Source organism: Micrasema longulum, unplaced genomic scaffold, assembly GCF_059751315.1.
Source record: "Micrasema longulum isolate JH-2025_06_02 unplaced genomic scaffold, ASM5975131v1 h1tg000569l, whole genome shotgun sequence".
Taxonomy (NCBI): domain Eukaryota; kingdom Metazoa; phylum Arthropoda; class Insecta; order Trichoptera; family Brachycentridae; genus Micrasema; species Micrasema longulum.
The window spans coordinates 1-288,358 of record NW_028277765.1 but is presented as its reverse complement, the minus strand read 5'-3'; the positions used below and the strand labels follow the sequence as shown (position 1 = coordinate 288,358).

Below are 288,358 nucleotides of genomic sequence, written 5' to 3'. Positions count from 1 at the left end.
TTCACCACTCCTTATCAATTTCTTTCCCACTATCTCCTTGTTTTGTCCATATCTCTTTTATTTTTATATGGTATATTTATTATTTATATAGTTTGAAACGTCGTCACTTTATTGTAGTATAATTTAGTGAATACATATTATTGAATGGCAGGCCCTTCTATGTGTACATTTTTTGAATTTTCATTTTTAATCATTTAACCTGTAGGTATTCAAAATAAATTAAATAAAAATTTATATTTTGTTCTTTAATGAAATTTTTAATAAACCAACAATATGTTCATATACCACTGATTTTCTCAAATTGAACGGTTGGGTGGGTAGGAAGAAATTGCCATAAGGCAATATGCCCGCCCTTGTGCATATGTATATAAAGTGTTTAAATAAATAAATAAAATACGTGTATAAATCGTAGTCTTTTGTCATTTGTAGTCTTATTCCGGAGAATTCAAAAGTAATCAGTGAATTTAATATACTGTCAAAAAACACGTGTCAAATTTCTCCGTTGGACAAATGAATGTACCTCTATTACATTCGCGACATTTTAATAAGTATTGATGCCCGCCAAGTTTAGATGCGAACTTGTTATCGGTTTTTTAAGGTTCACAAACAATAGGGAAAAATACATTATTTTGCTTAAATAAATCTCATCAATTATATACGTGTGAACAAAATATATATGAAATGTATATTTTAGTATCACAACTTCGCTCTTTAACGGTTTATCTAAAAGCTTCGATTATCTTGAGACAGAAACGTGAAGTCACCCGAGTTCGCGTCACTCGTCGTCGACTCCATCGAGCGGCTAGGAATTGGGAAAAGCAGATCCTACAACGGGGACCGAGTAGTAAGGAGTGACTACATACGTGCGTCTCGTTCTAGGGGAGATAAGTCCCGTGAATTGTACCGCTTCTGCTAGAATAAGAATGGGATTTGTCGAAGCGAGATGTGTGATGTGTTCGTAAACACTGGAAAAAGTGAGCGCTAGGGATTGAAATAACATGAATATATTTTCCACAAGTGGATAAGTCTTTAACCCGTGAACGTAATGGGATATTCGGTGATATAATATCGAAGGATAATAATTCTCGCCAGTTTTTAAGCTAGTAAAACAAAATGGAACGTGTACTTAAAAAAATATCACCAATTGACCCTTTACCGAAATCAATGACTAGAATAATTGCTTTTGTAAGTGTGGTAATGTATCGGAGGCTATGCTAGGAGGAAAATAAGTTAAGGCAAACTCGACTGAACAGTGAATACTTTAAATTAATCGTAAATACGATCGAAGTTTTTTTCATATCTCTACAAAAATAAAAATTGTTCAAAGAAGATCTATATTTGATGTGCTGATGTGCTGTGCTCTCACTACATATCGACGCTGGAAAGGAAAAAGTTAGCAAGCGACATGTCGCAACTTTACAGAATAACCTATTTTTTTAGTTTTAGTTAATTAAAATACTCCCATACGAAGGTATTATTTTGGCGTGATTCCTACATAAATTATATTAAAAAAATATTATTTAATTATTTATTTATTTTTTAAAAAAAAACTTTGATTGTCTCTTCTGTTAAGTCGCGACATGTCGCTAAGCTTTTCCTTTCCAGCGCGCAGCGTCGATATACATACATTGAATTTGAGTAAAACATGACGTTTGCACACAATTTGTATAATTTATTTACTGCGTATTAACATAAATGAATACTCTACTTACAAATATTATGTCAAAAGTATGATACTATTTATTTATCACACAAATTACAGTATTGCATCGTAATGCAAATATGTTCAAAATTGTAAAACAATGAAAAGAGTATTTAAACGAGCCACTATCACGAGAAATCCCAAATAGTGCCCTGCCTGTTCCTATAACTCCATGTTTGTTAGGAGCTTGATGTAAACCTTACCATTTTTTTGTATTCTAACTATTCATAACAATATCTACAATTGCTGTTGTGCTATTTGGACGTGTCCCTTTGACTTGTGCTGTATGTTAGAATCGTCTTTAAAGTGCGAGGCTCACGTGAATATTGTGCTATTTAACGTAGCTATTGTGCACTTGAGATGCAAAGCTCTCTCAAGATGAAAGCTTTCCGTCAGCCGCCTGCTCTCCTCCCTACGTGCCTTTTATCACGCCTCCTTCGTGCAACAAGTTCCCCATACCGAGCCTCCTTGTCACTCGGTCGCAACCATTGAAGTATTTCGCTTAAATAATATGACATTAAGGACTCGCCAATAGTCCTACTTCATCCGCCTATTATCTCTAATATGTAAGGGCGAGAAAATAATCTTGCCTCCACCGTAAAGACGATCAATAAAATATTGACGAAGACAATATAAAAACAACATAAAGAAATAGTCAAATTTTAATAATTAAACATTTGAAAAATAATCATAATATTTAAAACATAAACTAACACAATTTAAAATTGGACAAATAAAATCACATCGTCAGTTCCATACACTGTTGTCTTTCGTGTACTCGTTTAATCCGTAATAAGCCTTTTTCTGAAGTACCTACGCTTTTATGTGAGTTCTTAATTTATTAGCGGTCACATTTAGGACATTTAGTGTACCAGTAATATTAATTAATGCTGTCATAGTGGATTCTCTCTTTGTAAAAACTAAAATAATACCGTTTTGCCTTCTGGTGTTATCATTTAATTTCTTCCTTATACTTATCCTTCTTTCCGCCTTATATATTTTGTTTTTTCTTTCTATTTTTTATATTGTTTAAACCTCAGAGTAATAATGCGCTAAGCTATAGAGAAGACCTATCGCTATCTTTCATAGAACGGAAGCGTTGCTATTTAGCGACAACTTCACTCTGCTGGCGGCCACTTTGGTTTATTTGACAACAGACGCGTAACTGTTCTAACTTACGCTTTTGTCGCTATGCTTGGCTTTGTTTGTAAATAACTTGGATATTCACGTTATAATAAACCCCCTTCTTTATTTACATTTAAGTCAAGATTGAAATGTCACTATCTAAATATTTAAATTGTTCCTTTATCCTTCTTCTTTCCTTCCCATCCCCTCTCCTCTCTTCATAGTATAGTGTTATTTTTTTAATATTTATATTTATTTTTGTTAATCTTTGCTTTTATTTTTTGTATAAAATTGTAAGATTCAATATGTCCATGTATTTATAATTTTCTCAAACTGAACGGTTTGGGTAGGTAGGAAGAAATTGCCTTAAGGCAATATGCCCGCCCTTATATGTATATTTATTGTATATGTATATAAAGTGTCAAATAAATAAAAATAAAAAATAAATAAATAAAAATCGGCAATGGTGAATTGCAGTATTTTTGGTTGCAGCAGTAAGAGCGTCAAAGGTAATTGATTTCGAATATTTTCCTTTGAATGTGTCATGTATATTATGTTGCTTAAAAACTGTCCTTATATCAACATATTTATTTTAGATACTATATTTTCTCAATTTAGGGAATTTGTGAATCAAAGTATGTTTTATAAATGTTATATTTGAAGCACTAACTTTGTGGTTATTCATTAAAATAAAATAAATAAAACAACTTTGTTTTCAACCACTATTTTTTTTTATTATTATTTTTCGTCAAGGTATTAGTCAAGGTTTACGTAATTAATGAATTAATTCCTATTTTATTTTTATCGTGTTAACTAAATACTACACGTGTAGTAAGCACATTATTACTCTTAGGTTGAAACCGATATTTTGTTGCGTTATTAATTATTTTAATTTATACTTGATATACCATTTGTAAATTATTATATAAATTATAGTTTTGTACTATTTGTTCTATAAATTTTAATGATATTATTATTTTGTATGCAGGTTTACGTTTGATACTTCATAGGTACGATTTACGAGTATATTCTATTACTTTTCTAAGTTTTTAATCTTATTTATTTTATTTGGATGGTTATTTTTTAAATTGAATTCTTATTTTTGATATTGTATCATATGTAATTATTATTTCTTTTAATTTACTTTATAATTTATTGTTGTTGATTATTTTGGCTTGACACGGGCACAACCTAAAAAGCCAAAATATGCTGGTGAATATATACAAATATAATTTATAATAAATAAAATTTAAACAAATTTCACAAAGTGTTCGTATTACGTTTTTATATTTTAACTTATAATAATAATAACGTTGCTGATAATCTCTTCTCAATTTTTCTGATATGATTGCCTTTAGATGTGTTTCTGCAAATATGAAAAATATTTTCGAAACAAAGAGGCCGTCATGTTTATATTCTATCTGGTCGTATTTGATAACCCGGGGGTGCGGTTTTTTTATGGTTATTTTTGATAAAGTTTTGAAAGCATTACATAGTACGGTAGTTTTTTGTGCTCGCAAGTTGATAGTGTTTTCCAAGAATCTTTTTTCGAAGAAATTCTTAGTTTCTCAACAAAAAACAGTTAAATATTCTCGAGACAATATTTCGTTTCCATTGTTTGCCTACGGAATATCATGGTATTGCTATGTATTCGTTAGCGCAAGATTTGAAGAGAAGCCCCGCAATAAAATATAAATATTCGAATTCAACCTGTCTAATAAAATGTACCTCAATTCTTATATTTATATTTAAGGATGAAAAATAAAATAATCTCGTGATGGGTTAAAGGACGTACTGTATGTTCATACATTATTGTATGTTTATTTAATTATTGTATGTTTATACAATAATTAAATTTTTCTTTCTTATAATTGTTTATGCATGCAATATTTTGTAATGTTCTTACTTCTCGTAGTTTTTATCCACTTTCTCAGTTTATAATAAATTCACATCCTACTTGTGTTATTTCTAATTTATTTTTTTTGAATCACAATAATTAACTTTGTTAATTAATTAAACAAAATGCCCTTCTGCGCTGAATTGACAAAGATCAAGAGCGTTATCATAAAAAAAAAACATAATGGAGACATTATAGTACAACAAATAAAAAAGGGCGCTAGCGGCCGGCGCGTTTCTTCGTCAAAGCAATTAACTTTACTATACATGTTGTCGAGGGTTACGGAGTTCCCACTCCAGTTAGAGATTGACAGAAGACACAATGTTGAAGTTTATTTATTACATGGCGAATAAATAATGCATTATGTCGCACGAGTGATACGGCGATTAAGAGCTGAAGAGACTGCACTTGAAGTACACGCCGGAACTGTGTGGCGTCGTCGAGCTGGACTGAACTTGTTGGGCCGACTGACTGGCGTTGCCACGCCCTGAGGTCTCTTTCCTTTGTAGTTCATTTCTTCGTGGTAGGGACGATGTGAATGAACTGCAGAACGATGATCCCGATTTCATGTCCAATACTGATAGAGTTGCATTAAATGTGAAATTGGATTCCACAGAAAATGATGACATTGCTTTCTTCGGTCATCACACTATTTCAGGTGAAACGTTTTAGCACGTGTGTGTCATCGATTATGGACTATGAACCCCGCATGTTAAAGATTTTTTTATATGATTAACACTCATTAATTCAGATAATTGTAGTTTCACTGTAATCTAACCTATTTGTAAATTTTGTTACTTTACTATACATAAATAATTTCAACAGATGTAGATCCTTTGTCGATACTAAAGTATATAGTAGTTATCAAATTAAATCTAACTTGGTAACGCTCATTTCATCTGAAATCGAGAATTGATGCCTCCACAGAGTGGTCTTGTTTATTTTGCGGTTCCCAGTTTCCAAAGTGATTTTGACTTCGTGTGATCCATTTAACAGTTCTAATCACTTCAACCCGCTCCCTTTCAAATCAGTAGCCGGGTGAGGGAGATGGACCATACCAACAAGGTAAAGTTTCTAACTCTTCAAGTACGACTACATCGTCATCGTCATCGTCCCTCCCTCCGTTCTCTCCGATATTAGTTTACCTTCTCGAATGGTTCGGTACATTATGTCGGATGGGTCATGGGAATTACATAGACGGCCAGGTAATAGGATTACCTAATATTTTTACAAATAAATGTCTGATTTAGAATTCCGACACTAAAAATAACATTTGGTGGATTTTTTATTTATTTATTTGGGAAAAAACAACAGGTTTTACATGTATTGTATACAGAAAATAAGAATATATATATAAACAAAAAATGTGAAAACAGTCAATATAAACTTTCCACGGTGGTGTAAGCTATTGATTAAGTACATTTTCGGTATCAAAATAAAAGCAATTTAATAATTAAGAAATGTTAGGCACTTAGAAGTTGCAACTAAAATAAATATACATATATTTATATACAGCTATAAAAATAAAGGAAATAAATAAGACGAATTTAAATTTAAAGAATAAGAAAAGAAAAAAGTTGTACAAAAATAATGTAAAAGGTACAAAATATAATAATGAGCACACGAGTATACGATTATAGCGGTATTTTTAATTACATCGTAATTAAAAATAAAAAAAAACCCTTTATCCCAAACCCAATTTCTCACCATGGTTGTTCATCGTATTTATTTATTTATTTATTAATGAATTCATACAGTCTTTATATAAAACAAGGTACAAAAGAACCATTTAAAAAAGTAAGACCAATCACAGATTTCACACTAATAAATGCAGGAGGAGAGGGGAAAAATAATTTAATTCTAAAAAAGTAAAAATAAAAATATTACATAAAAAGTTCATAAAAAGGAGAAGATATTGTAAAGCTACTTTCCTCCCTCTCTCTCTGCTTCCATGAACATTTCAATTTAATTGTAAAAAATCACAACCAACAATAAATTATTCGATGCAGGTAGTAGATGTAGGTAAGTATAAATTAAGAGTTGAAATCAAATTTTTAAAATTAAAATGAAAAGTTTAAATTAAAATTAAGTTAAAAGTTTAAATTAAAAGTTAAAATTAAGAATTAAAATAAAAATTAATTAAAAAAGTATTCGCAATAATAATCACAATGGAACATCCGTGAACACCTAATATGAAATGTCAAAATATTTACGTTTCGCCACGTATAATCCTGCTGCGCAATCACATATTTGAATTTCATCGGTGTAAATATGGAAAATATTCCAAAACGGCTAATTTTTATTTATTTATTATCATGCTATTTATTGCATTAAGCCGGCTGTTGGCAATCCAAATGTCAAGAAAAGCAGTCGTTATAGTAATTGTAATTTAATTTTCACTTTTTTTATTAGATACTCCTTACTATTTTGCAAATGCAATATATCGTATTATTTTTTGTAGTAAACGCCGATTTTTCGCCAGTGAATTGTATTTATTTACGAAGAAACAAAAAACTAACCGACACGAGCGTTGACTTAGAGATTACACACGCGTTGACTTATGACTGCTATAATTTAAGCATGTTCATTATTGTTCATTGTGATCGCTCAAATGCTTAGTATGTTTTTAAGCACGTCGATAGTTATTTGTGATTGAGCTCCAGAATGTTTTTTCTCTCGTTTATAATACAAACATTTCTCATTTTATTGAATACGCTCTGAGCAACTTTGTTTCCGTACAAATATAAAAAGCTTTTTATTTGAAATAACTCTTTTTTATGTGTAGGTGTAGTTTTTCAGTTGGAATTTTCATATCCTTGTTGAAACACATTCTCCCTTGCAATATGTGTTCAAAGATTTCTATCACTTCAAAGATAAAATTCTATTGGCTTTTAGACATATGTAGGTTTATTTTTAAAAGCTTCTCGTGTCTATTATTGCAATTTGCGATAGATACTCTAAATAAACTTCTAGGATTATCATTTTCTTATATTTGTGTTCTTACGATAAACTGACTCGGCAAAAAAATACAGTGGTAACGACATTATTATTTTGTCCGTGCGACGTTGGATAAATTCTGAGTGCTTTCGGCCCGATGGCTTCTCTCGGGTGAAAATCCTTAAAAAAAGAAATCGAGTGGAGAAAAATCCGCCTCGTGGTGTAGTGGTTGGCGTGTTCGCCTGCAATGTTTGAGGTTCTATTCCCGAGAGGATCAACATAAAATATTTGTTTCTAAGTTGATTTAACATTTTAATATTTCACTGTTTCTGGGCGGATTCCTGAGGCGTAAGACCCGTCACCTTACTTTCCTGTAAAACGCACGATCGAAAAACACTGACATCACCAATGCAGATCCCTATGCACCGTCAGGTGCGGATTAGGGTTCTTATCTAAATATCTTATTTTGTAACCATTTTCTTTGTAAATCAAATTGTGGTAGAGCGGGGTTCAAACCTTGGAAATCCTGGTCTGCGGTCAAAAATTTAACCTTACCGACTTTTCTATGTCTACCGGTTTCGAGACGCACCTGTCTCTACGTCGAGACACCAATGAAACCAACATGGCATGCTTTTAGTAGGCAACCCTTACATGCGCTGATTGGGTTATGAAAATATTTGATCTTGTGGGGGACATAGTTGAAAAAAGAGAGAGGGGATGAAGGGAGGGGCGTGAGTTTAATAGGTGAAGGGGGACCATTACAATAGAACATCGTATGATGGGCTAAATTGAAAGGTGGTTTGATTATTGATCAAAGGAACATTATTTTTATTATTATTATTTATTTGCTTTAAATTCTTTATTATTTGTATTTCAGATTACAACTTTTTTTTCTTTATTAAAGTCATGATTAAAATTGATTGGGTGATTTGCGAATTCGGAGAAATTATTATTGTGAAGACACCTCATGTGTTCTTTTACACGAATACAGGAGTTAAAATCTTACATACAAATAAAAAAGGATGAAAATGAAATACTATGGAAATATTTCACATTAGGAAGGCTTTAAAAATAACATTCCTTTGATCAATAATTAAACAACCTTTCAATATAGCCCATTATATGAAGTTCCATTATAATGGTCAACCTATACCTATTAAACTCACGCCCCTCCCTTCATCCCCCCCTCTTCTTTTCAACCATTTCTCCTACAATATCAATTTTCATGACCTAATTAGTGCATGTAAGGGTTTCCTACTAAATGCATGGCATGTTGGTTTTACGTTTTTGTGCAACAAGCGGGTTTTGCATGTTGGTTCAATTGGTGTCATGACGAAGAGACAGGTCCGTCTCGAAACCAATTTGACGTAGAAAAGTTTCAATGTGGTTTTATACAAATATTCAATGACATTTGGTCGTTCATTTTTATGATTTTTTCGTACATTTTCAAGAAACTTCGCCCTACAGTGAAATGTTCAAATTTTTTAAGAAAACATTTTTTGTATCCAATTTCCCGTAGTGCTGAACTTCCTCAATATGGAAAGTGCTCGGTTACGGCATGCCTGCTATGCTTCATTAATAATGTCCTTGTTATTACGAATTATTCCATGCAAATATTTAAATCTGCTATTGATATTCAATAATTTAATCTCGATCTGGGATACCAGTCCTTATCCTTTCGATATATCCTCGCTGCCAGAATGATAATTCCTCGCTAGGCTTTTCCGATATCCACCTCTTTGCCCACGCTGTTATAGCACGTTACTTTGTTCGTCACAAACACGATCATTTATTGATGAATTATAAAATATCCTTGTTTAAACGAGATAATTCAGCTGTTGTAGTACGGATCCCGTTTATCTCCAAATTATTGCGTGTGGATAGTAACTAAATTTACGGAGAGGGCGCCTGTGTTTTTATTCTTAATTTATTTATTTATTCAAGGCTACTTCCAATTAAGAAAAATATATTATACTTTCACCGGAGTACCCGCGCTTATATTTTTACATCAGTGCTCGCGTGGCCTTCTGTAGTAAGCCAAAATACTACAAGGTTTTTTATTGTTCTAGGCATAGAATTAATAGTTCTAGGTATTTTTTTTAATAAAAATAATACTGATCATAAAATATACATTTATTTAAAGATAAAAAACAAAATGTAAAGTTTAAACATTGAGAAAAATTATACACCTCCAATCCTACGAATATGGTTAACCTTTTCCTCAGTGAGCATCAAAATTTACACATGATCCGAACGGGGGGACCAAACGCCCATCGCCTACTTGTATATAGCGTCACGAGAATAAAAAGTTGGAAGTGCTTATGATCGTGCAATAATTTATTCATATTTTCGTGTTTTATTCGTTTTTGTTAGTTTGCCGAATGCTAATGTACATAAAGTGAAATCGATCCTTGCATTATTTACGTATTTTTTTTTGTTTTAATATTAAACTATTTGAAAATTTAAAAACCAAAACAGGGAAATGCTTTTTTCTATAATTTTGACGATTACAAAAAATATAGGGCAAATATCCTCAATAATACTCGAGTTATCGAATTAAAATCGGTCTATGGGGGATTCGAATCCCTTCTTTCGGTCCGGCTAGGTTAAACAATTTAGATTTATGATAGATCAACCAATCTTACGACTAAAATTGCAAAAAAGTAATCGAAAGAAAACATTAGTTTTATAACATAGAGTACATATTACACCCTGATGATCCGAACATGCCCATTTCCCCCACTTAAATGCTTGCGTGGACTACTATGGTAGTCCCTACGATGCAACGCCAAATTTCATAGTCGTACGCTCACACTCGGCTTCTGCTTGGCACTGATTCTTAAAGTACATTAATTTGTCCTTGAAGAATACACGGACATTTAACTCGCAAATGCCTACACTTAAAAAAATATCGACCTTGGATTACTATTGCAGTGTTGTCCGCGCGACTACTGGTGGATTTTTTTAAGCTGGCGCGTTCGCAATACTTACACAAACGCATTGTGTACTATCTGTGAATAAGCTCATGGTATGATATTGCACGGCATACGCATTATTTAAAAAAAATATATATATATTAAGGAAATCATACAGTCTTTATATAAATACAAGGTGCAAAAGAACAATAAAAAAAAAGGTAGACCAATAACAGATTTCACACTAATTTATCATGAATGCAGGAGGAGAGGGAAAAACAAATCAAATTCTAAAAAAGGAAAAAATAAATAAATAAAAAGTACATAAAAAGGAGAAGACATTGTATAGCTCCAACTCTACTTTCCTCCCTCTCTCTCTGCTTCCATGAACATTTATATTTCCTAGTAAAAATACACAACCAACATAAATTAATTAGATGCGGGTAGTAGATGTACATATGAATAAGTATAAATTAAGAGTTCAAATTAAATGTTAAAATTAAAATCAAAAGTTTAAATTATAAGTTAAAATTAAGTATTAAAATTAAAAAGTTAAAATTGAAAGATAAAATTAAAAGTCAAATTAAAAGTTAAAAGTCAAGCAAGAGATACATTTAAAATGTCTTTAACAGATCTGATAAAAATATGGTATTTACAATGTAATATGTCGATGTCACTAAAACTGTCATTATAGGTAATCTGTATTCTTCGAAAAGTGCTATTTTTCATATAATTAGTCATTGAGTTAGGAATGTCGAAGAGTACAGATTGAAGAGTTCTACGGACAGGGACTCGATATGAAATGCCTCTAACAATTTCTGGGCTATCAATTAGGTTATTAACAATTTTGTAGATATTATTAAAGAATTATAGGTAGATTAATGAAAATAATATCTGTCTCTCTCGCGCTCAGACGCGCTTATGAGCGTGACATAGACAACTATTGTTTTGTTAGTTTCTAATGATATGGTAATAAAATATACACAGAATGCTTCTGCATTTGTCTGAATTTCGCTGCAACTCTTAATAGTAAAAGTATAATAATATGTGTTCGATGTATATGTATTAAACTATGGATTAAAAACACTGGTTTCTGAAAATATATTTTCATTTGATCAAATCATGTATAGGTCGATTATCTAGTGTTGGCGCTTTCGCAAAACTAACACAAAAACATATTTAACGTACAGAATATTGATTTTTAAAATTTTAGAGCGAAAAAAAACAATCACTTGAAAATATGTCGTATTGCGTTTTGCGAACGCGCCAGCTTTAGTTAAACAACCAGTACTCTAAAAAAGGCAGCAAGAAAAACGAAATACGCAAACAACTAAAGATCTGGAAAACTCGAAAATTAAAATAATCGAATCAATTTTAGTTGAGCTACCATATCGACGTTGATAAAACTTATTTATTTTTAAATAACAATCATCATCTCCTTTTCCTCACCCAGTAATGCATAAGGCACTGCATTAGTAAACTAAATGCAGCGTAGTTCGATCATCTGTTACATGACTGTAAGATGATCAGTTTTAACGGGTGACATTTTCTACTCGTCACGGAAAATAAATGCAACCAATCTTTCTGAATTTGTCTGTGGCGAGGGCATCTACCAAAGTTGTTTTTTTTTCTAAGCTTTCTTCCGTGACATAACGTGGACAGTGCGGATGGTCGTAGATTGCGCTCTTCAGTAAAGGATTGACGTGTGTTATTGTTTTAAACTACTTTAATTCATGCCGATTCAATGTCTTTAGACATACATTAATCTTTGATTGAAATCCACAGAGTCCCTTTTTTGTTACCTAATATCTAGTATATATATATATATATATATATATATTATATTGAATAAATCTCGATGTGGCAATAAAGTCACACGGCTAGCGCCACGTTATTAAGTCTAATTGTTTAAATATGAATGGATCAGGGGTCGAGACTATAATGTAATAATTAATTATTGCAACATGTCAAATAAGCAACAAAAATGAATTTTGTCAAACTAGGAATGGGACGCATCAAGTCCCGTCAAAATGTTGACTTGTTTTTAGAATATTTCTGGACGATGAGGTTATGGCTTTTAATGGGAGCATTTATCAACTTGGCCTGATAAAAAATGCAACCAAATGACCCATGACTTCAGATGGAACACTCCAGATCATTGAACAAACCGGCCAAGATGACATTTTCCAAGACTCCAATTTGAGCGCGTCGCCATTTTTTTATTTGTGCAAGATTTCGGTCATATCAATAATTTAGAATATTTTCAACCAAAAATAGTTTAAATTTTACATTTAAAGTAAAACTTTGTAATTATTCATTATAATAAAATAAATAAAACAACTTTGTTTTTAACCATTTTTTTTCTTCCGACCAGTTTCAAAGCTATACAAGGTTCTTTATCAAGGTATACTTAACTCAAGGTCTCTCTAGTAAACTCTTTTAAACTTCAACTTGATTTTTATTTACCGATACTCCACGAACAAATAGTTACGCAGTCTTACGTTTTAGGTGCTATTCCAGGAACAATGAAATATTGCAGTTCGAAAAAACCTTGAAAATCAATACTTTACGTCAATCCTGCCAGGAATCGGTAGACGAACACGGCAACCACTAAACAACGAGGCGGATTTATCGTCGCTCTATAAGAGCAGTCTTTGAGTGGAGAACACTCGTCCAGCGTTCTGGTTCTATTTCACACACATAACTGTATTGTTCATCCGCACGGAAACGAAATTCGTCGTTCTTCGGATACATAAATTACTGAAAGCATTTGCCACCTGATGTCGCCTCGGCCGCGACCCCGCGATCTCTGCCAAGCGCGGGAGTATCTACCGTTTGTAGTCAATACGGCCTTGAAATATTTTTTGTTAGAGTCTATTGCTGCATTATGCAAGTTAAAATCGGACACAATGGCCCTTTTCACACATGCCGCGCCAATGGTGGATTGCCACCCAGCCAGGTAATTTTACCGAGTTTACCCTACAAAAGGAGACACACTTTGTATGCGTTTGTAGGATGTACCCGGTAAAATTACTGGGCCGGGTGGATTGCCGTGGCATGAGTGAAAAGGGCCAGTACGTTGTGTCGGTAACGATGACAATTTTGATATAATGTATCGAGAGGGATGACAACCCTACTCAAGTATCTACGCTATAACTACTCCACTAGACACATGTCTTTTACAAAAGTCAAGATATTGTTTTAAGTCTTTTCTTACTCTTATCTCTACCCAAAAACTATACCTTCCTCCACATTAAAACACGTACGTCACACCGCGTTGATTATTTCTACTTTGATATTTCAAGCGTTCATACTGTTCTATTGTGTACTCGGCGCTTTTTCTGTTTCTGAAATAAGAACGAATATTTTTTAGACACTCTTTCATAACACAAGTATATTCGCTCCACAATATCGAACCGTATCCACAAAAACTATTATTACAATAAATGACCCGATTCCTTATTTATCAATTTCAACTCTCAGTTTTCCGAATGATCATATTTTTACATAGTTTTATTTGAAGTTTTTACAACTCCGATCTTTTATGTCGCCACTAGAGATTTGATTTATTTACGTTTATTGTAGTGCACACGGTACTATGTTAGTATAATACAGTAATATAATTACGAAAAAAACATTAAACTAACAAAGCACCATTTACGTACGCCATGAATATTCGGTTACTTTTCAGTATTGGATATATTCGCCTACTTTTTTTAACCATCGGTATTCTGCCGACTACTGCGTACTATTTGGACGAATACCGAATACCAAATCATGAAAGAAAAAAAACGCGCATTTTACTCAAAAATGTGTCTATTTTAATCACAAATTATTCATTTAATACTTTAAATCTATCAGTGGTAAGTTGTGATGAATTGAAACGATTTTTTCAGCATTTGTTGATTGCAAACGATTGCGCTTTTCCTCATTAATAATGCCTCGCGTAATCTTTTTGTTGCACAGCAAATACACGACCAGTTTATAATCTTCACTAAAAATCACATTGTATTCCAAAATATGCTACTTTTTATTAGATGGTGCCATGATGTACAGTAAACAAATAATTACTAATTAGGACTATTAGTAACACAATGTCATGTTATAATTAACAAATAACGCGTGTCGCGACATGGTCTACTCGAAAATGAGACAAATACGCCCGTCTCTATGTTACTTGTTATGAGTTCTATCTCGCGCTCTTCTCTTACACAGATTTATCGCTGTATTGGAGTCGTGTTCATTTTTCGCGTAGCAAGAATAAATATTTTTCGTTTTAAAATTTAGCATGGTTATACAAATTTTACTTTCCAAATCCGGTGTGACAATGTCCACTTGAAGATTACAAAAAATAAGAGAGATGTATCGAGTCTTGTATCGTATGTAGACTACTGTAACATCACGATCACAGCCACACGAGAATTAAAACCGTATCGCTTTAAAAAAAAACATAAATAAGCACACTTTTACAATGACTCAGTTAAATAGTATAAATTTTAAACAGTAAACATTAACACTTGTCTTTTTTCCTTGATGACTTAGTTAAATAGTACAAATTTTAAAAAGCAAACATCAATACTTGTCTTTTTTCCTTGATGACTTAGTTAAACAGTACAAATTTTAAACAGTAAACATTAACACTTGTCTTTTTTCCTTGATGAATTAGTTAAATAGTACAAATTTTAAAAAGCAAACATCAATACTTGTCTTTTTTCCTTGATGACTTAGTTAAACAGTACAAATTTTAAACAGTAAACATTAACACTTGTCTTTTTTCCTCCCAGAATTATCCAAAAATAGTTCACTACCTACTACTAACATTTGAATTCTACAATGTTCTCCTTTACTTTCTTTTAGAAATCCCTGAAATACACCTTATCCGTCTGTAATGTCCATCAAAACACCGAAATGGCGGTACACCTTCCACTTTAAAAATAAATAAATTATTAAATAAACATCAAACTTTCTTCTGCGTAAAGCGTAACTCCGGCTACGTATTCGGTTGGCGTTTTGTGGAACTGCGCTGGGTGCGGGGTGCGGGCAACTCTCAACCCTTTCGCGTTTCCCTATCCGGCCCTCATCCCACTTCTCGACGGCTCTTTGAATACATTTCCATCATAAACCCTTCTACCTTTGTTCAGTGTTACTCGTATCTTGGTTAACCCAAATGTCTTTTCACCATTCCCCTTCCCTGATAATAATTTCAATTTCATATTATTTGTCCAAATAGAATTATATTACTGAGGTAAATATTTTCTATCGATGGTTTATTCGATAAAAGAAGCACCTTAATTCATATTTTTATCTAATTACAGATTTACGTATTATATTATAAATATTAAAAATGCTTAAAAACGCTTAAAAATTAAAAGATTTTTAACTTTTTTTTTTAATAGGATTTCTGCATCCATCAACGTTCGCGTCGTTAATCTTTTTAGCCTTTCTTTCGCTGTCCATTCGCTCTACATTTTTTTATATTTTTTATTTAAATTTCATTGATAAACCCTTACGGGTTACATACATTTAACAAAATATTTTCACTTTTAAAATTCACATTCTACTGTTAATAATAATATTTTTAACATCTTTTGTAAAAGTTGTCTGAGTCTTTTGTTTAGTTTTGTCTGGTAGTTTATTGTATAATTTCAGTCCGTGGTTTATAAGTCTCGATTGTCCTTTTCTCGTTTTAAAAGATTGTATATGATATTTTTCTGATATTCTCGTATTGTGTTCATGTTTACTACAGTTTTTTTCAAGTTTTAATTCTTCGTCTACAATTACATCAGTGGCTAATTTATGAATAAATTTTAAAGATTCTAGTTTAAAGAGTTCAGTTACATTTAATTGTTTCGTTTGTTCAAAAAGTTCTTTAGTTGCTGTTAGATAGGGAAGGTCATATACTAACATTAATATTTTATTTTGCTGTCTTTGTAGTCTAGTCTGTGTATTTCATTTTGATTTCCTGTTGCCCATAGTAGTTGCATATAACATATTTTAGTTTTTACATAGGCTACATACATTAAAATAACATACACGTCAAAACCAACAAAGCGCTCCTTTCTTTTTTCGAATTTGTCGATAAAGCTTATTTCAGCCTTACATAATGTAAGGATCTCTCGAAGTTTGTGCATCTATCGTACAGTTATAATGTAAGTTTACGTATACAATTGGTAAGCGCCCTTGAGGTTATTTTTCACAAAAATAGCGCCATAGCAAAATATTATTACTTTAGTTTTACCAGACATCCACCTGAAAGATCGCATTTTGACGGCATTTAGCCTACTTTTATCCCTATTTTCCAAAGTCTATACTTCGCTCAGATACATCAGGGTCGGCATCAGGACTCCAGTGTGAACTGCTAATTTCGCCTCTTGCGAAAAATATTTATTTGCCAAGGTTGATTTATAGATTTCTGTTCTCGATAGTTTAAACTTATCTATAAAATTTTAGATTTAAAAAATATATTCTGTTTTAATCAAGTGATTTTTAAAAACTCAATAAAAGATACGTGTTGATTATATGTAACTGCGAACAATTTTTAAACAAAGTTTTCTATCGCTTTTAATTAATGCTTATATCAATTTAAATAATAATATCACTTTATTTAGGATTTACAGAGTATCACTTTTTTTTAAATTTCTGTCGGCCTCGTGGTGTAATGGTCAGCGCATTTGCCTACCATGCGAGAGGTCTTGGGTTTAATTCCCGACATGGTTGATATGAAATATTTATTTGAAAGGGTGTTTTCAACCCAGAATATTTTCATAGTCCCTGGACTGGTATCTGAAGCGTAAGACTGATCATCTTAGTTTCATGAAACAAAAAATATCAAGACACGCACCATTAGGTACGGAAAGGGAATGTGATGAAATTAATGAGAGTCTATGATATACTTTTGAATAAAAAAATAAAAAATTGTACTTATTATATGCATAATGTTTTCAGATTTATAATTTTACATTCCAGCGAAAACTTTTCATTGCATTGGTCACGCTCCTAATACATCATAATTCGTTTACAATTTTAACTTTTTGACTGTTTAAATTTAAATAGAACATCGTCACAACTGCCGAAGCCAAACATGTCGCGTTTTTATAAAGACATATTTTCAAACAATTTTTTTTTCAATGAAGAATGAAGACATTTTTACACAATATCCATATTGGTTTTGAAAATACAATTATTATTTCTAAGTTAATTTCCCATGTTTTTATCGGTATTCGTAGTATGTGATATTTCCCTATTATCGGAAACTATCTAGTAAAATATCGGGCTTTATTTCTAAATTAATTTATCTTATTTTGAAGGGAAAACAATTCACAATTAAATTGTATTTAGTCTAATTCCCTTCAAGCTTTATTGTCCCCTTCTCCAGCGCGGCTGACTTTTATTAATCCCCGCTCCCGCCCGGTGACCCGGGGGGCGTAGTCCCGGAGGTAGCGCGGGTCAGGGGCGTCCCGGCGCCCTATATCGGCGTCCCGGCGCCCTATTTCCCGGGCGCTGCGTGCGGTGCGTCAGGTCAGGGCTTTCGGGGGGAACAACTGGAAACCTTTTGCTGCAGTTTTGTTTTACCTCGCTGTTATTTTTATCACGTAAAGCTTATTACATTCATTGCGCCGAATAATGAACGGAACATTGTCAATTGAATTTTTCATTTAATGGGAGACAACAAAGCCCATTATTAAAATTAAAATAAACCGGATGATCAGCAATCTCGTGGATAGTTTCATTCAGTTTTGCGATAGGTTGGGAATATTTGAAGATAGGACAGGAACATCGAATGGACACCTACCTTTGATATGATCTGAATGTTCTTAAATTTCGGGCACTGGATGATGAAATGCACTATAAAATGTAACGATGTTTACAACGACGCGCGACGAATTCAAGAACTTTTTATGACATGTAATGTACTGTCAATAATGTTGTTTTGTTTTGTTCGAAATCCAAATCTAATTTAGAATTTCTTTTATCTTGATGTTAGGTAGGTACCGTACCATAAGGATGGGTCAATGGAAGGATGGGAATGAAAGGCAATTGGCCAGGAAAAACATTGAAAAATGCTGTTATTTACTTAACAGTAGGCATGATATTAATTTATATAAACTCTCGATCGATTATTATCTTGTGCAATAAATTGGTTTAAAATTTGAACAGTGTATACGTCCCGTATTTTGGTTTCATCAGAGGTAGGATTAGCGTGACATGTGTGTAGAGTCGTACAAATGCTTGTAATTATTAAAATACCCTTATTCCGGTACGGTCATCCGTATTAGAAACCTCCTAATTAAATGATAAATATATCCTATCCACGCTATAAATTAATTATTCCACCGGCATAGTCATAATTTTGTTTTGTTAATATTCATTTTATTATCCCACGGGGAGAAGAATATAATACGCAGTTTATTCGGTAAACGCAATGAAGACGGTTTTATGAAGCCGAATTTGTGCTAAAATGTGTACGTTCGATAAATAAGCATATTTCTACGGTGAATTGCGAATACAATGAAAAACGTTTCCCCAAATCCCCCGGGCAAACTCCTGTAACTACTAGAACAGGAATGGCGAACTTTTGTCCTGTAATGTGATCATTTCTTACGTTGGGAATACGTGCATGTGAAATTATATTTGTGTACAAATTATAATTAGATCAATAAGAAATTAAAATGATTAGAACAAACAATAGTGCAATCACTGTCAATTATCTTTTGTATGCTGATGATGCCGTGCTTCTTGCTAACAACAAAGAGGAACTGCAATTCTCGGTAACAAAGGTCTACGATGCATGCGAGGGAAGCGATTTTCTGATGAATGTCGATAAATCCAATGTGATGGTTTTTGAAAGAAATGAAAGTATACAATTTTTATATTTTGTACACACGGTGGTTTCATACGATCGAATTATACAAAGTTAAAGATAATTTTTTGTTTTTTTTTATCTTAAAAATAACAATCCAAAAAATATAGAATATTATACACGAAAAGTAGAAAAATATGTAAATATGGAAAGTTTAAAAAAATAATTTTTTTTTGTTTTTTTTTTATTTATTGAAATCTACAGTCATATACAATAATACGGTTATAATAAACTAGACTAAAAATGATCTCAATCTCAAAATAATTATCAATAAACGTAATGTGTCATAAATAAATTTACATTACACAAGAATAGAATTTGGAAAACCATAAAGAAAATGTCATAATATCTACTATTAGCTGGAAAATTGTCATTGTTTCTTTATAACGTTAGGTAGGGCAAGAGGAACAAAAAATGCTCATCTATAAAAATCTATAGACTTAGGGGCCTATTTGCTCAGTCGTAGTCGGTCAGACGGAGAAATGCGTTGTTGTTCCAGAATCGAAACAATGATGTTACTATTGCGTTTTATCTTTTTTAAAGGAATAATTTTTGACAACCCTTTTGTTTGACACTCTTGCCCCGAATTAGAACGAAACCCCATTTCTCGCTCATTTGAATGCTTGAATGTACAAATTTAATTGGTGGTTACTCTAGTTATTTATATTAAAGGAGATAATACCTATATTTTGACTATAGGAGATAACCTTCTCTGATACTCTTATCCCTGGTAACGGGGCAAGAAAAACAGTCGTGCATATTTTTTTATTATTATTAATAACACTTTGTTCTTGGTGCAAAAATTAGCTACTTTCATTCTTCGGCAAATTAAAAAAAATAGCAATATTCTGGACACAGAGAGCGTTTGATTTTAATTTATAAAAATGTATTGAAATCTTACCCCACCTGACCATACCTAGTTAAAATATACAATTTAAGTGAAAAGTTACATTTATTTATTTTTCTTTGTGTAGCACTGATTAAAACACCGTTGATATAAAAAAATGTAGTTTATATGTTAACCTAAAAATATTAATAATCAAAAATAAAATAAACAAACTATTGTAAGACGTCACTCCCCATTATGTACACAAGAATAGTTTTTTTTTCTTTTACGTAATGGGAAACGTTAATGTAAATATATGTATTAAATCAATATTTAAAAAAACATTTAGTAGTAATATTATATACTGTATTTGTTATCTGAATAAAATAATTTAAAAAACTTATTTTTACTATTTTAATTTTTGAAATAAATTATGGAATTTAAAAAATACTTAATTTAATTGGTTGAATCGGCTACATTAATAATATTATTTTTTGGTATGTGTATTTTTTGTACATACACAAATCTGGATTTCTCCCGAGGGGGAGTAGGTATATATTTTTTATCAATATTCCTACAGAGATGAGGTAGAATTTTTTCAAATTCAGGATTATCGATATTCGAGCGTTTACATTTAATAGGATATATACAGGAATCAAAATGATGCCAATTTCGATATTCGCTAATAAGCGGAATGGGGAATGTTGTTAAAAACGTAAAGTGGCCACTCAACCCAGCCAATGACAGGTCGTAAGCCCTGTAAACGCTCGAATATCGATAATCCTGAATTTGAAAAAATTCTACCTCATCTCTGTAGGAATATTGATAAAAAATACATTAATAATGTTTTACCCTAAAGTAAATGCTTCAAATATTAATAAAATTAAACATAGGTAATATGTGTAACACTAATAATAAAGTTTTTATTGTTCCAATAATAATAATGATCATTATTACTATTTTACGCATTTTCATTTTTATTCTTCTTTGTTTATAATTTATACAATGTTAAATGCCTATTAAAAATGTTGTTATTTGTCTGTCTTTAAATAAATTGTGTGCTAGTAACTTCTTTGGAATATTGTATTCAAAAGTTAGTGTAATTTCACAAAATTCAGGATTATCAATAAAAAACTATTATTTGTCCTGAAGATTGTTTAGTCAGCAAAGGTCAAATCAGACGAAGTAATTTAGAGAACAATAAAAATAATGAATATTACTCCAGATTTGTCAAAATATCGCTGTGATTTAATTGTAATTACGTTTGTTTCTGAATTCAAGTCGTTTAGTTTCAAATTTATGAGAAAATTTGGTTTACACGATAACATTATTTTCAAAATGTAATTTAGCGTCGCGAGATTGATTGCAGTTTTGACAGTCAAAACTAGCTTTGACGAATTCCATGTTCATTTTATTCTGCGTCTTCCTCACCAGCTAAACTGTCGTGCCACTCTGTGTACGTGCCACGGGCTCGCCACCTCTGTGCCAGAATAATGTATTTACACTACTTAAGACAGTTTCCCAAAATGAGAAAAAGTCAAATTGAATACATGAATAATAATATAATAATGGTAAATATGCATTAGGAATACGTTATGTCTTATTCCATATTTTCTTTCTTCTAACATCTGTGAGGATTACGTGATGCGTATTTAATTTTAACATGCAAATTGTATGTAATTAATTATACTTCTGTTATAATTTAATTGTGGCGCCGTTTCTCGTGTAAATTTTAATCAAGATTATACTGCCATTAACGTATCTCAAACCATGATAAATTTTATACTATTTTAACTATTGATAAGCATGGATTGTTCATTGATTTTATTTACTTATTATTTATTCTCCTTCTTATCGTTCCTCTCCCCAATGGAGGTTGGAAATCATCGTAGCAATTCTCACTTTGTTGGCAGCTGCCCTAAACGAGGACTGAGTGCTGCAATGGAACCAGTCGCGCAAGTTTTTCGGCCAAGAGATGCGCCTTCTACATGCACTGCGTCTTCCTTCAATCTTTCCCTGTAGAATTACTTGTAAAATGTTATATTTTTCGCCTCTCGTCGCATGCCCAAAGTACTTGAGTTTTATTTTCTTTATGGTCTTCAGTACCTCTTTATCTTTTTCCATCCGTCGGAGAACGTCATCGTTTCGGACTCTGTCCACCCAGGAGATTTTTAATATCCCCCTGTAGCACCACATTTCAAAGGCTTTGATCTTTTTTTAAGGTTTTTTTTTTCTGAAAAAGCAGTTTCGCGCCATCTCTATTCTGACTTTGATCTAGTGCGAGTGATCCGATTTATCATTCAGCCAGCATCCTAAATATTTATATTGATGAACTTGCTCAATAACCTGCGCTCCAAGTTTTAAAGTCATCGGGAAAGTTTATGGATTTTTCCGAATAACAATACATTTAGTCTTGGAAATATTCATTTCTAGCCCTTTATTCAAACTAGCCGTGTGAACTTTGTCCAATAATAGCTGCAGGCTTTCCATACTATCTGCTAGAAGGACAGTATCATCCACGTATCGGTTAGTGTTTATAATTTTTCCATTTATGCTAATGCCGTATGTTAGTTCATTTAGCGCATCTCTAAAAATGGCTTCCGGGTGCAAGTTAAAAAGAAGAGGAGACATAATGCAGCCATTGCGGAATCTCATTATTTACTTTCCTTTATTGAAAAATTTATCATAAAACTATTACTTCATCCACAATCCAAATACCGTCGTTGCGCCGGTAATATTATGTTATGAACATTTTTTTTTAATGTTCAGGAGATTAATAACACAATTTACCTTTTGATGATGGAATTTTTTTCAAATTTTTATTTCATCAAAAAGGAAAATACATAATTTTATTTTGAGAAATATTTAAGTATATTTTGTTGAAACGAAATTGCGTAATCTTAATGGAAAATTAAAAATATTTTTAAAAAAAAACATTGCCGGCACAACGACAATACGAGAGTTAGTCCAAGGTTCGTTAAGATTTTTTTCGCATTTTACACATCACTTCTCTGCGAAAATATTTCGTTTTGCATGCTGATAAGATCAACTTATTTTGAATAATAGGCGTACACGTATGTAAAACGGACACGTGTGGTATAATTGCCTCCAGGCAAAATATAGTATTTTGAGATCGCTGTATTACAAATGTATGACGAGCTTTTTGCTAAAGGCAATTTTTCATCCAATTCAAAATACCAGGGTTTTTCTTTTCAAAAAAATTCAAGGTAAAAACTACAAAGCCTTAATTTTAAAAATAAACGCTACGCTGACATTTTACTCATTGCCCATCAGATAACGTTTAAACTTGCCGAAAAATCTTTACAAAAGCCGTAGAGGTATTTCAGAATTTCAATTCACGCCCGAATCTGTAAGCTCATACTTACGCAATAATATACGAGTAACACACGTAGCGAATGTTTGACGAAACCAGCCCACAGCGGTTGTCGGCCCATACTGAGCGTCAAAAATATAAAATATTTAAAAGGTATGGTTTTATAACTAAACTAACTAGACTAGACGAGACATAAAATGACTAGACAATATTACATTTCTAATGTAACCCTAACGGGTTTTTAAAAATTGTAAATAAATAGCAAAAATATAAAAAAATAACTTAGAACTTGTATACTTTGGAACAATTACATTTTTTTTTTTTTTTAAATGTGTCTAAAGCGAAATGATTTATTTTGCTATATATTTTGTAATTGATAATATTTTCAGTTGCTTATTAATATTTATGAAATGCATAGAAGGTATTATATATCATCATTTTTTTAAATCTATATACCTTAAATCACTTGAATAGCATAATAATAAAAAAAACATTAAAATTATTTTTAAATAAGATGTAAAACAAAAAAAATGCGATGCTTTCTAATTAAAAGGTATAATGACTTAATTATATGTTGTTATCTAAAATAAATGAAAGTAACTTTGAAATTTTGAAAATTTCTGAAAAAAATGTTATAATATTGTAATACTTGAAATACTAATTAATTCTAGAACAGATTTTGATAAAATGGATGTCTTTTTGTAGGCAATTTTCTCAGTTCTGTAATCAATGGATCAGAAGTCAATAGAAGGCTGTTAAATAAGTCCATATTCGAAACAGTAAGTTTTGAACATTTCCCAAGTATGGCAAAGCCGAAACAATTTTATATATTTATTTCTGGATTATGTAGCCTATTATGAATTTCGCCGATTGTAGTAGATGCACGGTCTTTTGCCGTAGATCTATGGACCAAAACTTTGTGAACAGTTACAGGTATACAATACCATGGATTCTCTGTTGAGTCCGTTTGGAAGACTCTCCGTAATGTTTTTGTGGGTCGTCCCCGTCTCTTATCCGGCGAAATGCTCAAGTTAAGATCCATCAATATCATTTAAAATTACTCTTTCTTTTCGAACGAGAATTTCTCAACTTCTTTTTTTATCCGGCGATTTCGTTTCCCCATTGCCGTCAACTTGTTGCTTAAATAATATTAGGTTATGTATGCTTTTCAAATTTATAGTGTTCTGCTTTTTTGCTTCAAACGCAAATTTTAAAACACCAGATATTTTATATTTTACCAAATAACTAGAAGATACCTAAAACACATCATCTGCAAAAATTATGTGTTAAATATTTCACGTCCTAGTTGAAAATTCTCTGTAAAGGTATAAGGGGTAGGTAGTAGGTAGTAGGTGTCGGATTGAGTGATATTTTCAATAAGTAATAATAATAAATTTTATTTAAGTAAAATAGCTAAATAGTGCAGAGAAAATTCTACCATATAAAACAAAAACATACTTCATTTTAATATAACAGTGTAGACTTAACTTACATAATTTTATTTTTTTCATAAAATTCATAGTTTTTACAAGGAAAATAAAAAATCTTAATTTTGATTACAAACTTAACAATAATGTACTAATGAGAAAGCACGAAATTAAAGATCTCGGGATTATTTTAGACTAACCTACTTTTTGAATCGCATATCAATAAAACTACCCCAAAACCATTGAGCATGTTAGGTTTAATAATTCGAATGAGTAAACACTTTGATAATCTAAAGGCCCTAATTTCATTATATTATACGTTTGTTAGAAGCCATTTGGAATACGGCATCTCAAATATGGAATCCCCAGTATGCCATATATATAACAAGAATATAAAACATTCAAAACAAATTTATAAAGTAACTAAAATACAAAACCGGTCTTTCTCATGTACCAACTCTCGCTGCCTCCACCTACCATGGAATCACTTCTCTACAATACCGCAGAGTGTGTGCGGACCAACTACTGCTTAACAAAATTATGACAGGAGTAGTTGACTGTACAGAACTACTTAGTTTAATAACAATACATGTGCCAGCCAGGATTTGTGGACGGTACCACCTGTTTCATGTACCAATAAGTAAAACATCGTATGTTAAACATGCTTTTTTTTTGTAGGACTTTTTCAGTGAACAATACCAAATTTAAAGACAGACTACACAAACATCACTCTGTTAGATTTAAAATTGATATTTAAAATGCATTATGTAACTTAAAAGACATAACAATAAAAATGTACATCTCTCTTCCCCTCCTTATCCTCTCTTCATGCATCCTTGTCCTAATTCAGCCCCATTTACAATAACTGTTCATAAAAAAAATTACACATATTATGTTAATAAAATTTGTATAAAACCACTCACCGACTTATATGTCTACCGGTTTCGAGACGTAACCCATCTCTTCGTCAGGACAACAACACTACACCAACATGCAAATACCACTACACACCTTCATTATAGTAGATTTGCAAAAATATGAAATCGACATGCATGTCAAAATTGTAATTATTTTCAATTAGGTGATTAGCGAATTCAGAAAAGTTATTATTACTTAAACACCGTGTTATATGTTCTCGTGTTCTAGTTATGAAATTTCTATTTATTTTACCAATATAGAAGCCGGGGCATGAGTTACACTTTAGGGAATAAATTCAGGTTTATTTCAGTATTTCTACTGTACCTTTATGATTTCTTAAAATTTCATTTCCTAATCTACTACTACTACTACTACCATCACGCCATTTCCCCGTAGGGGTAGGCAGAGAGAATGGACCGCCACACACGTCTATCCTGGCATACACTCCTAGCCTCTTCCACATTCATACATCTTGTCATACATGCCCTTCGGTTCTGTCTGCTTTTGACATGACCAGATTTAAGATTTTGGTTTATCTGATCATGCCACGTCTTCCTTGGACGTTGCCGTTCATTTTTGACATATATACTTGTTTTACCATTCTCTCGTCGTCCATTCGTTCTACGTGACCAAACCATCTCAGAGACCCTTTTTTAATCTTATCAATTATACTTGTCTCAGATTTACACTCTCGCCTGATTTCATCATTCGTAACCCTGTCATACATTGATTTCCCACACATTCGTCTAAGAGATCGCATTTCAACCGCGTTCACTCGGCTTTCATCCTTCCTCTGCCAGTTCCATGTTTCACTTCCATACATAAGTGTTGGGACTAAAACTCCGTTGTGCACTGCCATTTCCTTTGCCATTTCCGTTGTGCACTGTCATTTCCTAATAATTACCTAATAATTATTGGGTTCTCGTCGATACACATTTATGTGATCGTCGTTTTGAAATAGTAAAAAGTATGGTGATTTGTGTACTAGCGACTGCAAACAGGTACGTGTTGGATCCGCGTAAATCTGTATTTTGACGTAGAATAAACCGATCATAAAAATTATCCCGTTTATCCCGGGGTGGTAGATTTCCCCTCACCCCGTATGACTCGGGTTTCTGTTGCTAGGCTGTTCTTCGCCCTGAAATGTCCCGGGGCTCTCTAGAAAAGGGAACTTTAGCTCACCCGGATATATGTAAATTGTGATGAAACAACCTTAGCCGAGGCGTAATCAAATTACTGCTGATCCAGATCATCCCTATAGCGATAAGGCAGTAATGTGTCCCCGCCCCCGAACCCTTCGAGCGTTTTTTAGTCTTCTCACCGGGTTACTGGGTTGCATATTACCACTCGTACAATGTGTTTCTCGAATGAAATTATCCGCCTAATCCCAACACCGTTTTCCTAAATTCCAAAACCGAATCAGCTCTGAAGAACGGCATACATATTACGTAATTTACTCTGAAACAATAATCATGTAATTATGGATGTACGAACACTTTATATAGTGTTTTTTTTAATGAGTATACATTTCTAAAATTTAAAATGTATTAAATTCATAGGCGTTACCTATGTAAAATTATTATAATTGCGTAATTTTGTGTTTATTTAACTAATTATTTGTTTGCTTTACTCGCTTTTCGCAAAGATCAAAGGGTGGTTCTTACCCTTAATAATAATTCATTAGTGTAGCACGTAAATTTGTCTTTCTATGGGGAGTGCTAAAGTCTTATTACCTTATTTGTTTTAGAGGGCAAATTAACCACATAAAATATTGTACTACGCAATTATCCTCGCTCGATTTCGCGCTCTTCTTTCTATCATCAACCTCGTTCATATTAACCGAGTGTAACAAAATAGCCATTATGTTATTCGAATCCTCATATTTAATACCAGAATATGAATGTAATATTTTTTTCCTCGTTATCATAAATACTAATAATTAACAGCGAACTCGTGAATTTGTGTAATTTGGGGTGAAATATATTTAGTGGAGACGCGGGAAAACATTTCAGAATATGAGAAAACCATTTATCGGGGGGTAGTCAGTGGTGTGCAAAAGATTATGCTGAAATTCTCCTTTATTAATAAGCGAAGATAACAACACTGCGCAACTGAGATAAGTTCTACGATATATTTTTTTTACATATTTACATAATATCGTCATTGCACCGGCAATATCTGTGAAGTGACTTAAATTATTTTTTTAAAGTAGCTGACACCGTCCAATATTTTTTTTGTTTCCTTCACTTTATGAGTTAATTTTGCGATGAGAAAAACGAATACAACAAAAAAAATGTCTAATTCTTGTTTATGTTATATAAAATAGGTGGAAGTATTATATTTTAACGAATTAAAATTAAAATTCATTAGCAAATCACTCTCCTTGCACACTTCGTAAACCTTTGTAACCAAGGATTGCAGTTCCTCTTCGCTGTCAGCTAGGAGGACTGCGTCATCGGCGTACAGAAGGAAACTGACAGTTAGATTACTCATTTTCGCTCCCACATCCATACTTTTCAATTCTTTCATACAAAAGTCGAACGTCATGGTCTTTGAAAGAAATGTAACTATGACTAAATGTAAGATTGTAGTAAATGGAGATAGTTTGAAACAGGTCGAAGAATTTGTATATCTGGGTAGTATGTTTACTAGAGATGGAAATATGGACAAGGATATTGAAAGGAGGGTTAGTGCCGGTAACAGAGTTAATGGTGCCTTAAAGTCTGTCGTAGCAAATAAGTGTCTATCGCAAGAGGCTAAATTAGCAGTTCATAATGGAGTTCTGGTACCAACCCTAATGTATGGAAGCGAAGCATGGAGTTGGAAAAAAAGGGACGAAAGTAGACTGAATGCTGTTGAAATGCGATTCCTCAGGCGAATGTGCGGAAAAACAATGTATGATAGGTGCCCTAATGTCGAAATTAGAGCAGAATGCAAGGCTGAGTTAAGCATTATCGACAAAATTAAGAAAGGTCTTTTGCGATGGTTCGGTCATGTGGAGCGAATGAATGATGAAAGAACGGCTAAAAAGATTTATGATGCGAATGTGTCTGGTTGTAGAAGTCGAGGAAGGCCGAGAAAGACATGGCATGATCAAGTACAACAAATTCTTGAAAGTGGTCATGTGAAAAGTCGGAATAATCGACGTGCGTGCATGAGAAGATGTATGAATGTGAAGGAAGCAAAGGAAGTGTGCCAGGACAGAGTGGTGTGGCGTTCTATCCTCTCTGCCTACCCCTCCGGGGAAATGGCGTGATGGTTAGTTAGTTAGTTAGTTAGTTAAAATTAAAATTGTTATTGGTGAAACGTGTGTTGTTGAAGTGTTATGCATATATTCGTCCCAACTCAACACAGGACTTAGGTTCCATGGAGTTGGGATTTGTCCCAATAAATGTTACATAAATATATTGTGAATAAAACAAATAAAGGAAAACTATACATTTTAAATACATATGTCAACAACATTGAATGTCCATGTAATTTATTTTAATGGCAATTACATTAGAAGAGTTCTAAATTGATGGAAAAATACTCGGCAGGCGGTTGGGTCTGAAGAGAATCACGCGGTGGCTTCACGAGATCCTTGTCTTTTGGCTTGCCTCTTGATAGTTCCGGAGCGTCCTCACACACGGACCAGTAGTTATCCGCGTGCATTACTTTATTCCAATGGCCCTGGTGTCTTTGTTTTACAGATATATTCAAGTAGAATTGTTCTCCGTGTTCGTCACTGAGCTTCAAAACTGGGAGGAAAAAAACCTTAGCGGGAATGGAGAAAATTGATTGCGAGAGACATGTTGCATCCGAGTTGATGGACTTTTTCTAAAGGTACTGTCACAAACTGAGTGATAAATATCTTTTGTTCCTAAAAAACCCATAAATCTCGTTTTAAGACTTCCAAAGCTTTCTTATCTTTCCCCGCCGAACCTCGATCAAACACCGGATCCTCTACAAGTTGTCGAACACGATAGGGTCTTTTCACGTTTTATTATTATTATTATTTTCAATTAAGCAAAAAATTACGATGGTAACAGTATTGATATTTTTTTGTGCGACGTCGGATAATAACAAAGGTTTAAAATATGCATATTTTGAATTACCCGAAAACGAGACGTTATGCTCCCTGTGGAACAAACGGCACGTATGACGTTTTTGCGCCAAACTTAATGCATGCAATGTTTATTAGAAGCCCAGTCAACAGTCGTAACGCGTGACGTCAAAATGACGTTTCATTTTTAACCCCGAAAATTATAAATGAAAACTCGTTTTGAATTCATTGAAACGAATATCATTAGAATCGTAAATATCCGCTCTATATATATATTATATTTTTAATGTTATTCTCGTCTTGTGAAAATGCCATATTGCAGCGTCTCTCGATTATTTTTGTTACATTGAAAGTTAGGCGATCAGTCTTACAATTCGGGTAAAAAGTGGTTCTTCTTTACTTTAGCCCGGGAGCAATGAAGTATTGCATCGAAAGCCCCCACTACTTACCCTAATCTATTTTCGAGGTCTCGAGGCTTCTTTTCATTGTATGAAATATTGCAGTGTAGAACTACCTTTAAACTGCCACGAATCGAACCCTGAACTTTAAGCATGATAGAAGAACGCGCCAACCACTACACTACGAGGAAGAGTTGTCTCCGTTCGACTTCCTTTTTTAGGATATATACCTGAGAGTAGGTATCAAATCGAAAGCACTCTTCAAGGTTTGGGTTCTATTTCAAGCACAGAATTGAAGACATGAGTGGATAAAGATGTTATATGAACTCCAATGAAATTATTGATAAAACAACACAACTCTCAAAATCGTTTTTCTGCTACTTAAAAATATTTTTTTTACGTAGTATTCAAAAAATAAAGCATAATTACATAGCAATGACTTATTGTTGGTGTAGTTGACTTTATGTGAACGGGCTGTACAATCTTCATGTTTATTCACTAGTGTCTTAAATTGTATTCTTCATCCCCTGGAATAAGGACAACCCGGGACCCAGCGTTGCCAACCTTACCGATTTTTGAGCAATCTACCAAAATCGATACAAATTCAACCGATTTTTAAATATTGCTTTAATTTTATTCTAATCTAAGCAGCCACCCCTCTCCCCGCATAATGCTTTTGGGTGGACACAAATCTAGAGGTTGTAAACGCTGGCTACCTGCACCATCAGGTTCGATGGCGATGAAGTTGTTCCGTGGCTAGAACAAAAGTCAGAGGTTCAAGCCTTACTCTACCAGATCTTGGTTCCCACATTCTGATTATTTACTACTCTTCGAAAATGAACCTCAAAATGAATTGAAATGAACGCAAATATTTATTTAAAAAAATTCTGTATTCTAAAAAGAATCGTATGTAGACTCGTTGAATAATTTAAAATTTACTCTCATGTTTCTTATTTTTGTAGCTCGTATACTGTTCTCTATTATGCATATGAAAATATGAACTATTTGTACATGAGATGATATGTATCCACAAAAGCCCCACGGGCGTTTATAAAGAAAGAAACAAAAAAAAACGTTTGGTAATTTGTTTCTCTGATAAGGTGTACCGTTTCCTTCTCTTAGTGTTCAGCCTGAAAAGCAACATTCCAGCGCAATTTTCCTACCCTTAGTCATACAATATACGCGCAGCTCTGCAAATTATCTAGCGGAGAGCTTTTTTCATTTTCCGGAAGAGCCTGTATGTTTTTTTTTTTACTAAACGCATACGTTACACCGGCGGAACGATATTCCCCTCGGAGGGTGCACAGGAGGCATCGTACTGACCATAAAGTTAGTCGCCCCGTACTGCGTAATGAAAAAGTTTTCGCCAAAACGGGCCACGGTTGGCAGGTATTTTAATACACAGTACTCTTTAATAAAGTAAAATTTAATACTCTGTAATACACAGTACCTAACAGTTCAGAGCAATTTTTCGTATCATTTAATAATTTGAATTGAAATAAGAGGTCTTGTTCGATAGTAATGGAAAATTTCAATTATTCATTTTAAATAATTCAAATAAGTTATATCGCTTCGATCGATCAATTATTTTCGCATTATCTCTCGAGTTGGCCGCTTTCTCAATTAGTTAAACAATATTTTCGTTGGCGGGGGGGGCACAGCGAGCAGGATCTCCCCGCACATTTCACGTGAAACGTTCCGACTCGCGGCAGAAAACTTTTTATTAATTTCGCGAGTAAATATTTACTCAGTATATCGGTACTGAAACAATTTTAACGTCTCGTTAATCGGAAATTAATCGAAAATTATTCCGAAAATAAAACTTCAATGGCGTTTTTATAAAAACCGCGATATTGCTTGCCGCGATTTAAAGCAAACAAAAAGAGAAAGTTTGTTAATTAAATCTTTGGGTATTTTTGTACTTTTCAAACGTTTTTATCTAATTTGTTTTAAACTCTTATTTCCTCGAGCTTCGCTGTGAACTAACTGATCGCTTTCTTAACGCGAAGCTTGAAATGTTTTAGCCCCCTTTGTATCGTAAAAAAGGACCACCATTTAAATGGCCGCCAAGTTTCGGCGCTGAAATGAATATTTATTCGAGGGTATTTTAAAACAGGTTTGAAACTTCGTTGCAGAATTCAATTTATGAAGGAAAAAGTTTTCCATAGCTCGACCGCCGCTTTTATTCTAGACCGCTTATGCATGAAAATTGAAATTTTCGTCATCTTTTTAAAGTCACCTTTACCCCCCGGGTTCGGGAACAACGAAGGGGTGAGGGTTGATGAGCGCCGACACGTACTGGAGCGCTTTCAAACTCTTAAACTGAGAAATATTGTCTTGTAGTTTCTCAGAAGCATTTCTTTCATCGCTCCCTGTGTATTGACTTCGAGAGAAAATTCGGCACACGAAAAAATGTCCATTCACGGTGAAAATCAGTATCACCAATCAAGAAATAACTTATTTCTCGACTTTCTGATGCTAAAGGGCCGTTTACATGTGGACAATACAATATATATGACAACATTGTCTTGTCCCGGCTTCGTGAACAGCCTCGACTGCGCGGGACAGAACGCCGGGCAATACGAAAATTCGGCCGCAGTTCACACGTGAGCGGTGCGAAAATGAATAAAAATATTATAATTGTTATACCAAGATGTATTGTAATTGTTAAGAGACAAACTGTACGAGTATATTTAAAAGGATTTTTTTCTGCCGCCGTTTTCAGTAGAATATTGTTTTTTTTGGAGCGACACGTTCACGTCAAGCAAATCGCTATTGTCACAAGGTCCTGTCCGTATGTGTTCACACGAGGACAATGTGGTCGCTGGCGGCCGCGCGCGGTGGTAGGGGTAATCATTGTTCCGCGAAGATAGCCTGCCCGCCTACAATGTTTTGTCCTACAAATTTCTGTTTATACGTTGACAATGATAATGGTTGACTGCTGGGACAAAACAATGTTGTATTGTCTACGTGTAAACGGCCTTTAACACATCACGTGCGTAATAAGCCACCTTTCGCTTTTGTCAAATACTATGGAGATGGAGAGTCGTGTCCCGTACCCGGGACGAGACACAGGACCCTCCCCCGAGAAGGAGTACCTACCCCGACAAGGCTAGGGCTCGAGTATCGTGGAATGAACGTTCATCGTCGTCAAATGAACACCTCTTTTCGTCTCTGGGATTTGGGAATTAGAATTAACAAAATGTCTCATTCGGGAATGGGATGAACCCACTTTTACGTCTGTCCGGTTTAAGGTTTAAGGATACGTTTTCTTGTTGCGAACAGTTTTCATACATTTCGGTAAATTCTATTACCGGCAATATTTCTGTCTACTCTTTATTTTCTTGAGTGCCAGCTTCTTTACTTATTGTTCAAACCACCACCATTGTTATACCGCAAAAATGTCGTCTTTCAAATGTAAATTTCAATTGTTGATTAGTAGTTCCATACGGTTATACACAATGTCCCGGGTTCCTCCTTGCTGATCTAACAAACTCCTTTTTTTAACATTATTACATTAGACAGTTCAACAATATTTTTCGACCTAAACTATATATCTTCTCGTAAAACATAGAATATGATTTACCAACTCTGAGTGGTCGTCTGATACTGGATATTTATTTATTTTCTATGATATAATGTTTCTATAAACATGATTAAATCACATATTAAGATAAGGTTGAAAGACAGACCAGCAACGTTTTAAAATAATAGTCATACATTAATTTATGGTACATTCTTAAATGTGTGCATGCGTATATATATATGTGTGTAAGAAGTTGTGTTTGTGTATTTGTATATGAGAGTGAGTGGATATGGGAGTTCTTCCCGATTTATTGACTGAACGTGTAGATATCCCAACTCCAGTCTCAAAATTCCTCCTGCAGGCCTATTCTGTCAATATTTCGTTTCGTAAGTTCATTCGTTCATCATATATCTATCTCACTCTAAAACAATCAAAATCGTAATTCGTTCTCACTCCCTCTCATATGATACTGATGAATTTACATAACGAATTAATTACATAATAAGGCCACTGGCTACCATATTCGCCACACATCAAACTGTGTATTCCATGCACCATCCGTCTGTACAAACTATACCCAGAACTCTTCACTTGTACGCTTCGCTCGATAGTATAATTCAAGCTGTCATTCTATTGACCCCTTCAATTGTAACAAAATGACTTTCAAAATGCGAGTTCTAAAATTAATATTAAATGGTAGTCTTTGAGTCTTTGGCTATATTTCACCTTGATATTCGTTTAGGTACCCTGCTCTAACTAACAATAATTCTTACAATGTCGTAATCTTGCTATTTTACAATGTTTACAAATGCTTATGCTCTCTACTTTTACAACAATTAAGGCCAGTTTCATAAAAAAAGTTAAATAAAGTTTAAAGTTAAATAATTGTTACGTTTTTGTCAAAATGTACAAAATGAGTTGTTTTTTTTTGAATTTTTAGTGCGAACTCTATTTTCCGTTTTGACGAAAACGCAACAATATAACTTTATTCAACTTAACTTTTTTTACGCAATGGGCTCCATGCATATGTTAGAAAAGATGAAAGTAATTGATGATCCTGGAAGAAAATTAAAAACTATTTATTTATTTTCAAGTCTAATTTTATTTTTTAGCCGTTTTTAATTAAAATTTTCGTTTTAAATATTGATTTCTGGCGAATGGATTTCGAACGCATCGTGATTGGTTGTCGTGTTTGTGACGTCATTTATCTTGTTCGACAACGCTGTCATTCATTTCCGCTGGTGTTTTTGGTGGCGACGGTTTGTTTAACGCTTTATTCGCAATTTTAACGAAATGACGGAAGATAATTTTATTAAAGGACAATCGGATAACATTCCTCATGTAAATGAATCCATGTTAATGTTGTTTTTTTCCGAAAATACAAACTTTTGCAGCGCCGAAATGAGGGGAGTGAAAGTTGACAGGTGAGTTTCAAAAATGTTTAACTATAATATATTACTTAAAACTGTCACCTTTCTTTGATATTGAGTTTTCAATATGTTAAAGACGTATTTTATATTCAGCAGTGATACAACTTATCGCCAGAAATGGTGTAAATATACTTGGATACTATTTTTTCCATACATAACCTCCTTTGTTCTGTCATGAGTATTTTAATGGACTTAATTAGTTCTTAATAAACACTTTAGAATTAAAATACTGACTGTTTTATGTCTGATTAATTATTGTCTTAAAAACTGTAACCAAGCACAGAAGGGACAAAATTGTAAATACACTATTTATTTGCAGGTCTTCGAGAGCTGAATATGCGGACAACGCTATTGGATATGTCCAGATCAAAAGAAATAAAAATGTGTGCACTGTAAAATGCCGGGTTACACCAGAGCATAAAATTCGGAAGAAGGCATACTCAGTTATCAGCGTCATTGATGAGGCAAATAATAAAATAATATCGTGCCAATGTGAAGACTGTGCGGCTTCTCAAGGTAAGCATGGTAGTAGACGCATTATTGTCGATGAATAGTTGACATCGGAAGCGTCTTATTTATTTAAAAAAAAGAAAAAAACGTACTGCATTGCATGTTCTTTTTGTATAAATTTGCAGAAGGAAGAAAAATTTTATTGTTAAATTAATCGCGTCGCACATATTTTTTTAATCTGTCAAATTATTAGTGTGTATTGAGCAAGTCGGACGATGTCATGTTTATAAATAACTGTAAAATAACATTTATATTACAGGAGGATGCAAACACTCAGTAGCATTTATATATTGGCTATATCGACGCAGCATTGAGCCCAGCCCTACTTCAGTAGCCTGTTATTGGAAGCGTCCGATAATGGCAGGTATCGGCACCACGATTCCTTTCGTTATGGCCAAGGAATTTGGAAACCACGAGGATTTGCCATCAGGAGATGGCTCGTTTTTGGCAGCTGTAGTCGATGCCAGCAACCAGTTGGGTGATGGTACTTCAAGACGAATGCGTCTTTTTACCCAACATACTGATGTAGATAGGTTATCTTTGCATGTTTTAATGTGTCAATTTCAAAAAGAACAAAGTAATTTTCTCCCAAAAGATTTTTTAAAATATTGTCAGGGTCAAATGAAGATGCCTATCTGCAGAGCTGCTGAACGCTTAACTGTTGAGCAAAACGATATACCTTTGTGGCGTAGACTGCGTTTTGCTCGAATCACTGCTTCCAACGCTTATGCTGTGTCAAGGTGCCAGACAAGTGATGGTTCTCTCTGTGAGAAATTGTTGGGAGCCAAGTTGAAAGCAACTGCGGCGTTATTACGCGGCAGGTCCTTAGAGTCCTTAGTTTTAAAAGAAATGCAAAGAAAACTAAATGTAAAGTTTAGAAAGTGTGGCATTTTTTTGTCTCCTGAATACCCCATATTTGGAGCATCTCCAGATGCGCTGTACGAAGAGTATATTGTTGAGGTGAAATGCCCTGTATCTGATGCCACTTTTCAAACATATTTTACAGACGGAAATCCCTCTGAAAAGTATATGGCTCAGGTCCAGCTAGAAATGTTTTTTTCTAACAAAATAAAAGCTCTGTACTGTGTAGCACATCCTGATTTCGAGGAATCTAAGAATGTTACACATTTGTTTATAAATATAAATAAGGAGTATTGCTTAGATTTAATTGAAAAGTGTACAGTGTTTTGGAATTTAGCAATTTATAATAAACTCAAATAAATTCATGTTTTTTTATTACTTACTTATTCTGTTTTATACTTTATAAATACATATTGTTGATTTTGATAGTTGCATTACCTTCGTAGCCTTGTTAACGAACCTAATTTACCTCTTTAGTCTTAGATTCACCATTTCCTCTATTCTTGAAAGGGTTTTTTTTATTTATTTGTTTTATTCTGTATAGTACTTTGTTTTTTTTTTCTACTTGGATTTTTAAAAAATATAATTGTTGATATATTTAGTATAATAATTGCACGTTGATATTTTAGTTACAATTATGTGTTGATATGTTTAGTGATAGATTTTGTTTTGATATATTTAGTTATAAGTTTAAACTTGCTTTGTTTCTTGGTTGTAAATATTTTTTATCCAAAAAAATGTTATATATTATTCAAGTCCCAAATTGAGTTGTTTGTAACTCCTGGGAATATAATACATTACTGTATTATAATTATGAATAAATAAAAAATATATATATTGTACACACAAATGGCCATATTGTTTTTATTTACAGCACTTGCACGTTGTAATACGTCAAGTGCACACGAACACACATTTCCTTCTATAAATACTCCATTCCATGCTTCTTTAACTCTGTTGAGATATAAAAAACATTTGTTTGTTTTGTTAAGCATTTATTTACAAGTTGAGGGTAATATTAGGTTAACAAAACTTTTAATGTTCAAATAATCTTTACATTTATATTGTAAAATAGTGATGGCCAAAAAAAATAAAGAAATAGAAACCGGTTTAGCATAGTCATTGATGATTTTTAAAAAGATTACTGAGAATGCAGAAGGAATCAAGTGCTGGAGATACCGTTTTGTAAATCAACACTAGGACAGAGTCGTGCAAATGTCCTTGCCCTTAAACTGTATAAATCATACTTTTTAGACACAAGAGAAAATGGTAATTTAAGCCTCTCTTCTACTAATGATTCCTTTATAAATTAGGTCAAAAATATAAATGTCAATGTTTTCTTTTCCCGATAAACTTTTAATTTTCTCTTGTATTTTTTCCTAATTTAATTATCAACTTTCATTTAATATTTTTTTGTTCTATTTCTTGTTTTCAGATTCTCTACTCTTACTCAAATTAAAAATTAAAAAAAACAACTTGAATGTAACATAAAATTATTACTCATGTTTTATTTTCTTTTAAATATATTTACATATTATGCATCTACACTTATTGTGCCTCTACACTTATTGTGCCTATGTGGGATTTTTTAGTTTTCATGTAAAGCTGTAAAGTTACAAATATATTATGTAATAAAAAATGTACTAAATGTAAACGAAAAAATTGTAAATAAAAAAATGCTTAAGTCAGTATTAAGTAATTATTGTTATTTTCATAGTTATTAAATTTTAACCAGTGGCTCCTGAAGGTTTATTAACCCACAAGCAATATTAATAATATAATCTAAGAGGCCAACATAATTAATATCGATGCATGCGTGCATTGCCAACATTTTAAATTCCCTTATCCGACTGATTGCACGTTCAACGTTGATTCGTAACGCAGCCACCCTTTTAGCCTCCTTGACCTTGTCACAAGATAGAGGAATGTCCGCGCTCACACTTGGTGGACGAATTAACTTGCATTGTTTTAACTCGAGTAAATGAGCAATGTTTTTAAAACCTCGGTCTGCCATCACATCCATACCAGGTTTCAAATTATCTAAAAATCTGCAAACCTCGAAAATCTTTGTGTCACTGGTTCGTCCACCATATCCTTTTGAAATAAAATTGATGTGTCCGCACGGTGTACAAGAGACAAGGTATTTGATGGTATTGCATTTTTTGTAATCTGACCATGTCGTGGCTTGTCTAATGGGGTTTGAAGGCTTATCGATTTGTATTTCCAAACAATCAATGATAGCTTGGACTTTACTGTATCTTGCAATAAAGGGCAAAGGCAAATGAAGCCGAACGGTATATTGGTCTGGCCAAAATATTAGCTCCTGCAGACAGATCGCTACTAGCTTTACCGTCTTCCTGAAGATCCTGCTTACAGTTGGTTCTGACAATCCAAATTGCATTCCAAGAATTGCATTTGATTCATCCAATCTGATTTTTTTAAATGTTATTAAAATATTCAGGCGCGAGTCACATACTTTTTTGCACAGAAGTGTTAAAATATATGCCATATCATCTGGTATGCCAAGACAAAGTCGATAATTTCTTTCAATACCCATTACAGTAGCCTGTCGTAAAATAACATTATATTTTTGAATTTCAAAAGCATCAGCATTATCGTCAGAAGTATCGTCATGAGGTACAAAGTCCTGGTCATCGGAAGTACTTTTCCATTCTAGTATTTCATCATCATTATCTGGCATAACTGAATCATAGCTTATGGTAAGATCTTTAGGTGTAGGAAAAATAATAGGAGATGTAGCTCTTGTCACCGTTAGAAACGTGGCGTCAGTTGATGTTCCCTTGCTGCGAACAATGACTTTATTTGACCTTAAACTTGCTTGAGTCATTTTACTAGCTTTTTCAACTGTGGGGGATGAAGAAGCGAATTCGAGTTCAACTGCCTCCGTTGCAACATTTATAGATGAAGATGTACAGGGTTGTTCTTCCTCCGGAACTTCAGACGTCATTGTTCTTTCAAGAGTTCCTAAATGGCTTCTTCTGTGTCCCGTTTGTCGTAAAAATTTGATGTTTTTCTTTTGACACTCGAAAATGTGTGAAACAACATTTTTTTTTAAGGACACCCTTCCTCCCATAAGCTTGAATCTGGTAAAATTATCAGCATCTTCTTCAAGCTGTGAAAATAACATTTAACATAATTAGAATACTTACATCACGAAATGGCTAACCATCAAAATAAGTTTATGCTTTTATTACAATATATTGTATTTATTTGACAAATAATATTTAATATGTACATATAATGTATTATCAATCAATAAATAGAAGTATAGAATGTGTAAAATATAAATTTGAACTTACGTTGAAATGATCCTCGCAACAGTAAATTCCGGATTTACAGCTGATTTTGTCAAACTGTCTCTTCATCGCCACAAACCATTTTTTTCTCAGTTTAGCATCTCGTGGAATAGTGACAAACTTCTTTCCCGGTGTTGTATGTGTCGTATTAACACATCTAGGAACTGAACAGTATTTGTACCCAGCCATCGTTCGATAATTGCAACACAATAAGCTTTAATGTTAATATCACGGCAATTAAAATAAAAACAACTCGACTAAACTCAACAACTCGCAAGCAATTAGTTCTGTTTTGACAGATACAGATTCGTACACGCGATAAATGACGTCACACAACAAAAATCGGCAAAAGTTGCCGTTTTAGCGCGAAATCAAATTTTTTAAATTTAAAACCGTAGTACTTTGCTTAAAAGTAAAAAAAAAAAAAAAAAAAGCGCACTCGTGTTTCTCTTTTTTTCCCCTCTTTTTTTTGAGATAAAAAAAAAAAATTCTGCATGGAGCCCATTGGCCCTCATTCACATACTCACACACCCTCACCCACACTTTCACGTACAGATACACACACCGTCTCTCATTCTATACTTGTTTGTATATTTATGGATATCTGGACCGCGATTATGAACGGTTAATTTCATCGGTATACACTGAGACGGTATAAACTAATATCGATATTTATGTATGAAAGTGTATATATAGGAAAATTCTAAGTATCTTTTTTCATACAGAAAACTTAATTTTACTTTGTAGATAAAATTGACGATGAATTTTAACTTCCCATCAGAATACTACCCAGTTTTGGTTTAATTTTATATTTTTTCTTTGGACTATTTATATTTGATGTATTACTGTCGATATACAAAATAAATAAATATCACAAATTGTCAAAAATCATTCCTACGGACGATATTTTCTTTAACAAAAGCACTAAGTCATTAGCGAAATTCCTCAGGGAAATTCAAACAAGGTGCTAAATGTCGATAAATACTTGGATTCTAATAATAATTTATGTCATTTCGGTGATATTATACATTTTATTCTAAACACTTCACTCACAGAGATAATTGGGAAACGATTTGATTACACAGCCTTCAGATTTGATAGCGCCTCTGTTTATTTCACTCCGCGATTAGACGCGTCGAGGGTCCCGTTAATCCAGTCATTCTCCTATTTCCCTTTTCAGCCATTCGTGAACCATCTGGGGTAATTACGCTCCCTTTGAATGGAGACGAAATTAATATAACAATACGCTTGAAAGTTTCAATAGAGATATCTCGCCCGAGAATTCCTTTTGACTGGCGATTCGAATAACCGATTGATGAAAGTAACCTAATAATTTACCGGTTACGGGAATAACCCATCGATTTACTACAGCCGCAGCTGGTCTGGTTCCATACTTACACAAATCGCATTTTCCGAAAAAAACTACGTTTTTTGATGCAGCTAGGTGCCGCTAGAATAACCACCTGTATAAATAATATTCACACACGTAGGTAGGTATCAAAATAAATATTCCTTCGTTTGAAAGTCGCGCAGTTACTAAATCGTCGATTCTTCAGAACGTGGATGTTATTATTATTGATGAGGACAGTATCGGTTAAAATAACGGTGGTATAATTGAACGTAGTTATGCAGAAGGCAGCCAATCCACAAGTTTGAAAAATTAGATATTTGTGTTATCAGGTGCAGTAAGGTCAATTCTATGCTCTGATGAAAACACCCAGGCCGCTTTCATACAAAAAATGTAATAATCACCTTCTTAAAATAGTGTTGATCACAAAAACGGCATTTCTCAATTTGCAGATAACACCCATTACACTAGAAAAATCTTACAGTATAGATGACGATTGTAAGATTAATGCCTCCAAAAATTTAGTTATCTTGAATAAATTAAAGTGGGTAAATACGTTAGTAGTTAAATTGTATAAATTCATTAATTTTAAAATATCTGTAATAAAGTAATGTGTTTTAATACAGAATGCCACCTTATAAATTCAAGGTTTAAATAAGGTATCATTCAATATTAGATCTGGCTGTTTTCTGTAAAATGCATATTTTATGTTGTGTGGTCAGCCAACTTTAAAAATCATTTAAGCTGGTCAAACAAAGTCAAAAAAAATAAAAAATTGTAGGGGTTGTGTATTTCATTTGAGTAAGAGTAGTTTTTGAATCTGTAAGTAAGTATTGGTTTAGCGTATAATTGCTTTAGTGTCATAAGTTGTGATTTGTGGAATATTTCTTCAGTAGATGTCTGTATCTGAACTCGTAGTATTATTTTAATTATGGATTTTTGTGCAACAAATACTCTTACACTATATGAAACTGCGTCACTCGCACCACCCCATCCGATTATACCATACTCCAAAATTGATCGGCATAATGCAAAATAAATTTTTAAAAGTACTTAACCGATCATTCGCATAATTAGTACTGTTTTATTGTTTCTTTTGTTGAAAAAAATCGATATTCAAATTTACGTTCGGAGTGAACCTTCCTTTTACGACCAAGTTAGGTGGCGTTTCTATAATATAAGTTAATATTAGAACATTTATGTATTATGTTTGCACTATTTTAAAACTAAATAAAAAAATAATCCAGTCGCTGTGGTAGATCTGATTATTCACTCTTTCCACATAATTGCTATTACCTCAGTTTCACTTTTCTATGGCATGCTGTTTTTTGCATAACTGCGTTCAATTATTGTATTGTGAAACAAACTATTCATTCCACATAACTTTTTGGGTCTTCGATAACCCGTCACTCGCTGGTTTGAAGTCTTTACCTTTACGTGTTGCGTAACATCCTAACGTCCGCCATTTCATCTTCTCGTACCCTATACCCTATCAGGTGTGTGTCCCCGACGTTGGCGATCACTTCTACAGAGGCCCCTCTGTCTGTCCAGCTTCTTATGTTGCACAGCCAAGACGTTCGCTCTCTTCATGGTGATAGCCTGGGAAATAATCATCAGAGTGACAATGAAATGGAGAACATTTTAGAGAAGTAAAGATGGAATTTTAGGCATTTACAGGACTTATAACCTATCATTGGCTGGTTTAAGTGGCCACTTTACACACTGTGTAACGTTCACCATTTTGCTTATGTTTGAAATGCATATTTCTTCAACTCTTCCATCTGTTGACTTTAGAAATAGCTGAAACCTTTATTGTTGTGAAGAGATTTATCTGATCGTATCCTTCCTTCCTTTTCCTTCTCTGAAATGTTTTCCATCTCTGTTGTGATTTGTTAATCTTGATGATGGGATGAAATCCAGTCTTTTGTCTAAAAGCATTTGGACAAACTCAAAATATTGAAATAATCAGAGTATTTTCCCGTTGCCTTCTTTCGCCATCATTAAATATTGATATTTTTTTAAATATATACCCACATATTTCAATGTATGTATCCACGTGGCTTCCGCCACTGCGCTATTTAAGTTTGTCAGTTAAAATTGTTGGTGGTAGCTAATTGTTGAAGTCGCGAAAGGGATGAAACCGTTCACCGGTTATTTCAAATTTGTGGATTTAAGTATCACTTGTTACTCATTTATACAATACATACCTATGTATCTACATAAATTGTAAAACACTTAAAATAATAAGAGTCATTCCATATTCATAACCCATTTGTAGCATAAATTTTATGAACCCGACCTATAGATATAGGGGTTGCAAACTTCGACAAAACTCCTCAATTATTAACGTCCACTGAAATTGCTTTGGTTTATTTTCTCTAGCACTTGCCCTTTTTCCCACACCCCTCCCCCCATCTGGTGCCGGAGGGGGTAATGCGAGAGGGAGGGTGGGGAGGTAGCTATAAATCAATGCGTGAAACATTTTGACTATTTTACAACCGATCTTACGACACGCTCCTTTTGTTTTGTGAATATTTTTAGGAACAATATCCTTTCTGTAGCCTGTTGAATTCTCCTCCTCGCCCATATCGCTATTTTCACCGTTTCCAGTTCCCCCTATAAAAAGCGTGGTTAAACTGAAAGTACAATCACTATCAAACTAAAATTTCATTTAAATTTTACGCGGAAGATGAACTGTAATTTCGATTCAAAGTATATTTCTTGCTTGTAAAACCAACATTAAAAAAATTCAATCGTTACAAAACTCGGCTCTTAAATTAATTAACAGAACAGCTAGAATTAATAAGGAATAGGTACCTGAACTTTTTAAAAAGCAAGAGTGCCTGTCCGTAAATGCTATTATATGGCTCAGATTTGTTACTAGATATCGATTTGATAGTAACTACCAGAAAAGGTATATACATACGCACAAGACAAGGCTAGCACAACGTGAAAGCTTGTCAGTAGTCAGTACCGAGGTATGTTAACAAGTATGGCCAAAGAACACGTCATTATACAATTACTAAAAATTTTAATAAAATTCCTAAGCAGATCTTAAAAGAAATGTTGATAAAACTTTTAGGGAAAAAATAATTAAATGGCTCTTATGTAACAAGGCTTTATATTAATTATTATTTTATGTTAACAATCATCTATTTATTTTTTTGTATATAAATTTTGTGTAAAAATACATATGCTTTTAGTTCTTAATAATGTTTATATTACTTTTTTAAATTATATAATTTCTCTTACGTTTTTATTAGTAAAGGAAAAATAAGAAACCTGCTGACAAGCCGGTTTCGCGGTTTAGTGGGTTTCATTAATTTTCCTTTTATATTTTTCTGTTTATGTTTACCTTCTTAAATAAAATAAAAATACAAAAAAAAAGTCGATAATGTAATATTAATAAACGTTATTAATTCGGGATGTATCTATCATTCATTTTTTAATTTTACCTTTTAAACTGGTGTTGGGAACTAAGCACATCCATTTTGTTACGTGACTGGGTTTTGGGCTTCGTGTTTTTTTTTTTTTTCAGTTGCGATTACGTTCTCCGGATGATCCCCGGAAAAGTTGGCATAAAACATGAATAAAATAGTTAATACGACAATCTCCTAAACACAGCAAAATACAAATAAGTAGGTACTGTTACTTATTTGTCGGCCTCGTGGCGTAATGGTCAGCGCGTTTGCCTACCATGCAAGAGGTCTCGGATTCGACTCCCGACATGGTTGATATGAAATATTTCTTTAATAAAGGGTGTTTTACACTAGAATATTTCATAGTCGCTGGACTGGTACCTGAAGCGTAAGACTGATCATCTTACCTTCATGTAACAAAAAAAATATCAAGATACGCTGCAATTGGTGTACCCAGTGCAGTGCCCTATGCACCATTAGGTGAGGGTAGGGAATGACGATGATGATGATAATTTATTTTAAAAGTTTCGTTTTGTAGAATATAGTTTTACGCTAGTTTTGCCATATAATAAGAAAGAACCGTTCGTGATATATATAATAGGGAAATATCACATACCACGAATACCGATAAAAATATATGAAATGGATTAAGAAACATTAATTGTATTTTCAAAATCAATCTGGATATTGTGGAGAATTTTCATACATAGCCTTAAAAAAGAAATTATTTAAAAAAATGTCCCTACAAAAACGCAACATGTTTGGCCTCGATAATTGTGACGTCAAGATTCATGACGATGTTATATTTAAATTTAAACGGTCACAAACAAAATTCAAAATTTAACCTAATCGTGATGTATAAGGGCGTGGCCAATGCAATGGACCGTTTTCGCGAGAATTCAAAATTACACATTTTAATTTATTTTTTTTGCTACTTATAAATATATTTTTTTAATTGTTTTACTCGGCAGTATTTCATAGACCCTCATTAATTAAAAAAATATATACATTTCCTTATTACACATGTTCGTAACATTTTCTTAATCTTTATAAAACCATTCTTCTAGCCGCCCACTCCTCGTCGCCATTATTCCTTTTGAAGTCTTATAATTTTACTGTCTTTTATGTCGTCTGTAACATTCAGTTTTACGACAGAATTTATTAAAAGTATGTATTTTTTTAAAACCTACATTATATACTTCATCTTAGACCATTATTCGACAGACGTTTGATGTCGACATTCCGTTTAACGATTAGGTTTCAATTTCTTAATGAACAACTATCTCCTGTACACTAAAGATATATATAATATTATCAAAGAATGTGGATTGTGGTCTCACTACTATGCGGGTGATACACATATTTATTTTTACTGTAAACTGAGCGAGAGAAATTTGCTTGTTAATTTAATTTAAGGATGCATTGAGAAAATAGGAAACTGGATGGCTGAGAATAGACTAACATTAAACCCATCTAAAACGGAACAACTATGGATGGCTCAGCCAGACGACAAAATTTGATTCAGGATACGTCACTATCCGATGTAAGGAGTACCGCTTTACCCACCGTTAAACTACTGGGAATCTTCCTTAATTCTGACTCATTACTAATTCTCTTGACGCTCAAATTAGTAGACAGATTAAATGCATACGCAAAAATTTGTAATGGTATCTACGCAGGTCTACCAATAAATAAAATGACTCGCCTACAGTCTGTATTGAATGCCGCAGTGAGACTTATTTTCGGAATCTCTAAGTTCAGTCATATCACTACAGTACTTCGGGAATTACTCTGGCTACTTTTTCCACAGAGGGTGGAATACAAACTCTGTTGGCTTATGTGTAAGTCACTGCACAACTCTGCTCCAGAATATCTAAGGGAACTCTGCATTCCAGATGAACTAGCTGACAGACGTCTTATGCTTAGATCAGCTACATCCACGTCGAGAGGAAAAGTTATTATACCTAGACGCAAACAACGCACTAAATTCGGCGAACGCGCATTTGCGGTCGCAGGCCCTATGGCATGGAATGCTCTCCCAGCAGAGGTGCGAAGCTATAAGAGTGAAGTGATGTTTCGGAAAAGACTTAAAACCCACTTGTTCTCTAAATCATTCGAATGAATCCTTAACGTGTGATTTACAAATTACATTTTTTTTCTTAAATTACGAATTTAAAAAGTTGAAATTAAATTTATTTCTTAAATAATCACTTTGTAAATCGCCCTTAAGGTATTATATTAAGTAAATGGCGCTATATAAGTTGTCCATAATAATAATAGTAATAACTAAACAAACGACACAAATATACTGCTTTTATAAAACGAACTTGAATATTTTATTATCATACAGATATATTTTTTTGCTTAATTCAAGATGAATATGCGCGGTTGCTACTATATATTTTATATTCAAGAAAACATTTACAAGCGCAATTAAACAAATGTAATAAACGGTAATTTATTACCGTTTATTACGTGTACTTTATTTAAATTACTCACTCAGGACTTGACCATTTTAATACATTTATATTTTTATGTTATACCTACCTTACACGACCCTGCATTATGTGGAATGGACCAACCCTTCTTGTTAACTATAAACAATGTTTGGAAAGTGGTTCAAACATTGGGTTAATTAATTAATTCCTGTTATTATTACTATGCAAACATGAACGCTGCCGGACCAATCAGATAAAGATCATAATACATAGTCTCTTCAGCCCCGTAAGTCGGGTCGAGAGACAACTGAGGTAGTAGTAAACCCGTGTTCTTGCGAGAGAACGACCGAGAAGATGGTAAAAAGTGAAATTCTAAAAGTTCTAGAAAGAAAATTGGCTTTTTTATCATAATACAGTTTTTCTGTTGAAGTGTAAGATATGGTTCGGGGGCTTTCTCGCATTTGCGGAAGAATGTGATGATATTGTTATATAAATAACGTTGCTGTTCTGTGAGAGGCAACCGCGTGATATATATCACGTGATATTTTATATTAACATTAAGAATTTTTCGCATTTTCCTGCCGCTCTTTGACTTAATTTAACTCTCGCTTATATTTTTTCTCTTCAGTTACTGTACACACCGAAAATACTTCGTTTAGCTATGCGCGATATGATTTAAGAACGTGCTATTTGCAAGTTATTATTTTGTAAACGCTTTCATTTATTGGACTTTGCAACAATGGTGATTGGCTCATAAAGGTAATAAACCAAAATCAGTGATTTAACATCCCATTTCCAAGATAAACAAAGAATTTTTCCGAGTACTTTAGCCTTGTACATGACACGTAAGGCCACTAAATACAGGGTCCAAACATATTAAAAAAAAGTATTCAAAAATTCGTTCCAACTTATCAAGCAGTTCAGATTTAGCATCTGGATAACATACATCCGCATAATCAAGGAATGGAAGAAGTAAGCTCTGGACTAATGTTTGCTTAACATTAATTGGCAAGAAATTCTGCAGTCTTTTAAGTGATTGGAAACTGCTATAAAGTTTACGACTAACTTCGTTAACCTGATCGTGCCACCCTAAATGCTTATGTATGATAATACCTAAGTTTTTGTCATGAATGGAATTTCTCTTCAATTTTTTTTTTCGCAAAATTTCGTTGCCATGGCGTGATTTTGGCGTAATAATTCAACTAACCGGTTTCTTAACTAAAACAAGGCTATTTGCTCCGCCCTATGAATTTTAAATACAATCGTTGTATCAACAATATTTTGATTATGTCCAAATGTTTGTAGATGGATTTCACTCCTTGGGGAGTTATTAAGATTGACATTTATTGCAACAGCGAGGGAAAATATTTTTGAGACGAACGGTTTTAACTCTTTTACTACTCAAAAGTCAGCAGCTGAATGTTACACAGTGTGCAAAATGGCCACTTAAACCAGCCAACGTCAGGTCGTAAGCCATGTGAATGCCTAGACTTCCATATTCCCTTCTCAAACCTGGTTTGAATCTGGTTGCGGTCTCTTGGCTAGTGTTTCGGACTCACGGATCAAAGATCCGTGGTTCGAATCCCGCTCTACCCCAATTTGGTTCCCATTTTCTAATAGTGAGTTATTTACAACTCGTTGAAAATGGCCCTCAAAATTAAATATTTGCGTAAATTATAAGAACGCAAATATTTCTTTTTATAAAAAAAAAAAAAACCGAGAACCCGTGGTATGTGGCCCCGTGGCTAGTGTCACGGACTCACGGATCAGAGGTCCGAAGTTCAAACACCACAACTTGATTTTTTAATATTGAGATATTTACAACTCATTGAAAATTGCCCCCAGAATTGAAATATTTGAGTAAATCATAAAAACGCAAATATGTACTCGTATATCTTTTTTTCTAAAACAATAAATGATTTTTCTCTCCGTTTTTTCGTAATCGTAGTTTCAACCTATTCATAAATTTAATTTCCCTGCAACAGATGTATTTATTTAGATGAATATCATTAAAAACCAGTAAACTTAGAGTTATTCAAAGTTCCTTTAGTTTATGTCACGACATTGAAAAGTAATTGAAAATAACTTTCCATCCCTTAATTTGGCTACAGCTTATGTACAGCTAAGTACCCTAACCTGGGAGTTTATATAATTAATTTAAAGTTCTGTTTATCTTGTAAGCCAAACCTGGAATCCACAAATAAGCGAATTCTACCGAACGTCATCGTATCCTTAATACTTCCAACCAAGGATTATAGCAACTTTTGATTTCTTCCCGATTGTCTCTTTGTTTGATCCTTCGCGGAATGTTCACTTGGTATTTTTCTTTTCTTGAAAATAAGATCCGCTTAGCTTAAATTTCGCTACCTATTTAAATATAATCAAATCTTCCGCAGACATTAACTAGCGGAAGAGAATAGAAATTGTATTTAATATTTTTGTCGATTTCGTTATTTCGGCATGTTAAGTAGGTACGTATTTTATTTTCATCAATGTAGGATGATTGATTTGGTCGTTATATAATATCACAATCAAATCAATTATTCATGCCACGCATCCTCAACAGATGAAATATTGTTTCGCTCATTATTGATCCGTAAATATTGAACGAGTTCCATGATTTTTTCACCTGTATCGTATTTATTTTCGCACTCTAATCTCAAAATCATATGAATATTGTTTGCGTACGCCGCCGGCGCTGTCTACGTTGTGTAATAGCGAACGAGGCCGCGATTATAATTCACGTTAAGGACGTCATACCTCCCACCATGAGGGCGTAGTAGAAGATAAATTCTCCTGAGCGATTACGAAGATACACTACCGAGCCCCCACTTTCATGTTTTGGATAGGTACATCGATATGTAACAAGGGGGCATATAAGCCTATTTCAAATATGAGAGAAAAATAAGTAAATTTTGAAGTCGAATTAAATTCTGACAAAACTGTCGGTTTCGAAAACGAACGCCTAGATGCATAGATAATGTGGCTAGATTCTGCCCCATTAACATGTAAGAGCATCTAGGCTTAAAAATGTTGCCACTATAAAAAATAAATTTAGTTATTTTATTTTTTCAATCATTTTTAGTCTTCTGGAGTGTACGTATCGAGACGTTAAAGGAGCCGGCTGTGTAATCGCTCGGTAGATAAATACAGACGATCGTTAAGCATATAAAATGCATGTTCAAGCGAACATGTTTTGCTTGAATTGGGATTTATTGGAGTTTATAATCGGTTTGAAGTGTCCACTTTTTATCATAGAAACCTATTAAAAATATTAATTAAGTAAAGAACGCGGACTAAATTTTCGGGGTCATTGAATTGGATGGATTCGATCATATGATTGCGAGATGACAAGCCGGTAGAACATACCGTGGTAGATAGATATACAGAAGTACAGAAGTATACCGTTTCGGTATGTACCGATGAAGATAGCCTTTTTAATGGCGGCCCAGGTTGTAAATCACCTATCAATTGAATATAGACTTATACTTTCGTACTGAAGAGGTTGTGTGGATTCGCTATGCGTAGCCAAATATGTGTACAGTATACTATACACGTACACTGTACACGTACAATGTACACCCAATAACCTGTATTGTTTCGTTGCCTACTTTTACCAGCTTTCCCCGGAGAATCTGGAAAAGTCCTTTTAAGAACATTATCTCGCCCCCTTTTTCCCTTACCGTCACGTCAGCACTATGTGGATTGGAACAACGATAGGAAAATATTTTTAATATTTATTTAACAACGCCGAACTAATTTTCGTTCTAAACAAAAGATTCAACGTACATACAAAATGTAAATAGATAAAGTTTAAAAATATTCACCAGTTGTTTCGTTGGTTTGAAATCACTTTGGAGTCAGGCGGGAAGTTAAACCGCTCCCTCTACTGAACAATAACAACAGGTCCTTGGGGATTCTTGAAAGGGTAGCCACCGCCACCGTATAGTGCCTTCCTCCGTACCCGAAGACGAAACAAGGACAAGATAGGCCAACTTGGAATTTATTCAAGACGTTTTAATGCAGGCTCTACAGCTAATAGTTTATAACATAATGTAACACGCATTACTTCAATGATATTTATAATACATGCAAATATTTATACTTCAAAATGTGTTTTCAACCAATAACGCTAGTTAATCGTGTGCTATAGTAATTGAAATTTGGAAATTTTGATTTTGAGTCCATACCACTACAACTTACTTCATAAGTCAATGCTCAGTTCTTGTTTAATTCTAATTTTCACTTTATTGTTTTATTTAATTATATGAATATAGTTTTTATATTAAATTGTAATTATTGCATTGCATAATAATAGGTTGGGGAAAAAGTAATTTCGTATTTTTCGTTTATTTCAATGCTTTATAAAAAGTGTTACAATCATCCGATTTAAATCAGATATGCGCCGTTCTGTTCGATAACTTGTTGCCAACGAAAATCCAACTTCATAATGCCCCTCTCGTAGAAGTCCTTGTCTCTATTGGCAAAAAACTCGGACAACCAATTTTTACAGGCCTCTATTGAGGCCAAATCTGTACCCCCAAGCGCGTTGGTCATAGACAAGAACAGGTGGTAATCACTCGGTGCCAGGTCCGGACTAAAGGGTGGATGCATAAGAACTTCCCATCCGAGCACCCGGAGCTTCTGGCGCGTCATTAAAGATGCGTACGTCCTGGCGTTGCCCTGATGAAACACGATTCCTCTCTTGTTCACCGATGCTGGCCGCTTCTGTTCGATCGCCAGCTTCAAACGGTCGAGTTGTTCACAGTAGAGGGCAGAATTGAGCGTTTGGACATATTATCCCCTGCCAAGGTGTAATGTTGGATTCAAAACTTACATTTCACCAAAACGCTAAGATGGTAATAAATAAGATTGCAAAAAAAATATCAATTTTGGGAAGTATCAGAAGATTTATTGATAAGGACTCCTGCAAAACTATTTACAAAGCAATTATTGAACCACACGTTAACTACTGTAGTAGCATTTTATTTTTATCAAACAAAGAAAACATAGATAAACTAACTGTATTACAAAATAAAGCCTATAGAATCATTTTGAAAAAAAACAGATATACGAGGGTAAAGTCGATGGTAAATGAAATGAAATTATTAACATATAAACAAAGAATATTTTACAATACAATGATATTTGTTCACAAAATTATAAACTCTAATAAAAAAACAGAATTTTGGAAAAAAATTGATCGGAACCAGCATGAACACGATCACAATACTAGAGAAAAGAACAAAATTAGACTTCCATTTAGGAAAAAGGCAAAGTCACAAAATTCAATTTTATTTAAAGCAATTAAAATGTATTACGAAATGGAAAAAAATATTTATGAAGAAAAAAACATATCAAAATTTAAAATAATGGTCAAGACATATGTGATAAACAATTTATAAATTAAATATATTTGTAATGTTATTATTAGAACACACATAACAATATGTATGATATGTGTGCCCTACTTTAAGATTTAAATAAAATAAAAAAATCCCACCAAACACACAGCAACACCTTCCTGGCCGTCAGTCCTAGTTTGGCCACGGTCTGGGCCGCTTCGTTGGCTTTCGACCACGATCTCTATCGCTTGACATCGTCGTAAGTGACCCCACTTTTCGTCACCAGTCACCATCCGCTTCAGAAATGGGTCGATTTTGTTGCGATTCAGCAGTGATTCGCAGATAGAAATTCGGTCGCAATTTTCAAAAATTATTTTCATCACAACTGATTCTATCATCTCTTTTTAACAAATAAAAACTTAAATTATATTGCGCGGAAAAGTAAGATAAAAATATATATGAGGTGATTTTAGTTCGTTCTTGTCGTCAAGCTTAGTAACAATAATATTTATCACTATTAGTCGCCTAAACATTATTATCTTAAATGAGATATCTGAAAGAGTCACAATCGTATAATATAATACGTATGGTCCTCGTAACTTTCCCAATATATGTGTGTAGCGTCCTCGCTGTCCTATGGATGGCATTAGTTTTCGTAAAGGAAATGTTTGTGAGTCCCCCGCGACACTCGCGATCCTTGACCGCGCGAGACCTTATAATATACCTGCGCTCTGTTCCTTTTTGTGCTTACAGTGGTACACACCTTTGCCTTTAAATTTTTAAAACGATACATGTACACACTGACTTTGCAATTCATTCAACAAGATAATCTATACTTTTAAGGCCTTACTTACAAACCTAATATAAAGTTTCCTTAGAAAGTGTATCAGAATGCAATCTTCTGTGACGGTAGCTTTTCCGTTTTTCAAAATTATTTATCATATTTGTATACCGTACGTACGATGACGCAGATAAAACTGAGCGCTTTTTTGTGTTTTTGGATGGTCCTAGCTCTCGTAAGAAAAATTGCATCAAAAAAGCAAAACGATAGAGACACGCCAATGGTAAAATATTAGTGCTTTGGTGCCATAATCCAGGGAAAATAATATGGGACTTTGTATGAAAAAAAGTAAGACCGCACTTACTCTTACTAATTTTTCTGAAATCGCGATATTTTTTTTAACGTAGTAAACTGTATTTCAATGTGCATGCGTAACCTTTTTAATACACATACACTTGGTCATTCGGTTATAATATCTGTACCTCAGAGGCAGACGGATGCAAATCCTAATGTCAAATTTAAAAAAAAAAAGCTAAATGAATCTACTTTCTCTAAGTGATATCTAATAATTTGTAGCATTAATGTGTATTTTCTGTATCTTAATACATTGGTTCTTTCATTATAAGACTTACATTTCTTCAAAATCAATGGACATGATCATAAACTGGATACGAAAATCGAAATGTCATTTCATCAAATTCTCGATTTGCATCCGTCTGCCTCTGAGGTACAGATATTATGTATATCAGACTCTTTAAAGCCTCATCTTCGTTGGATAGACCTCATTTTGTCAGATGTATGTAAACAATCGTCTGGTATAAAATATAATTCGTGTTATTTAGGCAATTGTCAGTCTGGCCGAATTGAATAAACTTAAAGATCGCCATCGAAACAACACTATTACGTAGGCAAAAAGGTCCATTACCTTTTGCCAGAATCGTAGAAAGACGGGAGTGTTGTCAAGTTGCGGAAGGTGTTGACCTCGCTCTTTCGTGACATTGGTCGTAGGGAGTCAGAAAAGTTGATGCATGCCACGGATTGGAGATTCTTACTGGATGTCGAAAATAAAATATAAAAATAAGGAATAATTTAAAAATATATATTTATAGATGGCAACCATGAAGTTTCGCATCAATAAATTGTCTATGTTTTTATGAATGTGTATGCGCATGGGTGCATGTGTGTGTATGTGTATATATGTGTATATATGTGTATATATGTGTATGTGTGTATGTATGTATATGTATCAAAATGTGTATACGAATAAGTTTATATTTTATTTGTCTGTCCTCTCTATTAATTTGTCAACTATTATAATATATTAAAATGCAATTGCCTAGCTTGGAACGGGGTATATACCCTTGTTAGCTATGCAAAGTGAACATAAAATTGTATTTTGATAAAGAGTGTAAATAAATAAATAAAGATGCCATTTTCTCACATTTTCATGTGATGCAGTTAATATGTAGATTATCCTATGAACGATTTAGGGTATGTGTGCTTTATTCTGCAACTCCTAATGATTCTTTTCATTGAGTTTTCTTGCAACACGCGTTCGCATTTAGTAACTAGCATAGCTGTCAGTCCGATTGCCCCGAGTAGCGCCAGCCGTGCGGGGAGTCTCGTAGCGAACCTTTGTTCGCCCCGTTCTACGAGTTTACTTTTAAGCAGTCCACGGAAATCCGTAATATACTCAGTTTAGTTCCGCGCCGTGTACTTTTATTGGAAATAACCCGAGATTAAAGTGTAAACAGCGTCGAGACACGCCTATCTAATAATATCTAATATAATAAAATTTAAAAACCCTGACCCCCCAACAAGTATCATCACCCGTTATACGAAGGTAGTTTGGATTTGCGAAAAATACTAGTAAGGAAGTTAAGTGCTTTTAAAGATATATATATATTTGTTATTAGACTATCAAACTAAGCCTTGAAATTGTTTTTATTTTATTTTTATGTATCGTACTATCATCGCTATGATTTTTGAAAGTTTGGTAAAATTGAAATTAAACCACCAGTGACGTCACGAGTTCAAGTCGATGAGTTTTCCTGACATTCAAAGGGAGAACCCCGTACCCTTCAAAACACGCTAAACATGGCTTCCCGGATACCGGAAATCTATCACAACACTCAGTAAGGAATTTCAGCCCTACGGAAAATTGGATATGAAAAATGTTTTCTTCGCGCGGTAAAAATCAGAGCGTTAAATTGTACGGCAAAGTTTCTTGAACATGTACGAAAAGAATAATAAAAAATATTTTAATAAAAACAAACTACTTTGAACGACGTCACTAGTTCATATGAATCGACCAATGATAAGAGAGTTGGGAAAGATTTTCGGTTTACGTTATGTCAACGGATCAATCGGCAGAACTGACCGAGAAGAAACGCAAGAGAACTTGAGACGTCACACGCGGAGTAATTTCAGAAATACAAAACTTCAATAAATCATAGCGCTGATAATACGACGCATATTTTTGGCTTAGTTTTATAGCCTATTTAAAAATAAAAAAGCATTGAACTCCCTCATTGATGGGCTATTCAAAACACGCATTCACCTAAACCCGTGACGTTTTAAAGCAGTTCATTTCTATAAAAATGTATTTTTATTTATTTTCTTCGAGAAACTTTGCCGTACAATTAAATGCTCTAATTTTTAGCGTGTGCGTAACTTCCTCGTCATAATAATGGCTTGAATCTACGAGGGCCAATGTCGTAAATCGTAATATAACAGAAGAACAATTATTTAGCCATTTCGCGTCGTCATAATGAACTGTTTGGCGTCTTTTATAACAAATATTAATAATAAAAATAAACATTGCAACACATGCAGCAAGTTTTTAAATTAGCATTGGCCCACGGAAAATTTATGGAACTGAATAATTTTTATCGTTTTTTAAAAATCTTTTTTATTGAGTGTAATGAGTTTTAATTCTCGGAATAATGTACGAGATAACGAAACTGGAAACTGGGAGAAAAGCACTTAAACGAGAATTTACTTTCTGCAGAAGCTTCATCCATATTATTTATTTCTCATTTCCAAGTATCAACGTTCGCAAAATGTGATTTAGAACTCGAGGCTAAATTATTTTAAGCACTGCGCCCTCCCCCTCTCGAGGGATGGAGGTAATTATGTCTCCGTGTGTGTTTTTATCAAAGGCATAAATTATAAAAAGTACGAAATGTCTCAACTAACATGCCTGCTCCTATTACATCCAGCGAACAAAGGTAAATATACCCCACCCCGGGCATGGAAAATAAAACTCGTCATCATTAAAGCAAACTTTACATGTTTTTTTACTAAATATTTATATTTATTGTTGTGCACACAGTGCTATATTGGTATAATACAATATCTTTATATGTATAATTCCTCTGTACATGTGATGTCACGGTACTCCTCCTAAACGGCTTAACCGATTTACGTGCGGTTTTCAGAGAAATATAGATCTTTGCGCTGTGCGTGTTTGTAGAAATTAAAATCTTCAACCTAATTTGTAAAAAAAAAGTAAGGAGCATAAATGTTTTATTCATCGATCTACCAGGGTTGCCATCGAGGAGAATGCATTTACAAAAAAATGGAAAAATGTTGTTTTTTTTGTTTATACAAAAAATTTGTTTTTTAATGTTTACGTACAGTATTTGTTTTTTGTGGATCTCAATCAGATTATTTCCTTAAATTCCTTATAATTTCTACCCATTTATTTCTTTTTACTGGATTTTTGGTAATACTAAAATAATAATAAATTCAATACATTTTTAAAAATCGTATTCCTACATAAGTACACCCTTAGTACATCCCTCTGTTGGTGAGAAGACCGGAGTTTGACGTTTGCAAAATGAATGCCATATTTGGAAAAAATATTTATTTCATGTTTTGAAATTTAACCATAAACAAGTACCTACTTATAAATGAAAAGTATTTTTCCAAGGCAAGCCGACGTTCGGGCAGGACAACGTCTGTCGGGTAAGCTAGTATAATATAAATTCTGTACAGGACAGCAAAATGTGACGAGAATATGACTGTATAACACGTGACTATTAATTTGTATTGGTATCTTCATTGTTGCGAATAAGGAGTGTGGTTTACGGAGTGATGTGTGTAAAATATGGTGTTAGTTTTATATGTATACTCGTAGTAGCTTTTGTCTTTTTTTAGAGGCTGAATATTATTATACACTGAACTGAGCGGCTAGACCGTTTATTAAATGTCGGAATTCAACTGAATGGCTAGGCCGTTCGTTGAATGAACGTCGCTTACCCTCTTTAATTTTAATACAACAATAATTATCGTTTTTATATATTTATTTTGTTATGTGAGGTTAGGTTTGGTTGGTTTAAGTTTAATAATTTAAAAAAAAGTGTTTTACTTAACTTAATCCTTCATTTGACTTAGTAATTAATCCTTAACTTAACTTAATATACTTAACCCAACCTATCCTAACCTAACCCGGCGGCTTTTTGTTCGGCCATTTCCATAGCTAGCTTACAGCCAGCCAACACATTGAACGTCGAGTTATCTTAATTCATTCAACGAACGGCCTAGCCATTCGGATGAATGCCGGCATTTAATGAACAGCCTAGCCGCTCTGTTGAGTGGGCGATTTAACTATTCGGCGGGACATATACAATGTGATAAATATAAATTAAGACGATCTATATTTTTTATTGTTTTTTCTTGGTACTAACGCCATAGTAAATATAATGTATATTATTATGTCTGGAAAAGCAATTTCCACTAAAAACTCCGTAGATTTGTGGCCTCGGGGAATATGAATTTATGATATGAAAATATAATCCATTATGAAAATTCAGGATATAATTTTAAATCCACTCCGAAAAACTGGTATAAATACTCTTCATTTTATCATAATTCCTAATCCTGTTTTGAGATTTTTCCTTTATCGGATTTATAAAATAAGCGTTTTCGAAAGAGTTTTACCTGGTTTAATATTGTTTTTCTCGTCGAAAATCTAGTTTCAATCTCGGCCCACATATTTTGAAACGAATATCCCTTTAATCCCTGATTCCGGCGAGAGTATCGGTATCCCTTAGAATTATCGCATCATGACGATCTGTTTTTCTCTCTTTCTACGAAACAGTAACCGCAAATCGGATGTCGTCATTAAATATAAACGATACACGGCTATACAAAAAGCTCGCAGGTACCCTAAGCTTTATACGTACTTAAAATAACACAGCTTTATTGACATTTGCGTGCAAGAACGTTTTACGGTGTTTGGTTGTAGTAAATCGGGTGTTAAACGTGTCGGAACTCCGAACCAAATTGAAATAATTATTGCCTTTAACAAGGTAATAATGTGGTGATCTAACTTCTCAAAAATAAAACAGATGGCGCCCGTAATGCGCTCGTGAAACCATATTATGCGTGTTTAACACGTATGAACCTATCGTTATTCCATGTCCGCTCCCCAGTTAGAGCATTTGGTGTCCACAAAGAGTCTCCAGGCAACTCTGTCAGCTACTGTACATCCTCCCGAGTAATGTTCACGTCCCGCACTTCTGCCACGAACTGCCAACAGTCAGCAGCGGACGTCCAGGACGTCGAAAACCTGACGCCTTGTAAAGCAGGCAAGCGTGGTTAAGGTTCTCAGGAGGCACCCGAGGTCCAGCCGACCGTATCGCCTCGGCGTGATGGCGTCACTAGAGTTTGCTGCGTCCGTTCCTTTATTCCTCACAAACTCCAGCCACTGCACACCCGAGATTCTTCTGAGACGCCTTTTCTCAAAACTCAGTATTGCTATTTTTGGCCCTAGTGAGATGCAACGATTTGCACCCGTAGAGGAAAATAGGTGTTGTGCGGGCGTTATATAGGCAGCATTTGGTTTTCACTGAATAAATGTCTTAGGGACATAATCTGAACCTATACAACATTAAAAAATATTATTGACTTAAGTCAAGAATTACTTTAAAAATCTGCATTAAAAACAATTATTCGTATCCAATATCTCGCAATTATTTATTAGTGTTGAAAAAACTTGAACTAGAAATTTAGTCTTGTGAAAACAAAAGAGTGTATAATTAATTCTACGTATTTATTTTATGTAAAATCACCAAATCGAAATTAATAATCCCACCGGTTTCGGAACACAACTGTTTTGTTGTCAAGGTGGAAAAATAAAGTATACTTTAGTGGTGATGTTCCATCGTCCGTAATGTCCATTCGTACAATGACGTTTTTAATTTGAACAATCTAGTCTCGTTGAACCAGATATGAATAATTTTACTCTGCACACTGCGCACTGACTTCCTAAACTAATACTTTGATCAAAATTAAACCTGTGAAGTACATATAATATGTAAATTTGAAACAATAATATCTGTCCCACCTGTTGGTTGTACTAATATGCATATTTATCTTCGGTTGTTGCAGGTCTGCGTTTGACAATGAGAAGAAGTCCAAAGTGGCCATCAAGAAGATCTCTCCATTCGAGCACCAGACATATTGCCAGAGAACCCTCAGGGAAATAAAGATATTGACCCGGTTTAAACATGAAAATGTAAGTCATATGAGAAGCTAATATATATATATATATATATATATATTTGTTATGTTTGGTAAGATCCTCTTGGTGGTGTAGCGATAAGCGTTCTTTGCTACTATATATAACTGTATTACTGAGCTACAACAAATGCAACACCAGAGCAGCTCAAAATTCGCTCTTAGGAAGAGCAGTTAGTAACTTTTCTAAAATTGAGAAGATGTACGATTTAGACATCTTTAACGACTCAGCTCTCTGCTACAAACGGAAGCTGAGTCTTATAGATTTTAATGTTTAGTATTACTAATATTATTATTGTTATTATTGGAGCACATAAGGGAATTTGCTTATGTGTGCCCTACTTCAAAGTTTAAAGTTACTGTTATATTAGTATCATTTAGCCTCTTTGAAAATAAACAGAAACAATCAATACTAAACTAGTTACTACCAGAATACACACTACATAAACACCACATCACTCCACGCACTACATTTCATACTCACAACAATAAAAACACAATCGCTAGTAAATTCACACAAAGCACAAATTTTTCTTACATCTTGTTGTACTGTTAGATAGTTGTTTCATAAGGTAGATAGGTGTTGTGTACGTAATTGGTGCTGTGTTAGGTTTATTTTTTGTTCGTAATATTGTCTAGATTTATATTAACATAGCACTGTGTGCACAACATTAAATTTAAACAAATAAACAAATAAGGGCGCAAGTTTGATACCCGACAAAGTTAATATGAAAAATCTTCAATAAATAGTATTTTAGTTTTCCTGGACAGCTATCTGAAGCTTAAGGCTGTAGTCTGGTAAAACGAACGCAAAATGAGGAAATCATACGATTTTGCCATTTTAAAACGAATGTTTTTTTTTCAATCGCGCAATAATAAAAATATAAAAACAAATAAATTAGATAAAAACAATAATTTTTAAAGGTATTTTTATCCAAAAATATGCTTAAAAGTTTTATGTAACTAATATATTTCGCCATTTTAAATTTAGACTAAACTTAGGTATCTGGGATCTCAATAAAGACTAAGTATTGATCAAAAATTGGTTGTAATAACTTGAACATGAAAGTGGCCGAAGTCAAATTTTAATTTTGAAAAGATATACAAGCATTTTAAATCACATACATTTTTGTGACATTTTCTTTTATTTCTATGTAAAATTATGCCTTCGGTAATACTTTTAAAAATATATTGAAATACTTCAGTTGAAACCTTTTTTATAGAATCGTATTCTTTATAGAAAATGAACGGTAACGTGAGACGAAGACGACCAAGGAAGACGTGGCATCATCAGATAAACCAAAACCTTCAGTTTGGTCATGCCAAAAGCAGACAGAACCGAAGGGCATATATGACAAGATGTATGAATGTGGAAGAAGCTAGGAATGTATGCCAGGATAAACGTGTGTGGCGGTCCATTCTCTCTGCCTACCCCTACGGGGAAATAGCGTGATGGTATCAGTAGTATTGTTCTCTTTTTTTTTTAAAGATGATAATTCTGGTTGTAATATTTAATTTATCAACATCTTATTTACGTTTTTATGACCTTCAGACCTGCCCTTATCGTTTTCGTTCGTTTTACCAGACTACAGCCTCAAAAGTGATCATCTGTTCCTTATAAAAATATTAGTGTAACTAGATGAAGCATTATTTAAGATATGAATAAAATATTAAAAGGGTAAAAAATTTCCCGAACTCGGAATCTATTTATTACGGAGATTTTTTGATTGTAGCCCTTTCTTCGCCTAATTATTTTTTAATCATTTTTTAAGTGTGCATTTTTATTCATTATTGTATTATCAGATATACCTAAAAAATGTGTGCAAACTTTAATGTTCCCAGATTATTGACATCAGAGACATACTGAGGGCTGTGACAATAGACCAAATGAAAGATGTGTATATCGTACAGTGCTTAATGGAGACAGACCTTTACAAATTGTTAAAAACACAGGTAATATTCTATATTCATATTTTTTTCTTTTTGTTCATGGACAGGTTTTTTGTGTTCTTATGATTTTCCCGAGTATTTCAGTTTTGGGAGCCATTTATTTTACTTTTTCTCTCAATACTATTATTTATTTATTTACATTTTAGTACATTTCTTATTACTAAAATCCCACATAGGCATGGCCACTAAATCTAAAATATATTATTAAATCTACGGTGTGAAAGTGAAAAAGACATAAAATAATTATTTTTATTTTATTTGAGAAATCAACAGTTCTACATACATATTTATAGTAAACAAACAGATATAGTGTATAAACTCCGACTAATAACAGATTTCCACAAAGTATACAAAGTTAGAAAAGAAAATATATTACATATTAAATAAATAGATAGAAGTAGAGACCAGAAAACAGCGGTATTATTATTTGTGAAAAGCTGTGCTATTTTTTGCCAAAGGCGGTGTATTTTTTTAAAACTGGCGGTGTTATTTTTTAGAACCAATTTGAGTACACGGTTTTGTAATAAAAGTCAATGGGGTTGTTTTTTGCATTAAAATATTTATTTTACAATAATACAACATTAAAAACACTGAATATAAACTGACTGGTAATATATATTTTTTAAAACTGAATACAAATATGACATAAAACGCGGAATATGTGTGCAATGCGCATGCAAAAGATGGTCACCCAAAACCACCTTCAAAACATTTAGTAATGTAACACGCTGAATCTGTCACTACACTCTTCACATTTTTAAACTCAATATTGTAGTCTTTCAGGGCATCTATTTTAGCCCTGACACAATTTGTAGCGTTGGCTGACTCTAAAAATTTTACCCCTGCCACAACAGTTTTACCTCTTCAGGACTTGTATTAATTCTAAATAAGATGGCGAACACATAACGGCCTGAAGAATCGGTAGTTTCGTCGCAAAACAAATCAATTTTTTTTTTGTAAAACTTCTTTCACTTTGCAAACTCTGTCGGCAGCTACAATTCCGAGATATTTCTCCCTTAATTATGCCAAAGCGCCATTTAGTGAAAATCACCTCAAGGGCGCTGAAATGTTTTTGTGCACAGCAAATCTCCAGCACCTGAAAAAAAAACAATTGTAAACTGAAAAAGGAAAAACTGTATTTTCGACAATTTTTTAAGTCTACTTTCAAATGTTTTCATTCGGCGTTAATCTTGAAATTATAATAGTGTTTGTAAAAGTTGTGGCTTTGGAAATTGTTTTGATCAGTTAAGTTTACGAAACAAATTCACTGCGTACTATATAAATTACAGGCAAAATGTTGAATGTCGTATTTTTACCACTTTATAAATATGTGTCAAAAATAGTTAGGTTATCACAATCGGTAAAATAACATTAAAAATAGATGTTTTTCTCAGAATAAAATAAATAATTAATAAATCAAATACCTTGCATATATTTGTCAATCCAGGCTCTGATATGCGGATCATCGAGTTTTTCCGAACGTATGTTGGCTTTGATAAATGTTTCAGTCGTGTCTAGCCAATTCCGTAACAGCGTCCTGTCTTCTGGTTACATCTTTTATTTATAAGATTGCTTTGAAGTGCAAGCTGAATTCTTCTCGTCATTTTTCCTATGTTTCACACCATGAATATATTTTTCACAAGAATCCTTTCATTTCCAAGATATCGTCATATTCAGCAGAATCGGCACATAACACAATATGACAGTTATAAAAAAAAATATGGCCTCCAATTCGAATCTAGCTAAGATTCCATAGAATGACGCATAGAAACGAGTGTGAAATTAGCAGCTTAAAATATTCTTCGAAATATTTTATGGCTGTTCAAAGCTTGCTGAGCTTGTTATTTTACAAAAACACCGAATTTCGCGTTATTTTCAAAAAACACCGAATTTCGCGTTATTTTAAAAAAAACATCAAATTACGCGTTATTCGCTTAAAACTGTCGAATTTCGCGTTATTTTTCGTTTTATCGCGATCGCGAAATTTTCCGGTCTCTACATATAAAAATGTTATTTTCATGTACTCGTAAATATTTTTCAATAATCAAAGATTTTTTTTATTTTTAAGAACAGTAAGTTATATTCGTTATTAATGTGTTCTAGGGGTCCAACAAATATAGAATATATTAGAACGAATATAGAAACAATTTTCCCTATAAGTAATAATAACTCAAATTCAACCAATCTATTTCCAACTTCTAAAAATGATAAAAAAATAAATTATTGCATAAACTTTTAACTGTATTGTACTAAATAGATATACATATATAAAATAGATGTAGAAGTAGAAGATGAGAAAGTTTAAGACAAAGAGTTGCTATCAATTATAACAAAACAGCCAATAGTAATTTCATTTCTGATCATGGGGTCCATTTTGCCGGTGATTCAGTAACTTGTCTCCAGTGTGTCAATACTGGCGGTGGAAGTGATGACAAATACGGAAAAATATAAACGAATATGGGGTTTGATGAATTTAGAGGAGAATTAATTTTATGTAACCGATAAAAGTAACAAAAAAAATTATGCAAATTTTAAATCTCATTGTAATTGAGAAATATCACATACTACAAATAAATGCCGATAAAAAAATTTGAAATGGAATTAGGAAAAATAACTGTAACTTTTCAAAACCAATATGGATGTTGTGGAGAAATGTTTTCATATATAACTTTAAAAATAAACTATTAAAAAATATGTCCCTACAAAAACGCGACACGTTTGGTCTAGATAATTGGGATGTCAAGATTCGTGACGACGTTCTATTTAAATTTAAACAGTCACAATCAAAGTTCAAAATGCAATGGACCGTTTTCGCAAGAGTTAAAAATTACAAATTTAAAAATATTTTTTATGCTACTAAGTAGAAAATAAATATTCTTTACTCTACGGCGTTTCATAGACCCTTATTAATTTTAAAATATTAAAAAACATATATATTTCCCAATTCAGAACTCAGTTGTCATTTATATTATTTTTTTTACATTGTATTTACTAACTGTTCAAAGTGAGGTCTTCATATTGAAAAATACACAAAGTTGTGAATTAAATTATAATTTATTTATTATTGTTATCAAAAACATTTTTCACTTTGTGGAATGACATTTTACACTTATTTGTTTATAAATTTGTATACACCACTTAATTTTTTTAATTACACTTCGACCGGTTTCGAGGTTACTACCTCATCGTCAGGAATTAAACTAACTTATAATTACACGCGTTGCTATTAATATAATAAAATATTGTATGAAAGAGACAGAAAATTGAAAGAAAGAGAGAGAAAGAAGATAAAATAAATCATAACTCTTTTAAAACTATTCCCGTTATGATTTATTTTTTCTTCTTTCTCTCTCTTTCTTTCAATTTTCTGTCTCTTTCATACAATATTTTATTATATTAATAGCAATGCGTGTAATTATAAGTTAGTTTAATTCCTGACAATGAGGTAGTAACCTCGAAACCGGTCGAAGTGTAATTAAAAAAATTAAGTGTTTTATACAAATTTATAAACAAATAAGTGTAAAATTTATTTGATTATGCACTGGTGATTTGTTTATGTTAAAAGATTTTCATTATACTTTTCAGAAACTGAGCAACGACCACATTTGTTACTTCCTGTACCAAATCCTGCGAGGATTGAAGTACATACACTCCGCAAATGTCCTCCACCGAGACCTGAAGCCTTCCAATCTACTCCTCAACACTACCTGCGACCTAAAGGTTCGTCATTTCCTTTAACAGGAACAGGAGCTCAAAAGCACTGCCAAGTCTCACTCATGTTAAAGAGGCTTTAATTAGCCATACTTGTTACTGTAGCTTTAGAGAAGTAAAGAGGAATGTGCATTTTTCCACAGTCCGTCTCGTGGTCAGCACATTCGCCCGCCATGCAGAGGACACTGGTTTAATTCCCAAATTTGTTGACACTGAACATTTATTTTAAAAGGTGTTTTTACTCTTAGTACTTCATAGTCCCTAGACGGACACTATACCCGACACGTAAGGCTGATCATCTAACCTTTATATGACAAAAATGATTGAGAACCAGGTTTCGGTCCTATGGTAGTGTTGTGGACTCACAGATCAAAAGTCCGAGGTTCTACCTATTTTTCCAGCGCAAGTTATTTTTTACTAGGAAATTTTCTAAAAATTAAAATATTTTAGTAAATAATAAGAACTAAGTATTTCATTTAACTACATTTTTTAAAAACACTGCGGTGGGTGCATTCAATAAAGTGAGAATAGAGTTCCAAGAATTCTTTTTTATTCTTACGAAAACATTCAGAGTTTCGTGGCCCTATTAATTAATTTTTTTAAATTTCAAATCTTAAAATCTGTACCTTAAAGCTGAAAGTCACATTTTTTGCAAAATTGAGTTATGAATGTCATTTTGTTCATATATTCAGATTCTATTAATGCTAAAAACATTGGAGTCCTCCGGTATACCACTACTGAAATAGCTTGTTCTAAACACCAGTAGTGCAGTAATAATACTCATGCTTTCAGCAAAATTCAATGGTTTGCTGGTATTAAAACAGTGGATACCGAATAAATTCCACAATTTTTATAACAAACTACCTCTGACGGAGCGAGGAATTTTGCACAAGATTAAGTCTTATTGTCATAATCAACCATACCTAACCATTATGTCATTTATTTTGCCGTTAATTTCATAATTTTACTTTGCCGTTAATTTCATAATTTTACTTTGCTTTTTATCACATACTGTTTACTTTCAATTACTGTTTTATTGCTATTCATATCATGTCATTAAATTTATATTTACCTGTTGTTTTCATAAATAATTAATGTTTTAATTTACTTTAAAATGTTTTTGACTAAAAAAATTTTTATAAATATGTACATTGTTTTTTATTCAATATTCTACATTACTTTTCATACTCAAGTCCAAAGAGGGATTGGGGCGCGGGCCGGGCGGTTAGAACAAAAACCATTGAAGTCCCATAGTTATTTGATAGTCCATATTTTAAATGTTTTTTTTCTTATATTCTTATCAAAAGCCTATAAATCCAAAAATCAGCAATAAATTGTGTTTTTACCTCGGGAGATACATTTGAAACAGGTTTACAACTTCAAACCGCTCTCCTGAACAATTTACCAAATGTGACTTCCAGCATTTCAGCTTTAAGGTACAGAAATAATGATATTCGGAATGGCTGCCATTTTTATTTTTTTTTTACAAATCAATAATAAGGCTGACATGGCATTGACTTATTAGTATTATAGTAACATGTTTAGTAGTTTGAAGTTGGATGTATTTTTTAGATTTGTGACTTTGGTCTGGCGCGGGTTGCCGATCCTGATCACGACCATACGGGATTCCTCACGGAGTATGTGGCCACACGCTGGTACCGAGCTCCGGAGATCATGCTCAACTCCAAGGTGAGTCATTCCAACCTTGACACATGCAACACCAACTTGTTAATCATACTGTAAATTGACTCGTATTGTTCCATGTCGGGATGGAAAACTACATGAAAAATGTTACTGAAAATTTTAGTGTAATACTTATTACAATTTAATTTACTAATTTAAACAATATTCCAATTTAAATTTTATTTTTAATACGCAATGAGTGGGAATAAACACTTCAAATATTAAGTAAACAAAAAGGAAAAAAAGAGTTTATATATTACATTATAACACAATATTTTCTAAATCGATAAGTGTGTATAAAAATCAAAAAGTTAGAACAAGTAAAAAAAAAGCAAGGAGAAGTATATCTTTGAAAATACATAGACAGGCGTCGTGACGCAGTTGGTTGGACGGCCGACTGTGAAACTGGCATCGCGGGTTCAATTGTCGCCGGTTGCAAGAAAAAATCCATGAAATATTTTTTTCTCAATTGGTCTTGGTGTTGTGGTGTATTTTTCACTACCTCCTTCCATATCCCCTCTTTCCCCCCTGCTGACAAGCCTCTAAAATAGAGGTTTGGCGGGTTATTCCTAAACAAAATTGTTTTTTTTAACTGTGCACTTTTCGAAGTTGAGAAGCTAGCACAAGAGTCACAGAGTGTTCATTCGTACGGAGCGAAAACAAGAACGAAATACGAAGTGAGATCGATATATGGGATACGAAATAACTTATGAAACGAAGGCATCACATGCTAAGGGGTCTGATGTGTTTATATCTAATAAAATAGTTTTTTTTTATTTCCTTTACGGTTGTGTACATAATAAGGAGTAAGGACTGGATTTTCCTTAGTGGAAGAAATTTTAGTAGGAAACTCTTTGATGATTTTCCAAATGCTTGAGTTTACTGTTTACCATATTCATGTGCCGTATATATGTTTTTTTTAATATATTTTTATAATCATTTTTTATGTTTCTAATCCTATATTTGTGGTGATATACTCATGTGTCTGTTTCATATAATTGCTCGTCCCATCTCAACACAGGACTTTTAGTCCTATAAAGTTGGGACTTATTGTCTCAAATAATGTACAATAACCTTATGTATGTAAATAAATAATATTAATGCAGAGTGAGTTATTATGCCAATGTCGTTGACATTCTTTTCCGGATTATATTGCAGCTTCTATCATCAGGGTTATGCATCTGAGCGGCTGTAAAAATCTAAGAAAATTGACTCTTGACATTAACTGAAATTGCACCAATCATAAACCATCTTTTGACTGATTTTTACAGTACAATATAAGTAAAATTTATACAAAGTTTTCTTTCCATAACTAAATTTAGAAAAAATTATTCCAAATAAAATTTATTAGAATAAAATGATTTTAATTAACGAGGAAATACGTAGTAATATTTGTCACCTTCCTTCCAGGGCTACACCAAGTCTATCGACATCTGGTCCGTTGGATGTATTCTGGCCGAGATGTTGTCCAACCGCCCCATTTTCCCGGGGAAGCATTACCTCGACCAGCTCAACCATATCCTCGGCGTTCTCGGTTCCCCGAGCCAGGAGGACTTGGAGTGTATCATCAATGAGAAGGTAAACAAATGGAACAGAACATACAGCATGAAACTGTGTGAACCGTTTATGCAAACCCTTATCCGATGTGTTCTACGCATTATTGTTTTTTCTCAAAGATTTACATTTACTGCTTTCAATACCCCTATCGCCGTCAGCATATCCTAGTGTATACGAGGGTATTATTTGCAAACACGGCTCGTTCCAATATTCTTGAAAAATGAACCTCGAATGTAGTTTTATAAAAAAAAAATAATGAAAATAATACTTTTTTAATTGAATTTGAAACCTGTACAAATATAAACTCAAAATATTGTGAAACTTTCAAATCCGTCCTTTTCCAATTTATCTCTCAAAACAATTACCAACAGTACCAAAATGCAGTCATAAAAATGAACATTTTCAATATTCCTACATGAAAATAAACTATTTTCTGTATTTTCATGCCTTATTTTTTAATGTGAAAAATACAACCGTACAAGACCTTTTTTGATTAAAATATTGTACTCCTAAGCAGATACATCGAAGGCGTATGGTAAACAGTAATCATAAAAATCAAGGCTTTCATACAACTTTTCGAGTTAAAAGATTAAAAATTTAAGAAATTAGTGATTAATTTTTTTATCATATTTGTAATTTTAATGGGTCCTCACCCATTATGCGAGTATTAAGAGAGAACCAGGCGGGTTTCCTACCTAGTATGTCATGTGCGGATCATATGGGATGCCGAGCATATGGGATGGAAGCATATGGGATGCCTATAAAACTAATCAAACTTATTAAAGCCCTTCACTCAAGTAGCAAATGCTGAATCAGAATTAATGATGTTGTCACAGATTGGTTTGAGGTCACCATTGGAGTTCGCCAAGGTTGTGTCCTTGCACCGTTCCTTTTTATAATCCTTCATCCTTAAAAAGTTGTTTCCACTAGATCGAGGACTATCCATCTCCCCCTCCCAAAAACTCTGCAACCTAGAGTATGCCGATGATGCGGTAATAATTGACGATTCAGTCGGGGGTCTTCAGGTCACTGTAGATAAGCTTAATAGGTACTCCGCATGCATGGGTTTAAAAATCAATATGTACTGTGTAATACTTCATGCCTTGATGCTCAAAATCCCCTGGCGCTACATTTAACAATATGAAGGCTGTCTGGAGATCGGATATTTACTCAGTGAAAACCAAATGCCGCCTATATAACGCCTGCATAACACCTGTTCTCCTCTACGGATGCGAATCGTGGCACCTCACTAGGGCCCAAAATAGGAAAACTCGAAAAAAATTGAGAATAGGTGTCTCAGAAGAATCTTGGGTGTGCGGTGGTTTGCCTTTGTGAGGAATGAGGTAATAAGAGAATGGACGCAGCAAACTCCGGTGACAACTGCGGTCAAGCGGAGCCGATACAGTTGGCTAGGCCATATACTGCGGATGCCTCCTGAAAGCCTTAACCACGCTTGTTTACTTTACAAGGCATCAGGTTCTCGACGTCCACTGCTGACGGTTCGCTGGCAGTTTATGTCAGAACTTCGGGACGACAACTTAACTTGGGAGGACTCAAGGAGTTGACAGCCGACAGAGATGCATGGAGGCTCTTTATGGATACCATATGCTCCAACTAGGGAGTGGACATGGAATGATGATGATGTTTGTATTTTCTTTCTTTCCTTTTCCAACTTTCAGAAACATTTAACATAGTAAATCAGCTTTACTATTAACTATTGAATCAATTTTTTTTAAAACTATGCAATTTTACAATACGCCCCTAATATTTTACTAATTATCATCAATCACTTATTACAAAATTGATTTTTTAAAACCTTTTTATAAAATGTTAACCAATAAAAAAAACAAAAATATTCATTATCATTCCGTTTCCGCACCTAATGGTGCATAGGGCACTGCATTGGTACACCAATCGCGGCGTATCTTGATCTTTTTTGTTACATGAAGGCAAGATGATCAGTCTTACGCTTTAGGTACAAGTCCAGGGACTATGAAATATTCTAGTGTAAAAACACCACTTTACATAAATATTTCATGTCAACCATGTCGGGAATCGAACCAGAGACCTATTGCATGGCAGGCAAACACGCTGACCATTACACCATGAGGCCGACAGACATAGGAGTGGTTTGTCATTTGGATACATACTTACAAAGGCGGCTTAATCCAAACTGCTTAGTTGCAAAAACGGATCATTCTGTATGTCACTTTCAAAATTGACTTTATTTATGCAGAAATTATTGAATAAATTTTTATTCCAATTTTAAATACCCAATGGTACCAATTAACCAAGAATATCAAGTAAATCAGGATTATATTGAATACGTAGCATTTTGCCCATAGAATTATAATATACCTGAAGGCCCGTAGAACCAAGTTTGCAGACATCGTACTGTGTCCAAAAGTCTGTCATATGCCCCTCCCTACCTGGCATCGCGCATTTGTGAAGTGGCCGCGTAATGCCAGACCGTGAACAATATATTATCGTAACACGAGTATAAGATAATTTTGTGTCATGTTTTACCAAAAAAAAAACATTTAACTGAATGGACTATAAAAAAAAAGGTACTTTTATTAGGCAAATGTATAAAAATCATTAAATAATAATTTAGTAATTAAGTAAATTAATACCATTTAATATTATACTAAGGCTTATTAATAGAAAGCCGGGTAAAAAATTCAACTGCCCTGGCAATACGAACAATATGTCTACCTTGTTTTCTTGAACAATCTGACAGATGGTAAAATAATTGAATTCTTAAATAATATTATTTGTGAATTCTTACACATGAAATGTGATTCCACCGTATTCCCTTTTAATCCCAGCATTATTTGAACACTTACAAACGACACAACACTAAGGTATAACTAGGTGTCCAAATTTAATTTGTACAACTATCTAAATAAATATATTACATTACAACATGGCACAATTGTATTTAAATTTATTTCAACAGAGGGAAAACATTGTTGATAAGGGAATATGGAAGTCTAGGCATTTACATGGCTTATGACCTGTCGTTGAGCCAATTCCCTTATCAACAATGTTTTCCCTCTCTGTTGAAATAAATTTAAACATGAATAACTCCCTAGGGAGGAAATCCAGCCGGTCTGCAAGCATTTGAACATACTCAAACATTGTTGAATCAACTACCTGGTAAAAGAAGAAGTATAAAAATTGGAAAATTGTTTTCAGGCGTTGCCTAGTAGGTGATTTGGTTCAGCCGGATGAATCTCACCCACATAATGAAGGTTTCAGCTCCTTTACTTCACAAAAGTCAACAGATGGAAGAGTTGAGGAAATGTGGATGTTTAAACATGGGCAGAATGGTGAATGTTACACAGCGTTGAAAGTGGCCACTTAAACCAGCCAATGACAGGTCATAAGCCCTGTAAATGCCTAGACTTCCATATTCCCTTATCAACAATGTTTTCCCTCTCTGTTGAAATAAATTTAAATATGGATAACCCCCTAGGGAGGAAATCCAGCCAGTCTGCAAGCATTCGAACATACTCAAACATTGTTGAATTAATTGAATTGAAATCGGCACTTGCGTACTAAGCGATGTCTACAGAGTAACTAATGGCCAAAACGTAAAACTTAGTCAGCCCTCAGTTTGATGCGGTTTCTGGACTATTATAATTCTATGATTTTACCATAAATTATGTTTCTGGGAACGAGCCGTGTTTGCAAATAATACCCTCATATGATAAATTTGACTATCCCTACTAATCAGCGATCACCCGTTGTGACAGTGGTCGTGTATTTTGGTTTATTCGCCTGCTACGAGATTAAGAAAGGCAATTCCAATTAGAAAACTCAAAATATTGACATCAGATCACGAGCCCGCGTTAACCCCCCTCACCTATTATAACATCTGTCCAAACAAAAGATAAGAGCCATACATCAAACAGAGCACAACATAGTCGTATTAGCATATCTGTGGCATTTAGGTAAAGAGGTACAAGTCCCTATTAGCTGATTGTGCAGAGGAGCCGTTTAAAGTTCCTTATTTACTTAATTCTTTAACATACAATTTTAGGCACTATTTTATGATATACTTCAAATGCTTAAATTAAAAAATGAATTAGGTTAAGCTGTACAAAAGTATTTCTTGTCATATTTGGTATTTCCATGTTGTTAAAGGCAATTTCGATATAAGTCACATGTACTTTTTTACCTAATAGCACTTTAGAATGAAGAAGTTCAGTGGTTTTTTTAATAATTTTTATTTGTTAATAGACTATTAAACTAAGCCAAAAATATTTATTTTTATTTTTATATGTCGTATTATCAGCGCTACGATTTTTTTAAGTTTTGTATTTCTGAAATTACTTCGCATGTGACGTCAGAGGTTCTCTTTCGAATATTCTCAGTCAGTTCCGCCGATTGGTCCGTTGACAGTAAGTAAACTGAATATCTTTCACAGCTCTCTTATCATTGGTTGATTCATATGAACTAGTGACGTCCTTCAAAGTAGTTTGTTTTTATTTATTTTTTGTACATTTTCAAGAAACTTGGCTGTACATTCTAATTTTTACGGCTCGCAAGAAAACATTTTTTGCAGACAATTTCCATAGGGCTGAAGTTCCTCACTATACGATACTCTAGTGACATGCACCCCTTTATACCCGTAGCCATTTTAACAATGTTCTGAATTCGATTCTCAGGCTCGCGGCTACCTCGAGTCGCTGCCCTTCAAGCCTCGCGTGCCGTGGACGCGACTGTTCCCCTCGGCTGACCCCCGGGCCCTCGACCTGCTGGAGCGCATGCTGACCTTCAACCCGCACCGCCGTGCCACTGTGGAGCAGGCTCTGGCACACCCTTACCTGGAGCAGTACTACGAACCTAATGACGAGGTGCGTACTGTTCCGCGGATGTAACCCCATTCCCTCGTGTGCCCACTACTCACGTCTCCCTTTTCCTTTCAGCCAGTGGCGGAGGAGCCTTTCCGTTTCGCGATGGAGCTGGACGACCTGCCCAAGGAAACCCTGAAGAAGTACATATTCGAAGAGACCCTGCTCTTCAGGCAGACATAGTTTACTCCAGTACACTTGATCTAGTTGTACTGGTGTGGCATTGATTCATTTAGTATTTTTCTTTTACTTTTATTTAGTATTATTCTCTTTTCTTATACTTCTTGGCGTTTTATTACTAAGATAAAATCCCACGAACCCATTCATTATACTGTGGTGGTTCTTCCTCTCGGATGTCGTTCGGGAAGTAGTTAGCTCTATAAGTTAATCGATAAGATGATTGTGATTAAACGATAGCAGTTTAATAGTAATAATGTGTCATCCCCATTAATATACATACATATTATGTACTTCGGGTGACGTAACTCTTGTTGTATAAAATAAAATGTCACAGCACAAAAGAGTTTTAAAAATACCCAAACGAAGAAGGTGAACTAATATTCAATTATGTAATGTACAAAAGCTTCAAAAGATCAATTTCAAATTGTTTCCGTCGATAAAAGAAATACAATTTAAATTACTATGCATGTGCAAAATGAAATTGATTTACTTTTTGAATGAATAGTATGAATTTGTGAATGTAAACCTTTCTTTGGGAAGAGTGATTTTATTTAATTTTTTTAAATTATGATATCATACGTAAATCAAACAGGATAGTAGAATATTTTAATAGAATGTTAATGATAAAAAATTTACAATATATTGTTCTTTTATCCCCTGAGTCAGTAAAACTGTGCACTGTACTAATCTGTGGAGCTAAATAGTTAACTATCAATACACGATACATCATTTCTGAGGTTGCGAGATATATTTCGTATTGTAAACTCAGTGCACATAATTAACATATCTTTTAAATATGAATGTTTTATGCTGTACAAATATTTTGCTCGCTGTTAATATTTTATGATATTTCTATGCAAATTTAAATGATTCCTGCACTTTTTGATCTCCAATTGCTATTTATCTCGGATGTGTATCTCAGCACTGAGATAATACATTCTATAACTCGAGAATATTTAATATGAATGTTATTAAAAATCCTCATATTTTAAGCGAGGTGTTTATTCTATAGTATCGTTATACGTCATTGTTATCAGAGTTATAGTGTATTTAAGGGTTTTCATTGTTTTGTAATAGAACACCCGTGCAGACGCATTACTTTCTTAATTTTCCATTGTCACAAGAACAGTCGTAATGACGGTTACAGACGGTCGACTCTGACTTGTTACTACTATGACCGATGCTTGTGTAGATTTAATCATGTACAAAGTGTAGACATCTCGGTTTGTATTCCACTCGGAGGGAGACTCGTCAGTCCACAGTCCACGGCGGAGGGTGGACAGATAAGTATCGGTTATTGGTATTATATTATAGACAACATAAAGTAAGCTGTGATTCACTTTTTCTTTATAAGGCGGACACCATATCTGTGAAAATGTTGAACTTTTGAATGTTGGATCTACTTAGAATGCCATTACTCCTGTAAATTGTATTTGTTAACACAATGTAAGGAGGGAAGAGTGTGACAGTGGCTGTTGAGTAATGATAAGTACGTGTCTTTCTTTCGTTGCATATTTACACAGTTTTATGTAAATATCAAACACCCCTCTTTGTATCGGAACATACAAAACACATTAGGTTGCTTCTTTTCCCATACCGAAAATGTTTCTATTGCATTTAATGTTAAGACGGTTAAGTAACAGAAATTTATTACATATGCGGCGGATATATGATAGAATAATATAATTTCACGTGAGAGCAAACAGTTCAGTTATAGAAGGACTCTTTGTTAGTTTTCTCTTCATAATAAGGCTGTTATTCTACTTTTAATCTCTTATTTACCGTTCCGATTAGCAAAAGACATTTGTTTCCCTTATACCCTTTCTTAAATAATACATATTTCTATTCCCTAGTTGTAAGGATACTGACATTTTAGCTTTCTTATTTTGGGTGAAATTTCCATACTTACTCAATGGAGAAATTATTCTTGTACTTGTACTACTGTATAAATGTGAAACAATCGCTTTATTTGATACCGTTTATTGTTTCAACATATATAACACGATCGATGGTCGATAAGGAAAACTTTGTTTTATGACACCACAGTTAAATGTGAAAATTCAAATTTCTCTAAGCATTTAATTTATTTAAAATATCCCATTGTTTAGTAATACTTCACCCCACCTTACATCATATGATGCACCTGATGATGGATAATTCTGTGTATCCGAAATATAATTTCATGTGTATGGTTTAATAAAACAAAGTTATTTACAAACAGTCATTGACTTTCACGCACGGTTTCTAAAATTTGAACAAAGGTAGCAATGAAAAAAAAACATGGAAGTGTAACTTTAGAATTACTTTGATGAACTTAAACTTTAGAATGAGGATACAAACTGATTGAAGCAAAACAATTGGTACAATTATTCCATTTTTATCTCAAATCCAAGTTTACGAGATCTTGATTTCTTTCTGCCTGTATGGACACTGCCGCTTCTCAATTTCTCACTACTTTTTGTGAATTGACAAGGACGAAATATGGAAGTGGGCACATTTTTGTGAAACATATCGATAAAAATCTAGAATATATGCAAAATGCCAAATTGTACGAAAGCCGAAGACCATCTGTATTTGTCATTTATTATTTTGATTTACAAATCATTTTTTATACTCAACCTTTAGGGATTTTTCGTCCAGTAAATTGATCGAGTTTAATTTTTTAACAAACTTATTTTAACAGGAATAGTTGTTGACAGTGTAAAATTATTGGCCTCAATCGTGCAACCATATTGAATAAATACTAAAATATACTATGCATCATATTCCTGATTGGTAATTTCAAATATCAAGTAAATTTTGACGACATTACAAATGAATAGTAAATTCAAAGGCGCTTCAAACCTATTAAATTAAAACAAATTCACATATACAAATTCATTCAACGTGGAAATTTACAAAGTAAGTGCTTCAATTATTGATTATATTATTAAATTTATTCTACAAATGATTTTGTGCCAATATTTTAAACCTTATATAAGTTTAGTTAGCTAAATTTATTGTATATTTTATTTGTAAATAATTTTAAGTATATCTTAAGGTATTTGGTGTTCACGCATATATATTATATTTATAATATATGTAATAACTTATTTATATTTTCATTTCAGTCGTTTAAATTCATTAATATAACTCCTTTCCATTTTGTATTCTGTTTCTTACTGCAAATAAAATAAAATTGTAATTCCAGTGTAAATCACAATAATCATCGGACATTGGATTAAGGGAGAATGGGGACCTACTTACGTATTTGGTATTATCGGGCTCCCACATGTTTTGAAATCGGTTGAAGTTCACTTTTTAGGTTTTTACTGTCCTAAATTATTTGACTATATATATCATACTTGCATAGGGTGAAAATACCAAATCAAATAAAAATGACAAATCATGTCTCACGTTTATTACAAAATAATACTTACGACAAATTTTAATGTTATTAGTTTAATTTTATATTGAAACTTGCGACATGATGTGGGATTATGTCCAAAACCCGTCGGGAAGCCGGATTGAGAACTAATTGTACAAATAATAAAATATCTATATGTATAAAACTGCGTTTACTTATTCCATTCCCTCCCTTTCTTTCCATGCTAACTTAAGAGATTGTAATTTATCTCTCTTTCTATTTAATTCTAAACTTTTCTTTTTTTCTATAGATTTTTTCTGTGCGGCAATACTGTTTTCTCCATTGTAAAGTTCATCCAGTTTGATAATAAGATTTAACCGAGCAGTTTTCCTGTTGTCATCCTGAGATCGGCTGCTGTGGCACTTTATCACTATTCCTGGAATGTTATACAAATATTTTGTTGTTTTAGCTTACCTAACGAGCCGCAATTTTTCAGAATGTGAAGATTTTAAGAGCGGTGAACTTATTATTTTAATATCAAAATTGATCTGAATAAAATTTCAGCGCTTTATCTCACGTGCATTTTTGTTATTCAAAGTGCTCGAGTAAACAGAAGGTTAAGAACAGATAACAAGCTTAAATAACAATTCATCGTAGGAAAATTAAGATTTGGCGATAGTTATGTCAATTTGAGAGCAATGAGATGAAAATGTACCTGAGGGTTTGTGAGTTAAAACAACACAGTTAGAATTCTTATTTACGGCCGAGCCTCCGGGACCACTTCCTCGGACAAACTTTTCCTCCAAGTCTCGCTCCTGGATCTCGGGGACCAGGGAGCGGTCTACGGTGTGCTTGTGACGCGCCCAGCCCGACACCAAGCGAGGCACGTATCTCCAGGATGATAGTGCCCGAGTTTCCATGGCCTCACTAGAGAACCAGTCCCTTGTTAAGTAACTGCTGTCCTTTCTAAAAGTATTATACCATGATAATACAAAAAATGTACTCTGTATCGGATTATGTATATAATATATTCAATAATTTCGTCATGATGGTAAAGATGAAAGTGTATTTTAATATTTGCATGTTGGTGTAGTGAGGGTCCTGAAGAAAAGACGGGTAAGTCTCGAAACCGGCGGACAGAAAAGTCAATAAGTGATTGTATACTAATATTTACTAACCTAAGTTAACATTTTTTTTAAATTATCTAACGACATAATTATTTGAGGAAGTCTATTAAATAATCCTAGCGTCTTTGACTAAATGTTGTATTAAAGAGAGAAAAATTGACATGCATAATTAATTACGTATGTTCCTGAGCAGAAGAATGACGATATCCATCTACAAATCTGTCTACCAAAATAATTTTAACGTACATTAGGTGTAATTAATTAAGGATTGCTTGAGAGGAAACGCGGTCAGACATTTCTCATACAAACAAATCATCATACAAACGTATTTCCATATTTTCTCCCTGAATTATATGGCACAGAGCAGTGATTTTTTTACACATTATAGATATTTACCATCGGCATGTCCCTATCGTTTTGATTTTTTGATAAATTGTTTCTTTTAGAAGCTTGGAACATCCAAAAACCCTCAATAGCGCCCAGTTTTATTTGCCGTCTTCGAACACACGGTATACATATATAATAAATAATTTAGAAAAACAGAAAAGGTACTAATACAGAAAATTTCATTCTGATACTTTCTAAGCAAAAACAACATCAGTTCAGTTTTGGGGTGCGAAAAATGGGACAACGAAACCTCGATTTTGTCAATTTTAGTTAGGCATAATCAATATGATGTGCAGTTGTCTTTTTTGCACAATATCAGGGAAGGCACATACGAGAAAGTGACAGAAAAACTATATTCAAATACCTGTCCATCAAATTTCTCTGCCACTGCATTTCTTCTTAAATTTATTTTATACAACTAACAACTTATTGAATTTTGGTTTTGGGTCACAGTTCTGAAATACTCTAAAATAGCTGGCAACTCTAGTTATAGCTAAATTTACTGTGTCAAAAAGAGAAGAAAATGGTAAAAATTAGATAATTACAACTGATTTTCATACTGAAAGCACCAAATTATGAGGGGCGTGTTTTGGATAAGGTCGCATGTTCTTCATCGGTACTTTTATTTTTTAAATGTTAGCACAAGAAGAAATCTATAAGAACACCAGCGCCCTCGATGATATTTTTTTTTAAACTTTTGCCATCTGTATTTAGGTACCTACCTTAAAATTAAAGGTGATGTCTTCTTTATCATTCAGTTCCTTATTTTTTTTAAACTCTGTGACTATTCTCTGTTGGTAATATTGCTTGTCAGTAAGGTGAAGTTGCTGGCCGTAGCGTAGGAGCTGTTTGTACAGGGTCAGTATATCACGTCTGTTCGGCATTACGACTACAACAGAGACATTATATTATAATTTCATCTGCGTACCGAATACTTTTTTTAATATATTTTTTTTGGTTTTTACAATAAATTTTACGAATACAAAATACACCATCACATAAACAAAAAATCCCACAAAGGCATGGCCTGTGTGTGGGTATACATATAAAAAAAATATTTCACTAAAGGCTACTGAAGAATACGATAGTTATCAAGAAAAATTAGAAGTGCTAATGTTAAAAAATAAATGTTTATTGATAAAAATGAAAAAAACAATAAATAAGTATATGCTATACATTTTAAAAAGAAGCTATTTAAATTTGCTCTTTTTATACATATTTTTTTTTTAATCGAAAAAAAATTAAATAATTAATCACCATCATATTTATCCTTAAGGAATGCATTGAACAGTTTTGGAGCTCTAAAAAATGAGCGTCTTCGCGCGAGTCCCATTTTACAATATGGAATTTCTAGTACACTATTCATTCTTCAGCTAGATATATTAACATTTTTAAGAAATAAATGTTGATGGATAAAAACATATTTTAGACAATGTTGCCAATAAATTTATCTTAGCTCTAAAAATTCAGCTTCCTGGAAAAATTTATTGAAGGGAAAAGTTAATTTTAATTAAAGTTAAATTAGTTTATGTATGGTTTTTTTAATTTTTTTTTTGTATATCTTAAACATTTTCATATTATTAAAAAACTTTCTTTTTTAAAAAAAGAACTATTTTTCCTTGATAGAATACGGTCGACATTTATGACAACTAGTTTTTTGAATCCGCCTGATTTAACGTAGAACGCGGCATCTTTGACGTTTTCAGAAAAAATATAACGGGATTCCGCATAATTGGTTTGCTCAAACTGGAATTTATCACTGTGATAGCATGTGGAATAACCGGCGAATGACCAATATGTATGTATAAATGTTTAGTGTAATGAAAAAAATAATAATTAAAGTCCACAAATCTGGTTTCATTTTAAACCGAAAACTGTAGTTTTCACCCGCCCGGACACTTCATGCTCAATGATATCACTTCGTTATTAATTCACCTATAAGGATTTATCAAATCTCTGTTTTGGTCTGGTATATTTAATTATCTAAAACATGCATTGTACGTGTACCTACTAACTTAAATCAATAAGTAATTTAATATTCTTGCTTCTTTTACGTTGTATTTATTGGAAAACATTAATGTAAACGTTTTTAAAAAGGAGAGCAAAAGATATTAATAATCTGGAATGAAAAACTGGCCCCTACCGAACAAGCACTTCCGAGTGTTTATTCGGAGGATCTTTTAAAAATGTATCTACTTTAATTATGAATTTATTTGAAGATAAAATATAGACAGAACAACAAAGTGATTACTTAAATCCGTCAATGAAAGTCATAAATCTTGTAAATGTAGATTTCCATGTGCTCTTCTCAGTGGGGTTTCAATCAGTTTCAATTAACATACGCAACACACTGTTAACTTTTTATTTAACTCATTTTTGTAAACCAACAAAGATCATTAATTGAGAAAATGTGTTTGAATAACAATATTTGGACTAAGTCACATTAAATCGAGTTCTAAGTGTTATATATATATTTTTTTAATATTGTGACATAACCTCAATCTATGTGGACAAAACAATTACTTCGGTAAATCAAAACGTTAGTAAATTATTAAGAAAGTACAAGTTTTAGAGGCAAATCAAATATGAATAGCAAATTTTAATGAATTTATATTTTAGTCTGATCATAAACCCAGTCTTAAGAATGGAACGCATAATAATAAAATGTAAAACCATACCACACCCATATTAAATAAAAGACACGATACGACGATACTAAATATAAATGCGTTAATACTACTGTACGATTGAGTTATCTTTCGATATTCGAGTTTGATATATACAATATTTCCGTAATAAAAAATAAAAACTTGCGGCAAACTTCAAAGACTCAGAGACAACAATATTTACCTTGCTTTGGCGACGGTGAAGCTGGTATTCAAGAATCTCTTCGAAAACAAATAAAAATATTTATGGTTGTCGTCTGGTTTCGGCGTGATGTTGGCGTACGTACTGGCGCCAGAAGTTGAATTATTGATACTAAATTGTATTTTTTCGTTTTGTAATCGAGTTGGCAATTATCAACAAAGTTTTTAGACTGATATTTTGGTGAAAAATCAGAATACAGCTCGTCGCTAGATCTCGCTTGACAAATATCAGGCAAACAAGAAATATAGAATAAGGAAATTGATGGAAACAAGACAACCAACATCAGCATGCGACACACAAATATGCGGCAATATTATCCAAAGATTTATCTTCGAATGAAAAAAATAGACGAAATTAATGAAAAAGTAGTGATGTAGAAACGAATAACTCGATTAATATATTAAGATATTTGATTATTGTTTTTTTTTTCATCAAAAGTCTTATTATTATTAGGGCACACAAATAGTAGTATTTTGTAAACATTTTAAATATCAGAAACATTTTCCACTACATATGACATTTTACAGGTTGTTGTTTATTTACTGTAGTTTTGAGTTATTCGTTTACCAGTTTATTCCGAATTCCAAAAGGCGAATATAAATAATTACAGTTTGTCAAAGTGATCCACCTAGTAACTAATTAGTTAATGTAATTGACTTCCGCACATAGGGTCCTGAGCTAAATTAACTCCCTCCAAAATCTTCATTATGTTTTTCCTTGAATATTACCATATTTCATTGTTTCCTCGAAATATTAAGTATATACACGGTAAGATCTAACGTTTAAATAACAAATAATCGAGATAAATATACTTTAATTAGTCAACCACTTTAGTGTGAGAAATAAAGGTTAATAATTTTAAGTTGGAGGATAGCAAAATGCCATAGAATTTTTTAATAAATATTCTTCATAATATTTCGTAACGGTACCTACATATTTTTTTAAAAATTCATTTATATTTTTAACAATAATTTTGTTTCTTTATTTATTATATACACCCAGAGGGCTTTTACGAGACAGATAAAAAAAAATTCAAGCGTTTTATGGTATAACACAATAATATGTAGGTCTAATAAATATGTATCTAATAAACATAAATGACTTTTTTTAAGTATCAAATTCCACCATGCTTTAAAGATTTTAAAAATATATAAAGATAAAATACTGCATAAAAATAGTTTGAAACATCATTTCGAATAATGTAAGATCATGGAAAACGGAACACATCCATTTCTCCATATTAGTTTCGAAGCCAATGTGGTCTTAATTTACAAAATAATTATTTGTATTAAAAAAAACAATCATTTAATTAAAATTGTGCATCTTTACTAACTTAAGTACAGAAGTACAATATAATGTCTCAAATAATATTGCATTTTTATGAAAATCCAAACGATTGTGTAATTTATCAACACATTGAAAAAAATATACTTTCATGTTCATACAACGGTGATTGTTTTTGGATATTTTGGCGCGCTTGTGGTGCTGCCAGTATAAAAAATCCAGTATGTTGTAGTCTATGATTTTTTTTCTACAGCCTTTTTTAAAGCATAAATTGTCTATAGCGGTTCTGCGTGTCTCACATCCAAGCTTTGTGGTGTCTGGCAAAAATTTTAACAATGATTACTCTTAGTTCATTACATTATTTAAAGCTGATTTATTATTTGTAATTCCAAGCGGGGGCTTAGTTTTACATTATATACTAAACTGATAGGTAATATCCAAAGAAAATACATGTAATGTAACGTACTGACATTAAGAAGGTGCAGCCGCTAATTTTTTCAGATAGCTATGTCGAAAAGGGCTGCAGAAGATGGGGCTTCATCTAGCGGGCAGCCTCCTATCAAGAAGGTGCATTTCGAACCTCATCTTATCGGGCCGGTGTCAACGCTCGAAGAGATGGACATCAAGGTTCTACAGTTCCAGAATAAGAAACTTGCACAGGTTGTTACCGATTTTTTTTACAATTTCTCATATTTTTACAGATTCAACGCCCCTGCAACTGACCCATAAATAGTTCCAGCACCATTTCCCAGCATCCAGGTGCCTTGTTCGCCAAGTACCCGCAATGTTGACCCCACACATTTCACTAATTGGTCCTTGAAAACGTCATGGCATTTACGCAAATGTTCTTCTGTTTTTCTCTCTAAATACAGCATTTGTCATATTTATACATAAATAGGAACGTTTCTTACACCCAGAGAATCTTTTTGCAATGAATAATTACGTCAATCTTACTTTTTTAGTATTAATTGTAATAAATGTCTTCCATCTTGAAAGATGTACATGGATTGTTTGTCAAATATATTTCAAAATCAAACTTTTATGTTTACTCCTTCTGGAATGTTTTTTCTCGATCACTATGTTGCTATTTTGCAAAAACTTTGTTTTTCTTTTGTTATATTATCAAAACTCAAAACTGTTTACTAAAAAAACTTGTCAAATCAAGTATTAGCAATTATTGTAAAAAAAAAATGAAAACGTATCTCGAGTATGTCTAAATCTTCGCAGACAAGTATTGAATTTTGATCATTTTGGTAATGTTGATATAATTTGCATTGAACAGCGCATTGAACAACGGCATCGATGCGAAGCGGAGTTACGCCAGAGGATCGAACAGTTGGAGAAGAGGCAGACTCAGGATGATGCGGTACTGTGTGTAGTGAATCGCTACTGGAACCAGCTCAATGAGGACATCCGAGTGCTGCTGCAGCGGTTCGACGCGGAAACGGCTGACGAGTCTGAGAACAAAAGTCAGTATGACTATTTACCGAATGTAATCGGCAATATTTTGAGTATGTCCAAATGTTTCTGAACAATGACTGGATTCCACCCCCTAGGGAGTTATTCTAATTGACTTATCGCACTCCCAATGTAAGATTTATTACAACTTAAAAAATCACAGTTTTGAGTCGATGACGTAGAAAGATTTAAAAAATTCACATTTACCCAATAAATTAATATGAGCATCCAGGCCGATGAATACAGTTCTATGTGTGAAATGGGACCAGAACCCTGGACAAGTGTTTTCGACTCGATTGCTGCTCTCGGGTAAAAGTCCCAAATGAGGAAATCAAGTAGAGTAAAGTTTTCCTGGGTTCGATTCCCGGGAACATTAACAGTGGTTTTGCACTGAAGTAATTCATTGCCAACTGAAGCGTAAGACTGATCAATTCACCCTCCTATAACGAGATCATGATACTCTGCAGTTTATTTAATAATGCAGTGCCTTCGGTGTGTGGGGGATGTCCTTCTTTGTTCTTTTTTATTTTTTTAAAAATTATTTGAGATTTGTAAACCCTTAAGGATTACATTCATTTTACAAAATATTTTTTCTCTTTTCAATTCATACTCTATTGTTAATGATAATATTTTTAACATCTTTTGTAAAGGTTGTCCGAGTCTTGTTTAGTTTGGTCTGGTAGTTTATTGTATAATTTCAGTCCCCGGTTTATTAGTCTCGACTGTCCTTGTCCCGTTTTAGAATGTTGTTTATTATAATGTTCCGATGCTTTCGTATTGTGTCCTTGTTTACTACAATTTTTTTCAAGTTTTAGTTCTTCGTCTACAATTACATCAGTGGCCAATTTATAAACAGATTTTAAGGATTCTAGTTGAAATTCAGTTATATTTAGTTGTTTAAATAGTTCTTGAGTTGCGGTTGGATATGGAGGTCATATACCAACTTACCTCTCCCTTCTCGGTGATGTGTAGCTAGTACACATTAATAATAATAATCATAATTATGGTTTATTAACAAAAATAACGATTTCTTTATCTACTACATACACACTTAGGTAATAGATTTCTCTGGAGCATGTCTAGTCTGCCTAACTAGGTACAATCTGTTTTAGGGCAGACATTTTTGTGCAAAATAAACAATAACAATACTACCTACTAGTTAATTAATTATATGTTATACAATATTATTTTTACCATTTATTATTTAAGAATGCTTTTGAGTAAATTTTCCAATTTTTCTCTACCTAAACCCAGTAACCAATTTTTTACAAATTTATTTAATTGAATCCGGGTCATGGTTTTGCAATGTTCGGGTAATAAATTAAATATTTTTGGGCCCAGAAACCTGAAATTTCTTTGCTCGAATTCAGAGTTTGTGGTAGACCCCATGACCCATCATCTAGTTTGGCTTTTGGTAGTGTGGGAGTGTTCCTTTTGGGATTTGGTAGAATAATTTGCTTTCACAAACATTGCATCTAATAACTTTAATATCTCCATAAATATAATAAATGATGGGTTGAGATTTTCGGTATTTCTTCGTTATAACGTATCTGTATTTTTTATTAAATAATTAATGCTTATTGGGAACATAAAAAACGTTTTATCAAAAATCAGAGATATCACCAATACAATAGAAAGTTTACCAATGTGTCACACGTTGTGTTCGTAGTAAAAGAGTAATCCTGATATATAATTGTCTCGCACTCTCTTTACGTCTCACTCTCGATAATACGGGTATATTTGGGAGCGAGAGAGACAATTTTTATGCGTCACATGCGCAAAAAGCCAAGTTTCTTTTACTTCACCCAGACGCCCGTTAGCTGCGTTAGTAGCTTACCGGCTTTCATTGGGGGCGGTTCTTTTGCGCACATTGAGAGCATGAATCAATTTTTTTTCATGTTTTTAGCAATTAGATTAAAAATATCATCACTTTTGGCTTCAACTATAAATAATTGAAGCAATTGCCGATGAATATTACACGTTTACCATTTAAAATCTATCATTTTTTGCATGTGTAGTACACAGCACTGTAAAGCGCGAATGTTTCTATGACAGTGAGGGAAAGGTTAAACATTTTGATTTCTCGTTCCCCATAGTAGTTGCAAAAAAAAGCAATAATTTAATATTAATGACAGCCATTTTAGATGCTATAAAACAGTATAGCTATTTACATTAAGCAAGTTCCTTTATATTTATGAATATATTTTAGTGTCCAAGAGGTTGGAAAACTTACAAACGTTATATCTCAATACCCTGTACCCTTCAAACCCTCCATACCCTGTACCCTTCATATGTAGAAGTTGCATAAATGAATGTAGATTTTTTATTCCTGTATATTTTGGGCCACTGGGAACATTCTTGGGAAGTAACGGGGAATATTCCCGCCAAGCGAAACATTCCGGAAACGGCTCATCCCTGCTTGCTACTAAGAATAATAGTCGGTAATGATTTAAATTTATTCCGACTTATCTTTTGTTCTTTCCTTATTTGACTCTTTTGTTTCAGATGAGAACGAAGCTACGACATCCTTCCTTATGCAGTTATCTACGTGGGACAAGCAGGAGCTCGAGGAGCAGTTGGCTCACCGCGTGGCGGTCAGCAAGCGGGCCGTGGCCAAGGTGCTCCAGGCCTTCGACCGGCTGCAGCAGCGCAACGAGAAGGTCACGGCCGCCCTGGCCGGGGGAGGCGGCTCCCTGGACGAGGCCGTGCGCTCCCTGAACAGCGACCTGCAAGCCGAGAGTCGGCGGCTGCAGGCCCTCGGGACCAGCCTCCACGAGAGGTGCCACACGGCCTCCTTGCGGCTAGCCAGGTTGCAGGATACGCTCAATGGACGCGATACGGAAAATGCTGAGCTTCGAAACCAAATTGACGATCTTCAGTATGAGTTGATGAAGGTAAATATATTTTTTAAACTTCTTTCTAAAAATTAACTGAAAAAAGCACTCGGTGCAAACATCACACAGTCCCTTATTCAGAAAGTGCACAATCTATCAACAGTACATAAATCTATGGGTCGGGCCAGTGTCGTAAATCACAATACTACAGGAGAGTAAATTTTCATCCATTTTGTAGCTTTATGATGAACTGTTTGACATGTGTGTACATAAAATTAGAGATGCCACGAATATTTGGCTACTATTCGGCGTATTCAGCTACTATTTTTAATATTTGGTATTTGCCCTAATACCGAATACCAAATCATGAAAAAAAAAGCGCACATATTACTCAAAAATTAATCTATTTTAATCACAAATTATTTTTAACGCTTAAAATCTCTCAGCGGTAAGTTGTGATGAATGAAAACATTTTTCAGCATTTGTTGGTAGCAAATGAATGCATTTTTCCTCATAAATAACACCTCGCGAGACCCTGTTGTTACACAGCAAACACACAGCCAGTTTATTATCTTCACTACAAATCTCATAATATTCCCAAGTAGGCATTTTTTTATTAACTGGTGCCACAATGTGCAATGAACAAATAACGATCTACTTGCAAATGAAATTAATATGCCTTCACCGTCACCCCCGCACGCACCTCAATGAGACAGGTTGTAGACCTGCCACTCACAAAATGCACACATCTTTTGCCGAAGATTTGGCGCTTCGGCCGAGAGCGTGGCTGAATATTCGGTATTCAGCCAAATAATTTTTTAAATACATTTTTTTCAACCCTCTACAAAATGTTGGCAGCAAAAACATTACATCTGACATTGGTCCTTTTAGATCCCAGTCGCAGGAAAAGTTGCATATTAATTGTTATAAATATATTCATGTAACTTTTTTACTAGTAATAGTGACCATTTGGGATTTAATTTAATAGTTTCTCTAAATGTTATTGAAGTTTAAAATAATATGAAGTGCCTACTTCTAAATGTAGTTTCTGCAGTGCAGATGATGAAACACCTATACACGTTCTATGTGAACGCCACGTTTTGTATTACAAAAGAAGCAACATCACAGTTGAACCTGAGGATGTTGGAGCGCTCGCCCCATGTCAAATAGCCCGATACTTTAAGAATCTGGGTTTGGAGGAGATTTAGCAATATGAGAACACTCGCACAATAAAGTTCTGGACTTGGAGGGCGAGAATTAATTTACAGAGATCGGTACAATAGATCTACACCGGTCGCAGTGATGTCAGGAGCTTACATAGCACTGACCCCGTTTTATCAGAATAAGAATGGCCAAAAAATGGACAGAACTTTCATAGTATGCAAAGTAGCGTTTAGATAAATGTAGAGAATAAATTATCAATAAGGCTGAACATGTAGGGTTGTCCAGGTAATTCATTAAATCCGCATTCCAGGTGCGGTCTAGGAACGACAAGCTGGAGAACCACCTGGCCGAGGCCATCGAGAAGCTGAAGAGCTACCACCTGGTGGGGGCGCCGGGGCCCGCGCTGGCCAGCCCCGGGGGGGGCGTGGGATTGGGGGCTGCGCTGCCCCTGGCCGCGGGACAGCTGGAGGACCTGCACAAGGAGGCTGAGGAGCAGCGCGAGCTCGCCAACAACCGCCTGGCCGAGCTGGACCGCCTGCACCAGCAGCACCGCGAGACCCTCAAGGAGGTGGAGAAACTCAAGATGGATGTGAGTACTTACATTGTCCAAATAATACTTTTTGACTTAAATTACATATTAATTTAATTCATTTGAATACAACGCAAGTATTTTTGTTTTTCTGTATTTGATATTATGATTTTACATTTTTCACTGTACATAAAAGCATCTATCTCACATTTGTACGTAGAAACTGTTGACAGAAAAGAAGTAAAACTAATTTTTAAAATTTCGCGATTTTCAAAGAAGATATCGCTATCCCAAAGCAACTGTAAGCAAGCAAATGTTTGTATTATTTTTTTTTATACAGAATAATGTTCCCTCACTGGTGTGTCCCGTGCTGAGGGAAATATTTTAGAATAAATTAAACATGCCTTAAATTAGTTATTTAACATAGTTAACATAATAAGAAAAAATAAAAACGTAATTAATCTAATTAACCTAATTATCATCTTAAAACATAATAAGCAATATAAACTAAAATAATCATAAAGTATGGGCAGTGTATAATATTATGTACCAATTACTTATATATTAATTGCTTCCCTAATCAAAAATCCCACTGCACGCCCCTGCGATATACACTCCTCGGAATACAGCGCAAGTCAGTAGTACAATAGTTTACATTTGCTTGGATAAAACACTTAAAAATCACGTAAACAAAATATTTGGTAAAATAAAAACCACTTCAGTTTCATACAAAATTACTGATTTATGAAGTTTTTCTAGTCTCCTTTAAAGTTATCATTTAGCACTGTCACTGACTTGCATTGTATTCAAATTTAGGTGACAATATTCCATTTAGATTTTTTTTTTAAATAAATTATTTATTTTATTTAGATTTAACATGATTCTGTACCGGTGTATGCCAAACTTTTTTACTTTACGGCACACTGGTGAATGGTATTTGTTCCGCGGCAAATCCAATAGAAATGCCTTAAAAAAGGAAATGTACCTTGTAACAAAATTATTTAATATGTTGTCAACAAATATGAATAAATGTAGATGGTAAGAATTTTATTAGTGAAAAGAATGCAATTGATTTTTAGAAAACATTCTGTCAAAATGCGGTTCTAAATTCGGTAAACAAATGTTACTTCTCGTCTGCCATCTGCAGCCGCTCCAGTTTTTTAAAATTTTATTCAATTTAAGATGCTAAAAAACCGAATCCGAACGATGCGACGATCCAAAGAGCAACAGAGATTTAATTTCTGTTGTTGCCGATCGAGAATATCCAAAGAATTAAAATGTGTATGTTGAATTTATATAAAATTAAAGAAATTTTAATATAAACAGTTTTGAGGCTACTTCCTTTGGCCCTCCCTGAAACTTCTTGCGGCACACAGTTTGGCAAACACTGATCTTTATCATTATATTAGCCCAGATTCTGATTCTTCAGAAAACAGCTATTTACTTCGGCCAAAGAACCTAAGGATTTTATTATTTTTGTTATATCATCTTTATTCCGGCAATATCTGTTATGTAAGATTGTAAAAATTGTTAAGAAGATTAATAAAACAATGTACCTTTTGATGATGGTTTTTTATACTTTTTTATTCACAACAAAAAGAAAAAATATGTCATTTTATTTTGGAAAAATATTAAGGCATATTTTGTTGAAACAAAATTGTGGAATCTTAATCAGAAATACTTTTAAGAATGAAAAATCACTTAACAGATATTCCCGGCGCACCTCGATACCTTGAATAATTTTAGTAGAATCAACAATATTTTGAGTATGTCCAAATGTTTCTAGACAAGGCTGGATTTCACATCCCAGGGAGTTATCAAGATTGATATTTATTGCAACATAGAAAAAACATTTTTGAGAAGGGAATTTGAAAGTCTAGGCATATATATAGACCATAAGCCCCGTTGCATATTCCCTTTCCAAAATGTTTTTTCTCTGTCGCAATGAATTTCTATTTTAGTTGATTTTAAACAGAATCTGAATTTTTACAATTTGTTTTAATGCTTGGATTTTGAAAACTAAAATCATATGTTGTAAATTCTTTAAATGCGAGGTATAAACCGAAAGATTTAGGAAAGCGATTTCTTGCTGTCTTTTCAGAAATCACTAATAAGCTCAAAAACGTATCCAAAAGTTGAGTGTAGAATTGTTGTTATCATCCCGGGTGTAGATTCGCCAGCTGCCCGAGTCCGTCATAGTGGAGACAACAGAGTACAAGTGTCTGCAGAGCCAGTTCTCTGTCTTGTATAATGAGTCCATGCAAGTGAAGACGGCGCTCGATGAGACCAGAGCGCAACTGCAGAACAGTAAAAACCAGCACCAGAGACAAATCGAGCTTATGGAGGTAAGCAAAATAACATCCTTCAAAACATCGACCTTTCAGGATAGCCTATTAAAGACGTTAAGTGTTGATAAAAGACACATCTTTCTAATATTATATGATTTACAGAGTATAATCTTAAATTCTGTGGCTAGTGTCTCGGACTCACGGACCAAAGGTCCGTGGTTCGAATCCCACTCTACCCCAACTGATTCCCATGATTCCCATTTTCTAATAGTGAGTTATTTACAACTCGTTGAAAATGGCCCTCAAAATGAAATATTTGGGTAAGAACGCAAATATTTCTTTCACCAAAAAAAAAAAAAAAATTGTCATTATACTCGATGGTGCATGGGGCTTTGTATTCGTACATTAAATGCGGCGTATCTCGGTTGTCTGTAATACGAAGATAAGGGGATCCGTCTCCGCTTCAGGTTCCAGTCCAGATTCAATGAAATATAAAATAAAAAACCACCTCTGAAACAAATATTTCAGGGCCTCGATTACAATGGGAAGTTAACAGAGGTATCTTTTAGTGGGGAAGTTCAGCGCAACGGGAAATTGGATTAAAAAAATGTTTAAAAAATTAATAAAAATGAACTATTTTGATTGACATCACTAGTTCTTCCGAATCAACCAATAAAATAAACCGGAAAACTATCAGAGTGTTGTAATAGTTTTCCAGTTTAGGGAAGCCAATTCACCATCAGCAGAACTCGTGACGTCACATGCGGAGTAATTTCAAAATTACAAAACTTTAAAAAATATTTTTTTAAATTTGCCTTAGTTCAATAGTCTATTAACAAATAAAAAAAACCACTGAACTTCTTCATTGTCTATAAAGTAAAAGCAAATTTCCTGTATGAAAAATTAAATATTCATATAATTTTTCTTTTGAAACATCTTCAATTGCCGGTTACTGATGAAGATGCTTCATGTTTTTATACAAGTATGCACTTTTCTTACAGAAAGTTTGATTTTATTTTAACTACAGTTGACGATAACTTTGTTTACTTCCCATTGTAATCGGGGCCCAGGAATCGATCCCGGTACCTGAAGCTCGACGGATCAAAGTAGTCAAAAACACTCATCCGGGGTTCAGTTCTATTTTAAACGCAGAACTGCATTCTCCATCCCCCCGGACATGGCAAATTCTGCTATCCTAAAACGTTGATATTTTCAATATACAATTGTTTACCTAGCTGTCATCAATCTGTCTTGCCTTTTCTAATATATGCAATGTTATCACTTAGAGCGAAGAACTGGGTCGACAGAAGGGCTTACGAGCCGAGTTGATCCAGCTGGAAGATGTCTTGGGCCAACTGAAGAAGGAGTATGAAATGTTACGCATCGAATTCGAGCAGAACTTGGCGGCCAACGAGCAGACGGGACCCATCAACAGGGAGATGCGACACCTCATCACATCGCTACAGAACCACAATGGCCAACTCAAGGGGGAGGCTCAGCGCTACAAGCGCAAGTACAAGGACTCCACACAGGACATCACTAAGGTACGTATTGTAACTGGCCACAATGTGACGTGTTCTGGTAAAAAATATATGTTAACTGTACAGACCCTGGCAACATGCGCATGAACTCTATTCTACTAACCACTGAACAATACATTTCGTCATGATCGTAGAATAACGACACGTGTGTTTTTCTCCAACTTTACATGATAAGAACAAACATGTATGCTTTAATACTTCGGTCAATTACGTATATTATATTTTTATCAAACCTGGAATAAAAAGCCTTTATTAAACCTTTTTAAGATCAAATATAAAAGAAAGTCAATGTCGCATTTTTCACACATCCGTCGTTGTTCTACGATCACGATGATGACGATGAATCACTTCTTGCCTATTTTTAGCGCTCGAAATCTGATTATCTCAGAATATGATCTTCAGAGATATCTCACTGCCGTTTTGGGCTAGTGATATGTCCAATTGGTTTTTGAATGTGTTAACAGATAGTGCCTAAACTACATATTTCTTGAGGCAGAACAATTCCACGCATCAGCAGATCTGCCGTTGATAAAATGTTTAGCTGGATTGAAGTTGAACTTTGGCTTCTTTAATTTCATCTAATGTCCTCTTAATTGCGTATTCCCGCTCAATGTGAATATTGTTCAAAAACCACCATTGTTTTCAGCTGAAAAAGGAAGTGGAAGATTTGAGTACCGGAGTAAACAGCACGGGCGGAGGAGCCGCGTGCGCCATTAAGGAAGAGAAGAAGGAAGCCGTGTTGGAGGGGAGTACGGGGGTGCCGGGGCCGCCCCCCCTACCCGACACTAGTCATATCAAGGAGGAAAAGGACACTAACGAAGTAAGTGACTCTTGTGTAACCGGACTACACCGCGTGAAGGAAATTCCTTTCTCTTTTCAGACATTATTATGCACACATTTTTATCCTGTAAAACATGGATTGCAATTCACAAAAACAGAAGAAAACATCGATTTAAAGTAAAAACATATCAGTGCAACACAAGTGAAGTATTTTTAAAGCTTATTTATTTATTTTTACATAAACAGCATTACCTTTAACATATAGTGCATAGGGCACTGCATTGGCACACCAATTGCAGCATATATTGATCATTTTGTTACATCACGCTGCAAGTACCAGTCCAGGGACTATGAAATATTTTTAGTGTAAAAACACCCTTTTAAATAAATATTTCATATCAATCATGTCAGGAATCGAACCCGAGACCTCTTGCATAGTAGGCAAACGCGCTGACCATTACACCACGAGGCCGACAATCTATATATATAAAAGGCAATGTTCGAATGGTTGTCCTCTATGGACTGGATAACTACCGGACCGATTTACGTGCTGTTTTCAGATAAATGTAAATCTTTGCCGCTAGAAGGTTTATAGCTCATAAAATCTTCAATTTATTAAGTACAAAAAAAGTTAGGAGCGTAAATGTTTTTTTTATCCATCACCAGGGTTGCATTCGCCGAGAATGCGGATACAAAAAAAATGGACGTAGGTTATTTTTTTGTGTTTAAAAAAGGCTGTTTTTTTTAATGTTTACAAACAACATTAGTTTTTAAATGGATCCCAGTCAGATTATTTCATTGAATTCCTTATAATTTCTACCTATTTATTTCTTTTTACTGAATTTTTAGTTATACTAAAATAATATTTCTTATTCCATATTGCTTTTTTAATTTCTAAGATTTCCAAATTGTTTTCTACATAAAGAACTTTCAATCCAGTGTCTTTATCAACTAACATTCGATACATTTTTGAAAATCACATTCCTGACTAAAATGCATCCCTGAGCAGAGTTTGACATTTGCTAAAAGAAATCTTTATTTGAAAATATTGAATTATTTTATGTTTTGGAATTCAAACACAAACAAGTACTTAGGTACCTACTCAAATTAAATATCTATTCTTTTTAGATTTGGAATACAATCATATAGGCACCTACTTACCAATGAAAAGTTACAACATCTTTTTTATGTTTATCCGAACGGATTTTACTCAAGATTTATTGATAAAGTATACTTAATTATGGTTTATCTTAAGAGGAAACGCGGTCTGACTTTTCTTCATACAAACGTATTCACGTATTTTCTCTCTGAATTATGGCAATAGAGAAATGTTTTTTTTTTTTATAGTAACAACAACAACAACAAACTATCATGCCAATTCCCGTAAGGGTAGGCAGAGTGGATAGAACGCCACATCACTATCTTTGCATTTAGATCTTGCTTCCTCTACATTCATAGACCTTCTCATGCACGCACGCCGATTATTCCGCCTTTTATGTCTATCTTTTTTTTATTTAACTTTTTGTACAAAATGTTATTTGTACATTGGCGGGCTTATTGCCAAATGGCAATTTCTTCCAACCAACCAATAAAATAAAAGTTTTACTTTTATAATTCAAGTTACAGAACATATTCAATAGAAAAAAAAGATTAAAAAGCTTAAGATATATAAAAATAGAAATAAACGTATTTGTTTATAAATTACCTTAAATCAAAACTATTACTCAATGGGAAAAAGGAAAAAAGAAAAAAGAGGAAAGAGGAAAAAGGAAAGGAGGAGAGATTAAGGAAGAGAAAGGAGATGTTTCTTCAGACGTGATTTAAACAGAGTATATAGTATAGTTGGATAATTTATATAGCGCCATTTTCGTGAAAATCACCTCAAGCACGCAGAGATAATGTAGTAACATTTTTTATGGTGGATGGGAGATGATTCCACAGTCGAGCCGCATGGACACTATATGAGTTAGAAAAGAAAGAGGAATTGTGGATGGGTATTAAGAGAGTGCCTTGAGAATTAGAACGAAGAGGTAAACCATGAACTGATAAGCGTTGTAACTTTTCACGCAGGTATTTGGGAGCGTTAGGACTATGAAGTACATTGAACAGAAGTGAGAGGGAGTGATAGTCTCTCCGCTGTCTAATTTTGAGCCATTTCAGTTGCCTACGATAATCAGAAATGTGGTCATATTTCCTAAGACCAAAAATGTAGCTTATGCATGTATTCTGAAGTCGTTCAAGTTTATCGAGTTGCTCACAGATTAAATCAGTCATGGAAACATTAGCGTAATCTAGAATGGGTAGTAGTAATGCTTGTACAAGGGTGCATTTAGTATTAATGGGTAAGAATTTTTGCAACTTTCTAAGTGAGTGTAGACTGAAAAATATTTTGAGGCTTAATTCATTAGTATAAGCTCGCCAGCAGAGATGTTCATCCATTGGTACTCCTAGATTTTTTACGGATTCCCTGTATTGAATATTGGTACCATTGACATTAAGAGAATTACGTGAAGATACGTCTAGCTTACTAAGCAATCTTTGACTACCCGCAAACATAATTTGTGTTTTAGATGGGTTTATTAGTAAACCATACTCTTTTGTCCATGTTGACACGCAATTAAGTGTATTAGACATCGATTCTATTGCTTCGCTGGTGTTTTCAGGTCTGCAATGAAGATATAATTGTAAATCATCTGCATAGAGATGATATGAACAATTGAGACAATCTGCAATCGGATTAATAGACAGGGAAAATAGTAATGGTGATAAAACTCCACCTTGAGGTACTCCAGCGGCAATATCGACCCATTCCGATTGATGATCTGGTGTTTTGATGCACTGTTGTCTAGCTCGTAAATACGATCCGAACCATTTTATAACCGGTTGTGTCATATTTAGCGTTTTGAGCCTAGCCAACAAAAGATCGAAATCCACAGAATTGAAAGCGCTGCTGAAGTCGAGTAATGTTAATGTAATGTTATCTTCAAGTATTTGGTAGATTTGGTAATGCCATGTTTTTCACGGTCTTCCTCTATTTCTGCATCCATCAGTTCAGTTTTGAGGTGCGGAAAACGTTACAGCGAAACGTCGATTTTGTCTATTCTAACAAAAGGTCAGAAATGCAATTGTCTTTTTCACACAGTATCGAGGAGGCATCTGTAAGACAGTGACAGGAAAACAATGTTCGAACACCTATTTATCAAAATTCTCTGTCCTCGCAATTTATCTAAACCGAAACACAAAAATAATAATGTATACGTAAATATCTAATTTGGACTAAATACAATAATTTATATCAAACTTTCGATTGTGTTCATTTAATCTATTTAGCAAGAACTTAAATCTAGCAATAGCAAAGCATTGCCGGGTTCAGCTCATAACATATACATGGAAGAAAAATAAAAATTTAATACAAAATAAAAATTATAAAATAACATAACTATAACAATAGTAACAAGTAATTACACATAAGCGAGCAAAACAGAAAAATATTTCCGAGAAAAGTTAAAGAAATAAAATTGAGTTAAACATAAGAAACTACATTTTTTTTTTTTTTTTTAAGAAAAGAAAAGAGAAATTAAAAACATAAGATATAACAAAATAGACTAAAATTAATTTACATACACAAAAATAAGGGTTAGGCATTTGATTTAAGATACATAGTAATATTTTTTTTATAGTCATTTGCTCCATCATGATAAATGTCGATGTTAACTTTTTTTTCCATTTTGTCATAGAGTCTTAACATACTTGCAAGAGGGTTAAAATGTGCCATATTGTTTGTAAAAATTGGTAGGTAAAAAATGTATCAGGTGATCTCAGACGCCTACGGGGAACGTACAATGACACATTTTGAACACAAAACACTGAATCAACATTATTGTGAATTATATTATACAAGTACATCATACCTATAATTTGTCTCCTAGTTTCTAACTTTTCAATTTTAAAATACTCCAAGCGCTCTTCCATAACATTGAAGTATTCTGCCCATGTTACAGTAAAACGACAAAGAATGAAGAAATTTTTTCTGTACAGTTTCAATTACATTTTTATAAATCACATAATGAGGTGACCAAACAATACTTCCAAATTCCAACTTGCTACGTACAAGAGAATTATACAAACAAATTATTGATGCTGCATTTTTAAATGGCTTGGATATTCTGTGTATGAAGCCCAGCATTTGTAAAGATTTCTCTTTAACAATATTGAAATGATTGGAAAAAGTTAAACGTGAGTCAAATGTGATTCCAAGATCTCGGATTGTGCTTACTGAGTTGAGGTCAATATTATTAATGCTATAAGTAAAACAGTTTTGAGTTCTTTTTCTTGTAAACATTATTTTATAGCATTTTTTAACATTTAGGTGCATATCATTCAGTTTACACCTAATAAATAAAATAATAAATAAATTAAATAAAGTTTAAAATCTAGTTAAAAATCTGTAGCAGGTATGAAAAATATTCCATCTAGACAGTATAATATGTGTAATTAACAATATTATTAATTACACATAATATTATACATAATGCAATTATTGCAGTGGGTGTGATGAAAAAACTCTTAAGAAATATTACTTTCATAGGTTAAACTGTATTGGTTTTGTCAAAAAAAATGCACGTATATATATTTAAAGTGTAATTATATTCGTGCTTCCTGCAGAAAGATGAGTGCGGCGACTCAAAGCAGGGCATTGTAGGCGCGAGTAATGCAGTGGACGGGCCCAAGGGGGGGGAGGCGGCTCCCAACAACAAAGCCAACGCCAAACCCAAAGACAAGGAGCGGCCTGACCACGGCAGAACCAACAAACCTCAGGAGGCTGAGATCATCAAGGATCTCAAGCAACAACTCAAGTAAGTGGGTGGCCAAAGTTTTAACCACTATGGGAAATTAGTCATTTAAAGCAAAAAATAAGTTTAAATTGTAATTTTAAACATAGATTCAATATCAAGTTATTTTAATCACAGCAATGAATGATGACTTCACACAAAAATAAAAATAGTACCGTAGAATGGGTTAAATATCTAACCGAGTGACACATTTTATAGAATGTATTTCTTTTTACAATTCCTGATTGCTTCGCAGAATTAATTTTTGATTTTCGTAACATTTCTTGAGAGGAAGTCGGCATTGGCTCTTCTCGTAACAAACTGCAAGCACTTTTCCCTGGTTCAATTTTGTTTTTTTTTTCCCATAGTTTCCACTTCGTCTCCATATCTGTATGATTTTAAAACTTTTATTACTGATTCGGAGATTATGCCATTGTCCACACTATTGTTTACCTCTTGATTTCCTCCTGGCGTGCGGTTTAAAACCTTTTGTGGGTTAAATGAAAATATTCCCGCTTTATTGAACACCGAGATAACATTTTGGTTTAAATTTGGATCCAACTCGGCATACATTGCAATTTGTGATACATGTAAAATGTTAGATCTTTTTTAAAATGTTAGATCTTTTTTTAAATGTTAGATCAAATGTAAAATGTTAGATCTTAATTTTAATATGTACTTTTAATTTTCTTACTATTTTTTTATATTTTTTTTCTGTAGATATGAATTGAAATTCTAGATTTACTTTACCTTGTTTAATTTATTTTCTTATCTTGTTTTGATTACATTTATGAGCACACACTATTTATATATGTGTCTATAATTTTTTTTTTCTTTCTTATATTTAAAATATATTTAAGTAAATTACTATTCTTTAATTTTAATTGTATTATTTTACTCTATTTTCTTACTTAAAAAAAAAAATAAAAAAATCTTTAAACTATTTTTATGTTTATTATTTTATACGTATACAGTATTATGTCTGTACTCTTCTTATTTGATTATTAATTAAAACTAATGTCTGAGCACCCGATGACAAACTATTATTGAATAGTTTATCGGGACAAAATATATCTTAATACTTTGTTTTCTTTATAATGTATTATAATGTAATAATATGTATATTTTATTGAATAAAGACTCTAAAAAAAAAAAAAAAAAATTCACCCTATTGTAGTTTCCCCGTCTCGCGTGACAGAGAAGATAGATTATTAGAAATGTATAGTGAAATATTGTTTCCAGGAAAGCTGGCAACGAGCAGAAGGAGATGAAACTCCTCTTGGATATGTACAAGGGAGTGAGCAAAGAGCAGAGAGACAAAGTGCAGCTGATGGCTGCGGAGAAGAAAGCTAAACTGGAAATTGAAGATCTCAAGCAACAGTTGAAGAGAATACAGGTCAGTTTGTTGTGAAGTACTCCCAACATTAAAGCAAACTTTAACACAAAACAAAAGCATGGGACACCCCAGTGAGAGAATATCATGCTGTATAAAAAAAAGAATACAAACATTGTAAAAGCATAAATAAATAAAACACCTGATAATATCGGCCCTTTGAGTCTCACAATTGATTTTTTCTTCCAAACCCATGCAATAAAAATTAATCTGTCACTTAAAATAAGACCACCAGAACCACACAAAATATCCAGATACATTAAATATTCAGAGCAATTGAATTGTGATTTAAATTCAAAATCAATATTAAATTCTTCTGTTATAATATATGTTAGTTTTTTATCATCCGTCGATGGGAAGAGTGCTGTACCGAAACAATAGTTATGTTCTTTTAATATAATAAACTTATAAGTATAACACTAATAAAAATATTTTTATTTTATAAAGCTAACATACTACCCAGCATATAAATAAATAAAGAGTAAAGTTGTATTTACACATATGTAAATAAATGTCTAGATAATTACTTTTCTTAAAAGTGCCTGTTAATCAGTAAGTCTTCTTTAGATATACTAAAATTGACCGGATCTTGTCTTGAGGTAGTAATATTTTTTTAGTATTTTTATTTTTTGTCCTAGCTTTAATTTTGTTTATTTGTATTTTATTTGATTAGTACCTGTATTTAATATAAGAAATTGTGTTTACCATTGTCGGAATGGACTGCACAAGTCCGTCAATAAATAAATAATCAAATTAGGGGCTATTCATCAACTTTGAAAATGTCGAAATTATTGAAATATACATACTCCGCAGGAAAGCAAGCGAGAAGAAAGGCGGAAGTTAGCGGATGATGACGCCATCCGGAAGATAAAACAACTAGAGGAGCAAAAGTACGAGCTGCAGAAACAGATCTCATCACAGAAACCCCCCGATGGCTTGTGGCCCCCGGGACACTACAATCGCCCCTTTGTTGGCTCTCACGTAAGTTCATATGATAAAAAATACTTCCTCATGCAGTAAAACCTCGTTTTTACGTTCCTCAATTTTACGTTTTTTCACTTTTTACCCTGAAATGTTCGGGTCCCATTTTTTTCCATTCATTTTCATTAAAATATTCCCCAATCAACATTTTTCATAATCCCTTTTTATGTTTAAAATTTTTTCAAAACTCATTACATATGTCAAAAAACGCTGAGTCGCACGCCGCCACGTTTGCCCAAAATGGAGAATAAAAGCAAGGTTTAAAAAAGGTAAATTATTGTCTCGAACTAAATTCAAAGCAGGTGTAGGTAATTGACCTTTTTTTTTAAGTGTCTAATTTTCTTAAATGCATTGTATTTTCGTACATTTTTCACGCAAATATAATCTTAGTGACTTTGGGTGCTTTCTATGGAGAATACCACACACCATTACGGGTGATAAGACAGGCCTGTATGAATATGACGCGGAACAAGTGGGAAATTTTCTGAGTGGCGCTTGCCAACTGAGCCAAAACCACGCCAAGTCACTCAAAAATCTAAGGTGTTGACTGTTTTCTCAGATTATCGTGGTTTTGTGCGCTCTGAGTTCCTTCCAACAGGCCACCCAACAACAGTAGTGCGCCTTGCACGCGATTATTCCCTTCTCCGTTCTTATATATTACAAGGGTTTTAATGTTATTGAAGAGGCACGGAAACCATCCATTGAAACCGTTCATAAGAAAAATAATATAACATGGACGAACCACGGTGGAATTATTGTACTAACAAAAAATCAGCTTAAATTAACAAAAATTAAAATACCACTCTACACAACTTTTGAATGCATTGGCTGTAGGGTTAGCGCAGGCAGCAACCATTTTACCTTAATCACAATTTATAGACCAGGTTCTAAAGCACCACCTCGGAAATTTTATTCGGAAATAAAATCTTTACTTGAATGGGCCATCACTCGTACAGAAGTAACATACGTAACTGGAGATCTGAACATTCGTTTCGACCGCAAGACGGATTCAGAATCGGTTCGTTTTAATGCACTTTTAAGTGATTTCGATTGTTCACAAGAAGTAAATACCCCTTACACATGATGCGGGAGGTACACTTGATGTTATAATACGACGGAATTGTGATAAAAAAATCACAGTTTTTGTAACAGACATCGGACTTTCAGACCACAGATTAGTGCACTGTAAAATTAATATCCAAAAACCAACACCAACTTACAAAACACTCGCATCAAGGCCATGGAGAAAATTAAATTTAGAACATTTTAAATCCGAACTTCTGACATCGTTGATTGGTCCGGACATTGACCGTCGCTCAAACGACGTCGATCAATTGGTTGGGTTGTACAATGAAGTACTATCTAACCTGATAGACAAACATGCACCATTTACTACGAAAACTATTCGAAAAAGGAAATCTGATGCATGGTTTGACGAAAATTGTCGACTCAAAAAGAAAGAGCTAAGACGTCTAGAACGCAAATACAGAAACACACTGTCAACTTTGGACCGATCAATATGGTTAGATATGCAAGCCTCTTATAGGACATTTATAAAAGAAATAAAATCTAGTTTCTGGTGTACAAAAATCACTGAACAGAAAAAGTCTCCAAAACAACTCTGGCGAAGCCTTCAATCTGTTCGTGGTGACTGTATAGCAGAGACATCTAACACAAGCGCTACTGCCACTGATTTTGCCGACTTTTTTACAAATAAAGTCGAAAAAATCAGACTGGCGTGTAGTTCAGCGAAAAAACCTGTAATTTTAGATAATGCCCTTCAAAAATTCAGTAAATTTGAACCAACGTCTATAAATGAGGTTAAAAAAATTGTTGCGGCATTACCTAACAAACAATGTATATTAGATCCGATGCCAACATGGCTTTTGAAAAAATGCATTAACGTATTAGCTCCATTTTTAACAGATTTATTTAATACATCCATGGAGCGCAGCATTGTTCCGAGAGCCATAAAAAAAGCAAATGTAACTCCACTTTTAAAAAATTCCCAACTAGATGTGGAAGATCTTTCCAGTTTTCGCCCTATTTCAAATCTTCCCATCGTATCAAAAATACTAGAAAAAATAGTTTCTCACAGGCTCGTTAACTATATCGAGCGGAATTCTTTATTTTCGGTAAGGCAATCGGCATACCGACGTTTTCATTCCACGGAGACGGGAGTGATAAGAGTACTGTCTGACATTATAACGTCGGTGGACTCTGGTAATCTGGTGTTGATGGCTCTTCTGGACATGAGTGCTGCATTTGATACTGTAGACCATAATATTTTGCTTGAACGTCTGGAGAAAACTTATGGTATCCGTGATCAGGCACATATGTGGTTCAGTTCATATCTTAATAAAAGAGAATATGCAGTCGTGTTCCAGGGTAAAAGCTCAACCAACTTTCGGGTGTCTACAGGAGTGCCTCAAGGGTCAGTACTCGGACCACTTCTCTATCTCCTTTACACTAAAGATATAGAGAACATTATCAAAGAATGTGGATTGTGGTCGCACTGCTATGCAGATGATACGCAGATTTATTTTTATTGCAAACCAGGCGAGAGAAGTGTGCTTGTCAATTTAATTGATGGATGCATCAAGAAAATAGGAAACTGGATGGCTGAAAACAGACTAACATTAAACCCATCAAAAACTGAACAACTGTGGGTGGCTTCAGCCAGACGACAGAATTTGATCCAGGATACGGCTCTACCCAATGTAGGGAGTGCCGTTTTACCCACCGTTAAACTACTGGGAGTTTTACTCAATTCTGACCTATCTCTTGACGCTCAAATTAGTAGAACGATAAGTTCATGCTTCTACCAGCTGAGACAAATTAAATGCATACGCAAAAATTTGCCGGTTGATGCCGCCCGTCAATTAATAAATGCGTTTGTAGTGTCTAGAGTCGATTATTGTAATGGTATCTATGCAGGTCTACCAATGAACAAAATGACTCGCCTACAATCTGTATTGAATGCCGCAGCGAGACTTATTTTCGGAATCTCTAAGTTCAGTCATATCACTCCACTACTTCGGGAACTACACTGGCTACGTTTTCCACAGAGGGTCGAATACAAACTCTGTTGGCTTATGTATAAGTCACTGCACAACTCGGCTCCGGAATATCTAAGGGAACTATGCATTCCAGATGAACTAGCTGACAGGCGTCTCACGCTTAGATCAGCTACGTCTACGGCGAGAGGAAAAGTTATTATACCTCTACGCAAACAGCGCACTAAATTTGGTGAGCGCGCATTTGCGGTCGCAGGCCCTATGGCATGGAATGCTCTCCCAGCAGAGGTGCGAGGCTGTGAAAGTGAAGTGATGTTTCGGAAAAAACTTAAAACCCACTTGTTCTCTAAATCATTTGAATAAATCCGTAGCACGTGATAACAAAATAAATTATTTTAATCAAATTACAAATTTAAAGCTTCAATTAAATTAACTTAACAGTAGAATCACCATGTAAAGCGCCCTTGAGGTATTTTATTACGAAAATGGCGCTATATAAGTTATCCACAATAAATAAATAAATTATACGTATTAGGGATCTGGGGGCATTAATATATTTAAATTGATCTCTGTCCAGGAGGAGGAAGCTCTGCTGAACGAGATGGAGGTGACGGGGCAGGCCTTCGAGGACATGCAGGAGCAGAACTCGCGCCTCATCCAGCAGCTGCGGGAGAAAGACGACGCCAACTTCAAGCTCATGACGGACCGCATCAAGGCCAACTCCCTGCACAAGCTGCTGCGCGAGGAGAAGGAGCAGCTGCAGGAGCAGGTGGTGACGCGGGATCAGCAGATCGAGTCCATGAACCTGGTCACGCGGCGTCTGGAGGAGAAGGAGCGCCTGCTGCAGAACACGCTCACTGCCGTGGAGAAGGAGCTGGTCCTGCGCCAGCAGGGGATGGAGATGCACAAGAGGAAGGCTATCGAGTCAGCGCAGTCGGCCGCTGACCTCAAGCTGCACTTAGGTAACAACTTCGTCATCGTTTAAAATTATAATTTAAATGCCATTAAATATTTGTATATTTCCACTTACCGACTTTTCTACGACTTTTCTACGTCTACCGGTTTCGAGACACACCCGTCTCTTTGTCAAGACACCGATGAAACCAACATACCATGCTTTTAGTAGGCAATTTTTACATGCACCGCTTGGATTATGAAAATATTTGATCTTGTGGGGAAATAGTTGAAAAAAGAGGGAGGGGGTGAATGGAGGGGCGTGTGTTTAATAGGTATAGGTTGGCCACTACGGTGGAACACTGTATAATGGGCTTTATCGAAAGGTTGTTTGATTATTGATCAAGAACATTATTTTTTATAGCCTTCCTAATTTGAAATATTTTCATTTTATTTACTTTAAATCCTTTATTATTTGTATGTAAGATTTTAACTCCTCTATCTTTATTGAAGTCGTGATTAAAATTGATTAGGTGATTTGCGTGTTGGTTTGTTTGATGTCCCGACGAGGAGACAGGTGCGTCTCGAAACTGGTAGACATGGACAAGTTGGTAAGTGATTATATACAAATATTTAACGAAATGTTTTACCACAAAGTTAATGCTGTAAATATTAATACAATTTTAATGTTTAATATCGTCATTTAGCTAACAACACCACCTAAGTAAATTTTGTTCTTTTTCCAGGACAATGAAAAAACAGTTTTTTAATTTTTTTATTGAAAGCTCATCTAAAGAGTACGGCCTTTTAATATATTAAAATCTTAGAGTAATAACCTAATGCGAGTCGTAGTACATACAACAGGCTGTAGGTACTTGGGTCGAGAATTGCAAGCGCTAACCGGAACTGTCTGTTACGCATTTATTGTTAAACTAAAAACCAAACTAAAACTAAACCAAAAATTTGTAACACTTTTGCTCTATGTAGCAGAGCTTCAGGGCTTCTCTAGAAAACTATTACTCTGAGATTAAAATGCCATGTTTATCCATAAACTATCACCTTTTAATAACTGAAGTCTTCATTCCTCCTCAATTCAATCAAATTGGCAGTTTTTCATCGTTGCACGGTGTTGTTAGGTAAGCTAGAATGTATGTTTGAGTATAGAATTGTAAAGCGCCCTTGAGGTGAGTTTTTCACAAGAATGCCACTATATAATTCTGCCAAATATTATTATTATATTATATGTATTTATTTAATATGTAATATATTTTCTTTACTAATTTTGTATACTTTGTGGAAATCTGTTATTAGTTCTGAGTTTATACACTATATCTGTTTGTTTACTATAAATATGTATGTAGAACTGTTGATTTCCCAAATAAAATAATTGCCCTTTTCGCACATATAGGGCACAGCATTCACTCAATAATGCAGCGTATTTTGATCATATTATGTTACTCGTACATCATGGTTATACTGGCAAAAAACTTTAACTCTCAAAACCCTGTTTTGAGAATTCAAGCATTTAAGTTTTGTTCCAATTTTACTCTTTTATATCTTATTTAAATACAGTAAGATGTTAAGTGCTCATTTTAGAAGATGTTTTTAATTTTTCCGTTTCTTAATTTTATATTAAGTAAATATTAAGTTATTTAAAGCTTTTAGCTTGAATAAAATTCCCGGTATACGACTTAACCTTAAATTTATTTTCAAAACTACAGATATATGAAATTTAATATTACTTAGTGTATTTTGTCAGTTTGTAGAGCGTTAAAAACTTTACAAAACTGCATCATTAAGTCAAATCCGCATATTTTCGAGTTAACATTTTTTTGCCAGTATACTCACGACATAATGGTAAGGTGATCAGTCTTGAGCTTGAGAGAACAGAAGTCTTTGATAAAAGAACAAAATTAATTAAATGTAATTCTTTTATACTTTCACACTTTGTATATGGATTAATAATTTGGTCGCAGTGTAGTAAACAAACGCAAGAATTAGGCACTTAAAGTGACATTCAATTTTAATAAATATGCTAGAAGTAAAGATTTATATAAAATAAACAAAATGCTTAATTTAGACTAATTAATTTACACAGAACATGTAAAGATGATATTTAGTATTAAATTAAATTTTAACTACAATATTTATCCAAGAAATACAGGAACATCAAATAATTTAACTCACAAACTACCTAGGGCTAACGGAAACAAAAACAGTTTTGTGTATACAGCAATAAAGTTCTACAATTCGCTTTCTCATGACTTAAAAGACAAACAAAACATATACATACTTAAAAACACCTTTAAAAAAAATGCTCTTGCAGCCTATGTGACGAGTGATATGTAATGTTATTTTATCGACTTTAAATAGTTTCATAATATATTATATCCCCTCATACCAGCAGTTTTGCTGATCGGAAATATTTTGTACTAATAAAATATGTAATGTAATGTGTAAAGTAAAATAATGTGTTTTGTCTTAAATAAATAAATAAAAAAAAGGTTCATGTGCCAGTCAGTTGCAATATTTCTGTGAATCACATTGCACCCGCCAGGAATCAAACCCGGGAGCGAAAGAATGGTAGACGAACTCGTCAATCACTACACTACGAGGCAGACATTATCTCTACTCGGAATTAAAGAATACAATTTTCATTGTAATATGGAACCAGAGCCCGGGACAAGTGTCTCTACACGAATCGACAAGAATCCTAAAAAAGAAAACTAGGTATAAATTAATCGGAAATCAGTCCACCTTGTGGTTTATCGATTGAAGTGTTGGCCTACCATGCCTGAGGTCTGGGTTCGATTCCCAACAAGGAATGTAAAGTATTCACCGATTCACTGATCGCGCTGGCGAATGTGTGGTTAGACTATGTATGATAGAGGCTGAGACGAGCATTACCTACAAAATCAAGACAGAAGTGCTGCTTTGGTTTGGACATATAGAGTGAATGGACGGCGAAAGAAAGTGATATGGCATTCTATCCTCGTTTGTTATTATTCAAAGGGATTAATCTCGAGCGTAGATTGGGAAATTTTTAAGGTTTCACATCAAGGAGTAGATATTTACAGGACTTATGACCTATTGGTTGTTTTAAGTGATCAATTAATACTCTATAAAACTCATAATTTTATCCGCTTCTACCACACTCTTATACCTTCTACTCTTCTCTCAGTCTCGTATTAATTTCCTAGCGATGTTGTCATAAAATATTTATTGTAAAGGTAGTTTTTCACTGCACATTGTCTCCGGACTGGCGCACGAAGGGTAAGACCGATCTTGCTTTCGTGTAATAAATGATCGATGTACGCTACATTTTGTGAACTGACGCAGTGCCCGATGCACTATCGGGTGTACACAAGCGGATAATAAGGGGTTTTATGTTAAACTAAATATATGTTTGTTTCCGCAGAAAAGTACCACGCGCAGATGAAGGAAGCGCAACAAGTGGTGGCAGAAAAAACTAGCGCACTAGAAGCTGAAGCGTATAAAACAAAAAGACTCCACGTAAGTCTATTTTTTAACTGTATGTATTTATTTATTATATATACTTCATACAACTGTTCTATAGCCAAATACAACAGTTGTATGAAGAAACATATGTAGTAATTATGTACGAGGTGTGATCAGAAAATAACAGGAATTTTTTGTTTTTTAAAAAAAATATTTATTCTTCTACATTAATGTTGTCGCCTTTAAAATAGTCTCAATGGGAGAACCTAATGAGATATTATGCAATTTTGCCAAGGTTTCTTCCAATCCTCGAAACACTTCTTAAACTCGATCTCTGGGATAGCCTGTAGCTCTTTCAGCGATGCGCTTTTAATTTCATCTATGCTTGTAAAACGACGGCCCTTTAAGGCCTCAGACAAATAAAAACAATGAATACCGCTGAAAAATTTAGCACACTTCTGGGGCATGTATACCAACATAATAAAAACAAATTTTGACAATCAGACTATCCGAACCCGCAAAATTAAAAAATTCCCATTATTTTCTGAACCCACCTCGTATATTATATTATTTCATGGGTGCGTAGTAATGTTGGTTATTGTCCTAGTCAAATACCTCAAGAAACCTCACCTGCAAATGTGGGTCTCTAGTACAAACATATAGTACATTTATACTTAGGTCTACACACGGAACAATCAGTCTGTATTTTAGGACTTAATAAAAACACTCATTTACGTATTTATTAAACTTTAAATAATATTGTACTTTCTTCTATTGAACATTATTTTTAAAAGTATTTTTAATTTCTCATTATGCATATATAATTGTTTTTGGACAAAATATACTTATATAATATTAAAAATAAAAAAAAATGTAAATTTCCTTTTTGTTAAAAAAACATTTAAGTTTGTATGTGAAAATTCTTGATGGAAGTTCATTGTAATTTATTATAGAAATAAAAGACGAGTGATACTTTAATCGACAAATTTGGAATATCACCAGACCAGTCTCGAAGATGTCGCGAAAGCGATGAAACCGGTTACTGGATATTCCAAATTTGTGGATTAAAGTATCACTCGTCTTTTATTTCTATAATAAATTCCTTTTTGTTATCAATAAAAAAACCATCATCAGAAGATACTGCCAAGCCGGGCTAAGTTATAAAATTCCTAAGTCCCAAACTTATTTTTGTTCAATTACAGTCTTTACTTCAGGCCCAAAGTTTTTTTTACATGGATTTTTTTTTAATAACGCAACACTGTACAAATATACAAGTTTTACACATGTATAGATTATTTGAAGTGCTAACAGAAAACCTCACAATATAATTTTTGACCATTTGTGGACTTACGAGTTTACAAGTCAGGGTGATGCATTGTTTTATTGATCTCCTGGACAATTTCTTAAATGTCGCTTAGCAGATATTACTGGTGCAATGACGAAATATAAATTCTTATTGAAGAAAATTATTTTGACCTGACCAGTAACCAAAGCTGCCTCCAAAAGCCGCATTGTTACTCCATAATGCTCCAGGCCGTCCAAATTCCATCGATTCGATAAGTGATGATTTACAAATTATACTCCACGCAATGTGGAACCCACCGGATTATGGCTTTGCCCCAACTGCGTGATAAAGCATACCAGAATGTCGGAAAAAAATCAAATACGTAATTAATAATATACCTACTATGGCTTACAACGTGTGTAAATCACTGTTACATAAAAAAATCTCATTGAACAAAATGCAAAAAGTTTATTTATTTCTTTTAAGATTCCAGTAATCTGAAAATTTGTCAAACCGGACAGGCTCGGTTTTTAGTTGTCCGGATTATAGGTACTATATTTTATATTATTGAACACGAGTGTTTCATATTTATAACATATACCGGCAGCGAGGAGTATAAGCTCGATATGAAGTAATAAATAATACCTCGAATGTTAAACAGTGGTAAATTAACTTCCGCAGGAAGAGTTGGCCATCTTGCGAAGGAAGGCGGAGCGCATGAAGAAGATGGAGATGGCGGGAAGCAGTATGGACGAGGTACTGCTGGAGGAGATCCGAGAGTACAAGGAGACACTCACGTGCCCCTCGTGCAAGGTCAAGCGCAAGGACGCGGTGCTGTCCAAGTGCTTCCACGTGTTCTGCTGGGACTGCCTCAAGACGCGCTACGAGACGCGGCAGCGCAAGTGCCCCAAGTGCAACGCGGCCTTCGGGGCCAACGACTACCACCGCCTGTACCTGTCCACCTAGGGGGGCCCCGCCCAGTGTACTGACACTACACCGCTGGACTCGCTCGCCGCTCGGCTTCAGATCTCCCGAGGACGGTGTTACACGCATATATATATATATACTATGTTAACTATACATAACATATTTATTATGTCTCGTTCTGTTCCGAGTTGCTTCTATTCCGTGTGTTGTATGTCACAGTGGCTCGGTATGCATTCCCGGTGTAATAGTGACTAGTAATCCCGACTACTGCGAGGCGGATAGCGACAGATGAATATTTTTCTACTAATTCTGCGCGTCTAGAGTTATACGTATGTTTAAGGACTCGCCTCGCGCGCTGAGATCACCACCGTACGACAGTGAGTCGTGTGACGGGAACGGCGCAATGGCGAATTGCGCTTCTCGTCGTGAGGAGAATAGTATTTTTCTAATGAAATCTTATTTCCGAAATCATGTCCGGGAATGAGGCGAGCGCCGGACGAGCCGGCGAATCGTGATAAACGGGTAGTTCCTATTCCCCCCGAACGTGTGCGGGAAGGGGCTCGTTGTCACGGCAGTATGACAACAAACATTATATTGTGTTTATGAACTCGGTGTGATTATGTAATATATGTATGACAAGAATTGACATTTGGATGGAATCCATGTTCTAGAGACTGAGAGAGAAGGGTCAAGTTATAGCTACTAGCTAGGGTAGGGTATATATACAAAGTACATCAATCCACACACACACACACACACTCACACACACCCGCTAGGTCAATATTGGAATATTGCGTAACTTTCTTCTGTGTTTACACTCTGTTATTAAATTATTTCTCCTAATACATAATACATACAGTAAGTGTACATATTGATAGTGAAGACGCTTCCGACAGGTGCATGAATATATTTATACGGAATGCCCTCCTACTTACTTATTGATTTCCAATATCCATGTTTTGTTCGGTGGGATATTGCCGGCCGGTGCAATATTCCGGTCCAAGCGAGAGTGGTGCACGTGCGTAGCGAGTCAGTCCGCTCGCCATCGGGACCGAATATTCTCCAATTAATGCCCACTAATTTATCTCTGCTGATTTACTGTGTTTGTATATCTTCACCCCGGGTGTATTATTGCGAGTGCATAGTCGTATTATGATGCGAATAACTCCCGTGGAGTCCGATGTAGTTCGGCTGAGAGTTGCCGCTGCCTTTTACAAATACTCTTCACCCTCGGGTAGCGACAACTCCCGACTCGGCCTGACTGAGCTTAACTCCGTTACTTACAAGATACAACCGGAGCGAAATATTACTTTCATTCCATTCTGGCCATTGTATAAAATGTTCAATGGAAAGTAATTAAATCTTCATTATAAATAAATGTGTTATGGGAACATTTGGAAATCGAATCCCTCGCTGATCCTCCATGGAATAAAAATAAATCTTTCGAAATTGTTATGTGAATATAAAATTTATTTAAAACTTTAGGAATAATTTACTCGGTATCACCCAAAGATAGTAAGTGTATTTGTAATTTAAGACTTCAAAATGTGTTTTATTTTCTGAATACCGATGAATTTTTAAATATGGCATGATGTTGGAAATATTTTTCAATCCTAAAAACGATGGATTATATTACAAGAAATAATGAAAGATATTTCTTTTGAAACAGTATTCTGCAAACATGAATATCGTGTGACATTAATTCACTAAATATATAAATATCTGTATAGTGAGGTGTAATATTTGAATGTTTATACTTTTAGTTTGTGGATTCGAGCAATAGTGTAATTTAACCAAAAAAATAGCATTGAAATTTTGAAACATATTTTCGTACCAATTTTGTTTTCTCTGTGTATACCCGTGTAAAACCATTTTCCGTTTCTTGATTATTTATAATAAATAGTAAATCTAAATTGTCACAAACCAACTAATAAACTGATGATGGTTAAAGTATTTTGTGTTTTAATTCCCCTGTGACTGTTATTACGACAATTGAACGAATATAATGGAATATGAGGCGGTTGTTACAGCAATGGTAGAAAACAGGGTCAGATCTCCGGGGAAGAATCCATAGATATTGAGTCTCAGGTTGTTACGTTCTACTAAATAGCGGAATTTGGACACATCACCCATCGTCTCTCTATCTGCAACAATGCCAAAATATTGTACACAATTATGCTAATTTTTCTATGGAAAAACCTGACACTTGACTTTCTCTTTACCTTGGAGAATATAGAGTTTTCCTAACATTTCAAGAGTTCGAGAGGATTCTGCAACCATAGCTTCCACCGCCATGCAACTTATTCCAATATAAAGTGCGTAGTGCGTAAACCATAGTATAATGGAGAGCAGGTTCAGTTGATTCTATAAAACCAGTTAAATATTCAATATTATGACTAACTACAGTTTATCGAATTGAACTTGTTGACTTGAGTAGCTAATTTAAATAGCGGTTGCTATGAAATAACGAGCAAGTAGTATGTCTAATCACAAAATACTTACTGTAGTAGTGAGATCTTGATTTACAAAGATATTCACAATTATCACGAAAGAGAGAAATGACAGTATGTAGCTAAAAAGCAGCTGAAAAGTTACAAAAAAATATTATTGTTTGAATATTATTTTCTCAAACAAGCTAGTCTCAATCTTAACTCTATGGGTATGTCATGTACATGAAGCTTTACTATAAATATCTAACTTGCATCGTAATTTTTGTAACATAGATTTTGATTTAATAATATAACAATGACTGATTCTCATTTCCACGCTTTGGAGTTATTTATGGAAAAATATTGTTGTTTTTTAATAAACATAAAAATTTAATTTGATGTGGAATAATTTTTCATCTGGATAATATATTAATGCATTACAGATCACCGAAACGGATAGTGAAAAAAATAATTACCGATCCACTGACACGTGTTCTTAATGCAAAAGAATTTTCCACCACTTTTTTATAAGCTTTAATAAGTGTGGAAAAATTTACAACGTTTTTAGATAAATCTTTTCCATACCAGGCTGATAAATAAAGAGAGGTGCGTCTCAGATCTAATTCTCGCATTCGTTCTTGAAGCGAGATGATCTTCGTATGTAAATAATTATTGATCACTTGGAGTCTGGAGTACAAAAAACAAGTATCAACACAAAACTGCAAAAGATAAAGATCGATTATGCACATTTTTACCATTAAGGTAAATTGGAAAAATCCCTTTTTCCACAGAACTGCGTCCAGAACATTGTAATAACAGCATCCAGCAATATAAATCAAATAGAGGAAAGCAATTTTGGATTTCGTATTCGAGTATTGATTGTTTTCTACTTGCAGCATTTTATCAATGACCAGGAAATTTCTATGGAAATCTAGTTTGAGTTTCGAGTAAATGAATGTATCGAAAACAAGGCATATTCCTCCGGAAATCATCTCTGACCACTTCATGGTGAAATAAATTAAAGTCTTTAATCCTAATAAATGTAGCAAAGTCTCCGACAAGCCTTGCAATATTACTAGTACACTGGTAACTAGGCAAAACAGAATCACCAGTACTGTGTAAAATCGCCACGGTCCTCTCAAGTGCACGTTGTTTTGTTCATATTTTACTGTGGAAAATCCTAAAGTCCAATAAAACACATCCATGACAAATATAATGAAATTTGTAATTTTTTCACAAATTATTTTCATTCTAACAATGTTTAGCTATTGGAATCCAGCACTCGAGTAATTGGGGACCTCGTTTATTCATGTGAGTCTACATAATTTGATGAAACTGTCCTGTTGAGCAGCGTTTTCCAACCTTTTAAGCCTGCTGACCGGTGAAAGTCGGAAAACTTTGCTGGCCGGTAATGCAGGTATAAAAACTATATGTAGTATTTTGTTTTTAATATTTATCTTATAACAGGTATAGAAATAATAACAAATGAATTTAAAAATGGGTGAAAAGTATTTCTGCAAATCGGCAGAAAAGCTCAACAGACCAGTACCGGTCTGCGGACCGGCGGTTGGGAAACGCTGCTGTAGAATACATTATATTCCATTTCAATTTATGTACATGTCGTAATACATAATGTTCTGTCAACATTTTCAATGAAAAGCAAATTTTTAGTATAATTGAGTTCAAATTTATTATTTATATGAATGTCGGTCTAAGGTTGTGTCAATCAATAATTATAATATGGTACTGGAGAAAATTTAAGACTTGCGGCAATCACTCCAATCAAATAGCTTTCAAATTATTGCGTGATCGGATCAAACATCTTGAAAAGGTTCGTCACGATTCTTATATTGCCTTCGTGGAAAAGTCCATCAAGAACTCGCCCAAAAAATTCTGGTCGTACATGAAAGCTAAATCCAAATCCGACTGTATTCTTAATAGTCTTGTACTAGTTAATATGCGAGTAAGCCCTGGTAAATTACTTTTCGATACCCATGTTGACAGCATCATAAAAAAGGGTTCACGTGTCCTTGGCCTTGTGATGCGTAGCTCTACGTCGTTCACCATGGCAAAGACACTTAAAATCCTTTGAAGACACTTAGAATCCTGCGAAGCAACTTGGAATATGCATCACAAATATGGAATCCTCTATGTACAATGTGCAGATATCACACATTGAAAATATATAAAAGAAATTTGTCAAGTATATGTGTTTCCGGTTGAAACTTGATTTTAAATCCGACCAATACATTCAAATACATCACCATTACCTCTGCAAAAACGTCGCAAAATAGTTGATACATTATAATTTATCTATTAAACATTGCTTCTGGTTTAATTGACCGTCATGAACCATTAATGTTCCTCAGAGTTCTCAGGATAACCTTCTTCTTTTTACTTCTCCTGTCTCGTCTAATTATAAGCTAAATTCGTATTTATGGCAAACCTTTAATATTTTAATGTAATAATAAAATTATCAAACATATATTTATTTGCGAATAATCATAATGATGTGCGCCGTTTGCTTTTGAAATAGTAGTAGTGTAGTGTTTTTTTTCATTCTTTTCTTTTGGATTTTGATCATTGTTTATTTAATGTTTGAGTATATTTTAACTTACTGTGGTGCTACTCGTGAAAACCTGTTAATTGGCTTATTTGTTATTTATTTTGTTTTTTATATATGATAAATGTAGCTTTTGGCTATCCGAATAAAGAATAAATAATGAAATTAATCAATTATATTTCAATATTTTACTTGATAATTTTTAGAGCAATAATATTTCAAGCATAATATATTAAATTATATAAATATGTACATATATATCTAAGGGGTGGGTTAGGGAGATAAAAGGATTACCTTTTTCCATTTTCAAATATTTTCTTACTTCCAAAAACGGAATATGCAAGTCAGGGCATTTACAGAGCTTATGATTTATTATTACTCAGTTCACACAAGGTAGTTGTAGTGTGATATGAACTTTAGATTTTCTGTAAGGAAATAAATGACACAATATTCTTCAAAAACTATATTTTATTTACAAATTTACAATGTTGACACAGCTTAATTAGGTTTCACATTAAACGGGGTTATTTCATTCTTTGATATTAATATATTTTTTTAACAATTCTACGTTTCAAGTAAATATTATATCTATAAACAAACTCATATTTGAAGGGTCCACTAGAGAGCTATAGTTTCAGATATATGTGTATTTTAAAAATACATTCTTCAAGTTCTCAAATAAGAATGCAATTGACTGCAGAGCAACACTGTTGACATAACTTTAAAAGTATATTATTGTACTTGTAAAAGAAAATGTTTTTTTTAAAATGACCATAGGTCATCTTTATATAAAATCGGATCTCCTCCAGCAGTACCTCGTCCATACTGCTACATTGTCAAATTTTGTACGGAGTTTGCCACAAGATAAACGATTCATAACAACAGACAGAAACACGATTTTTTTATTCTGTATTTCAATATATTGTCGTGATCGTAGAACAAACTTTCTTTTATATTTGATCTTGAAAAGTTATATAAAGGCTTTATATTCCAGATTTGGAAAAAAGGAAATATATATATAACTAACCCGAGTATCAAATTATATACTTTTGTCCTTAATAAGTTCTGGTATACCTAGAGTCAAAAATTTTTTTTAACCGCTCTCACGCTCTCCTCTCTCATCTCAAGAAAATTACATGCGTCGTTGTTCTACGATCATGATCATAGTAGATTTAAAGTGGAAAAGGCACTTATTTCATATTTTTGCAGATGTATGTGCCGTTTGGAAAGTCTCAAAAGCGTTTGCATTAAATAATCAGGTGGATTGATACCTTTCCTGCCAATAACCTCCCATTAAATTATTTATTTATTTATTGTGGATAACTTATATAGCGCCATTTTCGTAATAAAATACCTCAAGGGCGCTTTACATGGTGATTCTATTGTTAAGTTAATTTAATTGAAGCTTTAAATTTGTAATTTAATTAAAATAATTTATTTTGTTGTCACGTGCTACGGATTTATTCAAATGATTTAGAGAACAAGTGGGTTTTAAGTTTTTTCCGAAACATCACTTCACTTTCACAGCCTCGCACCTCTGCTGGGAGAGCATTCCATGCCATAGGGCCTGCGACCGCAAATGCGCGCTCACCAAATTTAGTGCGCTGTTTGCGTAGAGGTATAATAACTTTTCCTCTCGCCGTAGACGTAGCTGATCTAAGCGTGAGACGCCTATATATATGTGAATATATATATGAATCTTAACTTCATATATATTTCTTAATGGATTTATGTGAACAGTCTATCTCAGTGAACTCTTCATTTGACGATACATACAATGTGAATACATGTTCATTAATGGAGGAGAAGATAGTAAATAATCCGAGACAAAAGGGGGGATAAAGGTTAATTCAGTGAGGAAGTTCAGCGTTTTTATTATTTGTCAGTCATTTATTATCAGCGCTATGATTTTTAAAAGTTTTGTAATTTTGAAATTACTCCGCCAATTATGTCACAAGTTCTAGTCGGTGAATTCTGTCGATTGGCGAGTTGGCATCCCGGAAACTGAAAATCTATCACAACACTATCATCGGTTGATTCGGAAGAACTTGTGACTTGTTTTTTTCATACGTTTTTGAGATACTTCTAATTCATTTCAATCAAATTCCCCAATGTTTACCGCGTGTAAGAAAATATTTTTTATAAAAAAATTCCCATAGCACTGAACTTCCTCATTGAGAATGACCTTCTCGTACATCATTATGCATTATTACACCAGATTATAAGACAATTATGTTCCTAGCCGTCCTAAATTTTAGAATATAGATCTATAAGTATTGTGATTTCATATACATGACAAATAACAATAATTTTCTTAAAATGATAAGCTCTGATTAATAGAAAGCGCATAATGTGCGAGGAGATCTCCATAAGATACATAATAAGTAGTTGTTTCAATTATCTTTTTCAAGATATCAAATGTTCACCCTCTTGAGGATGTTACAAAATGTGACGTACATAAAATATGTACACGGATTGTAAGTTTGAAGTAAAATCAGATTATTTTTTTATTTTCATTCAGTATTTGATGAGTCAGGTCTCCATGGTACAAAATAGGAACTAAATCTATATTATGAACAAGGAAGAACAAATCGTGGGTATACTGGCAAAAAACGTTAACTCAAAAATATACAAATTTGACTTAATGATGTAGTTTTGTAAAGTTTTTAACGCTCTACAAACTGGCAAAATACACTAAGTCATATTAAATTTAATATATCTGCAATTTTAACATTTTTTAAAAATAAACTTAAGGTTAAGTCGTATACCGGGTATTTTATTCAGGCTAAAAGCTTTAAATAATTTAATATTCACTTAATATAAAATTAAAAAACGGAAAAATTAAAAACATGTTCTTAAATGAGCACTTAACATCTTACTATATTTAAATAAGATATAAAACAGTAAAATTGGACCAAAAGTTAAATGCTTGATTTCTCGAAACCGGGATTTGAGAGTTAAAGCTTTTTGCCAGCCAGTATACCCACGAAATATAATACATAATATTACATGTATTATTTATTTACCAACCATTATTTTGATTTTCAAGTAGGAATATTTTTAACTGATATTGTGTTTAACCACAATGTAATCGATGCTGATAAAACACAAAAAATAATATCACATCAAAATAATTTATTTATATTTTAAACATTCGTAGTTTGGATTTTAAAATATTACATATTTGAACATTTCCTTTATAAAAATGAACATTCCTTCTCATTAATTTATGTGCCATAAAATTGTGTGTAAAATTAATATTTTAGAAATATGTTCTAATGGTGGGAAATGTTCCACACATTTAAATCTATATCAGGGTTACCTCAATAGTTGATAATATAAATGTAAAATAATACTACAGGTGACAGTCTAAAGAAACATAGTAGAAAAAAAAACCACATGAAAGTAATGTTTTTAAATGAAAAATTAAGCCTTGGACCTCGTGTATACAGCGCAATGTACTAAACACCGCAACAATAAAGCAAACAAACGTACAAGAGGTATAAACACCCACTGTATAACGATATATTTTTTCATTATAATAAAAAAAAACAGTATTTTACATTATATTTAACAACCTGAAAAAATGTATTAACACTTCATTCAAAACTCTAAACATACGAGATCTTTCGCAATATAAGCTCCACGAGTGGGCTTACAAAAATCATTAGAAGGCAAATGCGACACACTTCATAGAAAAAAACATTAGTGTGTAAGTAATTTTGGTCAATAATAAGGTAAGCGCGGGGGATATAACGCGGTCGGGGATATGACGCGTTTTCGAGATCTCGCAAACTCGGCCTACTAGTGACGGAAAGGTATTGGGGAATGATAGTACCGACCATTGCCACCAGATGAAGCGTGTCTAAGTTAGTGTGCAGTGAACCGTCGTGGAAAGAGGGCCTGTTTTGTGCGCAGTTTTGCAGGTAACAACATGTGAAATTTCATCGCATAAATTTTAAAGCTTGTTAATTTGTTTTCTTTCTATGTTTTTATTGGTTTCGTATATTTTACGTTATCGCGCTGTCTTTAAAATCAATAATATGACTTGTATATTTACATAGCCCTCATCGCTTACTATTTGCTATTTTTTACTTAAAATGCCGTCAAATTGGGGATATGACGCATTGTGGTTGCGGGGGATATGACGCTCGTCATATCCCCCACATAATATTTGTGGTAATACTAACTTGTTTTTAGATATGCCTAGCTACAAGTCTAAGAACCTACGGGGCTGCTGGACTGAAGATAACCTTCATGCCGCTTTCAAGGATGTAGCAGGCGGCTCTTCAGTGAGGGGGGCAGCTAAAAAACATGGGATACCGGAAAAAACCCTACGATTCCGTCTCAAAACAAAGAACAGCAATAAAGGCAAGCTCGGGCAACCTCCTGTCCTTGGCTTGGACGCAGAACAAAAATTAGTGGTTCATATCAAGAGACTGCAGGCTGCCGGGTACGCCCCAACAAGGGATTCACTCTGCCGAATGGCTTTCAACCTGGCTGGACAAATGGGCCGAGCTTCCAGCGCACATTTCAACGTAGAGAAACGCAAGGCAGGAAGGGGATGGTTTAACGCATTTCTCAAACGAAATCCATCATTGGCAATTCGAAAAGCACAAGGAGTGTCTATGGCCCGCACGGATGGCATGATAAAGGAAGAAGTGAATAATTATTTCACTTTGCTAAAAACAACGTTAGACTCATTGAACCTCTTGAACAAACCAGCAAATATTTACAATGTAGATGAGTCAGGTCTACAGCTGAACAACCCTCCGCAAGAAGTCATAGCAGCCAAAGGCAGCAAATCAGTTCAAGTTCGGCAGTCAAAAGAACAAGGTGAAACAGTCACAGTTGTTGCCTGTTGTAATGCAGAGGGAAGCTTTTTACCGCCTTACGTAGTCTTCAAAGGCGTTTACAAGCAACAAGTGTGGCTCGATAATATGCCTAACGGATCGGAAGTGGTAATGGGTGGAAAATCAGCCTACATAAATGAAGAGCTGTTCAAGAATTGGCTGGAAAACCATTTTATCCCAAGGAAGACAGCTGGTCCATGCCTATTACTACTTGATGGTCACGGATCACACACTAACTCGCCTGACATATTAGAGAAAGCGTTGGAAAATGACGTCCACTTTCTTTGCCTTCCCAGCCATACGACGCATTACTTACAGCCTCTTGATAGATCGTTTTTCAAACCATTGAAGGCCTATTATCGAAGTGCTGCTATAGAATGGGGAAATGCAAATCCTGGAAAGAAGATAGAGCGCAGGCACTTTGGCCAACTTCTACAAAAAGGCTGGTCTCAAGCTGCAACAATGTCTACGGGTTCGGCAGGCTTCCGGGCCTGCGGTGTGTTTCCATTCGCCCCCTCATCCATTCCCGATTACGCCTACTTACAAGGAGCCCCGGAGTCCAACTCTATGCAAAAAGACGACGAAAGTGATGGCTTTGACTTGGGTCCTCAACCCAGCACATCCAATTCGGGTTCACACACCCCAAAGAAAAAACCCACTGAAACCCACTCTAATAAAACCACAGAAGTGACTCCTACAAAACTCTTAGAAATCGTGTCACCAGTGCCAAAGAGTGCTACTCCTGCCGTGGCGAAAAATAAACAGCATGCTCAGCTTTTGACAACGCCTGAAAATATAGAAGCTAAAAAGGCCAAACGAGCAATCAAAATTGCAAAGCAGCAGAAGACATTCAAGCCTCGAAAGCCGGCAAAAAAGAAGATCCCTTTGGAAGAAGAATTACCATCATCATCTGGAGGCGAGTGGGATGAAAAATCTTCCAAGGATGAAAGCTTAGATGAGGTAGATTTTCTCGAATGTGTAGAAACTGTTAACGTCGACGAATACGTGTTGGTTGAGTTTCCAGGAAAAAGTAAACCATTGTATTATGTGGGTGTAGTCGTTAGCATCAATAATGATGGCGTAGAAGTTAACTTCATGAAAAAAGGGGAGGTACAATTCATCTTTCCATTAGCCGAAGACATCAGCATTGTCAAAATGGAACAAATTAAGAAAATCATGCCGAAACCTAATGTTCGTCGCGGACACTTCAATTTTGCAGTAAAATTCCCCAACACCGTGTCAGTTGTGTAGTATGTATATTATGAATAAAATTTTATTAAAAATTGAAGCTTTAATTTTTTAAAAATTTGAGTTTTTATTTTTGGTTTACATGTAATTTCCCATATACCATATCCCCAACACCTGGTGCGTCATATTACCCCCCCTGTCGGGGATATGACGCAAAAGTTAACTTATTTTATTTTATATATTTTTAGTATTTCTCATTGTAAGATTTAGTTGCAATTTATGCTGTGTGTACCTAATAGTCCTAGGTACCATAAACACCAATCATCATGTCATAATAGGTATTAGCGTTTGAGATATTGCGAAAACCCGAATTGTGCGTCATATCCCCCACGCTTACCTTAGCATTTCTGATTTGATAAAAACATGTTTTTTATTGAAAACTGTCGAATGGTTTTTGCAATCATAATTATGCAAATACAATACATCTTTCAATACTCAAGTCAAACTTCATATAAAAAATAAAACAGAAAACAAGACCGGTTGTTTTCCTGTTAGGTTAGAAAAATTATAAGAATATACGCCTAAATCTATAGGGGGAACTAAGGAACTTCGAATAAGCAAGATAATAAACAAAAATTGTTCATTTCGATACAATCTTTATAAATTGATCGACTCAAAAGCTTTTGTACATAATACAGACATGATTTATATGACCAACAGGCGTGTAAATTAATTAAAATATCTCACAATTTGTCAAACCACTTCTGTCAGTCTCAATTAGCCATCACAAAATGCTTCGCAAACATATTCCCTTTACTTCAACCGATAAAGAAATGCCCTAAAAACATGGCTATAGCAAATCTAGGAATATTTGTGCAAATTTCTCAGTAACTCTACGTAGGTACCGACAACAAATTTGACAGCACATGGCGTAGACGTGGCACACTATAATGTGCCTATATTTTTGGAAGGAATAGTCCTACAATATTTTAATATGACGAGTTTTAAATTGACAATGGTTATTTCAACTACATAAAAAAATGTATTAGATTTGTCTAAATATTTAAACCACCGAAATTTGTATAGATACATACCTACTATATTAATTACAATGGTAATAAAATTTAAACACAATTTTTCTGATAACTTTTTTTTGTTTTCCATAGAACTGAAATGTTATATTGAATTTCAGTATCTACTGATGTCAATAATTTATCAATTCAAAAAATATTTTAAAGTTCTTTTAAGTAACTTTCAGTGTCTTAGATATTACAAAAAAAAATTAATTAACAGGACATATTTCCAAATTAAACGGACAAATTTTTAATTCAACATTCGTAATGTTACCAGTCTGTATATTGGTTATAAATGTTTACCGTTTGATTTCAGTCGGTTACGTTCCGCAATCTTTTCTCAATGTCAAATGAGGACGATATGATCTCAGCATTATGTTACCAATCACATTTTTACAAACAGTCAATGCCTCGTAATGCTAACGGGATAATTTATAACTGGCCCTTAAAAAATAAAAACCATTAGAATATTCAAAAGTCATAATGACATTTTTTAAATTTTGTAGCACCCGAACCGACAAAAAATTATGGATCGTTTTTTAAATCCAATACATGGCAATTATGTTTTCAATTATTAATACTTGTATAAAGCACTTAACTTTGTAATTTTTATGAAACAATAATATTTTACTTAGTTTAAAATCTCTCGACATAAAAAAATTATGCCGACCAGTTTTGGAGCACATCAGTTTCTTTGTCAAGGCTTAAAATAAACTTATCTAGATTTATTAAAAACTAAGGACAAAATCGGAAATAAATTTGAAACGACTCAAACAAATTCTGAGATCAGAAGAATTAACAAATAAAAAAATAGTAGTTGTTTTTTCAAAGTGAATAGAAATATTTGCTTTTTTATGATTCAAATCTGATAATTTCTCAACTGTTGTAAAGAACTATGCTTTTGCCACAAAATGAGAATAAAGTTGTGGTAAATTATAAATAGAAATGGTAAGAAATTCATAATTGTGTGTCAAAACTAGCCGAATTAATTACTATCTCGGATGATTTTAAAGTAAGCGAAATATATTAACTGTTCAAATGTTTTTTTTTCCATTATTATTACGGGGTATTTAGGCAGCGGAGTTGATTGGCTGTGGTGAGTTAGAGGCGCAGTCAGAGAGTGAGTGTCGGGGGCTCGCTGGGCCGTCGGGGGCGCAGCGCTGACCGCAGATTGCCCCTTGAGAGCTGGACAGGTTCCACTCCTCCTCCTGAAGAGGCCCCTCCTCTTGACAAATGTTCTCCTCGGTTATAAACTGAAGCCGTCTCTCTCCATCCGGAGACTAAAACGGAAAAAAAAGTACATAAACAAATTTAATTACATACATCATTCTATTACAGAAAAATATTATTTAACAGTTGAAGTGCCAGCCAAATTCAACAGACACTTTAATCCTCCCACATTTTAATCCTTTTGAGAAAAAAATTCAATCATGTAAATGTGGATAAGTTTTGCTAAAAAAGAGGATGCGGAATCAAAACCAAAATGGTAATTTAGTGAATAGTGAAATTGACATTGATCTTGCGAGAGATTTTTTATCTCTATTTTCAAGAGAATATTCATCAGATAGTATTTTATATCATTCCAAAGAGCTTACCTGAAGATCGACGTTTGCGTTATGAGTATTAGATATACACAGTCCAGCCACCTCCGCAGTGAGACTTTCCACAAGTTGCTCCTCAGTAGCTTTAGCCCTGTGTTAAAACAAACCAAGTCTGGTTCAATTATTGCCATCATCTATATACATTTTCATATCAAGTCTTACTCGGTTTTGTTAAACTGTATTTTTTTTCACCGCAATAAGTCGAGAGTCTCAATTACTTTGGTAAATTACAGCACAGTTCACCCAGGCAATTGTAAAATCATTTTTAATTACATATTATAATCTCACCGGAAAATGAACCCGGTGGCCCCCGTAAATGAGGTGAGTGTTTAAGCTGTTATCACGGGGGCTGTCCTTCTATCAACTAACATTTTAAAATTACATAATATAGAAGTAATATACCACTCTACCTACATAGGATTTGCTTCAATCACATTTATGGAGCTTATAATTATATAATTCGAGCTAATTGTTTTGACTTAAGAAAATTTTATTTTCTAGTATTTGTGATTGAATAAGCCATGTCTCTCTCATTATTTTATTTTAACAATTTTCGCAATGCAGAAAAAAGTTTAGTAATGTGTTATTGGTAAGTTAAGTTGTGTTTAATGAATAAATAGTATACTCACTCAAATGTCTGGGCTAGTGACACGTCTGCAGGATCCTTGTCTCTCGAATGAATAATCTTTAGAACCTTTAGTAACTTGTTGACTAGATTGTCCACTATGATGACCTGATCCACTATGTAGCTGCAGGATTTCTGATTATCATCCGTTTCTCTGTGACCGGCATAATCTTCCGACATACTGCACTCCGCTTCCGACCTTTGTCTTTGTAGAATAGCTTGCGATAGATTGTGTAGAGAATCATTTTCTGAATAATCTAAATGCGCCAAGTCCGTGCCTTGATAGCGCTCTGTTACAAACTTCTCATCGGGAACGGCCGGAGACAAGTCATCTCCGCTGAATGTTGTCAAGTTTTGGAGAGAGCTGCACGAGTCCTCTTTACTAAATATGGCGAGGCGTCCGATGGCATTAATGGGACAAGAGACAACACTGTGGCACGAAGAGACGAGGTTCTGGGAGTGCGTGTCAGGAACGGGAACATCTTCCAACACACTCTCCATCATCAGGCAAGGTTCGGTCTCGGAGTCGAGAAGGTCGGCTGAATTTTCGTCTGTAATAGAAAAAATGTTTCAGCAAGACAATAAGAATGGAGCGAATGAAACGAATAACAACGATTTTCAGAATGTTTTACCATCGGATAGTTTGTTGACAGCAACGGGATGTGGAGCAGCGGGTACCGGTTGGGGAGGGGGGGAAGCTGGGGAACATCCCTCGCTGCTGGCGCTGCGGCTAAATGCTTCGTTGTGGAATATCACATCCTAGAAAGCAATCGAGTATTAAGCGACATTACATGAAATACAATCGATAATGATACATAAACCAAAAATTTCACTTGACAATATAAATGTAAAAATATACTGCTAAAACCTTTATAGGACACATATTTTTTGTTGATTTACATCTTACAAACCTAATAAAATATGTTATTTTTTAAGATTGCATTTAAAAAAGCGGAAAGGATGGCTGATCTTACGTTATTAAGATATTCTTGTGACATAAGACATTTTTTAAAGCCTATCAACAGGCTTATGAAAGTCCTAATAGATTGGCATTCATGATATATAATACAATAAACTTACATACTTAACCTAAACAATCTTAGAATCTATTTAAATGTACAATAGGTATATAGGTCATGGCATGATCTAGGCAGACACGGCAAGTGTGCCATCTTAAGTCAGGAGTGATAACACCGCTTGCTTCTTGAATGCTTGCCCTCGCTGTAGGGACACACGGACAGTACTGTATTTTGTTAATTGTTCTTAGGATCCTTAGAAGACTTAGTATTAATACAAAATTTTAGAAAATAAGTACCTCAATTCTGGTGCTATTGCTTGTTTGTTCCGCATTGTTCAAAGTGTCCTATATAAGGCTGAGCTCTTGGTGAAGTTTCATTACAAAAATTGGTGTGATACAGGGCATAAACCGTAACCGGGTTGTGGTTTGTGGAAAATTGTTTAAAAGTAAAGTAGAAAGACACAATGGTATATAGTAGTGGGAGTGGAAGCGGGAGAGAGGTGTTCATTTAATTTGATTCAGTGATCGTATGAAAGAAGACAACTTGTTATCAGAGAAATCAAGACTGGTATGTTTGTTGGCAGACCTTAGAATTCTGGGCATAGGGGAATGAAAACCATAGTTAGTTCTATGGTTATCGGTATGAACAAGTAAGTTTTGTCAGGTTTCTAGTTGAGATATTTTTATATATTTTGTGAAGTAAAAGAGCTGAAACCTTTATCATGTGGGTGAGATTATTCCGGCTGAACCAATTCACCTACTAGGCAAGGCTAGAAAACAATTTTCCAATTTCTATACTTCTTCTTATATCAGTTACTTTGATTAACAATGTTTTGAGTATGTCCAAATATTTGTAGACAGGCTGGATTTCCTCTCTAGGGAGTTATTTAAATCTATTTTTTTGCAGCGTGGACAATGTTTTCTCTCCAATCCAGCCTGCCTACAAACATTTGAACATGCTCAAAACATTGTATTTATGACTCGTTGAAAAGGTTAATTTGTGAGAACGCTTATATATATTTTATTCAAATATATATTTTATACGTTTATGATTCATATAATTAATTGTAGCGCTTTCACACTAATAGATTACACAGACAGGATATAGTATTCTTTATTCATATAGATGTACCTACCCAAAACTTGTGGTGGGGGGGATTGGTAGTATATCTTTATAATCGATAGAGGGAATTTATCTAGGTGAAGAAGTAATTCTCAAGGTGAAGATATGACGCCTTTATCTTCCCATCATAATCGAGGCCCAGGTACCTCTTCCTTATGAATTCTAGCTGATTTGTTAATTTTAGAGCATGTTTTTTTTCAATGTTGATTTTTACAAGAAAGGCCCCAACTGGTAATATTGTGGTAATGTCAGTTTATAGCGTGTACAGTTCTGACCGGAGAGTCCACGTACCTCAAGATCCTCGGGAGAGATGCGGTGCTCTGACAAGAGCGCGGCCAGCAGCGCGGCCAAGCCGGCGGCCAGCCCGGGCAGGCGTGGCTGGGGGGCCCCGCGCGCCTGCAGCCGCGCCCGCAGCGCCAGCGCCTCCTGGCGCCGCTGCTCGGCCAGACGCAGCGTGGCGCGGCAGTCGGCCCGCGCGCGCGCCCTCTCGCGCTCCGCCCGCGCCAGACTCGCCTCCGCCTCGCGGAGCCCCTCGGCTAGGGAGGCCTTCTCCGCCTGCAGGAAGTCCTGTAGCTCCGTGGCTTCCCGCTCCGCGTCACGCAGGTGAGCTTCCAGAGAGCGCTGCGCGCGGCTGCTGGTTTCTACTTCCTGAATATGCAATTTTCATACAATAATTATCTTTACCTAACTGCGATTTTATTTGTATTTAGAACAAACATTTATTGTTACCAATGGCACCAAAAAAATGACAAACAAACAAACCAACATGCCGTTTCTCTGTAGGGTTAGGCAGAGAGGATAGAACGCCATATCACTCTATCTTTGCATACAGACCTTGTTTCCTCTACATTCATACACCTTTTCATGCACGTACGCCGATTATTCCTACTCTTGACATGTCCATCTTCAAGTATTTGATGGACTTGATCGTGCCATGTCTTTCTCGGTCTTCCTCGTTTTCTGCATCCATCAACATTCGCATCGTAGATCCTTTTAGCCGTTCTTTCGCTGTCCATGTCCAAACCAACGCAGCACCCCTGTCTTGGTTCTGTCGATAATACATGTCTCAGCCTTACACAGTTTACAGATCTCGACATTTGTCCTACTACCTATCATACATCGTTTTACCAAATATTCGCCTGAGGGATTGCATTTCGACAGCATTTAACCTACTTTCATCATCATTTTTTCAATTCCATACTTCGCTCCCATACATTAGAATTGGCACTAGAACTCCATTGTGAACTGCTAGTTTAGCCTCCTGCGATAAACATTTTGCCAAAGTAGATTTCAGTGCACCATTCACCCTATTCCCGGCACTCACCCTCCTTTCAATATCTTTCTCGGTCTTTCCATCTCTAGTAAACATACTTCCCAGATACACGATTTTTTCTACCCGATTCAGAATATCTCCGTTCATACTGATCTCACATTTAGTTATATTTTCATCCCTTTCAAAAACCATCACTTTCAATACCACTAATTTTTTTTGCTCCCATTCTTAAATCTTTCAGTTCTTTCATACATTTATCGATGTATATGTTGAACAACCATGGTCACATTACACATCCCTGTTTGACTCCTTTAAGAATCACTATGCGAATGACCCATTCATCTTCACACATGCTGTGCTGTCCTTGTACAGTGACGCAATACAGCCCTTGTCAGGTTACCATTCACTCCATACTCCGATAAAACCTTACACAATTTCTCTCTGTCAACTCTATCAAATGCCTTCTGCAGATCGACAAATGTGCAGAAAAGTTTCTGAATTAGCAGAATTTACATATTCATATTTCGCAGAGCAAATATTTGATTCATACATCCTCTTCCATCCGACATGACAATAAATAAATACAGTAATATCGTAAAATAAATAAAATAACTTTGTTTTTAACCAACTTTGTTTTTAACCACTTTTTATTATAATGAATAACCACAAAGTTAGTGCTTCAAATATAAACTTTATACAATAATATCGTTTTAAAAACTGTGAAATATATATAACTGTATTGTTTTTGTATTATTTTATAGTTTTGTATGGAACACTGTTATGTTTAATGTGTATATTTATTTATAAATGTTATATTTGAAGCACTAACTTTGCGGTTTTTCATTATAATAAAATAACTAAAAATAACTTTGATATAAGTTGTTTAATTTATTTTAGTATTTATTTATTTTTTATTTGTTTATATTATTTGAATTTTTAAGTATCATTTTAAAAAAACACCTGTTAGAAAGAAGGTCCTGCCTAAACACAGGAATTTCCTATCTAGTCGGGTAAAAAAAAATATAAAAAAATAAGGCGGTAGGCCGTGTATAATAATATTTTTTAAAATACAGACTCAAGACTCACCAAGCCAATTTATATGGCTTATCGGCAAAGGTCCTTTACCAAAAAACATAATGACACTATTGATCTAATGCTAAACACTGCTAACTAAACAATTATGATTGTTTACAACAAATGCAATAACACCTAAATTAATGAAGAGTGTACCTTTTTTTTATATTAAGATTTAACGAAAAAAAATATTTTTTTCTTTTCTTTAATGGAGTGAATGAATGCCCCACTCACCCTTTGCATTTCTCGGCAGGCGGAATGTAAGCTGTTGATCTCATCTTGCTGCTTGGTAACGATACTGGCGGACGTGTGGATCTGGTCCTCTAGCACCAGGAGGCTGTCCCCCTCCCCGCTCCCTCCGCCGGCCGCCACCAGCCCCAGGAGCCGCTCCGTGTTGCGCTGCAGCTCGCGCTGGGCGGCCATCTTCTCGGCGCGCTCCGCCTGCAGCTGCGCCTCCGCCGCGTCCAGCCGCGCCGCCCGCGCCTCCGCGTGCCCCTGCAGAGAGCAGTTGGCCTCCAGCAGCAGGCGGACCCGCTGCTGCAGCCGCTCCACCTCCGCGTCGCGCGTGTCCACCTGCACCGCGCGGTCTACCCTCTCCACCGGCACGAGGTCGGTGCGCACCTCCGCTATGCCGACTCCCGCCAGCGCGCTCTCGACGTCGCTGCCCAGCAGGACGGTTTGCATACACGTCTCGTGGTATATCTTTATTCTGTTGGGTAGTTTGTGTTTGGGGTACGGAGGCAAACTTCTCAGCGGGGGAGACTCCCCGTCCCGCGCTACGCTTCTCCTCAGCCCGGCGGACGCGGCGCTGCGCGTCATGGTAGTTTCTCTGTTGGCGGACGTACTCCGAGTTTCCCTCCGCAGCTGAGCTAGCTCGGGAGAATTTTCCCGTCTTCTTCTGGGAAGGGTCGCGTACTTGTCGAAAGCGGCCTTCGAGTCCAGGGAGACGCGCGTCTTGAGGCCGAGAGGGGAGTCGGCGGGCTGCCCCCGGGGCGTGCACGGACCGGATGCGAGCAGCCGGGGGGGGCCCCGCGATTCCTCCGGCGGAGTGCCGGGGGTGCGACACCTGGCGGTCGAAGTTTTCGTCGCTTTCACTTTAAACGACGGCGGTTCTCTGACGTTGAGGGCGAGAGAATCCGGAGTCGCTCTCAATCTGGACCTCGGGACGACGGTCGGCTTGGGTCCGGGGGGAGGGGGCTTCTCGGCGGATCCGGCCTTATCCCTCGAGCGAGCCCTGTCCCTGGTGGCTAAGTTAGGAGCGCGCCCCTGGGTGGGTCGGGGCGCGGGGGTGGGTTTGGGCCGTGCCGGCCTGCCGGGCTCCGCCACGGCGACCCGTTTCTTGGTAGCCGCCGAGGGTCTCCTCACACCGGGCGCGGCCCCCGTGACGGAAGAACTCTCGCTGCCGCCCTCGCTAGTTCCGTCTCCGGCGTTACCTTTATAGTCGTCGGAGCGATCTGCGTTCTTGCACGAGAGAATATCGAAGGAGTCGTCGCAAGCTGAACCGCAGCTGATGAGGCTGGAGGCGCGGGAGAGGGGATCCGGAGCCCCGCTGCTGGCGTACTCCCCCGGCAGCACCTCCACCCCGCTGTCGTGGCCCGGGACGGCGGCGGCCTCGGCCGCGTCGGACTTGTCGCACTCCACGCAGGAGCCGGGGGCGGGGGTCTGCTGCGCGGGGGGCGCGGGAGGTCCCGGGCACGCCCCGTCCGCGGGGTCCGCCATGGTGTCACCGCACATAGAAGAGGCAGAATCAAACCATCTGGAAAGAGAAAAAAAACTTAAATTAGTATTAGTTTATCGATATATTGTAATCTTCTCTCAATCCTGTAACAAATGATCAGGGCCTCGATTATGATGGGAAGATAAAGAAGTCATACAGTCACCTTGACGGTATAGTTAAAGATAAATTCCCTTACCGACCCCCTACATTCAAGTTTTGTGTAGGTACATCGATATGAAACAAGGGGAAGCGTACGTCACGGTACACATATCTAGGCTCTAAAATGACATATCTTCAGTATGACGTCATAGTTGAAGATAAAAGTCTCCCGACCGAATACAAAGGTATAGTATCGATACCCCCACCATCAAGTTTTGATGTAAGTACATTGTTTTATATCGACAGGTCTAGAACCCTTCGATACGTTTATCTACGCATTAAAAGTGTCAAAAATTTTGTTCCACCGAGCAAATTTTCCTTTAATTATGATTTATTAATTTTTTTTATCGTTTTGAGGTTGGCACTTTTTTTCTTAAAAGCCTATTAAAAATATGAGAATGAAATAAGTAAGTTTTGAAGTCGAATTAAATTCCGACATAACTGTCACTTTAATAAAACGAACGCCTAGATGTGAAAATAATGTCGCTAGGTTCTGCCCTGCTAACAAATAAGAGTATCTATGCGTCATAAAGTTACCACTCTAAAAAAATAATTTAGTTATTATATTTTTTCCATCTGTTTTACTATCTTTTCGAGTGTATGTATCGAGACGTTAAAGCAGCCGGCTTTGTAATCGATCGGTAGATACATACAGACAATCGTTAAGCGTACTGGTGATTTCCAAAAGTCATGCAAAATTCATGTTCAAGCGAGCATTTTTTTGCTTGAATTGGGATTTATTGGAGTTTATAATCGCTTTGAAGTGAGCACTTTTTACTACAGAAGCCTATTTGAAATATAAATGAGAACTGTTTTAAATGTTAATGACGTAAGGAACGCGGACTAATTGTTTGCGGTCATTCCATTGGCTTGTTTCGATCATATGATGTCGATATGACAAGTAGGTAGGAACATACGGAGAGTGCAGAAGTTAAGTATACCGTCTCAATATATACAGATGAAGATAGCGATCTGGATACGTTCCATGGAGTACCAAGTACCAATACAGCGCCCTATTTATTGGGAGCACATAAGGGGGTGACGGTGACGTTATTTATTAAAGAAATCTTATTTGAAAGAAGTTTATTCGGTATGTCTCTATTGTATGCTGATGACCTGAAAATATTTAATAAAACTGATAGAGTGGAGGATTGTGTTAAATTGCAGACTAATTTGCAAACTTTATTGAGTTGGTGCCATAAAAACGATATGCAATTGAACATTAAAAAGTGCTACTCTATCAGTTTTACTCGTAAAATGAACCCAATATTTTTTGACTACTCTCTTGGTATTATTAAGTAGAGTTAACATTATTAAGGATCTCGGGGTTAATTTTGACACAAAATTAAATTTTAAACATCATATAGATTACATAACTCGTAAGTCACTTAAGCTACTGGGGTTCCTAAAGAGAGTAACCAAACCCTTTAAAAAACCGGAAACTGTCATATGTCTATATATGAGTTTGATTCGCAGTAATCTTGAGTATGCCTCATGCGTATGGAGTCCGCAATATCAAAACCATATAAATTCAATAGAATCTGTTCAAAAAAAGTTCTTAAAGTACCTTTTGTATAAGTTCCAAATTTCTAACCCACGTTCAAATTCAAATTACGAGCAACTTCTAACTCTTTTTCGTTTTAATTCTCTGATAAAACGCCGCGTTGTTTTCGATATAAAATTTCTGTATAAAATATTAAACTACAAAGTAAATACTAACCTTCTAAATAAAATACAAATAAATGCAGGATTGAGAACACTCAGACATCGGGAAATATTTAAACTGCCTTTGTTTTCAAATAATGCTACATACCACACACCTATGGCCCGCATGTGTCGGGAATATAATATATACTGCCGAAACAATAAAATTGACATTTTTTATGATACTCTCTCAGCTTTTGCGAATAATCTCTTAGGAATAAATCTTATTCAATAAGTACACACGTACAACTTATTGTTTATTGCATTGTATCCTGTATAAACAAAAATATTAAAAAATATGTATTACAACTAAACGTATAAATTTATTTTGTGTAATTCTATAATTGAAGATATATATGCATGTTAAATTATTTCAACGAATGCTTTAAATTGTATGTTTTCTAGTAAGTATCTTTGTTGAATTACCTAATGAAATAAAATAAAATAAAATATTAATTACCTTATTATTGTTCATTTACTTATCTGTGTGAATAAACAGAAACCATAGTAATGTCGTTGATCGTTGTGGAATTTTACGAAGAACAAAAATAAGTGGGAAATTTTTTCAATCGACACTGAAGATTAGTTTCCCAAGAACAAGTAAAGGAACACTTTCTATAATCCTATTTCTATAAGTTGCATCTTGAATGCGGTTAGAAAGGCCGAGACTGCTGCGCCTCACTTCTATCCACGTACGTGCATTTGAATACAACACTGTTGGATGATATTATTCTAGACTAGGTTAGGTTATACATCCGATAGACTTGTATAAGTTAGTGCCGTTTCTGATACAAAAAGGAAAATAAGCTTTCAAGCGAGTTATCTCGCACCCAGCGCGTGCTGTTTTCCGGGTACATAGGATTTTTTAAAAGTTTTATAAGCGAACAAAAAGTCCCAAAAACTAAATAAAGACTAAAATATTTCCATTTCGCATTAAATATATATATTTATAGATGGAAAACTTTTTTTTTATTGTTGAACCACAACGGGCTAGGAAATTTTTGTGTTCTCACCGAGAACCGAACCCGCAATCTTCCGTTCGTGAGTCAAGCGTCTTAACTTGCCTCTGATTTTTTCGTTTTTTTTTTTTCTTTGTTTTTATTTAAGAAGGTAAACATGAACATAATATATAAAAGTAAAATAATGAAACCCACTAAACCGCGAAACCGGCTTGTCAGCGGGTTTCTTATTTTTCCTTTGCAAAGAAAAAAGTTAAATAAATTATTTAAATTTAAAAAGTAATATGAACATTATTAAGAACTAAAAGCGTGCGTATTTTTCACAGAAAATATATTTACAAAAATTCAAATAGTTGACTGTTAACATAAAATAATAATCAATATAAAGCCTTGTTATTATACATATTAGCCATTGAATTAATTTTTTCTTAAAAGTTTTGTCAACCTTTTCTTTTAAGATCTGCTCAGGAATCTTAATGAAAATTTTAGGAATTGTATAATGAAGTGTTCTTTGGCCATACGTTTAAAAACCTCGGTACTGACAAGCCTTCACGTTATGCTAGCCGTGTATTATGTATAAATGTATATACCTTTTCTGGTAGGTACTATCAAACCGATATCTAGTAACAAATTTGAGCTATAGAATAGCATTTATAGACAGGCACCCTTTGCAAGTTCATGTACCTCTTCCTTATGAATTCTAGCTGATCTGGTGATTCATTTTAGAGCCGAGTTTTGTATAAATGGATTTTTTTAAATATTGGTTTTACAAGAAAGGCCCCAACTGGTAATACCATACCTAATAATTGATTCCGCTAATGATTGATAAATAAGTCTTAATGTTTTTATTGGAGAATTTTTTTTATTCTAAATATGCTGCCTATAACTATCCTTAATCTTTTACATACTTAAGTCATGTTTATCCCATAAAAAAATATATCAATAGTAACGCCCAAATACACATATTCATTAACTACGCCATTTTTTTCACAGTTACATAATATGACAATACCATTATGAAGACAGTTAAATCTATGAGATACTATATTAATTTGATTTAGTGCTGGTACATGAGGGGATCTGACATGCATAATTTTAGTATTTTTGCATTTATTCAAGTAATTGCAGTCTTCTTGTAATTGACTTTCCGCAATAGATGAATGTCCGAGAGAAATATATAATGTTTCAATCTAATTACAAAAATCCACACCGTGCCCCCATATCTACAAAATAAAAATAATTACGTATGAAAAATAAAATACGTGTGCATCCTTTTTCTAGACATTTTCGTACATAAATATCGATTTTATGTTATAATAATAATAATAATTATGGATAACTTATATAGCGCCATTTTTGTATAAGATATCTCTCTTTATGTACCGATTAAGATAGCGTTAGTTATCGCGGCCCAGGGCCCGTATTACAAAGAGAAGCTACTGATATTCAATTGTCTATGAAGTAAAATTAAATATTCATTTTTTTAAAACATTTAAAATTACAGTTTCTATAAAACGACTATTTGAAGATACATTATACACACAAATTTCGCACTGAAAGCCAATCGAAATAGGGGACCATAATTTATTTGCAATCTTATTCCGTTATACCGGTAAACAGATGCCGTATTTTGCGGAAGCTAAGACGCATCGGACCATAGGACGCACCCCAATTTTTGACTGAATTTTCAGAGTAAAAAAGTGCGACTTACGGTCGAAAAATACGGTAAAGAAAGTTACAACAAACAAGTTCAATAATCAAATTCGTTGTATAAACTAATATATCCTCAAACGTAGATTACATACACCACATAAATAAATGAAGTGCGCAGCTGAACGTCCATTTAGGTATTATTGTGAAATTCGGATGATTTTTGACATGTTTATGGAAATGTGTAATTTACAAATATTTTCACTTCAACAGAAACAAAAAGTCGTTAATCCGATCATAAATGGAAACGGTACAGTGTCAAATTAATTTATGATTTGATCCGAAGACAAATATAATTTTTCACACAAAAAACCGATAAGACATTTATCAAAATCAATTAATCACCGCGGGACTCGATTGACTACAGACCACAATAATATCCATGATATTATATAGTATTTCTTTTGAAAAATAAATTAGCTATCGTAAATGCCGCTACACCACGAGGGCTCTTTACTCTTTACTGGACTAGTTTCCATCCCTCGATTTAATTTTAAGGATTTTTACCGAGAGTCGAAAACATTCGTCCGGGGTTGAGCTCTATTAAACATAAATAAATAATTCATTTCACAGTGCGATCTGCGACGTCCCGCGTTGTTTTTCTTCAAATAAAAACACTGTAATTGACTTTTTGCTCGCATATTGTATGTATTAGATAACTTATGAGTTATTTCAAGTGTTTCCAATTTGACAACAACGCATAATTACGTTACTTGTTAGTGTTTTCTTGTCTTCGCGTGATGAGCAGAACTTAAAACAAGAGAACAAATATTCATGGCGGCAATAATTACTTTCCATGGCAAAACTATTTTATTTTACAATACAATGATATTTGTTCATAAAATTATAAACTCTAATAAAAAAACAGAATTTTGGAAAAAAATTGATCGGAACCAGCATGAACACGATCACAATACTAGAGAAAAGAACAAAATTAGACTTCCATTTAGGAAAAAGGCAAAGTCACAAAATTCAATTTTATTTAAAGCAATTAAAAAGTATTACGAAATGGAAAAAAATATTTATGAAGAAAAAAACATATCAAAATTTAAAATAATGGTCAAGACATATGTGATAAACAATTTATAAATTAAATATATTTTCAATGTTATTATTAGAACACACATAACAATATGTATGATATGTATGCCCTACTTTAAGATTTAAATAAATAAAATAAATACGTGGTTTTATGCAAAGACTTAACATAGTCATTTTGTTTTTTTAAAAATGCAAGTTTTATTTCATAGATTCATTATACAGGGTGTTCTTTAAACCCTGTCACATCCGAAACCACGATGATCAGTATGAGCAAGATGACATATTGGCACATCAAAATAAATTTTTAGAACGAATAAAATTTACAAAAATAAAATATTAAAAAAACTAATGGTTGCTTGCAGAAGCGAGGAGAGGGGGGGGGGGAGTCTGATACACCGTCAACCACATGGCCACGTAAGCAACTATTTGTTATTTTATTTTTAAAATTTCTGCGTTCTAAGTATTTTTTTAAATATGCTAATGTGCCCTCTTGCCCAAACTGATCCTCGTGGTTTCGGATGTGACAGGGTTTAAAGAACACTCTGTATGTATATTCAATTAGAAAAATAGCAATATTAGATACTTTGTTTTTTAATTTAAAAACTTTTATCCAAAAACGCAAACAATTATAATGTCTGAAGCCTATCTAAAATCTATAATATGTTATTTGCAACAACTATGGAGAACAGGAAACCAAAATGACTATTTTGTCGGTTTTTTTAGCGCGAGTCAAAAGGGCCGGCAATATGAGCGCGAGTGGGGCCACACAATCGCGCGGTCGCAGTACGCAGTACGCATCGAGCGCTCACACAAGACGCGCACGTCATTTTTAAATGATGTATATTTCTTTGTATGACATTTTTTAAAAACTATTTTTTTGTAATTTTTTTTTACAATATACAGAAGAGGTGAAACAAAGTACCTATTAAAAAAATAAAGGATAATTACATTTAAATAAAATACATATTAATGAAATACACATTAACTGTAAAAATAGCAAACAAAAATCCTACAAAGGCATGGCCTGTTCGTGGGTATACAAGAAATGTATTTTTGCTTCTATAATAAATAGACAGATAAAATATTTTTGTTTTATATAAGAAAGAGAAAAGAAAATATTCTGTTAAAGACTATAAGGTACTTATTTATTTTATAGTAATTAAAAAAGGAAATAAAAAATATATAAAAAACATAAAAATATTCCATTATTTCATATTAATATACATTGATATAATTAGCTGCACTAAAAATGCATAGCGCGCACGCTGTCAGTTTCATCGTCCATTGTATAGAAAGACAAATGACAAGTGCGGAACGTCGCGATTAATTGCGCGAGTAGAGCAGCGTGTGGGCGGAGAGGGCAACATCGGGCGAGAGGGCAACATCGGGCGAGAGGGCGGCAGCGCGAGGGGCATGGGCATGAGCAGCGCAAGGAGCATAGTGTGGCGGGGCTATGCGAGCTCCTGACGTCACTGCGACCTGTGAAGATCTATTGTGACGGGTCCCTGTGAATAGTTCTCCCCCTCAAAGCCCAGATCCGTAAAGTATCGGTTATTAGGTAGGGGCGAGCTCTTTAACATCCTCAGGGCCCCGATTATGACGGGAAGTTAAAATTTATCTTCAATTTTATCTACAAAGTAAAATTAAGTTTTCCGTATGAAACAGAGAATATGTTTACATTTTTTTTTCTAAACATATTCAATTACTGGTTTACCGACGAAGACACTTTGAATTTTCCTACAAATATACTAACTTTTATTTTATTTTATTTTATTTTATTTATTTCGAATACAAACAGATGTACAGGTTAAATGAATATTTAAAAAAATATATATATATAAAATGTAAACATAGTAGGGCCTGCCATCCAATTATATGTATTCACTAAATAATACTGTAATAAAGCGACGACGGTTTGAAGTTTAAACTATATAAATAATAAATATACTATATATTAAAATAAGATAAATATGGACAAAACAAGGAGATAGTGGAAAGGAAAAGAAGGAAATTGATAAGGAGTGGTAAAGGATGATTGAAGGAAAGTGAGAGTGGAAAATTGCATTTGATTTATTGATTAAACGAATTATGAATGAAGAGCATGAATCAAGCCTATTAATTCTCTTCTGTACATATTGTATGGAGTGTTAAATATATCAAGACTATTAAATTTTTTGTTAAATGTTTCACATATACGAGGGATTGTAGAATGTTTCCGATGATTAGTTTTAAATTTACGAATATAGAAAATATCAGAGAGTCTAGTTGGCCTGGAGACACGGTAAGCAAGTAGATTAATGAGTTCCGGGGAATCGAATTTATTATTGACAATTTTATAAAGCAGGATCTGATCAAACATATCTCTTCTGTGTGCTAATGAAACAAGGTTATAAAATTTTAATGAAGCTAAATAATTTGGAAAATGCAAATGAAATTTGTATTCTTTTGTACATAAATATAGATATTAGTTTATACATAATCGCGGCCCAGGTTTAACCAGTAGTACCCCGAGGATGAGGCTCCTTTTATGGTGTAAAGCATCACATTCACATATAATGTGTATGGGCGTTTCCTCATCTGCACTGCAGAACCTACATCTAGAAGTTTCGCGAAGGCTTATTCTAGCAAGGTGTTTATTCTGCAGCGCCTTGGGCGGGCTCTAGGGATAACCCTCACTGGATGAGGCTGAGCTTTATTAGTTCGAAGGTAAACCTTTGCGAGTACCCTTTTGTCAGTCCCTTCGCATGATGCTGACCACGTACTTTTTCCCAACACCGGCTAAAAAACTCTTGAAACAAACTGAACTATAAATGTAACTGAACTTTTTCAACTGGAATCCTTAAAATTTATTCATAAATTAGCCACTGATGTAATCGTAGTAAAAAAATCGTTCTTTCGCTGTCCATTCGCTCTACATGTCCAAACCAGCGCGGAGCTCCTTTCTTGGTTTTGTTGATAAGGCTTATCTCAGCCTTACATAATGTACAGATCTCGACATTTGTGCATCTATCGTACATAATTTTACCACACACGAGAGATCGCATTTCGACAGCATTCGGCCTACTTTCATCCCTGTTTTTCTAAGTCCTTACTTCGCTCCCATACATCAGGGTCGGGACCAGAACTCCATTGTGAACTGCTAATTTTTCCTCTTGCGACAAACATTTATTTGCCAAGGTTGATTTAAATGCACCGTTCACTCTGTTCCCGGCACTCACCCTCCTTTCAATATCTTTCTCAGTCATTTCATCCCTAGTAAACATACTTCCCAGATACACAAATACCTCTACTTGTTTTAGTATAACCCCATTCACAGAGATTTGACATTTGGTCATACTTTTATTTCTTTCGAAAACCATCAGATTCGATTTATCGACATTCATCAGCAAATCGCTTCCCTCGCATACACCGTAGACCTTTGTTACCAAGAATTGCAGTTCCTCTTTGTTGTTAGCAAGAAGCACGGCATCATCAGCATACAAAAGACTATTGACATTTAAATCACCCATGTTTGCTCCCATTCTAAAGCCTTTCATGCAGTTATCGATATACACGTTGAACAGCCATGGTGACATCCCACATCTCTGCTTGACTTCTTTATGAATGTCAAATCACGATGAGTATGATCCATTTACCCTAATACATGCTGTGCTGTCTTTATACATAGAAGCAATAGCTCGTGCCAGACAGACGTAGACGTATTGTTTTACGAGTAAATCCAATATTTTAATTTAATTCAATGTTATGCAATATCTCGCAGCAGCCAAGTACGATATGGCGATTCTTTCATTAAAAATGGAAGTATTTCATACACCTAAAATGGTTCGCGTAAGTATAAAATGCAGATGACAATCTGCGTATACGCATGTGAGTTTGACCAGTTCAGCTTTCGTGTACATTGAACACTGAAACGCAAGGGTCAAAATGTACTTATACCACTTGCAAATGAATAGGCTCATGATATAAATTTTATAAAACAACGTCGATCCAACGATAAAAAAAGGCAAAATTAAAATACGAACAGGTTTGTGTTTAAATCGCTATTTATTTTAAGAGAATCGAAGAATAATATTGGCAAAAATTACAACAGTTATTATTCAATGGCGCAATAAATTCCTTATCTGCTGATAGCTGCTACCTATATACAGTACACAGTATATCTACACTAATGCGATAATTTCATAAAAACAGATAGATAAAATACTTTATTGTTAGATATTAAAAAATAAATAATTCTACTCTAGATTACAGTTTTAACAATTTGGTACATACAAATAACAAAAGGGGAATTCAATCTAGGGCGAAGAGAAACCAATCCCTTGAGAATTTTTTTTTCTTCGGGATTATTCTTGGAGCTTTTTTGTAATATTTCAAAATTCAAATGTTTTGATCTCTGCAATATTTTTCGTGATAGCTTTCAAGTGTACATATACAGGGTGTTCTTGAAACCCTGTCACATCCGAAAACACGATGATCAGTATGAGCAAGAAGACATATTGGCGCATTAAAATAATTTTTTGGAACGAATAAAATTTACGAAAACAAAATATTTAACGAATTTTTATATGGTATGACATAACCACAAAAAGAAAAAAAAAGATTAACATATGCTGCTATTACAAAAACCGGATTTATTTGCAGTACCTACGTATTTTATTTTTAATTTATTTTTTTTTATTTTTTTTTAAATGTGTCTTTTCTGTTCCTTCCATGCTAACCCAATAAGTCAAACTTTAAACGGTATCAGAGATTTACTATTTTGTAATTCCTTGGGTAGAAGATCGAAGGATCTCGGACCAACATGTAATGAGTGCCTCTGTGCGAACTTAGTTCTGCATCCTGGAACTGACAGTACACTATCGGATCTATTGCTAATCCGATTTAATTTATTGCTAAATAACTCCCTATTTATGTGAACATATTTCAGGCACTGAAATAAATTTAATTTTCAAAAACTAAGGAGTCCACTCTACGTATAGTTCATTACTAGGAAATAGTATATGTTTTTGTACAGGTAAACGTCGTTTTACGCCGGGGTTCCGTTCCGAGAGACACCAGCGTGAAAGAAATCGGCGTAAAATAAACACAAATAGGTATAATGGAAGATATAAAGTTAGGTTCCGTGTCAAAATTCTAAGAAAAATCTAACATGTTTATTTAATACATATCCTATATATAATCAAAATAAATTATAAATGTATTAAATAAATACAGTTTAAATTCGTTTACAAAATAAATAATAATCTCTTGATATAAATAATGATTTTTATATAGTAAATACTAATTCACCAGTTCGTCGGTACTAAATAAATTCTCACACTTTTTAAAAAAAATATCTAATTTCATTTGCTTTGATTGTTGCTTCCTTTCTTGCAGAATCATAGCATAAGCTACAAATATTTCGTTTCGATCATATGATGTCGATATGACAAGTAGAAAGAACATACTAGGAAGATACAGATAGTACAGAAGTTAAGTATACCGTTTCGATATATACAGATGAAGATAGGGTTCATAATCGAGGTCTAGGACCTTAACTTTTGCAATGCTCATAACAACGACCCCCCAAACTAAAGATGGTTAAAAAAATCAAACAGTTTCACAAAAATAAATATTAAACTGTTACTGAAACGAAGCAAATAAGCAAGCATCATGGGGGAAGGGGTCAGATCTTTTGAAACCTAGACTAAACCACCCCCACCTATTTGCTCAAGGCCACGACTCCTCAAGCGAATATCGTGTACAACACGCATCATTATGGTGTACACAATATGATTAAAAATAAACAATAATTTGCAATGTCTCGCTGCAGCCTCCTGCAATAATCTTTTACCCTAGCTACATAAGAGTATATAATTTTAGCTACCCACCAAGTCTGAGACTTTTTAGTGGGACATGAGTTTTAAAACAGATATTTTTATACCGTTGAGATCCAGTTTTTACATTTTAAGATATCCTTAAGAATAATGGTCTCCGGGAGGTTATTGAATAATAATAATAATAAATAATAGACAAAATAAATAGCAGTGTTTCTAGTCAACAAACATAAGTACAACAGGTGGTAATATCTTAATTCCCAAATTAAAAACAACTACAGCACAACATCATTATACTTACAGAGGAATATTTTTCTTTAATAAAATGGAAAAGAAAATAAAAAGTGCAGTCAGGAATACAATATATTTTAAGAAAGCAGTAAAAAGTTACATTTATAATTCTTCTTTGTGTGGCACTGATTAAAAACACCGTTTATGTGTATTTTTTTTGTTATCCTAAAAATATTAATAATTTTAAATTTAATAAACAAACTATTGTAAGACTTCACTCCCCATTATGTACACAAGAATTGTTTTTTTTATTTTACGCAATGGAAAACGTTAATGTAAATATATGTATTTAATTAATATAAAAATTGTAAAAATATACTTAAAAGTTTTATGTAACTAAAATATAATTACTTTTAGACCGGCATATTACGCCATTTCAAATTTAGACTAAACTTAGGTATCTGGGATCTCAATAAATACTAAGTATTGAACTAAAATTTGTTGTAATAATTTATAGATAAATTGAACATGAAAGTGGCGGCGGCCAAATTATATATTTTTGTTTTTGAAAAGAAATACAAGCATTTTAACTCACATACATTTTTCTTTATTTCTACTTAAAATTATGCTTTCGGTAATACTTAAAAAAAAAAAATATTGAAATACTTTAGTAGAAATCTTTTTAGTAGTAAGCCCTTACCGAAAATGATTAGGTCATAAAAAAGTCAATAAGATATTGTTTTAAATTGAATATTACAACCAGAATTATCTTTTTTGAGATCCCGGATACCTAAGTTTAGTCTAAATTTGAAATGGCGTAATCTGCCGGTCTAAAAGTAATTATATTTTAGTTACATAAAACTTTTAAGTATATTTTTTAACAGAAAAAAAGCCTTTAAAACCTTTAAAAAGTATTGTTTTTATCTATTTGTGTTTTTTTATTTTTTTATTATTACGCGATTAAAAAAAACATTCGTTTTAAAATGGCAAAATCGTATGATTTCCTAATTTTGCGTTCGTTTTACCAGACTACAGCCTTAAGTTCCTAGCGAAAACATTGTATGGCTGCACTTCGTTTCAGATTACAAAAAATGGCCTTTGAATATGCTCTAAAAAATAACAAAAACATAATTTTAATTAAACTCTTGAATTAGCTGGCAAGGGCTCATGCTGACTGGTCCGGGTATGACTCTCCTGAGGGCCATATCTGCGACTTATATATGAACAAAGCCTGACCGGTATTACCTGCTATGGTATTTAATACCGGTCAAATCCGTTTTTTAAATATTTATTATGCTAAAATTGTATAACTTATTGATCCCAATGATTGTGATCATGTTAGAAGAATACTGAAGAAATAATTAGTAAAAAGTTTAATTAACAATTATTGATTGACAGCTGATTTGTGATTATTTCTCCTTAAGTGACCGGTAATACCCATTCTTACCCAAGATCTCGGATCTTGGTAGTAGGTGGCGGGCTGCAGATGTAGAGAAGGAAGAGCGATCAGTGCGTCGGCGCTTTTATATAAGCATAACCTACGTCACCGCTACCCTGTGTTGCCAGCCCGTCGTATTTGTTGTATACGGTCGACGGTTGGCGGTACCTACTTCCGAGGCACCACAATACCACCTCAGGGAGCCCGCAGACTTTAATCTAGTGACTTTGATTGCTATTTATCTAAAATATAAGCTATGGTTTGTTTTATCTAACAAAAGGAGCATCAAAAATAATACAAACGTGGTTACACGCGGTGAATACATAACCGTTACATCAGCTTTACATAATTTGATACATTCAAATGCTAAAGGAATGTGGAACGCAATAATTATTCGTTTCGGAGGTTGGTTGGTAACATACCTCATATCTGGTCAGTGCATGACTCAAACTAATTTATTTAGAAAAACAAAAAAAATAATTACAATAAGCAATATTTTGTACCTGCAGTTCAGACAATATAAGAGTGTACTTCTGACAGATCACAAAACTATTGTGGCAGTATTTTTTCTTTTGATTTTCGATATCGATTAAAAATAATTTTATGTCAGGTGGGGTAAATAGAAACGGGTTTTCATGACTTGATAACTTAATACATAATAGTTCAACGTCAAAACTGTCCTCGATCAATTTTGATTAATCGTATTGCGAACTCCTCGAAATGAACACGAACAATTTAATTTAATATTCAATATAAAGTCGATATTGTCGATCGAGAGGGAGGTTTTCTGGTGGTACGTCACTATTGCGGCGACTCGACAATAAAGTACGGCATTTGTTTCCTACACTAAACTGACAATATTTACAGAACTTCACGAGCGAGCAAACGTCAAGTCTCTTCGTAAGTTGACTGTAGAGTAATCGAGATACCGCATTAGCTCGAATAAAACGCTATATTTTAAACACTTCAAAATTTCACGCGACCGGCATTTGAAACGTTAGACTGGTCATCTTATCTTCATGAAACAAAAAAAAAACATTTATTTAAAAAGGTAAACATGAACAGAAAATATAAAAGGACACATAATGAAACCCACTAAACCGCGAAACCGGCTTGTCAGCGGGTTTCTTATTTTTCCTTTACAAAGAAAAAAGTCAAAGAAATTATATACATTTCAAAAGTAAAAAAAATAATTTAATAGTAGTTGACCGTTAACATAAAATAGTAATCAATATAAAGCCTTGTTACATATAAGCCTTTAAATTATGTTTTTCTTAAAAGTTTTGTCAGATTTGTTTAGGAATCTTATTGAAAATTTTAGTAATTGTATAATGAAGTGTTCTTTGGCCATACTTGTTTACGAACCTCGGTACTGACAAGCCTTCACGTTGTGCTGGCCATGTATTACGAGTACGTATATGTATAGACCTTTTCTGGTAATTACTATCAAACTGATATCTAGAAACAAGTTTCAGCCATAGAATAGTATTTACGAAAAGACACCCTTGCTTTTAAAAAGTTCAGGTACTTCTTATGAATTCCAGCTGAGAAGTTGATTCATTTTAGAGCAGAGTTTTGAAAAATATTTTTTTTTTGTTGCTTTTACAAGAAAAGCCCCATCGAGATAAAAATGATACTATGCCATTGATATACGGATTAAATGCCTTATGCACCATTAGGTGCGAAAGGGGGAATGATGGTATTGTATTTCTACATTTAACGTAAACTGTACTATTTTTTTATCTTTTCTTCTCTTTTGGGCTATAACTGTTTTTCTATTTCTTCAATATTATTTTTATTTATAGGAAACATATTCGAAAACCATATTTGCCGCAACAAATCGGTTTCTTAGAACAGGCATTTGCCCATATAGGAACCGATTGCAACATTAGGCATACTAATATTTCTGGCTTGCCGACCCTTCGTATACTGAGCCTATTCCTAGTACAAGCAGAATTTGCCAGAGTGTTTTTGTGCCATTTTTGTAACAATGTATGTAGAAACTAATAAATAAATAAATAAATAAAATGGTGATGATGAAAATATATTATTTCAAAAGCGTGTTCTTGCGTAATTGAGTTTATGACGGGTTATCGAATTGGGCAGGCATTTTTAAATAAAATAAAAATCTATCCATATATGGATGATTACATACGAGTACGTATGTAAATATAATTAAATCAAGAACACGGGCATATTTCATTAAATTTACAAACTGGTTAAATATAATAACCGATTACAAAACAGTCGATCTATTTACATGTGCCCCTAGAGAGTGTAGAAACTAGTGGGCCAGCAAAAAGTTCCAGAAGCCCGAGCTGCAGTGGCGAGCGGTGATTTTTTTATAAGTAATCTACAAAAAATGATAATTAATTTATACCTACATATAAGTACATAATATTATACGAGTATTATAATTATAAATAACTATTTTTTCCGTGGTTCTGTGAAAATCAACTCCAACAACAATTCTCAAGCCTGGGTGTTCTGTACTGTAATTTCACAACTGTAATTGAGCCTCCTGGCCTGTTGTGGTGCAAAAAAAATCCTTTTAAAATAGAGAATCATCAAACAATATTTGTAATCTGCAAGCTTGTTTTAGTACTAAAAAAATTTCGACTGGGTTAAAGATGTAAAACATAAATGGAGTTTTTTTGTATGGGGGAATAAGCTGAGGTAATCGGCTAATTTCATCGTTCACTGAAAACAGCCTGGGTTCTAGGCGCAGTAAATATTTTTTTAGGAAGATATAAACGCTGGTGGTGATTTATAATAAATAATAATTATTTCACCATAAACATAGTTACTATAAAACATTATTAGAGAAAGTCAAATATAACGGTAAGCTGTGCATAATCGCTTATTTAAACGATTCGCCCCTGCGGGGCTGCAGTGTGTAGTAGTGGTAATCTAAATATATTGCAGAAAATTTATACAAAAATGACCGCGCTGTTGTGTTTAGACAAAAACACGTTAAAATGGGTAGCATTTTGATAGAATTGCGTGAAATAACATTTTGTGGTTAACCGTTAACCGCATCTTAAATCTAAAACGGGCGGCAACAAACTAAAAAGCTTTTTCATTTCAACTTTCAACGCATTTTCCAATAGGTACTAGGTAGCATTTTGACAATGGGGTCACCCAAGCTTCGCCGCGCACTTGTAGTACCTGCTGAGCAATCGTGAATGGGTATAGACTACGTATAGACAGACAAATCGAAATTTCCGAAAGGAAGTTGGAATGTTTATATGAAATTTGTCAGTAGCACGATTGATGATAATGATACCAATGATATTACAATACTAACCTAGATTTTATATAAATATTTACTCACGGAAGGTTTAAATTAACTGTATCGATTCGTCTGTCGACAGCCATTCACAAATCCACAGCAGGTGCTATAAGTGCACAACAAAACACAGGTGGCCGTGTATATATTTATATTTTTTTAAGCCAATCAACAGGCTTATGAAAGCCCTAACAGATTGGCATTAATGATATTTAATACAATGAACTTACATACTTAATCTAAACAATCTTAGAATCTGTTGATGCATTGCCCCTTTTTCAGCTTTCAAAGATAACAGCTGGAGGCGCGATGCGGAAGATCTATGCGACATACTATCGGTGATAGGTAATAAAGAACTTACACGAGAGGTAGTATTATTTATGATGTGAAATCTAAAGCTCATATTATATATTAGTTTTTAGAATCTGAAAAATCTTGATTTTAGCTTTAAAATGATTAGCATTTTTTATTATTATTCGTATGTTTTTATGATAAAAAACACAATTTACAATTAGGGGCCTTAAACTCTAAAAAAATCTGGTCAACATTGCAATGAAAATGCAAATTAAAATGAATTAAAATCATCAACTTAATTAAAAAATAATCTTTTCAGTACTTAGTTTTACTCTTTGGCCTGAATGACTGCTTCTAGGCGGTTCTTGCTACCCCATTCTTCAGTGAGTACCACTTGCAGCTTTTTTTGCCATTTCGTGGCTGGTGCAGGATTTCTAGTCAGGACTTTTCTTTTGAGTTCATCTCACAAATGCTCAATAGGATTTAAGTCCGGGCTACGCGATGGCCAGTCCATAGTTTGAATCCCAACCTCCTCCAAGTACTGCCGAACGGTAGCTGCAGTATGTGGGCGGGCATTATCTTGCATGAACCGGCATAGGGAACATCATGGTCCCCCAGGATCTCTTCGACGTATCGATTAGCCGTCAAACCCCCTGCCCGGCCGCCGGTTTCAATAAAAACCAGTTCGGTTTTTGCCTCTATTGAAATGCCGGCCCACACCATTAGAACCATGTAGAACCTCCTCCAAAAGCCACATTTTTTTTAATGCAGCATTGTGCAAAACATTCTCCAGGTCTCCTGTAGACTCGTCCTCTTCTATCGCTGCCATGTAAGCATACTCTGCTTTCGTCTGAGAAGAGGACAGAGCTTAATTTGTCATACGTCCAATCAACGTGCTCTCTGGCGAAACGAATTCGGGCTGCTCGGTGGGCTGGGGTCAATTTCGAGCCAGTAGCTGGCCTTTTCGGCGTAAGGTTGGCAACCTTGAGTCGTCTCCTGACTGTCCACCCACTGACAGGTACTCTTCTTGTTTCTCTGAGCTCTCGTTGGACTTGAACGCCAGTGAGAGCCCGATTTCTCAGCGCGGTATTGACAATGAATCGGTCATTTCTCTTTGAAGTGCACCGTCTTCGGCCAGAACCGTATCTTCGTTGAAAGTTAACAGTCTCTTGGTATCGACGGTAAACTTTTGATACAGCAGACTGACTCATGTTCAGCGCACGAGCGACTTCACGTTGGCTCTGGCCATGTCGCAATAGCGCAACCGCTTGAGCTGCTTCTTCGGTGGTTGTATCCATTTCCAGGTAATATTCCTGTTTGTTGATAAGGGTTGGTCAGGTAGGTAAGCTTTTATAGGGATAAGTAGCCGCTAATGAGCGCTACTGTCAACAAGCTCAAAAGGGATGTTTACTTATCACGACACTTTGTAACCATATTTTGTAGGTATTGTAACCATATTGCACATTGTTTAAAAGCCAATACTTTTAACTTTAAGATTTCAACAACAAAAATAGAATATGAGCTTTAGATTTTTCACTCCTCACTTTTGAACGCAAGCGTGCAGCTTGAGTCGATATTTTGCTCACGAGTGTATATATATTTCAAACCTGGAATAAAAAGCCTTTATAAAACGTTTCTAAGATCAAATATAAAAGAAAGTCAAAGTCGCATTTTCTACGATCACGACTTGTCTATTTGTCGCATTCATGGAGGAATATACAAATATGTGTTTTTAGTGGGTAACTCAAAAATGCTGATTTTGAAGTCACCTGGTTGTAAGTAATTCATCATCATCATAATTTCCTTTCCGCACCTAATGATGCATAGGGCACTGCATTGGTACACAAATCACAGCGTATCTTGATCATTTTTGTAACGTGAAGGTAAGATGATCAGTCCTACGCTTCAGGTACCAGTCCAGGGACTATAATATATTCTGGTCTGAAAACGGCCCTTTTAAATAAATATTTCATATCAACCATGTCGGGAATCGAACCCGAGACCTCTCGGGTGATAGGCAAACGCAAACGCACTGACCATTACACCACGAGGCCGACTGTAAGTAATTACACCACGATATATATATTTTTTTTTGCACCGCATCAGGCCAAGAGACCCAATTACAGCGGTGAATTACAGCACAGAACATCAAGGCTTGAGAAAAATCTAATTCAATTTTTGTGTTCTCACCGGTAATCGAACCCAGAACCTTCTGTGCGTGTGTCAAGCGTCTAAGTTCTAAATTTGGACCGCGGCTATATTTCCCAAATCATATGTACAGTTATGACCAACACAACATGGAGAAAAAATGTAGCCAGTCTTGGGTAAATGCGAGATGACTTGTGTGTGCCTTGAAATATTGCGCGGTGCAGTACTTTTACTTTGCCTAAATATACATTTTGTTTTAGGTATTTTAATTATTTTATTGTTAGTTACATTGGCGGTGTATTCTGAAGATTGTGAACATTGTGGTGCCTCATAAGTAGGTACCGGCAACCAGGGACGAATCGTGTATAGAAGCGATTATGCGCAGCTTACCATTATATTTGACTATCCATAATAATTACAATATTTGAATTTAACAAATGTTCATAGACAAAAGACTGGATTTCACCCCCTCGGAGGTCATTAAGATTAACAAATTACAACAGGGATGGAGAATACCTTAAATAAGGGAATATGGAAGTCAAGGCATTTACAGGGCTTATGACCTATCATTGAATAAGGTGAAATCCAGTCTTTTGTCTATGAACATTTGGACAAACTCAAATATTGTAATGAAACGAACTGGTCCAAGAAGAAGTTGTTTTCAGGCGTTGCCTAGTATGTGAAATAATTCAGTCAGATGAATCTCTTCACAACAATAAAGGTTTCAGCTGTTTGACTTCACTAAAATCAACAGATGGAAGAATTGAAGAAATATGGATGTTCAAACATAGGCAAAATGGTGAATGTTACACAGTGTGTAAAGTGGCCACTTAAACCAGCCAATGATAGGTCAAGCCCTGTAAATGCCTTGACTTCCATATTCCCTTATTTAAGGTATTCTCCATCCCTGTTGTAATTTGTTAATCCATAATAATGTTTTACGGTGACTTTATTTACAGAAAAACAAACAAATAATTAATATTTCTTATAAATCATTGCCACCATTTGAATCTTTCTTTAAGTATGAATAAAAATATGAATAAACCGCGCCCAGCGCCAGCAATGACCCAAGGAACTAGCCGATTATTCCAGCTTATTTCTTCATACAAATAAGTGTACTATATTTTGAATATATTAAACCCAGTAGCGGGATTTTTCTTCTAGACTAAACTTTCAGATTACACAAATTCTTTGAAGATTCTCGATTTGGAAAACAGTATTTCAAACATTATTTCTTACGGACTATTTTTCTTTGAGATGATACTTTTGAGATATGACTCGCAACACATGTGGCGCTTGACGCGGCCGTTTTTGGCATTATTCATTTCTAGAACAAATCGGCCAGTTGACATTTCAATCGTAATGAAAATACCTAATACTGACTGAATTATAAACTTGTATATAAGTTATGTGTTCAATTAATGGATAATTACAATATTTCACATTATAATATTTCACGAAATTAAGTCGTTTGAGTTGTTTTCATAGATGGGAGTTGTTGTGTCACACAGAACAACAGAAAAAATAGTAATTTATAGTATACCTATATACATTATATTATGTACCTATTATGTAGGTACAAATAAATGATATTTTTTTATAGCTTACCTGTAAATAAAATCACCGTTCGCCACTGCCGGCAACTGTGTGCTTTTAGAGCACCGACGCACTGATCACTCCTCCTCTTCCCCACCTTTGTAGCTCGCCACCTTCAACCAAGATCCGAGATCTTCGCAACTCGAAATTATTGTCAACCAGATTTTAGCCTGTAACTTTAGCCGATCGCTAATGAGTGATCTTCACCACAACTGATGATCTACACCACAATTGGTGTCCCCCACAACATTAAGATCGAGCGCTTGATTAAAAAACTTGAGCAAAAACGACAAGACTTCACGTTTGAAAGTACATATAAAAAAGTTTTACGATGACCGAATTGTTGCGGCCCCTGGCGGCAGCCACTAGTCACGTTTCTCCGCCAAAAGGAACAAAACGAGCCAACATCGCGGATGTACACTGACCTTGGAAGCTGGAAGCGCGCATCGAACAATCGAGATGAAAATGATAACATCGAGATTGCCGCAGTTAGTTCGGTATCAATAATTGGCATGCAGTGCGGAAATACTTACTTTTGAAGAGACAATCAACATGGTATCGATCAACGGTGAATTCTGTTCATAAGGTCGATTGATTTCAACAATGTTTTGAGTATGTCAAAATGTTTGCAGACTGGCTGGATTTCCTCCCTAGGGAGTGATTTAGAAACATATTTGAGAAGGAAATATGGAAGTCTAGGCATTTACATGGCTTACGACCTGTCATTGGCTGATTTAAGTGGCCACTTACACACTGTGTAACATTCACCATTATTTTTTTAAAAAATATATATTTGGACCCTTGTATTTAGTAGCCTTACGTGTCATGTACAAGGCTAATACCTCTTTTCAGAGACAATACTTAAGGTGAAGAAAGTACATTCTAATCTCATATGCAGAGAATTACCCGAAGGTGAAGACAATAGAATGTACTTTCCTCACCTAAGTATTGTCTCTGAATACGGGTATAAGGTACTTGGAAAAAATCGTTATAATCTTGGAAATGGGATGTTCGATCACTGAATTTGGTTTTTACCTTTATGAGTTCAATCACCATTGTTGCAAAGTTCAAGAACAATGGCGCGTGATGACTACTTTTAACTACAGTGTGAATATCTGTTAAGGATATTCCATCTTTCCTGCATTCTGCTTCAATATTATAGAGTTGTAAACTGAAAAATGGGCACTGAAATAACAGATGTTCGACTCTGTGAAGAAATATCATCGCATGGACAATAGTAATCATTTCTTAATTTAAACCTATATGGTTAAATTCTCATAGCTCCGTGTCCGGTAAAAATTTCGGTCGTTTAGAAAGTACTTTGGTGATGACGACGAAAGTTTGCTGCATCAGCCAGCGTTGGGTTTAGTGATTTTACCTGTAGAAGAAGCGCGGTAATGATCCTCCCAACGCTGCTGCGTGTTTTGTTTTTCTGCCTATGTTAAAACATCCACATTTCCTCAACGCTTCCATATTTTTCCTCTCTGTTGCAAAAAAATTAGATCTAAATAACTCCGTGCAGTAAAATACTTACTACGGGGATCAATAAACACAATACAAGAAAAACTGTTTTAGAACCCTGATCTAACAAATGCTCTAATTAAACTGTCCGTTACTATTTGTTTACACGAGAAGATTTATGGCGCTTATCAAATGCGCATCGCCCCGTTCCCTGGATGGGGCATGGCTGCGGTACGGCAATAGGAAATGGGCTGTAAACAGTACAACAATCAAACAATCGCTGGCTGCTCCCAGAATAGAGCACAAAACGAAAAGTGGGATTTAGGATCAATCCGATTCTGGGATTGTGGCGAACAACAATGGCCATTCGTCACTGGAACACGGAGAGTGAAAATAGTGACAAAGCAATCAATAGAGACGAATGCTGAATAGAAACTTCTCATTGATAAAAACATTTAAAAAACCAATGTTTTAGAATAGGTAGGAGCATATTTGTGAAAAACTGTTTCTCTGTCATCTGTTGAGACTGCAAATTTGATGAACATATCGAAAACAAAGCAGTGTGTATTTTTTTTTTAAAGTGCAATTTTATGACTTTGGCAAACGCAGTGTTTTATTCAGTTTCGACTGGGGCTTCCATTCGAGACCTGAGACTCGACATTTCAAGAGTCTAGAGACGTTTTCAATATCTTTGAGAGTCTAGTATTTAAATTTTTACCTTAGAAAACGCATCAAAACTAATAACTTAATTTACTAAGTGCACTATTTTTTTATACGTCAGTAGTGAAGTCTTGAAGTCTCAAAATTTCGAGACTTGGTCTCCGGATCTCGTCTCAGTCTCGAGACTCGAATTTGTGTCGAGACTGCAGGCTTATTCTGTCATTTTATTTTTTTAAATTTATAAATCATGCAACACAAAGTATTTTACAAGTATAATACATATGAATTACATTCCCAGGAGTTACAACAACTCAATTTGGGACTTAAATAATATTAACATAAAAAAAACACATATTGAGAACAACAAAGAAACAAAGCAAGTTTAGCAGCTTTATAACCAAACATAACACAACTTTTTTCACATAAGTTCGTTCGTTCGTCATATATCCATCTCATTCTAACGCAATCAAAACCATTTTTTGCTTTCGTTCCTTCTCATTACGATACGAATGAATTTACGAAACGAATTAGTTACAGCATAAGGCCACTGGAAGCCCTAGTTTCGACCGAATTCGCAACATTATTTGATTTGATCTTTACCAAAAGCATATTTTTGAAAAAAAAAAAAATTTAATTATTAAAAATTATTTAATTTTTTAAAAATGTTTTATACCACTGACGGACGAGTGCAACAAGCAGTTCCCAAATTTATTTCATTTTAGGGGATTATGACGTCAGCAACAATCTTGTTAGAATTTTATGACCCGGATTAAGAGCAACGATATATCGTTGTTTAGCAGTCTAAGGGTTATAATGATAATTAATAAATACATATATATTTTCTTTACTAACTTTGTATGCTTTGTGGAAATCTGTTATTAGTTCTGAGTTTATACACTACATCTGTTTGTTTACTATAAGTATGTATATAGAACTGTTGATTTCCCAAATAAAATAAAATACAAATACAAATATGTGGAGTATGAGCCATGAATACCATTAATTATTAGTACCTAATTGAGTAAAATTGTTTCGGCATTAACTTCCTGATAATTTCTGGATTTTTTTTGTACATGTAAATAAATGACTTAAATAACAATACTGTACAATAATGTGGATAAAAGTATCATCATCTTTTAATTACACAAGAAAATACCGTATAATGGTTTACAAAGCGTCATTTTAATGAAAAGTCATTTCGAGAACCCTTCAAAGTAGTATGGAGTTTTGTTAAGATGCTAGATTTTTAAATTTAAGTGTGTTCTCATTAGACGAAACACGCCCGAAAAGAAAAGGCTATTTAAAAACCATTTTGGTCTGAAACCGTTATAGAATTTAATGCCGTGTTTTATTAATTTCATTGATTCGAATAAATAATGAATTACCGTGTACCATTAAATATTTATTCCATCGCCAGAACCCCCTCGTGTTATGATGGTTTTGAACATTGGCGAAGTAAATTTATGAGTTGAATTATGTTAATTACAAGTCTGAAGCGAATTAGCATGTTCGTGGCGCATCCAACGCAGGTGATAGCGATTGAGTAATACTTATCGAAGAAAATCAATAGAGCGATGATAGTTGTATGAAAATCGAGTTAGGAACTTTTACCCCATTTGTAGTGAAACGTTTTCTCAGTGGTCCATTTCACACATATCGTCCAAATCTACAAGGCACGGTAAAATCACAGTGAATTGATTTAACTATTTCCTTTTGTATTTATGATAGAAAAAAAATATTCAGCGGCTATTCTCAGATGAAAATCCCGCAAAAGGAAATCGAATGGAGATTTTGCGTTTGCCTTACATTAAATAAATAAATAGAATAAAAAAACATTATAACGCAATAAGTATCAATCCACCGCATCGACCAATTGATACATAGACGCGCTCTGAGATCTCAAATATGTAAATATATTTTTTTAAATGAACACGGTAAAGTCCTCCTCAGAACAGGTTTCCCTAGCGAGGAAAACTCTAAAATTACTTTTGTATGTAAAATATTTTATACGGTAAATAATAAAAAAAAACTAAGGGTACGTTTTCGTGACACTACGGTAGAACTCCAATTATCTGAATCAATTGGGACCGGACGTCTATTTTGCATGAAAATGCATGATTGAAAATGAGCTTTTAAATTATTAAATGAAAAACACTTTTACATGTTAAGCGTAGTTACAAGTGCTGTACATTAGTACAGTATGTACGTTCCGTAAATGAAAGTAAGTGCTTGCTGAACATCCCGGTCAAAGTAAGCTGTTTGACTGTCATCATAATAAATTGTGATTATTATACCAATGTCGTATGTATTGTTTATTGTTTGTGAACCATAATAAATAAAATAAAATAAAAATCATACGTTTTCGGGCAGCCAAGTCGTCATTTTGCGAATCGCGGTACATTTTCGTAGTATTTTTTTTTTTGAAATTCTGAAAACGATTCGGATAGTCGGAGTTTGAATAATTGCAGTTCTACTGAACTTTAAAAAAAAAATCCACCCTATGTTATTCTATCGTGCCGTTTGGATTTTTGGCATGGTGTGAAATGGGCCTATGTCAACAGCTGTCTAAAGTTTTACCCGTACCATGCCGCGACACGACACGATTTATTTTATTAGCAGTGTCAAACAGAGCTTTTCCACTAGCAAAATTAACCTTTTTTTCATGTAGCGGCAAAAACTTTAAAAGGTTAACTATAACGTCACTGCCTTATTCTTTTTCACTGCTTATTTTGCCCCAAATTTAAAGGTCGCAGAAACCAATTTGTAGCGATGCTTATTAAACATAGCTGTTTACGTGCAAAAATACGATTACAGGTAACTCTCGTTAAATACAAACAGCCAACAATGATATAATAACATACAAAAGATACGGTTTGAAGACAGACCAGCGAAGTTTCGAAATAAAAATCATACATATTATATTGTGGTAAACAAAAGGGTGTGTTTGTGTGTGTTTGTTTGAAAGTAAGTGTAGAGGTGTGTTTGTGTGTATTTGTGTGGGAGTATAGCACGATTTAAAAAAATCGACCAGTGCTCTAAAAGGCCACCCAAAATCCAATTCATGAATGAAAGAAATGAACTGCGATAATTATATTCATATTCACTATATCACTATGCTATTTATATAAATTAATAAATAATAAAGTAGACTAATGTCCCCTTTCGCGTGACAAGAAATAAATATTTATTCCATCTGCCGGTCTGTAGCACTATCTATGCACAACACTCTTGCCTCGTTGATATTTGACATGCCCCTTATTTGACTTATTCTATTTGTCTGCGATACACTCCCACCTGCATTTTAATTAAGCACATGCGTACACACACCTAAAAACTTACTCTTATAAAAATACACACACACACGCCCATGTACACGCACATGTATGTTTATTTATTTGACAAATTGTCTGCATTAATTTACGGGCTGTTTAACCCACTACGTAAGGCAAACTGTAAATATAAGCTAGAAGTTAATGAATAGAAAGCAGATAGCTGCTAAACTGCCAATATGCACAGAAAAATAGATCCATATTATCCGCAGAATCCGTATTCAGCAAGCGAATTGCCCTATCAATGGGTGAATTCTGACTTGCGTTTGTACGGCTTCTGAATGTGTAAAACAGTGCATGAGATCTCGCTCAAATATAATTATTGGGAACATATAAACTGATCTCTTTCAGTATATTTGTGTTATATACAGGGTGTTTATTAAACCCTGTCACATCCGAAACCACGATGATCAGTATGAGTAAGAAGACATATTGGCACATTCAAATATTTTTTTAAATATCAAAATAAGCAAATGAAGAAACGAGGAGGGAGGAGTCTGATACGCCGACAGCCACGCGGCCGCGCTCCCTTAGCTTCTCCCCTGCAGAAGTAAGCAACCATTTGTTTTTTTTATATTTTAATTCAATAAAAATCTTTGTTCTATTTTTTTTTTTTTATATGCTAATATGTCATGTCTTCTTGCCCATACTGATCATCGTGGTTTCGGATGTGACAGGGTTTAAAGAACACCCTGTATACTTACAGAAATCAGCTTATAGAAATGTTTCCAAAAAAAAATAAGACAACGATATTCGAGGGTGTTGTAATCCAGCGTCCCTGCTAGAAATAATGATGGATACAAGCATGGATAGTTATTAATATCGCAAAAATCCCCTTTGAACCATCTCTATTTCAAGGATGTGGTTTGATTCAGAAGGGTCCCAAATTCATACAATGTGGCGCAGTTGGTTTGATGGCCAACTGTAAAACTGGCGTCGCGGGTTCGATTCCCGCCAGTTGCAAGAAAAAAATCCAAGAAATATGTTTTTCTCAATTGGTCTGGGTGTTGTGGTGTATTTTCCATTACCTCTTTTTATATCCCCTCTATCACACCTGGTGACAAGCCTTAAAATAGAGGCTTAGCGGGTTATTCCTATTTTTTTAAATGCAGTAGTATCATTGAAATATCTAGAGTACGCACGAACACATTTAAGCATGCATAATTGAACGTAGTTATACAGAAAGCAGCCAGTCATAAAAAAGGGAAACTGAGATAATAGCCATTTTGTGAGAAAGAGTGAATTATAAAATCTACACTAGTGGAATATTTTTGACCTTAACAAACGATAAACAGTGAATACATAAGTTTTTTTATATATTTTACAATCAAGAATTCTATAATGTTTGTACAGTTTTTATTTTTTATTTTTTAGATTTTTCTGGTGCTGTGGGTGTTTTCTGCAAATTAAGAAATGCCGTTTTTGTGATCGACACCTTTTTCCGAAGAAGATTAATATAGTTTTTTGTATGAAAGCGGTCTGGCTGTTTTTAGCAGAACATAGAATTGACCTTAATGCACCCGATAACATCAATATTTCATTTTTCCAAAATTGTGGACTGGCTGCTTTCTGCATAAGTACGTTCGATTGTATGTATGATTTTTATTTAGAAACTTCGCTGGTCTGTCTTTCGACCTTATATTTATTATGTAATTTAATCATTGTTGACTGTATGTTGCTATAAAATAAATGAAAATACGAATATTTGTCAAGAAACAGCGAAACAGAATAAATGCTGTAATGTGTTTTAACGCTGCCCGGTTAAGTTCCGATAAAAATTGGCGCGTCGATATTTATTTATTTTGTTCATTAACGCCCAAAAGGCATTTACCAAAAATAAAAATAAAATACACAGAAAAAATATGTGAAATTAGTTAGAAAGGATATAATAAAAAGTTTTACAAAGTAAAAAAAAAACAATAAAAACAAAAGTATGCAAGAAAAAACAGTAAGCATATAAACAAAAAATGCAAAGATAAAGGTTTATGAAATAAATTCTGTAAAGCAAACACAGTAAATACAGTGTTACGGTAAGCAAGAAAGACAAATTTAAGTTAAATTAATAAACAAGTAAGCATATATTATCGCGAAAAAAGAAGAAATAAAAATATGTATAAATGAAATGCGTATTTGCCAATACTACAATGCAATTTGATATAATAGTAAAAAATAAAAAAACAAGTAAGTATTTTTTTAATTTATGGAATTGAATTGTCAATAATAGTTTGACGAGCAGCTACAAATAAACTTGATATTGTGGACTTATAAGATAATAAAGAATTGGACAGAATGTCTGCAGCCGAATATATTACAATTTCATCACCGGAGAGCGTTAAAACACGCTACCGCATTCCTTTCGTGTGCCTTGAACGTCGACCCCGTCTATACATACAATCATTTGGGAATTGAACTCAAGACTTCTGCCATCTGTTATGTGAATCAAATTTACTAACAATTTTCCGGGCGACTAAAGTACTCGTAGCGTGACGGCAAAAATCGATTTCAAAGTAATCCCAGTGCAAATATATCCACCCACGAACGCAAATTGATACGATACGTATTTTGCACTTTTGCAGTGGCGATCCGTGATTTAGTTTTAGGTAATCAACAAAAAAAGTTCTTTAATTTGTACCTACATAACTAACTAACTAACTAACCATCACGCCATTTCCCCGGAGGGGTAGGCAGAGAGGGTAGAACGCCACACCACTCTGTCCTGGCACACTTCCTTTGCTTCCTTCACATTCATACTCTTCTCATGCACGCACGTCGATTATTCCGACTTTTCACATGACCACTTTCAAGAATTTGTTGTACTTGGTCATGCCATGTCTTTCTCGGCCTTCCTCGACTTCTACAACCAGACACATTCGCATCATAAATCTTTTTAGCCGTTTTTTCATCATTCATTCGCTCCACATGACCGAACCATGGCAAAAGACCTTTCTTAATTTTGTCGATAATGCTTAACTCAGCCTTGCATTCTGCTCTAATTTTGACATTAGGGCACCTATCATACATTGTTTTTCCGCACATTCGCCTGAGGGATCGCATTTCAACAGCATTCAGTCTACTTTCGTTCTTTTTTTCCAACTCCATGCTTCGCTTCCATACATTAGAGTTGGTACCAGAACTCCATTATGAACTGCTAATTTAGCCTCTTGCGATAGACACTTATTTGCTACGGCAGACTTTAAGGCACCATTAACTCTGTTACCGGCACTAACCCTCCTTTCAATATCCTTGTCCATATTTCCATCTCTAGTAAACATACTACCCAGATATACAAATTCTTCGACCTGTTTCAAACTATCTCCATTTACTACTATCTTACATTCAGTCATAGTTACATTTCTTTCAAAGACCATGACGTTCGACTTTTGCACATTCATTAGTAAATCACTCTCCTTGCACACTTCGTAAACCTTTGTAACCAAGGATTGTACCTGCATATAAGTACATAATATGTCAGTAATATAATTATTACTTTCATTGTCTGTGGTTCTGTGAAAATCAACTCAAACAACAATTATTATTGACCACGCGATATACGTAGCTATATTCTACACTATTTTAATACAATACTTGTACAAAAGTTTATTAAAAAATACCTCAATGACATTCAGCAGTAACTGTCAGCACTGAGCACTGGCCGATTCCTTTTAAAATGAATAATGCCAAAAACGGTCACTGCGAACGCCACATGTCCTATGTGATACGTAATATGTCAACGGTATCATATCAAAGAAAAATAGTCCTTCGGAAATAATGTTCGAAATACTAGTTTCCAAATTTAGATAATTTTCAATTTTATGTAAGACTATAAAACGTTTATTTTTTAATTGATCAGATCCAGGGAGTCTATGATCGTTATAAACTAATTTATATCATACAATTACCTGAATAATAAATATATCATAATAAAACTGTTCATTTTTAATTTATATTGCCATTAATTAGGACAAACTTTGGCCGTGGCCTACATACAAAGTCTCGTGTGGAGTTTAACTCCAAAAATATAGCCGTGAATATTATTATGTTAGCGTGAAAAACTCTTGTAACAAACAAATTTGTAAAGAAAGTCTTCCCATAAAAGCTTTGGCATCAAGAAATGCGCAGAAAAAAAAAGCTAACACTCTTTTTGTAAAATTATTTTTAAATACTTTTTTCATTATGAGGTAGGAAGCTAATTAATAATATATTATTTACTTTATTTAATCAATTATTAATGAACGAGTATTTCTCGTAAATTTTAGTGAACAATTTAATACTGAAATCCACAATAATTAATAAAAAATAGTTATTAATAAGCGCGTTGTCCAGATATTTATTGAAATATATGTTTATGTAATATTTTATTATTTTGGTTCCACTTTCCATTATGTTGTATCCCAATTCAACACAGGGACTCTTTGCCTTATAGAGTAAGGGATAAGTTATTATTTTTTTGTAATATACCTATATGTATTTGTATGAATAAAAAAACAATGTTCTGAGTATGTCCAAATGTTTGTAGAGGCGTTCCCTAGTAGGTGAATTGGTTCAGCTGGATGAATTTCACCCACATGATAAAGGTTCCAGCTCTTTTACTTCACAAGAGTCAACAGATGGAAGAGATGAGGAAATGCGGATGTTTAAAAATGGGCAGAATGGCGAACAGTGTGTAAAGTGGCCACTTAAACCAGTTAACGACAGGTCATAAGCTCTGTAAATGTCTAAACTTCAATGATAAAGTGTCTTTCTTCTCTGTTATATTTGTGTGGATAACTTATATAGCGCCATTTTCGTAATAAAATACCTCAAGGGCGCTTTACATGGTGATTCTATTGTTAAGTTAATTTAATTGAAGCTTTTAAATTTGTAATTTAATTAAAATAATTTATTTTGTTGTCATGTGCTACGGATTTATTCAAATGATTTAGAGAACAAGTGGGTTTTAAGTTTTTTCCGAAACGTCACTTCACTTTCACAGCCTCGCACCTCTGCTGGGAGAGCATTCCATGCCATAGGGCCTGCGACCGCAAATGCGCGCTCACCAAATTTAGTGCGCTGTTTGCGTAGAGGTATAATAACTTTTCCTCTCGCCGTAGACGTAGCTGATCTAAGCGTGAGACGCCTGTCAGCTAGTTCATCTGGAATGCATAGTTCCCTTAGATATTCCGGAGCCGAGTTGTGCAGTGACTTATACATAAGCCAACAGAGTTTGTATTCGACCCTCTGTGGAAAACGTAGCCAGTGTAGTTCCCGAAGTAGTGGAGTGATATGACTGAACTTAGAGATTCCGAAAATAAGTCTCGCTGCGGCATTCAATACAGATTGTAGATTTTGAATGATTAATAAAATCATGCCGCTTCAATCCCACGAGCTTCAGGTACTTATAAAAAATACAATATAAATATAAATACACCGACAAATTATTTTGATCCTACTGGATTTGATTTTATAATTATGTAGAGTAGAACTCCAGCCATCCGGATTGCTAAATATCCAAATCATTATAAGGAAATATAAATTAAAGGAGAAGTTTTCAATTTTGATTTAATTGTCCAATTAACTTTGCTGGACGTGTTTCAGTAAGTTTTTAATGTGAATCCAATTCGCTGTAATATTTTAAAAGCAATCAAATCATGCACTCATTATTAATCCGAATGAATGGAGTTTTACTGTACTTATTTCATTCAAATGTCACGTCCTCGGAAAAAAAAAGTAATTAATCAGTATTATAAAAAAACAAGACCTTGTTTTAAAAATAGCAAATATATATATTTTTTAATTATTATAATTGATTTATTTATTTATTTATTTACATACATACGTTTATTGAAATTTACAGAAGGGTTATTCATGGTTACATTACAGAAAAAAAATCTAAGAAAAGTTAATATTTGTAGTCACAGGAATTGAAAGATCATCACAGGATGACAGTTTTTCCGAACTATTTGATACTTATAATTTGAAAAGTACTTTACCAAAATTTGTTTAATATTTTTCTGATAACTGTCACTACTAGGCCTATCACCCGTTTCCGGGTAGACTTTGATTTCTGAGACACCTGTCTTTATATATATGGTTGGATCATTTATATAGCGCCATTTTTGTAAAAATCACCTCAAGGGCGCTGTACAATAAATAATATCCCAGTACGTCTTGCAGCTACTAAGCGCATGGACGGTAAGAAATCGAGCCCCCTATTTACACATTTTAAAAATTTACAAATATATTTAGTGTATTAATGATTTTTTTAAATAATAAAATAATGATAATATGAATAATAAAAAGGAGTAAGATTACAACACGTCTTGCAGCTACTAAGCGCATGGACGGTTAGAATTCTAGACCCCATTTACAAAATTTAGGTATTTTATTATTGATATATGGAATTTGGTAATGTATCCAAAGGAAAACAAGTTTATTGGATTATTATAAAATTTTTATAGAATTATATAGAATGATAATCCAATAAACTTGTTTTATTTTGGATACATTACCAAATTAAATATGGAATTCTACCAATTGTCTGCATACACAATAGATATATGGAAGCCAGAAAATCAATCGTCGTGCATGCAGCTACAAAGCGCATGGACGAGTGGAATTCTAGCAGGGTAAAATTAATGATATCAATAAATTTACAAAAAATAAACGTCAACATAGAGCATAGTAGTAAATTTGTAAAGTGGTCATGCCAAGAAGTAAGCAATAAAAAACTAAATAAAAAAAGCACCGTTTCAACTATATGGTTAGCAAAAGAATATCGATGTCCAAAGATAAGCTTTTGTAGACAGTAGGTAGATACTATTTATTTTATTACTTCACCGCACACACTACCATTCCCTTTCCGCACCTAATGGTGCATAGGGCACTGCATTGGTACACCAATTGCAGCGTATCTTGATCATTTTGTTACATGAAGGAAAGATGATCAGTTTTACACTTCAGGTACCAGTCCAGTGACTATGAAATATTCTAGTGTAAAAACACGCTTTTAAATAAATATTTTATATCATCCATGTCGGGAATCGAACTCGAGACCTCTTGCATGGTAGGCAAACGCGCTGACCATTACACCACGAGGCCGACATTTTATTACTTAAAGACTTCTTACAAACCGACATCGACAGTCCGTCGGAAGTTTGATCCAAGTATCGAACAAGATCTTGCAAATAGATAATGTTTGAATCTTGAAATACCGTTTGTTTAAACTTGGCTTATCAGATCAATAATCCTCATCAGGCGAGTGTAGATGTGTAGAAGGCTCCATTAAATAGATTTGGTTGACTCCAGCAATAACAAGTTCCCGACTTATTTGAAGTAGTTATTAGTAATGCTATCACGTGTACTGTTAACGCCCACGTCCGCCCCTCCTAACGAGGAGCTGTAACAAGGGTGCTGTCACCTTAGAAGAGGGCAAGGTCACGGCATAGAAAAACCGCTGACATTTAAGATAAGTAAATGATATAACATAAAAACGCACAGGTTGTTTTGTTACTCTAACTGCGAGCATACGAAAATAGAGCGGGCTAAAGTTCTTTGCTATTTAAAATTATCATTTTCGCGTTCATATACAGTTGTTATTATTTTTTGTGTGTTTGAAAACAGTTTAGAAAGCCCACCAGGGCTGGTATTCCGAACGCAAATGTAGTGCTAGATTTAAGCCAGTACTACTTTGAGACTTTAACTTATCACAGTTTTTAATTTTTCAAATATTTTATTTCAAATATATTGATGCCTCCCACGCCTAAATTCCTTCAATAAAATTTTGTTCAATATTATTCTGGAATATTATAATAGAAGACCAAGCGAGGCACAGCCACTTTAGATACAATGAAACGTGCTGCAAATCTATGCCCAGTGAATCCACTTCACGAACTACGTCACGAAAGCTCTGGACGCAGGGCATCAGATAGACTGTTCATATAATGACTTCGCCAAGGCCTTTGATACTTTCGACCATGATGTCTTATTAAAGAAAAGCTGTATGAGATCGGTTTCTCGGATATGTTAAAGTTAATGGCGAGCTACCTCAAAAATATAAGCCAATACGTCTCCTATGGTCTATTCGCGTCATAGTGTTTCTTTTTCGGGAGTCCCGCAAGGCTCTAACCCGGGTCCATTGTTGTTCTCTATTTTTATTAATAATATAAAAATGACATTTTGAACTCGCGTTTACTGTTATTTGCGGATGACTTAAATCTTTTCTTAAGGGGGACAACTTTGGACGATTTTTGTCTTCTCCAAGCGGATTTATCTAATATATGTAAATGGGGAAGACGAAACAAACTTAGGTTTAATGTGTTCGGTCACGTCTTTCACTTGGGGCCAAACAACTCAATTTTTTCGCTACAAAATGAATGACCAGAATCTGACACGAACATCAAATGTTAAGGATCTGGGCGGTAGACTTGTGAACACCCTGACATTTCATAATCACATAGAGGCAATCAGTGGTAAATATATTAATTATTATAATAAATTGAAAGTGTTGGGATTCGTTTTGCGTACTGCCGGGGTTTTCGAAAATACCCGCGTACTGGGAACTCTTTACAACTCCTTGGTGCGAAGTAGACTAGATAGTGGCTCGATGATTTAGGGACCACATAAACTGAAGCACTCTCTTACGATAGAGAAAATCCAAAAGGAGTTTCTGAGATATTTCTATATGAGAGAGTGCGGGTATTATCCTTGGCTTTACCCGACCGAATTTTTCCAGGGTATGCTTGGCTAAAACAGTTTAGAGACTAGAAGGAATGTGTATTTGACTGCACATTTTTATCGATTGCTGCGCTGTTTGGTCAATAATCCGGAGATTATGAAGAGCATTGGTTTGTATATTCCTGATAATTACCTAAGACAGTGTCAGCATAGTTTGTTTCATATTCCGATTCCGAGGACCAACCTGCCGATGGTTATGCCCGTTGGAAGGGCTACAGCTATGCTGAACAACATCGCTCTGGATGTTGATTTGTTCCATATTTCCGAAGGGGTTTTCCGGAGCAGGATTCTCTTACTACTTTGACAAAAGCCTCTTTAATGTATTTTTTTTCTTGTTATAATATGTACGCCTTAAATTTAAGTTTGTTATGTACATGTTATTTTAAATGAATTGAATGAAATTGAATTGAATCAGATCATCAATTTTCTCCTGCGGAAGTGAAACCCCTATCTAAAGCTGGTCGGCGAAAAATAACAACTAGAGGAAGAAAGGGTCGTCAGAACTTTTCCCCCCACTGACAGGGTAAAAAGTGTCAATCGATTTCCTCAAGAATGTCAATATATTTTTAACCTCGGGGAGTTCATTTAAATAAAAACTATGCCGCAATAATGAGATTACAAGTTGGTGAACTCAGAATTCCTTTAAATACACGTCCGATCGAATTATTAAAACCAATGTGAAAAATTGCGTTCCCAACCTAACCCTAGTATTTTCAAAAAATATATAACTGTGCTAAATAGAACAAGAGACCAGGTCTTGGTAAAACGGGGAGAGAAACGCAGACTTTGATCCAGAGTTCGCGATACTACTAATGCGACACGATTTATAGTTTTTTTTTTTCAATGTGCATTGGTCACTATTGCAATGGTTCTCACTTGTTCAGGATCCATGTCCGGGATTCTGCCATGAGCAAATGTCAGCTTGAGGAGGAAGATACAAACCACATTTTTGTTTGGATGCTTAATACACGATTGTTATCCTGGATTCCTTTCAGACATCTCCAATCTCCAAAATTAACTTTCCACTTCCTATCAATATCATCTCTCCTGTCCTCACCCAGTAAACCAATGTGTAGAATTGAGTACAAATATCTTGCAACTAATGGAATTAATAAGTATCTTTTTGAGTGATCCCGTGTAAGTTAGGTTCGCTCCGACGTTTTGGCTACCATTGAATGAGCTATCTTCAGGGTCAACTGTGTGTTTTGTAGAACACAAAAAAAAAATGTTTTGAAGAAAAAAAAAATGAACGAAATAAATTGCGGTTATTAAATTGAAATAAACAAAAACCCAAATAGAATAAACGAAGACGACGGGCTGAAATTAAACTTAACGTGATTCCCGGCACTACACACTACAAAAATTACACGGAATGTGCCTGCTGCCGACTGCGACACGGTACAAATTACTAGCACATAAACACATATTTTTTCCTACAAAACAGCACAGTTTTTCTCCGAGGATGGCTGATTCCTGAAATGGTAGCCAAAACGTTAGAACGAATCTAACGTACACGGAATCGCCGAAAAAGGTACATATTGATAACAGTGATCGTAAAAACCTACGCACCTATTTAATGGAATTAAGTTGTAAATATATAGGAGATGGTTTAATATTTAAAACAACCAATTTCCTTCGAGCACCTATTAGAAAACTCCAAAATTGATGTAGTCAAGTCCATCAGAGATTTAGGAGTTGTTTTGGACTATAAACTGACATACAACGAGCATATAGATAATACAGTAAATAAATCACTGAAATTACTTGGCTTCATTAACAGAATATCCTCTGATTTTACTAATGTCCGTACAATCAAAACTCTTTATTGCTCAACTGTTCGCCCTCTTCTTGAATATGCCTCAGTGGTCTGGTCTCCATTCTATGCCAATCGCATAAATCACATTGAATCAGTCCAACATCGCTTGCTTCGAAAAATAGCGTGGATGCTTGGACTAGAGAGAGATAATTATTCTTATGCTGAAATAGAGTCAATGTTAAATATTTCTAGTCTACAAAAACGTAGAACTAATATTGACTCCATATATATGTTCGGCATACTAAATGGTATAATCGATGTTCCATCATTACTGGGACAAGTAAAATTCAATATTCCGACTCGTAGATTGAGAAACAATGAAGTACTGTTCATCGATCAGCATAGAACAAACTATGGCCTAAATTCTCCAATGACCGCCTTTGTCGTATTGTTAACTCAAGACAAGATCTGGACTTTTTTGGTTTAAGTTTACAACGATTTAAACGAGCACTAAATAAATAGTCCAGATCTTGTCTCGATGTCCCTTATGTTTGTCAATGCTTCTTTCTTCTTTTTTTTAAATGTTTTAAACTATTCTTTTATTGTAATATTTAAACCTTATAAATTGTATACATGGACAATGTCCGTTAATAAATAAACAACAACAACAATATTAGATTCTAAAATTCTGATTTGTACGAGTATAGGTATGCATAACTTACAAACATAAATATGGGTGATTACAAAAAAAAAAACGAAATTGGCTAGAACACCTAAATAGCGGTGAGAAAACAGCCACAAAAAAAAAAAGAATATTTAATTGACTGAAAAAGTGCGCATTAATTGGACGCGGGGGTACCGGGACTCAGGACACCAGGGGAGATGGCCCAACCAATTTACTATGGAAGAGTCGATGAACTCCAGTGACTGCGTTCAGACAACGGACTACTGCAGACAGGCAGACAATGGGAAATTAACCAAGGACTAATTGCGAAAGAAAAAAACAGATTCGGCAAACCAGAAAGTAGAACGGTTGTTTTATCTCAATTTTAAAGATTTTTCTATTCACCTATTGTAAACGTTATCAAAAAAATATCGGTACACTTTCATTTCCTTATTTGTACAAAGCGGGTTCTATAAATTTGTTGCAACAAAGAGGGAAATCATTTTTGAGAAGGGAATATGGAAGTCTAGGCATTTACAGGGCTTATGACTTAAACATGGGCAGATTGCTGAATGTTACACAGTGTATAAAATGGCCACTTAAACCTCAAAAATGTTTTCCCTTTCTGTTACTATAAATTTAGATCTTAATAACTCCCCAGGGAGGAAATCCAGCCGGTCTACAAACATTTGGACTTTTAAAAAATGCTGTTGATTAAACTAACCGGTATGAGGAGAAGTATAAAAATTGAACAATTGTTTTCAGGCGTTGCCTAGTAGGTGAAATGGTTCAGCCGGATGAATATCACCCGTATGACAAAGGTTTCAGCGGGCTATGTATAGCGTGTGAGCTCGCCAATATATGACAGTAAAAATTTTATTGTCTTTGAAATTCCTAGAGTTTTAACCATCGAAAAAAAAGAAGATTGCAAATAAAATCAACAGACAATGGAAATTTGATGTGTATTATTTTAATAGATTGTTTATAACAGAAAAATACATAGAGAAATATGCATTTTTATTTTTTGTAATAAAAACAGTCTAGTAAATTCGAATAAATAAAAATACGCTTTATATTAACAATATTAATTAAAATGCAAAAATAACATTGAATACTTAAAATAAATATTACTGAGTGTTACAAACATAATTTAAAAAACGGATAGCGATTAAAAGTAAAAACTATCTTTAGTTTAATTCTTATAGCGATAAATACATAAACATTATAAAACAGGAGTTATACAAATACAAAAATAATATTGTAACTAGGCGGCTACCTACACGGTTAAATTTCGAAACACCACGCAATTTCTTATCTCGGCTACGCTATGTAAAATGAAAAAAAATATTTAAATTAATAATTTCATCACGTCATGAAGTCGCCCCTGGGTAGCGCCTGCTAACGTCAATCAACAAAAACATCCTCGTTTTAATTACAATATTTCGGCTACGCCATGAATCTCTTTTTTTAAATAATTTCTCACGTCACAAAGTCGTCCCTGGGTAGCGCCTGCTAACGTCAATCAACAAAAACATCCTCGTTTTTATAACAGTATTTCGGCTACGCCATGAATTTCTTATAAAAAATGTCAAAACGTCACAAAGCCACTCTCTGAGTGTCGCTACTGACATCATTTACAAAAACATAATTATTTGTGCTTTTTTCAGGTAAGCAACATTTTTTTTAAATACACCTACCTAACCGATAAAATACTATTAGTAATTAAACCAAGGTGTGCTTTAAAGTTCCGTATGGCCAAATAATATTATTTATTATTAGAATATTATTGACATGTAGTTCAAGCATTGCTGTAGGTATTCACGTTGCTTTACTTCTGAGAGCTCAACTGCTATGTTTTTCTATGGTTATGTTAATGTCATCTGTCATGTATTGGCGAGCTCACAGGCTATACATACGCCGTTTCAGCTCTTTTACTTTACAAAAGTGAACAGACGGAAGAGTTGAGGAAATGTCGATGTTTAAACATAGGCAGAATGGTAAATGTTACACAGTGTGTAAAGTGGCCACTTAAACCAGCCAATGACGGGTCATAAGCCCTGTAAATGCCTAGACTTCCATTTCTCTTTTTCAAAAATGTTTTCCGTCTCTGTTGCAATAAATTTAGATCTTAATAACTCCCCAGGGTGGAAATCCAGTATGTCTACAAACATTTGGACATGTAGGAATAGTTTATTGAGGGTTGGTTGGAGCTCCTACCCCAGTTAGAGATTGAGAAAAGACACGAGGTTGCTGTTTGATGTTTATTTATTACATGGCGAATAAATAATGAATTATGGCGCACGAGTGTTACGGCGATTAGGAGTTGAAGAGACTGCACTTGAACTACATGCTGGAACTGTGTGACCGATTGAACTGGACTGACTGACGTTGCCACGCCCGGTGGTCTCTTTATACGCCATGTTCCTTTGTAGTTCATTTCTTCGCGGTGGGACGATGTGAATATACTGCAGAACGATGCTCCCGATTTTATGTGCAATACTGTTAGAGTTGCGTATAATGTTGTATTGGATTCTATAGAAAATGATGACATTACTTTCTTCGGTCATCGCACTATATCGCACTATTGATAATGGACAATGAACCCCACAGACATACTCAAAATATTGTTGAAAGCGGGTAATGATTAAACGGAAATTATTTTTCAGTATGGCCCGAACATTACGACGATCCGTTATAATGTTCACCCAATATCTAGTAAATTCATACTCCTCCTTCCACCCTTCCCCCCTTTTCAGCTATTGTTCACAGAAGAATGAACATTTTTTATTATAATCAGAGCATGTTGGTGTCAGCTTATAATAGCATGTGTTCTATCGCCACGTTAGTTTTATGTCTTTGTACAACTACTGAGGTGAGAGAAATTTAAGATGTTTCTATTCACGCATATTAAACACACACTCACCCTGTCCATAAACCCACCCTCACACCCATATACACTCACAAAAATATTCACATATCTACCAAAACCACACTCAAATCACTTACCCACGCATCCTCTCACACAAAAACTCGCACACATGCACATTTAAATGTATCAATATCTAACTGAACTGGATTTTTATAATTGTATTTATGTGGAAAACTGATTAGGCTTTATTTTATGTTTTTTTTAATAATGTTGTGTATATTTTTTTGTATTGCTGTTACTTATCTGAATAAACAAAATAATAAAAAATAATAGATGGGTACGTCTCGAAATCGGTAGATATAGAAAAGTCGGTAAGAATTTATTTTATTTCAGAAGGTAAACATGAACAGAAAATATATAAGGAAAAATAATGAATAATAGTGGTTACATATAAATATTTACAAACATAATTTAGATGTTTAACCACAAAGGTAATGCTTTAAATATTGATAATATTAATTTACAGTTATTTTGCATTTCAGTATTAATTTCCCTTATTTTTCTCTAGAATATTTTCCCTAGAAGTCACGGAAACAATATCTAAAAAAAAGTTGGAAGTTCTTTAGTAAAAATTCTTTAATAAGAACAGTAATGTTTTCTTTATGTATTTTTCTGTAAGAATGAGAACAATAACAAGTATCTACAATAGACACAATCACAAACGGTAGACGTATAAAACATTAAAGTTTTTTTATTTAAAATGGTCGACCTTACACGTTTTTCAAACTAAACGGAAGTTATCAACCTATATTATTAATACGAAAACTAGGAGGGAGGGGGATTGGCCGTGAGCGTGTGGAATTTTTATCGAACGAAGAAATGAAATGGCGTCCCTCACGTTAAATTGATTGTTATTTCATAACTCAGGCTATTGCATCCAGAGCATTCTCCCATCCTATGATTGATAATTACGATAATTAATTCACTTACTAAATTATATTTCTAATGTGTTATTTCACATGAACTAAAATAAATTATCTTTTAATGTGTTTGTTGTAATCGTAATCAATTAATTTATTGTCTCGCTATCGGAATATTTTTAATCTAGGCAAAACTACATATATATTTAGCGATTTATTTTATTTTCTATCGAATATGTTTTGAAACTTAAATTATACTGTCTGACACCGTTTTCTAAGTGGCATGGTTTCTCGAATAACAAAGAGGTAATTATTCCTATTTTGAAATAGAGCAATGTCTTAATCTGTCTTCATTGGAGAGACGTAGAACTGAGATGGACCTCATAAGCATTTTCAAAATACTTAATGCGATAAGTGATGTCCCATCTCTGTTGCAATCAATTTCTTTTCATGTTCCCAACCGTGTCACCAGAAGTCAAAATCTGCTATTTATTAAATCCTCTAAGAGCAACTTTTGTTTTTATGCACCAATGTCCAGAATGTGTAGATTAGTCAATTTACCACACGACTTGGAATTTTTTGGGATAGATCTTCCGGCTTTTCGTAGATAAAACAATGTGGGATAAAGTTGGATTGGCATGGTTTAGCTCTAAGTCTTATGTCTTTATGAATATATTGTATACAATTATTGCGTTGCCCTTGTTTGTCTTTGCTACATACTTTTATGTTATTTTTGTTCAGATTCTTATATTTATATTTCTTCGTGTTACCGTTGTTATTGGCTTAGGCCGTATATATAATAAATAAATGAACCTGTTATTGATTGGTTGGAAGAAATTGCCATTTGGCAATAAGGCCGCCAATGTGTAATTTACGATATGTAAAATTCATTAATTATTCCATGTCCGCTCAATAGTTGCAGCACATGGTGTCCACAAAGATCCTCCAAGCATGTCTGTCGGCTGCCAGCTCCTGAGCATCCTCCCAAGCCAGGTTCGCGTCCCGTAGTTCTGACACGAACTGCCGACGAACAGTCAGCAGGGGACGTCCAGGACGTCGAGAACCTGATGCCTTGTAAAGTAGGCAAGGGTGATTAAGGCTCTCCGGAGGTATCCGCAGCACATGGCCAAGCCAACCGTATCGCCTCCGCTTGATGACAGTTGTCCCGGAAAAAAGTGAAATAAATAAAAACAACTTTGTTTTAAACCGCTTATTTTTTTTCCTACCAACCGATTTCAAAGCATTACAAGCTTCTTAATCAAGGTATACTTAACTAATGAATTCTATCGTATTTTATTTTATCCGTGTTTACTAAATATTACATATGGAGCTAATGAATAAAATAAAAATAATTAGTAAACATTTATAAAATAAAATAGGATAGACGTCATTAGTTTGTGGTAGAATTGTGTAGCTTTGAAACCGGTCGGTAGAAAAAAAAAAAAAAAGGTTAAAAACAAAGTTGTTTTTATTTATTTTATAACAATGAATAACGACTAAGTGAGTGCTTCGAATATAAAGTTTATAAAATAAATAAATATAAAAAATATATAAAAAGTAATACACCTAACAATGATCAATCTGTCCTAATTTAACCGCGTCGGCGTCGTGTGGATTTGCACGACCTTTGTGAAATCGGCCATAGAGTTTTTGTTTCATATTCGCACATTGATTATATTCCCAAGAATTCACTCTCCCGAAAACAAACACATTGATGACCAAAATATAGATGTATTTGCTATAACTTCTTCAAATTTTAAGAACCAATTATTCTTAAATTTTTTATATAATAATTTTTTTTTTTTTTTTTAAATTGCATGTTTATATTTCTAAATTGTTTATAACTAGGCAAACAAATGTTTGTCACATGAGGCAAAACTAGCAATTCACAATGGGGTTCTAGTGCCTACCCTAATGTATGGAAGCGAAGTATGAAATTGGAAAAATAATGATGGAAGTAGGTTGAATGCTGTCGAAATGCGGTCTGTCGCGAGTGTGTGGTAAATCGATGTATGATAGGTGCACAAATGTCAAGTGTTATTGATTGAATTTTTGAAGATCCTCACTACTTTTTACTTTGTATTTACTATGAAGTTTTACTACTATAATCGTACATATTTTTATTACATCTTTTCATCATCATTTTTTTTCCGCACCTAATGGTGCATAGGGCACTGCATTGGTACACCAATGGCAGCGTATCTTAATCATTTTTTGTTACATGAAAGTAAGGTGATCGGTCTTACGCTTCTGGTACCAGCCTAGGGACTATGAAATGTTTTTTTTAGTGTAAAAACAATTTTTAAATAATATTTCATATCAACGATGTCGGGAATCGAACTCGAGACCTCCTGCATGGTAGGCAAATGACCACTACACCACGAGGCCGACTTACATCTTTTACTTGTTTTTTAATATGTTTTTTTTTAAATATATCTTTTGCCATACAAACATATTTTTTTACTATGTGTCTTACGATCTATTTTGTTTTTACTACGAATTTAACTGAGTTCTCAAATATGTTTTTTAATCTACATTTTTTATTATGTTTTTCTTGACTATGTATCATATATGACGCTTAAAACGGGGTAAATTACCCTAATTGTATAGTCAAAGCAACTTAGCATGAATGTATAAGTTTATGTATATAACATCGTGGGTGGCAAAAAGATTTAACTCTCAAATCCCTGTTTTGAGAAATCAAACATTTAAGTTTTATTCCAATTTTACTCTTTTATATCTTATTTAAATAAAGGGTGAAAGCACCAGTAAATGACCATTGGTTAATCTAACACAATATAGTAAGAATTGCTACATGTGTCCAGTCAAAAAAACTTTTAACACCAGAAACTATGACAAAAGCAGTTGGCGGACACATCTCTTGGTAAGAAACAAATCTATCAGTTTTGAACTGTGAGTTGTCAAAAGGTTGTAGTGCGTCTTCCCGTTATTGTTCTGAGATTGATAGTGTTTTTATAAGGAAAGGTGTGGTAAGTGTTTTATTTGATGATATTTCTTATGCGATTCTTTGAATATATCCATATTCTAATGTGTTAGGGTGTTTTATAATGTTATGATGTAACTAAATCTGAGTATTATTTTTACTGGGGTAGTAGTTGTCATTCACTGGTGATTTTTTTTTTAGAGTAATATTAATTATAATTGTAATACTCGTATTTCAATAAAAAAGTAAAAGTACTTAGAATATATATTTTTTATTGTTTTCATTTATTTTGTACGCTTAAATAATGAAATTACCTTTAATGTGGATTTCACTACAAGCTGAACCTTAAGCGGCCATTCATTGGTGCTTTGACTTAGTAAGATGTTAAGTAATCATTTATGAACAAGTTTTTAATTTTTCCGTTTATTAATTTTATATTAAGTAAATCTTAAGTTATTCAAAGCTTTTAGCCTGAATAAAATACCCGGTATATGACTTAACCTTAAATTTATTTATAAAACTACAGATATATGAAATTTAATATAACAAGGAATGGAAATCAAATAACACTAAAAAATCATTTCCTCAAATTATTTCTCGATAACCCTTGACCCATGTGATTTAATGTTAAATAATATATTATAATTTGTTTTTAAAAAGGTCTCCGAGATATGTCCATTTTTGTTTTAATTATGTTTAACTGAATGTATTTTTATTTTTATCTGATAATCTTTAATTGTATCAATCCCAGAATGAGTTTGCTAACTCATGGGAATACAATTGTGTTTTTGTACATTTTTGTATTTTGAAATTAAAAAAAAATAAAAAAAATATGGCTTAGTGTATTTTGCCAGTTTGTAGAGCATTAAAACTTTACAAAACTGCATCATTAAGTCAAATCTGCATGTTTTTAGTTAACGTTTTTTGCCAGTATACCCACGATATGATAATAAATAAATAAATAAAATAACAAAATGTGACGCTTACTACATACTACTTAACTACAAAGCAAACTTAACAATCATAAATGTTTTCAAATTGTAATTGCTTGTTCCGACATCTAGATTAATTACTGTAGTTATATTTAACTGCAAAGGAAAGGCAACAATCGTCGGATCATTGACTTTTGACTCAGATTGAATCGTTTACTTAAGTGGAAACGCGGTCTCTACCTTTCTTTAAACAAACGTATTCTCGTATTTTCTCCCTGGAAATTGGCACTAGAGAAATGTTTTTTTTTCACCATCATCATCATTCCCTTTCCGCACCTAATGGTGCATGGAACACTGCATTGGTATATCAATCGCAGCGTATCTTGATCATTTTTGTTACATGAAGGTAAGGTGATCAGTCTTACGCTTCAGGTACCAGTCTAGGGACTGTGAATCTGGTATGAAAACACCTTTATAAAAAAATATTTTACATCAATCATATCGGAAATCGAACCCGAGACCTCATGCATGGAAGGCAAACGCGCTGACCATTACACCACGAGGCCGCCACCTTTTTTTTTACACACTATAAATATTTACCATTCGCGTGTCTCTTACGTTTTGCTTTTTTGATCATTTTTTTTTTTTGCACCACAACAGGCCAGAAGGCCCAATTACAGTGGTGAATTACATCACAGAACACCCTGGCTTGAGAAAAATCACATTTTTAATTTTTGTGCTCTCATCGGGAATCGAACCCGGAATCTTCCGTGTGTGACCACTACACCTCTGTTTTTGGGGAGTTTCTTATGGGAGCTAGGACCATCCAAAAACCCAAAAAAGCGCCCAGTTTTATATGTCGTCTTCGGACGTACGGTATACAAATATGATAAAAAAAATCAAAAACGGAAAAGGTACCGACACATAAAATCTAATTCTAATACTTTTTTTAATAATCAAATCGGATCAGTGTTGGGGTGCGGAAAACGGGACGGCCAAACGTCGATGAAGAGTGACAGAAAAACAGTGTTCAAATAAATACCTATTATCTGGCAATATCCTCTTTAAAATCTCGTGAGATGCAATACTTAAAGAACAGAAGAAAAAAAAAGTTTGATTGAAATCGCGATTGGGTTTGAATTATATCGATTAGAATTTAGAAATATTTAATTATTATTTCTTACTAAAAACAATAAAAATAATTTGGGAGGTTCTGATGTCTTGCAGGACGGCTATACCAATGACAAATACAATAAAATAGATACTACATACGATTCAAGCGCGGCATTGTAATTTTTAGGGAGGTGTACCAACACCTGGGCTGATATTCCGAAAGCTCTTGCGGGGGTAGACGTAATGTACATACGGATTACTTACTAAATTCTATTTCCTTTTTCAGGATTTGTACATAAAAGTAGCCATTGACTCGAAAGCACTCGTCCAGGGTTCTGGTTCTATTTTACACATGCAACTGTATTCAAAGATGATGATGATTTTCTTTCCAATTAGGGTTTTTATAGCAGAGGAATGTACCCATATTTCGTAGTTTCTAAATTTCGGATAGCGCGAAAACTCTTAAAGCATTACTTGGGGCGATATTTTAAACGCGGCCGCGAGAGCGGTTCAGAATAGCACCACTGGATGGTACTGTTAACCACTCGCCGTCGCCGTGAGCATTGAAGCTGATTTATTAAGGGCGAAGAATACGTGTATGATTCATATCATGAATTGTAGTGCTTTCACACTTATATATTACGCAGACAGGGTATAGTTTAAGCTTAACACCGAGTTGCACAGTTTAAACCAGCGCTGTGCCATCGGGTACCCTGCAAGACATCGGACCCTCGGAAATCTAATTTTTAACGATATCTAGTTCAAGTCGAGTTGGACAACAAGTGGTAATCATCAATACACTATTATATAGTTTAATATGAAGGTGTCATATTATATTTGCCTTGTTAAGTCGATTATACATTAAAGTTAATAAGATTTAGTTGAGATGCAAGCTGTAAAATATTTTCGGTAGTGTCCTATTTTCGTATACACAACCGTTTTTAATTTCCAATACACGAAATCAGTCGGCGCCAGGAAAACGATAAAAAAAAATTGGGCTCTTCATTTTTTTCAAATGAAGAGCCCTAACTGTCTAATGAATCAAAATGTGATTTTCGAAGACCCTGAAGAAGCCGAGTGTATGGTGTGTCTAGAATTATATTAAGTTAGACGTGAGGAAAATTGGACTAGGTGCAGAAAATGTTTCATGTGAAATGTACAGGATTTAACAAGACAGATTTGTTTGTTAAGAATGTCCGGAATATATTTTTTTAATAATGTTGTTCTCATCGGCTGTTTTTTTACCTTGTCCGTTGTATCCGAAATAATGGCACCCACTGTATCCGAAATTAAGGCCCTATTTTCCTCGCCCTAAAAATAGAAAACTTTTGCAAAAATATGTTTTTCCATTGCGATGTGTGTAATGTGTGTTTTTAAGAATCGGTTGAATATTTAATGAAGTAATAACTAGATAACGCGAAATCGTAAATCATTAGTTTCATATTTTGAATTCAACATCATGAAAATAAATTGGTATAAATAGGTATACGTTAAAATACCTTTAGAAAATGTCTATGGGCGTGAATAGATAAATTAAATTAATATTTATTAAATGGCATAAATACACACACGACATTCATGATAGAAAATTAGGTAAATCCCACGATGAATCTATTGAAGCTAATAAAAAAATAAATAATGAAAATTTATTGGAGTCAGAGATTGGTGGTTCTAATTTGCAGCAATTGCAGATAATAGAATCATTATTATTTGTGTCCATACAATGAGGATTGACGAGCTGTTCCAAGTAGGTCGAACCGAGTCAGTGTTGGGGACGAGGATTGACCTGTTAGGTAAAAAGATCTGACGTGATTTTTAACATTTAAATTAATTTATTTATAAATTTATTGCATACATACATATTTATTAGCAGGGAATCTATATAACGCTGTAGCATTTGAACACGAATAGGAATGTCCTCTGGTTAAGTAAGTCTCCATCTAAGATGGCTTAGTCTGTTTCAAGATGGAGTTGTGTTTAATAAACCAATATTGAATGGACACTCAAACATAGACGGTAACGAGGAAGCTGATAAATTGGCAAGGCTGGGAGCAGAGAACTTTGGCCAAACGTGTTCCTTTTAACGAGCTAAGGTCATGGGCCCGGAAGCAGAGCGTAAAGCTCTGGATAAAGTACCCGGTCAGCACCGTGTGAAGAAACTGATAAATGGGCACTCGTAAAAGATGGCTTTTGAACTAATAAAGCCCAGCCGAAACCGAGTGAGGGTTATCACTAGAGCTCACCCAGGGCACTGCAGATTGGACTAAAATGGACCTTTCCGAAACTTCTAGGTGTAGGTTTTGCAGTGCAGATGAGGAAACACCTATACGCATTATGTGAATGTGATGCTTTACATCATTAAAGGAGCCTCATCTTTGGGGGACCATTAGTTAAACCTGAGGATGTTAGACCTCGCCGCCTACCTAATAGCCCGATACTTTACGGATCTGGGCTTGGAGGGGGAGATTTAGCAAAATGAGGACTCTCGCCTCCACACAGTAGTTAGGTTCTTTATAGACCTGGGCTTGGAGGGCGAGAACTAATCACAGGGATCCGTCACAATAGATCTTCACAGGTCGCAGTGACGTCAGGAGCTTGCATAGCACTGACCCCCACGTCTAAGAATAATACCAATATTGAAAGATCCAAGCAAGGTCAAAACAGATTTTTTTTTAAAGTCTTAACAACAAGAAAACAAGAAAACTAGCTAAAAATTTATATAATTGAAACTTACTTCAGTCTGAATTTTGAAGTCGAGAGTAGCCAGTCCAGTCCTGTGTTAGTTAAGCCAGGGGAGAATCTTGAAAGAAAGAAAAATACATAATTATTTCAATTTGTCTACAAACATTTGGACAAACTCAAAATATTTTACATTATGATTATGAGATTATTTTTGTAAATTTGATTAAAAAATAAATATAACAATAAAATAAAATCAATCCTTTAAAAACCAATAGTTCACGCCCATCCTGTCAGAAATAGAATGTAGCATATCAACCATTATAGGCGAATTCGCCAACCACTACGCTACTAGGCGGTCTTATCTCTATTCGATATCTTATTTCAGAAGCATTACTTGATCGGGGTTCTGGTTCTATTGCACACACACATAACTGTATTCTTCAGCTGGGACACGTGCGGGAATAAGTGGCGTATTACGGTTGAGAGATGAGTTAACGAAATCATTCAACATTTAAACCAGTGTTTTGCATGTCTTGCAAGAGGGGTCGCGGGCCCAAGCAAGACAAAAGTCAAAAGCAAGAGATAAAAAATTGGCATCCTAAAAACTCACCGCTCGCCACTGGGCGGTAGTGGAGTTTGCACAAAACTACATGACTTAATTATTCAAATAAGGGAAACGGAAACGACGCCAGACGACTGGAACATCGGTGTTATATGCCCCCTGCTCAAAAAGCGAGATGCCATAAACTGTGATAACTACAGAGGCATAACACTGCTGGACACAGCTTATTAAGTCTTTGCTGGATTCCTGTTTAGAAGACTTCTCCCACATGTTGAAAATATAGTGGGACAATACCAGAGTGGATTCAGACCAGATAGATCAACAGCTGACCAAATATTTTATGTTGACACCCACCACATGTTTATTGACTTTGTAGCGGCATATGACAGAATCAAGAGGTCGAAGCTGTACGAGACAATGGCTGAATTGGGAGTTCCTAAAAAACTAATACGACTAACTAAGATGACAATGTCTAAAACACAATGCTTGGTGAAGGTCCAAAACAGCAAATCAGATCCATTCCAAATGGATAATGGTCTAAAGCAAGGTGATGCACTGGCATGCCTGTTGTTTAATATTGCTCTACAAAAATCCATAAGGAATACAGAAGTAGAAATAACAGGAACTATTTTTAGGAAGACCACCCAGATATTAGCCTATGCAGATGACCTACTGTAGAATTGATCACCAGAGATATCCCAGGATTAAAAGATTATTTCTTTTAAGATGCTTTGGCTAGAGATGGCTGCAAGTGACATAGGTCTTAAAATAAATACATTTAAGACTAAATATATGTTAGCAGGAAAGTCACAAATAACTATGCACAGCAGGCAATTGACGTCAGGTCACAACACATAGACAATGTCCACTCCTTCAAATATTTATTTAGGTACTGAAATAACCAATGACAACAATTATAGTACCGAAATTAGAGCACGGCTATCGGCAACAAACATATGTTATTATGGCTTGTTTAAAGATCTGGGATTCAAATTGCTCAGTAGAAAAACTAAGATGATTATTTACAAATCTCTCCCCAGTCCGGTCATTACATCGGTTTCGAATGCTGGGTTATGACCTAAATAAATAAAAACATGGTATTAGTATTTGAAAGAAAAATATTAAGGTGCTGTCTACCAAAACGGTGTGTGGAGGAGACGGTTTAATCATAAATTAGAGGCACTGTATGGCGGACCCAACATTGCACAACTCATAAAAATAAGAAGGTTAAAATGATTGGGCCATGAGCACAGCATGAATGATAATCGTACCCCAAAAAAAATTCTTAAAGCCATTCCGGAAGGGAGACGAAACAGAGGCAGACCAAAATTGAGATGGCTGGATACTGTGGAAAGTGACATTAGAGCAATTGGCCTGACGAACTGAAGAAGAGCCGCAGTGTGCAGGGAGGAATAGAGACAGATTCTGAAGGAGGTCGGGGCCCACAACGAGCTGTTGCGCCACTGATGATAATGATGACTTATCAATCCACGCGCATCCCTCCATTATCCATTTCTTAATGGCGATTTTATGGTGACAGTAATATAATTGATGAACAAAATCTAAACATAACAAATTGTAATTATTATACCAATATCGTATGTATTGTTTACTGTTTGTGACAGGCGCCGTGGCTCAGTTGGTTAGACGGCCAACTGTAAAACTGGCGTCGCGGGTTCGATTCCCGCCAGTTGCAAGAAAAAAAAAATAAGAAAGATTTTTCCTCAATTGGTCTGGGTGTTGTGGTGAATTTTTCATTACCTCCTTCCATATACCTTCTATCCCACCTGCTGACAAGCCTTTTAATTGAGGCTTAGCAGGTTATTCCTTTAAAAAAAAACATAATTAATGAAAATGAACAAATAAATAATAAAAGGTAAACCGTTTCTTTCATATCTCATAATATTATGCACAATAAGATCCGGACAGTGTCCAGTTTTCCACACCTTTATTCTTCCAGCGGTTTTATGTTCCATGGGTTGGGTTTTATATTTTAAAGTGGGTAAACTCATTACTTAACCTCTATATTATATTCCTACTAACCACCACTTTCGTAGAGTCACACCTGGTCAGGTGATTAGTGACAGTATAAAGCCGGTGTCACGATTTGGATAAATTTTGAACTTTGTGACCGTTTAAATGTTAATAGAACATCGTCACGAATCACTTACCACTATTTTACATCCCAACTCAACACATGGCTCTTGGTCTCATGGGGTTAGGTATACGTAATTATTTTGTTGTAATATATATATGTGTATTTGTACGAATAAATAAATGAAAAATTGGCGTCGCAACTATCTAGGCCAAAAATGTCGCGTTTTTGTAGACATATTTTTGGCATTTATTACATATTTTTAAATAATTTCTTTTTTAAAGTTATGTATGAAAACATTTCTACAGTCTGTATTACATGCTGCAGTGAGACTTATTTTCGGAATCTGTAAGTTCAGTCATATCACTCCACTACTTCGGAAATTACACTGGCTGCGTTTTCCAGAGGGTGGAATACAAACTCTGTTGGCTTATGTATAAGTCACTGCACAACTCCGTTCCGGAATATCTAAGGGAACTATGCATTCCAGATGAACTCACTGACAGGCGTCTTACGCTTAGATCAGCTACATCTACGGCGAGAGAAAAGGTTATTATACCTCTACGCAAACAGCGCACTAAGTTCGGTGAACGCGTATTTGCGGTCGCAGGCCGTATTGTATGGAATGCTCTCCCAGCAGAGGTGCGAGGCTGTGAAAGTAAAGTGATGTTTAGGAAAAACTTAAAACCCACTTTTTCTCTAAATCGTTATAAATATAATAAAAATAATAAATAAATCCGTAGCATGTTATAACAAAATAATTTGTTTTAATTAAATTACAAATTTAAAGGCTTCAATTAAAATTATTTATCTAGCTGATTTTAGCAGAACATAGAATTGATCTTACTGCGCCCAATAAGACCAATATATATTTTTTTCAAAATTGTAGACTGGCTGCTTTCTGCATAACTACGTTTAATTTTAAGAACGCAAATATGTATATTTTATTTTTAAATAATAATAAATAAATTGACATCAATATGTATTGATCGAGTCCGAGTTATGTAATGCAATTCCTCGCGTCTTGGCTCTTGGCCTACGCGGTGCTTAAAAATGATCTCACACTCGAGTGTCTTAACAGTGACGAAGGAGCCAATCTTATGGCTAATCGAATAAAAACTTAAGCGGAAAACTTCATTTACTAAAAGGTTTCTCGGTTTATACAAAAAATAAGAGAAGTCTGAATAAAATACAAAAATCCTCGCAGTCAAATAAATATTTACAGAGATATACACGAAAAAGGTGAAAGATATAAATAATAACACGCGTAATAAAAACATGATGGGTGAGAATATTTTCCCGTGTAAATCATACGTGAAGAAACATGAGCGCGAATATATTAAAGAATTTATTTGATAAATCCTTTCCTCTCAACAAATTTCTGCTATATTCTACAACCTTCCATTCCATATATGGAAAAAGGTAATTTTGGAATAATGTTTTACCAATACAAATAAGAATTGCAAAACGTAAACCGAGATAGACGTGTGTGTGTGAAGCCAAATATAATTTATCAAATATAAAAATCTCAATTTCATCAACATTTTGGGTCGTAAAGATAAAATAATAATAGTGTTGTACTAAAATTATGAAGAGAAAATTTACAAAGTTCAAGAAAAAATCATTTTGACTCAATTTCTAGACTACTGTTAAGTATTTTTTATGATCTATTTGTTTAATTTATCGAAGAAGAGTTAAGTTTTTTGTGTTGTCAGTCACCAGACTAAGAAATGAATGTATCTCTAATATTTACATTTTAAACTCGAGTATCTGTGAATCAAAATTAATCACTTAAATTTATTTCAACAGAGGGAAAATTTTTGAGAAGGGGATGTAGAAGTCTAGGCATTTACAGGGCTTATGACCTGTCATTGGCTGGTTTAAGTGGCCACTTTACACACTGTGTAACATTCACCATTCTGACCATGTTTGAACATCCACGTTTCCTCAAATCTTCCATCTGTTGACTTTTCCCTCTTTTAAAAATTTTCCCTCTCTGTTGAAATAAATTTAAATATGAACAACTCCCTAGGGAGGAAATCCAGCCAGTCTGCAAGCATTTGGACATAATCAAACATTGTAAAAATTAAAATTATTAAAATTAATCACCCCTAAATAAATATTTTACGATGTACTTACTATATTATTATTATTTTTTTTTTTTTTTTTGCACCACAACAGGCCAGGAGGCCCAATTACAGCGGTGAATTACATCACAGAACACCCAGGCTTGAGAAAAATCACATTTTTAATTTTTGTGTTCTCACCGGGAATCGAACCCGGAACCTTCCGTCTGTGAGTCAAGCGTCTTGACCACTACACCACGGAGGCCGCCTAATATATGTAAAATGCACTCGTGCGGTATTATTAAATAGCATTTTAAATACCTATTTCTACTTTTTCTTATATACATACATATAGGTATATATATTATTTTTATTATATTCGTGTCTTTATTATTTTTTATGACATAATATGTACATTATAGTTATTACTGCTATTTTCCTTTTTCATAAAATATTTTCACTTGCTGTTTATTACTGTTAAAAAACGTTATATTGTAAAATCCACTTGTGCCGTATAATAAATAATCTCTCATGTTACTAAACTTAGTTACATATTTTTATGTCATATTGATTTGGAATACCTAACACAAATAAAACATATTTTCAATAAAACAACTATGCTGGATGTTAATACAAAAAAAAATATATCCTTGTTACGCGAAGAATGAATGTCCGCTAATTCAGCAACACATCTGCATAAGAGAGAGCACGAAGATATAACTCATAACAAGGAAGACAGAGACGCTGTTCTGTGGCGGGTGTTGTGTAAAACAGATTCAGTCTTCAGTCGGTTGATGACAGTGATGGGGGACGCACGCGCGTAATATGAGCGGCGTGTTTATGATTTTTAATTTGTTTTCTATAACAGGGCTAAATTATGTGTTTATTTGCACAAATTATGAAAAAGGAATTATTAAACAACATGTCTCCATGTTTTTTTTTTCTTTCAAATGTCTGAACATTAGAATATTCCGTCTTTTACTAGTGGTAACACGACGTTCCATCACCGCGCGCAAAAGGGATTATTTACCACAGTCTTTTAAGAGTTAAACAAATAAACTAAAAAAAACACTGAACTTCCTCATAAGTAACATAAACATAATCCCTTACATATTGTAATGATTTTTAATCTTCTAAAATGCATCTTCAGAGTTTCAGAGCAGTATTTAAAAAAAATAAACATGCAATAAATATTAAAACTTCTCGAATCTGCTCAAAAATCGATAATTAAAATAATTATTACGTCAAGTTATTTGAGGAATTTGAGATCTTCGATTTAAGGCTATTACATATTTTTCATATGTTTTTGAAAGCAAATTATTCTACCAAATCCCAAAAGGAACACTCCCACACAACTGGAGGATGGGTCATGGGGTCTAGCACAAACTCTGAATTCGGGCAAAGAAATTTCGGGTTTCTGGGCCCCAAAATATTCAATATGTAAAAAAAAATACAAGAAAATATGTTATACTTCAATAAAAAGACGTTTCTAGCTAGAAACGCCCTTTTTATATAGTAATTAAGTAAACGTCTTTCTTTTTAAGTGTTATATGCCAATTGATTCTACTCAACTAAATAAAATAGACGTTACTGGCCATTTACTGTTTTTTAGATTCATTTATTTATTCATCATTTATTCATTTACAGATCTTAAATTTAATTAAAAACGAGTAGGTACATTCATTCAGATGTTTTTGTAAACGGAATAGAATAAAAAATAAGTATTTTAATCAGTCTTTCATAATAATTATGTAAGTCAGAACAGCCTTTTATATTTAGTAATCTTCAAGACTTTTTGAAGTTTAGTCTCATTTATTAGTGAAAATAATACTGTTGTGGTTATTTTAGGAAGATAGCTGTATTTTTGGTAGATGCGTATTTTTTTCCTGATTCCAAATATGTTTTTAACTCATTTTCGAAAAAAATGTTACATGCGTCCTTCTTTCTTATGACGGCAGTATTACCTAATTGTGTATGTAGTAGATAAAGAAATTGTTATTTTTGTTAATAAACCATGATTATTATTATTATTGATTAAATAAATACTGTCACCAATTTGTTTCTTTTTTGGGTGATACCGTGACGGTTGGATTTATTCCGACGTTTCGGCTACCATTGCAGGAGCCATCTTCAGTTCACCCAAAAAAGAAACAAATTGATAACAATGACCGTGAAAAACTTCGCACCTATTTAAATACTGTCACCTTACTAAAACTCAAAATACCAATCTTCCGAGTTTTGAGGGTAAGTAATTGGGGAGAATGTTAGGCATAAGGTGGTTCGATTTCATCACAAACATTGACGTCCGAGAACGGACGCAGCAGCCTCCTAATAGGAGCGTTTTGAGGGTGCGGCTGTGGACCTGACATGGAAACGTGCAGCGGGTGCCTCAGGAGAGGCTTAGCCCAAGTTGCCTCTACTTCACACTCGGGGGTACGGGATTAACGTGGGACGAGCCGAGAGTGCTGGTTAAGGATAGGGTCTCTTGGAGGCGTCTGATGATGCCCACATACTCCACTTAGGAACGGCATGGAAAACGGAGAAGAATTAAGTCATTAATATAAAGATACTAGGTACCCTTCAATACACGTATAAGGATTGGAATGAAAATGATCAACGGAAGTTTTTGAATACCTAGATTATAAAAACAATAAAACGCTTTGCACTTACAGCAAATCTACCAAACAAAATGGATTTTTTACCCTTGAAAATAGACGCACTATATCTGAATTACGCTATTTATATAAATTATTTAATAATAAAGAAGACTCTTTAAACCAACTCTCCAAAATTAATTAAAATGTCCCCTTTCGCGTGACAAGAAATAAATATTTCTTCCATCTGCCAGTCTGTAGCACTAACTATGCACAACACTCTTTTCACTATCGTTCTTGCTCTTGCAAATATTGTTCTATTTCTCTTCTATTAATATATTTAACATGCCGCTTAATTTATTTTAAAAAAAGACTCATTCGATCTGGCTGCGATACACTCCCACTTGCTTTTTAATGATGCACACGCCTAAACACACCTGAACTTACTTTCATACAAATACATACAAACACACACCCTTTACATATTACGCACGCACACATTTAAAAATGTACCATAATTTCATATGTATGATTTTTATCCAGAAACTTCGCTGGTCTGTCTTTCAACCTTATCGTTATTATGCAATTTAATAATTATTGACCGTATGCTTCTGTAAAATAGTTGAATAAATAAATAATAAATCGTATCTCCGTCAGTTTCCATGCACGATATATGGCTGTGTGTTTTTGTGAGGGTGTGAATGTGTGTGTGTGTGTTCGTAGTGACCTTGAAGGGGTCAGCCATGCTTCGTGGAGTAAGAATGAGGTTAACATAAATGGCGCCGTGAAAAATCAAACACCGGAACGAAACCTGGAAGGTTGTGGATTAGCGAGGCTTATTACGGGAGTAAAAAATATTCTCACATCTCACAACATCTTCGAGATTTGCACTGGTTAAAAAGCCCAGAGAGAATAAAATACAAGCTGTGCTGGACAGTATTCAAATCCCTTCATGAAATGGCTCCAAAATACCTATCGGACCTTTGTATTAGGGAAAATACATGTCAAAGAAAATCTACTCTTAGGTCAGCATTTGATTCAGGAAGAGGAAAACTTGTTGAAATCCGGCGCTCCCCAAACACTAGATTTGGAGATCGTGCTTTTGCCGCCGCCGGCCCCTCTGCCTGGAACCAATTGCCTTCAAACTTACGAATCATCGACAGTCCCAGTCAGTTCAGATCCCAACTAAAATCCCACTTCTTTAAACTATCATACCCTCAATTTTAAATCTGGAAATATAATGTATCACTTAAGTTTAGTTAGAATGTAAGTTTAGATATACAATTGTAAAGCGCCCTTGAGGTGATTTTTTACAAAAATGGCGCTATTTAAATCAGCCAAATATTATTATTATTATTATTAGGTCACGACATCGATGAATTCAATGTTTTTATTGGATAAAAAAAACATAACGACAAAATTTCTCAAGGGTTGAATCCTCTATTTGACTTTTTCATATTATTAGCTAGTAAAATAAAACAATAAAGCATAAACATTCGAATTTATTAGTGAAAATTCTTGGTAGCGAAAACAATTGTAACAGGCTATTCGAAATTTATGGATTAAAGTATTTATTTATTTCAAATTAAATTTGTATACACATTCACCAACAGCATGGCATGGCATGGCATGGCTTTTTACGCTGTGCCCGAGTTAAGCTATAATAATTTACAACACCACAATAAAAAGTTAAAATAATTAATAATTACTTTCATACTTTTATTTGCTTTTAATATAGGTACTAGCGAACCCGACAGACGTTGGTCCTGCCAGAACGTTGGCTTGCCTGCTATTAGCTTAGAAAAAGACTCTTCATTGATAAGTAGGTACCTAGGTACTTGTTTATGACTGAATTCCAAAACTAAAAAAAAAAATATTCAAATATTGAATTTAAGTAAGGTACTAGTTTATAGTTAAGTTCCAAAACAAATAATTAATTTTCAAATATATAATTATTTTTGCAAATGTCAAACTCGGCTCTTCTCACCAACAGGGGCGCACTTTATTCATGAATGCGATTCTCAAATATGTGTTGAATGTCAGTTAATATTATTTTAGTGTTACTAAAAGTCCAGAAAAAGAACTAAATGGGAAGAAATTATAAGGAATATAAGGAAAGAATCTGATTGGGATCCATAAAAAGCGAATGTTATTTGTATATATTTAAATACAAACTTTTTTAAACACAAAAAAACAACATCCTTCCATTTTTTGTATTTGCATTTGCATTCTTGTCGACTGAAACCCTGGTAGGTCGACGAAAAATAGATTTGTGTTTGTAACTTTTTTTTTACAGATTCGATTGAAAATTTTAATATCTACAAACACGCGCAGTGCAAAGATCTACATTTCGCTGAAAACCGCACGTAAATCGGTTAAGCCGTTTAGGAGTTTAGTGACATCACACGTACATAAGAATTATATATATAAAGATATGATATTTTAATGTTTTTACATTATTTAATTTAATAATCACTGTTATTTAGCATATTATTTATTACTCTGTTTTCACACTTCAGTATTGAGTAAATTTATTTTAGGTTTTTGTATTGTTTTCAATTATACTATTATTTTGTAATAATAATAATTAATCTTTATTAACCATAATATATAGTGTGATATATACAAAAATAAATGAATATGTATTCTTAAATGAAACAAAGGAATACACGGTTAAATGGCGGGCTTATTGGCACTAGCAATTTCCTAGTCTGACATGTAATAAATATTTACCACGGTTCCAGTACCAAAAAAATGCATTGAATATTCGGCACGTTTTTAATACCAATGTGTTTCAAAAGGTAACTGATTATTTATATGTTAATTTCTATCAATAAATTATGCGCATTGCTAAAGTCAGTTAAGAACATAAAAAAATTTGAACAAGTGTAATTTGTCAAATAATTCATTCACTGCATCCAAATTTAAACATTTGATTTGTTACTAGATATAGGTACTTATTTGGAGAAAAATTTTACGCGTGCGAATCTTTATTTTAAAAAACAAACCGTCTAAATAACTATTTGTCAGCTTTGTGGTGTAATGGTTAGCGCATTTGCCTACCATGCAAGAGGTATCAGGTTCGATTCCCGGTAAGGTTGATATGAAATATATTTATTTAAAGAGGTTTTTTTACACTAGAATATTTCATAGTCACTGGACTGGTACCTTAAGCCTGATCATCTTACCTTCATGCAGCAAAAATGATCAAGATACGCTGCAATTGGTGTACCAATGCAGTGCCCTGTGCGGAAATGGAATTGATGATAATGATGAATTAACTAAAAATTATATAAAAATAAAAGAATTCGAGGTGAATAAGTCACTCAGATACCAACATAATATTAAAATTCCTAAATTTCACACAAGTCATGGTCAAAATAGCTTTTGTCTTCAAGGGTGTAAAAAAATATAATAATCTTCGCAATGAACTAAAAACTATTAAAAATAATATATCAATAAATAAATTTAAAGTAAATCTAAAGAAATTTTTTGAACACGTGTAAAAACTACATTCAATTTTAATTAGTATGAATGTATAATTGTTTTATGTTTTTTCTTTATATTTTTTTTTATTTTATTCAGAAAACATAGTCATGCAAAATAAGTATTAAAAACAACATTTTTTTAACATAAAAAGACCAATTAAGTTTTCATAAATTAAAAAGATATAAACATTAAATGCGACAAAAAAATAAAAAAATAAATAAGAATTTTAAGTGAGAAAAGAATAATGGTTGACATTTGCGTTTTCCATGGAGGTAATAAATTAAAATAAATAAAAATACCGAATGTACACTCCTAGCCATCCACGCACACACATGAACGCACATATAAAACATACACAAACATATACATTACATGCGGCACATATACATAGCATAAACCACTCAAGATGCACATTCAGCAACTATCCCAAATAATCGACCCCATGAAGAAATTTTCTGTACAAATGCAACGTGCAGTTAAAAATGTCTGCATCAATACTGAGTCCGTTATAATTTCTACAGGTACGTATAATGAATGAATTCGAGGTATAATTGTTTTTACAAGTTGGTACATAAAAAATGGAATTTAATCTAGTATAGCGAAGAGGACAAAGGAAACCAATATTTTGTAAAAGATACGGCGAATCAACTATATTATTGAGAATTTTGAAAATAAAAATTAAATCATATGTAAGGCGCCTTTTTTGTAGTGATTCTATATTAAAATTGATCAAAGATGCGCCGTAATAATTTTCAATGTTGCCAAAACGATATTCCAGGCTCCTTATAAATTTCTTTTGAATCTTTTCAATTTGATTAATATATACATTATATTGAGGGGACCATACTAATGAAGCGAATTCGTGATGTTGGTGATGAGAATGGCTTGGAGATTCTATGTTTACCACGGATATATCCTATGTTTTTATTTTTGTACTCTTGTACTCGTAATTAAAATTATATAAACTCTTATAATAAACAATAAACAGTGATAACATTTACTAGATGTGTAAAAGTAGATATGTATATAATTTGAAAAAAACATGTACCTTTTATGAAATTTATTAATAAAAAAAATAAAAAAATAAATATTAGGAACATACTAATTTATTTGTAACAAATTTTGACGTATCATTTTTAGCTCAGTGGCCAGTTCGTAAAAAAGGGTTAAAATGATAAAAAGAAGCTACTGGACTATACATTTTATTATTCACTATGCTATGGTTATTTATTTTTTTAACAATATATAATATTGTGTGAAATACCTTTATTATTATTATGGATAACTTATATAGCGCCATTTTCGTAAAATAATACCTCAAGGGCGCTTTACAAAATGGTTATATAAAGATATAAATTTAATTTTAACTTTTTTAATTTAAAGAAACAATGTACTTTGTCACCACATGCTAAGGATTTATTCAAATGATTTAGATAACAAGTGGGTTTTAAGTTTCTTCCGAAACATCACTTCACTCTCACAGTTTCGCACCTCCAAGTGACGTTTCAGAGTAAAACCCACCCTGTTTTTTTAATAATTTAAATAGATCCGTAGCATGCGATGAAAAATACTAAAAAGTTTTCATTATAATATCAAATTTGTAGAATCACTTTGTAAAGCGTCTTCATATTATGCCTTCATAATATGCGCAGATTATTCCGACTTTAAACACGTTCATCTTCAAGTATTTGTTGGATTTGGTTATGCCGTGTATTTCTCGGTCTATTCCTGCATCCATCAACATTCGCATTTCCTCTAATTTTTCCTCTTGCGACAAACATTTATTTGGCAAGGTTGATTTAACGCTCCCTCCCCGGTGATTTGTAGCTAGTACACATTGCGTCTAATAACTATAATATCTTTATAAAAATAATAAATATTAGGTGAAGATTTTCAGTATTCCTCCATTACACATTTACGTATCTACTGAAATAATTTGTTATTAATAATAAATACTTATTAGGCACAAAAAAAGCGTTTTATCGGAAATCGGGTATAAATTACAAATATCATCAAAAGTATACTCACAGTATACCAATAACACCTGGCGTTACACGTCCACTACATGTCCAGTCACGTAGTCCAGTACTACAACTTAGTAGCTCTCTGGAAGTTGGCGCGGGGGCACGGTTCGCCCGAGTCGTTAGCGATACCCAATGGTTTTTTCATGTTTTCAGCAGTTAGATTTGAAATATTATTATCATCTTTGAATCAAAATATGGTTAATTAAAGCCATTTCCTATAAATATTCCATTTTTCCCTTTTCAAATCTCTTATTTTTTAAATGTGTATTGACTACACAGCACCGTAAAGCGCGGGTGTTTTTAGGACAGTTCCCGGCACTTACCGTCCTTTCAATATCTTTCTCAGTCATTCCATTCCTAGTAAGCAAACTACCCAGGTACACAAATTCCTCTACCTGTTTCAGTTTAACCCTGTTCACGGTGATTTCACATTTTTTCATACTTTCGTTTCTTTCAAAAACCATCGCATTAGATTTATCGACATTCACCCGTTGAGGTATATAACTAGAGAAAGCATGAGCGTTCGAAATATGGTTCCTCAACCTGAGGTCAATTGGCATATGTTTGATAGAACGGACTTTAGTCTGTTGCGAGCAGTCCCCAGCTACTTTTGTCTCCTCGCAATTACTAAAATGCCTATACGAGTATGTACGCTAAGATGCTGCACAAATCGATCTGAAAAAGCGATGCTATAACCTTTCAGCGCTAAGTAGTGTTTTTATCTTTATCAATACTGGTATAAAATAGCTATTTAAAATTTTTAAAAACGTCTCACTAATATGTTACCAGTTAGTCATTAGTCGTGAGTTATCGCCTGTCTCTGTCCTGCTCAGTTAGTCAGTCGTATAGTGAAGGGAGCGACATACTGAATAGAACTTACAGTAGACCGATATAAACAGTCCGTGCTTTTTACTGTACTACGTGTCTTGCTTGCCAAAGTCGACGTGATATGACGCGACAACACTCGCTCGTGATTTCCTTTCCTTTGGCACGACTTTTTAGCTCGGATTTGTATTTAGTGTCATCTCTATACATTATATCTTAATGCATTCATCAGCAAATCGCATCGAAGTAGAAAACACTCGTCAAGGGTTCCGGTTCTATTTCACACAGTATTTCATTCGCCCGTACACAGAATAAATTCGTACTTTTAATTTCACGTGTGACATAATGCCGATTGCCGAAATTATCTTGGTTCGTATAATTTTATGTCATTTAGTGCCATGCGGAACTGCGGATGTCGACTAGAAACGGCGGGAAAAAACACGTGTAGAGACAATCACGAATACGAGTACAACCCGCTCAGCTCCGATTATTGTTGACGTTATTTTGAAAACATGCAATAATAAACATGTTGTAGTGCTCGCCGATGCGTCGCGTGTTCAAGGATTTCGTAACACGCTGTTTGCGCTGGAATAATATGACACGAAAACAGACTAAATTACACTGTACGTCGTTATAAATACAAAATGGTCTTGTTTGATACCGTCAAATTACCCCAGAACCGAGATTACTCTCACAACTTGGAAGCCATTGTCTTTTTTCGCTGTTGTAGACCTCAGAACATAATTGTTGCATTATTTGTGATCGCAAGGCCGGTTTGCTTATTTGTCAGTATTATTCATCTAAGCCTGAAACTGTTATTATTTTTTATTAATTAATAACATTGTACATACATTTACAGAGACACAGTTTATAGCGACACAATCAGGAACGACTCATGTCTGTGAGTTTGCCCCGACACGTTAAAAAATCAGTGTTGAGTCGGGGCACTTGTAATGCATTCACAATCATACATCCACACATTAGGGTGGACCGATATTTTTTTTTTCCAAATTTCAAAATGAATGGGGTCTAAAAAGTTGCCTTTTGAATTACTCGGAATTCAAAAAATACCAAAAAAATATTTGATACTACTCTTGGCCCTCAACCTGAGCTTGAGGTTTTAAAAAAAGTCAATTTTTTGTGCTAAACCGGCTGTCATTTCGTATTTGAGTAAGAAAATCAGTCCAATTAAATTGTATAATGTGCATTAAACCTTGTTAAATAAATATCTAAGGGCGTGAGTTGCACTTTGTTTTGTAATAAATGGGTAGCATTGTTTTAATGAGCCATTGTTTTCATCAATATTAGCTAGGCGCTCGATGGAATCAGTTCTGTGGAGTGTAAACTTTTTGCATTTCGGTAGTTTTAAAACGTGTTCGAATTTGTAATGTGATAACGATATATCTTTACTAAAAAAAAAATATTTCCAATAATAATGTTTTGAATTTTTTTTGGACAATTGGTGTTTTGAGAACGAGGTCTTCAATCATTACAAGTAAAATAATATGTTGTATACTAGAGATGAAGTCTCCAAATGATTGTACACCAACTCCCAAGAGTTCAAGTTTTAATTCAAGTGTTATGTGAGTGTAATGAATATCATGAAGGAATGCTTATTTTTCAATAATTTATTTCCCCTACACTTCAATGAAGTTGTTTTTACACAGGGTTGTGAGATTCTCTACTCATAATTTATAGATAAAAATTATCGCGTGGTCTTAATAACAATCGGTGTCTGTGTTTAGTCGAATAAACAACTTACGGAAAAGATTTTCCTTAAAAAAGAACATAGCATAATCCTAACATATTACAACGGAGATGAAGACCATTTTAGAGAAGGTAATATAGACGTCTAGGCATCTAAAGGACTATTTTTTTTTAAAAGGAATAACCCGCTAAGCAGAGGCTTGTTAGCAGGTGAGAAAGAGGGGATATGGAAGGAGGTAATGAAAAATTCACCACAACACCCCAGACCAATTGAGAAAAAAAATCTTTCATCGATTCTTTTCTTGAAACTGGCGGGAATCGAACCCGCGACGCCAGTTTCGCAGTCGGCCGTCTAACCAACTGCGCCACGACGCCTGACCTGTTCTTCTATATTACCATCTGTAAAATGTTCTTCATCTCTGTTGTAATATGTTTATATTAACAGCTCCCGGGGAGTTAAATCCAGTTCTTGTCTTCAAAAATTAGGACAAACTCGAAATATTTTTAATAACATAATCCGTTATAAAACGATACTAAACGTCAATAAAACTGATTAAAATACAAACAAACAATCCATCACGCCGTTTCACCGTAAGGGTAGGCAGAGAGGATAAAACGCCACATCGCTCAATCTTTGCATATAAATCTAGCTTCTTCTACGTTTATACATCTTCTCATGCACGCGCGCCGATTATTCCGACTTTTGACAAGTGCATCTTCAAGTATTTGTTGGACTAGGTCATGCCACGTCTTTTTCTATTTCTGCATCGATCAACATTCGCATTGTAAATATTTTTAAACGTTCTTTCGTTGTCCATTCGCTCTAAATAACCAAACCAACGCAGAGCTTCTTTCTTGATTTTGTCGATAGTGCTTATCTCAGCCTTACATAATGTACGGATCTCAACATTTGTGCATCTCGTACATAGTTTTACTACACACTCGCTTGAGATTTCGCATTTCGACAGCATTCAGCAAACTTTCATCCCTGTTTTTCAAAGTCCATATTTCGCTCCCATACATCAGAGTCGAGTCGGGACCAAGACTGCATTGTGAACTGCTGATTGAAATACCTTCCTGGGTTAAAGAGATAACGAAAAATAGCAAATTGTATCAAATAAAAAATCACATAAGGTAAAACATTACATGTAATTATTATTACAGCATTTCAAAATGCTAATATAATCTAATATCAATTTGATATAAATTACGGTGAATTTCTACAAGACATTTCACTAACTCGATTACTTCCGCAGAAATTGGTATTACGTCATTGTATTCGGTCGTTTTTTTTCCGAAACAGCTATATTTGTTGCGGGCAAAATGCGTTTTTCTTTCAGAATATACTTATTTTCGAGTAGGATTAACCTGGGCCCCGATTAAAATGGGAAGTTAACAGAGTTATCTTCGACTGTCTGTAAAGAAAAAACGACATGTGTACGAAAATTAGTATATTTGCATGAACATTTAGAGTATCTTCATCGGTAACTTATAATTTTTCATACAGAAAACTTAATTTTACTTTTTAGATTAAATTGAAGATAAATGTTTATTTCCCATTGTGATCGGGGCCCTGAATGTCTTAAAATATATGTAATCTGTTATTTCCACTGCAATATATGTATGCACTTTATGTTTAGTATCCCTATATATTTTATACTAATATGTAGATATGATATTTATATATTTTTTTTCCAATTTATATATTTTGCTACTTCTGTGTAAAATACATGTCTGTCTTTATTTGTATATATGTATGTAAAACATGTAAAAGCCTAAAAGGCGTTTAAATAAAATAAATAAATAAATCAATCACAACACGAGGAAATCACAACATTAATAAATACAAAGAGCCAAAACAACAATCCCGACTTATAAACAATGGACAAAAATGTACAGTGACATACCTCGCAATATTAAAACAGCGACTATACAGAAATTCAAAAATGAACTAAAAAGTATGATAAAAACCAACAAACCTACCCGAAGGTGTAAAAAATGTATTATACAAACCCCAAGGTTTTGTTGTTAAACCTATTTGACAGAACGAGAAAATATTTTTAACACATTTGATGGTTGAAAAGGCTTCAGAATCCCAAACATTTTTTTTTGTTTTTGTTTAAATCAGAGTTTATTATGAATTGTGATATAAATTTAAGAATGAAATCTATGGAAACGGAGTTTGACTCGTGTTTAAATTCATGAGAAAAAATTCAATCATATGTATCCTACAGGACACATTGCTAAGATTTTTTTTATATATAAGAAAATAAATATTACCGTTCTTACAAAAAAAATATTCATAGTCTTCATTCAATAAAATATACACATTATTACAATATTAATACTCGTACGTTTTAAAGAAAACAAAGTATTAAAACATATTTTGTCCCGATCGGGTGCTCAGACATTAGTTTTAATTAATAATTAAATAAAGAGTACAGACAAAATACTGTATGTGTATACAATAATGAACATATATTATTTTATTTTTGATGCTTTGAAAAATATTATTAAGAAGGAAAAACTCAACAAAACCAGATAAGAATGGTTTGATAAAAAAAATTAAAAGTAAGAAAATAGAGTAAAATAATACAATTAAAATTAAAGAATAGCCAAATGGCAAATAAGTAAATACTTAAATATATTTTAAATATAGGAAAAAATATAAACACACATTTAAATAGTGTATGCTCATAAACGAAATCAAAACAAAAATAAAACAAAGTAAATCGAAAATTTCAATCCATATCATTAAAAGTACCCTTTAAAATTAAGATCTAAAAAATGTAAATAAAATAAGAAAGAAATAAAAGAAAAGTCTAAACATTTCGATTTTGGTGACCATTTTCAACAAGTTGTAAATAACGCACTATTAGAAAATGGAAATCAAGTTGGGGTAGAGTGAACCTCGGAATCTATTTTCACGGGAAAAAATTTGGAGTCTGAGACTTTGAACATTGACTTTGACCCGCCTTTGAAACAAAAAATCTTAATTTTGAATTTTTCGGAAACACGAATAGTTGCAATCGGTTTGTAAAGTTTTACGTTGTAAAGTTTTACGTTACTTCCTGCATTTTTTCTCTCGTGAAAATGGGACTTTTTACAAACGATAGCTAAGATTTTAGGCTGAAATTTTACCCTTTACCCATTTAGGTGAAAATGCTTCATTATAATCGTATATCATATTTTTTTCAAAACAAACAGCTCTTAGTACCATGTTGATAGGACAAATAGGTTCTGAGATATTCAAGTTTCCACGAACCCATAAAAATATGAAAACTTCTGCGTCTAGACGCAGAAGTTTTTCTAGAAAAACAAATATGGCCGCCATATGAAAACCAAAAACAATAAAATTAAAATAATTATCATTTTGAACTACCAACATGTTAGGGTAATTGCACACAAAAAATCAGATTCTTTAAAAATACATCAAATCTTTTATAAATAAATATCAAATAACAACTCCTCGGTTTTAAGAAGGTATTTTTGAATTATTTCGCAATCTTCGCATAAAAATTATAATTAGAAAAGCATAGCTAATATTTTTTAGTAACGACTGCGATTTGGGCAAATTTACGACTCGAAAATTGTAGAATGTATTATTTGTGAAATTCATTAAATTTCAAACTTCGCCGAGCTCGGTCAGGGAAGAGCGTTGACACTGAAAATTGACTGCCAAGCCCATACAAAACCATACAACCATCGAGAATGTGCGGTTTATATATTTGAATGTATAGACATAGACCATTGAGTAGTCTGCTGGATAGACCTTTTATTTACGGAAACTATTTGTTTTATTCAAATGAAAACCCCCAAGCGACAGTGTATTGTGCATAAACGTTCATGTATTGGAGATTTAAATGTACCTCTGAGAATTTTTGTTGCTAAAGTTTTTATGACCGAACTGAACATTGCCAAATTTGGCAGAGATGGAAGCCATTCCGTATAGAAAGAAACTAAAACTGAGTGCGTTCTAAAAAAGAAAGTGATTATTTGTGTCAAACAACAAACAAACCACCACGAGTTGGGTAGAGAGAACAGAACACCACATAACTGTGTCTTTGCATACTTTTTTATTTTATTTATTGGGGATATCAACAGTAATACGTGTAAAAAAAATAAAAATATAACAAATAAAATATACAGAGAATAAAACCAATAACAGATATCTACTACTACTAGTGTGTTTGTGTGAGTGTAAGTGTGTGAGAGGGTGGGTGAGTGGGTGTTATAATGGAATGAGGGTAGACATGTGTTTAAATATCATTGCACAAGTGTCAAAAGTATTTAAAATATGAGGAATAAGAGATAAAATAAGATTTAAACTTATAATTAGAAATCAAACACTGATTTGAGTCTGCTGAACACTTTATTTTATTTTTACAAATATAAACATATAAAAACTTCGTGACAATTGATTCGCCTTATTAGGGCATTTTCAAACGCCAAACCAATCAATAAAAATAAGATTTTATTGTAGAAACTAATAAATACCTCCTTTTCTCTACATTCATACATCTTCTCATGGACGCACGTCGATTATTTCGACTTTTGACATGTCCATCATCAAGTATTTGTTGGATTTGGTCGGGCCATGTCATATTGGTCTTCTTCGTTTTCTGCATCAATTAACATTTACATTGTAAATCTTTTTACCCGTTCTTACGCCGTCAGCGAATGCTGCACATGTCCGAAACAACGCAGAACCCTTTCTTGATTTTGTCGATAGTGCTCAGCCTACATTGTAAATCTTTTTACCCGTTCTTACGCCGTCAGCGAATGCTGCACATGTCCGAAACAACGCAGAACCCTTTCTTGATTTTGTCGATAGTGCTCAGCCTTGCATAATGCATGGATATTTTTCATTTGTCATCATTGTATCATGCATTGTTTTACCACACATTCGTTGGACAGCTCGCATTTCGACAGTATTCAGCCTACTTTCAACCTTGTTTTTCCAATTTAATATATTAGCGTTGGACCAGGACTCCACTGTGTACCGCTATGTACGCCTCGTGCGACAACCATTTGTGTGTTGATTCAATCCACCATTCACCCTATTCCCAGCACTCGCCGTCCGGCTTCTTTTCAATATTTTTCTCAGTAATTCAACCCTAATAACCTCCCAGATTCACAAATTCTTGTACCTGTTTCGGGACAAACCATTAACAGTGATCTCACATCTAGTCATACTTTCTAAAACTTAAAATTCACGTAATATTTTAAATAACATGGGTATAAATAATAAGAATAAGAGAGCAAATTACGGCTAATAGGTCATGTAAATACGTTCCGCATTACAATGCAAATATAACAGTAATATTTCAAACTGAATGTTCATTTTAATGTTTTCTGAAACATTTTCAATAACCGGTTACCGGCGAAGGTACTTCAAATTTTCATACCAATATACACGTTTTCGTGCAGGAAATTCGATTACTATACAAATAATCGAAGATAACTTCCTGCTATAATCGAGGTCTGGACTTCAATTAACCCCTGTAAAATAGTTTTCTCCGCCTGTCTAGATCCTGTTCAAATCGTTTACGTCGGTTGTTTGATAAATTCAATGTAAAAGTGACGAGAAGTCTGATGAAAAAGGGCGGAATAAATGGGACAAGTTCTGTATTTCTCCACAGTGTAATACGGTGACAGACGACGGGCAATTCTTCCCCATTCTCGTTCTCCAATTTCCTCTATAGCGAGTTGCGAGTGACAAGGTGGCCCCAATATCTCCACTCTCTACTCTGTACCAGCGGCCGATGCCAGGGAATTTCTGGGTGAGAACTGAGAACACAACGCCCGATGTAATGTAACAGTAAAAAAACAAGGGAGAGTTCATTGCCTCACGCTCCCAATTCAGTATTATGATAAAAATAAATAAGAAGCACACTTAATGATTTAGACCGAATTGACACGTAAAATTCTACATTGTTTGAAAAGGTGACCATTGCGCGGAAAACGAGATTGGAAATCAGGCCATATTCAATCAAACACAAGTTTCTAGACAAATATAAGACAAGTAGTTATTAAAGAAAAAAAAAATGTTTTGTTTACACATTTTTTTTATTACATCTTTTCCTTTACTTTTTACTACGTTTTTTTTTCTCTTTCTACTCGGTATTTTGCTATGTTTTTTTTAATATGTTTTTTGCTATACACATACATTTATTTTTTTAATATGACTAAATATTTTTCTTACTATGTATTCTGTTTTTATTTCGCATTTTACCGAGTTTTAAAATATTTTTATATACATATTTTTATATATTTATAATGTTTTTTACTATGTTTCCAATACATTTTTTCTATGTTTTCACTACATTTATTACTTTGTTTTGACCGGTTTTTGCTTAATTTTTTTACTACATTTTTACTACATTTTTTACCATGTTTTTACTCCATTTTTTACTTTGTTTTTCTATATATTGATAACTGTTTTTATTAATATTTTTTTGACTGTCTTAGAACGGGGTTAATAACCCTAGTTAGGCAGTCAAAGCAACTTTGTATAAATTATAATTTTGTGTATGTAATATAATATGGTAATAAATAAATAAATACATTTTTATTTGTCATTTTCTTGATGGTTTATATTACAAATTAACAATTTACAAATATATTTTCCAATTCACAATTTACCGCCCAACAACGCAAGATCCTGCTCTGAAAATAACAAATTATGGGATTAACTGATTACAAAATGAACGCAACATATAGGTACATAGGTATACAAAAATAAATATTATTTCATATATTTTACCTGAGCCGCGATTTCAAACACTATCTTCATCGGTACATATCGAGACGTTATTATGTTTTTTTTTTTGCACCACAACAGGCCAGGAAGCCCAATTACAGTGGTGAATTACATCACAGAACACCCAGGCTTAAGAAAAATCACATTTAATTTTTGTGTTCTCACCGGGAATCGAACCCGGAACCTTCCGTGTGTGAGTCAAGCGTCTTGACCACTACACCACGGAGGCCGCCGTTATAAACTAACATCGATATTTATGAATGAAAATGTGTACATTTGTATGAAAATTCCAAATAAATTCAACGGTAACCTACAATTTAAAACGTTCGGGAATTTTTTTTTAACATAGTCTATTTTTCATATATAAAACTTAATTTTACTCTGTACATAAAATTAAAAATAAATTTAAACTTCCCATTAGAATACTGACCCTGGGGTTCTATTCTGAACCACTCTCGTGGCACGAGAAAACAGTATTTCTCGCGCATTTTGTATGTAAACAAACGAGATAATACGGCCACGAGAGCGTTTGGAATTTGTTTTTGAAAAAAAAAGTGCCAACCTCAAAACGATTAAAAATGTAAGTAAATCATAATTAAAGGAAAAATTGCTCGGTGGGACAACATTTTTGGCACTTTTAATGCGTAGATAAACGTATCGAGGTGTTCTAGACCCGTCGGTATAAACCGATGTACTTACATCAAAACTTGATGGTGGGGGTATCGGTAGTGTACCTTTATAGTCGGCCGGGAGACTTTTATCTTCAAGTATGACGTCATACTGAAGCTATATCATTTAAGAGCGTAGATGTGTGTACCGTGACGTACGCTTCCCCTTGTTTCATATCGATCTAGCTACCCAAAACTTGAAGGTGGGGGGTCGGTAGTATATCTTTATAATCGCTAGAGGGAATTTATCTTCAACTATATCGTCAAGGTGAAGGTATGACGTCTTTATCTTCCCATCAGAATCGAGGGCCTGGACGAGTGATTTTAGCTCGATGGTAAAAATTCTGAAAAAGGAAAACGAGTAGAGATAAGTCCGCCTCGCAGTTTACCTACCACGATTGAGGTCCTTAACTGGCGCCCGAAGCGAATGACTGATCAGACGATCAAGATAAACTGCATCTGGCGTAGTGGTATGATGATGACATAGAAATGTACGTCCGGTAATGGTAATTTTGCACAGAAATCACGATCAACACAAACCACAGATCAATGATAGACAACTTACCAAACGGGCTATAAATTATTAAAAGGCGGAAGTGTCAGAGAAAGATGTACTTCATAATGATCGTAGATTTAGTGGAGCGGATCGATTTGCTTTGTAAACAGATGAAGCATAACAGTTCAAATTATAAACCAATATTCCTGCGCCATTCATGAGACAATTGTACTGTTTTGGTGTTTTGGCTGTATCTCGACCGGAAAATGGACTACAGAATACACCGGTATTACTATCGCCACATTATATGGATGTAATCCCGCAACAAAGAAGTATATGATTATGATCTCAGAGTAATTCGCTAGAGGGGGCCTTTAGCTCTATTGCATAGAACGAAAAGCGTTCAAATTTTTTGGTTTGGTTTTCAGTTTAACAACAAATCAGTGTAACGGACGGTTTAGGTACTTGCTGGTTGTTTATTAAAGCTGGCGCGTTCGCAAAACTCACACAAACGCATTTAAAATCTACAAGATGTTGATTTAAAAAAGATTACATTAAATTTTACAGTTGTTCCAATACACGAAGGTGCTGGATATGAGACAACTGTACCTAAATTTATTTATTTATTTATTTATTTATTTATTTACGGACAAAGTCCATTATAAACATTACAATTAAAAGAAATTTTTACAAAGGAATAAAAAAATATAAGGAACAGAAATAAGCAGCAAAGACAGATGATAGATTTTTTAGATTAAGTAAAAAGCATAGGCTAACTATACAGATTCTTTAGCTGATTTGTAAAGAAAGACATCCTTACACCATAATAATCAAGATCTTGATGATCGTTCACCCGCCTGAATGAAGCACTTACACTTCTGGTCGAACAATAAGGAGAGGTCCCAGCAAAATATCCGTACGAGGTTTTCCCAGAGCATGAATTATGTCATACCCAAAACCCGTACTACTTTTGCTCAGAGGCATCTCTCATTTATCGCACCGAGAGTGTTCAATGTTTTGGAAGAGCGTATTAAGCTCTCAAGGACAAAAACTATTTTCAAGAGAGTAGTTAAGGACTGGATTTTCCTTAGTAGGAGGGATTTGAGTAGAAACTTCTTGATGATTTTCCAAATGTTTGAGTTTACTGTTTACGATATTGATGTACCATATATATATGTGTATTTAAAAAAAAAATATGTTTCTGATCTTTTATGTTCTTTTTTATGTTTCTGATCCTTTATTTGTGGTGATATACTCATGTGTCTGTGTCAACTAATTGCTCGTCCCATCTCAACACAGGACTTTTAGTCCCATGGAGTTGGGACTTATGTCTCAAATAATGTACAATAAACTTATGTATGTAAATAAATAAATAAATTTAACTAAATGTGCTATCTTTATTGTTTTTCAATAAGTGTGTTTACATATTTTCTCCAATATAATTTGGACTTTGCATTTTAATTACACTGCATCAATTACTCGTATTATTATAATGAACAAAACATATTAAATAAAAAAAACATGCTTGTTTAAAAACAAATATATGTGTGATATTTTCTTAAGTGATTGCTTTTTTTCGCTCTAATCCAAGACATTTTTAAAAACATTAATTATCATATGAAGATTTTTAAAATAAGTATTCTGTACATAAAAAAATGGATTTGTGTAAGTTTTGCGAAAACGCCAGAACTAGATAATCGACCTATACATGATTTGATAAAATGAAAATATACATTTATAAACCAGTGTTTTTAATCCATAGCTAATACATGAGTACATCGATTTTTTTTTTACACTATTAAGAATCGCAGCGAAATTCAGACGAACGCAGAAGCATCCTGTGTATATTTTATTACCATATCATTAGCAACTAACAAAGCAATAGTTGTCTGTGTCACGCTTATAAGCGCGTTTGAGCGCGAGAGAGACAGATATTATTTTCACAATGCGTATGCCGTGCGATGTCATACCATGAGCTTATTCACAGATACTACACAATGCGTTCGTGTGAGTATTGCGAACGCACCAGCTTTAAAAAATCCACCAGTACGGCCCGTTGTATACCTGTAAACTGTAGCTAACTTCGTGGTTGATAATCATATAATGGTTTTTGTCCGTATAGGGGACTCCATTAGCCAGTGGCGTTTTATTACTCTAAGATTATGATATTATGGCAACTTCTTCCAACCAACTGATGATGATGATTTCACCAAATAAAGGTATTATTTAGTTAAATAAGGTTTTACTTTTATTTTATTTTATTGCCCTAAAAGACTTATATTAATATTTAATTTATAAAATACTAGCGGATCCGACAGACGTTGTCTCGCCCGAACGTTGGTTTGCCTGCTATTAGCTTGGAAAAAGACTTTATTGATAAGTAGGTACCTAGGTACTTGTTTATGATTGAATTCCAAAACTAAAAAAATATTAACTTTCAAATATTGAATTTAAGTAGTTACCTAGGTACTTGTTTAAGGTTGAATTCCAAAACGTAAAATAATTCATTTTCAAATGTATAATTATTTTTGCTTATGTCAAACTCGGCTCTTCTTACCAACAGGGTTGCACTTTATACGTGAATGCGATTTTCAACAATGTATTTAATTTCGATGTCGGCAGTCGATGAAAAATATTTTTGCTTCTAACTTTTTTTTTAAAGATTCGATTGAAAATTTAATATCTACGAACACGCCCAGCGCAAAGATCTACATTTCGCTGAAAACCGCACGTAAATCGGTTAAGCTGTTTAGGAGAAGTTCAGTGACATTATACGTACAGACGAATAATAAATGAAGACTAATGTTGGATGAATTTTAAAAATTATTATTGTCTAGTTATTCTCAACTTTACTGTGTTATATTTGTATTTAGAACATAAGATTTTCTGATGGTTATTGTTATCTATTATTTGGAGATGTTATGTTTCTTTTTTACTTTTTTGTTTTTTGTATTATATGTTCACTAAATTGTTTCGTTTTAATTTTTCTATTATTTCATATTACGTACTAAATAATTATTGTGCACTTATTTCTGTAAATCATTTTGTTGTTAAAGGTTCTTTGAACCGTTGATGTATATAAAAAAATAAACTTTATGAATATGAAAAACATAATGAAATAAATAATCCTGTATATTTTTTTGTCACTTCAGCGGCAAGCTGTTGAAAACTTTTCGTTCTATGAATAAGTGACTTTGCTGTCGTAAACCGTTAGAAATTTGGTGAGTTCCCTTTTATTGAAAGCATTCACACTAAAATATAACTTATTCCGGAAGGCGTTATTGTATTTTATTAACATAAACTTAATAATCTTAAATATCCCCAGGTCACACAGATCTCACGGAGAAAATGATCAACAATCATAAATTAAAGTTGCGTAAAAGTATGATGAATTTTATCAAGTAACAAAAGAAAGTGATAAGAAATGTGAACGAGTGATTGATGGTGATTATGAGAGAAGGTTTGAAGTTTGTAAGAACAATAGTGGGATCTCCGTCAAGTGAATATTGTTCACTTAATTCTTTTTAGGACACCTTGATCAAAACAGTGCAATAAATAAACAACTAGAATTGAGCGATTTTCTAATACTTCGTATTAATAATAAATCACAAGTCACAAAAGTATCGTAATAACGTACAATACACTGATAGATCAGTCTTTACTCGGCTTTCTTTTTCAAATATTTTTATTATGTTATATTTTATAAGCAAGACGCAAATCGACACAAAATATGTGTCTTGAAAAGGGTTAAGTGACAAACGCACACTTTAGGTCTAATCTTTGATCTTGGAGTAATAACACGCAATTGGCGAATAGAGTCGCCCATACCGACAAAACCGTTATATGATTATCAGCCACAAAGTTAGCTACAGTTTACAGCAATACAACGGGCCGTAGGTACTCAAGTCGACTATTGCAAGCGCAAACCGAAACCGCCCGTTACACGTTAGTTGTTAAACTAAAACCAAACCAAAAAATTGGAACGTTTTTGTTCTACGCAACAAAGCTAAAGAGCTTATCTAGTGGTTTATTACTCCGAGTCATTGATCATCTAAAACAGTGATATTACGCCTAGATGTTCTTATATGTTAATAGGACAGAATTTAGCCACATTATCTGTGCATCTAGGCGTTAGTTTTCAAAACTGACATTTGTGTCAGAATTCAATTCAACTTCAAAATTTACTAATTTTTCTTTAATATTTTTAATGGATTTAATATTTAAGGAAAAAGTACCAACCTCAGAACGAGTGTTTGCGTTTGTTTGAGCGAAAAATTGCACGGTGAAATACTTTTAATGCGTAGATATGCGTATCGAAGGGTACTAGATTCGTCGGTATAAACCAATGTACTTACATTCAAACTTGAAGGTGGGGGGATCGGTAGTGTATCTTCGTATGACGTCATAGTGAAGCTATGTTACTTTAGTGCGAAAATACGTGTACCGTGGCGTACGCTTCCTCTTGTGACATATCGATGAATCTAGCGAAATTATTTTTTGCATATAGCCACTCCTTTCGGAAACTGACAATTATGTCAGAATTTTATTCGACTTCAAAATTTACTTATTTCTCTCTTATATTTTTAATGGGCTTTAAAGAAAAAAAGTTCCACCCTCAAAACGATTAAAAATGTAAGTAAATCGTAATTAAATAAAAAAATTGCTGATGGAAAAAAAAATTGTCACTTTTAATGCGTAGATAAACGTATCGAGGGGTTCTAGACCCGTCGATACAAACCGATGTACTTACATCAAAACTTGATGGTGGGGGGATCGGTAGCGTATCTTAGAAATCGGTCGGGAGAAATTTATCTTCAACTACGACGTAATACTAAAGCTTCATCATTTCAGTGCGTAGATATGTGTACCTTGACTTACGCTTCCCCTTGTTTTATATCGATGTATCCAAAACTTGAAGGTGGAGGGTCGGTAGTGTATCTTCGTAATCGCTAGAGAGATTTTATTTTCAACTATACCGTCAAGGTGAAGATATGACGTCTTTATCTTCCCATCATAATCGATGCCCTGGACTCTGGTTTCGTTTCCCACGCAAACTGTATTATTCATTCGCCCGGACACAGACAGTATTGCACTACATTATTCAGATTTTTCAAACATTCATAGTTAACTGATAAAAATTGCAAGCGGATACAAGTAATGGCAATTTCAAAGAATTTTGGGTACATGGTAAAATTTCAAGTTGTTTTTGCCTGTTCGCTATTGATTTTAAAATTATTTTTTAACTGTCTTACGTTTAGAAATGTTGTAAAAACACACGAAGGTCATTTATGAACATGCTATAAAAGTATTGACTATTTTGCATTGCCAAATTATAACTATCTATTGACGGATCTATTACATTTGAAAATGTAATAAAGATATTCACATTACATATCTAATTCAATTCAACATATCACAACAGAGATGAAGAATGTTTCGGAGAAGGGAATGTAAAAGTCTAGACGTCCACGGGGCTTATGGCCTTCATTGGCTCTTCATCTCTGTTGTAATATGTTGACATTAACAGCTCCCTAGAGGGTTGAATCCAGTCAATGTCTACAAAAATTTGGATAAACTCAAAAAATTGTTGATAAATCAACCTAGTCCAAGAAGAAGTATAAAAGTTGAAAAATATTTTCAGGTGTTGCCTAGTATATAGGTGAAATAATTCAATCATGTGAATCTCACCCGCAACAATAAATGTTTTCACAAACGTCAACACATGGAAGAATCGAAGGAATATAGATGTTCAAATATAGGCAGAATGGTAAATGTTACACAGCGTCAAAAGCGGCCAGGTAAACCAGCCAATGACAGGTCATCAGCCCTGTGGATGCCTAGATATCTACATTCCCTTCTCTAAAATGTTCTTCATCTCTGTTGTAATATGTTGATATTGTTAATATAAGCTGTTAGCTTTCTAGGGGGTTGAATCCAGTCCTTTTCTATAAAAATTTGGACAAACTCAAAACATTGTTCATAAAAAATATTATGAAAACACATTTCATTATTTTTTCGGGGTAAAGATTTTTTTATAGTAATAATTCGAGAAATAAATTCTGCTATTTACGTGTACACTGTGGAAGGTACTTTTCGGTGGATTGTCGTGTGTTTGACAAATAAAATTTAAGAGTATTATCGCATGATGTTAATCGGTTTAACAATAACACAGAAAAGTAGCCAGAAACTAAAATGGACGCAACGATCCATGGAAAGACAGATGTTCGGTGTATGTTTAAGAGACCGAATAAGAAATGAAGAAATAAGGCGCCGAACCGGAGTCGCGCATATCATGGATCGTGCAGCAAAATTAAAATGGCAGTGGGCAGGACACTCGGCGGGGCAAAATGGTGGCAGATGGACACCCAGAATAATAAAGTGGAGACCATGGGCAAACGAAAGAAGTGTCGGAAGGCCACGGAAAAGATGGGTCGATGACGTTGCCTCGATAGCGGGTAAAACGTGGATGAAAAAAGCGGGTGATAGGCAGGCATGGAGACGTTTGGAAGAGGCCGCCATCCGGCAGTGGAGAGAATACGACTGAGGAAGAAAAATATCGCATAATGTAAGCCATTTTTAATTGAAGCGTTTGCCAGTATAAACATAGTCGGCCTCGTGGTGTGATAGTCAGCGCGTTTACCTACCATGCAAGAGGTCTCGGGTTCGATTCCCGACATGGTTGATATAAAATATTGATTTAATAAGGTGTTTTTACGCTTGAATATTTCATAGTCCCTGGACTGAGAGTAAAGCTCGGGTTTCCTAGGACAGCGGTGCCCGTATTTTAACGGCCGTAGTGAACATTAATGCGGTTGACAGCCGTCGTAACGGTGACTAGAGAGTAGTTTCCTATAAATATGGTGTTGATAACACCGTTAAAAAATAAAACCACTCTCTAGTCACCACTACGACGGCTGTCCACCGCATCACCGTTCACTACGGCCGTTAAGATACGGGCACCGCTGTCCTAGGAAACCCTAGCTTAAGACTGATCATCTTACCTTCATGTAACAGAAATGATCAAGATACGCTGCAATTGGTGTACCGATGCAGTGCCCCATGCACCATTGGGTATTATCAGTCACCATGGGAAAATTGATGACAAACTGCGTTGCAAATTTGATTAAAGAATAATTAATATCGTGATGCTCGTAACGTTAAACGAAAGATAAAAATGGGTGTGTGATTTATCAATGGACGATGAGAAAACGACCCAAAGGTAGAAGAATAAATGCTATGAACGTTGAAAGCATTTCTAAATCGGTCCAACTTACAAAACGAACTGGAAAGTCAAGAAGATGACACAATTCGATCGGCTGTAAAATGGAGATAAATAAATACGATTTCCTGACTTTAGTAGAAACATGTCAATCGCTTCTAGAAATCTCTGGCGACGAAGCGAAGACGATTCGGTTGACTGGGCCATGGATTTCGGAAATCTCCCAAGAATCTTTAAAAGCATCAGGTTCTTAGCCCTTAGTCGGTGGTTGTAGGTCTATAAGAGTGGAGAGTTGACACCTCGCGCACTCCATGAAGAGTACCAAGATATACAGGGTGCTCTTTAAACCCTGTCACATCCGAAACCACGATGATCAGTATGCGCAAGAAGACATATAAGCATATTAAAAAAAATATTAAGAACAAATATATTTTTTAAAAATAAAATATAAAAAAAACAAATGGTTGCTTACTTCTGGAGGGGAGAGGAGCGCGGTGCAGTATCCGACTCCTCCTTCCCCCTCCTTGTTACTCCCCTGCAGAAATAAGCAACCATTTGCTTTTTTGATATTTTATTTGTTTAAATTTTATTCGTTCTAAAAAAATATTTTAATGTGCCAATATGATGCTGATACTGATCATCGTGGTTTCGGATGTGACAGGGTTTAATGAACACCTGTATAACAAACTAGCGAACCCGACAGTCGTTGTCCTGCCGGAACGTTGGCTTGCCTGCTATTAGCTTGGAATTTATTTTAAATAGATAAGTGGGTATCTAGGTACTTGTTTATGATTGAATTCCAAAACTGAAAATTATTCATATTCAAATATAGAATTTAAGTAGGTACCTAGGTACTTGTTTTTGGTTGAATTCCAAAACATCAAATAATTCATTTTCAAAAATTGAATTCTTTTTGCAAATGTCAAACTTGGCCCTTCTCACCAACAGGGTTGCACTGTATTTAAGAATGCGATTTTCAAAAATGTATTGAATGTCAGTTAATATTATTTTAGCATCACCAAAAATCCAGTAAAAAGAAACAAATGGGGAGAAATTATAAGGAATGTAAGGAAAGAATCTGATTGGGAACCATAAAGAGCTAATGTTGGTTGTAAACATTCAAAAACAAACATTTTTGAAAAACAACATCCTTGCATTTTTTTTGGCATATGCATTCTCGTCAAATGCAACCCTGTTGGGTCGATGAAAAAAAGATTTATGCTTCTAACTTCTTTTTTTTTTACAGATTCTATTAAAAAAAAAATATCTTCCCAAAAAATAAAGAAACAAGTTAATTGTATTAAATGTTTCTATTGTACAAAATTAATATTTAAAAGATGCAATAGACGCCATAACTAACACAATGTTTTTACTGTTTGTGATTTCTTAACTCTATATTTATTTGTTTTTTTAATTATTGTATTTTTATTTATTTTAGGTCAGGCTGGAAGACATTGCTAGTGGCAATAAATCCGACTTTTAACTGTGTATACCTTTGATTTGTTTAGATGCATTTTATATTTTGGTTAATGAAGATTTTTTATCACAATCATTCCCTTTCCGCACCTAATGGTGCATAGGGCACTGCATTAATACACTAATCGCAGCGTATCTTGATCATTTTTGTTACATGAAGGTAAGGTGATCAGTCTTACGCTTCAGGTGCCAGTCTAGATACTATGAAATATTCTAGTGTAAAAGTTTTAAATACTGTATTTGTTGCACAAAAATCCGCAATTAAAATAATACTCAAGAGTCCCGATACAGACATCTACTGAAGAAATATTCCACAAATCACAACTTATGACACCAAAGCAATTATGCGCTAAAACAATACTCACTTACAGATTCTAAAACCTTAACCTTCTTAAGAGCTCCTTTTTTTTCTCATGTCTTATATAATATATTATTTTTCTCTTTACTGTGTAACATGTTCTCTCATTACATTTGTGAAAAACTTTGACTGGATGTATGTTTTATATTTTATATTCTTATTTAACAACTGTTGTATTTAGGTAGAAGAATTTGTGTACCTGGGAAGTATGTTTACTAGGGGCGGAAAGGCCGAGAAAGATATTGAAAGGAGGGTGAGTGCCGGGAACAGGGTGAACGGTGCACTAAAATCTACTTTGGCAAACAAATGTTTATCGCAGGAGGCTAAACTAGCAGTTCACAACAGAGTTCTAGTTCCAACTCTAATGTATGGGAGCGAAGTATGGAATTGGAAAAATAATGATGAAATTAGGTTGAATGCTGTCGAAATGCGATCCCTCGGGCGAATGTGTGGTAAAACGATGTATGATAGGTGCACAAATGTCGAGATCCGTGAAGTGTGTAAGGCTGAGACATGCATTATTGACATAATCAAGAAAGGGGTGCTGCGTTGGTTTGGACACGTAGAGCGAATGGACAGCGAAAGAACGGCTAAAAGGATCTACGATGCAAATGTTGATGGATGCAGAGAACGAGGAAGACCGAGAAAGACATGGCACGATCAAGTCCATCAAATACTTGAAGATGGACATGTCAAAAGTAGGAATAATCGGCGTGCGTGCATGAGAAGATGTATGAATGTGGAGGAAGCGAGGTCTGTATGCCAAGATAGAGTGTTATGGCGTTCAATCCTCTCTGCCTACCCCTACGGGGAAACGGCGTGATGGTTTGTTGTTGTTGTTGTATTTCCGTAATAAATAAAAATAATAAAAAAATAAAAACTACTCACTCAAATGAAAGACATAACCCATACAATACATCACATACAGATAATATAATCACTAGATCCTCAACATAAAGACAACTTAAACAAATACAAACTTATATCACTTTCGGGGATTTTGAGTATTATTCAATTAAAATCTATAACCTACTTCCACTATCTATTAAAACAATTAGTAACGAGAAAATGTTCAAAAAGGCTATAAAAAAAACATATTGAATCAACTGTTACAAGTGTATAGCTTATGTTAGGTTTTTGTTCTTTCATTATGCGTTTTGTTATATAAATAAATTAATTATAAACATAAATATGTAGTGTTTAAAACTGTCTGAACATTTTGTCAATTATATTATTTATGTTTATTAAGTATTCTTTGTTTATTCTTAAATGTAAACATATTTTTAAAAAAGTACATTGTTAAGTGTCCTCGGCACGTGTAACCCCAGTGAGGTCACATTATTTTTATTATTAATTATAGTTTCTAAAAAAAAAAAATATATAAATAAATAAATAAAAACACCCTTTTAAATAGTATTTCATATCAACCATCTCGGGAATCGAACCCGAGACCTCTCGCGTGGTAGGCAAATGCGCTGGCCATTACACCACGAGGCCGATTTTTTATTAACGTTATTCTATAAAAATCAAACAGACGTATTAACAAACAATGACATAAACAAAGACCTAACTATGTTGACTAAATGGACAAACACAAACTTACTTACACTTAATGAAAAAAAATGTCATAAAGTAAATGCTTACATAAATAATGAACGACTTACTGAAATTGAACATGTTAAATACTTAGGACTAACAAGAGACAGACAACTAACATGGACAATTCATATCAACAATTTAATTAGCAAAGTGGCGACATTATCGAGTCTTTTTTTAAAAATCAAAAATTTTATTCCAAAAACGGAAAAAATTCTAATGTATGAAGCCTATGTAAAAACTAAAATATGTTATACGCAACTATTATGGGGAGCAGGATATCAAAATGACATAAACAGACTACAAAGACAACAAAATAAAATATTAAAGTTAGTATATGACCTTCCCTATTTAACTGCAACAAGAGAACTTTTTAAACAAACTAAGCAATTAAATATAACTGAACTCTTTCAACTAGAATCATTAAAATTTATCCATAAATTAGCCACTAATGTAATTGTAGACGAAGAACTAAAACTAGTAAAAAATTGTAGTCAACATGGACATAATACGAGAATATCAGACAAATACCATATACAACTTTCTAAAACAAGACAAGGACAATCAAGACTAATGAACCAGGGACTGAAATTATACAATAAACTACCAGACAAAACTAAACAAAAGACTCAGACAAACTTTTCAAAAGATGTAAAAAATATTATCTTGAACAACGTTACAACAACGTTGAACAACAAAATATTATCTTGATAAATGAAAAATGTATATATTATTTTATGTAATATGAATGTAATAATCCGTAAGGGTTTATAAATAAATTTTCAAATAAAAATAAAATATTATACAACAACTTAGTATATCTTAGAAACGACCACTGAACCCTAAGCTGCAGTGAGATATGAATGTGTATGCGTGATGTAATTCGATGGCCAAAACAGACAGAGGCGACCTCTGAGGAGAGATAAACTTAAAAAGACGGTCGCTTCACAGACTTAAAATAAATATTACCTTGAACTCCTAACTCTCCCGCTTTTCTGACCTTTCAACGCGAAGTACACCACTAATTGAAACAAAAATAGAAGCGCTGGAAAGGCGGCGAGGCGGAAAACTTGCGATGCCGTTTATGGAAACCTCGAATTATTATTGTAATCAGAAGTCGGATCGAGTCTTGTCGTGGTCCAGCGCGTCTCCCACGGGTATCTGCCTGCCCCGGGACCAGTTTGTTAAATTAATGCAAGTTGGACTGAGGAAAGAAGTGCCATTCGCTCCACAATCACGCACTGGACTTACATTCGCGCTGTTTTCACATATTTTTGCACTGGTTTGCTCGGAGGAATTTCTCTTTTGCCCTTTTTGATGAACATATTAAGTCATCCAAAACGAAAGCCATTTTTAAGAGGAACGCACAAGTCTGGATTTTGTCCAAGGAAAGAGACCATTGCAGGAGACTGCTGCGAAATATTGCATAGATTTATATATATATTTGTAACTATGGTTTATTATCTTTAACCTCCCTGTTTTTATAAAGTAACATATTTTCTGAACCACCTACGATTGCTAAAATCCGTTGGAATTTGTACAAGTTTTTCATTAAATAACTTTCTATTACACATTAAGATTTCGCGACAAACAACTATCTTAAATTTAATTCACCAGTAACGTAGTCCTTGATTAAGTGTGCTTATGATTGACGTATTTTTATCGATCTTAAGTGGTTAAGAAAATATGTTACTTTATAAAAACAGGAAGGTCCAAGATAATATCATATGGTTACAAGTACTCGTAATCTCGTAACAAGCCTTTGTAAACACGGATACACAAGTGTTAATTCGATGTCAAATTAATTAAAATTACTAGCATTTAAGCAAATAATACTTGACAATACGATGATATTTGTGTATAATATTATTAATTCTAAAAAAACACACAATTTTGAAAAAAATAAATATCAAAGCCAACATGAACACGATCACAATACCAGAGAAATAGCAAAATCAAACTCCCATTTAGGCAAGTCGCAAAATTCAGTTTTATATAAGGCAGTAAAAAAATATTGGGATATGGGAAAATACATTTATGAAGAAAAAAAAACAAAATTCAAACTGAAGGTGTAAGAAATAAGTGTAAAATAACTTATTAATTAAATACATGTAACAATATTTGACAACAGGGTAAAAGCTCAACCAACTTTCGGGTGTCTACAGGAGTGGCTCAAGGGTCAGTACTCGGACCACTTCTCTATCTCCTTTACACTAAAGATATAGAGAACATTATCAAAGAATGTGGATTGTGGTCGCACTGTTATGCAGATGATACGCAGATTTATTTTTATTGCAAACCAGGCGAGAGAAGTGTGCTTGTCAATTTAATTGATGGAACTACACTGGCTACGTTTTCCACAGAGGGTCGAATAAAAACTCTGTTGGCTTATGTATAAGTCACTGCACAACTCGGCTCCGGAATATCTAAGGGAACTATGCATTCCAGATGAACTAGCTGACAGGCGTCTCACGCTTAGATCAGCTACGTCTACGGCGAGAGGAAAAGTTATTATACCTCTACGCAAACAGCGCACTAAATTTGGTGAACGCGCATTTGCGGTCGCAGGTCCTATGGCATGGAATGCTCTCCCAGCAGAGGTGCGAGGCTGTGAAAGTGAAGTGATGTTTCGGAAAAAACTTAAAACACACTCGTTCTCTAAATCATTTGAATAAATCCGTAGCACGTGACAACAAAATAAATTATTTTAATTAAATTACAAATTTAAAAGCTTCAATTAAATTAACTTAACAATAGAATCACCATGTAAAGCGCCCTTGAGGTATTTTATTACGAACATGGCGCTATATAAGTTATCCATAATAAATATTTGAGTATGTCCAAATGCTTGCAGACTGACTGGGTTTCCTCCCTAGGGAGTTATTCATATTTAAATTGATTTCAACAGAGAAGGGAATATGGAAGTCTAGGCATTTACATATTCAAAAGTGTTTTCCCTCTCCGTTGAAATAAATTTAAATATAAATACATGTACATTGTTATTATTGCTTCAAGATTCATAATACATATACATAGAATTAAGAATAGTCCAGAAACCGCATACGCACACCAAACAGAAGGCGACTAAGCTACTCATAAATGAGCAGGTTTACGTTTTGACCCATTAGTTTCTTTGTAGACGTCGCTCAGTACGCAACTTCTGATTTAAATTCAACTATGCCGTGTTGTGTCCTTCAAAAGTGTAGAAATACTGTTAGGATCTTAAAGAAACAGTATGGTATCACATTTCATGTGTAATTAGCAAACGAATGTTTAAGTAGCAAATGCATTAATTCTCCGTACAAACGTATTCACGTATTTTCTATCTGGATTATGGCACTAGAGCAATGGTTTTTTTACACGCTATAAAAAATTACAGTTAATGTGTCCATATTGTTTTGTTTTTTGATAAATTGTTTGTTATGGGAACAAGAACCACCCAAAAACCAGTAACAAAGTACAGTTTTATCTACTGTCTTTGGGCACACAGTATACAAATACCTATAACTATTTTTGAAAAAAGTAAAACGAGTTGATACAAAAAAAAATCTGATACTCAGTCTAAAAAAATAATTTTATTTTTATTTTTATTTTATTATTTTTTTTTTTTTTTTGCACCACAACAGGCCAGGAGGCCCAATTACAGTGGTGAATTACATCACAGAACACCCAGGCTTAAGAAAAATCACATTTTTTAATTTTTGTGTTCTCACCGGGAATCGAACCCGGAACCTTCCGTCTGTGAGTCAAGCTTCTTGACCACTACACCACGGAGGCCGCCATAATAAAATCTGTTCAGTATTTAGGTGCGGAAAACGGGACAACGAAACGTCGATTTTATCTATTCTAATAAAGGGTCTGACATGCAGTTGTTTTTTTCGCACAGTAACGGGGGGGCATCTGCAATGCAGTGACAGGAAAATAATATTCGAATACCTATTTATCAAAATTATTAAGGATATGTGTTTGCCATTTTTGTATGGACTAAGTCCGCTATTTTATATTTATTTTTATTTTACATAAAACATTATATTTTTTCTTTTCTATATGAACACCTCAACACAAAAATAATAATGTATACATACATATCTAATTTGGACTTATTACAATAATTGATATCAAACTTTCGATTGTGTTTGTTTAATCTATATACGAGTATGTACTCAAATATAGCAATAAAAAGCATTGCCGGGTTCAGATCGTAAAAAAAAAAATTAAAATATACAAGCTCGAGAATTTTGATAACGATTAAATTTATCAGATCTCTGTAGTATTTCAAAAACATTATCTACTAATATAATATGAACACAATAGTTGGATGTTACATATTTATATTCGGTCGAGGACGCCAACCAACAAACGAACAAACCAACAAGATGGAGGATCAATCATTTTCTGGATGACGGTGGAGAATAAAATAGCAGGAGCAAGTAATCAAGGATTATAAGTGGACAAATGCAGATTGAGATAATGGCGTGTTTCGAGAGGCTTCTGGGGCTAATAATAAAGGTTTATATTACGTAAAATACTTATAATAACATCAGCAGCCATTGAACAACTTACTGTACTACGGTTGCCCTTTACGCTCCGGCGCGGCGCTGGCGGCTACACCTTGCGGCTGTGACACGCTACAACGCAATATCAACGTAAATATACAACTACTTTATCATAGGGAATAGAAATGTTGGATAATATATGGAAAGATAGGCAAAATCGACAAGAAATTATACTCATCATTACAATATACCTTTTACATTTAAATAACATGTACGCCAGGTCATTTTTGAAGGACTGCGTATTAGAAATCCTGATAAAACATGTCTCTAAAATTCGTTTATTTATTGGGTAATTGATTTCATACACCAGAAACCAAAACGACCTTTATATATCATTTACTCGAGGAACAGCGATGCAGAAAAGTTCGTATTATACCGTTCTTAAACTTAACGACACGTAGGTAAACCCAACACAATAATTATTAAACATTAAACCGCAGGCCTTCTAAAATAAGTCATTTTAATCGATAAAACTTACACGCCACAACAAATAATTATTCGGTTAGTCGACTCAATTTTTCAATGTGAAAATTGGAATATTTGCATAAAAATACGACAGACCCGTTATTGTTTGAAATTTAATATTTACTATCTAAAAATACAGTATATTAAAATACAGTAATACGATAAATATTGTTAGAATTATTATTGTCATCATACAGACTTTTGCATTTATACCGACTTTGCTAAGGCGTTTGACAAAATCAACCATAATATATTACTTCGCAAGATATGGGAAATGGGAATACAAGGTGATTTGTACAGATGGCTTATATCATATATCAAAAATAGAAGTCAAACAGTAGCTGTGTTAGGATTTAACTCAAATAGCATCTACATTCCATCTGGTGTTCCTCAAGGATCCCACTTAGGACCTTTATTATTTTTAATTTACATAAATGACATTGGCAAATTTATTAAAAATTCTAATTTTATCATGTTTGCTGACGATACAAAATTATTTTTAAAAGTTAAGTTAGAAAATAATTGTTGGGAATTACAAAACTAGCGGATTACTGTTACCATAACCAGCTATTCTTACACACTGATAAATGTTTCGTTATTTCGTTCACTAGAAACATAAATAAAACTATTTTCAACTATGAAATCAACGGTAATTGTCTTGTCCGGAAAAACGAGCTGAGAGATTTAGGTATGATTATGGATGAAAAACTATTATTTGATTCCCATATTTAGGCGTCTATAAATAAGGCTTACAGAAATCTGGGCTTTATTATACGCACCACTTAACCATTCAAAACAACCGCATCCCTCAAAATCTTATATAATGCATACGTTCGCAGCCATCTCGAGTTTGCATCTGTTGTTTGGAATCCTCGATATACAATTTATATATCACAACTAGATAAAATACAGAATAGATTCCTTAAACTTCTGGATCGTAAATCTCTTACATATTTTGACTCGTATGAAGACTCTTCTTCCTTCCATAGTTTAACTTCCCTTACTAAACGTAGAAGCATTTCTAATCTGTCTTCAAAATTTTAAACAATTTTATCGATAGTCCATATCTCTCGGAGCGTATTTCAGTCAATTGTCCCGTAAAGTCAACACGACAAATTCTTTTTTTTTATAACTCATCGCCCAAAACAAATTATGTTCAAAACTCGTTTATTTATCGTAGCTGCTCCAAATTTAATTTACTTTGTCCCCATTTAGATATTTTTAACACAAAATTTTGTGACTTTTTGAAACACTGTAAAATGAAACATTTGTCAGTGTGTAATAAGTTTATGTTCCTTTAATTATGTTTATTTTATTATAACATAATTTTTTTTAATTGGTCAACTATATTATGAAAATTCCTCTCCTCCACTCCTCCACTCTATTTCCTCATCCCTTAACCTTCTTACGAGCTTTTTTTTTCTCATGTCTTATATAATATATTATTTTTCTCTTTACTGTGTAACATGTTTTCTCATTATATTTGTGAAAAACTTTAACTGGATGTATGTACTAGTTTTTTTATTTTGTATTCTTATATAACAACTGTTGTTTTTCCTTAATAAATAAAAATAATAAAAAAATACGGGTTTAAAAAATTTACCACAAATAATCATAGGACAATAAAACCTCGACATATTTTCGTTTTCATCACAAAAATGGTTTAACAATGTAAATAATGTATCAATAATTCAATCGATATTGTTTTCTTTGCCTTTACTAATCCGATTGTTACGGAGATATACTATATGTACATAACATATATCTATCCAGAAAGTTCTAAGGATGTTTAAAGATCATTTTCCTACCATAACAAGTTAGCTTGTTGACACAGAAAAAGTGTGAAGAGTGACACTGTCGGGTGCGAACGCCACCGGATATTATGAATCATCGACAACGAGACGGAAGAAAACGGCCCAGATGCACATTCTTCCGATTCTTCTATCCGAGGGAACTAAACGAGCAATGAGCAGTCCCGGCACGCCTCACGGATGGCGGATCGCGGACAGGAGACGAGGAACGAGGATAATCCCGAACAACAAGTATTACGGCAGCACTAAGTACCCCGGGAATGTGAGAGTATATCGCACTAAACGAAACAATAGCCACCAGTAAAAATCCACCTACAGTTATTATAGTTACTTTTGAAGCTTAAAATAAAAATTAAACGATGGAGGTGTAGATCAGCTACAGTTCGGATGCGGTAATAATACAACTAATTCATAAACAATGACGATAAAAAGAAAAATGGTAATTCTTCCTCCGACTTTCACACAAAAACTGTGCGGTATTTTTAATGTCTCGTATACGATCGTACATTAAGAAATTAGCTACGTTTATAAAATTCATTTAGTATACAGAGTTCGAACATAAAATTAACATCTATTTGGTTCTGAGTAATGATCGAATGGCACTTTTTTTCTTGAATTATGAATTTTGATTGCTCAAAAATACGGTAATTGTGAATCGATTACGCATTAATACGAAAAAGGACCCACGGAATGACTATTTTCAACTACGGGAAAGACTAGCATACATTATCAAGATAAATGCTATAGACTAGGATGCGAGATACTAACTGATAGCCCGCTACCTTTAATGCATCGAGTCATCGGTGAAGAAAAAACTTCACGCGTTCTATTTCTGTACGGCATTTTAATGGCTTCCGTGTGATCTATGAAAATGAAGCGAAAAATGTCGTGTTATTAATATTATCGAAATAAATTTGCACCGCGACATTATCTGATGGAATGTCAAGCACGCTGACACGCGGAGGAGTCGGAGGCCTACGGGACTATTCCCGTAATGCCGGACGAGGCCAGAACGCGGCTCGGGCTTCGGGAGGAACCGAAACAGATGCGGGATTATTAGTGTGGCCGAGTAATAAACAAAAAGGTACAAAACGTTTAAAGGAAAACCATACACAGGCGACTGGCTTCTTTCATGCAAATATTCGTCGAATTCCCGAGCTCGAAATATCTCCTCGAGAACTCCGGCTGGCGGAATGTTGCGGATCTCCCAGGGAGTAGAGTGGAGAGTGGAGGAACGCCGTACAAACGAACAAAGCGCACATTCGCGCTGTAATAATTATTACCTCTTTTCATTAAAATGTTTTAATTCGATTGCGTATTAAATGGCGGACAACCATTAAGGTATTCGTGCATTGTTAAAATATTATAAAGCAGTCGTGAGAAGAAAATCAAGAACAAAGGCTGACGACTGAATGTGACGAACTAGCAAATGGCGAATTACCTTCAAAAGAATCGAAAAACTACCGGCAGTCAATCTACCAATTCTATTGCTAAAAATAACAATAGTGAGAAAACACACCTTAAATTAAACAAGCCACGAACTTAGGAATATGAATAATTACGGAAAGTGGGCAAAAATGCTTCATTTGTCAGTTATTATTATTAATCTCGACGAGGATTGATGACGGAAAAGCTTTCGCTTCATAAATTCGCATACAGCATAAGTATTTTACTTAATTGCTAAAACGTGTATCATTTTATTCCCAGAGTAAAACGTTCCTGGCTTTATAATTCGTACGTGACACGAGACCTAGGAGTAAATGATTAACTTCAGTTTATTTGTTCATCTCCGTGTCGGTTTCCAGCGGCAGAAGGAGCTGATGGAGTTAATTATTCTTTCCGGTCTGGCGATCTCCGGGGGGATCTAAAGACAAGGCGAAGGCGGGTATACGGTATACAATACAAATACACGGTACAGGGGGTCGGAAGTGGAAGTGGAAGGTATGGGCCGAGAAATGTGGCCCCGAACAATCCAAGGTGGATTCATTAGCAATATAGCACACCAAACGTGCTAACGAAATAATAACCAGATTCTGCATTAGACAAAGAGGCGATAGAATGAACCTGACTTGAAAGACATAATGGCACTATTCTATGTAAGTATACAAAGATGTAAAAGCGGTCACGGACAATTATGTTTTCTTTAAAGGAAATAAAAACATAGAATTGTGAAATCTTTTGCCATCAAGCCGCGCGGTTTATTATTTCTTCTTGTCGTTAGGACTAGTGAAACGTGTACAGCGGAATATTCTATTAAATATTTGATGCATAGTCTACGCTCATACACGATTACTTAGGTAGGTGTAGGTATATCAAACAGAGTCTATAAAACTCGAAAGAGATCGTGCGATTATGTTTATACTACGGGAGTGAAGATGATGTCAGAAAATACAAAACTTTTTTGAAAAATCAAGCTACATTATCGAGTCTTTTTTTAAAAATCAAAAATTTTATTCCAAAAACGGAAAAAATTCTAATGTATGAAGCCTATGTAAAAACTAAAATATGTTATACGCAACTATTATGGGGAGCAGGATATCAAAATGACATAAACAGACTACAGAGACAACAAAATAAAATATTAAAGTTAGTATATGACCTTCCCTGTTTAACTGCAACTAGAGAACTTTTTAAACAAACTAAGCAATTAAATATAACTGAACTCTTTCAACTAGAATCATTAAAATTTATCCATAAATTAGCCACTAATGTAATTGTAGACGAAGAACTAAAACTAGTAAAAAATTGTAGTCAACATGGACATAATACGAGAATATCAGACAAATACCATATACAACTTTCTAAAACAAGACAAGGACAATCAAGACTAATGAACCAGGGACTGAAATTATACAATAAACTACCAGACAAAACTAAACAAAAGACTCGGACAAACTTTTCAAAAGATGTAAAAATTATTTTTTTGAACAACAGAGTATAAATGAAAAATGTATATATTATTTTATGTAATATGAATGTAATAATCCGTAAGGGTTTATAAATAAATTTTCAAATAAAAAAAAAAAAAAAAAAAAAGACAACTTTAAAGTTAAACAATTGGTTTGTTTGCATATGCAATATTACTTTGGTATACCTAAAGACATAGATGCATAAAACTGTTCGTTTAAACCAACACGAGGGGTTCAACAGATCACGTTAATCTGATAAACGAGTACGCTATCTCATATATGGCGGGCACAGTTCCAAGGAGCTAAAAGTTTGTCGAGTAAAGAGTACAGTTATGGATATTTGTTTACTCGGAAACTTCGTGTCATAACGAAAAGCTTCAATCTTATTTACACGAAACGTGGAAAGGGAGAGAGGAATACAAACATGTCGGTCCAGGTGTCCCTAGATTAGGGTAGCCATATTTCGCTAGGGTCTCGTCGGAACGTTCTGGAATGGGGATATGCAGCAACAAAAAAAGCAATTTTATAATGGTTTTTCAGGAATATAAAAGATATGTTTTTCTTACATTTTATGTGGTGCTTCAATTTATATTTTTTCTGAATTAATATTGACATACTGCTATATTAATTCTACAGTCCCCGGCAGCGGACGACATTTTCTATCGTTGCTTTTTACTAGACCAACATCAATTATATGACTTTTTTCAATGTGGTTTTATGAGTAGGAGTGGAAATTAAACACTCGCTAAATTTCAAAAATTGAAAAAAAAAAATATTTCACAGAGCCTATCAACTTCCACTCTATCGAGGCAAGATGGGCTTCAATGATTTTCTTTAAATGCATCAATTGCTGGAAGCATTTGCAACCATATTTACACATTCATAGTCAGTACGGCCGTAGAAGATTTATGTTGATTAACAGCATTGTACTGTGTAATTCTAAATCGGGACGTTATAGGTTTCCTCGGGACGTCGGGACAGAGGGCTCAATAACGGTGACAGTCCCGATGAATCGGGACGGATGGCAACCCTACCCTAGATAGGAGTACGATTTGCGAGTTAGTATATTCTTGGATTCTGTTAGATTTCCAGTTGAGAAATTTAATGTCTCCGCGGATGCGCTCAATTAGAGGCGAGCAATGGTCAATTACAGGCACAGATATCTCAACATATATCCCGTCATTAATTGCGCCGGAGTTTCTACGCATTATTCTTACGTGCTATACAGAATTTGATAAAGAATTACGTCGAAAGCCTCCTACGGGCTGCAGACATGCAGACAGAGCTGCTGATTAATGAATTTGACACAGAAAATACAAGGTTTGTTGTGAAAACGGTTAAGAGTAGAAAACTGACTCATTGGCCCACGCATCCTTTAATGACTAGGTACTCGTGTACCTACGTACAAAGCAGACAACTTAAATCCTTCGGCCTTCGGAGACAGTGAAATTTAGACCAAATAATACATCGCCGCAATTATGTATGTCGTTTAGTCAAAAGTTTTCACGTGTCTGCGTTCTTTAATGCGATACACACGCGTAAAATTATTATTCGTTTCCGTTAATTTCATATTCTTCCGGAGTACAATCGTTAAAACGACGCCTTTCTCGTTTCTCGATTGCGCAAATCATCACAAATACACTTAATATTGAAGTATACAGTCGAGACGTGATATCTCCCGTGTCTTCAAAGAGAACGACGACAGAAAGATGATTGAGCGCAAGTTTAGGCCCTATGTACTGCGAAGACGCAACATAATAACCAACGCATTACTCTATTTTACTCCAAATGAGTTTTTTTTTAAAAAACTCCTTGGGAATATTGTATATAATTATGTATAATATGTTTTCAATATAATAAAAAAAAAAAATAAAAAAAAATGTCTCAAAAATAAAATTGTGTTCAGAAGGACAACTAATTTGAGAAACTACATCATACAAAAAGAATAAGATGGGTATCTGAATTAATATTACCCGTTGCTTCGATCTTCAGGACATAGTGCATAGTTAAAAATACTATTTCACACATATAGTTGTGCGGTTTTTTAAGTATATTTTACAGTTCCGTTGGATCCAATGTAATTACTTCGCGTAAATTTTTGGCACCGTCTCCGAGAAAGATTTCAAGAAAAACTGGAACAGAGTTCTCATTTCTTTATTTACCAACGAGCGCTTTCGCCTAAGCAGGCATCTTTAAGAGTGGTGAAAAAAAGTTAAAGCGTTGGTCAATAAAGAAAAAAGCAAAACTAAATCAAATAGTATGATTGCTATTCCGTATCAAAATTATTAATTTATTATGGTGTTTTTTAAAGAAATATCCACAAAAACTCGTCTCTTTAGTCGTAGGTACAGAAATTAACCGACACTCAATTTATTCATACAAAAACAACATACAAACACACTGTAGTGGCGGTTTTGGAGGTGAGGCACACGTTCACAATGCGGCGCGTTGAATAAAAAGCTTTAAAATATATAATCGTAAAAACAAGCCTATTCCCTCGTCCAAAATACAGTTTTTTGCAACGCACGGGCAATGCACACGGCACACGACCTTTTCGGTCTATCCATTTTGTAGTAGCCCTTCAGACAACACGTGCTGCAAGAAAAAATATCTTTATTTGAATGCACGTAAGGTTGAATTTGGAGTACACTAATATCGGTAGGCTCTAAGTAAAAGAGCCTCAAACGATAAGTGAAATCATCCTAGCCGGACGTCACAATGTGACATTGGGGCAATGTTTTGACCATAAATAGGAAGTTCAGTGATTTATGTAATTAAAAAAATAAATTAATAGACTATTAAACTAAGCCAACATTTTTTTTTCAATTTTTACATATCGTATTAGCAGCGCTATGATTTTTTTTCGTTTCGTATTTCTGAAATAACTCCGCGTGTGACGTCAGAGGTTCTCTTCCGCTTATTCTCTGTTGGTTCTTCCGATTGGTCTGTTTACGGTAAGAAAACCGGATATCTTTCACAGCTTTCTTATCATTGGTTGATTCGTATGAACCGTTGGTCGTTCAAAGTAGTTGGTTTTTTATTATCTTTTTCATACATTTTCAAGAAACTTTGCCGTACAATTAAATGCTCTATTTTTAACCGCGCGCAAGAAAACATTTTTGTATCCATTTTCTCGTAGGGCTGTAGGGCCTCATTCATCCAAACAATGAGTCCTTAGTGAATCTAATTTTTGTGGTGCCTCGTAAATGAAGTAAGAGGAAGGGAGTACTATCGTGTCTACTAGTGTTAGCTTAGAGTATATACATCTAGTGTTAGTCGTTATTTTCAGTCGCCTTTGGTCACTACCGCGCACTACCGCGCATTTCAGCATTGAGTACGTATGAACCTAGTAATTAATGACTTCGTTATTTTATCAAAACTAAAAAAGACGTATCCGCGCTTATTCTTACTACTGTTTTTTTTTCAGATTAAGTAATGTACTATCCCGACGTACATTACTACCTCGAAAGAGGTTTAGGGTTCGATTCCCGACAAGGTTAATATGAAATATTTATTTAAAAGGGCGTTTTTACGCAAAAAAAAATCATAGTCCCTGGACTGGCACCTGAAGCGTAAGACTGAGCATCTTACCTTCATTTACCAAAAATTATCAAGATACGCTGCAAGTAGTGTACCAATGCAGTGCCGTATGCACCATTAGGTGCGAAAAGGGAATGTACTATATGTAATCAATATTGATTATTAAAATCAAGCACATAGAATTAAGAATAGTCCAGAAACCGCATACGAGCATCAAACAAAAGGCGACTAAACTACTCATAAATGAGTAGTTTTACGTTTTGACCCATTAGTTTCTTTGTAGACGTCACTCAGTACGCAACTCCTGATTTGAATTCAACTATACCGTGTTGTGTCCTTTTAAAGTGTAGAAATACTGCTAGGATCCTTAAGAAACAGGATGGGATCATATTTCACGTGTAATTAGCAAATGAATGTGTAAATACAAATGCATTACTTAAAAATTGAATTATTTTTCCATTTGTCAGATTGTCGAAGAAACAAAATGGAAATTTCGTTAGTGTTGCCAGGGTAGTAATTTTTTTTCCCTACTTTGCTCATCTAATGAGTTAATGAAAATTGGATCTCAGATTTAACAACTCGGTGGTGAACATTTGACCGACATTATCTTCAAAACATCAAATATTATTTAACATGGTATAAAAATATCCGTTTTATGTAAAATAAAATTGGTTTTATATTTTAAGTTTAAAGTTCATAATTTAATTACTCTTATTAAATGACCTTTTACTTATCTACTCTGTTGTGTCATTGTGTAATTTTAGAGAAATCAACAGATTGCTTTTTTTACCTTGCATTTGTGTTATGATTATATTTTTTCCCATCGCGCCACATTGTGCGGCGACGTCACGAATGAGCGCGGGGAAAGTAGGGCATAGTTGGGGGATTTTTGGACACAGTACGATGTATTCAAATATGATTCTACGCTCCTTCTGAACTATTCTTAATTCTATGGTCTAGCAGTATTGGAGAATAAAATATATTGTAGTCTAACTAGAAATTTAGTAAGTACCAAAACCGCCACTGAAACACATACACCTTACAACACACACACGTCACACACACACAAGAACTTATCTGGTTCATTGTTTATTTTAATCCAATTAAAATATAATTATCTCTACTGAGATTAACAAACGAATAGATTCCAATTCAATAAATTGGTGGAAACGAAATGGTAAAACAACAAAACCATTTGAACTGAGTTACAGTGATCTTTACATCTTCTAGAATAGATCAAAGGGCTCTGGATACCGGGACGAATTGGTCTATAAACTTCCCTATTTATTGATTCCCTAACATCTCTCACTTAAAGTACGGGTGCCTCGAATACCACAAGCCACGTGCCCGGTGGTCGCTGCCATATCTCACCACGTCACAAGACTTCCAGCTTCCAGCCGCAGTGGTTCCGCGTAGAATAACAGGAGGCGACACAGAATACCGTTAAATATACATAATTCATTGTCTGTTGTCGTCTGCCTACCGAGATCCCGAGACCCGAGTTGCCGTGATGTGACCAAACTTGAGGATAAAATGTTTCCCAAGAATATCAGGGAAGGATGGTCGAATTACTCCATGAGGAATCCAGACGCGAATATAAAGAAAATCGTTACTTTAAATAAATAATTAATTACACTTATTTTACGATATGTCAACAAATAAGTCCATTAAATTTCTAGACTTTAATTTCCCTGTTTAAAAAAGTTATTTATGTCTCTGTTGAAATATTTATCATTTATTGTGTAAGTACTATAAAAATGTTTATAACATGTATAATAAAGTCGTACAGTGCAGTGTAAAAAAATATGAAAACATAAAATGTTAGGTAGGTATATGACAAGTAAAAAAGGGTCGTTATTTTACGAAAATTAAAAAAAGATGGATTGCATGGAAATAGTAAGATAAATGGGTTGCATGGAAAAGTGAGACAAAATGTGTTGCATGGAAACAGTAAGACAAAATGGGTTGAAATGGAAATAGTAAGAAAAACGTGTTGCATGGAAAAAGTACAACAAATTTTGTTGCATGGAAATAGTAAGACAAAACGGGTTGCATGGAAAAAGTAAGACAATATGTGATGCATGGAAAAAGCCCTACAAAGCGTGTTGTATGGAAAAGGTAAAACAAAATTTGTTGCATGTAAATAGTAAGACGAAATGGGTTGCACGAAAATAGTAAGACTAAATGGGTTGCATGGAAAAAGTAAGATAAAATAACCCTTTTTAACAATTATTCAATTTTAAACTTTTTTAAGTACATCTTTTGTGGTGCAATTGGCCCTAAGCAAAAAGTTTTTGATTACTAATTTTCTCAACTATGATTATTAAAAAAAAAAAAAAAGATTTAATTTTACGATTAAATAAATAAATCTACCGTTATATTTCATTCCACGGGGTGAGCGAATGAGACGAAAAGCGTGACGCATTATGACGTAACGTGTAAATGCAATCAAGAATGGTTGCAGAGTGCAATAACATCGGCTGTCAGTGCACCCACTGCACCGGGAGGAAACTGGGGGAGGGGGGAGAGCGAGGGCGAGGATGGCAGCCCACAGCCACCCGCGATCGGCGGTCACCAGCCACCAGCCACCAGCCACCAGTCAGCATACCGGTCCGAGAACAGGTCGGCGGAGCTTTCATCGGCCCTACAAGGAGATTTGCACCCTACTTCCTACTTCCTCGAAGCGACTCGACAACCTGACTTAATGACGCAACACGCGGTCGAATGTACTTATTTTATTTATTCACGCCGACCGTTTTGTGTCCTTGGTATTATATTTTGCTTAAAATATGACTTTCCAAATATTACGAATTATATGACGTAGCTCAATCACAAATAACTATCGACGTGCTAATAAGTGACGTGATAACAATTTCTCACCATGGTTGTTTATCGTATTCGCGATCACAATGGAACATCCGGGAACACCTTATATTAAATGTCAAAATATTTACGTTTCGCGGCGTATAATCCTGCTGCGCAATAACATATTTGAATTTCACCGGTGTAAATATGGAAAATATTCCAAAACTGCTATTTTTATTTATTATTTACCATGCTATTTATTGCATTTAGCCAGCGGTTGACAAGCCAAATTCAAGAAAAGCAGTCGCCATAGTAATTGTAATTTAATTTTCACTCTTTTGTATTTGATACTCCTTACTGTTTTGCAAATGCAATATATTGTATTATTTTTTATAGTAAACGCCGATTTTTCACCAGTGAACTGTATTTATTTACGAGGAAAACAAAAAACAAACCGACACGAGCGTTGACTTAGAGATTACACACTCCTTGACTTATGACTGCGATAACTTAAGCATGTCCATTATTTAAATTTATTTCAACAGAGAGGGAAGAAGTTTTCGAGAAGTCTAGGCATTTACAGGGCTTATGCCCTGTCATTGGCTGGTTTAAGTGGCCACTTTACACACTGTGTAACACATTCACCATTCTGCCCATGTTTGAACATCCACATTTCATTGTTGAATGTTCATTATTGTTCATTGTGATCGCTCAAATGCTTAGCATGTTTTTAAGCACGTCGATAGTTATTTGTGATTGAGCTACTGGATAAACGCTTTATCGATTTTCATCATCATCATTCCCTTTGCCGCACCTAGTGGTGCATAGGGCACTGCCTAGTAAACCAATCGCAGCTTACCTTGATCATTTTTTTGTTACATTAAGGTAAGATTTTTACAATAAGTTTAAGCAATATTTTTGACCCATAGGCCTAGGTGGAAAAATAGCATTACAGTCCGAGTTGCATTGATGACATAATTTGCATAATAATAATAACAAACAGTTATACGAATAAATACTTCATAATGCAAAACACAATGAGATTTTAATGTGTGAGAAAGGTTCACAGAGGGCAAACAATACTTATAATATCTACAAGAACCTTAATTATTTCCTCAACCAGATGATGGGATTAGAGGGCAACGTTATAATCTTAAACTCGGCATACGCAGAAGTGTGAGAATTTAAAAAGTTCAATAAATCAATTAAACCAGAGAGAAGAATTTTGATTACAAACTACGTGTGAAACCGAAATCAATATGTATCACATGGCTTGTTTGCATAAAAAAAATTTAGTACTTACTCAGGTGTCCCCCAAGGATCCAACCTGGGCCCATTGCTGTTCTCTATTTGTATCAATGATATTAAAAGAGTTGTAGTCGATTCGCGGATGACTTGAAGCTATTTTTGAGGTGATTTGAAAACTTTGGATGATTTTCGTACTCTCCAAGCGGATATAATAAACGTATCTGAATGGAAAAGACGAAATAAACTATTGCTCAATATTTCAAAATGCTCAGTTATGTCTTTCACCGGGGCCCACAAAACGCTTTTCTTCCGCTATAGAATGAATGACCAGAATCTTATGCGGACTTCGAAGGTTAAAGATCTAGGCATCACTTTTGTGAGTTCCCTGACATTTCATGATCAGATCGAAACAGTTTGTAGTAGTAGTAGTAGTAGTTCGTTAAAGATGTTAGGATTCTTCTTGCGTACTGCCAGGGTTTTTGGTAATACGCGAGTACTGAGAATTCTCTATAACTCGTTGGTGCCAAGTAGACTCGGGAGTGGCTTGATGATTTGGGGACCGTGTGAGTTGAAGTACTCTCTTATGGTGGAGAGGGTTCAGAAGAAATTTCTTCGGTTTCTCTGCATGAAGGAGTGCGGATATTATCCACGGCTTTATCCCACTGAGTTCCTCCAGGGTATGCTTGATTACAGCAGTTTGAAGACCAGAAGGAATGTGTATTTAACTACGTACTTATTTTATGTTCCGGATAACTACCTGTTCTTGGTAACAAAAGTCTACGATGTATGCAAGAAAAGCGATTTGCTTATGAATGTTGATAAATCGAAAGTGATGGTTTTTGAAAGGGATGAAAATATAACTAAATGTGAGATCAGCGTGAACCGAGATATTCTGAATCAGGTAGAAGAATTTGTGTACCTAGGAAGTATGTTTACTAGGGACGGAAAGGCCGAGAAAGATATTGAAAGGAGGGTGAGTGCCGGGAACAGGGTGAACGGTGCACTAAAATCTACTTTGGCAAATAAATGTTTATCGCAGGAGGCTAAACTAGCAGTTCACAACGGAGTTCTAGTTCCAACTCTAATGTATGGGAGCGAAGTATGGAATTGGAAAAATAATGATGAAAGTAGGTTGAATGCTGTCGAAATGCGATCCCTCGGGCGAATGTGTGGTAAAACGATGTATGATAGGTGCACAAATGTCGAGATCCGTGAAGTGTGTAAGGCTGAGACATGCATTATTGACAGAATCAAGAAAGGGGTGCTGCGTTGGTTTGGACATGTAGAGCGAATGGACAGCGAAAGAACGGCTAAAATGACCTACGATGCAAATGTTGATGGATGCAGAAAACGAGGAAGACCGAGAAAGACATGGCACGATAAAGTCCATCAAATACTTGAAGATGGACGTGTCAAAAGTAGGAATAATCGGCGTGCGTGCATGAGAAGATGTATGAATGTGAGGAAGCGAGGTCTGTATGCCAAGATAGAGTGTTATGGCGTTCTATCCTCTCTGCCTACCCCTACGGGGAAACGGCGTGATGGTTTGTTGTTGTTGTTGGATAATTACCTTAGAAAGCGTCAGTGTAGGCTGTTTCACATTCCAATATACAGGACCAACCTGCCAATGGTTATGCCTGTTGGAAGGGCTATCTCTATGTTGAACAATATCACTTTGGACATTGACATTTTTCACGTCTCTGAGGGAGTTTTTCGTTACAAGATTCTCTTACTTTTGAAACATATTATTCTCTGGATATTATGAATACTTATGTGTTATTTTTATATATACCTAATTTTGCTTTATTATTTAAATTATTTCTATATGTATTAATTAAGGTATTCCATTTTGTAATGTATATTTATTTTGAATATATATAGAATATGTATTAAATAAACATGTCGGATTGTTCTTAGAACTTTGACACGGAACCTAACATTTTATCTTTCATTATATTTGTGTTCATTTTACCCCGATTTTTTTTTACGCCGGTGTCTCTCGGAAAGGAACCCCGGCGTAAAACGACGTTTACCTGTACTTCTCTGAAAACTGCTTTGTCGGTCACAATCTCCGCGCCGTATGTTAGGACTTAGGACGGGTAGGAAGTAGGATACATTGGTTAGGTACTCTAGTCTTTAGGGAGTTTGGAATGGAGCTTCGATATGAAGAATTTAGGTTAGGTTAGGTTATTATTTAAGTTTATACTTTTATATTTTTGGTAACACTTCTGGTATGTATTATAATATGTGATCGACTGTGGAATAACTTCTATCCACTATCAATCAAATCAAGTCTTAAAAAATATTTCTTTCTTTAACACTCTCTTCCTCTTCTTTTGAAGACTAGTACAGAATTCATTTATTTCAATTTTAGATTTTATCCATCTCATTTTCTAATAAAAAGATTTATTTACAACACGTTAAAAATGGCCACAAAATTGGAATAAGTAGGTAAAATACAAAAACGCAAATAATTATTTTGACACTTTATATACATATACAATATATATACATATAAGGGCGGGCATATTGCCTTAAGGCAATTTCTTCCTACCTACCCAAACCGTTCAATTTGAGAAAATTATAAATACATGGACATATTGAATCTTACAATTTTATACAAAAATTTAAAAAAAAGATTCACAAAATAAAAAAAAATATATATAAAAAATCACACTATACTATGAAGAGAGGGGAGGGGATGGGAAGGAAAGAAGAAGGATAAAGGAACAATTTAAATATTAAGATAGTGACATTTCAATCTTGACTTAAATGTAAATATAGAAGGGGCGTCTCTAACATTAGTGGGTAGATTATTCCACAATCGAGCGGCTACTACTGTAAAAGAATGAAATTAGAGCGATGACAGGGTATTAAAAGGGTTCTCTCGTTACAAGAACGAAGAGATAGTCCGTGTTGTGAAAGAGGTTGGATGAGCTCTCTCAGATAAACAAGCGAAGTGGGATTATTTAAAATATTGTGAAGAAGTGATAGAATGTGAATGTTTCTTCTATGCCTGATACTGAGCCAGTGTAGTTGCGCGCGATACTCAGTTTTGTGGTCAAATTTGCGAAGATCAAAGATATTCTGCAATCGTTCAAATTTATCAAGTAATTCAGAGTTAGCATCTGGATAACATACATCCGCATAGTCAAGGAGTGGAAGAAGTAAGTTCTTTTACTAGTGGTAACACGATATTACATCACCGCGCGCAAAGTGATTATTTACCACAGTCTTTAGAGTTAATAAAGGTCTTTAATTTATAATGGTCACTAAAATTTCTAAGACACGCGTATCTGGTATCACCATAGACCAAAATTATATGCAAGGAATCCATTAACTTAAGTGCGATAACATCCGTTTAGGAATCTCTTCAAAGGATTTAGCTACTTCTCAATTCAGGTTATTATGATAGCTCGTCGTCTTCCGTCTTATTTAACACACACGTGTTATTTTGCGGTCATGGTGTCCGCTAGTAGTTGCAAATATAAATCGTAATCGATTTGTCAATAGGAAAATAATTGCAATCGGATAACATGAACACGAACCCCGGACTTCTGATCCGTTACTCGGCGGCACCACCGCGGGGTAATTATATGTAAATTAATGTTGTCATGCCAATATTCGGATAAAATCGAGCATAAACCGCAATTAGCAATTTGCATTGTACTCTTGATAAAAAAAAACGCCGGTCTTGATAACGTCCTCATGACTTCGGTCAGACCAGTTTGTCACCGACAGCTTGTACGTAAATAAACAATTGAGATCGATGCTCTGCACCCGTCTCCAATCCGATTCGTGGTGTGGTGGATGAGCGATCGGTTATCATGCGTTGAACCCCGGATTCGATTCCAGACTTGAACGGCATAATGTTTAAAAATGATTGTAATACGAAATATTATTTATTTATATTAATATATTTCAGCTTGCAATCGGTTTTAGAACCATACGATGCCCCGCTGACTTTTTGCCAGTGTCGAGTGCTATGGAGATATATGAGAGTGCGCCTACTGTGGCGACATGACAATACGGTGTCAAAAAGTTCCAGCGTGACTGTCACCCGGCCCCGGCCTGTACATTGCTATGGGAGTGCGCTCACTAGGAACTTTTTGTCACTCTGCCGGCAGACGCCTACCGAGCGGACGTGTGTGGTGAATTTTTCAGTTATATTTAAGATTAACATATTATTACAACAGTGATAAAGAACATTTTAGACAAGGTAATATAAAAGTCTAGGCATTTACAGGGCTTATGACCTGTCATTGGCTGGTTTAAGTGGCCACTTTACACACTGTAAAACATTCACTATTATACCCATATTTTAATATCTATATTCCTTCAACCCTTTCATTTGTTGATGTTTGTGAAGTTAAAGAGCTTCAGCTCTATAAAGGTTTTAACCTTTATTTATGCGGGCGAGATTTAAGATGACTGCTCCTCTGGAAGAAGATGATATTAACAACGAATTGTTTAATAGAAGACAGAGAACAGGCCAGCATTGTATACAATAAAATTAAATGAATTTTCAAAATCAATATAAAGCCAAAAATTGGACGAAACCTGCGGTCGGGTTTGGATTACGTTCGGCTGTACTTGGGTGGAAAATTAGCATAATTATAAATATTGGATTGTTGTCCATTCATGGGGAAGTTCGGTGTTTTTTAAAATATTTTTTTAATATATTTTTTTATTAATAAATTTCATAAGCGGTACATATTTTTAAAAATTCTATTCATATCTACTTTCACACATCTAGTAAATGTTATCACTGTAACTCTCCAAAAAAATAGACTAACTCTTGTGCTTGGAGAGTGACTTACACTGTTGTAGTTGTTTATTTATTAGAGTTTATATAATTTTAAATACGAGTACATGAGAAATAAAATAAAAACATAGGATATATAAAGAAAAAACAATAATACATTCATACTAATTAAAATTTAATGTAGTTTTTACACGTGATCCAAAAAATTCTTTAGATTTACTTTAAATTTATTTATTGATATATTATTGTTAATAGTTTTTAGTTCATTGGGAAGATTATTATAATTTTTTACACCTTTGAAGACAAAGCTATTTTGACCATGACTTGTGTGGAATTTAGGAATTTTAATATTATGTTGGTATCTAAATGACTTATTCATCTCAAATTCTTTTTTTAAAAATAAATTTGTATAATAGAATTTATTTTATAAAGAGTGTCTACTGTATGAACCTTAAATATTTTATATAGACTTTCCGTATTAAATGTTAAGGGTTTCTTTAGAATTACTTTAATAATTATTTTTTTAACTATTTTAAGAGGGTTTAATTTATTTAATTATTTTTTTATTCGTTAATAGACTATTAAACTAAGTCAAAAAAAGTGTTTTTAATTTTTATGTATCGTATCATCAGGGCTATGATTTTTTTTAAATGTTTGGCTTTCCTGAAATTACTCCGCGTGACATCTGGGGTTCTTTTGCTCTTCTTCTCGGTCAGTTCTGCCGATTGGTCCGCTGTTGTCGACTACAGTTAGCAGTTCTAAGATCTACTTCTCGGTCAGTTCTGCCGATTGGTCCGCTGTTGTCGACTACAGTTAGCAGTTCTAATATCTTCATATTTATATTTTTGTAATTCCTTTGTCCTTAATAAGTTAAAGTTCATAAAGAGTACATTGAATAACCGTTACATTTACGTATAAGTTATATGAGTTCTATAGAATAAAAAACAGCAATCTGACGCTTTTATGCAAATCGAGTCATAGGTAGGGCAACATTGCCCTATTTAAGTAGTTTTTGCTAAATAGTAAGCTTTTTGCTTAATCAGATTTTAAAAACCTTATTATTATCAAATGCAGCAATCTGCGAACGTGCTTCGTATTCAAATTTTTTGTTTTTTATTTAAAAGTAAAAATTAGTCTTTTTATTTTTTAAACTGTATTAATAACTAAATAAAAGTAGTACAAACATAAGTAATAAATATTTAAAGTAGATTTTAATATAATTTACACAACCCTATTATTTATTTATTTATTTATTTTATTAGGTAAACAAACAGTATGTACACATATATTGCCAATTTCTTTGTATATTAGTGTAAGAAACTCATGCACACACCAAAAAAATTGTCTACACTTAATACAATAATTTAAATTATGTTCAATATAATAAATGTAAAAGAAACGAAATAAAAAAATATTTATATAATAATAATAATAAAGTTAAATGTCTGCTTCTCTCAAAATGTCTATAATTTTTGACCTAAATTTACATACATTGTCACAAAAAATATCAGCCTCGGTAAATATATTGTTATATTGGTCGCATATTCTAGGTATTGTAGATTGTTTAAAATAGTTTGTTGGCGCGTTTTCAGTGTAAAACAAAAGATTTTGTCTTGTCGGTCTAGATGGCACACGGAACGGAAGTCTTTCTAGTAGGTTTGGAGAATCAATTTTATTATTTATTAATTTGAATAAAACTAACCGGTCCAACATTATTCTTCTTAAATTCGAACTTGGTAATAATAAAAAACAGCAATCTTTGAACATGACAAAAAACAAAAGCAGCAATCTAACATTCGGTTAGAATCATATTCAGCAAAGTTTGAGATTCAGTATCAATAACAGCTATCTGAAAAAATCTATAATTAATTATTGTTTTAATTAAAACTAAATCTATTCGAGGATGAATACAATATATTTAGAAATCTCTAACTAAAGTAATTCAATACACAGGTAATAATTGTACTAGTTGATTAAAGCGTAAAACAATTTTTCTTGTTTACCGCAAATTAGTAAAGTCAGATTGCTGGTTTTGATTTTATCCAACTCATGTATTTACGTATACCATAACAAAAAAGCACTAAAAAAAAAAACAAATTTACTCGTTAATTTTGTGCATTTTATTTCATTGTCTTTTATTTAACATTCATTTCAATTAGCTCGTAAGGTTTTACAATAAAAACGCCTAATTTTGGGTGTTTTGAAGTGACTGAACTAATCATTACAGATGAACTAGCTGACCAGCCACATCTACGTCGAAAGGAGAAGATATTATACCTCTACGCCAACAGCGCTCTGAATTCGGTGAACGCGGATTTGCGGTCGCAGAACCCACGGCATGGAATGCTCTCCCAGCAGACGTGCGAAACTGTAAGAGTGAAGTGATGTTTCTGCGATCCGGGCTGGTATTCCAAACGCTCTCGCGGCCGTAGAAAAATAATTTATCTCGCGTATTTACATACAAAATACACGAGATAAAGTGTTTTCTACGGCCGCGAGTGCGGTTCAGAATAGCACCGCAGACCTTTAAAACCCACTTGTTCTATAAATCATTTGAATGAATCCGTAGCATGTTGTAACACAGTAAATTGTTTTACTTAAATCACAAATTCAAAAAGTAAAAATTAGATTTATTTATTTATATAATCACATTGTAAAGCGCCCTTGAGGTATTACCAAACATTCCGAAAATGGCGCAATATCATCATCATCATTCCCTTTCCGCACATAATGGTGGATTGGGCACTGCATTGATACACCGATCGCAGCGTATCTTGATCATTTTTGTTACACACGTGCGTTTCCAGAAATTCTCCAGCAGCCTAGTGGACCACATGGTGACGATATCTACCTACTGTCTACAAAAGATTCTCTTCGGACATCTATCTCCCTTTGTTAACCATGGAGTTGATACAGTGCTTTATTTATTTAGTTTTTATTGCTTAGTTCTTGGCATGAACACTTGACAAACTTACTACTATGCTCTATTTTTTATAAATTTATTGATATCATTCTAACTTTGCTAGAATTCCACTCGTCCATGCGCTTTGTAGCTGCACGATGATTGGTTATCTAGCTTTCATATACCAACTTAAAAATACCTAAATTTTATAAATGGGGTCTAGAATTCCAATCGTCTATGCGCTAAGTAGCTGCAAGACGTGTTGTAATCTTACTCCTTTTTATTATTCATATTATTTTTATTTCTTTTTTAGTATCATTAATACACTAAATTTATTTGTCAATTTTTAAAATGTGTAAATGGGAGCTAAATTTCTAACTGTCTATGCGCTCTGTAGCTGCAAGACGTCCTGTAATCTAGCTCCTATCTGTTATATTTTTTTATTGATCTTAATTGAAAACGAGGAACTAGAATCCCAACCGTCCATGCGCTCTGTAGCTGCAAGACGTACTGGGATATTTATTAATTGTACAGCGCCCTTGAGGTGATTTTCACAAAAATGGCGCTATATAAATTATCCAACTAAATATATATATATACATGAAGGTAGGATGATCAGTCTTACGCTTCAGGTATCAGTCCAGGGACTATGAAATATTGTAGTGTGAAAACATCATTTTAAATCAATATTTCGTATCAACCATGTCGAGAATCGAACCCGAGACCTCTCGCATGGTAGGCAAACGCGCTGGCCAATACACCACGAGGCCGCTATATAAGTTATCCATAATAATAATAATAATAATTTAGTAAGTTTCGGATTCGGCTGCAAATCTTGTTTGAGTCAGCCACCACTTATCAGTCTTATCATTACCTTTCACTAGAAAATAAATTACGTGCGCACAAGGTGACACGGGCTCATTTTTTAAAGAACGGTGTTCAAATGTTTTTAGAAGAGTTTACCAAAGAACAAAATGACTCGCCTACAGTCTGTATTGAATGCTGCAGCGAGACTTATTTTCAGAATCTCTAAGTTCAGTCATATCACTCCACTACTTCGGGAATAGCAATGGCTACGTTTTCCACAGATGGTCGAATACAAACTCTGTTGGCTTAAATTATTATTTTTTTTCATTTTTATTTTTTATTTTGTTTATTCAGAAAAATAATAGCAATACAAAATAATATACACAACATTATAAAAAAAAAACACAAAATAAAGCCTAATCTGTTTTCCACATAAATACAATTATAAAAATCCAGTTCAGTTAGATATTAATTCATATAAGTGCATGTGTGCGGGTTTTTTGTGTGAGGATGCGTGTGTAAGTGAGTGGAGTGTGATTTTGGTAGGTATGTGAATACGTGTGTGAGTGTATATGGGTGTGAGCGTGGGTTTATGGACAGAGTAAGTGTGTATTTAATACGAGTGAATAGAAACATCTTAAATTTATAATAACAATATATATTTTTTTTAATGAAAAAAACATGTTTTTTTTCATGTAAAATTTTTTTGATTCTTGTTTTAAAAGTGAGTTTACTGCAGTTGAATATGTCTATGTTATTGAAAAATACATTATAATTACGCGCCAAGCGAATCAGAGGAGAGTTCTGTGCATAGTTGGTGCGAACTGTAGGTACATGGAAAAGTGATTGATTCGTGTAACGGGTGCGGTAGCCAGGTACATTAAGGGCCAACTCAGAAACCAGAACAGGACTATCAAGACGTCCATTAAGAATGTCATGTAAAATCCCCATATCTAATACCAAACGACGATCCTCAAGACAAAGTATATTATGTTTAGGACAAGAAGTTTTATAGTTAAGGTCCGTAAATCTGGATCTCCAATTGAGATGTCTCAAAAATGTTTTCTAAATATTTTCAAGCCTTATCTTGTGTATGGAATACTGAGGAGACCACACAGAGGAGGCATATTCAAGGAGGCTGCGAACGTAAGCGAAATAAATCAATTTGATACTACCAATATCATTAAAAACTTGGTAAGTGCGGATAACAAAACCTAAGTTTCCGTGTGCCCGGTACACTGTATTATCGATGTGGTTTTTATACGTAAGTTTTTTTATCTAGAATCACACCAAGATCACGAACACTTTCAACTCGTTGTATAGCTTGATTACTTTAAAAAAATGATTTTAATAGGTTTGGAATAGTTTATATAATCACTTTGTAAAGCGCCCTTGAGGTATTATATTACGAAAATGGCACTATATAAGTTATCCATAATTATTATCATGTATAAATTACTGCACAACTCTGCTCCGGAATATATAAGGGAACCATGTATTCCAGATGAACTAGCTGACAGGCGTCTCATGCTTAGATCAGCTACGTCTACGGCGAGAGGAAAAGTTATTATACCTCAACGCAAACAGCGCACTAAATTTAGTGTACGCGCATTTGCGGTCGCAGGCCGTATTGTATGGAATGCTCTCCCAGCAGAGATGCGAGGCTGTGAAAGTGAAGTGATGTTTCGGAAAAAAACTTAAAATCTACTTGTTCTCTAAATAATTTGAATAAATCCGTAGCATATGACAACAAAATAAATAGTTTTAGTTAAATTACAAATTTAAAATCTTCAATTAAGTTTATTTATATATAGAATAAAGCGCCCTTGAAGTATTATGTTACGAACACGGCGCCATATAAGTTATCCATAATAATAGATACTGAATTTCACTCCCTACGAAGTTTATAAAGGTTGATAATATACATACATTAACTACACCATGTGAAGGTTAATAATATTCATGCATTAACTACACCATATAAAGGTTGATAATATACATACATTATACATACATTAACTACACCATATAAAGGTTGATAATATACATACATTAACTACACCATGTAAAGGTTGATAATATACATACATTAACTACACCATATAAAGGTTGATAATATACATACATTAACTACACCATATAAAGGTTGATAATATACATACATTAACTACACCATGGATGGAGAACGGAACATACGTAGATACGTGTGAGGCTTATGACCCGTCAGTGGATGGTTTGAGTGATCACTTTACGCTGTGTAAAGTGATCACTTTACACACTATTCTGCCTTGTTTTCTTAGACAATTAGGTATCGTGTTGGATATGAGCTTTTTCTATAAAATTATTAATAACCTAATCGATAGCCCAGACATTGTTATAAGCATTTTATATCGAGTCCCTGTCCGTAGAACTCGCCATTCTGTACTCTTCGATACTCCGAGCTCGCAAACTCATTATAATATGAAGAATAGCACTCTTCGAAGAACACTAACTGCCATAATGACAGTTTTAGTGACATCGACATATTACACTGTAAATACTATAGTTTTATCAGATCTGTTAAAGACATTTAAAATTTATCTCGTGCTTAACTTTTAACTTTTACTTTTATATACATCTACTACCTGTATGTAGTACATTATTGTTGTGAATTTTTTGTGATCATTTTGTGTTCCTGGAAGCAGAGAAAAAAGCATTGGGCATGACTGAGCGTTTGAGCATGAGTTTAAGTATCATCGTTTTTTAAGGAGTCAGGGCATGTCTTTGGGTATGTATGTATATATGTCAGCTACATCCAACAGCGCACTAAATTCGGCGAACGCGCATTTGCGGTCGCAGGCCCTACGGCATGGAATGCTCTCCCAGCAGAGGTGCGAAACTGTGAGAGTGAAGTGATGTTTCGGAAAAAACTTAAAACCCACTTGTTCTCAAAATCGTTTGAATAAATCCGTAGCATGGGATAAGAAAGTAAATTGTTTTTCTTAAATTACAAGTTTAAGAAGTCAAAATTAATTTTATTTATTTATATGATCACTTTGTAGAGCGCCCTTGGGGTATTATGTTACGAAAATAACGCTATGTGAGTTATCCATAATAATAATGTCAATGTCTGTCAATAACACAAAATTTGGGACAAAAAGTATTTTTTAGAGATACCTATATAGGTTTCAGTTCTATTATTTCACAAAAAATCAACAGACGAAATAATCGAAAAAATATGGATAGAAATTAAAAAAATTAAAAAAATCAACCAATGACAGTTCATATTAATTTTGGCTAACAAAGTTTCGAGGATGTAATTTTTTTAGGTATCTAATAGTACTAGTTGTGAAGCTAGCGCGTTCGCAAAACTCACACAAACGCATTTAAAATATACAGGTGTTGATTTAAAAAAAGGTTATATTAAATTTTAACCAAATGTGCTATCTTTATTGTTTATCAATAAGTTTGTATTTATAATTTTTCCAATATAATTTGTACTGTGCATTTTTACTACACTGTATTAATTGTTATCATAATGAACACAAAATAATAAATAAAAAACATGATTGTTTAAAAATATATAAATATATGACATTTCCTTAAGTTACTGTTTTTTTTCACTCTAATCCAAAAGAGATATTGAAAAACATTAAAAATAATATCAAGATTTTTAAAATCAATACTCTGTACATTAAAAATGTTTTTGTGTAAGTTTTGCGAAAGCGTCAGCATTAGATAATCGACCTATACATGATTTGATTAGATGAAAATATGTGTTTATAAACTAGTGTTTTTGATTCATAGCTTAATACATATACATCGAATACATATAATTATGTTTTTACTATTGAGAATCGCAGCGAAATTCAGACGAACGCAGAATCATCCTGGGTATATTTTATTGCCATATTATCATTAGCAACTAACAAAGCAATAGTTGTCTATGTCTCGCTCATAGGCGCATGTGAGCGCGAGAGAGACAAATATTATTTTCATAATATGTTTTATATTATGTTTTATATTTTTAGTTTATAAAACCCTTTTCAGTTTTCAACATTTTGGATAACTTCACTTTAAAGTTTAGTTTACCGGTGTAAAAAAAAAAAAAAAATATTATGTTTTATTTTAATCCTACTATGACTTATATTATAAACATAATATAATGTATGTATTATTACGTCTTAATAGTGTATTATGTTAACTATGTAACTTTATTTTTAAATTAAAAAAAAATTTACATTTGATAAAATGTTAATTATGTTTAATGTGTAACTTTTTCTTATTATATAGTATGTATAATGTAAAAGCCCCATGGGCGTCAACAGAAAGAAAAATAAACAAATAATGCGTATGCCGAGCGATGTCATACCGTGAGCTTTTTCACAGATGCCACACAATGCGTTTGTGCAAGTGCTGCGAACGCGCCAGCTTTAAAAAATCCACCAGTAGGTACATGATAAATTCGGAAACTCGATCAAACCACATGAGTGATTTGTTTATCGATTTAATAATGTAATTTAACAAATGTATTTTCTATCGTGTTTTATTAAAATATAATATTTAGCTATATCAACAGAGCATTGTTAAACGTGCTTTAAAAGTGACTAAATGGTTTGCTCACAAATACATAACTCAATGAACGTTATATTTAACACAAAAAGTCGTGAGAATTCTCTTTCAACAGAACAAAACATGACATTTCATGTTCTCATGAACCTATGTATAATTTAAAAATATGTAATATTTCATTATCTTGGGTAAAAAGTGACATCTTTACAAGACATGGTTTTATAAAAAACACTTGGATTTCTCTTTATATTTTTTTCAAAGCGTCATTTACTCTACACAGGAGATGACATTGGTAAGTATTTTTATCAGATGCTGGTTTAAAATAATTAATTGAACAATTTACACAATTGTTAATATTAACAGATTAACTATCCGTCCACGCTAAGATGGCACACGCGCGTTATAAAAACGTGAACTAGGTATTATGTGTATATGAATGAAATCATATTATGTAGTAAAACACATTGTATAAATATTAAAACCAAAGAAAGAATATGATGTACACTTTTAACGAATGTTGTTATTATTGATTGCACAACTATCATCCTCGTAATGTGAAAATAAACGATGTAAGTGAAATGACTTTCTATAAATTTCCATACTTGCGTGTGAATATCAATTATTCCAGATTGAAAAACACAATTTAAATTATTATACAGAAATGTTTAAAAGGCGTTGTATTGTTATAACATCAACATGTTTGCATACAAAATATAAAATGTATTATACTTACAATGTCCATTCACTATTTTGTATTTAAATAATACACTGAACTCGATGTAAACAATAATTGGAATATTCCTTTGAACAACACAATTTCTGAAGCACCACAGTTAGCGATAGGCTCTAAAAGTGTTAATTTGTTTGAAGACACAACTCAAAAAAAGTTCAAAAAATTCACAAGCACGCGAAAAGGACGGACTAGCGAGAAGCGACAGACTGACAACAAAGCGCCGCACTAATAATTAACGGCTGAATATAAAACTAAACTGACATCTGGATTCGGACCATACTTTTGTCGACTACGCTTGTTCCAATGAAGGCGTTGCTATTTCTTTTTTTTTCTTTTTCACTCTTCAACAAATAGCAGGGGAAAAAAGAGAAAGAGAATACGAAATAAAACTTAGGTGACTCCGCCTTTTGTATTTACCGTAGTCGCTTAAATTTATTGACAACTGACATGTGGTTAGTGCTGCCACAGAAAATAAAATATTTATCAAGTACTCACCTAACCACGTATTACATTAGTACAGAAATATTTTTTTTTTACTCCAAGAGAAGGAATCGAATGAATATTCAAAGTCAATATAAAATATGAAAAAACTAAAAACAAATTGCTTCTCCTTACTTTGTAGGGAGAAAGCTGTATGACAAGAATTGTAATTGATGTGTGTTTTTATAATTATTGTTACCACAGATAACAGGAAGAAATAATATTGTTATATTATAATTTGACTATTTTTTTATGTAAATAGGTACATACAAGTACCTATCAAACAAAATACTTATTTTGAATATTTTATCTTCTTTTTGATTAAAAATCACTAATACATTATCACCAACTGACTTATCAATCATTGTAAATTGTATACTGTTTTTATCTGCTAGTTTACCAGACATAATGTAGAACTATACAACTATCAAATTTGTGAATCTGCCCCTGTTTGTCCATGTTCCTTCTTCACAATGAAACTTATACATTTTTGTAGTGGGTGTGAAGGTTTTCACGGTCGCTGTTACCAATATGTTTCTTTTTTGGGTGATACCGTGTGTGTTGGATTTATTCCGACGTTTCGGCTACCATTGCAGGAGCCATCTTCAGGGTAAACTAAGCTAATCGAGTAAACCGAAACGTCGGAACAAATCCAACACGCACGGTACCACCCAAAAATAAACATATTGATTTTTATAGCGGTTTTGAAAATGGGAATAACACTTCAGAATCAACAACTCCAAAAGCATACAATTAACTATTATAATTATATGCTTAAAAGTAAGTACAATGAAAAATATTGTATTGCGGTTGCACCATTGACATATTAATTCATATGTCAATAGATTGAACTCCTTAAATTGTAAATATTTTAAACATTTTTAAAAAAACGTGGATGACAATTTGACAGTGTGTACATACATTTTATATTCTATTGCATTATTATTTTTTATTATTCCACAATCTAATCCAAACAATTATTAAAAAATATAGTTGATTTCAAATATTTTTTCACAACATCTTTATCATTACAAACAAATAGCTTATTCACTATTTAGGATCCTAGAGTTATTTATTTTCAAAGTAAATTAATAAATTTGCCAGCCTCATAGTGTAGTGGGCAGTGTGTTTGCCTACCTTGCAAGAGGTCTTGAGTTTGATTCCTGACGTGGTTGACATGAAATATTTATTTAAAATAGTGCTGTTGCCCTAGAATATTTCATAGACCCTGGACTGGCATCTGAACCATAAGACTGATCATCTTACCTTCATGTAACAAAAATGATCAAGATATGCTGCGATTGATGTACTGATGCAGTGCCCTATGCATCATTAGGTGTGGAAAGGGAATGATGATGGTTATGGAAATATAGAAACACAAACTATCACATGGTCAGGTCTAAGTGAAGGGTAACTGATCTGAACTGACCTAAAAATGTTGCCTCGTTGACCATTGAAAGCAATTAATTTGTAATTTTTTTTCAATGTGTTTAACTCTTTTTTAAGTAATTTTTCAAGTCATTTACACATTTTGAATAAACAGAAGTCATAAGTTGGAGCAGTTGTAAATCTTTATTTATTTATTTGCAGATTGAAAGAACGATGACTAACTTACACCTGGTCATCGTGTGTGTATTGTGAGAATCTTTTATTACTATGCTTAAAATCTAATTGTTTATAAGTATAGCAATGGAGAGGGTTTTCTTGAGTAGAACATATGAAAGCCTTGTGACTTTTTGATTGGGCTTTGTGATCAGATGTTGAGGGGTATATCCAGTGTTTGTCTGCAAATATTTGCACACTAAAAATATTGTTACACTCATTTTGCGTATTGATCCATCAGCAGTTTCAAATTAGCCGTTAGCCTTACAATAAAATGTATTAGCGATGTACAGAATAGAGATTTTTTTTTTCAATATGACTTATATTTAAAAATCTGTTTATTTTAAAACAAAATCTTAATATTATTTTACATATTAACATTACAATAATGAGGTAAAAATACTTTATTATTTGAGCAACATTTATGTCATTTCAATATTAGTATCAACAAATTCCATGATAGCTGTTTTATAGGCTTCCTTTTCTGCATCTGTCCTTAAAGTTGCAAAAACCGCCATCAATCGCTTCCGTTGATATGTTAGGATAAATTTAAAGCACTGTTTCATTGTAGCTCCTGTATACAAAGTTCTAAGAAATATATTCCTTCCTTCGATGCAGTTTACAAATGGCAAAGAGCTCGCTAATATCCTGTGGGGTCCGTGTCTAACTTTGATAAGAGCTATTTTAGTTTTCTCATTGCAATATTTAGTTGTGAATCCGGATTTGATTGCTGCTGAGCCAAAATCTCCGTGCATTTGTTGAACTTTCATCGTAATAGCATTATGGAAAGAATATGGCTTCAGTGGCAGTGGTACATTTTCTCCTTTTCCTGGTACATTGATTTCAATCACATAATATCTGAAAAAATATGTTATTCTTCTTTTATTGTATGCACTCAAGAAAAATAAAAATACAATTATTTTATGAGAAAGAAATACATAATTAATTTCTTCTTCCTTATCCATCTTTATTGAAGCACATTACATTAGAGGTACCCTCTGGGCGTTTATAAATAAATAAATTAGCACACTAATGCCAGCGATATCTTGGTCATACACTTCAGATGCCACTACTATGAAATATATCAGTAAAAAAATACACTTAACGTACAAATATTTATTTGTATTTTCTAATGACTTTCGAATCCGGAAAGTTTCAAAGTGATTATGAACAAATTTGAGACATCTTCCATATGCAGGGCACTGGTGTAATGGTTCTCACCTGTTCAGAATCCATGTCCGGGACTTTGCCATGTGCGAATGTCAGCTTGAGAAAGATCTAAATCATGTTTTTTTTTATACCCCTTAAATGATTTGTTATTCTGAGTTACTATCCAACCTCTTCGATATCAACGACCCATTCCCTACTCATATTCTAACTCTCCTGTCCCCAACCAATAAACATGTATTCAAAATTTTATGGAAATATCACACTTGTATATAGTACTAACACATGTGTAAATATTTAAATATATAAATTCTGAAAACCGACATTGGCTACACCCCAGTTAGGAGGTAAATAGGCAAAAAAAAAACCAAGTAGAAGAACCCAGGAAGTCATTCATAATGGTAGCAAATGCACTGACTACTACTCCATGAGGTGAAAAAATAAATTTATTACATACCTATTTTTAAATCGAACCATAATATCCGTTATTATTTCAATTACATATGAACTCTACAAATATACACAATTATGTAGTGTTCTAATAATTAAATCTATTCTATATGGATTCTAACAATCAGAATTTTGAAAACTTTTATTAGTCATAGACACAGCTGACATTCACGATGACAGATTCTCTTTAAATGTAAATGTTGCAAATGTTGAAATTTGGGGAAAATATTAGGATAAGGATATTTATTTTCCATAGAGAGCGATCACCATACTTTGGAGTTTTAGAGATACCAATATAAGCACTCTACTTGTCAGACTGTGACATAACCGGGGCCATATTTATGAAAATTTAAAGGTTATTTTTTAGTATTTTATAATGTAAATTACATAAAAATCATTTTTAAACTAAAGTGAATAATAGTATAAATGTTAACACTTTTCTTATTTAGTTTCAGCCACCATGGCTGTCAATTCCGAAGATCTCCTGGGTAAAAAATTCGACAAATGTCTTACGGATGGAATCATTAAATTGGGTAAAAATTTGGAATTTTCGCTTAATTTTCAGTTTATCGTCCAAGATATGTTATCTCGCTAATCGAGATTTTATTTTTAAGGAGGAGGAACCGCCCTCGGTGCCGTGTTTTCATTGCTGTTCTTCGGGAGACGAAGATGGCCCCTGTTGGTAGGAGCGGGTGTTGGGATTGGGATGGCATACGCGAGCTGCGAAGTTAGTGTTAACCAAATGTTCAAATCCTCAACTCTAAAGGAAGGTAAAATTAATGATCCAGATACCGACACTAAACAAAAGTAGGATTATTTTAGCTTCCATGTTTTAAGCTTTTACGTTTTTATTATTGTAGAATCAAGTGTAATTTATCTTTTTTTGTTAAACGGTTTATTATTGTGAAATGAAATATACTGTTTTGTGAAAAAAAGTGTTTATTTAATTTCAAGGCCAAACCATGATAGAAAACATGCCCTTTGACGGGATATATCTGCAACATTTGCTTGTTTATTTTTTACCTTTTTAAAAAATATTTTGCATCTTGAAATAGGGCACACTTAAACATATGGTACTTGAAGTGAGGTTTTCAACAGTTCCTAAGTTACCTAGAACACTACATCTGAGGAGTTGTGAAAAATTATCTCTAGTCGAGTCCTCGCATTTAAATTTCGAGGAAATGGCATGTGATGTAAAAGGATGAATAGCAGCATTTAACACTCATAACTTTATTTCATTAGAGAAGATTTTCCATTTTCATATGCCATGCTTAAACTCAAACCAAATAGTGTTTTAAAGTAAGATAATTTTTATTTATTCTTATATTTCCTGGATTATCCACCAGCTCAGTTCTGCTAATAAAAACATGCTTCTTTAATTTCATCTATGACTCAAACCCACGTGTAAAATGTACATGAGGACCTTGAAATCTATTTCTAAATACTTTGCAATTTTTCAATATTAAATATCTTATTCACAGTTGAGCTGTTAAAATGATCATGCCCAGTTCATAAAATTTTTTGGCTGTGGTATTTGAACAATCAATTTGAGTGATTTAAAAATAATTGACATGTTCTAAATATGTACACCATCACATTATTGTGCAATTAATTTTTCAATATGATATAACTTTTGTTTAACTATTTCACAGTTCACTGCGAATCTTAATGAGGAACTTTAGCCCTATGGGAAATTTAATAAAAAACTGTTTTCTTGCGCGTGGTAAAAATTATAGCATTAAATTGTGCAGCAAAGTTTCTTGAAAATGTACAAAAAAAAGAAAATATTTTAGTAAAAACAAACTACTTTGGACGACGTCACTAGTTATAAATAATACATAATATGAATCAACCAATGATAAGAGAGCTGTAAAAGATAACCAGAACTGACCGAGAATAAGCGGAAGAGAAACTCCGATGTCACATGCGGAGTAATTTCAGAAATACAAAACTTTAAAAAAATCATAGCGCTACAATAAATAAATTTAAAAAAAAAAAATTGGGTTAAGCTAGGGTTTCCTAAGACAGCGGTGCCCGTATTTTAACGGCCGTAGTGAACGGTGATGCAGTCGTAACGTCGACTAGAGAGTGGTTTCCTAGGAAAACGGTGTTAAATGGTGTTGATAACACCGTTTTCCTAGGAAACCACACTCGAGTCACCGTTACGACGGCTCTCCACTGCATCACCGTTCACTACGGCCGTTAAAATACGGGCACCGCTGTCTTAGGAAACCCTAGCTTTAGTTTAATAATCTATTAACAAATTAAAAAAACACTGAACTTTCTTATTGGTTGTATGTAATTTTAAAAAATGAAAACAGTTAAAACTAGATTTTTTTGTATTATAAAAAAAGGTTGAGTATTTGAAAAAATAACAGTACTCTTGTTCATTAGATGCTATACATTTATTTATGTTTTCTAGCAGATAAAATTTGCAAATAAAACAGGTATATAGTTTATATAAGTGTATATTTGTTTAAAGTTCTTACATCATTTGTGTGTAGAAATAACATAAAGAGTGTACATTAAAAGATTATGTGTTTTTATAAATACATTCTGACTAGAAATACAATCATTGTAATAAAAGAGTTAACAATATATTATGGACTAGAATATTCAACTGCCACACCCCTTTTTCTTAAAATAACGCAATGCCAAAACAAAGTAATAACTTAAATTTTCTGTATGAGATAATTAGGAAGGCCGTTGGTAATAATGATTAATTCTAATATTTGGTATTTTGTGACATTTGAATTACTTTGTGATTTGGAAATATGTAATTAATAGTACATATCGAAAAGGAAGTATTAATTTATTTTAAAGCTATGTTCTCTTATTTTAGATTATATGTATTCTCCTTGGAAATACAGCTCTAGTACTTAATTATGGCGAGTTTTGTAAGCGCTACTTTTTAGATTAGTTTGTTAAACTAAATTTAGTTATAAATTTGGAAAAATGTAAATATTTTGTATAAAGTGCGCGCTAAAAATGATCTATAATTTCATGTCATTACATTACAATCTAGCATCATTACACTTGCACGAATGCAATCGAACATGCCGATTTATTGATATAATATGTATAGTTTAATTGGTTATCAGTCTAGGCGATAACTACAAAACACATTACATATATATTCGGTTTAACGAATTGTACATTGTTAAGAACATAATATGTTCATTATTATGAATTCAATATTACTACGTACGAATAACAATGCATTTCAGTCAATAACTGAATCAAACATATAGAATCACTCATTCAATTAACATTTATAACATATTTAAATAAATAATTACACACATCACCTGATCACAAATTCACATAAATTAAAGGTACAATACACATAGAACGTAAATCTTTTTTTATTTAATAATATTCAACAATATAAAATATAAACATAACTCAAAGTGCAGACGCACACTTAACTGCGACGTGAGAGTACGCACCTGCAGTTATGGCGATGCAAGTGCTAGTATGAGAACTACAATACACATACCATCCACACATAATATGTAGATCCGTGCGAGATGAGAGGTTGCATTTCCTAATTAATTGTCATCCAATAAAAATATCTAACGTTGATAGAAGGCTCATAAGCCAGGCAAGTACTGCATTATGTTTTGAAAACTTTGTTCCAACTTATAGATAGAGAAAAGTTAACATAGTTGTAAAAGATTATTGATAATTTGATAGGTAGCATATTTTGTAAGATTTATAGTTTAAATAAAATTACATACTGTAATTACATTAAGAATAGAGTCATTATGAAGTCAGTGAAACTCTTAAGATAATTACCATCTTTTCTTGGTCCCTAAATTTATCTCTACATTTCCAGTCTCGTGATATGATTACACGAGCAAGGCGACTGGAGAATAGTGTAAACCGATATTTGGCATCACCGTAAAATATCCACCCCGATACCTGACAGTGATTCCGCTAATAAAGTGATGCAAATTCCACTAAACCTTGGAACATACCTAAAAAGTTTCACTGAAGCTGCAAACTGCAACACACACAGAGGTCCTGTTTATCTGCTGTTATTGCCACACTTGGTAGATCCGCATTTCAAATAGTATTTAGATGTATAAATTCAGGGCTCATTTTGACGCTGGAAAGGTAATTAAAAATATTTCTAATGATTCGAGAGAATGAAATGAAAATATTTTGAAGAATTTTGGTATTTTTTTGTTGAGTAATTGATGTGACGGTAAGGTTGGTGTATTTTCTCTACTTGGTGGTAAAGTCCGGCCAGTAGTTGACGTAGTAGCGGTGCGTGGTGCCCTCAAACAGGCGGTCGAGCCAGTTATCGAGCCCCAGCAGCAGGGAGCCTTGAAGGATGGGCAGGCCAGAGTCGCTGTCGCTGTCCGAGGATGAGGAACTGTGGAATCCCATGAAGGCTCCTGCCTCGGGATCTGCTGCCCCGCCACCCCCGCCACCTCCTCCGCCCAGCCGCCGAGTCATGCGTGCCATCCTCTGGACAGCAAAATCATAAAAATAATGGTTATAATTTATCCCAGCACGTTTGGGTAGTATAGTGGTAGGTAAATTGGGTTGTGGTCCCATAGTAGTATTGTGGATTCACGGACCCAAGGTCCCAGGTTCAAATCCCACTCTACCACAACTCGATTTCCATTTTTCCAGCACAAGTTATTTACGAATTTTGGGAAATGGTCTGAAAATTTAAATATTTGAGTAAATAATAAGAACTCTAGTATTTCTCTTTAAAAAATAAAAATGATACCCTCAGAGTAATAATGCGCTAGCTATAGAGGGGCCCTATCGTTATTTTGCATAGAAGGAAACTATTACATATTTTGGTTAGCGACAACTTCACTCTGCTGGTGGCCATTTCGTTTTGTTTGACAACAGACGCATACAGACACTTTCGTCGATGTGCGTGGCTTTGTTTGTAAATAACTTGGATATTTACTCATTACAATAAATAAAAATCGACAATGGTGAATTGCGGTATGTTTGGTTGCAGCAGTAGGAGCTGAAGGTGTTGAAGGAGTCAGATTTCACGGGTAATTGATTTCGATAAATATTTTTATTTGATTTACATTGATTTTTGGCATTTATTGTCTCGACGTGTGTATTCTACGATTTAACGTTAAAAAGTTTGAGTCTGTATCGAGTATAGGTTGATTCAAATTTGACTGGAAAATAATTTCAGGGTATGTGTAAAATATAGAATTTCGATTGGATAATACTTAAATATTAAAAGAATACATCAAAAGTTTACATCTATAATATGCCTGCCTCGTTAGTACTGAAATTAGGTAGTGAAATGTTTTTTTTAAATTTTATTTTATTTAGAAAACATACAGTCATACAAAATAAGTTTTAAAAACAAAAATTTTTTAACATAAAAAGACCAATTAAGTTTTCATAAATTAAAAAGATATAAACATTAAATGTGACAAAAAATAAAAAATAAATATGAATTTTAAGTGAAAAAAGGATAATTGTTGACATTTGCGTTTTCCATGGAGGTAATAAATTAAAATAAATAAAAATACCGAATGTACACTCCGAGCCATCCACGCACACACATGAACGCACATATAAAACATATACATTACATGCGGCACATATACATAGCATAAACCACTCAAGATGTACATTCAGCAACTATCCCAAATAATCGACCCCATGAAGAAATTTTCTGTACAAATGCAACGTGCAGTTAAAAATGTCTACATCAATACTGAGTCCGTTATAATTTCTACAGGTACGTCTAATGAATGAATTGTTGTTTTGATAATCCATACAAATTGCTTTGAATGTGTCAGATTTTGTCGACAATTTCCTTTTTGCGGTCATAAAAAGCCTCTGTTTTTTTTGTGTAATAAATTGTCCAAATGAAATTGACGAATCCTCTCTTCACCTTTTTCAACTTTGATTTTTAATTTAAATTCATCACATATTCTGCATGTGTCCGAACGAGTATATTCTAACGAAATATTAAAATTCTCTTGGAACAATTTTTTATATTATAGGAATCTTTATAGTTTATACAACTCATGCATTGTTTTTTATGTTCAAATCTTACGAGAGGTAAATTCGTTTGGAATTTTTAAGGCTGTAATGGCGGCTGCTGTGGCCTTTGAAAGATTGGATATGTTCCAATACTTTTATTTCAAACTGTTCTTTTAGCTTCCGGTGGAGACTAGATTTGGACTCTGCGTGTCCAGTGTATCTTTAAGATTTTTGAATGTAGTATATTTGTCTCTTTCCAATATCATGTATAGACATAAAAGCTTTAGCACAAACAGTAATGTAATTGTATTGTTTTGTTTCTGAGTCAGGGTCAGGATTAAGGACAACGTTAACTTTGTAGTTGTATGAAGCATAATTTCTTCTTGTAGAATCACTTAAACGAAGTCTTCTTTGTTTCAAGCCCATAGCAGTTATCAAATTAGCTAAATATTCATTTTGAACATCATGCGATTTTAAGTTATTAAAATATTTCAATACATCCGTTCTTTGCCTTTTATTCACGTTATCAAAGCATTTAAGCCTTGTACACTTGCAGTTTTCTCTGGCTTCATGGCATTGTACATTTATTGTATTCGAAACAATTGATAATCTACTAGTTTTTCTTTTCTTCTTGGTTGACTGCAAAATTATCACACTGTCGTTGTTATCACTGTCACTCATTTTTCAACACTGATATTAAAAATACTCATTGAGAGACCAAAAAAATCACACCTTTTCACAAAAACTTCTGCTACAAAATGATTTACCTGAAATGACTGACTACGCACGTTCCTTAAAATTACGCGCGAACTTCGAATCTTTCTTCTCAGTATCATACTGACTGCTCGCGTTTCTTCAGCTCGGCTCAAAATTTTAAATACATTTTGCCAATGATTGAACGGATATTACGACATTTTGATAGGACGCACGGGTGCATACTGTTAATACCTACAACTTGGTATATTTAACTCAAATCTGTAAAAATCACGACTCCGCATGTTTCTTCGGCCCACCCTTCATATATAACTGCCACAATTAACTTCATAGATAGATTTTCTGATATAAATCAACACAAAATAAACTGCATTTAAATTTTTTTATTTTTTTAGAAAATCACAAGGTTTCTTGTCCCTCCTGAACATTTTGACAAATAGTTCATCCGCAGTATTGAACTTACATAGATTATATAATATTACATTTCAAATAGCAATAAGTAAAAGTATTGTGATGGTAAATAAATAAAATTGAAAACTCATTCTTATTTAAAGTTCTTCAAATTACACATTTTCACAAAACACATAAGACATACATTGCAATGTGCTCTAAAACTTTGACTATAAAGGGATTTGAGTTGGAAACTATGTATGTATTTGGTGATTTTTCAATGATTTAGATTGGTGTTTCGGTTATTGCACGTGTTAAATATTATGTTTTTGTAATATTTTGTTTGTTTATTTATTTGTTTTTATTTACATTTATTAAGTACAGAGGCACAACCAGGAACGACCCATGCCCGTCAACTTGTGATATTATTTTATATATTTTTTGAAATGTTTATTGTATAAGTCCTCTTTCACAAGACTCTAGTCTCACAATAATCCAGTAAAAAGCAACCATAATTATTATTGATAACTTATAGTGCCATTATTATAACAATTTGACAAAAAGACGCATATCCCAATGGAAATTGTTAGAATGAACAACAAACCTTAGAACCCTTGGTAGTCTCGGGGTGTTTGGCATGGAACATACAAAAATATTTGCGGTGACCATTGAGAGCCACCACGGTCCCCACACAGTTCCGTGGGTTGATCCTCAGCTCCCGGGGTTCCGGGAGGGACAACTGCAGCAGGTGACGGTACCAACCGACGTGGCGGTCCACGTCCAGGTGGGAGAACTGGAGAGTCTTGTTTCTGTATAAAAGAGGATAGGATAGAATCATTTAATAAAACAACGGTCATAAAATTACAAAGGATTAAAATTGTAGAATGAGATGCGTGAAAGTACATACATTTGTTGGATAAAACTATATATTTTAACTACAAACTTCACAATATTGCTTTTTCGGAAAATTGGTTTGAATTTTCAGCATGTATTTATTTTGTATATATGTGTATATAATCCGCTGCTTTCACTAATTTGACACTTGCCAGTTTTTGGAGTAGCGAATTAAAGAGTACATGTAATTTCATAAGACTACTCGATCTCAGTTAGGTGAGTATTTCAGATTTCATTTAAAATTTAGTTTAAGCATTTTAACTAATGAGTAAGGTATGTGGTATGCTCACTTTCTGTACGGCCAGACTGTCTTGTGGAACATGGTAAGCAACTGTGCTCGGGACTGCTGATCCACAAGGAGAACTATTGTACGACAACCGGGCTTCAGTAATCTGAAAATAACCATTAAACATGACATTTGTTTCATTGATTGAATCGCCATTCACTTTGTAAAACTTCATGTATAAGTTTATTCTATTAAAGGAACACAACTAGGGAGAGCGCTCCCCCAATCGACGGGTGATACAAAACTAATATTATAAATACAGAATATTCACAGATTAAATTAGTGGTAGAAACTAAAGTTAAATTGGTGGGTGGGTATATTCCACTTATCTATATATGCTATTAGGAAACATGATCAATGGAGATTAAAAAATGTTAAGAAGCACGGCTTATGTACATAACTTTAATTATTAAAGTGGATTATATACCTGACAAGGCCATTATATTTCTCAGCTCGTAGTTCGTGCAGTTTGAGCTCAGACTGCGAGATGACGCTGGCACGGGGGATGGTGGGGGAGCCGTTGTTATTGTTCTGGGCCGCCTTACTGGACTCCGTACTGCCGTTAGATTGCTTCTCCGAGCGACGACGCTGGATAGACTCTTCCTCCAACCGACTGCCCCGAGAAACACAGTGATATAAACATAGTGATTATAGTAACGCATGTAATAGATATTTACAAAATATAAAATATTTTATTTGTTTTTATATTCTTTAGTATAGGCTCGTAAAATATTAAATTTTATTAAATTAATTTATTGCATATAAATACGCATACATATATTTCCAGGGAATCTATTCTTTTAATTTACCTATTATAAAAATTAGCCTCGATGAAGACTTTGTAAACAGGTTCCAGTGATCCTTAACCGTTACATAAAATGATACTATTATAACCATCTATTGGAGGAAAAAAAGCTTTCTCATAAACAAAGAAAAAAAAAAAAGTAAATAAAATAAATTTACTACAACTTTGCTGTCATTCAATGTTTGAAAAATGACCCGTCACATTTTTTGGCCAAGAGAGAGAAAAGTGGATCCCAGGACTGTGCGGTGTGCAGTAACACAAATAAAAAGGGAAGGAGAAAAGAAACCAGGTCAGCACCCAGGATTGTGTTTTAAAAACTACCACATGGAGAAAAAAAATTCAATAGTCGTAAAATTACTAACTTTTTTTTTTTTTATGAATCCATAGGCTAATAAATTTTTTTTTTTTGGAAATTGATATTTTTTCTATCCATTCGCAAGAATTTAATTCAGAGCTAGCTTAAACAGCGAGTGTAAAATAAAATAGAGTTCAAAGGGTTGATCTCAAATTTATAATAAATGTAGACATGTAACATGTAATTAATTGAAATGAAGCGTGTTTTTTTTTTTTATAGCATATTATGCATTTTCAGACACTTTATTATAAAAATATTTTTTAAAGAAATTTTTGCATTCTTATGATTAACCTTAATATGAAACTTTTAGGGCCATTCTCAACTAGTCAGAAAAAAGTGTGCTTGACAATGAGAAGCAGGTTATGAAGAGCGGAGTTTGAATCTCGGACTTCAGATTTATTTACACATTTTATATCACGCAACGCTATAGAGTGTCTTACACAAGGTGCGCCATTAGGTATCCCGCAGCCAGGATGAGCAGGATGGTGGCCAGGACTGACAGTACGGGCAGCAGGGTGTCCTTGCGGAGGCAGTCATTCGCGTACTCCAGCATCATGCCCAGTGCCTCCAACGTCCGGCCCCACAGGCCCGCTGTGTGCTCGTCCACCAGTTCCTATAGGAAACACTCTGGATATGTCAAACTGATATAATATTATCAACAGATAATGATTTAGATAAAATTATCAATAAAACTTTTTGGTTTAGTTTCACTTTTATTTCATTTGACCAACCAGCGCTTTTGCCTAAGAAGGAATCTTCAGGACTGGTAAATTGTTAACAACATTATGAACTTTTATAATATTTGTTACAAGGTTTGGATATACAAATATAATTACAACTGGTTTGCAAAACAGCTATTTTTTTTGTAAGTTTTAGACTGAAATTGGGAAGTCCTAATATTGTTTTTATTTCTTATTATTTAAAAGGTAAGGAAAGAACAAATGGAAGAACACAATAAAGCAGCAGAATGGAAAATACACTTTTTAGCAGATTAAATTAGCATAATACATTGATTTTATGACAGGGAAGTTTACATATAATAAAGAATAATGATAAAATATTTTAAGGAACATACATAAATATTACATTTTAGTTTCCGAACTGAAGAAATTTCTAAATAAAAATAACAATGATGGTATTTGAGGTTCAAACTAACTAATATTAAAATATCTAGGGACAAAGAAACACTTGTGACATTAAAATTAAATACAACAATATGAAATTAAATTAAAGGTTCAAGTAAAGGGGAGTTCGTAAATTCTAATTGTTGGTTAATTACGACTGCTTTAAGTTTAATCCTATTTATTTCTAATGTTTCCAGTTTATCCAACAAGCATCGTCGTTGAATTTATTTATTGACACCTGAGCAACTTCCATTCGCCGCTGTTTTTGTTCAAAATTCAAAAATTTTGGAACAAATTTTGCTGCCACGCGTTTTATACCCGAAACATAAAAAAATAAATCATAGCATGAGACGATATGCCAACATCATCAGCGACTTCTCTGATTATGATTCGGCGATCATTCATAACCATTTCATTAACTTTTTCCACGTTTTCATCGGTTGTTGATGTGGAGGGCCATCCGGGCCGATCGTCATCTTCAACGTCTTCACGGCCATCTTGGAAATGCTTCTACCACTCGTAAACTCTTGTTTTACTCATAGCAGACTCACCATTGGCCTTTGTTAACATTTCACACACTTTGTTACACTTTTTTTTTTTTTAAACAAAATTTGTTACAAATTCTTTGGTCCATTTTTTTTAACAAACTAAAATCGCAGAGCGCATAAAAACACGTCTAACCTTAGCGGCTGCCATAGACAAAGTAAAGAATGAATACAGCTGAAAATTTTAGTATATAACATTTAAAAAAATTGACAATCGGACTCTCCAAACCCGCAAAATATAAAAATTCCCGTTATTTTCTGAACACACCTCGTACATAGTGGATTTTGCATATTAGTTTAATTGATGTCCTGATGAAGAGTACAGGGGTACATCTCAAAACGGGTAGACAGAAAATTGTAATTGGTAAGTGGTTATATACAAATATTTAGTAAAATGTTTAGCAACAAAGTTAATGGTTTAAAAATTAATCATATTTACAATTTGGTTATTATGTTATCGGGAAATCCATTTTATTAATAAAATGTTAATACTTCATTTCATTAGTATTTTTTAGAGCCAGACTCACCTTGACTACAGCTTCGTAGGACATAACCTCCGTCGGTCTCAGCAGCCTCCTGAGGGTGTCGGCCAGCTGCTTCTGAGTCCTGTTGAGCCTGGCCTCCTCTCCTCCCAGGGCCAGCCCCTCGGCCCCCGCGTCACCCCCCTCGGAGGGCCAGCGTTCCGGCAGCCACTCGTGGCGCACGCGGGACTCGTCCCTGCGCCAGATTATTACTATGCGGAGCTCTGCCCATGAGGGGTCTTTAGATGCCACGCCAGCTGGAAAATGATTGAGCTCCGTATTAAATATATTCAATTTTAAGTAAATTGTTTAAAATTATTGTGAAGTGGTTTATACATACTTATAAATAAATACCGTAAAATGTCATACCACAAAGTGAAAAATGTTTTTGATATTAAAAATAAAATATAATAGTGTAGAATATAAAAAAATATTTCATGTCAACCCTCCTACGAATCGAACCCAGGACCTGAAGCAAGATATGAAAATACGCCAACCACTATGATACAAGGCGAACTTTTCTCCACTCTATTTCATTTTTTTTAGAAAGTAGCAAGCAAACTAAAAAAACACTCGCCTAGCATTTTGATTCTACACTATTTCACACACAGAACTGTATTCTTCATCTGCTCTGACACAGAAGAAATGTATGCTAGTCTAAAACCACTCTGCTAGAGGCAGTTTTACTGCGGTGGAAAAATAAAATAGTTACCAGACGAAGAGAGTGCCTCTACAAACTGGGGCTGTGCGTCCATGTATAAGTGGGCGAACCTCACGCGGTCAGGGGGCAGCGAGGTGGCGGCTGCATAGCGGCGCAGGCGCGAGCGCGCGGCGGCGTGCGCGCCCCCCTCACGCGACAGCAGCACGGCGCACAGCCGGCGTCGGCCCCCTTGCCACTCCGCGGGACACACACTCTCCAGAATACCCTGTAATGTCAAAACTCGTACCATTATTGTGAAGAGGTGGACACGTTGTCTATTAAAACACCAAACAGACTTGAGTGTGGATCTCTGATCTGGCACCCCACCAGTTGAAGTACTCTGTTATGAAGAGAGTACAGACACTATCCATGGTTGTACCTGTCAGACTTCATACTGGGAATGCATGGCTACAGTAGTTTGGAGAGAAGAAGAAATGCATTGTATTTTTTAATTTGTGGTATTACAATCAACTTAGGTGTAATGCAGTGTTTTTCTGTGTGTTCCAAACCTTAGACATTGGCGGCTTAAGCTGTTTTATCTTGCCGAACCAGCCTGCCAATGGCAGTAGAAAGAGCAATGTCTTTACTCAACCGTATATCTTTAGATATTGAAATCTTTCATGTTCCAGAAAGTTCAGAGAGAATAGCTTCCTTTTACTCTAATTACGAGGTATTCTATATCATGTTTTATGTTCAAATTCCATTGTTAATTTTTCTCATGTTATGAACAAACAAACAAACAAACCATCACGCCGTTTCTCCGTAAGGGTAGGTAGAGAAGATAGAACGCCATATCACTCTATCTTTGCATACAGACCTCGCTTCCTCTACATTCATACATCTTCTCATGCACGCACGCCGATTATTCTTATGACATGTCCATCTTCAAATATTTGATGGACTTGATCGTGCCATGTCTTTCTCAGTCTTCCTCGTTTTCTGCACCTATCAACATTCGCATCGTAGATCCTTTAGCTGTTCTTTCATTGTCCATTCGCTCTACATGTCCAAACCAACGCAGCACCCCTTTCTTGATTCTGTCGATAATGCATATCTCAGCCTTACACAGTTCACGGATCCCGTCATTTGTGCACCTATCATACATCATTTTACTACACATTCGCCCGAGGGATCGCATTTCGACAGCATTTAACCTATTTTCATCATCATTTTTCCAATTCCATACTTTGCTCCCATACATTAGAGTTGGCACTAGAACTTCATTGTGAACTGCTAGTTTAGCCTCCTGCGATAAACATTTGTTTGCCAAAGTAGATTTCAGTGCTATGTAAGCTTTGAAATACATAGTTTCAATACATATTGATTTATTTTCAGTTTCAGTGTCAAAATACAGCGTTTATTGGCAAAAAATAGTACTTAATATACAATTTGCTTGCAATACCAAAATAATAAAAAAGTTCATTGAAATAAGTGCCCTTTGTATAAAGTAGTTAACTAAAACAACGAGGAAGTTCAGCCCTAAGGGAAATTGTATTTAAAAAACCTTTTCTTATGCGTGGTAAATATTAGAGCATTAAAGTGTACGGCAGTTATGTATGTTACAGGCAGTATGAAAAAAATAATTTAATAAAAACGAGCTATTTTGAATGACGTCACTAGTTCATATGAATCAACCAATGATAAGAGAGTTACAATATTTGAGTTTGTCCAAATGTTCGGAGACAATAGACTGGAATTCACTCCCTTGGGAGTCAATAAGAGAGTTGTGAAAGATTTCCAGATTACGGTATGTCAACGGACCAATCGGCAGAACTGACCGTGAAGAAGTGGAAGAGAACTGGAGATGCCACACTCGGAGTAATTTGGAAATGCAAAACTTTAAGAAATCATAGTGCTGATAATACGATACATAAAAGTCTTTTGGATTAGTTTAATAGTCTATTAACAAATAAAAAATACACTGAACTTCAACAATATAAAATTGCAAGGAAATATTCCTAGCAACTTTACTTAGCACAAAAATAGCTGTTCTTAAGGATTTTTATCGGAGCTAGGACCATCCAAAAACTCAAAAAGGCATCCAGTTTTATCTGCCGTCTTCGGCTCACGGATACGATAATTTTGAGAAATGGAAAAGATTTTCTTTCTGATATTCTTTCTTTAAAAAAATAGCCAATTCAGTTTTGGGGTGAGGAAATCGGGCAGCCAAACATCAATTTTAGTTAGGCAAAATTAGTTCTCTTTTTAGCATGGTATCGTGGAAGCATTTACGAGAGTGAAAGAAAAACAATGTTCAAATACCTATTCATCAAAATTGTCTGGCACCGCAATTTTTCTTAATGCTATCTATTAGGATAAATACAAATTATGTTTTGTGGTCTTGATCATGTAGTTTGTAATTTTGTAGTTAGGACCATTTTTCCAATACAATGTTAAAAAAAAAAACAATAATGCATCCACCATAGCGCGGGTGTTTATACCTGTGAGGAGAGTCTGGGAAGAGTGAGAAACTGGTTGTCGGAAATGACTTGGTGTAGTGTGGCAGTGGGGATGTCGGCCATACTGACGGAGGCAGCCGGACGCGACCATTCCTCCCGGAAAAGCATCACGGTATCCAGCCCCGACTGCACCGAGTAACGAGACCGCAGTTTCTCCGTGCTGGGGGCGCTCAGATCAACAAACCTGAAAAAGTTAAATAACTCAGTCAGATGAATCTCAGCAGCATCAATAAAGATTTTAGCTCTTCAACTTCACAAAAATCAACAGATAGAAGAATTGAAGAAATAAGTATGTTTAAAAAAAAGCAAAATGGTGAATGTTACAGTGTGTAAAATGGCCGCGTACACCAGCCAATGACCAGTAAATGTCTAGATTTCTATATTCCTTCTCTAAAATGTTCTCCATCCCTGTTGTAATATGACAATACATTTAAGGCGCACTCTGACTATATCTATGTTAGTATACATTTATTTTCTATATCCTATTTTCATAGTTTGGCAAACACTTTTAACAGAGACAGAAAATCTCTTCACGGGGCAGGTCAAATGATCACTTCATGGGACGGGTGCGCGTGAGTTCATTTGAGGTAAAATGAGAAAGATGGATTACAATTGAAGTTATTTATTAAGTAGTTACACACGGGTTACATCCTATTATCTTGTACAGAAGGAATTTACAATGGCGAGCACTGGCGGAGAGCTATGGGCAGGCGACACGAAATGCTAAGATGAAATGTAGTGAGTTCTTCCGATGCACGGCGCTCAATATCTCGTCCGGGCTGACGCTGCAGCAGACTACACGTTGCGGGCCGAAGCGGAGCTCACGGCTGTTGGTGTTGCTCGCCACAACTTAACACACTGTGTAATATTCAATATTCCACTTTATTGATTAGCAACCGTTACAATGAGAGTAATAATTTTATTAGTCTTTTCCGCCTAGTTTTTAAGTCATATTAACATTGCTTATAATATACTAAAAAGTTTAAATGCCACCTTATAAAGTTATTGTTGGATGGGAGAGAATTTTGGCCTTAGACTTTTATAAGAACCTACATTTTATCGATGCGTTTGTGGACTCACCCGAAAGAAACTCGATCCCTGAAGTGATATGCGGCGAGGAGGTAACGTAACCTCACAGACGGTTTGTCTTCTAAAATCAGTCCTCTGACTTTGTTGTCCTCCCAACCGGCAAGGAAACTATCCACATTATCGTCAGTTATTGGTTTCACCAATTTATAAGGCATCTTTGATTTAATGAATTCTGAAAACAAAGCATCCGCATTAAAATTAAATTAAGTTTGGTCGGGGTTAACAATGTTCGCACAAAAATATATCTGTTCTCAAAAAACTGGTTATCTTTTTTTTTAAATATCACACCTCTGATAAAATAGTCATAATTTTTAAAAATCTGATTTTGAGGTGTATATACGTAGAAAATTATGAAAAATATTTCTATGTGTTGAAAAATAGGCATAATTCTACCTTTACGATTTAAATACATAATGTCTGACACTCTTAAATTAGCACTTAAAGTGGCCATTTTCAAACAGTGTCATATTTCAACTATTTTCTTCATGAAAATTGAGATTTTCTTTGAAAAATGTAATATAATTTTTTAGGACAAATCTAAATTATATGACACATCGGCATTTCTTTAAAGGGTGAAAAATGCACTGAACTTGCAATGCAATATGATTTTGAGTTTGTGGATCTCCTAGAAATTCTGTTTTTTTTTCTGACTTTATTTTATCGGACATGCGATATAATTAATGTTTGGTCACAATCTTCAAAATACATGAAACCATTTATTACAAATTCGTGAACCAAATGGATTAATGAATTTAACAGGCCAAATACATAGGTAAAAATTTGTTTTTATTTGTGAGATTTTATAGGATAAATGTTAAAAGTAAAATTTTAGGGCTCATTTAAAAATAATGTAGAATGTTTCCCTTGGGGATATTGTCTCACCGACAACTTTCTGCACGGAAAGCGTGGTCTCCCTGTACAGGTAGGCTCTGCGGTTGACGAGCGCCACGAGCGCCGGCAGGCCCGGTAGGCCAAGCTGGCGCGCCAGGAGGGGCTCGTGCGCGGCGTGCACCGTGGCGAGCACGACGCCGCGCGGCCGCAGCGCGTCCAGCAGCCGCCGCCACGCGGGAGCCGCGCGGGCGCACTCCATGCACCAGTCTGAGTAGAACAGCACCAGCACTACCGAACGGCTGCTCTTCTCCACCAGCTTATGTTCAAAGTGCCTGGAAATGTGATGAGGAAGTTCAGTGGTTTTTAAAAAAATATAATATATATATGAAAATATAAAAAAATTGTATCGTATTGTCATCGGTTTGATTAAAAGTTTTGTAATTTTGAAAATCCCACCAGAACTTAAAATTTTTACCGCCTGCGTTGTCATGAGTTCTGGTCAAGGAGTTATCAAAACACACATCTGAACGGAGAAACATAACTGACAAGGGGCAAAGAAAACATGGGTTTAATTGACGATTATTATATGAACCGCTGATGTGCAGGCATTCTACGACATCGAATGGGATTAGTTTGTTGGAACGACAAATAATTTGTTTTTGTTTCTGGCATTTGAAAGTTTAACTTCGTACAATTCAAACGTCAATAAAGTGAAAGCACCGTCAGTTAAAACATGCAAAAATTGGATAAAAAAATGTTTTTTTTACACGTGAACTGAAATCTTTGGGCCTTAACCAACAGCATAACTACCCACCTAGTTGTAACGGAGAGTTTATGGAACAAGGTAATATCTTGATCTTGAAAATGGAATCTTCCACCGAACAGATTTTCAAACGGGTCAGTCCTGCAATGAGAGAAGTAAAGGCTTATTTCAAATGCAATCGATTATTTAAAATATAAAATTATATACTTAGTGCTTTCAGATATTAATCGTAATCAATGGAGATTTTTTAATCTTGCTACTCATTTTAATATAAAGTGTAAACCATAATCAAATGAAACTAATATTAATTTTATTCAAACCTTGCAAAATTCTATGATCAAATTGCTACTACATAAAGATGTATACCGCCAGAGACACAATATTTCAATATCATTAATGTATAAATCTGTAAATAAATCATCTGTTAGGGCTCTACTTTGGTACAAATTAATTTGTCAGCATACGTCGCACTCCGAGTATAAACTCAAGTTGGTACATGATTACAACACCAGGTTTACTAGTATGGAAGGGCTAGCTGTTCCTAGATACTGCAATAAATATGGCAAAAGGACACTGCAATACAGTATACCTAAAATATTTAACATGCTACCAAACAATATTAAAAATACTGAGTTAAATACAGGAGTGCGACGTTTGCTCAAATTATGGTTATTAGAAAAAAGTTTTTTGTATTAGTGATAGTTTTTAATTTTTCATAATGTAATCTGTAATTGTTTTTCAAGTAAAATTATTGTTAATGTAGGTTAAGTGTAAATAATCGATGTAATTTATAAGAACCTGCTGACGAGTTGTATGTATGCAACTCAGCAGGACTTTAATTTAAGACTATTTTGTAAATATTTTTGAAAAATAAATAAAAAAAAATAATTAAAAAAACAAATAAAATAAATATAACTTTGTTTTTAACGAATAACGTTTCAATGCACAAGCTTCTGTATCAAGGTATAATTTACTAATTGATCTTATTCTATTTTATTTTAACAGTGTTTAATGAATATTAAATCTAAGCATATGGATTTAATAAGTCAAGTTGTTTTATATTTATTTTATTATAATGAATAACCACCAAGTTAGTGCTTCGAATATAAATTTATACAGAATGAAAACAAAACAAAGAAAAACTTATACACATGACTCAAAAAATATACAGGAAAAGCAATAAATAAATTATGAATAAGTGAGATATAGAAGATAACTCTAGTACAAAACAAAACAACACTCTTTAGGACACAACTTGAGTAAACCATAATTAAAAATGGCAACTGGTTTTTGGCAAATTGTATTGTTAAAAGTGTTATATTTTTATGTAAAACCGTGTTGGTTTTGTTAGTAAATAAATCCTAAGCAAACTAAATCCTTTTAAAATAAAATAAAAATAGCATCCCAGTTATGTCTGATATTTATGAAATTTCTCTGTCTGTTGAATTATTATTGAAACGGTTCTTCTAGTGAATTAAAAAGCTAGTGTTGTTGACCAAGTGATTTCCAGTTGTATTTTGGATCAATGCATGTTACCTGAAGCGACCGTACTGGCTGTAATCGTGTCTCTCTTTGTACATAGTGCTATCTTCTGAAGTGATTCCGTGCAAGTCATACGCCTTTCTTCTCTCAGAATCTGACAACAGTTCATACGCCTGCTTTATCTCCACAAACTTGGTTTCTGCATTGGGATCCTCATTTTTATCAGGATGCCTGGAAAGTTGAGTTAAAAATGTGTTACTTCACTTGATGTTGACACCAGTCTCCGAGGGTAAGGATAATTAATTTCATTACACGCGTCGAAAACATTAAATTACTTTAGGCCAAACGCACGCTAAATTTTCATACATAATTTAATCCTCAACGACGGGAACGCGAACTTTACAATGGTGAATTGACATTTGACCACACCAGTATTTTTATTAATAATAAAATCTGTTTACTCACCATTCTTTCGCTAGTGTCTTGTATGCCCGTCTAATATCTTGCAAGCTAGCTCGACGATTTATGCCTAAAATCTTATAAGGGTCATCTATATTTTGCAAATTCCCCAAAGAGCTTAACCATAATATAAAAATAAAATTCAAAGCCAGTCTCTGGGCGCTGAAACCACTCCATATCCATCTCATTTTTTAATTAATTCGTCGACGGATACATAAAAAACGAGGTAAAACTAAAAACTGTCTTTAAACTCAGGAAATATAATTAATATTTCAATATTCCAAAATATTGATCATCGCTATGAAATTGTTCAAAGATCACAGAAATTGAGGAAGAAGGAGATTTCGATTCCCCACCAACTAGTCGCCAATCCGAAAATAGACACAGATAAACCTCACAAACTTCAAAATACGGTAAATAATCTTCTTCTTTCTTTGTTTGCGTTATCTAAAACATAAGTGAAAATTCTTGATGGAAGTTCATTGTAAAACACGAGTGATACTTTAATCCACAAATTTGGAATATCCAGAGACCGATTTCATCGCTTTCGCGACATCATTCTTCTTTCTTGTTTGACTTTATTTTTTTCTTTATTGAGACCCCTCCCTAAAATATGATAAAATTTACCGAAATACAAGTTTAAATTTAACCCATATATTTACAAATAAAATTTACTCAGGTAAATAAAATGATTGAAAATTGTAACGGAAACAACAAAACATATAAATATTTACAAAATCACGCAAAAAACTATACAATATAAATATAATAATAATTATCGGATTCAATGGTGGCTCTATTGTGTCCAATAAATGATGATAAAAATTAAAAAGTCAATTTTTTGTATGATTTATTTTAGTTTTAGCTTTCGTTTGTTGCGCCGCGCCTTGTTACCGCTTTCGAATTTGACTAAAATAAAATCAAGGATAGTAATATGAAACAACAAAGTAGAAAAAAAAAAGTTTTTTCGATCGAGATATTTTGATTTTTATAAATGATTATGATTAATAGCCATTTATCACGGTTTTTGTCCGTATAGGCGACTCTATAAGTGGATGGCGTATTATTACTTTAAGAGAATACCCAAATAAACAAACGAGCCACGTGATATTCGACGGACAATTATTTGATTGGGTAATTATTGGCGCATAGTTTTAAGTATCCAAATTATTAATAATTCTTGCACTCCCTTCATAAAACTTTTGAATGAAACATTTTCCATTAAATAATATGTAACAGAAGCAATAATTATGTCATTTAAAAAATAATGATAATTTTAATCAAAATTGATGTTAAAAAAATTATTTAAAAAATGCTATAATGGAAATGGACTTCTGTAAGTGAAATTAATAGAAGTAAGCACAGTTTTTGCCATAATTCGTGTCTGCAATATGGTCATGAGGAATGAAAATATCCGACCTAAACCCCTCATATAATTTGCCAAACTCCCAGTGAAAGGGGTAATAAAAGCAGCAGAGTTTAATTCAATTAAAATCGCGGTTTACCGATTTTTTTTTTAAAGAGTGACTCGATCGTTTATTGACAAAAAAACATTGATTTTTGTATAAGCGAAACGGAAGGAAGGCCCACGGTCTTTTAAATGATTTTCGAGTATGTGGTGGGAGCACATTCATATAAGGTCCAGGTACTTCATCACGAATGCAAAGTTTCCTTGGATATTCCACAGCAAAGTTGTGCAGTGACTTTTATGCGCATATAAGCCAAGATAGTTTGTATTTCCCCTGTGTGGAAAACGTAGCTAGTGTAATATCCGAAGTGGTGGAGTGATATGACATATTACTGAACTTAGAGATTCGAAAAATAAGTTTTACTGCGACATTTAATATTGACTGTAGGCGAGTCATTTTATACATTGGTAGACACGGGTAGACCTCGAATCGAGTAAGTTCTAATTTTTTAAGTCTCACATAAATAATATTTTTATCTGTGTAGTTTATTCAGATCCCTAGAGGATTTCCTTTAATGCGATCTCTTAGACGAATATGTGGGAAATCAATGTATGACAGGGTTACGAATGATGAAATCAGGCGAGAGTGTAAATCTGAGTCAAGTATAATTGATAAGATTAAGAAAGGGTCTCTGAGATGGTTTGGTTACGTAGAACGAATGGACGACGAAAGAATGGTAAAACAAGCATATGGCGAAAATAAACGGCAACTAGAGACGAGGACGACCAAGGAAGACGTGGCATGATCAGATAAACCAAAATCTTAAGTCTGGTCATGTCAAAAGCAGACAGAACCGAAGGGCATGTATGACAAGATGTATGAATGTGGAAGAGGCTACGATTGTATGCCAGGATAGACGTGTGTGGCGGTCCATTCTCTCTGCCAAAATGGCGTGATGGTAGTAGTAGTAGATACAGGAAAGTACCTTTTGTATAAATATTAATTTTATTTTCATATGGCATTACCTGACATGAGCGTCAAGTCAAACGTCAAGCAAACGTCACATTTCACATTGTCACATGTCAAAAAACAGTTTTTTAAATCGTTCGGGTGGTACGTGGTGAGTGGTGAAGGCTGATCAAATTATCGGATATGAAGTTATTATACCTTTTTTACTATACTTTGTAGCGCGACGAAGGACATATCGTTAGGAGAAAACTTATAAAATATTGTAACTCGTAAAAAAGTAATAAATTTCAGCCCGTAATAAAGGAGGTAAATACTATTCTTTATTTTTTACATCTATGTCTATATGCATACTTATTTACTAAATTATATTAAAATTCCTTTTACTGCATTGATGAAAACGAAAATTGAAATATTGTTTATCCCAAAAAGTATTTTTAATGAATCTTTATGCGTTTCTTTAATTTGGTGAATGTTTGACCTCGACAACCACTGCCTTAGTGAAATAACATAATAATTATACCCTCAGAGTAATAACACCCGCGCCTGAGATTATACCACATCATACTAAGAACATTGTTCATAAGTGATTTCAAGATTTTCTCAGCATTTCTCAATTTGTACTATAATCGGTAAATATCCTTGATTTCTATGCAAAAACATTTATCAAGATAATTAAAATTAATGCTTAGCACACCCTAATGTATTATTACAGTATTTTTTTAACTTTGAAATAATCATAATTTATTTATAATTATTTGTGGGCACCATTAATTTTTCCAAGGACAAATTATATCAAGTTACTCATCCTAATTACTTTGCATGAAATAATGATGAATTATTTAAGAATAATGGATGGCCAGCAATTTTCCTAGAAGAGGTTTATTTTCCAATGAAACAATAATAAATTATATTTAATCAAAATTACTCCCTGTACTATCACAACTTGATTCCTATTTTGAAATAGTGAGTTATTTACTCATTGAAAATGCCCTCAAATTTGAAATGTTTGTGTAAATCATAAGAATGCAAATATTTATTTGAAAAAATAAACTAAATCAAAGTTATTAAGAATTTATTTTAAAAAAATATCTTCTCATTGCAAATGTAATACACAACAGACCCGTTTAATTGGATTTCCAGATAACCGAATCACTGAAATACTAAAATCAAATTAAATCATTTATTTATTTATGCTTTTTTAAGTTAGTTCATAACCTCTTAAGAACTAATATAAACTTTGAATAACATTACAATTTTTTTATCAATATTTCTCAAGAACATATTTTTTCAAATTAATATTTCATTTTTTGTATTACATAAACGTTCTTTTCATATGAAGCAAAATAAAATATCACAAAATATTTTTTATTTCCTCGATTTAGTTTAGTATTCCATCATGTAGGAATGTTTTTATGATTGGGTTTTTAGGAATTTCATATTTTTATTCATTCTGTGCCATACATTTTCGCTATGTACATATTTTCCGGTTTAACCAAATTTTTGATTAATCTAATCCTCTTCGGTCCTATCAAATTCAGTTAAACGTGACTGTTGTGTATTAAAATAAAAAAAATGTGCACTCAAATGTTGTTTAATATAAATTCTAATGGATGAATATTTTTTAAATAATTTTAAATACTTATCATTTCTCATTCATGGGACGTCGTTTGAAAAAAAGAGCATTTTTTTCCCAATTAAGGTGCAGACAGGCTCATTTCCCTTTAATGTACAAATGTCAACATTTTTTCTCTATTTTGTTTATTTATATATAAACTTATTAAGTCAGAGAGGGTCAAATCATATAATATTCTGGATGAAAAGAGATAGATAGCATTTTGTGGAGCAAAACAGAAAAAAGATGCATAATTAAATTGAAAGAAACAGAGCCAAAAGGCATGTTTATTTGAAATCTTGATTCGTAACTTGCTGATGAAAGTCATTTAAAGAAGTCATTCTGAAGTAGTTGAAAGACAAAAAATTATAAAATGGGGATAAGGTCATTTATTTATTTACATTTTAACATTCTCATATTTGCAAATGAATCCGTGTATGTCTTAATATCCCAAATAAATAATGAATCTAATCCGATAATATAAAAGTATTAACTTCTACAAACATATATTGCGCAGCAAACTTATCTGTAGAATTAACAAAATTTGAACTAACAACGCCATTTTGAATTATGCTGTAATTTCTGCACGTTCTGTTCAGTGTTCACATGTCCTTGATGGTTTTCCCTATTCAATATGATTACATGCAAAAATATTGGTAAATTTACTGTTTTGCAGCACTAAATCAATTAAAGTACTAATATGTATTTAAAAATAAATTAGGATATTTGTATTAATGTATATTAAACTATATAAATTATTTATATTCAGTTTTATTTATAAAAAAATATTTCTGAAAATTGTGGTAGTTTTCTTATGGAGGTAACATTATGTTCTCTATGGCTTCCTCTAAGTTTGTTGCAAAGCATGAATACACTGTCACACTAACCATTCCTAAAACAATTGAATAAAATGATAAATGCCTATTAAATGAGGTTGTCAAGTTAATGCTTGGTTGTCTATGCAGTGTACGAGTACGCTTGGGAGAGCTACGTATATAATAACTGTCTGTCCCCTCAACATCTTCTCAATTGATATTTGCAATTCAAATGGAGTGCTCTGTAATATGTACTCGTACATGTTTACTTCAGCCCCCCCATCTAAATATTTGTAATGCATTAACATAAGGTTCCTGTTTATATCATTACTAGTATAGCAGTGACATAAATCACACATAGGTAATAAGCAAGTTAATTAAAATAGGTTACTATTGCTAGAGTAAAATTTACAATACCGACTGGCTTGGTATTTTGTATTTTAATTAAATAAAACAAACCTATTCATCATAGTAATACTTATTATGTAATAATGAAGTCAGATTTTCTTATATTTATATTGTAAAATAATATTACTAACACTTTTGTTTGCGATAACATATTTATGAAAAAACCGTTTTTTAAATTATATTCCATCTTACTCATGATCTATCATAGAGCAATATTTGTCAATCTGATTAAAGTCTTTAATATATATTTATTTATAAAAACCTAAATAAACATATTCATTATCAAATATGTGTAGTAAATAAAATCACAATTGCCGGGATGTTAAAAATTATCATGCTGACAATAAATTAGCATAGTAGTATTTTTTTAATGTATTAAAAAATAATAATTGGGAGATCCAATGCCTAGAAAACATTATATTTTTTGCATTGTGCATTGATCGGTACTGGTAACAAGCATACTGCTTCACCTAGTGCTTTAAAAAAAGAGTAGAAAACAGTAGAAATCGGAAATACAACTGATTTTAACCTTGGCAACACCAAATTATTAGTGGCTTATTTTGTGATTGACCATTACAATGTCACAACATTCTATTTTAATAATACTGTTTTGAAAGAAGAAATTCATGAGAACACCATTATTCCTAATTAATATGAACAACCGACCTCCATTATTCATTATTTAAAGCCCTTAGTCCTTGTGGATAATGAATGCAAGTTGTACACTTTGTCAGGATTGTAGACCAATACCCGTATGTAGAGACAAACCTTAAGGTGAGGAAAGTACATTCTATTGTCTTCACCTTCGGGTTATTCTCTGCATTTGAGATTAGAATGTACTTTCCTCACCTTAAGTTTTGTCTCTGCATACGGGTACAAGTCTCGAATAATCAAAACAATTCAATATTGTCATTGTAGATCCTTTGGTTCTTCTCTATCTATAACCAATCTATCTGTTATGGGAGTAACTAGTTGGAAATCTGATTTGAATTCCAAATGGCATAATCCTTCATTTTGCGGAGTTTGTTCAGAAAATGTGTTATTTTTCTTTAGTCACATTTAATAATACAAATATAGGTACTTTTCTATTTTTAGAAAAATGGAGTTGTTAGCTCAATCCCTCGAAGGATACAAGGATCTTGTGGGGAACACCGCAGCTATATGCACCGTAGTTCAGTTCTTCTCTCCGGCAGTTTTATGCAATGATATTAGAAAACAGGGAAACACCAAGGACATTTCCATCATGCCTTTCCTTGGTGGAATCGTCATGTAAGTAACTTAAATTGACAATTTATATCTAAATTGTTCGCATGGAAGTCTAGGCATTTAACGGGATTATGACCTGTCATTTTTCGAGTCTATTTCATATTTATTTACATACCTACATGTAGTTTATTGCACATTATTTGAGACATAAGTCGCAACTCCGTGGGACAAGCAATTAGTTGACATAGACATATGAGTATATCACCACAAATATTGGATCAGAAACACAAAAAATAATTTTAAAAAACATATACAATATACATATATGGCACATCAATATGGTAAACGGTAAACTCAAACATTCGGAAAATAATCAAGGAGTTTCCTACTCAAATCCCTCTCACTAAGGAAAATCCAGTCCTTAACTCCTCTCTTGAAAATAGTTTTTGTCCTTGAAAGATTAATACGCTCTTCCAAAATATTGATCACTCTTGGCGCGACAAATGAGAGATGTCTCTAAACAAAAGTCGTACGGACATTTTGCTGAGACCTCTCCTTATTGTTCGACCAGAAGTGTGTAAGTGCTTCTTTTAGGTACAGTTTACCAGTGGCCATTGGCCGGTTTACGTGGCCATTTTACACACTGTGTAACATTCACAATTCTGTCTATGTTTAAACATCCACATTTCTTCAATTCATCCATCTGTTGACTTTTGTGATGCTAAAGAGCTGAAACCTTTATCATGTGGGTGAGATTCACCCGGCTGAACCAATTCACCTAGGCAACGCCTGAAAACATTTTTTTTTACTTCTTGTTAAGTGGCTACTTAAACCAGCCAATCACAGGTCACAAGCCTTGTAAATGCCTAAACTTCCATACCCCTTCTTAAAAATGTTTTCCCTCTCTGTTGCAACACATAATGTAGATTTAAATAACTCCCCAGGAAGGAAATCCAACCTGTCACTGTTTTTTAAATCCACATGTAACTGTTTTTTTTAAAATATTTTATTGTATAAACTTACTTATACGTTTTACATAAAATCGGTTAGTTTGACGTGGTCCCATATAGCACAAAACTGCCCGTTCTAAAGATTTTTTTTTTATAAAAATTAACATTTACATTCATATTATTTACCCAAATATTTGAATTTCGGGGGCCATTTTCAACGAGTTGTAAATAACTCACTATTAAAAAATCCACAAGAGAAGGCAACGGGAAACCACTCTGGTCATCCTTTCTCAGGAATCACTATGGCGAGTGCATACAATAATCAGCTGTCCTGGCTGCGAAATATGAGAGTAGCCTAGGACCGCGATTCTTTCCCTGTAGTGATCGCTAACGTCGGGAGGACCTGACAAGGCACCACAAGAAGAAGAAGAAAATGGGAATCGAGTTGTGGTAGAGTGGGGTGCGAACCTCAGACCTTCGATCTGTGAGTCCGCGACACTAGCCACATCATTTGTTTATTGCCTTTTGACATCAAATAATATCAAACCCTGTGCATTTGAATTTTCTGTTGAAAGTTAGTCTTCTGTAGTTTTCTGTTAGTCATTGTACAAACCAAAACTCAAGCTTACATTAATCTCGTGTGCCAGCAACTGTAGATATCGTGTGATGATGACCTAGTTTGACCAGCTTTTAGAAGAATTCATGTTATTATCTAATATGTGGTAAGAAAGTTATACTAAATTTACTTATCTTATTATATATACATACACAAAATTATTATAAAAATATATTGTTACTTTTGCTGAGCATTGTTACTTATAATGAGTAATCTTGTTCTAAGTCAGTCAAAATATATTATTTTACTAGCCAAACATATTATTATCTTATTTACTTTGACAGATTCGTACTATATTATGTAAATTTTATTTATCAACTGAGTTAATTTGTTGATAGGCTTTATCATTTTGAAATAAATTATATATAAATAAATACAGGTCTAAAATAGGTTTGGAGACTGGTATTTATAATTTTCAATGACACATAAACCTGACATATAACAAATAGATAAATCACATATTTATCAAATGTTGTATTGCACTCAACAATTCGAAATAAAGAGATAACAAATTACGATATTATCTTTCAGTTACAGTTGTAGTAAAAGTTTTTCAAGTCTGATCACGAAAGTCCATTAGAGAATGAAGGAAAAGAAGGCACACGAATTTAAATGCATGTTACTTCGCGCTTATAACATGTCTATTTAACTATACATCATTGACTTAAATATATATAACTGACGCCGATTGGCGCCGTGGCGCAGTTGGTTAGACAGCTAACTGTGAAACTGGCATCGCGGATTCTATTCCTGCCAGTTGCAAGAGAAAATCTGTGAAAGATTTTTTCTCAATTGGTCTGCAAACCGAAACCATCCATTACACGTTTGTTTTTAAACTAAAACTAGGCCAAAAATTTGGAACGCTTTTGTTCTATGCAATAGAGCTTAAGGGCTTCTATAGAGAATTATTACTCTGATGTTATTCTTTATTTAAATAATTAAAATGGTGCAGTATTATCAAATTGTATAGTTTTGCCAGTGTCATGTTTATCTTAATTATTCATATATTTACTATGGCCCTGACAAGATGACGGATTCGTATTTTAGTTACAAATTAATTTAATGAAAATTGAATATAAGTCATTACTATTTATACACGTTTACAACTCTGCTAATGCTAACATTTTTCCCTTTTATAGTGGTGTGCTTAATCTCCAGTATGGGTTAATGCTGAGGGACGACACGATGATCCGAGTGAGTTTTGTAGGAGTGTTGCTCAACGTTTTGTACTACATGTTTTACTTCATCTACACTGAAGAAAAAAATCAGGCGTGGGTGTCGACTGGTGTGGCCGGCGCTATCTGTATCGGCGTGCTCGGACTTATCCTGGGAGGGGACCCCGCTGTAGCGGAAGACAGACTGGGCTATGTGGTCACCATTTTTATGATGACACTGATCGCATCGCCGCTATTCAATCTGGTAAGTTTATTTTTATTTATTTATAAACATACATAGTACTTTTTTCTCTTCTATATAAACAGCTCACTAGACACAACCCGTGTCGAGGCATTCATTTACTTCATATAATATATGTATTTAGTTAACTAGCACCTAAAATAATGTTTCTAAATTCTAAAGCAAATGAAATAATAATAAAATAGCAGTAAAAATAGTAAGTAACAAAAATGTAGCAAAAAATGAAGTAATAACAAAAAAATATTAAAAAATAACAGCAATATAAGGAATTACAAAATAAATCACAAGAACCAATACCGTGTAACAATAATTTTATATTAACTAAACGAGTGGTTCCTAAAAGGTGTTTTGCAGAACTCTGGGGTTCCATGGAAGGGTCACAGGGGTTCCGTGAGTTAGGAGAAGGCTATCATGGTTCTGCTTCCGTTTGTATCAACTTGATGTGAGACTGTCTTTTCAGCCTATGGCTACACTAAACAAGTTCAGATCTACACTGGATGCCGCTCTATATCTCCGTATTCAATAGTCGGACATTAAACGTAATTTTAATAAAAATGAAAAAATTTCATTCTTTACACGCGCAGTAAAGATTTTTAATTAGAAATATAGTCTTTCTTTTCAATTCGAGCATTACAACAGGCAAACAATAAAGTGTCATGGGTTTTAAAAATAACTTTTTTGTCAAATTACTTTTTTTATTGTCGAGATGGAATTCCGCCAAAAAAGTTATATCAATTAGGGTCCCATAGGAAAAAAAAATTGGGAACCACCGAGCTAGACTACTGCTTTGGTGGGGTGACCATCTAAAGGCAGTTATACAGCCATTTTTTTTTGCAAGTAATTTAGTTTTCCGTATTGCAAGCTTGTAATTTTTTTCGGCTCATAATAATTTTAGTTTAATGGACCAATAACCGATTCCATCGCTCTCATGACATTGTCAGAACGGTATAGGTTTTAAGATGTTTAAACTATATAATTTATGGGCTGTAAAATTTAGGGAAATGCAAAGGTTATAAATTATGAAAACTCTGTGTTTATCGTTGAATCTACCTTGAATAATGCAATGTTTATTTTCACTAACGATTTTTACGAGCACCTTGATTTAATATTGTTTTCATGTCCTATAAACAAGAAATTAATTTCTTACAATATAATGTATTTATTGATATGTTGGTATTATAGATTCTAATTGTTTCAGCAAAAAATACATTTTTTAAAATGTTATGAAATATTTAAAAAAAAGGAAATTGTATATTAGAGCTTTTGTCTAGACAGTATAACGAGTTACACAAAGACATTGCGAGAAACATTGATATCTCTGGAGACTCGTCTTCAACTAGAGGGTTTTGTCATTAACGTTCTTCGGGATCATCTTTTGTATATATCTACCTTTTGCTTTTATTTTGATCATGTTTTCTTTATCAATATTTGTATTTTATTCAATGTTTTCCTTCATTCACTCACCTTGTAACTCACATGCTGTGGACAGTTATAAATAATTACTGGCCCAGTAATATTTTGTCCTGAATGTGCGTGTGTGTGTCATTAGTAATTTATTATTATCCAAAAACAAATAAATAGCGTTTTGTACATTGTAATACTGACACATGTTATATTGTTTTGATGTTTTTTTTAGAAAACCATTATCAAAACAAAGAGCACTGCTGGTATGCCATTCCCGATTATTTTTTCTGGTACAATCGTCTCATTCCTCTGGCTGCTTTATGGAATCATTCTGAGAAACGACTTTGTCGTGGTAAGTTGAAATACACATTGGTTATGGTTCATGATCACATAATACTAGACATCATTACACCTAATATATTTTTTAGACATTTAAAACAAAGCGTATTTTTAGGAATGAACAAGGATTATCAGTTTTTAAAAATTGGATTTAAGGTTTACAGGACTTGCATTTTTTATTAAGTCTTTTTATAGTCTATCCTCCTCATGGTATAATTATTAGCATGCTTGACTACCGTGTATGAGCGTCTGGGTGGCATTTAATCGAGTTGATTTTAAATATTTACTGGGGTGTTATATTAATTAAAAAAATTAACAGCTCTTGGGTTCATCAAACATGAGACTGATCATTTTGTCTTTATGCTCCAAAATATTGATAATAGCGCTTAAATTATTGATTTATTAATGAAAACCCTATGCACCATTTGGTGCGAAGAAGAATAGAAGAAAAAAAACAATTAAATCGCTGAAAAATTTCAATGATTAGAAGGGTTGCTTCTAAATGCGAAAGTTTCAAATACCTGGGAGTATTTGTTACAGAAAATGGCAGCTTTCAAAAAGAACTAGGAGTGCGGTTAGGAGTAGCAGGCGCCACATTCAACAGTATGAAGGCTGTCTGGAGATCGGATATTTACTCAGTGAAAACCAAATGCCGCCTATATAACACCTATTCTCCTCTACGAATGCGAATCGTGGCACCTAACTAGGGCCCAAAACAGCAAAACTCTGAGTTTTGAGAATAGGTGTCTCAGAAGAATCTTGGGTGAGCGGTGGTTTAACTTTGTGAGAAATGAAGTAATAAGAGAATGGGCGCAGCAAACTCCAGTGACAACTGTTATCAAGCGGAGACGATACAGTTGGCTAGGCCATATACTGCGGATGCCCCCTGAGACCCTTAACCACGCTTGCCTATTTTAGGCATCAGGTTCTTGACGTCCTGGATGTCCACTGCTGACTGTTTGTCGGCAGTTTATGTCAGAACTTCGGGACGAGAACCTGACTTGGGAGGACGCAAAGGAGTTGGCAGCCGATAGAGATCCATGGAGGCTCTTTGTGGATACCATATGCTCCAACTAGGGAGCGAACATGGAATGATGATACTTTATAGAAATTTTACCTACAAATACAATGAAAGCTAGCACCTACTCTTTGAAACTGTTTTGAAAGACAAGCGTTTGTCAGTTCTTGAGATTCAACTCCCTTCTAATTTCCCTGTATGACATGAAGGTATAGTGTTCATTCCAGAAAGAAATAATTTAAAAAAACCACAATCTCCCTTATACGCTTCAGTAACAGACAACAAACACACAATGAAATATTCATATTTATATTAACAACCTTTTTGTTTTAGTTTCAGAATGTGGTTGGTTTTGGATTGAGTGTCGTGCAGTTGGCGTTGATGGCCATTTACCCGGCTAAACCGGAACCCAAAAAAAAAACAGCGAAAAAAAATAATTGAAAAGGAGTGAATTATAATTAAGTTTAATATAATTTCCTCTTATTTTTCTATTCTGATAACTAATTAATTATGGAATAATTAGCAAATTACGTACAAATTTATTTTGGTGAACTAAATTTTATAATATTTACCTATACATAATTATTGTAAGTAATATTAATGAACTATTTGGATTTGATTACTGTTTACATATGTGCAGCAACAACTCATGGCTGTGATGTAATGTACTACTATACTGATAATTTTTAAAATCTGTACATTTAAACGCAATATTTGTTTGAGAAATTAATCTGATTAAATTTGTAGGAATATTAAAATTGTTGCGTAGATTCATAAACAAGAATTATGTAAATAATATGATAAGAATACTTCATAGACAATGAGGAAGATTAGTACTACCTAAAATTGGATGTAATAACTAAATGAGCATTTAATTGTAGGGCAAAACTTCACTAAAATGCGCAAATTTTCTTTAAAAAACTTTGAAACATTTCAAACTCTTTTTGTGTTGTCATCAATTGTCAATTTTCCATTAGTTAGTCTGCCAATCACAGTCGCTCATAATGCAACATTATTATTTTATATTTGATCTACTTTTTCTTCTTGACACTCATTGCATTGCCTTGAGTGGATCATTGCAACCACTCTTTTAAGCTTTTGAGTCAGGAAATACAAAATAAAATATTAGATACAAATTTGATGATCAGACGTCATGTAAAAAAAAATAAATTAAAAAAACCTATTGATTTTCCATACTTCTAAGACATTCATAGTGATTTGGCAATAAAATGATTACAAATTGATATACGAGTATGTATATGAGATGAATAGTGTACAATTTGTTAGAATATTGTATCATTTCTTATACCAACTGCGATTTGCCTGTGTAAGTTACAAACATATACATTGTGATACTAAATTAATGTAAATATGTATATGGGTTGTTGTGTTTTATACAAAAATATAATAAATATCATAACTTGAGCATTTTTTGTTTAATTTTCAACTAATTGAATAAGACCTATAATTTTGTTAAAAATTTCAAAAAAAAAAGGTGGTAGTAAAAGCAGATATATTTATTTATATATATCGTCAGGATCGTAGAACAATGACGGATGTGCGAAAAATTCGACATTGACATTGAATTAGTTACTTTTTAAGGTTTGAAACAAAATATATACATAACTAACCTAAGTATCAAATGGTATACTTGTGTACTTATCAAGTTTGACACAGAGTGTCCAAAAAAAAGAGAAAAAGCTTTGACCGGATATTCGGCGAGCCCCTAAGCCGGATAGCCGGTCCATTTCTCTGACTTGTCGTGACGTGTTTGGCAAATCCGAGCTACACTGACGAATGTTTTTACGCAAAAAGTCAATTTTTCAAATAATGAGGGTTACTTACTTTTTCCCAAACACGGTTGATATTAATAAATCAATTCAGTGGCGTTGATTTCATGAAATTTTTGCAATAGGTATCGGCCAGATATTGAGCTATGATCCGGTATCCGGCTGGATAGTAAAATTAGGCCTGAAACCGGTTAGTTACCCAATATCCATTTCATCTCTAGTGAAAACCATATAGTCCTTAAAATATAGCTTGATTAAAATGACAGCTGCCAAACTAATGTCACTAGTGATGGAAATTACTAATCACTGATCATGTACCGATCAAATCGATTTTATCAGTTTTTTCGTGCAAACATGAAACTCAGTTTCCGAAAATTGAAATACAAATGCAAAAACAAGCCTATTATAGTGTGTTGAAGACAATTATTTACCAAAAAATAAGACATAAAATACTTTTTTTCATGAAAAACAACAAATGAATAATTTTTTTATTCAATCGATTTAAACATATTACAACAGAGATGAAGAACATTTATAAATAAATATAAACAGCTCCCCAGGGAGTTGAATCCAGTCCTTGTCTACAAAAATTTGGACAAACTCAAAATATTGTCACAAGAGCAAGAGCACCACGGTGAATGAGTTAAAGCACGTACATTCTACGATACTTAAAAAAAACATTTCTGCATAAAAGATAAACAATAATGTTTTAACAGAAATAAAACTCTTTATAATTTAACAATAACTTATATTTCATGACTAATTTATTTTTCTTATGAATTAACACAGCATTAGTACCTATATTTGTTTTAAATCTAGATATTATAAAAGAAATTCCTAATTTCGGAGCTAATTTGGCAAGTAGCTTATTATGTGTCACATTGAAACATTTCATACTTTTGTAATACAATAATATTTACAATCGTCAAAAGAAAATATATGTACATAATTTTAGAAGATACAAAAATATTATATAAATGCTTGTATTTTTTTAGAACATGTGAAGCCATATCTAGAGTCATTTCTCACAAAAAAAACATATGTATTGTGGGTTAATTGCCACAACTAGGTAACTTCAAAATCATCATTTTTAAAACCACTAAAAACTAATATTTGTATCTTCCTCCATGAATGCTACAAATAGGTAAGTCATCACGACTCATTATGGTAATTTGAATGAATGACTTACTATTTGTAGCATTCATAAAGGGTAAAAAAAATGTGTTTTTAATGAGTAACTCCCAAATGCTGATTTTGAAGTTACCTAGTTGTAGTAATTATCAGCGATATTATTGGAAAAATTAATTTAGTCACATTCACAATTCGTCAACTGGTAAAAATTTATTTACTAGTTGAAAATATTAAAAGAAGGTTGCTTGTAATGTATTATTTTGATACAAAATTAAAGATTTAGCTGAACCACATATGCATCATTGTTAGACATGCAACACCTTTGATAAGATTTTTTGAATTCTCAAAAGAAAAATTCATTATTGTGAAAAACATTATTTATTTTTGCTGTTCCTTTCCCATTTGCATTATTTGCTTAATTTGCCGTATGACTTTAAGAGTGGCATCATACTTAAGTACTTCAATATCCAAAGGTTAGGTACCTAAAAATTAAAACAGGTAGTCAGGTACCACCCTTTTTAATTTTTTGTAAATTTTGATACAAATGTTTTCTTTGCGATCATTGCTATGATTGAAAACTTTTATTTACTTTCATTTTTCATATCTTTTATTTAAATCTGTAGTTATTCCTTATCAAAAATCTGCATTAGTTTCAAAGCGTACTTGAATCCAAAATTGTTGGTTTTCAAAACGTATCTAAATACAAGTGCATGAGTTTCAAAATGTACCTATATACTTTATTAAATCATAATATATCATGTGTTAGTCTTTGTTAAATCATGCTTTTAGAACCTTATAATAATACTTTTTTCTCACATTAGTATTTATTTTATATTACTCGTATTTTTATAATGATTATCTGTAAAACGGTTTTTTCAAATTTACAAAAAAAAATGTTTTTGGAGTTGAAACTAATGCAATTTTCTTATAAAGTGTCAAATTCAACAATTCATTCAATTTATTATACAGGAGACGTAGAATAATATTAAAATGTATTATATTATGTTTTTAATATGGCAGTGACAAAATAATGCACTTTTTTACAAATACCAATGAGGAATTGTTCTTTCTTGTTGGAAAAGGTTAGTAAAGAAAATATTTAATTATATAATAATTGGACCTTTCATTAATATATAAATCAGTTTAATATAAAGAGTCTAAACAAATACAGAAATGGGATATCTATTGAATTCTTTCATGATTTATATTTTATAATTATAATTTATTTATTGAGGATTATAAGAGATTCGATGAATCCTATATAAAGAATAATAATTCACATAAAAATATTAAGAAACTGCACATTCTTCCAAAGAGTTTATCATTATGAATATTAAATAAACTAATTTTAAATCAAAGCAGTAATGACCAATTCTATACAAATTATTAATACTCACTGTTATTTCTTTGATAGGCGGACATAAGAGTTTAACTGCAAATGTGTAACTTTTCAGGAGAGCAAAAAAGGCTATGATGAACCCAATTATTTAGGTACAGAACTCATATTTTGCAAAATGGGTTATTATTTACAGATCTCTGTGTAACCTTATTATTAGAGTAATTTGTACAAATAACAACATTCCAGATATACTGCTCGAACCATTATAGACGGGGCAGAAATAAGTCTACTTATACCATTTGTATCACTCAATGAATTATAGAAATGAGTCTACTTATATTATTGAGACCATCTTGTACCATTTGTGCCACTTAAAAATGGTACAAATGCGTATACTTATTTGATTAAAACCAAAGTTTACAAAGTTATTTATTTATGTTTTGAGTAGTCGTAAAAGTGTACTGTAAATATCATTGACGCAGGCATACACAAGGAACATTTTCTCATATAAATCTTAAAATTGACAAACATGCAGTTATACTCTTATGTCCACCCATCAAATGCATATAAAAAGCGTAAAGCCATAAATAATAAAATAAACTCATTTCAAATACAGAAATTCAATAATCGCAGATATTACTAAACATACAATTTAAGCAAAAAAATATTTTTATAATGTATAAGTATCTCACAACAATTTATAACAGGTATTCTCAACATCGATTTACTGATGTTAATTTTGTTTTTACATACAATGTGTACATTTTTTAAATATTAGAACCAAAATTTTCATAATTTACACAAGGTGAATATTTGCAATATAAATATACATAAGTCGACAAAACATGGCCAGTACAGGAGGACATAAAATGTTTTAGGTGTGACATGTACTAGAATATTGTAATTTATATTTTAAAACTATTGACAAATTCAAAATATAAAGTTGACATCAAATTTCTGAAGAAGAATATTCTCACTGGGTGAAATATAATGTCCAATCTTTTAATTTCCAATTGCAGTACAGAATACAGGCGAGGTATAAGTTGAGAATCCCCGATGTTATACATTAATTTTCAATACCTAATTCTGTGGCATTTATGTAAAGAGATACATGTCATTAAAATTGATCAAATGAGTGTATGCAGTTCCACTCTATAAGGTCTAGAGATTCAAATATTTCAATAATAATATTGGTTAATGTAGTATAATTCAAAGACACTATTAGGTAAAAAAAGTACATGTAGCTTGAAAAAAAATTGTCTTTAAAATCATAGAAAAATCCTACTGCTTCGATTTTTTCATCCTTAAGTTTACGCGTTAAAGTTTATTCTGAGATAGTTCTCAAAATTGTATGTTCAAGAAATCAACCAGTGAGAAACTTTAAATGGCTCCCCTGCACGATTAGCTTATAGTTATTTGTACCTCTTCCACCAAATGTCACAGAATTATTGTAAAAATAAAGCAGAAAATAATTTAAGTAAATTACACGATAATAAGTGATAAAATATGCTAATAGGAATGCACATAAAACAATTACACATAATAAATATAAAATTATTTAGTTATTAGACTTGAACTTTTGACTATATGAAACAGTCATTTATATTTATGGTTAACTTGGCACAATACTTTTAACAGACAAAAACATTTCAAAATGAGATCTCACAGATAATTGCACATGTTTGAAAAAAGAAAAATGTAATTCTAACATTCACAAAAAAGGCTTTTTATGAAAATTTTACATTTGTCGGATCTGTTTTAAAAGCATTTCTAGATAATACATTCATTAGAATCAATAGAAACAATTAATACCGTTTTTTAAATGCATCTCAAACTTATCCGAAGTTCATAATTTAATGTAAATAATACTTTGCGATCTCTCAGGTATGGTAATACTAAGCATGGTAAGAGAACAAATGTCGGGACCCGTGCATTATGAAAGACTGATACTAGCATTATATCGACAAAATCAAGAAAGGAGTACTGCGTTGGTGTGGACATGTTGAGTGTAAGAACGGCTAAAAAAATTACAGTGCAAATCTTGATGCAGAAAATGAGGAAAACCGAGAAGACATGGCATGACCAAATCCTATAAATACTTTAAGATGGAGATGTCTTAAGTTGGAATGTGTGAATATAGAGGAAGCGGAATCTGCATGCACATAGTGGTGTGGCGTTCTATTCCCTCTGCCTACCCCTACGGAGGAACGGCGTGATGGTTTTTTTCTGACCATTAATGTTAGAATGTGTGAATAAGGACGTTCAGTGGGTTTTTTTTACCTGTTAATAGACTATCAAACTAAGCAAAAAAACACCTTTTATTTTGCTGCCATTTAAAAATACAACCCCGTAGCTGTCAAAACACACTAAACGTTGAAAAAAAAAATGGCAACCCGGAATCTGGAAATCTATATAACACATAACAACGTTATAAAAGGGAATAACAACAATTTTTTTTTTCAATTTTAAATGAATAAAGGTCAATGAAATACTGCAGAGTAAAAAAAAATTTTTTTTGCACTCAGTAGCATAAAAAATATTTTTAAATGTTTAATTTAAATTCTCGCAAAAATAGTTCATTGCATTGGCCACGCCTCTAATACACACCCCGGTTTGGTTAAATTTTGAACTTTGCTACCATTTAAATTTAAATAGAACATTATCACGAACCTTTACGTCGCAATTGTCAAGGCCAAACATTTCACGTTTCGTAGAGACATATTTTTGACAATTTGATTTTAAAAGTTGTATATGAAAACATTTCTCCACAATATTCATATTTTTTTTTTGGTATTCATAGTATGTAATATTTCCCTATTGATTGGTTATTGTTCACTAGAACTTGTGACGTTTCTAAGTAGTTCATTTTTATAAATTTTTAAGAAACTTCGCTGTATAATTAAATGCTCTTACTTTTACTGCATGTAAGAAAACATATTTTTTTATATCCAATTTCCCGTAGCACTGAACTTTCTCGTTACTTAAAAACATTTGAATACACAAAAATGTTAAAATTAAAAAATAATATTGTTGGCTTCATCACAGAATTTGCCATTTTAGGGTAACTTTAAGTGTGTATTTACTTTTAAAATATTTTTATAAAAGCTTTTTTCAATAAAAAATATATGAGGCATAGTGTGTTTTTAGCATTTGAATAACTAAATTATATGGAAGTGTCAATTTTAAATTAAAAAGAAACATGCCGATGTTAGCAATATTTACAAAACATAACATTACGCAATATTTAATTACAAAAAAATATTTATTTAACAACTTGTCTTAGTTTACTGTACTGAGGGAGAGCAGAAGACTGACTGGGGTATATGGCAAATAACAAAAGCTGGAATGCTGCAAGAACTGCGCCAATGGCATTAGGAATCTAAAAAAAATAAAAAATCATTTACATATCTTATGAAAATATTTCTCAAATTTAATATAGCTTTTTCTTTGTAGAAGCAGGTACTAATTTTGTAAAAGCCTATTCATTAAGTACCTAATTAAATTAAATAGAAGAAATATGACAATTAAAACCAATTAATACAGAAAAAATATGTATTTTGTGACAATTACTTCGTTGCAAAAACCCATGGACTGTGTAACAATTCTCGCCTTGATGCTCAAAATCACCCGATTCTGTTAAACCAAATCATCGAAAGGGTCGAGAGTTTCAAATACCTGGGAGTTTAATTTTTTCCCCCAATGCTTGCTGATATAGTGTATTATGACACTAAAATAGTACATTGAAAATTTCTTTTCAATGAAAAAACTGGAAAAACACTAACATTACAACAATCACAATTATTGCCAAAGAAATATATAAAGTTGAAAAAGATGGATCCCAACCGCAAAAGTCAAATAAAATAAACGCCCAATTTATACTTAAAAAAAACAATTAATAAAACTTTTAAAAATGTAATTAAATATACACAAATCTAAAATTTGTAAGTAAAAGTAATCGCTCTTTCATGACATTGGTCGTAGGGAGTCAGAGAGGAGGAGCATGCCATGGATTGGAAATTCTTACTGGATGGTGAAAAAAAAAATAGAGAAATAAAAAAACTAATAATAATCAAAAAGTTTTGCCCATAAAGAATTTAAAAAATGTGTTTCCTTTATGTATATACATATGTATTGTCCCAAGTTTATATTGTATATGTCTCTTCTTTCTTTAAAATAAATTAACTTGTAAACGATAATATATTGAAATGTAATTGCCTAGCTTGGAACGGGGTATGTACTCTTGTAAGCTGGGCAAAGTATCTAATAAAAAAAATTAAATATAGTTAAATGTATAAATAAATAAAAATATGTATAATAAATAAATACTTTTAAAAAAATATTTAATAACCTCATTTTATGTAGTTAGGTGTTTTGTTAGATTCTCTGTAGTTAAATTTTTCCTGTCAATTTTTTTCATTTGGGTTTAAAAGAATAACAACAATAAAACAAAAATGTATACATACCTCCATAAATGCATCCTCAATAATAGAGCCGTAGATAAACCACAATGCCGATACAAAGAATGAGGTAAGAATAATCGGAAAGGGCAAAGATTCCGTATTACGAACTCTAATTACGTGCAGCAGCATAGTCAGAGGAGATGCTATGAATATTAACGTCACTATA

General features: G+C 33.9%; 8 protein-coding genes and 2 long non-coding RNA genes across 18 annotated transcripts; 5 read left to right on the top strand and 5 right to left on the bottom strand.

Moving 5' to 3' along the window:
• The first annotated feature begins 34,927 nt into the window (after window positions 1–34,927).
• On the top strand, window positions 34,928–41,610 carry LOC148280572 (uncharacterized). 2 transcript variants are annotated; one of them, XR_015822563.1, is made up of 3 exons: window positions 34,928–35,334; window positions 35,660–35,856; window positions 36,110–41,610. It is a non-coding gene; the product is annotated as an uncharacterized LOC148280572 (long non-coding RNA). The 2 variants fall into 2 exon arrangements; XR_015822562.1 differs by lacking the exon at window positions 34,928–35,334 and having other exon boundaries at window positions 35,416–35,856.
• Window positions 41,611–59,755: 18,145 nt separating this feature from the next.
• Window positions 59,756–74,270, top strand: rl (Mitogen-activated protein kinase rl). The gene is made up of 7 exons (XM_088228190.1): window positions 59,756–59,882; window positions 61,727–61,837; window positions 65,420–65,554; window positions 67,118–67,234; window positions 68,639–68,806; window positions 73,459–73,647; window positions 73,720–74,270. Exons 2-7 carry the CDS (start codon window positions 61,772–61,774, stop codon window positions 73,825–73,827), a joined length of 783 nt encoding a protein of 260 aa, XP_088084316.1. The 5' UTR covers window positions 59,756–59,882; window positions 61,727–61,771; the 3' UTR covers window positions 73,828–74,270.
• Window positions 74,271–77,209: 2,939 nt separating this feature from the next.
• On the bottom strand, window positions 77,210–81,889 carry LOC148280570 (mitochondrial translation release factor in rescue). Of its 5 annotated transcripts, none has more exons than XM_088228186.1 (5): window positions 81,363–81,542; window positions 79,942–80,158; window positions 79,407–79,573; window positions 77,886–78,136; window positions 77,210–77,606 (listed from the first exon to the last, which is right to left on the bottom strand). In XM_088228186.1, the coding sequence occupies exons 3-5, from the start codon at window positions 79,436–79,438 to the stop codon at window positions 77,386–77,388; spliced, it is 504 nt and encodes a 167-aa protein (XP_088084312.1). In that variant the 5' UTR covers window positions 79,439–79,573; window positions 79,942–80,158; window positions 81,363–81,542; the 3' UTR covers window positions 77,210–77,385. The 5 variants fall into 5 exon arrangements, with proteins under 5 accessions (XP_088084312.1, XP_088084313.1, XP_088084310.1 ...); XM_088228187.1 differs by having other exon boundaries at window positions 81,368–81,508; XM_088228184.1 differs by lacking the exon at window positions 79,942–80,158 and having other exon boundaries at window positions 81,535–81,889.
• A 1,208-nt stretch (window positions 81,890–83,097) lies between these two features.
• Window positions 83,098–112,169, top strand: Bre1 (E3 ubiquitin-protein ligase Bre1). The gene is made up of 14 exons (XM_088228176.1): window positions 83,098–83,266; window positions 83,342–83,496; window positions 84,119–84,305; window positions 86,800–87,188; window positions 88,603–88,881; window positions 90,993–91,166; window positions 92,396–92,653; window positions 93,297–93,470; window positions 98,096–98,286; window positions 99,505–99,658; window positions 100,469–100,636; window positions 104,231–104,615; window positions 107,966–108,060; window positions 109,973–112,169. Exons 2-14 carry the CDS (start codon window positions 83,344–83,346, stop codon window positions 110,255–110,257), a joined length of 2,892 nt encoding a protein of 963 aa, XP_088084302.1. The 5' UTR covers window positions 83,098–83,266; window positions 83,342–83,343; the 3' UTR covers window positions 110,258–112,169.
• A 9,206-nt stretch (window positions 112,170–121,375) lies between these two features.
• On the bottom strand, window positions 121,376–244,442 carry corn (microtubule-binding protein cornetto). The gene is made up of 8 exons (XM_088228175.1): window positions 244,213–244,442; window positions 179,235–179,300; window positions 129,273–130,794; window positions 126,983–127,339; window positions 125,183–125,309; window positions 124,555–125,101; window positions 123,920–124,016; window positions 121,376–123,604 (listed from the first exon to the last, which is right to left on the bottom strand). The coding sequence occupies exons 3-8, from the start codon at window positions 130,770–130,772 to the stop codon at window positions 123,395–123,397; spliced, it is 2,838 nt and encodes a 945-aa protein (XP_088084301.1). The 5' UTR covers window positions 130,773–130,794; window positions 179,235–179,300; window positions 244,213–244,442; the 3' UTR covers window positions 121,376–123,394.
• A 1,803-nt stretch (window positions 244,443–246,245) lies between these two features.
• Window positions 246,246–248,098, bottom strand: Pop5 (POP5 ribonuclease P/MRP subunit). Of its 2 annotated transcripts, none has more exons than XM_088228182.1 (2): window positions 247,919–248,098; window positions 246,246–247,152 (listed from the first exon to the last, which is right to left on the bottom strand). In XM_088228182.1, exons 1-2 carry the CDS (start codon window positions 247,936–247,938, stop codon window positions 246,717–246,719), a joined length of 456 nt encoding a protein of 151 aa, XP_088084308.1. In that variant the 5' UTR covers window positions 247,939–248,098; the 3' UTR covers window positions 246,246–246,716. The 2 variants fall into 2 exon arrangements, with proteins under 2 accessions (XP_088084308.1, XP_088084307.1); XM_088228181.1 differs by lacking the exon at window positions 247,919–248,098 and adding an exon at window positions 247,516–247,889.
• An 85-nt stretch (window positions 248,099–248,183) lies between these two features.
• On the top strand, window positions 248,184–249,696 carry LOC148280566 (MICOS complex subunit Mic10-like). The gene is made up of 3 exons (XM_088228183.1): window positions 248,184–248,266; window positions 248,361–248,444; window positions 248,526–249,696. The coding sequence occupies exons 2-3, from the start codon at window positions 248,372–248,374 to the stop codon at window positions 248,720–248,722; spliced, it is 270 nt and encodes an 89-aa protein (XP_088084309.1). The 5' UTR covers window positions 248,184–248,266; window positions 248,361–248,371; the 3' UTR covers window positions 248,723–249,696.
• Window positions 249,697–250,365: 669 nt separating this feature from the next.
• Window positions 250,366–267,695, bottom strand: l(3)80Fg (dnaJ homolog subfamily C member 16 l(3)80Fg). Its single transcript, XM_088228180.1, has 13 exons — window positions 267,317–267,695; window positions 266,906–267,082; window positions 265,421–265,510; window positions 264,658–264,938; window positions 263,767–263,947; window positions 262,669–262,870; window positions 260,240–260,453; window positions 259,534–259,784; window positions 257,778–257,950; window positions 256,605–256,790; window positions 256,182–256,283; window positions 255,602–255,806; window positions 250,366–252,387 (listed from the first exon to the last, which is right to left on the bottom strand). The coding sequence occupies exons 1-13, from the start codon at window positions 267,496–267,498 to the stop codon at window positions 252,142–252,144; spliced, it is 2,490 nt and encodes an 829-aa protein (XP_088084306.1). The 5' UTR covers window positions 267,499–267,695; the 3' UTR covers window positions 250,366–252,141.
• Window positions 267,696–269,739: 2,044 nt separating this feature from the next.
• LOC148280564 (sugar transporter SWEET1) lies at window positions 269,740–280,898 on the top strand. Of its 3 annotated transcripts, XM_088228179.1 has the most exons (6): window positions 269,750–269,994; window positions 270,215–270,317; window positions 273,619–273,792; window positions 276,435–276,714; window positions 278,348–278,467; window positions 279,806–280,898. In XM_088228179.1, exons 3-6 carry the CDS (start codon window positions 273,623–273,625, stop codon window positions 279,911–279,913), a joined length of 678 nt encoding a protein of 225 aa, XP_088084305.1. In that variant the 5' UTR covers window positions 269,750–269,994; window positions 270,215–270,317; window positions 273,619–273,622; the 3' UTR covers window positions 279,914–280,898. The 3 variants fall into 3 exon arrangements, with proteins under 3 accessions (XP_088084304.1, XP_088084303.1, XP_088084305.1); XM_088228178.1 differs by lacking the exon at window positions 270,215–270,317 and having other exon boundaries at window positions 269,740–269,994; window positions 273,601–273,792; XM_088228177.1 differs by lacking the exon at window positions 270,215–270,317 and having other exon boundaries at window positions 269,743–269,994.
• Window positions 280,899–286,940: 6,042 nt separating this feature from the next.
• On the bottom strand, window positions 286,941–288,334 carry LOC148280563 (uncharacterized). The gene is made up of 2 exons (XR_015822565.1): window positions 288,196–288,334; window positions 286,941–287,111 (listed from the first exon to the last, which is right to left on the bottom strand). It is a non-coding gene; the product is annotated as an uncharacterized LOC148280563 (long non-coding RNA).
• Window positions 288,335–288,358: the final 24 nt, after the last annotated feature.

Coding starts and splice junctions, on each gene's coding strand:
- LOC148280570 (XM_088228184.1), bottom strand. CDS start 79,438: ATGATAAAGAAGACATCACCTTTAATTTTAAG. Junction 78,137..79,406: donor ACATCACCTTTAATTTTAAG/GTAGGTACCTAA, acceptor TAATACTTTTAG/AAAGGACAGCAGTTACTTAA. Junction 77,607..77,885: donor TTTAACTCACAAACCCTCAG/GTACATTTTCAT, acceptor ATAACATTCCAG/GAATAGTGATAAAGTGCCAC.
- rl (XM_088228190.1), top strand. CDS start 61,772: ATGAAAGATGTGTATATCGTACAGTGCTTAATGGAGACAGACCTTTAC. Junction 67,235..68,638: donor AGATCATGCTCAACTCCAAG/GTGAGTCATTCC, acceptor CCTTCCTTCCAG/GGCTACACCAAGTCTATCGA. Junction 73,648..73,719: donor ACTACGAACCTAATGACGAG/GTGCGTACTGTT, acceptor TTTTCCTTTCAG/CCAGTGGCGGAGGAGCCTTT.
- Bre1 (XM_088228176.1), top strand. CDS start 83,344: ATGTCGAAAAGGGCTGCAGAAGATGGGGCTTCATCTAGCGGGCAGCCT. Junction 87,189..88,602: donor TTCAGTATGAGTTGATGAAG/GTAAATATATTT, acceptor TCCGCATTCCAG/GTGCGGTCTAGGAACGACAA. Junction 99,659..100,468: donor AACAGTTGAAGAGAATACAG/GTCAGTTTGTTG, acceptor CATACTCCGCAG/GAAAGCAAGCGAGAAGAAAG.
- corn (XM_088228175.1), bottom strand. CDS start 130,772: ATGTGCGGTGACACCATGGCGGACCCCGCGGACGGGGCGTGCCCGGGA. Junction 125,102..125,182: donor TGTCAACAAACTATCCGATG/GTAAAACATTCT, acceptor TTTCTATTACAG/ACGAAAATTCAGCCGACCTT. Junction 123,605..123,919: donor ACGCAAACGTCGATCTTCAG/GTAAGCTCTTTG, acceptor TTTCCGTTTTAG/TCTCCGGATGGAGAGAGACG.
- LOC148280564 (XM_088228178.1), top strand. CDS start 273,623: ATGGAGTTGTTAGCTCAATCCCTCGAAGGATACAAGGATCTTGTGGGG. Junction 276,715..278,347: donor CATCGCCGCTATTCAATCTG/GTAAGTTTATTT, acceptor TGTTTTTTTTAG/AAAACCATTATCAAAACAAA. Junction 278,468..279,805: donor TGAGAAACGACTTTGTCGTG/GTAAGTTGAAAT, acceptor TTTTTGTTTTAG/TTTCAGAATGTGGTTGGTTT.
- Pop5 (XM_088228181.1), bottom strand. CDS start 247,547: ATGGCAAAGTCCCGGACATGGATTCTGAACAG. Junction 247,153..247,515: donor CGGACATGGATTCTGAACAG/GTGAGAACCATT, acceptor ATATTTTTTCAG/ATATTATGTGATTGAAATCA.
- LOC148280566 (XM_088228183.1), top strand. CDS start 248,372: ATGGCTGTCAATTCCGAAGATCTCCTGGGTAAAAAATTCGACAAATGT. Junction 248,445..248,525: donor GGATGGAATCATTAAATTGG/GTAAAAATTTGG, acceptor TTTATTTTTAAG/GAGGAGGAACCGCCCTCGGT.